We start from the raw sequence: 278,233 nt of genomic DNA on the forward strand, positions 1-278,233 counted from the left end.
ATAGCAGGGGAAGGTAGTGTGTGTCTGTTGCCCTGTCTTTGCATTTAACTGTACATGCATTTAATATATAATGGATTTTTAAAAATAATGGATTCATTTCCACTAGTAAAAATTTAATTTTTACAAGTAAGAGTACATTTTTCACTAGTCGAAGTTCAGTTTCGACTAGTAAAAATTATATTATTTGTAACGTGGATCGATTAGGCGACGAACGCATGTGCGGAGAAGAACGAGATTTGTTACGAGCAAATCCAGAGTCGTAGTCGTTTGAAAAGTCCAATGTCATACAGTCAATACGAAGAGTCCAGGAAACTTAAATGAAACAAAACACGCGATGACAAAACAGGGGCTAGGAATATCACAGAGACTAGGAATAACATACACGGCTTGTCTTAATAGAGTGGCTAGGAATAATATATGGGCTTCGATTAACGCACGGAGGCTGCAATTACAATGACCAGGAAACACACGGGCAAAAAAGGCAGATTTTACATACACAAGGTCATGAGGACTTCACTGGACATCTTAAGGATTAACCGATAAACATTTAAATGCTGTTGAATGAATCAAGTGAAAATCTATGATGCTTTACTTCACTCTCAAATTAACTCATTTTTTGGCCATACACCTGTCTTGCTAACTGGTTGAGATCAAAGGGCTTCTCTTTGCGCAGCCACCTAGCTAGCATATCCACCATGTGAGGCATTTACAGGATATTCTGTAAATTGTAGCTGCAGAAAATAACCAGGGGTTACACTCTCCCTCTCTAAACGTCATGAGTCTCTGCAAGAACATCAGTCAAATGCAGCACTAACTTACAAGCAAATTCTTAACCTGTAGGAAAGACTGGTCAATTGCTGGTTCCACTGGGTTGCCCAGTAATTTCAGCATGGTGGCCATGACCCCTGTGAAGTAAGCAGAAATTATGCAATAAACTATATAAACAAGATGTGCAGGGCATTCAGTAAGATGAAGGAACATTGTTTTTCATATAATCTTAGATGTGTAATGAAGTCTAAAGCAGATTATACTGTAAAGAGTATAAAACAGTGTCTTCTGCATATGAACTAAAATATATGGAGTCATGAACTAGCCATAGGCAAATTTGATGTCCGTCTAGATGTTACTGATCATTTGGGTATTTTTTAATGTTCGCTTTAGGATGTTCCTATAGCTCCACAACAGGTTCTATTGTAGTTCACGTCGGACGTTCCAAAACATACATTCACAGGATGCTCGGCAATGTCCCAGTAAAGTTCCCAAAATAATGTTCATTTTGTTAACTTTAGGGAATGTTTGAGAACACTATATGGACACCTGCACATCACACCTACAGGAACAGGTATTCATATGGAGGTGATCCTACCTTTGCAGCTTCCATTTTTCTTGAGAGGCATTGTACAAGATTTCGAGGTGGGTCTGTGAGAATTTTTGCCAATTCATCCAGATGAGCATTTGTGAGGTCAGATACTGATGTTTGGTTGAGATTGCCTAGCTTGCAAACTCCATTTTAGTTCATCTCAAAGGAGTTTGATGAGGTTAAGGTCATGGCTCTGTATGGGCCAATTAAGCTCTTCCACACAAATCCTACCCAACCATGCCTTTATTTACCTTGCTATGTGCACTGGGTCACAGTATTGTTGGAACAGAAACTATTCTGGGTCACAGTATTGTTGGAAGCATTCAATTGTCCAAAATCTCTTGGTATGCTGAAGTATCAAAGAATGAATGAATTAAGTTATATTTATATAGCACCTTTCATGGAACCCAAGGTCACTTTACAATTAACACACACACACAGCTTTTACATCGAGTTACACACCATTAAGATTTCCCTTCACTGGAACTAAGGGGCCTAGGCCAACACCTGAAACACAACCCCATAGTATTAGCCCTCCTCCACCAAACTTTACAGTTTGCACAATGCAGTCAGGTAGGTAGCATTCTCTTGGTATTCACAGAACCCAGACTCATCCATCAATCTGCCAGATAGAGAAATGAGATTTGTCAGTTCACATGACACATTTCCACTTCTCCAGAGTCCAGTGGCAGCATGCTTTGTGCTATTATGCTTGATGATGTAAAGCTTGCAAGCAGCTGCTCAGCAGTAGAAACCCATGAAACACCAGGCGCACAGTTTTTGTGCTGATGTTAACGCCAGAGGGGCTCTGGAACTCTGCAGTGATTGAATGAGCAGAGTGTTGATGACTTTTCCGCACTGTTTGGGTCAGCACTCAGCGACCCTGTTATGTAACTTTATGTGGTGTGCCACTTCATGGCTGAGTTGCAGTGGTTCCTGAACTCTTCCACTTTTCAATAACACTGCACACAGATGATTGTATAATATCCAGGAGGGAAGAAATTTCACAAATTGATTTGTGCCATCCTATTATAGTACACTCAGTGAGCTGTGTAGAATGAACCATTCTTTCACAAATGTTTGTAAAGGCAGACTGCATGGCTAGGTGCTTGGTTTTATACACCTGTGTCAGTGGGGCTGATTGAAACACCTGAGTTTAGGGATTAAGTGGTATGTCCCAATACTTTTGTTCACATATTGTATATATTCTAAACAAGTATTAAATATCAGTAATATAGTAACCTAACTGAAACATAGGATCATGGCTATATAAAAACATAAAGGACTTTCCACAAACGTCCCTGCAAAGTCCCCTGGACGTTGCCAGGATGTACCACGTACATCCTCTAATAATGTCCTATATTTTTGTCCTAACATTTTGAAAGACCCTACAAAAAATGTTCAGAGGACTTTCACAGGGGATGTCCCTGGGACATATTTTTTCTTAGCTGGGTGTTAAGGAAGACAATATTTTAAAATAAACAAGTACATGCTCTATCATGGAAAAAATGTTTTTAGCCAGTATCCCAACAAAGCATCACAGAATCGGTAAGAAGAATGAGAGTGAGATCTCAGCATGAGAGTGCATGTGAATGAGAGTGAATGAGAGTGCATCTGATCTCACCATAGCCAAGAGACTCATGTCCTTACAGGACAAGTACCAGCCATCCAGCCATCCAGCACATAGTCTGGTTACCATCTTGTACTGCAGCACTGGCAGACTAAAGAAAAGTTACAAATAAGCTGTCAGGCTACTGAACCAGCTGTAGGTCATTCCCTGTAATATTACTGCTATAGAGTCAACCTTTTCTCAGCATACTTATATACTGTATATACTGCACATTATTTTCAGTGCTGCTATTCTCTTTTGCACATCACCTTAGGATCAATTCGCAACGTCTTTAGAAGATGAATGAATGAAAAAATGTACATACGGTATGTTTTTTTTTCTCTGGTACATATTGTGTTGTAGAGAAACAATGTTATATGAGCGTCAGCACAAAGATTTCATGAGGGTATACAACTGTGCATGGGGCAAGTAAACTTTGACTTTTTGAATAACATGATTGAACAATGTATGAATGTATGAACATATAAATAATACATACAGTGAATTAGACCTATTCAATTTTCAGCAAAGAAAATGGCTATTTATAACTCTCATCAAAATAAATATATGCTAAATACTTTAAATATATATATATATATATATATATATATATATATATATATATATATATATATATATATATATATATTCTTCAGTGGATTTTGATCGAAAAAATATTAAATTATTTTTAAACGTGTATATTGCCAACAAAAACACGTCTGGCCTCCTATAGCGACGAGGAAAGTGGAAGGAGGAAGGGAGCTTAAAGTAAATACGAGAGAGAGAGAGAGAGAGAGAGAGAGAGAGAGAGAGAGAGAGAGAGAGAGAGAGAGAGAGAGAGAGAGAAGGTGGAGAGAGAGAAGGAGAGAGAAAGAGAGAGGGGGGGGGGAGAGGGAGAGAGAGGGAAAGAGAGAGAGATGCGGTTTGAGCTTTTGAAAATACGGACCAGGCACAGTTTGAGAGGACCAGTTGAGTGAGGCAAACGCGAAAGAAGGTTTTGCTCCGCTGCTCGCATAAAAGCGCTCATTCATTTTCCTAAATGTATGCTTTGGAGAGAACCTCCCCGGCCCAGGAAGAAACCGCTAAAAACACGAAAAGTGATGAGAGAAAGTTCTAAACAACGAGAAGAGTAAATTGCAACTGAAAGAATAACTGCAATTATTAATATATGTATATGTAACATAACATTGCAGCTCGTTGCTGTGGTGTAGACATATTGAGTAGAAATCTGAAAACGCTGGCAAGTTTAAAATAGACTGAACATTAGTGAAAACAACAGGTGAGCCTGGCTGTTGTTCATTTCACCGTTTTATTGGATCCTAAATGAAGGCTCAGTTCCGACAGCAGGTGCTGAGAGCCTCGGAATTACAAGGCTGCTGCGCGAACCTGCGTTTTGGATCAGTACTTTTTCCCTGTAACTTTAGAATTTATACGGAAACAAACAAGGTAAGGAAAACATGTTTAGTACGTTCGTCAAACTACTTTAACTATGCATGATACAGTAAACAATGAATATTTTCCAAAGCACGGCCGTTGCCTGAGTCAAATGCGTAAAATCTGATAAGCGTTATGAGAGCAAGCCACTGTCTTTCACGTGCAGGCAATGTGAAAGCGTGAAGTTATGACGGCTATCGGACTTGTGCTCGATGCGCGAGCCACTGGAACGGAACCTTGACGGATCCCCCGGGGAATACGCGCGCTTAAAGAACGCGTGAAAGCGCATTGACAGTCCATGTACTGCCCGTAAACGAACTGTGGGAAAGTTGCATGGACAGAGGCAGAAGAAAGAAAAGAATCCAAAAGATACGAAAACTCACATAACTTGCAAATGGAGATTTACAACTACATGTTGTGGCTAAAAATCACTGTTCTTTTAAAAGGTAAGTTGTTGGTTTTTTTACATAAAAAAAATTTGCACTGTACGCAACACATTTAATGTTTGATGCCACAGTAGGCCTGCAACACATCTTCAACACTGTACACCTTCCAAAATCAGAGGTTGAACCGATGTGATACTGGGTGCAAGAAATGAGACTTCAGGCATTTAAATTGCATGTCAGGCTTCCCTTCCCTGAAACGCGAACTGTTCAGTGTTTTTCCCGTTGTGCTTACATTTCCAGGGTCGCCACCCACGAGACAGATAGGTGCAAATGCAAGTGGGAGCGCACGTCAGACGTGCCACAGAACGGGACGCTTGCGCCCTGTTTCTCGATGTCAAAATAATATTTCCCTGTCCTTATTCGATTTTTCTTCATTAGATTCTTAAAGTGTAGAGCACTTTGGAGAATATTAATTGTTTTTAAAGGGCTCAATAAATAAATAACGCTGGAGTTGGTCTGCCCATACAGTTTCACATAGCCTAAATCAACACAAACGTGCCTACCGGCGCGCCTCAGTGCGCAGCGTACCTCGGTATTTCCGCTGCAAACCCTTTGTTTTTCCCAAGCGTTAAAATCAATTCAAGCCTCTCAGTTTCTCGTTCGGGTTATTGACCTTAAACGTACCGTGACTTCACACGTCAAGGTCGAGGAGGCAGTGAAGGACGCTTTTGCTAAACTTCAAAAGTGAGACAGAATTTTAGATTAGGTATATCTGCGGGCTTCAGTGGCATGTATGAGGCTACTTGATCCAAAGGGGAAAGGGGGCAAAATGTCTAGTAATTTGAGCTGATGGACCACGTAGGCCAGACTAACGTGCGCGCGCGCGTGTTTTCTAAATGTGATTATGGACGCTAACGTCTATAATGACGTCACAGCATTCGTGCGGTCAGACTCCGGATATACATAGCATATGTGTAGTTTATACACCCTTAATAGTACATGAATAGCTAACTGTCAGTACATAAACCTCTTTTGAAGTTTAGAATATGTGTTTTTTTTTAAAAAATTTAGTTACTGTTTTAGTTTTTAGTTTTAGCTTTTAATATTAGTTAAATTACAAAACTGATCCTTTAAGGTATTAAATGTGTACTTTACCAAGTTATTGTGCTATGCATGTATTTAATTTTTTTCTTAGCCATAGTAGGAGTGTATATACTCTGTGTGTGTGTGTGTGTGTGTGTGTGTGTGTGTGTGTGTGTGTGTGTGTGTACAGAATTCCTTTTTTTGCTAATGGATTCCACAGATCTTTGTGATGAACATGCTGCCGTCCTGCTCTGTTTTGCTGTAGTTTCAATGGAGAATGCATGTGTGGGTTCGGGAAATTCTGTCCCTCTCCTTCTGTGTCTCACCGTCCATTCTTCCATCCTACACCTCAAGAGGCCTGGGAAGTTGGGAATAAAACATGATAGGATGGGGGAAAAAACCCCTCCAAAAACAACAGAAAGAAAATAAGAGGCTGGACAGTAAAAGGTGGTGTGAGAAGTCTTTGTGAGAGACAGAGAGAGAGGATGTGAGTTCTGAGTCATTCTAACAGAGCGAATGAGAAAAGACACTATTCACTTGAAAAGGTGCACTCTTATAAAAAAAATTCTAAGCCAGCTCTCATATTTATCATTTCTGCTGATATCAATGCTGGTTCTGAAGTTGTGCTACGTCTAGAAAATTAGAACATATTATGTTATATATAGACTATGTATTTTATCACCGTATAAATATTCATTAACCACCTGCCCCTTCTGATGGAACTACGTTTAACCTGTGAACAGGTTAAACTTAGAATAGAGAGGGCCAGACAGAGTGAGGGAAGAACACTGAACAATATGCCATTAATGAGGCTGATTCCCTTTTCAGAAGAAGATGCTGTTTTACAGTAATATGTCCCATATGGGGGAGCACGTAACACTGTCTCACACTGGCATGACTGGCCTGTAGATTTACATCCTGAGTACAAGTGACATCGCAGCTGTGTGGGAGCTTATGTTTGTTTTCAGAGGGTTTGAGCGTGATGTCTATAATTATGCATATACATCAAGGCACTGATCACATTATTGCTTTCATTCTCTTTTTTATCTCTCACACTTAACTGTTTCCACTCATTTCTTAAGGAAAGTGTATGCACGCATATGTGTGTGTGTGTGTGTGTGTGTGTGTGTGTGTGTGTGTGTGTGGTTGTAGTTGTAGCACTATTTCTGTTCTGTTCTCATGCATCCTCATGGATATAATACAAGAGACTGTAATATAGAATATGCTCTTTGAAAGAAACTATATAGTTTGCTTATAAAACTCACAGATGTTTCTGTCTGGGATGTGGATAGAATTATGTTGAATTCAGCCCAGGATCAAAGGGTCAGGATAGTGATAAATGGTAATCTGGGTCAGAATCTACACAAGAATTTATCCCAATCTCTGACCTTCACAAATGAAGTAATCTAAGTATGTGTGTGTGCATTGATGTCAATGTAGACACATAGATCTGACCTGCTTTCACGACTATCCAGAACTACTCTGTGTAAATGTTTGCAGTTGTCATGACAAAGCTCTGGAGGCAGAGATCAAAAAAGCTAAAAAAAACCCCAAGAAAGCACACACAGGCACACACACTTGCACACAAATGAGCACACGCGCGCGTGCGGGCATGCACGCATACACACTCACTCACACACACACACACACACACACACACACACACAGACTTTCTTCATCTCTAAGCCATCTCAAAAGAATCTTAGTAAGGAGACAAGTGTGAGAGAAAAAAAGAGTGGGATAATTAGAGGGTGGACAGGAATGGGAATGACAGCCTGGCAAGGACATAACATGGCTAAAGGCGGGATGGGAGGATACCAGGGCATTAAGAAAGAGACAGGGAGAGATAGAGACAGGCAGACAGCTAGACGGAAAGACAGGCACACACACAGGCTGGCACAGAGACACTGTGAAAAGGAAAAAGGCAGAAGGAGAGCGACAGAGGGAGAAGGCCAATAGTAAGTCTGGAGGATGATAAAGGAACAAGGGTCATGACCCCAGCAAACAAACGTGAAGGTTTAAGAAGAAATAGTGAACATGTTCGATTTCTCCTCCAACCCATCTGGAATGTGTCATGCTCATTTAACTGACCTGGGTGAGATAGAGGGAAAGAGAGGCAGACCAGGAGACAGAGAGAAAGAGAGAGAGAGAGAGAGAGAGAGAGAGAGAGAGAGAGAGAGAGAGAGAGAGAGAGAGAGAGAGAGAGAGAGAGAGAGAGACAGACAGGCTGTGTGCAGCAGTGGCAGCGTCATGTTTGAGGTCAACTGGGTTTGGTTCTTTGCCTGCTTTCATTCTGGTTCTCCTCCTTTCTAAGGCTATTTCTGGGTAAACAAGCATAATGAAACCCAGTCAAAGCAGAGAGAGCGAGATGTCTACGTGTGTGGGTTAAAAACACACCTCACACACAATGCTGTGGAATACTGAATTCCCTTTTGGTTCTGCAATATGATAGATTTGAACTTTTATAGCCTTACTTTTCGATAAAAGTGTGATTAACCTGTCATCAAGAAAATATCCCATTATACAAAACTGTTTTGGTTGAAGTTGTTTAGATCTCTGTTGCTTAGTGGTGCAAAATCCCCTGCAAGGATTTTTCTACTAGCCTATAACACACAGACACATACACACACACACACACACACACTCTCTCTCTCTCTCTCTCTCTCTCTCTCTCTCTCTCTCATGTTGTAAAGGCAGGTCTGTGTACCATACAGGGAGCTTCTATGTTCAGTAGTTATTATAGGCCACACCCTTCCCTCTCTGCATCTATCATTTTCCTAAACTGTACTCAGCGTCCGAAGTCCCCTCAACCGCATTAATTCACTATTGTGCGTGCAATTCCTACACTGACCATTGAAAGAACCCCTTCTGGTTATCATCCTGAACCCCAAAGCGATGTCCCGTATGCTGTGATGTCACAGCCTGCTGTTGTCGTGTCTCGTGGTCTGTGCTGGCGAGCCCTTCATGCTGCCCGTCTCGCCGCTGCTCTCTCTTGCAGGGCTGTGCGACTGCTTCAACATCGATGTGAAGCAACCTCGCATCTTCACAGGGCCCGAGGACGCTCTGTTCGGCTTCTCCGTGCTACAGCATGAGGTGGATGGAGAGAAGCTGTGAGTTCCCCGGTGCTGCTCTTTCATGACTTCTGCCAGATGAAATGGCTTTAATCATCAAGGTGGAATTTTGAGGTAATCTGAGTAATCTGAGAAATAGCCCGCATGGGGAATATCTGGATAATTTAAAAAACGAAGCCCCATCAGAGGACAGCGGATGTGTATTGTCACAGGCTTGTTTCCCCTTTGTTCTGGCACGGACAGCTAGAATATACTTAAAAAACACCAAAAAAGCAAAAAGGGGATAAACAATTAATCTTCTGTTTCTCAGATTAAAAGATAAGATTACTTCTTGTGGGTTACTCCCATTGTTACTGAAATAGCCAAATGACCAACTTAGTTTACCTTTTTTGTTTGTGATACAGGATGCTGGTCGGTGCTCCATGGGATGGCTCACCCAATAATAGGAAGGGAGATGTTTACAAATGCATTGTGGGAGATGAGGTGAACTCCAACTGCTCTAAAGTGAATCTAGGTAAGAAAGTCACAGAGAATAAGAAAAAAACGTTAGTGGCCAGTGTACAACCTGAAAACAGAGTAACCTTGTTTTCACTCTCTTCACACAGCTGAAAGTGCATTCCAGAATGTGTCACGGAATCTGAGAAACTCACACTTGGGAATGACGCTTACGCCAGATGATCCTAATGGGTTTCTGGTAAGCTCATATTGTAGATGACAAACGCACTGAAGTGTAAGTGGTAATATAAGTGGTTTTCTTCTGTGATGTCAAAGTGTGGGGTGAGGTGGGGTGAGGTGGGGTGGGGTGAGGTGGTTTACCTTGGAAATCCCCACATCTCTCAACCGATGTCTTTTTATATGATCACTTGGTCACTTCCTCTGTATATGTGAAACTTCCCTCAGTGTGCACCATGTGGATTTGGCGTGTGTGTGTGTGTGTGTGTGTGTGTGTGTGTAGGTGTGTGTGTGTGTGTGTGTGTGAGCTCAAATTGTATTCATTCATAATTGTAAATTGCTTTGGAATAAAGCATTAGCTAAATGCTGTATATGTAAATGTATAACATATATTGAAAATATGCATAAAATATATAATGTACACCATTCAACCAATATCTGAAATATACAGTACAGTACAGTATATCACATTATCACATTATGTACTTCTAAAGATTATATTAGCTCCTATAAATGTTTTAGACATATTTAGAAACCGTGTATGTGTGTGTGTTTGTGTGTATATTTGTCTCTTTGTGTCTGCACATCTGTATATGTTTAATGTGTGTTAATGAGAAGGTGAGTTTAGCTGAGTGATTTTCTTAAGAGAGCACATATGCATGGACAGAGGGATAATTGATAAACAGAAAGGATAAACAGACAGACTGTTCAGTCTGCTGCACCTAATAGTGGCACGCGTGGTTTAATTCAGCGTGAGCCCCCTGAGGTGTGGCTGTGGTCTCAGTGTTCTTGAGGCTGGGTCCTGTTAGGTTCAGGTAGGGGAAGCGTCAGTAACCCCCCCTACATGCTGAGCTCGGAAACGGATGGAGGCATATAGGAGGCAGGCTGAGAGCAACATGGAAACCTCACCTAACCCCAGACAAAATAGCAACAGACCCATTCACACATATAATTACACAGTTTCACTCCCCACACACAAACACAAACGCGCATGCACACACACAGGTGAACACAGGGTCATGTGTTGGGCAGAACCCAGTGACCCAGTTCAGTCCAGTTGTGGATCTCTTCTACCATTTGGTTTGGTAAAATTGCTAGATGGCTTCTGCCAATATTCATCCACTCCTATGTGTGTCTGTGTGTGTTTGTGTAAAACCAAAAAATACTTGTGAGTGCCTCACTTAGAGAGGAATGTTTGACTAAGATGGGTGTATTATCTATGTGTGTGTTTGTGTGTGTGTGTGTGCGTGTGTGTGTGTGAGAGAGAGAGACAGAGAGAGAGAGAGAGAGAGAGAGATTGCCAATACACAGCACCCCCTTAGGGATTGAAGTCAGGCAGAGTTCGTTAAGATCTGTACAGCACTAGCACACTGTGTCTCTCTTACATGGCAAGTCTGTTACATTTCAGACACTATCAAGCATCACCACATTAAGTACAGTATATGCCAGTTGAAGTGCGCGAGTGTGTGCATAACAAAGCTCTCTTCCTGTGGTCTGTGCTATAACGGGATCGGAATGCGACTCCAGCACTTTGTAATGACAGGTCTTGCAAAAGCCATAGCACCTCTCGATCTCTTTCTGTCTGTCTTTCCTTTCATCTGGCTGTCTCCCTCTCCCTCTCATCTTTCTCTCTCCACCTCCGTGCATCTGACTAACATTCACAATGACAGGGTGAATGTCACCACCCCACTGATGTCACAGATCCTCCACTAACCCCACTAGCTCCTACCGACCCCACCAAACCCTTCACTACCTCCATTGCCCCACAACCCTTCACCAGGGCCTCCATCAACTCCACTACCCCACTACACCCAACCAGACCCGCCACCACACCAAACCAGACCCTCCACCACACCCAACCCAACCCTCCACCACACCCAACCAACCCTTCACCAGGGCCTCCATCAACTCCACTACCCCACTACACCCAACCAGTCCCTCCACCACACCCAACCAACCCTTCACCAGGGCCTCCATCAACTCCACTACCCCACTACACCCAACCAGACCCTCCACCACACCAAACCACACCCTCCACCACACCCAACCAGACCCTCCACCACAACCAACCAACCCTTCACCAGGGCCTCCATCAACTCCACTACCCCACTACACCTAACCAGACCCTCCACCACATCAAACCAGACCCTCCACCACACCCAACCAGACCCTCCACCACACCCAATCAACCCTTCACCAGGGCCTCCATCAACTCCACTACCCCACTACACCTAACCAGACCCTCCACCACATCAAACCAGACCCTCCACCACACCCAACCAGACCCCCCCAACACACCCAACCAACCCTTCACCAGGGCCTCCATCAACTCTACTACCCCACTACACCCAACCAGACCCTCCACCACATCAAACCAGACCCTCCACCACACCCAACCAGACCCTCCACCACACCCAATCAACCCTTCACCAGGGCCTCCATCAACTCCACTACCCCACTACACCTAACCAGACCCTCCACCACATCAAACCAGACCCCCCCAACACACCCAACCAACCCTTCACCAGGGCCTCCATCAACTCCACTACCCCACTACACCCAACAAGACCCTCCACCACACCCAACCAACCCTTCACCAGGGCCTCCATCAACTCCACTACCCCACTACACCCAACAAGACCCTCCACCACACCCAACCAACCCTTCACCAGGGCCTCCATCAACTCCACTACCCCACTACACCCAACCAGACCCTCCACCACACCAAACCACACCCTCCACCACACCCAACCAACCCTTCACCACACCCAACCAACCCTTCACCAGAGCTTCCATCCGCTCCACTCCCCCACCACCCCTCCATTATTCCATTGTTTCTTTCATCTCATGGTACATTTTCCCTCAGACTTCATTTTTCTGTTTTCCCTTCCCCTATCCCATTGCTTACTTTAGTTTCACAGGCAAATAAAGGATCTGCTTTGAAGACATAAAGATGTTTATGTGATTTTTTAAATTCTGTCTCTCTGTCCCTCCATTCAAAACAATTAAATTACTTCAGTGGTGTGCAGCATACAGCTCTATATAGTATTAGAGTATTTAAGACCAAGTCCATCATTTCTCACCAGCTGTCTCCCCCTAGCTTGTTTCCAGTATATAGTTTTCCTTTTCCACGCAGCTTTCTGTTTTCTACCACATGCCCTTGCCTCTGTCCATCGCTCGTCTCCTGCTTTTATGGGTCCTAGCAGTAGCCCTGACCGAAAGACACCGAAGACGCAAACCACATCCTCTGTCCAAATAAACATCCCCTGGTCTGTTAAGCTACTAGTTTACTAGTGTTGTTACTCAACTTCAAAACCCAACTGTGGTAATATTTCAATACTTTTATGATGCAGTATTGGTTTGGCAGGCAGTCTCCTTCATTCATTTACTGATTCTAAGACATTAAAAAGGAAGGAAAGACCTTGTGCATGCAGAAGGCGAATTGTTTAGCACGGTGGGAGCATTGTGTATAGTGCTGTGCAGTGCAGTGCCCTAGTGTCCAATGTTACAGTGTACAGCATCACAGTGGACAGTGGACAGGTTTATAACATCATGGTGTACACTGGTGTACATTGATGCAATTGTACAGAGTCATGGGGTACAGTCACAATGTACAGTGTTGCGGTGTACAGAGTCACAGTGTACAGAATCGTGGTGTACAGCGTCGTGGTGTACAGAGTCATGGTCTACAAAGTCACGGAGTACAGAGTCACAGTGTACAGTGTTGCGGTGTACAGAGTCACCGTGTACAGCATCGTGGTGTACAGAGTCACGGTGTACAGCGTTGTGGTGTACAGAGTCATGGTCTACAGAGTCACGGAGCACCGAGTCACAGTGTACAGTGTTGCGGTGTACAGAGTCATGGTGTACAGCGTCGTGGTGTACGGAGTCACGGTGTACAGCCTCGTGGTGTACAGAGTCACGGTGTGCAGTGTCGCGGTGTACAGAGTCACGGTGTATAGCGTCGCAGTGTACAGCATCTCTGAAGCGTGTTGTCCATCAGCTCCTGTTTGTTCACAGGCGTGTGCCCCGCTGTGGTCGCAGGAGTGCGGTACATCCATCTTCAGCACAGGAATCTGCGCCTCTGTTAGCGACGACCTGGAACCCAAAGAGATAATCGCCCCCACCGCGCAGAGTGAGACCAGGCCTCCACACAAGCTCACTCTAACACTACGCTTCCAGAACCATGCAAAAAACATTGACGACAACTTTTTCTGTGCGTTTCAGGGTGTACTACCTACATGGACATTGTAATAGTTCTGGATGGTTCTAACAGTATCTACCCCTGGTATGAGGTGCAGAACTTCCTGAGTAACATCCTTAGCAAGTTCCACATCAGTCCAGAGCAGATGCAGGTGAGTGTGGGTGAGCGGGAGCTTCGGACTTCACGGGTCTGGGTTTCCTGTTCAGTGCTCACACTCGGTTGTGGAGAGCCATAGCACTGTACAGCTTAGTACGTTCCATGTTCTAACTCACATGATAAGCTCATGTTAATTGGCCAGTGCGTTGAAACCGATCTGTTACAGCAATAAATGTTAAACCACTAAGCTGCAGTGCTATCAGCCATTTAGGTATGACTGAAATGACAAGCGAAACTGCCCTAAGTCAGCAGGAGCTCCTACACAGAGCTCATTGACATTCATAAAGCTGTGTGTATGTAAGTGTGTGTGTGTGGAGGGGGGGGGGGGGTCTGTTAGTGTGAGTTTCTGTGTGTACACATGCATGTGTGTGTGTGTGTGTGTGTGTGTGTGTGTAAATGTGTCTGATACAGTCACAGGCTTGTCCGCTGATTGGAAAAGAGCCCAAAGAACTGGATCAGGGTAATAAATGGTCATATTAATATAAACGGACAAGAGCTATGGTTCCAGTCATAGAGGAGTGGAAGGGACCAAGAGTTAGAATTTATAAATGTGTGTGTGTGTGTACACGTGCATGGGAGGGTAAGTGATACAGAGAGAAAGAGAATGCTCTTATGTGTCCTTGTCGGCGTTATGTGGCTTGTGAATATGGGCAGTAAAAATCAAGTCATGCATCTGTCAGTAAGGCAGTAAGCATTCTCCGGCCACACTGGGCTAAAAGGAAATTCCTCTGGTTTGTGGAGCGTTTCATACCCTGGCACAGCTGCACGTCGCTGGAATGTTCGGTTTGGTATGCCGGCGTGGCCGCCAACGTCTGCTTCCCTTCAGTCTGATCCATGCGCCCCGCCCCATGTCTGTGTGTGTATAGGTGGGTATCCTGCAGTATGGGGAGATCTCAATCCATGAGTGGTCCCTTAAGGACTATCAGACGACACAGGACGTGGTGGGAGCGGCTAAGAACATCAGTCGGCAGGAGGGGCGGGAGACTCGCACCGCATACGCCATCCACATGGCCTGGTAGGCTTGCCAGTCATGAACTCAAACCCACATCCAGGAACACCCTTCTCCCCTTTATGTCTTATCTCCTATGTCTTTCTTCTTTTGACTGTTATCACGTGTCAGCTTTTTGCACATCACTGTCGGCATCCAGTGCGTGTTCGTGTGGAGTTACTCAAGCAAACCGCTCAATGGTGCCTTTGTTGTTGAAGACACACTCCAAGCTCTGTAACACTATCGCCGCCCTGGAGACGCATGCAAGTGCCTCTCTCGTCTTCCCCTCCTCCTCCGCATGTCTCTCCGTCCGCACGGTCTCACTGCGCCCTCTGTCTCGCTGTGCCCTGTCTCACTTTTAAACACTCAAGCTAAACACACCCAGAGTACTTACTCCGTGTGCTACAAGGACAAACCCCTGATGTGAAGCCTCACTGAATAAGCCCTATGTGGCTATTAAACAGGTTTTAGATGTGCAGTTGGTGATCTGAACCATTTCCTAACCACTTCCAACCTCCACGTCCACGCTGCTCTGAAGCCATGTCTGTTAACTGCACACTCGCTGTGAGCCATGCTCATTATCTTGGCCCGTATAGGGCTTTTATTGATGCATATCCCCGGCAAATCTTTTGTTCGTTTTTTGATGTTCAGTGCGCCAGCAGTGTCGAGGTTTCTTTTCATTTTTATTTTTACCAAATGCAAACGAAACTGCATCAAAAGTCACTGCTTTATTCAAGTATAGTTTCACATCCTTCCCCTTGAGCTGACAAAGGACCGCCTCTCCATAAGGCCATTGTTGGGGTAACACTACTAGCTGTCTTCCTATGGGTGAATGATTTATCAGGTAGCATAGAAATCCCACACATATGCTGTTCTCACTGCACGCAACGCAATTGTTGATGTATATATGGAACCTACTGTCATATGACTAAAGAAAATTGATGACTCTTTACTGGTCACTTTGTTGCTGTTTGTGTGTATTAGTGTTTGTGTGTGTACATTGTTATTTGGTCAAAAGCAGGAAATAGAAAGCAGTAAGGCTCAGATCGTTGATAGGCCGAAGGATAGGAGGCGCTGAATCAGGTACGCAGCAGAAGCACAACTTGTCGCGCCGAAGGCAGGTACCTGCGGAGCGTTAAACAGTAAGGTAGCATAACATTTGTGTTGTGACAATGCCACATAGATTTTCCTTTATTGGACCAGTTCATTGCAGGTATAAAGGTGTGCACATTCTCTTATGAACTCTTACCGAGCAAGACTTGCCCTCCAGATGAAGTGACGTGACAGCAGTAGTGCGGTGAGGTGTGTAGGGCCACAATAACATTAATGTGTGCAAATGCCAAGAGGGCAGGACAGACAGAGCTGGATCAGCACAGCTGCAGGTGGGGCTACGGCACTGCAGACGTGGCTTTAACCTCTACAGCTGTGCAAACACATATACGCGCACAAACGTATGGGAGGACAACCGCATATTCCTGCAATTTTGGGGTCCCTTTCTAGAACAAAGACACGGGTTCATTAAACCTCAAACGCACTCATTAATTTAAACATTGTAAAGCAAAAAACAACAACAGTGGTAGCCATATTACTCCAGATAAAGCACTCTATAAACACCCACCCAGGCATGAACACTGGCATCCTTATTCCCATGCTCTCCCACTTTGTCTTACAACTTGATGAAAAAACTTGTAATCTAATTTTTTCCCTCAAAATCTCTCTATAAATTTTATTGTCACATATTTTCTAATTTCAGGACTACTGTAAAGCCATTATTTCTCTCCCCATCTCTCTCTCTCTCTCTCTCTCTCTCTCTCTCTCTCTCTCTCTGTGTGTCTCTCCCATCCTCCTTCATACTACTTCTCATTTACCTCATTAAGAAGCAAGGCCACTTTCATCCTTCAGCGCCTCGCGGCTTTTACGAGTGACGGCATGAATGTTTATAGCAAGTAAACCACCTCTGTTTGTCACAGACCACATCAGATGTTTCTTTAGCTTCCATCTCTGTTGTAATGAGTCATTTACTCCCATGTGGTGTTTGGGATGCTGTGATGCTACCATGCATACATCCTCCTCTCACATGAGCTCTTAATCCCCCTTTTTCACCTGCTTTTATCGCTCTCCAGCCTCCTCTTTCCTTTCTAACCCACTGCTCTGTTTTTCATCCACACTCCTCTCTGCTCTGTTCTGTTCTATTCAGATGTGATCTGCTCTTTTCTCTTCCCCCTGATCTAGCTCTCCTTCTCTCCTCAGCTGGACGGCTCTTTCTCTGGATGTAATTAGGCAGGAGGCTGCTGGGTGTTTTTAAAGTCACTGGCTCTTGCGGAGAGCCACGCAGTTATATATAGTCTGGATCTGGGAAGCCGCCTGAAAATCACCGAGTGGACTAACGCTGAGGTCGCATCGCAAATTTCCACTTTAAGGCACTGGTCATGTTTGCACAAACAGGATGGAGTGTGTGTTTGCGTGTGTGTGTGTGTGTGTGTGTGTGTGTGTGTGTGTGTGTGTGTGTGTGTGTGTGTGTGCACATGTGTGTGTGTGTGTGTGTGTGTGTGTGTGTGCGCATGTGTGTGTTTGCGTGTGTGTGTGTGTGTGTGTGTGTGTGTGTGTGTGTGTGTGTGTGATTGTGTGTGTGCATGGCATAGAATAAAGAAAAGAGAAATGGACAGATGTGTGTTATGCACTGGAAAGCAAGGATTTTTGGTTCTGGCCTTTTCAATAATGCCTGCAGGCATAATATCAACTCTACTCAGCTTCTCAGTTTCCACTCTAGTGCTGCTTTCTGATGGTGGCACTGTTCCCCCAGCACAGAGGCATTCAGCGTGGAGAGAGGAGCCCGGGAAGGAGCCACCAAGGTGATGATCGTGGTAACAGACGGAGAGTCACATGATGGCGAGGAGCTTCCTGAGGCCCTGGCCGAGTGCGAGAAGCGCAACATCACCAGATATGCCATCGCCGTGAGTCCACCACGCACAATCTACACGCTACATGGTATTGAACAAAGGGAAGACTTCAAAATCCTACCAAAAGCTCAGCCGGTATATACCTTTGTATTTATAACTGATGTTATATACGACCCAGCTCTAGCTGTACTAAGCCCTAGCTATGCAGTAATACATAAAATATGAAATTCTGTCCCATTCTGTGCTATCTCCACTTAACTGATCAAAATTGACATTATATGCCTATATAAAGAGCCTCAACTGTACCCCACCCTCCAGTTCTCTCTTGCTGTCTCGCCGTGGAGAAGAAATGTGGTCCATTCTTTACACAGTCGTAACCACCAGATTACTCCTCTTGAACAAAAAAAAAACAGTGTTCAGAAATAGCCCATTTGTATGACCAAAGTCCTCTCCACCACAGCTCGGGCCCAACGGCTGGGTGAGTGGTTGTAGCAGTCTGCCCAGTCTCTCCCTCAAACCATAACATCACAAAGAGCCAGATTACTTAAAGGCACATCTATCATGGCAGAGGAACGTGTGTGTGACAGAGAGTGGCAGAGCGCACTGTCGAAGAGTTTTATCTGAGCTCAAGGGGCCATCAAGGAGGAAGGTGTAGGATATAGTGGTTGCATGAAAAGATGTGTTCATTACAGGTTGGTGCAGTGTAATACAGGTTCAAGTCACTGGCGTCAAGCACTGGTCTTCCTGGTGGCAAACATGTGCTCTGCCCACCAGAACACTGCCCACTGGTGGGGGGAAGTAAAGGGGGTTATCCAGGGCACACTCCTGATGACCCTGGGCACACTCCTGATGACCCTGGGCACACTCCTGATGACCCTGGGCACACTCTCAATGACCCTGGGCACACTCCTGATAACCCTGGGCACACTCTCAATGACCCTGGGCAAACTCCTGATGACCCTGGGCACACTCTCAATGACCCTGGGCACACTCCTGATGACCCTGGGCACACTCTCAATGACCCTGGGCACACTCCTGATGACCCTGGGCACACTCTCAATGACCCTGGGCACACTCCTGATGACCCTGGGCACACTCTCAATGACCCTGGGCACACTCCTGATGACCCTGGGCACACTCTCAATGACCCTGGGCACACTCCTGATAACCCTGGGCACACTCTCAATGACCCTGGGCACACTCCTGATGACCCTGGGCACACTCTCAATGACCCTGGGCACACTCCTGATGACCCTGGGCACACTCTCAATGACCCTAGGCACACTCCTGATGACCCTGGGCACACTCTCAATGACCCTGGGCACACTCCTGATGACCCTGGGCACACTCTCAATGACCCTGGGCACACTCCTGATAACCCTGGGCACACTCTCAATGACCCTGGGCACACTCCTGATGACCCTGGGCACACTCCTGATGACCCTGGGCACACTCCTGATGACCCTGGGCACACTCTCAATGACCCTGGGCACACTCCTGATGACCCTGGGCACACTCTCAATGACCCTGGGCACACTCCTGATGACCCTGGGCACACTCTCAATGACCCTGGGCACACTCCTGATGACCCTGGGCACACTCTCAATGACCCTGGGCACACTCCTGATAACCCTGGGCACACTCTCAATGACCCTGGGCACACTCCTGATGACCCTGGGCACACTCTCAATGACCCTGGGCACACTCCTGATGACCCTGGGCACACTCTCAATGACCCTAGGCACACTCCTGATGACCCTGGGCACACTCTCAATGACCCTGGGCACACTCCTGATGACCCTGGGCACACTCTCAATGACCCTGGGCACACTCCTGATGACCCTGGGCACACTCTCAATGACCCTGGGCACACTCCTGATGACCCTGGGCACACTCTCAATGACCCTGGGCACACTCCTGATGACCCTGGGCACACTCTCAATGACCCTGGGCACACTCCTGATAACCCTGGGCACACTCTCAATGACCCTGGGCACACTCCTGATGACCCTGGGCACACTCTCAATGACCCTGGGCACACTCCTGATGACCCTGGGCACACTCTCAATGACCCTAGGCACACTCCTGATGACCCTGGGCACACTCTCAATGACCCTGGGCACACTCCTGATGACCCTGGGCACACTCTCAATGACCCTGGGCACACTCCTGATGACCCTGGGCACACTCTCAATGACCCTGGGCACACTCCTGATGACCCTGGGCACACTCTCAATGACCCTGGGCACACTCCTGATGACCCTGGGCACACTCTCAATGACCCTGGGCACACTCCTGATGACCCTGGGCACACTCTCAATGACCCTGGGCACACTCCTGATGACCCTGGGCACACTCTCAATGACCCTGGGCACACTCCTGATGACCCTGGGCACACTCTCAATGACCCAGGCACACTCCTGATAACCCTGGGCACACTCTCAATGACCCGGGCACACTCCTGATGACCCTGGGCACACTCTCAATGACCCTGGGCACACTCCTGATAACCCTGGGCACACTCTCAATGACCCTGGGCACACTCCTGATGACCCTGGGCACACTCTCAATGACCCTGGGCACACTCCTGATGACCCTGGGCACACTCTCAATGACCCTGGGCACACTCCTGATGACCCTGGGCACACTCTCAATGACCCTGGGCACACTCCTGATAACCCTGGGCACACTCTCAATGACCCTGGGCACACTCCTGATGACCCTGGGCACACTCTCAATGACCCAGGCACACTCCTGATAACCCTGGGCACACTCTCAATGACCCTGGGCACACTCCTGATGACCCTGGGCACACTCTCAATGACCCTGGGCACACTCCTGATGACCCTGGGCACACTCTCAATGACCCTGGGCACACTCCTGATAACCCTGGGCACACTCTCAATGACCCTGGGCACACTCCTGATGACCCTGGGCACACTCTCAATGACCCTGGGCACACTCCTGATGACCCTGGGCACACTCTCAATGACCCTGGGCACACTCCTGATGACCCTGGGCATACTCTCAATGACCCTGGGCACACTCCTGATGACCCTGGGCACACTCTCAATGACCCTGGGCACACTCCTGATGACCCTGGGCACACTCTCAATGACCCTGGGCACACTCCTGATGACCCTGGGCACACTCTCAATGACCCAGGCACACTCCTGATAACCCTGGGCACACTCTCAATGACCCTGGGCACACTCCTGATGACCCTGGGCACACTCTCAATGACCCTGGGCACACTCCTGATAACCCTGGGCACACTCTCAATGACCCTGGGCACACTCCTGATGACCCTGGGCACACTCTCAATGACCCTGGGCACACTCCTGATGACCCTGGGCACACTCTCAATGACCCTGGGCACACTCTCAATGACCCTGGGCACACTCCTGATGACCCTGGGCACACTCTCAATGACCCTGGGCACACTCCTGATGACCCTGGGCACACTCCTGATGACCCTGGGCACACTCTCAATGACCCTGGCTTCTCGACGACAGAAGCCGGCCTTACACCCGCGTCTACCATGTATCACACCTCTGCCAGATCATTTGATTAATAATATACATTGGAACATGCAGATTAGAACATGGACATTATGTTATAGGGCAGCACGCCCTTCTTTCACTGGTAACATAAACATAACTGATACATGTGCAAGTACCCTTCTTAATACCCCTTCTGTCTCTTAGGCCACACCTCCATGGCCACCTCTAAATACCTTCTTTCAGTAAGACATGAACTATGACCTAACACAGAGTGCTACTGTCATCCCAAGAGCCAAAATGGAGGTATTCAGTCATTATTCAGTGGCCTAAAGGTATAGTTTGTCTAATTACCAAACATAAACGAAGCTAAGCAGATGCACAACACAGCAAGCCATAAAAATAGTTAAATCAACAGCGCCTCAAATAAAGACTTAAAAAATGGCGCAAAGAAAGCAGTAGAAGAATGTGTGCGTGTTTGTTTACACTGTGGATTAGCTGCTGCCCTTCACAGCTCCCTCTTTGTTTTCAGTTACGCTCCTCACTGCAGTCACACAGACCTGTGGAAGCTACCGTAAGCCACTGGCAAAATGGTGTTTTGTTTGTGGACACAAACATTGCAGAGTTATGGGGGAGACATGTCATCCCTTGGGAGCTGCGGAACTGAACTGTGACAGGTTGTTCTCATGCAGCGCCAGCCAAAGCATGGCCTTCGGGTTCCAGGGTTTTTCACATTCATCTCCACCCATATTCTCTCTCTCTCTCTCTCTCTCTCTCTCTCTCTCTCTCTCTCTCTCTCTCTCTCTCTCTCTCTCGCTCGCTCTCTTTCTGTATCTCTTTCTGTCTCTCTCCCATACAACCAGAGGACAAAAATCTTCCCATAAAGTAAAACGCTCGAGGGAGGGTGGAGAAACGACCTAGTAAAATAACAGCGTTAGCTGTATGGTGGTGGAGCTGGGCTGGTTTAGACATTAGTGATCTGAGAGGGGAGTTTGTGGCTAATGCAGGGATACAGTGTTGTTTTACAAATTGTTAGAGTAAAGGAAATAAGATGAGACAGAGACAGAGAAAGGGAAGGGGGAATATTTTGGCACAGTTCTTTAAACCAAAACCAGTGTGTTAGAATACTCTTAATTCAGTAACCGCCGCCTTAACCACCCACCCCCATGAACACAGTAACCAATGACATCAATCACAGAAAATCTGCTTGTACATATTTATGTTACATTTCATGTCCACCACACCAGTCACGCTGAGAGACGAAGGATTCAGGGATCCCAGTCAGAGTGTTCTGCTCGGGTGAAGTGGACTTGCGTTCTTCCTTTTCCCTCCCTTCTTTCCCTGCGCTGCCGAGTGTCCATCTTTTTTGTTTGTGAGGCCTCACTCCACCCCAGACTCCTGGGCCATTGCTTATAACAGATCTGAGACGTGTGTGGAGAATCTGGAACAATAGCTGAAACCTCTGAGGGGTCCTGTACATTTACATATACATTTGCAACATTTGGCAAATGCTCTTATTCACATCGATTTACTTATATCAGCTTTATTCAGGTCAGTTGCAGTTTGCCAAAAGGTTCTAAGGAAGAGGGGGGGGGGGGTTTGGGGGGGGGGGGGGGGGGCTGTAAATGGAACTGGATCTTTCAAGTGGCTTTTGCTCGGACAATATCCAAGGTGATATAAAGGACTTCTCGTTAGTGGTGAGCTGCCCGGAGATGTCCTGCTCTGTGTCTGTGGGAAAGGGGTGTGCTATCTGTTGCTCTCTCTGAGTCATGCGGAGGTGTTCTGGGCCTCTCTGTGCTCTTCCCACTACCTGGTCCCGCTTCAGGACCTTACACATCGCCTCATGTCATCTGGTTTGATCCTTTTGTAGAACAGTGGAGGTGTTGGCTTCCTGTGTGCGAACATATCTGCTATCATTCTCTCAAAGGCAGCTGAACTCCCTTTTTCTAATGGTTGGTTGGAAGAAATATGGCTTCCTGAGTTAATATTCCTTCTGAGTTCGTTTCTATCTGTCCATCCCTGCCTGCGTCTGGATGTATCTGTCCATCGTCCTCTCTACCATATGCTTTCTTGCCCCTCTTTTTTCATTATTTCTGTCTTTTCTGTCTCTCTCTACTGTCACTCTCCTTCAGGTTTTGGGTCACTACATCCGCAGGCAACAGGACCCAGAGACCTTCATTAATGAAATCAAATACATCGCCAGCGACCCAGATGAGAAATACTTCTTTAACGTAACAGATGAAGCAGCACTGAATGACATTGTGGATGCCTTGGGCGACCGAATCTTCAGCCTGGAGGGTAGGACATAAGACGGCTGTGAAGACCAGCACGACGTCTTGTTTCCCACATTCTAAAATGTAATGACACAGCATAATGGTGGGACCACGCTTCTCCAAAGCATTGCATTATGGGATAATTTAGGGAGAAACAAACTGAACTGGCCTTTCCTTAAGATGGCTCCCATTGCTGTGAAGTACAAATGCATTAAGTCCGTTTATGACCATAAGAGGCCTTTGACATTGGCTGCAGAATGCAGGTTTAACAAGAATAGAGGAGCCTGAGGTAGGTTATAGTAAGCTAAAGAAAGACCAACCACAAATAACCATTACTGATTTTATAGCCATAACCAATTTTTCAGACCTTGATACTAAGTGACATTAATTGGGTGTGGGTGTGGCATCTTCTCAGAGATGCTGATAAACGTTCTGAGGTAAACAAAAGGATGGTTCTATCCCTAAGATGAAGGGAGAGGTAACAGGAAGCACAGGAGGGCACACAGCTGGACCGGAAGGAAGGTAGTAGAAGTTAAGAGCTGGAGAAAGGATGGCCAAGGATATGGGTGTGGCTGTAGGCACCACAGGACGTTCCCATTCATCTAAAGAGATGTGAACCAGACAGAAGGGCTGACCTTTCTGTGATCTGCTTTAGGATATCATATTATTTTATATGTTATAAGGCATTTATTTATATGTTATAAGGCGTTTGGATACTCTGGCATTTGTTTTAGGTGTTCACACATTAGTTGCGATTGTGTGTTAGTTTATTAATTTGGCCTAATATATTGAACAGGGTTAAGGATGTGTTATATTGAATCTTCCATCCACTCGGTGAGCTATCACATAATCTTTACTTCAGAACTTCAGTCAGACAGTATGTACTTGACCTTAAGTGTCACATGTTTTGCCTTATGTAATGACAGGAACATTGGGATACAATGAAAGTGCCTTCCTCATGGAGATGTCTCAGATTGGGTTCTCCACACACATTTTAGATGTGAGTATATATTCAAATCATGCCATAATACTCAGAACCAAAAATCTCCATGACTTGCAGTCATGAAATTTTACTTGTTCATTCTTAGCCTTTTCCCAGAAGGATTTATAAAAATATTGCTAAATGCTTGATGTAGAATTTGTCCCACAAGATGGTCTTAACACTGTATAGTGTTTTCTTGACTAAAAAATTAATGAGGTTTCTTTGGATGAGATTTAATTGGAAAGTGTCTTCACAATGAAACTAACATCTTAATTTTAACATCATCCAAAGGCAAGATTTGGCTCTAAAATGCAAAAGGACTGCAGCTTCCAAATATCCTCAGCATTTCACCGTGCCATGTAACTGGCAAAAAGATTATGTGATGAGCTTGTGTGATTGTTTTTGTAAATACATGTCAGAGATAGCATGTATTAGTCACTAATGTGCCCTGTGTTCACCCTGTCTTTTCTCTGGGCCCCTTTTGCAGGATGGGATCTTGTTCGGAATGGTGGGGGCGTATGACTGGGAGGGAGGGGTGTTGAAGGAGAGTAGTGGGGGAACCATTACGCCCCCACGAGAAGCGTTTGAGAAAGAGTTTCCTCTGGAGTTAAAGAATCATGCTGCTTATCTGGGTAACCTCACCACACAGTTTATTAATACTGATAACACCCTCAAATCATAAATAAGCAGTTATAATAATTCAACAAAAGAGCAACACTGACCTGTTACTTACCAGATAGTGAGCCCACGTTCATCTATATTGTTAAACCTTAGATCTTGCTGGGTAGGCATCTTAGATCTTGCTGGGTATCCATCAGTCAGAATTATACCAGTCAGCTTCATCAGATATTTGTTAATGAGTTGCTACCATTTAACCACCAAAAGAAAGTCATATTAGTTAGCAATTATTATAAGGCTCACATCAACATATGAAATTACTCCAGTCACATTCTACAAGTCAGCAGGTTTCTGTTACCCTTTTTCATTATTTGTGCAATATAAAATCTTATTAATAATTTTTGTTATTACAAGGTGTGCAGGGTTAAGATTATCATAAAGTGTTTATAATGTTTTTACATGCTTGCTCTGTAGTACATATCTCAGATAAGCCTGGTTCTGTGTGTGCATATACTACAGGTTACACTGTGTCCTCAGTGACAGTAGGAGACTGGAGGAAGCTCTACGTGGCTGGTGCACCCAGGTTTAAGCACAAAGGCAAGGTTATCCTCTTCGACCTGAGTCCAGATGGTGATGTCACCATCACACAGGCCCTCGCGGGAGAACAAGTAAAGACATTCATTCATTTATTATCTCCTCGGTCTGATATTTTAGGCCCAGTATAGCCAGATTCTCCACCAGGCTTCTCATACAGCTTCTCAGAACAGGATTTGGCTTTTGATTCTCTACCATATGTCATCATCTCCTCTCTTTTATTCACTCTCATCCTCGCGTTCATTCAATTTCACTTTATTGGCATGACCATGTTACAGTATTGGAAACGCATTACACTGCTTTGACAAATGGATTTACCAAACACTTTTCTGTCTTGTTTATCTCTCTCTCTCTCTCTCTCTCTCTGTTTTTCTCTCTCTCTCTCTCTCTCTCTCTCTCTCTCTCTCTCTCTCTCTCTCTCTCTCCAGATCGGCTCTTATTTTGGCAGTGAGGTGTGTGGGGTGGATGTTGATCAGGATGGTATTACAGATATCCTATTGATTGCTGCCCCCATGTTCCTGGGAGCAGGAAACAAAGAGACAGGAAAAGTCTATGTCTACTGTCTAGACGGGGTAAGAAGTATGAAGGCAAACAGCGTGTGTATGTGTGTATGTGAGTTTGCATGACGGATGTATAAAGACAAATTTCTATTATAAGGTGTGTCTGCCTTTACAAACACTCTTACGAGAACTGACATTTTTATGATTAAGAGTAATGAAGTCCTTTGTGCAATGTATCATTTTAGGCGAAACTTGTGATGACTTTAACATGAAAGAACTTGATCTACTGAAAAATGTTAGACTATTACCACTATTACAACAACTAATCAACAAAAAAGGCACAGATTTTGAATTTCAGTTCCATCTTATCATTCATTATTATTCATATGTTTTTACCCAGACAAAATCACAGAAAAAAAAGCCCTAATGGAACAGATAGGGATTATAATTGTAGAATGTAGAACATGATTTTGATCCTGAAATCCACCACAAGGAAAAGCCCCACTGCATATATCTTACCTGCCCCCAGGAAGGTTTTGCCCCAAACGGTACACTACACTCTCAGCAGAAGGCCCAGGATGCTCGGTTCGGCTACGCCATGGCTGTGGCTTCAGACCTCAACCACGACGGCTACGCTGACCTGCTGGTGGGAGCGCCGCTAGAAGATGACCACCAGGGGGCACTTTACATCTACCATGGCGATGAGTACTATATCATCCCTCAGTACAAGCAGGTGAGCTGATGAGAACATGCGACACGATTGTCCAGCATGACCGAGAACATAAAGCTAAACCCAATGTCTGGAACACTTGCTTGCCCACAAACATCAGTTCCTCTGAACCCCATGTTCTTGTCATCCATATCTGAATTCATTTGTCCTGTCTGATCCCTCTGTGTCTCCTGCCGCCTGTCCGCAGCGAGTCTCCGCTTCCTCTCTGTCCACGCCCCTGCGTTACTTCGGCCGTAGCCTCTGCGCCCTGTTCGACATGGACGGTGATGAGCTGCTGGACCTGGCCGTCGGAGCCCAGGGTGGTGCCATCCTCCTCAGGTGCCTGGTCCCCTCGCGTCCTCCGCCTGCCCGGCCTGACCCCGTGCCCGGCGCCCGGCGCTGACACACCTTTGCTCCTGTGTGCGTAGGTCTTGCAGCATTGTGCAGGTCAACCTGAGCCTGACCTTCCAGCCATCCTCCATCAACGTCATCCAGAAGAACTGTCAGAGGGGCAGCCGCGAGTCGGCATGCCTCAATGCCACAGCCTGCTTCCTCGCCCTGTCGCGCTCGCCAGGCTCGTACGGCACGTATTTCGGTGAGGCACACCTTCTGCGACAAGCCCCTCTCAGGGCTTCATCGCCGTATCCGACTCATGGACCTGCCTTTAACAAGCTTAATTCAGCTCTCTGCGTTAATGCAACACTCTTCCCCAAATACTTCTCTGCCATGTCCAGATCTGCAGGTTGGGGCCATGCTGGATGACAGGAAGCTGTCTGCACGTGCTCTGTTTGACTCCAACTCCCAGAGGCAGACTCTGACAGGGGTCAGAGTTCGTGTAGGAGATCCTTTCTGCCACACACTGCCCTTCCATGTGGTTGTGAGTCTATACAATACAGACAGACAGACAGACATCCTGACTGACTGATTGATTATTCTTGACTCTTTATTGAATCTGCTTCTCTTCTTATTTGGCCAATAGGACACAGCAGACTACATCAGACCAATCAGTTTCTCCCTGCACTTCAAAATCAATGACACAGAAAGCGGTCCTGTTCTAGATGAAGGCTGGCCAACCACAGTTAAAAAATATGTACGTTAAGCACGTCTGTAATCCTAAACTATTTAGCAAATCACACTTACTCAAGATGAAAAATAAATGTGTACCGAGTCCTTAGCACCTTGCGAGAACATGTCCGTACGAGACCCTGGTTGCTTAGGCCTGGTTGTTTGTGTGCATTTGTTAGATCCCATTTTATAAAGATTGCGGCGAGGATGACGTGTGTGTGACGGACCTGGTTCTGCAGGCACACATGGACCTCTCTGGAAGCAGGTACCAGCAGCACACTCCACTCCTCAGTGCCGTGGAGTGGTGGGGCTGAGACCCGACAGTCGTAAGCTGTTAATGACCTGTGACCGGAAAAGCTATAATGCACATCTAATGTCACAGTAATGATGCTGTGTTATAAACCTGCCTTCACGTCTTGTGAGCAAAAACTCTGCTAAAAGCTGTGATTGATCAGGAGCAGTCACAGGTCACTTTAGGGTCATGTGATTGGCGCTGGCAGGTCTCTTTAGGGTCATGTAATTGGTGCTGGCAGGTCTCTTTAGGGTCATGTGATTGGTGCTGGCAGGTCTCTGTAGGGTCATGTGATTTGTGCTGGCAGGCAGCAGCCGTACGTTATCCGCAGTCCCCGTAGGCGCTTGGCAGTGGAGGTTCAGCTCCAGAACCGGCTGGAGAACGCCTACAACACCAGCCTCACGCTGCACTACTCCAGAAACCTGCACTTCAGCAGCCTGAGTATACGGGTGAGCACATGTGCACACACATATGCACACACACGCATGCACATGCACACACGCATGCACAAATGCACACACGTATGCACAAATGCACACCCGCACACACACACACGTGCACGCGCATGCACACACACAGATGCACAAAACATACTACTACTAATACTACTACTACTACCTAATCTACTACTATACTACAAAATGTACAAGAAATGTATTACTCGAGACCGCTCTCATTCTCCAGTTAAGTCTCCAGATCACATGTTAATTGTCATGCATGAATTTCAACTCAGTGCTGAACATTATTAAAGTTTCAATTCTTTTCAAAACCAGTCAAGACCACAGAATATCCGGTCCGTGGGCAAAAAATGGCAGGAATCCTAAAATATTTTGTTGTTTAATGTTGGTTATTTTGTTTAGTGTTGGTTATGTTGTTCAATATTGGTTGTGTTGTTTAGTGTTGGTTATGTTGTTTAATGTTGGTTGTGTTGTTTAGTGTTGGTTATGTAGTTTAATGTTGTTTATGTTGTTTAGTGTTGGTTATGTTGTTTAATGTTGGTTGTGTTGTTTAGTGTTGGTTATGTAGGTTAATGTTGGTTATGTTGTTTACTCTTGATTATGTAGTTTAATGTTAGTTATGTAGTTTAGTGTGTGTTGTGTTGTTTAGTGTTGGTTATGTAGTTTAGTGTGTATGTTGTTTAGTATGTGTTGTGTTGTTTGTTTCCATGTCCTCAGTAGATTCTGCCTTACTTGTATCCATCAAATTTGTGGTGTAATTCCCACAGGCTCCATCATAAGAACATCAGCAGGAGAGCCTCAGGTCTGCCTTGGCATGCCACTCTGACAAAACCCTCACATTTGACAGGTCTGTTCTACTGGGCACACGTGTGCTGTGTGCTCTCGCCAGCTGCGTCTGTTCAATTCCCAGTTGGTGTGGAGGATTCTTAGTAACAAGTGGGGATGATAACAGCAGGGATAAGGTGTCATTAGTAGGTCACAAAATAAGACCATTAATCCGTCAAAGTGTCAGGTGTTAATGAATGTTAATGGGCCTGTTATATTGAGCTATTAAAGCATAGCAAGCTATTCCTCGGTAGGTATTGTGGTTTGATAACTAAATTTGGCATCACTACAGAAGCCTTCTGGTTAAGGCAAAAGTTCAGTACAAAAGTATAATACAGAAGTTCATTTGTTGCCACGTTCATTCATCTTGCATCTATGCACCACCAATATGAAAAACAAACCACTCTGGCACTCAAAGATTTTTCAAAGTTGAGTTTAAATTCATGGTCTTGAATTGACTTGACTCAGGCTCAGCCATCTAGTCCCTGTTATTTGTCTCAGACCTCTTGGTCTTGCTCTTGACTGGCTCTAACCCAAGGTAGTCTTGAACAATTAAATCTACGCTATACAGTTTCTCTCTTTCTCTCTTGCTCTCTCTCTCCCTCTCAGGAGGATGCTCAGTTTAAGATTGAGTGCACGCCACTCAGCTCCAACAGCCGCTCCTGTAACATCAGCTACCCGGTCTTTCGCTCCCAGTCAAAGGTGTGCCCTCCAGTTTTGTCATTCAGTTTTACCTTGTCTCAAATAAAAACAGCTACTGAAGTGCAGTGCAATCCTCCCTCACTCCACCCCTCCCCTCCTCTCCCCTGACTCCACCCCTCCCCTCTCCCCTCCTCCCTCACTCCACCCCTCCCCCTTCTCCTCCCTCACTCCACCCCTCCCCCTCTCTCCTCCTCGCTCACTCCCCTCCTCTTCCCTCACTCCACCCCTCCCCCTCTCTCCTCCCTCACTCCCCTCCTCTTCCCTCACTCCACCCCTCTCCCTCCTCACTCCACCCCTCCCCTCTCTCCTCCCTCACTCCACCTCTCCCCTCTCTCCTCCCTCACTCCACCCCTCCCCTCTCTCCTCCCTCACTCCACCCCTCCCCTCTCTCCTCCCTCACTCCACCCCTCCCCCTCTCTCCTCCCTCACTCCACCCCTCCCCTCCTCCTCCCTCCTCCTCCTCCTGCACTCCACCCCTCCCCCTCACTCTGCTTCTCTCTTTCTCAGGTGAACTTCATGTTGGAGTTTGAATTTAGTTGCACGTCCCTTGTCAGTAAGATCCAGATGAAGCTAGTTGCAGCAAGGTACATGTCCACACAGGAGTAAAAGAACATGTTACAGCCTGCACACAACTAAAATACAGTACAAATCACTCCTGCTGATATAATGCTAAAATCATACCCATACTGACAGGCTGTCATACAAAGCTTGACAATGTGCATATAACACACTGAACAAAGGTGCTAATCAACATAGAAGGCTGAATGTGCATGGAGAAACATTAATTACAGATGGTAGTTGATATATGTATGTGTGTGTGTGTGTGTGTGTGTGTGTGTGTGTGTGTGTGTGTGTGTGTGTGTGTGTGTGTGTGTTTTCTTACAGTGACAGCATCGAAGGGGAGAACTCAGACAATACTGTTCAGTTACAGAGCATAGTTCAGTATGAGCCTGACATCTTCATTACCAGGTTAGGGACTTTTCTTCTATCTACATGCGCTGATAACTGACCGTGTCGCGGCTCTTCCTCTCCACCTGTGGTAAAGCTCTTGACCACCTTCCTCAGTTTTTCTCTATGTACCTATTTCTGGCAAACTTCTGTTTTAAATGGCTGTTCCAGCGATAACCAGCCCTAGCTATACACTAACAGTGAAATACCAAAATCAGTAAGGCTATACCATCTGTTTAGCAAGTATATGTTTGTGTTAGAACACTACTAGAACACTACATATACGTTCAGAAAATGTCTGATGTATGTCTTTATAGAATTTCATGTGAAGAGTGTACCTAAGAATTTCTGTAAATACCCATTACTTCATATTAAGTATATTTAAAGATACATTTGCTGTCACCGTTGTTTCTTTATTTGGTTTGGTGCTGTGCAGTGAGTCCAATCTAAACCGGTATGAGGTTCATCCCACCAGGACGTTGTCAGAAGGGACAGGACCTGAATTCCACACACATTTCAGGGTGTGTATAATCAGGAATTATTCCTTATCAAACATAAGTCAAAGACCTAGATAGATCAAAGATCTTCGTATCAAAGACAAATCAAAGCGCTTTAACAAAACTTAACATACAGTTAGTATGTTACATGTGTTTTACAACATGTTTGTCTACATGCTGATCCAGCATCAGTTGTCTGATGTTATCTGTGTGCGCTTGTATTAAGATGTCTGTGTTTTTGTGTGTGCAGGTACAGAATCTAGGCTGCTATGTGGTCAATAATTTGGATCTGCATGTCAGTTTACCCTCTATAGCTGCAGCAGACAGAGTCTTCTCATCTGTGGTGAATGCGATCTCTCACAATGTGAGTGTTTATGCTGTGTGTGTGTTTATACATAAACATTCCCACTTAGTCAAATCACGTAGATTTTGGTTGCATATTTGGGCTTATCCTTTGATGTTTGCATATATAACATAACCCACTATTGCAGTACTCTATTGCTAATGTGCGGGACTGATGTATGAGCACACGTGGACTTGTGTGTGTAGATCTCGGGTATAAACTGCAGTATTAAGAATGACCTGGCTGAGATGAAGGCAGCTCAGAGAGACGTACGTCCGCTGCATCCTGAGGACATGAAGAAAAATGAAGTACTGGTGAGAGCTGTCCACAAGTACACATTTCCCTAAACATCAGTAAACAGTGGGAACTGAACCCGATATCAGAGTTGTTGGGGGTTTTTTTATGTTTAAGGTGTGTTTGAAATTAATTGTAAATGGTTACAGGTTTACTTAAGCTATTTAACTGTACTGAGCCACATTTACATTTAATTTGTGTGTATGTCTAGAACTGCAGCACAGCCTGGTGTGTGGAGGTTGTGTGTCAAATCCAGCAACTCCTGAAGGGAGAGACGGCCTTAATACGAATCACCAGAAGAGTTCATGATAACTTTTTCAGACAGGTAAGGAACGAACATTCACACACCCATTCACTCACAAATATATACTCACCTTGTTCAACAAAACATACTGAGAACTATGGCCTCATTTTAAATGCTCTCATTTCAAGGAGCAGTGTGTACAATATACATGAGAAAAATATTAGAAAGTTCATATCTAATGTTCTCAACATGATAGACTAATACTTTATCAAAGCACATGATCTATTCCACACATTCTTAACAGTAACGGGCCAGTGATGTTGCATGGCCGTTACCTTTCTGTGCGTATGTGTGACATTGTGCACCAGGCCAAGTTCAAAGCTGTGATGATAGTGGGCTCCTACCAACTGCATTCACGCGAGACCAATCTGATCACACTGGGGAATGCTGCCATCTGGAGGGAGGTGAGAGAACTGCAGGGCACCAACACCACCAGAGCTACCACGCCACATTTAGGCCAGCCTGTGCTTTACTTGAGCAGTGTCTGAGCAGTCAGTTTCACCGTGCGCCTGTGCCATGTGGGCAGATGGGGTTGGAGGTGTTGAAAGGTCGCTCCATACCCATCTCGTTCTGGATCCTGATTGGCAGCATTGTCGGAGGCCTGCTCCTGCTCGCACTCATCATCTTCATCCTCTGGAAGGTCTGAACGATAACACTCACCACGTTAAAAGCACCGACACTTAACCGGCATTTTCAGCACGGACGTGCTCTTACACACATGTAGCACCAGTCAAAGGCTTGGACAAGCCAGAATGAATGAATGTTTCATAGTATTAAAGGCAAATTGTGTGTGTGTGTGTGTGTGTGTAAATTTTATATATATATATAATGAATTTGATAAAATTATAAAAATAATAATGAAATACATGTACTTATTTTTAAATGCCCCCTTAGAAAATAGTTTAATCTCTTATGTGGCAGCATATGTGGGAGAATTTAACAGATATCATACAAGGCTGCATCATGAACACCAAGCACACGCAAAGCTGTAATCATAGGCTGGCTACTTATATACAAGCTAATATTTAACACAAAAATAACATTTGTTATTTTAGTGTTTTGATACCTTTACTATTTTTTAAATACCAAAAACAGTAAAAAAACAAAAACAAACAAAACAAAAAACAGTGTAGGTGTGCAGACTTCTATGTAGTAGTATACTCTACTATACTCACAGATGTTGCACATGGGTGTTACAGATGTTCTCTTATTTTGAAGATCTTGATCTATAGCTCAGATTACATCTCAGCCTGCCAAATGTCAGTGACTGTTTAGTAGTGCAGCTTTTCCCCACTGAAACGCAAGCCAGCAGACTGCAATTTCTTCCAGTATAATACAGTGGAAACGCGGCTGCCTTCATCAGTCATCACGAGTCATTGTGAAAGATTAGATCTGCATCCATAACTGGCATTTGGAGTAGCACATCTTCCTGTCACTGATCTCCTTCTTGGCTGGGGCCTCTCTCAACAGCTGGGCTTTTTCACGAGGATGCAGAGGAGAGAGAAGGATGAGAATCACAAGGACTGAGCCGCACCACCTCCGAACCTCTGGGTCCATACGGCTCACGCCGCCACCCAACCCCCTTCCCCTTTTCCTGGACGACACCTCGCCCCGGAGCAGAGGCCACCCACTCCACCCACCACTCTTCACCAAGAGAGCACAGCCGGCGCGCACGCCGGCCTGCTCCCTGAATCCACCGAGGCACGCTCGGCTTCCAGTGGGCCGCGTGGAGTGGGCCTCTGAGGGCATGCGATTGCGTGAACAAGGCAGGCAGTGATAAGAGGGGCTGAGGTGGGGAGTGGGGGCGTTTTATTTGTTTCCCTGCTAAAGTCAAACGAAGGAATTGAGCGTGCTTGCCAGGGTGGTGTGATGAATGACCTCAGCGGAGCTCCACTGAGCCCCTGATGACGGCAGGCTATATTTGGATGGCTGAGTAGAGGAGTGTGTGGACTGGAACTCTGCACGATGTAATGCACTATTCAGATGTGCATGGGAGCAATGGGTAGAAGTCACAGCGAGCAGTTTCACTTTATTTATCTCCAAACACGTAATTGTTTTTTAATCCTCTCTGTGTTCATTTTCATGGTTTGTAAAATGCTTGCATTTGAGTCACTAGTTGATGATGATTAAGGATTTGTAAAACAAATGCGTTGTCAATTAAAGATTCCAGAAACCAGACCAAAATTCCTGAAATCAAGTTTTATTACTGTTACATATTCATATTCCATCCCACTGACCATTCCATTGTTTTAAATGAACAATAAAATCATTACTATGTACTAAACAAATGCAGTCTCTCTGAGTGCTACAAAGCAACACGGTAGAAGATTTTTTACACTTCTTTGTTCCTCTGCCTAAATAATTAAAATACCTGAAGTAACTGACTAACCCAGGCACTGATGGGTCAGCGTGAGCATGAAGTGGACTTAATGTAAGATTCTAGTAGGAATATAGTTTCATCAACCTGGTTCTCACTTGAATCCAATCTGTCACCAGAAAGAAAAAAAAACAAAACAAAAAAAAAAACAAACAAAAAAAAAAACCACAAAGAGGGAGAGAAAAGGGGGAGGAAAGAATTATATGTTACTCTACCATACAGAGCTTTTAATTAGTTGGTTCAATGAACACACTGATCAAGAATATTAGAAGCGGCTAAACACTAAACTGTGCAGTGCCATGACTCTCCAAGAGTGAAGCTGTTAATCCTTGCTGCTCTCTCAGCTGGGAATGTGTGTTTGGCAGCGGTACCCTACTTGTTGATGTGGTGACGGAGTGCCTCTAGCTGCTGCCTCTCCGGCGCTGTGATCATCTCCTCCACCTCAGCCAGCTGAGCTGGCTCTGCCCCGCTGGCCTGCAGAGACCCCAGGATGGCCTCTATTCGCTGAGACTTCTCCAGGTGACGCCTGTTGCCCGACCAGCCAAGCCAACCAGTCAGTTCATAGCATGGAAACTTCAAACCCAAGTGCCTGTGCGTCTCCAGTCCTGGACGGGCACAGCATGGCACAGCTGGGTGCTTTCCCTGCCCCAGAATCCGATTCAGCACCTGGGTCACTTCTAAAGTCCTTCACAGGAAGGATGAATGGGGCTGCAGCAGGGAAAGCACTGAACTGTCTGAGCCTCCAACACCACAGCAGAGCACCACCATCTACACTGTAGCATGTAAAAGACTGGCAGAGAACTCACTTATTTTCTTTGGTCTCGAACAGTCTCCTATCGATCAGGTTACCCACTGCCTGTGTAGAATACATGCGTGTGCAAACACACACACACACACACACACACACACACACACACACACACACACACACACCCCAATTAATATCTACTACTACTAAGGAGTGTATCTGAGGACTGTCGGTAGAAGTCAAAGCAGCTCTGTGTGTGTGCTGTTGCCAGAGTAGTGAGAACCTGCGTGGTACCTTGTAGCAGTTCTGCAGTAGCAGTCTGGCTGTGGGCAACTGGTTAACAGTGTAGAGGTAGAAGGTGCGGGAAGGGGCGTGGTCAGGGGTCTTTGGGATTTCCTGGAAACACCCAGACAATGCCAGATGGATTTTTGTGCTTTATTTACATGGTCATTTAAATTCCCACCCCCAGACATTCAAATTTCCAAAGTACAATTCAAATTTATTTGTAACATGCTTTTTACAAAGCAGCTTTACAGAGATTCTGGATCCAGGCCTCTACTGAGGACACAGTGGCAAGGCAAAACTCCTTAATAGCTACTACATGACACCTTAGAAACCAAGGCTCGGAAGAGAAACCCATCCTCCTCTGGTCGACAGCAGCTAACAAACTAGACATCCTGTTATACATGTTTTTGTAGTTGGCCTCTATTTTTTGCATGTTACCTGTAGCTGTACCAGATTTTCTGACAGCAGTGTGTACAGCATGTCTTTGGCCTCCTTTGCTGGGATCATGGCAAAGTCTTCCACCTGCTTTTGCTCCAGGTGCCGTTTCCGTAACAACAGTCGGAAGATCCGGGCCGACCGGGAACCGAACCTGACTCCACGGTTTGGGACGAGAATACGGTTTTAAACACCCAGCTGAGTGCTCTGCGTGAAGGAGGAGGTGAGGCTACCTACCGCTCCTGGACTACAGACTCCAGGGTCGCCCTGGCGAGGTTGGCCAGCGCACGGTGCAGGTCTGACATCAGGCTCAGGGTTTAACAACAGGACTATGTACTGCTCTGCGTTTTAGCTTCCAACTCAGCTAAAAGGCATTTTGATGATTTGCATCCAAAGTAACAGAGAAAGGGTGAAAAACAAACAAACAAAACAAGCAGCTCTGTACAAATCCAATTTAGTCAAGTTGTAGAGAGACTGCTTCGTGACGGAGAGGATACTGACGACATACATTCCTCCTCCGCTGTCGCCGGCCTTACCCACAAACTCCATCTGAGACAAAGAGACAGAAGATGGGTGTGAAAGAAAGGAAGAGAAGAAGTGATAGAAAAGGAGGGAGGGTGAGAGAAAAGAGACAAGTGCTGCTTATTATGAACTGTACATGGAATTTCACTTCCAGATGCTTCCCCCCCCCCCATTCTTTTTACCGGATCATCCACCAGCAGGGTGAGATACTGGTCCAGTATTGGTCTGCTGATGTTGTAACTTGGAGGGACAGCTCGGAAGATCTGGCAAATGATTTAACATGATCACACGCCATAAAAATAACACACCTTCCCAGAAGGAATCGACAGCAGAATAACGGCCGTCCACACGTGCGCTACCTCATTAGCTGAGACGGCTTGCGTGTATGCAGCGTTAGCCGGGGTCGTCACCTCACTCATCCGCAGCATGGTCCGCACGATCTCACTGCTCGTCTGCCACGGGTGAGAGAACAGCAGGAGAGATTCGGCCAAAGCTGTTGCACATGTTTGCCATCGGCTAGCTACATGCTGATCAGCTCTACACGAAAGCTCAGAACTTGTCTGGCAGTAACGGCAGGCTTTAAAGTCCTGCTTCATCACTCGATATAATGCCAGTAACGATCGACAACAGCGGGACGACAAGCGTGCGGTCGATTGAGCTCCACCTGGTCCAGTTTGGAGGCTACGGCACTGATGATGGCCTGGTGTCTGAAGTGTAGGTGGAAGCGCTCCACGTTCACCTGCCAGTAGATCCCTTCATCCCCGCACGCCTGCGGAGACAGAGCAGGCGGAGTGCTGTTACACCGCAGGGGCTGATGCTGGGGATAAATGCACTCACATAAGTGTGTGTGAACAGCGCGGGACTCCCACCTCTGTGTGCTCCAGTTTGGCTTTCTTTGCAACTCTTGCACCCACGTCACCATCTTCATCTGAACGCCGCCTTTTCCCCCGACCTGAGAGACACACCACACATCACTGGACATCCTCCTATGCCACAGTCAGAGGGAGAGCAGCTTACGACTAGACTGATAACTTTAGGTATGATCAAAAACTTGAGGGATCCGGGAATGCAGATTAAATTACTAATAATCAAAATCTAACAGACAGAGTGTGCATTTGGGAAGATTTAACTATGTGCATATGTGCGTGTGCACATATGAATGGGAGACACTCACCAGTGAGGTGGATCTGGGGTAGTTTGTAGCAGTCTGGATAGTTCTCTGGTTGAGAAGGCTGAGTGATAGTAGAGGCAGGAGATTCAGGAACTTCTGAAACTGTCTTTTTTGAGGTGGCTGTGTCCACTGGGGGGCAGCGCTGCAGGAAATGGGTCTCAACCAAACGGGAGAATGCAGTGACCACGTCATTGTAGTCCGTGCTCTGGCCATCTTGGGGGGCAGAGGTTAAAGAAACCGTGTGAGGTGGTTTAATTGCTACCTCTAATATTAAAGAGATGTAATGTGAAACCAGTGTATTAAATCCTCAGCAGAGTATAAAGCTTCTGTCCCATTCTATATTATATTTAATAAAAGCTTTGCGTGTTACCCAGTCTCCCGTTTATTCACTTTACTTCATAAGAACAGTTGGCTGTGTAAGAGTACTACTATAGCGATAAGCCTCCTTACCCTCCATGTTTTGGGTCAATCTGTCTGCCACTGTCCTGACTGTATTGCTCATGGTCATCTGACCCCTTTGCAGAATCTCCTCCATGACCAGCTCGCCTGTGTCTCCGTACAGACTCTTGGCCGTGTAGATGTAGCGCGGGTAGCGGAGCATGTAGAGAATGCGCTCGCAGCTCACCCGGTACTCCAGCGGGCCAGCAGGACCGCGGCGGCCCGGTCCAAACGTGCACATGCCATGCTGCACCAGCACACAGAGAGACTTCTTCACCTGCGAGGGGAGCGCACGTTAGAGAGAACCCGACATCACGTGCCTCAACACACGGGGGACAAATAGAGATCCAGAAGAATGAGAATCAATTGATGCAAAACAGTGTAACAAGCCACGGATTTGAGCGAGAACAGAAGATACGGGACGTATGCGGTGGGAGTCGGAGCACCACAAGCGTACCAGGTCGAGGGAAGTGCGGGTTTCGTGAGCGAGGGCGCGCAGGTTCAGAGCTCCGCTACGCAGCAGGTGAGTCCCGACTTTCTCCACTACCTCCCCGAAGTGCTCCTGCAGGAGCAGCGCACACAGCCTCACCTCCTGTGCCGTCATCTTAAAGTCACTCTGGATGCACTTCGACTGAAATGAGCGCTGACGAACTCAACAACGTTGATTGTTTGTTTTTTTTAATCGTGGCTCACTGGAAAATGCTTGATTTGGCTATTAGCCCGGTCTAATGTGGGGGAGGAAAAAGAGGACTTGTTGAAGAAGTGTTACTTAAATCTAGTCAAACCGAAATGACAAGCATCAGGTTCTATGTCTGAAGATAAGTCAGCGAGAAATAGCAAGCTGGTGTTATACCATGACAGCGGCTCGCTATGTGAATTAGCAAGATAGCCAGCTAGCAAGCTGTTTGGTAGCTAGCAAGCTACTGAACACATGCCGGACGCTACTCTTGCTCCATCTACATAGAAAAAATACAGAACAAACTACGAACCTCAAAATGTGTACTACCTTTACCTCCCGGCGCTGTCTACTTTGCGATTGAGGACAAATGTTTTCCGACACCCGACGTGAGCTCTCGCATGGCTCGTTCGTGCGCCACATAACTTCCGTTGCCATGGCACCGCCTCTTTTTCCAGCGCCGGAGGACCGACGTCACCGTCTGTGCCGTTCTCGGAAAGATGGCGGAGGCTGCGGCGGTCCCTCCGCATCGGTTCTTCTGTCACTGCTGTAAGGGCGAAGTGAGTCCTAAGCTGCCGGTAAGACCGTGACTTAGAACGTACGCTTTGCTACTGTACACGTCCAGTGTCTGTCCGGGAAAACGGGTCCTTGACAGTAGAATGAGATCACCTTTGTGTCGCTCGACGAAGCTAGCTGGTTAGCTTGTTACCCAGCTAGCTGGCTATTACGATTGCAAAGCTAGTTCAGTTAGCCTGCTAGTTCGTCTAATGTTCGCCTAGGTTGTTGGGCCGCGCCGGGGATAGAGATACATCTTGTTGGGGGGTTTTCGCGTCGGTTAAAGTCTAGCAAACTGTCGCAGTAACGCTACGACATTTGGTTTTCTTGCTTGGTGCTGGACTGCTGGACACCTTTTTCAGGATTGTTAGCCTCACGTCAACAGTGAAGTGTTTCCATCTTGTTTTGTTGGTGAAACGTTTTAAGCTAACAAGTCTGTCCTCATTTTTACTGAACAGTTGTTAGATGTAGCTGTAACATGCTGAGGTAGCGTTACGCAAGGCAGGCAGCTTGAAGTAATTTGTCGCGAACAAAATGAAAGTAAAATCCTCTTATTCTTGTTTTAAGTTTTGAACCTAAATGGTGTCGTGCTGTGAGCTCGTCCTAATTTCGGCCGTGTCTGTCAGTGTGTCATTAAACCGATGCTTAGAAGTCCTAATTAGGTTACAGTGTGTGCAGTGTCGCGCTTACTTCTGCCCTCGTGGAATTAAATGACTGCTTGTCATACTATCCTTAGAAGCTGATTCATGACTCTTATCTTTTGAGTAGAGAGTCTGCATTGTGTCAAAATCGTTTATTTTGGTTCAGACATGGTTTGATTGGAACCACCGTTAAGCGCAAAGTCTTAACACGTTCATATTACTTGGAATATACTTTTAAATTCGTGAAGACGACTGCTTAGATTCAACCAACCACTCACATTACCTACTTTTTAGTGGATGGCTTTCTGAATTCAAATAGAAGTTAATTGCTGGATTGGTTGTCTTTAGGAGTATATCTGCCCCAGATGTGACTCTGGATTTATTGAGGAGGTGACGGAGGATTCCAGGTGAGGTTTTCTTTTAAACCGCCCACTTCTTCATTGTCATCTACTGTAATGGCATGCTGCAGCTCCACCTGTTGCCATGATGGTGCTTTCACGACACCAGATAAGTCCCTTTGTGTGACATCCAATACTAACACAGTATCGTTCATGCTATCAAACACCAAAAACGGTGTTTGATTACGCATAGTGATTGATAACATTGTGACTGTGTTCCTTTAGTCTCCTGGACAGTGGTTCTAATGGCCTTGATGACACAGCTTCACAGTTTGCAGAGGTATGTTGCCCTCATACTTCAGAAATGTCTCAGTATTAATATCCAATACTCTGCTTGAGGCGCAAGGAGGGTAGTCCAGCAAGCTGGCAGTCCATGTACTTTTCAGAAGAGCAGGGAATGTTGTCTTCATTATTTACACATCACTCCCCCTCTCTCTCCGCTTTAGCTCTGGCAGCTCTTGTTTGTGGAGAGGCCGTTTACAGTGGACTTGGACAGCCCTGACTCAGAGCCACGGGTCCCGAGCAGTGGCGCAGGTCTGAGTCTGGGAGGGGGACCATTTGGTGGCTCCGTCCCTGGAGGGCTGAGCGGTGGCCTTGGAGGCCCGTTAGGAGGGGGGGATCATTGGGGACCCAGTCGCCCCCCACGCCTGCACAGTCAGAGGAGATACAGATCCAGAGGAAGCACCCGGCCAGATCGATCACCTGCTGTAGAGGGGTGAGTTCTCTCACACACTCATTTATTGTTTTTTTATTGCTCCTGCACACTTTTTATTTTTGATTTGACCTTATTTACTCTTAATTTCTTTCTGTTGCAGTTTACATTAATAATGGTTTGATGGTAACTCAGTTGTTTTTTCTCAGTGCACTTGCCTTTTACTCTCCTGTGGTGACCTCTAGTTATTCTAGACATTTTACTGGATACCTACTTCTGCTTCGACTTTGCCCCCTCACCTTCTAGCCTTCATAGTTTACCCTTTTTCTCCTGATATCTGAATTTCTGCCACTGTCCATAATGCAATACTCTGCATAGTAGTGTTGATTTAAACAGCTGTTTCTCTGAGCTTTAGACAGGGGAACCCAATTAACAAGGAGATATTCACAAAGCTAGATCCAGTAATTAACAACTGGTCGTGTATACAACAAGCTGGTATCACTAGATATTATATTGCACGTTACTGAATTGTATAATTTCCCATGATATCAATATTCAGACTCTAAAAATAATATTGCAGTTTTATATATTGGGTATCTGGTGTCTGAATGTCTGAAGGTTTGCTAGGGGCAAAATGATCATGATATATATATATATATATATATATATATATATATATATATATATACACACACACACACACACACACACACGTACGTACTGTGTGCACACATATTAGACGAGAGTATTTTGACCATATCATCATTTTATGCATGTTTTCCAACTCCAAGATGTATAAACTTGAATGGCTATTGGATTTAAGCATATCAGGTGATGTGTATTTGTGTAATGAGGGTGGGCGTGTCTAAAAGAGATCAACAACCTATATCAAAGTGTGCATAATTATTAGACAGCTTCTTTTCCTCAAGCAAAATGGCTCAAAAAGAGATTTAACTGACTCTGAAAAGTCAAAAATTTCAGAGGATTGCAGCACTCTTAAAATTGCTAAGATATTGGGGCGTGATCACAGAACACAAATATTTTGTTGCAAATAGTCAACAGGCACAAATTAGGAATCAAACGTGAAGTGACTAGGAACCCATTATCTTCTAGTGCTGTCATATTCCTATCTGCAACCTACCTGGAGTGCCCAGAAGTACGTGTTCAGTACTCAGAGGCATGACCAAGGTAAGGAAGGCTGAAACCTGAGCACCACTGAACAAGACATATAAAGTGAACCATCAAGACTAAGCCAAGAAATATCTGAAAACAGATATTTCAAAGGTTTTATGGACTGATGAGACGAGATTGACTCTTGACAGACCAGACGGATGGGCCCGTGGCGATAAGTAATGGGCACAGAGCTGCACTTTGACTCTTTGATGCCAGCAAGGTGGAGCTGGTATTATTAAAGATGAGCTAGTTGGACCTTTTCAGGTTGAAGATGGACTCGAAATCAACTCCCAAACCTACTAAGACACTCTTCAAGCAGATGTACAGGAAAAAATCTGCAATTTTCAAGAAGACCGTGATTTTTATGCAGGACGATGCTCCATCACATGCATCTTCTTAAACAGGAGATTTACGGTGAAGGAAAACAGTACAGCTCTCTGAACAGTGTCTGGGAGGCTGTGGTTGGTGCTGCACAAAAGGTTAATCGTCAACAGATTAAGAAACCGAGAGACTCCGTGAATGGAAGGCTTATGACTGTTATTGAAAAGAAGGGTAGCTATATTGGTCACTGATTTTTTTTAAAAATGTATTAATTTATTTGTTTTTGAAATGTAAGAAGTGTTTATTTGTAAATTGAGTTGTTTATTATTCTCAATTTAACAGGTGAAAAAAAAAAACAAGGGAAAAAATTCTGAGCAAACCCACTCCATTGGATAAGCACTTGCTCAGAAATGGCAGAAGGCAGGTGTGAGTGCATCTGCACACACATTGAGGAGAAGGTTTTTGGAGGATGGTTTGGTGTCAAGAAGGGCAGCAAAGAAGCCATCTGGATAAATTATTGTCCGGAGAAGAAAAGGTGCGCGCCATCATGAGTCCTGTGTCATGCCAACAGTGAGGCATCTTGAGACCATTCATGTGTGGGCTTGCTTCTCATCCAAGGGAGTGGGTTTGCTCAAAATTTTGCCTAAGAACACTGACATGAAAAAGGAATGGTATCAAAACATCCTCCAAGAGCAACTTCTCCCAACGATCCACAAGCAATTTGGTGATGAACAATACTTTTTCCAGCATGACAGAGCACCATGTCACAAGGCAATAGTAATAACCAAGTGGCTCGGTGAACAAAACATTGAAATTTTGTGGCCATGGCCAGGAAACTCCCCATATCTCAATCCCATTGAGAACCTGTGGTCAGTCCTCAAAAAGAGGGTGGACAAATAACCCCAAGCACTAATTAGGCAAGAATGGGTTGCCATTAATCAAGATTTTGCCCAGAAGCTGATATCCAGCATGCCAAGGCAAATTGCAGAAGTCTTAAAAAAGAAGGGTCAACACTGTAAATATTAAGTGTTTGCTTAAACTGGATATATTTGTCAATAAAATAAAAAAAAACTAATGAAATTCGTATAATTGTACTTCACTATACCATATAAATATCTGACAAAAGGATTTAAAAAACGGAGGCAGTAAACTTTGTGGAAACCAAAATTTGTGTCAGTCTTAAAACTTTTGGCCAGATTGTATATAAAAAATTATTAAATAATTTTTATAAAGTGAGTGTGTGTGCATGCACTGGATGAAACTTCATATCTCATTACCTGATTTCCCCCTTTATGTTATTCTACTGAAACCCATTGTCTCAGTATCACAAGTTTTTTGGTGATGTCACATTTCAAAGTTTGTACAGCTGGAGCGTAGTGCAGGCAGCCATAACAGCAGCAGGTCTCTCATTCTTAAAACAGCGCTATGCCTCGGCAAAGCTTGGAAAGCTCCCATTTTACTTTTGGTTCTATTTTTATTTAATTTTTCAGATTGGCTTTATTATGTTGAATATAAAGATATAAAATTTTTGGGAGGTGCAACTGCCATTATGAAAATTAAATAAATGCATTTAAATCTCCTTGTGTCATCCAATTTTATTCTCTCTCTCTTTTAGAATAGTACAACAGTTTCTTGCTGGACTTTTTGCCAATTCAGGAGTTCCAGGTTCCCCTCCACTGTCATGGTAAAGAAATCCTTCCTAGAAAAACTATTTGTATTATTGTCAAAAGCATCTTAGTTATTTCATTAATCTATTATCCTTATTGAAGTTGTATAAAAGATTTGCTTTGAGAATAATAGCTTTCCCATGTGTTTCATATGTGGGTGTAGGGCTTGGAATGTACTGTAACTCGAGCAAAAATTCTAGATTATGTTGAGACTGTGTGTTTTGTGCGTGTGTGTCGTTAGGACGGGCATGCTGCACTCCAACCCTGGTGACTACGCCTGGGGACAGGGGGGTCTGGATGCAGTCATTACACAGGTACTGAGACATATCCACATATATGCGAAAAAAGGCACGATTTTTTAATAGAAAAGTTGTCTTGTGTGTTTGTGGTTAGAACAGTGGCTTTGGACCCATTGCTCCCATGATGTGAGTCTTGTACTCCCACTGATGCGCATGGAGCCTTTAAGAATAAGGGCACCCCAGCAGCAATACTATCCCATTTCTTTATAATCAGTGTTCTCCATCCAGTAAGCCAGGAAAAATGCATTTGACAATGTAAAAAGGCAAGTTAATTGAATTGAATTGACATGTTGAAACGCCTTCACACTGGTGTCATCTTGTTCTTTTCTCCCTCCTCCCAGTTACTGGGTCAGTTTGAGAACACAGGTCCCCCTCCTGCAGAGAAGGAAAAGATCTCCTCCCTCCCCACAGTCGTCGTCTCTCAGGAACAAGCTGGTCAGTGCAAAACCCTCCACCCATGCTATAACCTTCTTCTCCAAGTCTCCCATCACCTTTAAAATATCTCTGCTGGTGTTATTACTTCAACTTCTGCTTGAAGAAGGGGGAAAAAAAACAAACAAAACGTAATGCCTGATACACGAGGACCATTAGAACATGTCCCCTCGAGCCTTTGGCCCGTGCACCCACCAACCTCCTTCACGCCCTTCCTCTCTGCCTCTCAGACAGCAGCATGGAGTGTCCGGTGTGTAAGGAGGACTACGTTGTTGGAGAGCCCGTCAGGCAGCTGCCCTGTAACCACTTCTTCCACAGCAACTGCATCGTGCCCTGGCTAGAGCTGGTGAGACATAGACGGGGGTGCTGGGGGAGAGCCAAGTGAGATACGCTTGACAGCAGGGGGTGGTGGGGCTGATAGAGGAAATGCTTGAAGCTGGCCAGGAAGAGAGCAAGAGGTAAACATAAGTGTGGAGGGGGGACCATTCTAGCTACAGACTTGCAGAGCAAAGGCTGTTAAATATCTGGGGCGTCCTTCGTGCTATTTTTTGTGCGCGTCTCCTTTTCCGGGTTGACGGCAGCGCGTCCGCACTGTTGCCAGCAGCACGGATGGAACGGGCGATCAGGAAAAACGGTGAAAGAAGGAAGTCATGAAGTGGATAAGAGGGAACAGGGAAAGGGCAGAGAAGGAAGGTCCCGCTGTGGGAGCGCAGGCTGCGACGGGCAGCGGCGTGAGCCGTTGCCAGCACCGCCCGCGCTCAGCTCCGTCTCTCTTCCCCCCGTCCCCACCCCGACCCCTCTTGCAGCACGACACGTGTCCAGTGTGCAGGAAGAGCCTGAGTGGAGATGACAGCAGTGAGCACGCCGCAGAGCCCTCCCCCCTAAACACGGACCCCCGCACACAGGAGAGATGGTCCTTCTGAGACACACTCGCGCGCGCGCACACTGCACGCACGCTCACACGTGCTGTCTCTCTCTCTCTCTCTCTCTCTCTCTCTCTCTCTCTCTCTCTCTCTCTCTCTCTCCGTGTCTGTCTGACCCAGAGTACACTCACACGAGGGTTTGCCGCTTGTTTGGCTTTCCCTGTCTTAACGCCAGCCTCCCTCCGCGCTCGTACAGTTTACTATGGCTTGTTTACCATAAAATTTCAGAGCTCTCGTACTTTCTTTGCAGTGGCCTGCCTCTGGCCCTCCTTTCCATTTGTACATTGACATTTTTCGCTTCCTTTGTTCACAGCCTGACTTACAGATTTCATTTCATTACACTGTCCTCGGTACCGTTGCCACCAGAAGCCTGCTGCAGGAGGTGGGGGCGAGCAGCCGTTGGCACGGCACCACAGTTACAGGACGTAGTGTACATGGTGCATACACTCAGCCCACGTTCAACGTGGAGTCCGACTGCCACGGGGTACAGCGTCTCTGCTTCGTCTTCCAGGCGTCTCTAGTGTTGTGCTGCTCTACACCTATTTTTTGCTCACTTTTCCCACCTGTAGCTAACCTGTCCATGGGATCATGCACTGCTGTTGTGGGTAATTGGTACCGGCCGCAAGCCGTCCTCCCTTCGGCTCGCCTTCCGCGCACCTCTGGCTCGTGTATATATCACACACACACACCTACGTGCGGTTCATCCATTTTTTTTTCTTCTTCTTCTTCTTCTTCTTCTTCTACTTCTTTTCACTTATTTGTATCACGTTTTTGTAAATAATTTTAGTTCAAAAATTCATTGAGAAAAACAAAAAAGCATAATGAAAATAAAAACAAATGGTGAATCCTAAATATTAAAATATATATATATTATATATATAATGTATGATGATGATGATGATGTATTAATAATAAAACTGAATAAAAATCAGTTACATGTCGCTCTTGTTAAGACAGGCTCACATGAGTTGGTTAAACAAGCCAAGGCTACCTTTTGCTTTCATTGTTTTATTAGTTTGAAGGTCATTTCTAGCACAGCAATGATTCTTAAGGTAAACTGTTAAACAATTTTATCAATGTACAGTCATAATTACTTTTTGTGCTAACCCACTCCACTTTGATATTCATTGGCTTAACACTGTGATACAATACTCCAATACCTCAGTAAGCTTCACACTGGCTTTTATTAGCCTGACAAATTGGTGTTGATCAGAGACGAGGTTGTGGTGCTTATATCTGTCGAAGAAGCAACAATGATTTGACGTTTTCAACACCCCTAATGGGCTGCAGGGGTTCCTGCTTTTGGTACGTGAGCCGCAGGCTTGCGCCGAACTGGCTGTCATCATGTGTATTTTTAAACCCATCATGGAATGGACACTGTATCATCGGTTTATCAAGACAACTGCAGCCAGGCCTTCATATCACAACCTGATTAACACATTTCCATCCAGTTATGTACACATTGCTTTAAATTGTCTACCCAGATATATTAAAAAGCAGGTCATGAGATTTTGAGTTACTGTAAATGAGTGGTATTTGTATTTTATATGGGTAGATGCAGATGTAGCATTGCATTTCCTTATTAAGTGATGACTTAAAATTTCAAAAGTGCATAACAAAGTGTCATCTTTTCCTCTTACTCTCTGCTGTACAAGGATAATTTTCTTTAGAATCAACTGCTGATTTCAAGCACAGGCTGTAACCATCACAGCAAAAGCATTTGGTCATTTCAGGCCACTGCTTACTCATCCCAACAGCATGTGAGAGAGCAGAAACCAGTAGTTAGGAGGGCTTTTTGTGTTAACATTTCATAGTGTGTAAACTGGTCAGTGTTTAAACCCTACATAATGACACATGCTCAGTATAGAGAACACAGACCCTAGGTTAGATCCTTGGCTAGATCCAGACCCTTGGTTAGATCCATAGAAAGAAATACAAACCCTATTCTGGCTACACTTTTTAAACATTGAACATATGACTGAAGTATAAATGTGAAATGTTTCAGATTATTAATACTTGAACAATTTTAAGTGTGCTCGATTGTGGTAATGAGAGTCACAGAATGTATATTAAATCACTGGGTGTGCACTGCTGCCCCACTCCAAGCAGGAGGTGTGTCAGGAGCGAGCCCAGAGCAGCGTAAGTATGGAGTGGGGAGGAGCAGCTGCTGGCAGAAAGCCGACCGGCTGATCCCACAACTCAAACGTCACCTCTGCATCAGACCTGTGGAGTCATGCCAACAAGGCACACTGCAATGGTTAAAAAATCCTAAATTCACCCACTACCCATTATGAGATTACTTAACTGAAATTTAAAAGCATGAGAATGAATGTTAAGCTTAATAGAGTGAGTGTTTTTCTTAGCTTTTGAAAGAAAACAGCAAGATCACATAGAGGAAGTGATCGTCAATTTTCGCTATTACCACATGGCATTAGAAAAGGAGTTGACATTTCACAGTGAGGACTTTTACATTACTATTCTGTCCTTCCTAGTTTCTTTGTCACCTGTTCAAAACAATCAGCACTGCTGAGCCATCAGGTCTGATGAAGGCGGTGCTTTCCAGGTCAGTGTGTTGAGAAACTGACACACCCACTCTCTGAGATCCCTCCCACAGGAACTTGCTGTGTCAAAACAAAATGAAGCAATGCAAGATGGGGTGGAGATTATGCGGGGATTATCTCTGAAATCAGTCAGATTTTATCACTTTTGAAAGAAGGAACTGTTCCGGGAAGAACAAAAAATTATGTTTACCGTGGTACAGACAGCTTCTACTAAAGTTATAAAATCATCTTAGTTAATTAACAATGAGAAACATATGCCAGGCTGTACTGAGGAGCATTTTAAGGTTATATAATTAAAGATAGTATTTTAGTGTGCAACAAAGTTGAGATTACAATCATCAAGCCCTCTCAACTTTGGACAACAACTATAACATTCAAAGGAAAATAAAAAGATGCGAGTTCTTAGCAATAGTTCACATGCCATGCTATAAAATCATGCTCTCACCTGAAGTGCGCCATGCTGTAGAAGGCTGGCTGTTTGTAGAAAACATCACTCCTCTGGTTGACTATGATGGGGCTGTCCACAAAATTCTTCACCCAGTTTGGCCCACCTTCAAGGTTTAGTGCTAGGTTCCAGTCTGTCCACCCGCTCACATAATTAATTAGGTCCTGGAGTCCAAGGTCAATGGAATAATGGAGTGAAAGATTACAGGAGAGGGAGAGAGAACAACTTTGTAAGAAATACCCAGTATGAGCACAGGTAATAGTCACAGCACAATATTCTTATTGCCACAAACCTGAATAGGTTTCTGTGTAAAGGAATATGAAATTAAACTAGACAGTTTTTAAAGCACTCTGGAATATAGTACCAACACCTTTGATAATTATGGAAGATCATTTTTGATATTGTTTCCAGGATCGTACCAAAGTTGTGGTCAATTGTGCTCTGTAATGAATACATAATAATGCAACAGCCACCATTCAGTTTACACAAATGGGGCTCCACAAACTCCTTGACTGATGCCACTGAACTGGCTCTGCCTCTTCTGTCTCAAAATATAACAGAACTAAACAAAGCAACCTGAATACATCACAAGATATATTAATTAGAAGTTGCTCTCTAGGTGGGATGGAAGACGTTATGCTGTATCCTTGTGCACATCTGTGTGCCCCAAAGTGGTTCATTAGGGCCAATCAGGCACCTCTATAATGTCATGAGCGTAGGCCTCAGCTCTTTCCCAGCTTCCCAGACGCACTCCAGGGTCAAGCTTGTTCCAGCCAGAGCACGCTTCAGTGCCAAATAGGAAGTACTCAGGGTAGAGATTATGTGTGGTCGTCAGAGTGATTTTGGCAGGAGCTAAGTGGTCCCAGTACCAGTGAACACCGATGCCATGTACATAGCGTGCTGCATGTATGTCACCCAGAACCTGCAGCAGAAAGAGGGACTTTTTTTAGAATATATATTACATGCCTCTTATTCTAATCCTTTGCTTTGTCTTGTTATGTCATTTATATTTGTTTCTGAAATCCACAGCATCTTTTGATCTTCAAACAAGCTGTGCAATTGTGTCTACTTCTTCGTTTCCCCACAAATCTAAAGTGGTTTCAGTAAAACTCTTTTCTCACCACTTTGGCCCAATAAGGAAGTAGGAGTCTCTGGTCATCCAGGATCATTAGGCGGGTCTTCGCATATGGGGAGGAATGGAGGGCAGGACCAAGGTCCAACGCAATCCAATCACGTTGGGTTTCTGGCGTGAATCCCAAAGCCTGGAAGCTGTAATTGGTCATTTTGCCTGCTGTGGGCTCGTTGCCAGTGGTCAGCCCCCAAAATGAAAGGTTGTGTTTCTTATACTCGTCCAGAAACCTGAGAGAAGAGCAAGTGAGGAGAGTAAATATTAAGATGAGTAATGCAAAAAGAAATGCGGTATTTGTGTCAAATCAGAATTATAATTATAAAACAATGTAATTATTACTAATGTAATTATAACAGAATGCACAATGATTAGTAATTATAAAATAAAAGCATTATAATGTAAATCTTTTAATTACATTCTAATTGTTAATGTGTTTGTTTCACATGCATGTTGTATTGGATTTCCTGCAAATGCTCAGATGGTGCAGTCCACTTATTGCACCTGATATAATACTGTGCCCAGGTCTTGTGCTCCTTTCCCCCTGGCTTGCCTTTAAGGGAGCCCTTTCCTATTAGTGCACCATTGGTCTTTAACCAGCCAGGGGCGCTCCAGGCCGAAGCAAACAGAGCCAGGGGGCGAGAGGACAGAGCCTGGGCCCGCTGCAGTAGGGGGATCTGGAACAGACGCGGGGACTGGTGAGCACTCAACAGTGATTGCAGCGTCACAAAGAAGTGCAAAGTCAACCACTTGTGATCATTTGTGCATCATTTGTACAGGTGATCGTTTGTGCATAAGGGTGTCACCTTCATGTGCACGTCTTCCTCACGCAGGCTAAAGTTGAGCAAGCTGTAGTCGTTGGGTGAATCGGCATAGGTGTAAAGGCGAGTTGAAAAATCACAGCTGGCCATTGGCACTCTGATCACATTGTACTCTATACCTACGAACACAGAGAGACGCAACTCATGGATTTTTCTTTGGCTGCGGAGTGATCTCCATGAAACAATGTAATACAGTAACGGCTTTGCTGTCACAAGTCTCTGTTGTTATATATAATAAAATAACATTATAATCTAGACAACAGTCATACATACTTCTACTACTTTTCTTTTTCTCTCTCTCTCTCTCTCTCTCTCTCTCTCATTTCTTCCTTCTTTCTGTCTCTCCTCTCACCCTCTGGGGAAAAGTACTGTCTGAGAAGCTGGTCTTGCGTTCCATCCGACAGGGACAGAATGTTCATAGCTGCTGCGTCTGTCATGGCTCCGCCAAAGCCCTTAACATGCTGGTACTTCTGCATGGGCACCAGAGTGATCCTGAGAGCTGATAGAAACAAGTAGTAAAAAATAGATCAATAAGAGTAGCAGTGATTCTGTGCAATTATTCTCAACAATACACTGAAAAAAGGCCCTGAGGTCACAGTAAAGTTTCACAATGCCTTCGACAATTCAAAATTTTTATTATTATCTTAACTTGTTACAACCAGAAGGTATGAATTTAGAGTTTGACTGGCTGAAGAAGACAGTTCATGATTTATCACATCTCTGACACAAATGTCACTTAAGAGTCACTTAGATGTGTTACAATGGTGCCAGGTAATGGTGCACATAACAGAGAACAAGACTATGCACCATGACAGCAATCGGACCCTGGCCAACTCACCTGTACCACTGCTGTTCCTCTGAACCTGAGCTTGCTCCTTCTGAAGCCTGCTACCCGCTTGACTGCTCAGGAACGTCAGGAAGTTGCCCACAGCAGGCAGGCGGACCAGGCCGACAGAGTCGCAGTGTGTGGCGTTACACTCACACACTGTTGAGCTCTGGCCAAACGTCCTCGCCTGACAGCCATCGCTGGCAACTACATAAAAACAGTGCAGCAATAGCGATTATATAAACACGCGCGGAAACAAGCAGCTCCTTTTGTTGGGCATTCGTTAATACATAAACAATGCCATTAGCAGATAAATGGAAAACTGATACGGAGGAATAATACTTTAAAATAATGAATAAACCAAAATATATCCAGCACTGCCCAGCTTGTTTGTGTAACGTACAAACCCATTGTGTTTGCTTGCTTGTTTGTTGTAATGGACAAACCCACCTGTGATTTGTGAGGTCGTCGAAGTAAGAAGAAGGCAAAGAACAAGAAATGCAGACTCCCTCATATTTTACCAGCGCTAAGGGACGTCACCCAACTAGATAACTTAGGCAGAGCGATTTCTCTTGATAACATATCAAAGCGTGATTACAAACATGTTGCTCGCTACCTTTTTTGTCTGTAGTCCTGTCATATCGCCCAACAACCTCTGGTCACATGACCGTCACAGGCCCAACACGTGACAAATGACATCTTGTACTGGGTGTTTTTTAGTGTAATATTACAACTAGATGTCGCCAAGGTACAATGACAAACGTGCATCTTAAAAGAACTGAGGGCTATTAATGACAATATACTTTGCGAAACTGACAGACGTATAATCATTATTAATACTTAAAACGTGAATTCCATGTAGGCTCCTAGAAAACCGTGCTGTCGGGTTCTCGCTTGTAAAGTCTTACATAAAAGTCTTAGCTAAATGCCGTAAATGTGTCATATACCCCTATAGACTCCTCTGTTATTAGGTATTATTACTTAATAATTCATCAATATTACCAGAAAGTCCTAATGTTTGAACTGTGCAGCATCAAGATTTTTAATTGACTTTATTCAATGATAAAAATAAATTGTATGTACCAAAAATGTTTCTGTTAATGTAACATTAACAGGAAACATTGACAGTATACTTGGATGAGGCAACAAAAAAAAAGCACTCTGCAATGACATACATACTATACAATTTATGAAGTGTGAGAGTAATGAGGCTGACATTTATCCCAAAAGATTTTTATTATTGAAGGCATCAGTTGCACATGATTCCTTGCATGTATTATCTGATAGAGCGAGAAAGAGAGCGAGAGCGAGATAGATTTATTACAGGAAGGAACACAATCTTTCTAGGATAGATGGATTTCTGCTGCTGAGGAAAAGGAGTTCTTTCCTTCCCTCTTCTGTTCGGCCTGTACAAAAGAGAGATTTTCTTAAATGTCTGTTTGCAGACGTTGTGAACACCTGTTTACTGAGACACGCACGCGCACACCCTCTCACTCACTGTGAGGATGCTGGAGCCAGTTCCGGTCCATGTAGTACAGGTAACAGCTCTCAAACTCCTTATCGCTGTAGTTGGAAACAGGTATCGGCACAAAAGGATCCATGTTATCAAATCCCTCCTAAAAACAGAAATGTACAACATTGCACAAGTTGTCTTTCACATTCTCAGACAGAGTATCCAGGGGCAAGATGGCACTTGCAGAGTATAACTGGTAACAATAGTAGAGTTGCACAACCTTTTAAATTAAGAATATTTTGAAGTTCATAATCAAATTCCTATATGCAGATGAAAGGAGCACGTTTTATGGTACTAAAATGACCTGAGCAAGATACATTAGAAATCAGTATTCTTTGACCAACATCAACCAGTGTATTAAATGGTATGGATTTCATAAAGTTTAAATATTTTGTTCTACAAAGAAAAAGTAGTGCAAAATATGGTGTGTTTTTAAATAGTGGTCATTATTTCTTATTATTGAACAGACTGAGAAATGAGATTGCATTTAAGGTGCTGTTCATGCAGAAAGACAATAATTCTAAAGGGTTCGCAAATTTTATGTTTCTGTTTCCTCACCTCTCCCAGCAGCTCCGTGGGAAGATAGGCTGAGCGAGGTTTGAACAGAGACCCTGTCTGAGAGAGCGTTGTGAGAATGGCTCCCCCACACTGAGAAAGAAGAGAATTAGAGATGAAAGATATAATGAAAACAGCATAAAAAAAAAAAAAACAATTACAGTGAAGAGAGTGTAGAAAAGGGTTATATAAACGCTTACCCAGTCATTCCTCAACATCTTTTTCAGGTTATGAATAAGTGTTAAGTCATCTGGAGATACCTAATATAAAAACATGGGATTAAAAAAAATGTATTTAAATTATTATTTTTTTTTAAATCATGAAACGTTTGATATTAGGAGTTGTATTAGTAAAGGAATAGACAGTACAATCTATTCACAGATCAGAAGGGTAAAGTACAGGACTCTTATCCTCCTTCTTCAGAGAAGTCTTCCCCCAAAGCGCATTGACTCCATCCACAGCCACAGCCAATCTGAAGGCGTCCTCAGTGGCGCCCCCTGCCTGCAGCCTCAGTTCCCGCAGCAAGGCCCCCACTACATCGCTGCTGCTCTTTACACGTGACATACCCTGAGTGGTGAACAGGTCAGGCATAAGGAGAAGGGGGGGGGGGGGGGGGGAGCCTCAGATATTTAGTCTCCTATTTGAGTTTAGCGGTTGGGACAATGAGGGGATAATGAAGAGGACAGGAGGTAAAAGCATCTCACGTGGTCAACCATCTCCCCCAAAGGCCGCCCTTCTTCTGTGCTCTCTCTTTTTGTCCAAATATAACGGCGCGTTGTCTTTATCTGCTCGCCAGCAATACATAGAGTTGAAAATTAACCCTAGCTGTCCTTCCTTAAATTTACACGGCAACATATATGGATGTAACTTCAGTTCAACATTAGAGACACTAGTTATGCAAATCAGAAGTCAGTATAGTAGTCTTAAAAACTACTCAAAACTAATTTACCAAGCTAAAATTGTTACAATATGTGATTACAACATTTGGCTAGAAGCTCAATTTTTCTGTTCATACCTTGGACAGAAAATGCTCATTAGTGATTTTAAAATTCTTAAGCCACTGGGAGGCCTCGATTGGTTGATCAAGGCGAGTAGGGCGGGATGATGATGGCAGCAGCTCCTTACAGTTCTTGACCCACAAATGAGCTACAGCCAAAAGTGAGCACGATAGAGAACAAAAACGTGAAAAAGAGTTTCAAATAAGGTAGCAGAAACATTTAAGATAACAGTCAACTAATTAAATAAAAGAACGACATGTTGAATCAGAGAGTTCCTGTTCAATGCTTCTCAATATAACAAACTAATTGCACGAGCTCCTGACCATCAGGTACATGCAGGACTAGCCAGCCTTGAGTGGAGCAGAAATGCAGTGTGTGGCACAGAGACATGGTCTTCCCACAGCCGACCTCTCCAACTGATTTACTGTCAAGGAAAACACTCACGTGCTCTCACTGAACAAAAACGAAGGTTAAGCAGGTACTCCTGGCTACAGGGGCATGGATCAAACTGGTGACACACAAAACCATGAGCACGGACAAAGGCTCAGGAATGGTGTTTAGTGATTATGGCACGCGTGATGGGGATACAGAGGATGTAGCGTAGCGCAGGTTTGGCATAGTCTGCCCTTTTCAGGTAAGAGATGAGTTCCAGCCCTGGCTGCCTCACCATGACACACGCTTCATTGAACGTCTTTATCTGGAAAAAAAGGGAAACACAAACAAAGCTCTGTCAAAGTATACTAAAGACCATCAGTCAGTTCATTCTCCATGTCTCATGTGAAGCAGGCACTCTGCTCGCACAGCTGATGAAGGACCTCTGTATGAAATGTTGTTTCTTTTGAAACTCTGAACATTACTACAATTTTGAAAGGATATATGCTAGGTACCTGCATTTGGAAGCGTCGGGGCAATCCATTAGGGAATGCTTTCTTGAGTTGTGCAGAGGGGATAGTGTAGTATTGACCAACTTGCTGTTCTGTATGGAACATCTATGAAGCAGAGATTAATTAGTGCACAAATTTTCATGACTCAGCAGAGACAGATTAGAGCACATGTACTCTGAAGGGCCATTTCATCCAGTTCACTAAGGTTTAATTTACGGTAGATACCGGATCACTCTCAGAAGTCTTGCAGAACGCCAGCTGACTTGACACATCTGAAGCTGTTGCCTCAGCAACCTTTTCCAGCTGCTGCCCACTGCCACTGAAGTGGAGAGGCCGTGTCTGTGACATCTAAGGACGACAATCCGATCAAACTATATTGGAACCCTTGACAGGGGTTTAGTTGTTGTTTATTTTCTCTGGTAACATCAAAAAGCTGAGGCAATTATGGATAAGTACATATTAAGATATGAATTTTGGTACAATAGATGGCGGCAAGACCACTTACCGTTAGACATAATCGGTGGAAAAGTCTTTGGAGATTCACGTTCTGTATAAAAAGTACAGTACAACATTTAGATAAAATACCTATCATGTTTGACTTTGTTTGTCCACAAAGTCACTATCTTTGATCAAAATACAAAAATCGTGATTGTAAGGTTCACATGATGTCACCTGTGTTATTTGAGAATGCTGGACAAGTGCAGTAGAACCTTCCCTAAACTCTTAACTTGAGCAGCATTAGAGGGCTGCATGGAAATGGTGTTAGCAGTAAGACCACAAGTTTGCACAGGTAAAATTTTAAATATTCCAGCGTGACAATAAGAATAAGCTTTATGGTATTCTTTTTTGGAACATTAAGAAAAATGTCTTAACGCCACGATAACAGTGTGAATGTAGACTTCAACATAGTTCAATCCAAAACACTCTCAGTCTCTTTACTGGGGACCATATTCTTTTTAGAATGGATTACAGTTTAGCTTGCCAATGGTTAGGCTGGGTCAAGTATTTTATACCATCATCAGATGAATGTGTCTAGAGTATTAGCTATCTAGTTTGATAATAATGAGGATTTCTAACACAATTAATAAAGACCAAGTAAGGCAATTTGAGAAATAAAAAGTGTAAGCATAAATAGTTACATATCTGCAGTACTGTGAATTATATCTGCATATATTATACGAGTGAAGATACTATTACATTGCTAAGGGTTTTAAAACTAACAAATGTAATAACAATAATAATAATAATAATAATAATAATAATAACAACAACAATACCAACAAAATCCTTTTTTGGATTTAATAATTTACACAATTTTAAAAAGTGGACAGAATTTCAACCAAGCTCTCTTGTATATAAGCTAAGGCACTGATTCGCTGTATTCGGCTAATTACTTTTATTTATTACCTAATTTTTACTGCAACGAAAAGGCATGAAAAACGGTAACTACCACGCTTTCTTACGCCAGCATGGACAAGCACTAGACAGCCATCTACAGATTTTGACAGATCATTATTTTAAACGCTTTTCTTGTACAGTATGATGGACGTAACACTCATAATATATAACGCCCTGCTATGTGGTTTTGCCCAGCGTGTGTAGGCTGCAATCTCTCCTTGATGACTGGTGTCAACTAGGTTAGCATTGCTAGCTAACAAGCTAGCTGGAAAGCTGCACAGGCATGACTGAAGCTAACGCGTGAAAACAAAATTCAGACTGTGGTTACAACTACTTACCATGTTCCAATATAATTAGTCAATATCCACTGAGACAAAGTATAAGCACGAACATTCAACGCATCTAGAAATATTGCTGGTTTCGTCCTGTCACAGATGTACAACGGTGTACGCCGCCATGATAAGTTTAAGTCATAGGATATTACGTCACGAACTCGTCAACGACGGGAGGACGGAACATATCGTTTGAGTACACAAAAAATAAAGCTGGCATGCCTAATTCAATAAATACAGTACACGTTTTCTCTTATAAAGGATGGAAATGTATCATGGTGTCATGGCTTACATTGAAATATGCCTAATAAATGAATATATTTTGGAAACTGTGGAGTATTGAAAAAGTCTTGAATTGTTACATTAGTATTTAATTAAAATAAAAGCAAATTTATTCTATAAAGTGGATCAAAGATCTAATGTGATCTTCACATGTCTTGGTTGACAGTGGAACAAAGCAAAACAAACAAACAAACAAACTGAATTCTTGCTTATTCTACAAAGAGATTATAAAATGGCCTGGACAATTTTATTGATATCCTAAATAGTAAGAAATAATTGCACTGTTTTGGTACTTTAAGCAGACAATACTCTTCAGACAAAACTGTCTTCAGTCACACAAGCACTTGTTCGGTTTAAATGGAGAAAAGTACTAACCATGATCTTTTGTGTCACCAGACTACAAAATAGACAAGAGAGGGACAAGTTGGGTAAGAAAAAGAATGTCGTAGACAAGCATGTTCAGTGTAATGTAATTGCATCACATTACACCACTGCTTTCAACACGGGTCTGCAGTCAATACACATGCGGTCACAAGAGGAAACTCGACCCAAGAGTGAAGAGAAAAATTGTTTGTATGGTGGAAAACAACCCAAGGAAAAATTAAAGCATGATCCAAGCTGATCCAAGCTTCAAGTTAAAAATAGTTTAAAGTCACACCATTTACTGCTGTCTGAATCAATATTGCCTCCAGGGCAGAAGACAAAATTCATGCTGAGAAGCCACAGTTCTTCTGAGAGACTGTACTCTGCACGAATAAAACAAAGTGAGAGGTTTTTGGTAAATCATATCAACAAATCAAAGCTTTCAAAAAACAGAACACCATTTCTGTGGTGAGATGTGGGGGAGGCTTTTAGATGTTTTGATGTTGCTTTTGTGTCTGGCACTGAAAATCTTGGATCTGTACAGATCACAATATAATCACAAGATTATCAAGGCATTTATGGACAAAACATAAAGCCCTGTGTCATAAAGCTGTGTCAGTTGCAAGTCATGGGTCCTACAGCAGGATTAAGAAAAACCTTGGACCATTTTGAAGTGGCCTGCTATGAGTCCTGAATCTCACTGAACATCTAGGTAAAAACCCGACATTAGGAGAATTTAGACATCTAAAGGAGAACCAGGTTCTACTGCTTAGAAAACAAATATGAAATATAAAATGGTGGAAACCAAATGGGGGGTGGGGTTCCCAAAAAAGTGGAAGGGTGCCAAATACCACTTTATCCACTTCTGTATGTGAGTGTGGTTGCTTAAAATGGCTTATTCAATGGCTACAAATAGCATATTAGTAGGAGATTAAATATTAGAAATAGTTGGCTTCATCAACTTCATGTAATATTCTTTTAAATATTTACATTGTAAATAATAAAGGTTACTAGTTATTTTTGTTAAACACAGAAAAATCTTTTGCTATATTAGTTTCTAGGAACTGCTGAGAGAGCCCAAAATATATGGGCACCTATGGGGCTTTGGTTCAACATTGTCATCTGTAAATGGATAATAATTTCTTTAGATGCAAACCATCTCGTGGACTTAGGTTATAACTCACTCATGTCTATCTTAAGCAGCTTTTGTATGTATCACTGAAAAGAAAGGTTGGCATTAACTCATTTCAGCAGCAACTCATGAATGCACTTACTATGTAATATGCATACACAAATGAACTGTATGAAGTGTAAAGCCTGGAATGTAGGAAAGAATTGAACAGCTGTTCTTTGGCACAATAGCACTTCTATAGGATGTGTGTGCAGCCTAATATTTTATTTAGGTTCAAGTTGTCTATGGACATTGTATGATTTACTACTCCTGAAAGTAAATTAACATAAGCCTAGTCGATGGGCAAATAAACTTTGTCATCACTTATTGTGATGACATGGATTGTGAATGGTTTCTGAGCTATTCTGCAATAGACTGAGCATGTCTGCATATACAGTTTTAATACACATGCTTTCTGTTTTGATGTGCTATTGTATGTTATTTGAATGTTCTTGACATACTTTCTTTTTGCAGAATTTTATAAACTAACATTGCAATCATACTAAAACCCAACCTATTTGTTTATCATTGTAGAGAAAACTTGTTATCACTTGATCCCTTTACAGAACACAAACCTGATTAGATGAAACCGACTTTACCCAAGTCCAGGTAAGTAATGAGTGTAAATGCTGGATAAATCCTACCCTAGATAAACCTAACATTAACAGCTTTTGCACAGAAGTTCAGTGTAAGGAGCCATTGTATGACAAAAACTGCACTAGTGTTTCCATTTCTAACTTTCTGAAAAAGATTTATACCACATTATGTATGCAAACTTTCTTCTTACAAACTGTTTATGTGCCAAATGTCCCTTCTCATGTGTTTACCTGGATGACAATTACAAAAATGAGGTAAACTGCAGTAGTGCCAGTCCCCAGTCAGTGAGTTCTATTTGTTTGGTTTGCTTACTTGTAAATAAGATACCCATGTGCACCTAGGCTAATAATGTGACAGGGTAGATTAGAACAGATCTCTCTGAAAGATATATGCCTTATATTTGAACAATTTATGTTTGTGTGAGTGATGAACAAATTGAAACCTTTGTAGTCTGATGTCCGACACCCAGCCAGACACGAGGCAGTGTCAACCCCCCCCCCCCCCCGAACACCAATCAAAGCTCCATTTCACACACACACCTCCCAATCACACCACTCCACATCACTGTTCCCCTTCACCAGAATACTAATCCACATGCATGTGTCTCTAGTGCACTCTGGCCTATTTAAACCCCCAGGTTCTTCTCTGTGGTGCTTTGCATTATCTGCCACTCTAATGCTGGGTTGGCTTTGCTTCATTCATCTTCCAGGGTGGTTGTTTTCAGGTCCTGTGGTTTCTGCCTTATCTTCAATTTCTGTTCTTAGTTGTCTAAATAAAGCCAACTTGTGCTTGTCTACTCATCTTGCTCTGCTGCCTTCACACGATATCAAATATTGGATATTAGGTTTGGATATTAAGATACTAACTAAGGCCAAAGGTTTAATAAAACCATAAGCAAATATTGTGTAAACTTTTACCAGGAGATTTTTTTGCACAACAGGGATGCTGGTTGAATGGGTAGGGATGTGGACATCCACCTCAGAGAATGGATTACTGTGTACTGCAATGGCTCAGAAACTGTTTTGTATGTTAGTTACAAGGCCGAACAAGTCCATCCAAACTGGCATCAGTTTTACCTTGATTACAGCTTTGGCCCTGGCAAAAGAATCTGAAATAAATAAAGGAAAGGAGCTAGTATTAAATGGTCAGATAGGATGATTCAAGGCAGATCTTTGGGCTGGAAAGATTGTAGAGTGCTCATGAACATATGAATAAAATTAATCAATCCATAAATGTCATCACGTATTCTGTACCTATTTTGATGAGATTGCATATTACATATTTTCATATTGCATATTGTATATTATTAAGTCTTACCTCCACCTGCTGTGGACATTCAAACACTCTATACTGTGAATACTAATATAAAACAAAAATACACAGTAGAAAGAGTGCAGGTAACAATGAAATAAGGTGATTTCATATTGATATGGGATGTCCACAATTAAAGCAAACAATGAAGAAATGAGAACCTTGAATTTCTTGTAAAACTACTAATATCTTTGGAGATTTTTTGGGCCAGAACATAAAAAAACCCTAAAGACTTTAGGGAAGACTGGAATATTTAATGTAGTTTGAGAACGTGCCAGGCTCAGAAACAGAAAATGTTTTGACTGACACTGCTTACCCTCACCTTGTACCCTATGTCAACAACACACAACGACCTTCTAAGAATACATCATTGTGAAATGTAGAACAGGTGCAATTTTATAGACTTGATTATTTTCTGTTTTTATCAACTTCTGCATGATAAGGCAATTTAATTATTCCCCTGGGGCCTTTACTATTGGCTGCTGCTGTAACAGCAATCTAGCAAAAATTGTGTATCCTCTGTTGCATCACTCACTACAGAGTTCTAAACTGCCTCTGGAAGCAACATCAGCATAAGAGCTATGCATCAAAATCTTAATGAAATGGGATTTCATAGCTATGCAGCTGCACACAAGCCTAAGGTCGGCCGAACTGTTGTATAGTGTGCTGCCACTGTGGAGAAGTGGAAATGTGTTCTGATGAATCATGTCTCACCATCTGTCAGCCAAGAGAATGCTACCTGTCAGTGAAGTTCAGACATAATGGCTTGAGGCTGATTTGGTTTAGGCTAAGCCCCTTAGTTCCACTGAAGGGTAATGGCAATAATGTATTATACAAATGCATATTAGACATTTGTATGCTTCCAGTTCTGTGGCAACAGTTCGGGGAAGGCTCTTTCCTGTTCCAGCATCACTGTGTCCTTGTGTACAAAGTGAGGTCCATAACGACATTGTTTAACGAGTTGGAGGAAGTCCAGTGGCACAGAGCCCAGACCTCAACCAAGCTGAACACCACTGGGATGAACTGGAGCATCGATTGTGAGTCAGGCCTTCTCATCTAACAGTCTATCAGTCTATCAGTGTCTGATGTCAATAACACTCTTTGAATTAATGGGCAAAATTCTGACCCATACTCTCAAGATTAGCGCGGAAAGTTGTCGTAAACAAAAAAGTAGAGGGTACATTCACATTACAAGCTGCATTATTTAATTCCGTTTTTTTTTTTTTTACCCCGATCGGATCAAATTTGCCTATCTTAACGACTGGTAATTGCAAGGGACCTGTATCTGTCTGTAGTGTGAATGAATCTGTCCTCCGAAACGGCAAGCATGCGCACGTGGATAGGTTTTTGCACCAGTCAGCTGTCACTAACAACAAAATCAAGTTTGTGACGCTTCATGGTATTAAATCCGGCAAAATAGACGTGTCAGTAATTCATGCGTACATCACATTTTATACAGTTCGTCAGCTGTACATCAATTCAGAAAAAGCCGAAAATGTAGCGTTTTCGCAGCTACCGTTGTCACTGCTGCTCTTCTCTGCTGTTTCGTGTTGGCTGGCAACGAGAGCCCAAATACAAGCGTGTAGGCAAAACATCATGTGAATTCGGATCTGACCGTTCCCACTCATGTCGCAAGGCCACAATTCAGATGTTATTCATTCTAGTCTGATTTGAAAAGATCGGATTTGTGTCCACACAGTTCTGAAAAATTCAGATGTTTCACATTAAGGCAAAAAATCAGATTTGCGTCACCTCAGCCTGGTACGGTGAAATAAAGAGGGACGAATGAGAGGCAATATCATATTAACGTTAAGTAAACGACTCAAATTGTAACTATAGGCAAGGAAAGGTGCAGGCAGATTTAAACTTTTTGGCCCAACCACCTTTGTTCATGTTGAACTTTAAAAACAAAACAAACAAATCCATCAACAGACAGGTGTTTCCTCTACTTCAGCAGGGACCCTTTACTCCACCAGTACAGTGCAGTGTACCACGTTTCTTTCCTTTGTTTTCTCGCTCTTACTTTTGATCATTTAATTTTTTAAAAATGTTCTTATTTAAATATCCAGTTGTCCCATCCCATTACTCTATATTTAACTGATACAAGATTTGGAGGGTTTGCTGGTTCAAACTCGGCATGGAGTGCCATCTCTGGTCACCTTAGGTAGTGCATTTATTTTGGTTGACACAACGTTAGTGAATTTAACATTCACTAACAGAAATTCTACAGAAAATCTGTACAATGTTACATCCAGTTATCTGGAAATAATTCAAGCATCGACAAGGTCCAGTTTAGGAAATGGATACAGCAAAATATGGAGCTTTTAAAAATATACAACAATAGAAATAAAATATTTTCAAATAATATTTTAATAGCATTAATTATACTAGAATGAAAGAAAATTATTGTCGATTGCCAACTAGATTGGTTGTAGCAAACCGAACGCTATTTTTACATTGCTTTCAACGTTTCAAAAATACTTCCGACAATATAGCTGTAAGGGCCATGGGCAAGCGACCGCTTTATGTTATGTCCGATTTTACGAGTTTGTTTTTCTGCCTTTTTTCGGGTCACTGATGCTAAGAGGTGGTCAGCAGTTAGAGTTAACTAGCAGCACACCATTCCACTGATGCTTTTAGCGATCGCTAGTAGTTGGATATCTGGGTACACAATGTACGACTATGCTTTAGATGTAAAACAACTGCGCAAGAGACCGATGGGGGGGGGGGGGGGGGGTGCCCAGAGAAGAAGGGGGAACTTGAGTGTCGTACGCTGTTGCACAATGTTCATCTTCATAGGTCCATCACTCCACGGAATGGACACGCAACATCCCTCCTTTTATCGTTTCAGCTCGTTGCGCGCACTTGTAAATGAGCTGGGCTGCTCCTTGTTGTGGTATCTTCTTGAGGTGTCTTCTCTTTGCAGCATGGGTAAGTCAGCCCTCGTTTTGTAATCTAACGGACATGGAAATTGTTATTGCTGTTTTCCAAATCGCCTTCTGCGACTTCGGACCACATTTCGAAGTGAAGCTCCTGCTCAGTAACAACTGATGTAATTTGAAACTGAACATTCATATTTAGGCCTTGGCAAATCGTTACGATACTAATATTTTTATTCTGATAATATTGCGATTAGTTAGGCTATTTGATTTAAGATACACCACTAGCTTTTAGATTAGCACAATATAGAGTAAAAGGTCCCATCTATGTCTAGATTGTGTTTGAAGACTCATGCATAATATTTTTTGTTCTACTCCGTAATTACCTAATGCTAAAGGCAACACTGTCATAGTGTATTATCACTGTCATTTTTTTACTCATCATATCCAGTTTTCTAATTCTGTCCATAACAACTGTATAATCTACTAACCCCCAGACGTAGCCTGTATGGCAATCGACTCGTTCCCTCTTCTGCGCGTCTTGAACAAGTACACTGTTTTTCTTCTGTAGTGATGTGGCGGAAACGCCATTATAATAGACTACTAATTAATCACGGACGTTTCTGTAGCCTTTCTTCCTCGTGTCTTTATGTTCTAGTTTAAACTATTTTCGGAACACCCTTCTAAATCTAGGTCAGAGCGAAGAGTTTGGAAATGGGAGTCGGTTTGTCGTTTTAAGTTTGTTAGTCGATGGTAATCTCGGTACCTTTTCATTAGTAGGTCAGGGAAAACTCGATTAACTGAGAACGAGCCGATGAACTTCTGACCCTGTATAGGACAGAGTATTCTATGCTGTGATTTACAACAAGGGCAGCTTACCCACTGCAATGGATGACGGATTCACAGTGCCTGATGAATTGCGAAAGATTATGAGCGACATATTACTGATTTAACAAAGAGACGCATTGTTGTCATGTTGGTTGGTTGAAAAACTATTTGAGAACTAAAAATGATAATTACTGAAGTAAGAACTGAAATAATAATAACTTGCAGCACGTGATATGGCAAGGGTATGCGAGTACCCTTCAGAACGATGAACAAAAGAGCTGAGCTAATTAATTACAAATAAAACATAGCTGAACAAAACAATCAGTAATACTGTTTAAATAGATTTTAAGAGGGAAAATGTTGAGGTAAGAGGACAAGATATGGAAAAAGAGTAGCATTTGCAAAGCGAATGCTCGTGAATGCAAGGTCACAGAACAGAAGAGAGGATTAGCAGAGAAGAAGGGAGGGGATACGGGAGGGATACGCTGAGTTGAGTTGACTTAAAGAAAGTCAGAGCCTTAATGTTTCCCCATTCTCAAGGATTTGTGTCAGCATCACTACTGCTAAGGAGATCAGCTGATTTCAGAAGTGGACCCATGGTACAGCAGGGCGATGGCGACTTTCAGTGATTCACTTCATGGAGCTGATCTATCAGTATTCAGTGGGATACATTTTGCAAATGAGGGATGCGTTTTTGCTATTAACTTAATGAGATGGATGAAATAGAAACAGAGAGGGAAGAGGTGGAGGAAATTCTTGGAAGGCCAAGCCAGGCCGTGGAAAAAAAAAACTTAATAGGAAGGAGGTAGAAGCAAAATGAATGATTGTGGTAAACTTTGAAAAGTAGGTGTAGGTCCCACTGAGGGAAAAAGACCCTCAAATATCCTTTTCACTTTGCTCTTGAATACCCGCACACACACACACACGCACACGCACAGACACACGCACTCACACACACAGGCATGCACGCGCACACACACACACACAGGCACACACACACACACAGGCACACACACACAGGCACACACGCACACGCACACACACACACACATACACACACAGGCACACTGTGCTCTGTACTCTCCCTGTTTTCCACAGGCCATTTTTCTTTCCACCATTCCTTTGGGATTATTTTTTATAGCACCAAATCCTAAATGGAGTCCTATGAATGTTATACCATTAAAAATCATTGAACATTGTCTACATTGGGGTTCCATTTAAACCATGCAGTAATATTTTATTTCCACCAAGAACCTGTCATTATATTTTTGCTGATTATGATCCCCATAAACGCTGAAGCCCTGGAATGTTACCACGGAATGATATACTGCTGCACGAGTGAGGATACAGAAGGAATGTTTTTTTTTTTTTTCTGTGACTGTGGTTCAGAGTTCTTTGAGTCATATAGTGTCAACCTCCACAGCTTTACCCACCCTCAGAATGCACATCCTGCGTTGTATTAGTATGTTCTTTCCTTCAGGCTAGATGTTGACTATTGGATTTTATGGGTCCCCTGTGCAAGGTAATGCATTGAGATCATAATTCAGAATCTTTCATAGAAATGAGCTCATCCTATGTGGGAAAGCACCTGCTTTTTGGACAGCTCAGAAAGCAGTTTTGGCTGACATCTAGAAAACGGTCATGGGAATTCTTCAGGGTTTTGTTCAAAGGAAGATTTGCAGGACCTGGTTTCAAGAGATGTGATGTTTCAGGCTACTACTGTTGCCAGTAGCATTATACTTCCCACAAATCTTATGACAAGTCTATAAAATAATGAAGCCATCATAATTGTTGTTTTTCATTCTGTTTTCACATGACCTCCTTACATTTCTGTTCTAGGCTGGAAAATCAATGAAAGAAGACTGAATTGAACTGAATCGCTGAGAAGTTTATACTTTAACCTTCGAACATTTATTCAACAAGCACTCTTCTTTATACCTGGAGCTGTCACCAGTTACACTTCTGTCTTAACAGCAGAAAAGTTGCCTTAAACTGTCTATTGTCTCAGCACCGAAAGTCCAAATGGAGAAGAAAACGAAGAAGGACCTACCTACGCTAACTCCAGAGAGAGGGGAAGAGTATAAGAGGATCGTGGGTAAGAAAGGAATGAGAAGGACCAAAGCAGAAGAACTGGATGCTTCATGTAAAGAAACTGATGGCAGAGATCAGCAGCTGCAGCATTCAGTGGTCCATGAGGCTGACCACTCAGAAAGCAACCTAAAAGTCAAGATCGGCCTTGGGGCTAAACGAACCAAGAAACCCCCAAAGAGACTTGAGAACTTCATATGCCGTCCCACAGTTCGAGGTTCTCAGAGGCCTGGTTCTCTAACTGGGCATGACCTCTTTGAAGTTGGGGATGGTATAAATGCTAAAACCAGGGCCTCTAATCAGTTATATCATTCTGTTCACAAGAAGTACAATGTAGAATCCATTGCAACAAAAACAAGTTCAGCCATCACAAGTCCAAATCTATCAACAGGGCCTCACTTATCTCTTCTACCTTCCAGATGTGTGTGTCCAGCTTTTGACTCCATGAATACAATGACAGCTAAAAAGGTAAGTGCCAGTCAGTTTACACTGAACATTGTGGAACCTTCTTTTTGATCATTTCATGACCTGTGCACCTTACATTTTGAAATTCAAAATGATCATATTGTATAACTGTAGATGGGTATGATTTTTAACTGTAGTAGTGTTAACATCGTTTGTGGTACAGCTCAGCAGCCTGTTTATTTGTGGGCTATATGCAATAAATAATGACTAGTTCTACCTTTACCTGATGTATTTAAGAGATAAGGAAGGTTTAATCCCCATACTGCTCAAACCTCATGGTCCAAAGTATTTTCAGAGCCGCATGAAAGAATATGAATACATATTCTTTGATAAATACACTATTTGTGTGATGTACCATTGTACATAGCACAGCTGTTTAAAAGGTATGAAAAAAGGTTATAAGATTGGCTGACACTAATTAATCACCCCATGCTATTTATATTCCCCTTCAGCCAACCCCTTTGCGCCTAGTGTGCTTGAATGCGTCTGTGCTTATATAAATCAAAGTTACCTTTTGGATACATTGTCATGCCCTTGCGACATCTGGCACTGGTTGTGTAGGTCATTTCTACTGACTGATAAAGACAGGACCCTATGTTTTAAATCAGTAATATATAAAATTGAATGCTAGAGGACAGACTAATCCCGTGAGTAATATTCATAATAGAAGAAAGGAATATGTAAGGCAGCCTTTCTTGGCTGGGGTGACTAAAACACTTTACTATAAACATGTGGAAGGTGACAGGTATGTCTGGATCATCACTGATAGCTGGTTCTTTATAAATAACATTTAAGAGATTAACTAGCAGTTCATCTTCTGCTTTTAGTCCCCTTTGATTCTCTACTTCATTTTCAGTCTCAGAGCTTGTCACTTTTACTGCTCTCTTCCTCCCTTTCCCTGCCTCACTCATTTTGATCACACATCGTTTGACCTCTTTTTCTACCATGCACTGAAATGTGTGTGTGTGTGTGTGTGTGTGTTGGGGAAAAAGTAGAAAGTAAGTTTGTACTTCACATGTACATTAGAGAGTCAGACAGACAGACACACAAATAGACTGACAAGACTACTTTATGAAAAATAATCGACTTTTTATCATGCATCCTTTTTCTGACAGGTTCTTCCAAAACAAACTAGGAGGACAGATTTACAGTCAAACTTAACAACAGAAGAATTTCCTAATGCAGTTCAACCACAGTCGTCCAACAAACTGTCCATTTCCCAGAAGATAACTGCCATAAAGCAGACGCACTCCCCCAGACCAAGTCTCTCATCTTCCTCCCCATTACAACAGAACTCCAGTCCACAAGAGGGCATCAAACCTCTTAACAAGGACATGAAAGAGCAAGCTCTGATTTGTCCAAACTCCAGTCACGGAAATCAGAGTAAAACCAATTTATGTGGTCTATCATACAATACAAATTCATTGTCCTCCAAACAAACGTCCTGTCTTCTAAAGAATGTCTCAAGTAATTCAGAAATATCTTTAAGTGTGAATTTGGAAAGAAAGGAAGGTGAAGTGTGCATGGAAGAGTTACAACATCCTAACCAGAGTGATTTTGGAACAATAACTAATGAAGAGAATGGAGACCGGAATGTTTCCATGCAACAGTCAAGTCCTTGTGCAAATGACCCACCAGTCCATCTACCGTCTATGCAAGTAGATAGTTCCAAATCCCCCTGTAAGAGCAGTGCCAATGCACCAGGCTTATCAGAGCATAGCAAAGAGAGCAAGGAACAGCATGAAAAGAAACATCTAAGTGGAGCAGAAATTACTATGAGTTCATCCCAAGCAGTCACCACTGAACAGCAAAATGATGGCAGTACAGAAAGATCACATGTTAATAAGACTGGGAAAAAAGTCATGCATTGCTCATATCAAAAGGAAAGTAAAGCACATTGCTCATATGACACTAACAACTCTGAAGGTTCTGCAGTAAACACTCGAAAAGCACCTGCTTCAGTTAACCTTGTCATGGATTGCTGCCCTTCACAATTCAAGCAAGGTGAAAACCCTTCAAAAAAACAAAAGGCTAGACATCTTCGCTGCAGTAAGACTACAAAGATTACCAGTGAGAATAATTTTAATCCTGTTGCTTGTACCACAGTACTGCAGGGTTGTTCAAAAAATGAAACTCCGTCCTTCAAATCTTCAAATGCCCTGTCCTCATCTCGTTGTGAACGAAAGCCAGCTGGACGAGCTCCCAAACTGAAACAATCTCAGAGCTTAATTCTAACCACAGAAATTTCATCTCTTAATAAGACACAACCAAGGAAAAGGGGTCGCCCAAAAATTCTCAAATCGGAAGTAACTTTACAGGGCCACTATTCTCAACTGGCTATTGGTAATCCTTCAAATAATGAAGCTCCACAAGAGCCAGATTCAGAACCTGATGTGAAAAAGCCAAGAAAACGAGGGCGCCCCAAGCTGTGTTTTTCCAACAAAGCACTGGGAGCTCAGCCAGCATTAATCTCTAAGAAACCGGGTGCTGGAGATCATCAAATGACTTCTAAAGACAAACCAAGAGACACTCAAAAGTGCAACAGAAGCAATAGGCTAATAATGAAGACAATCATCAGAAAGATCAATAAGATGAGAGTGAAGAGGAGAGATCAGGTTCTCACACACATTCTCCTGGGGAAAAAAGAGTGTGACAGTGCTGAATCCCCTCAGGAAGGCAGTGTGGTAGATGTACACAGCACAGTTTCTCCTGCTACAGACTCCTTATCCTCTCTTGTAACATCTTTTGGAGGTAAACTTGGTCCTCAGATTAATGTCAGTAAAAGAGGAACTATTTATATGGGAAAAAGGAGAGGTCGCAAACCAAAATGTCAGAGAATTTCCACCATAGCATCCAATCAAATTTCCTTCCTAGACCCTAAGCAAATGTCCTTGGACTCTTTTCAGTTTAGCTCAAAGACTGCTTCTATGCATCAATCATTAGAAGCCCAAACGCGTTCCTTGTCTGGCTCCTCTTGTATATTCAAAAATATTCCTTCTTCTTCATCCCCTGGTAGAAGTTCACAAATTAATTTTAATACCAAAAAGGTAAAGCCATCACCCTTCATACACCTCTGTGAACAACAAACGTCCAAGGCTCACTATGAATCAACATTGACTAGCAACGCTGGTGTAGGAATTAGTCACAAAAGCACTTTAGACCAAGGTGAAAAGGAAATGAATAGCAGGTTGTCAGCTGATATGGGAATTTCCTCCACATTGACTGCAGGCGCTGTATTTACCCTAACTGGTATTCCAAGGAATACATCCGTTAAGGGAAGACCAAAAGCTCTTTCTTCCTTGCCTTCACAGCACCTCTCTTCTGCTCATTTGTCCGTACACTCTGGTTTGGCACAGGATTCTAATGGGACACATATTACCAGTCCATCACTGGAATTCACAGATCAAGAGGTACATAAGTTTAAGTGCCATAGAAAGAGTCACCATTGTCTTGGTCATGACAAGCTTAGGAGACATAAATATAAATGCAAGAAGAAGTTTATGCAGCTCAAGGACAAAAGACAGGACCCAGACTTCCTTGCTGAGGTTGAGGACTTAGTTGTCCGACTTAGTGAGATTCATATTGTGCAGCACATCACACAAACAAGGTTTGAAGATGATGGTTGCACTGCTGGAAGAAAGAGTGTAAAAGGCAAAGGTCAAACTCATGATCTTCCGAGCATACAAGAAAAGGTTCATCCTCCAGCTATGTTTCAAATTAACTTCAGTGGATACTACTCACCGCATTCTGCCCTATCCTGTGACCCTCTTCATTATGTCAGAATGGCAAATTCAAGAAGAAAACATGGTTGCTCCTCTGAGCCAAGTGAACAAATTATTACACATTTCCCTGTGATGCACAAACTTGGGTATCCACTCCCAGGTGGTGGACTTTTCCACCCATCCTACAAAGTTCCGTTCACGACCACCTCACTTGGTTTTGGACTCTATCGAGGATACCCATCCACTACACCATTATATCCATCACCTTTTGCACCATCATATCTGCATCACTACTCTAAAAATCCCATTATAAGCCCTTCTAAGTTTCACAAGAAGAGAACCAAGTACCTAAGGCAAGACCCTATACTTTGGGGAGGAAAGGCACCAGGGACATATCCCAGGATTGCCCCTCACCTCTCTTGCGATTGCTTTACTAAGCAAAGGTGGCAAACGGAAAAGCAGCGTGAGAAGGACAGAGGAGGAAGAGATGAACATGCTAGGATGAGAGAAAGAAAGCATAGTATTGAGTGGCTATTTTGGCAAAATAAGCATACAAAAGACAATGAGAATCCAGGGGACTGTTCTTCTAATGCCCCTTCCTCATCACCTTCTTCTTCAATATTCTCCAAAATACAAAATAAAGACAGAATGTTTCCTCTTACACGTATAAATCCATCAAACCAGAGGCAAGTGGGGGAAATAAGATGGTCAGAGCATCAACCACCATGGCCTCAGACAAGGGGTCTTGAACCAAACCTTGACGACAGAAGTCTAAACCAAGAATCAAAGGGCCATGATGATATTCTGTCAAAGGACTGTGATGATATTCTGGAAGGGTCAGAGTGTGATGGGGACTTGACATCACCTAAGCATCCAAGCAGAACAGCTCACTCTTTCTTAAGACAGCCTAAACTATTCAGTAATACTCAGAGTCAAAGAAGAATCAGGAAGGATGTTGGAGTGACTGGTATTTCAGACCTCTTAATGCAGCAAGATGGGATGCAGGAGTTCTCCTCTTTAGCAGACAAAAGAGCAGAAGGTAAGGTAATTTATTGTTTACAACAAATAAATATATTACCATTATAAATCACGTTTATGAATTAAAGTCATATTAGATTATGTTTTGTGTTTTTATACACATTTATAGTAAAAAAAATATCATTGCACATTTTTTTCTGATGACTCTTCATGGTCTTTAAGTTTAAATTCCAAATCTTTTGTATAGATTTTAGACAATATTATTTCAAAGATTGAATAACTATTATAGTTCTTTGATTTCTCATTGATTTCTCAAAACCTTGTGGAGGAACATTTTAGAAACAATCTAAATACATGTGCAGATGATTACAGTACTTGTGCAGTTAAATCAGGGTAATTTATGTTATGTTTGGGAGCACTTTCCCCTCATTCAGCACTCACTGTTTAACTGGTTACATAAGAAATCAGAGAACCGACTGCTTTTGGCTTTCCTTGTAATTACTTACTCAGAATCTCTGTGGCACTTGAGGTCCTTTTAGAGGTGGAAGCATTACTTTTGTTTATATTTGAGCTGTCATACATTCACTCTGTTATGTGGCATTCTGGCACTGATGTTATTGTTGATAAGCTTATGCAACACTGTTGGCTACAATATTCAGTCCTTTTGCGCTTTATTGGACTTGTAGTTGCTGTTTAACATGTTTGCAAATCCTTTTCTAATCTAACTTAACAAGGAAATGTGCTGGAATTCTGGGTGCACTTGCAGATACTATAAGATTCCTAGTTTGTGTCCACCTCCAATTTGATCATTAGTGAGAGGCATAATCTACAAAACTCCCTTTTAGACATTGTAAGTAGTGGAAGCACTCCTCACTGTTCAGGTAAACATATGGTAAGAAACAAACCTCAGCATGTGAGGAACATCTCTCAGCAGAGGCAGAGTTAGCATGTGACGTTGGGTGGTGTACTGTCCCTGTTATCCAGTGTGTGTGTCTGTGTGTGCATGTGTGTTTGTGAGAGAGAGAGTGAGTGAGTGTGTGTGTAGAAACACAGGTTTAGGCATATGTAGTAAGAATGAAAATGTGGTAGTGGTGAATTCTCTACAGCCTGGCCTTAATGGGTTATTTTGTTGATAGACCAGGCTTACAGTAATTTACACATGTTTTCCTTTTTAAAGGTTTCCCAATGATAAAGGTGACTAAAGCATTTGTTTGTGTTTTCAGTGTCTTCATGTGCAACAAAATTAAAATGAAAAATGTACATTTTTTATACGTAAGTATAAAGAAGGCAAAATGTTGAAACATGGTTAAAGATATGACTAAGTTGCTCTTTCAGAAGTTGTCCACGTCTTACTATGGAGCTGGTTATTATATTTCCTGTGGATTATGGTATTTGAGGTGGACCATTTTTTTAAGACAGAAAAGAAAACTATTCTGATCAACTGCTGAAAACAAGAGCATCGAGTTACATTTCAGTTACTCAGAATACATTTTATTAAACAGGAATAGGCTTGGTTTTTGTTTGCTGCCAAGTCTATTTGCGCATGCGCACGCACACATACACACACACACACACACACACACACACACACCCTCCATTTTAGTATTCATGCACTAGCTTTGGGTCTTACCTTCATTAACAGTAGACGATTTCCTCTGAATCACTGGGAGTCATGCTATATTTTTTATTATTATGAATTATGTGCTTATTCTGTTATCTGTCTGCCAGAGAATTTCCATGTAAAGCCCTGTCATAGGCCTCTTGTCTGTCTCTGGCCAACATACACCAGTCTATTTGAGTTGGAAAGGTATAATAGGAAAAGTTAATGCAGTCAACAGTGGTAGGGAAATGTGGTTGAGGGGAGGGAGGGTGAAATTTTACAAATGATTGTCAGAGTGAAAGAAGAGGGAATGTTGTTTTTGTGAGTGCCAAGGAGTATATTTGGCAAGAGTTCATCTTCTAACTAGGATCATATGTCCTGTAAAGCTCCCTGACATCTGTAGTCGTTCTGCTTTCTCTGTATCTTATCCCTTTCCCTTGCTTTACCTCGTCCCCCAGATTTGCTCTTTTGTTACATCTGAAAATACCATTTTGCAATAACACCTAACCTGTGGACTTGTATTCACACTTTCATGTTGATTTGGCTTATGTAGTTTTAAAGGGATCTTGTCTGGCTTCCATTCAGGCTAAAAATAGCTCTTCGTGCATCATACAAAGCAATAAATCTGCTATCTATGTTACAACACCAGTGTCATCTTTGCTCTAGCTCACGCCGCAGAATTTTAGCATTTCTCTTTTTCTTTATTTCTTTAGTTCTTTCTTTCTTTCTTTCTTTCTTTCTTTCTTTCTTTCTTTCTTTCTTTCTTTCTTTCTTTCTTTCTCAGAACGCTTTTAAACAGAATGTTATTTATACACCCCACTCTAGTCCCTGGTGTATGATGTTCTGTGCTGTAAAAAGGAGGTGTTTGATCATTCCAGAAGGGCTGTTCCTGAGCACACGTACCGCCTGGATTTCACAATATCCCTGTTCTGGGGATCCAGAGCTGGCTGTGGAATGCACTTCAGTGCAGCTTTGTGAAATTGATTTATGGTTGTGTCTACGTAGTAGCAGTGGTAGAGGAGAGGAAGGGCATTTGTGATAACTCCTAGCAGGTATGTTAGCAGCAAATCCATGGCCATGTTGATGGTATGGCTTTTAGCATATTATATTTGAGTGACTTTAAAGTGGATTCTGTTACAGATTACTGATTAGTCTGTGCAGTGTATATATTTTTTCCATTTGAAGGGCATAAATGCTGGCTCTAATTCATTTTAATTCAAGCCATTACTGTACTGTTAGATTTCCTGTATTAACATTTTTCCTGGGTTAAGAAGAAGGATGTTGTTTGAAAATTCCTGCTGTTGTTTTGAATGAATTCCTTCATCTGGAAGGGAGTAAAGTAATTTCCTTTTTGAAGTAATACATATAACTGAAGCTTCTTTCTGCAACTTTCACAGACTCTGCCCAAGCTGGTAGCCTGCACTTCCTTGGGAAGCACCAGCACGGCGATTCTCCCTCTTCCAGAGAACAGGAGAAGAGGGAAACAAAGGGACATAAATCCAGCAGGAGACCTCTCCTCCAGGATGAGGATGACCATTTTGGCCAAAGCTCCCCTCGTTTAATGCATGATCGTGCCCACCCTTGTTTTAAGGAGTCCAGAAACGCTGCATCTGTAGGTGATAAGCCACAGAGGCATTTCAAGTCACCCAGTCATAAGAACCCTCATGCGCTGGAAGTCACAGCTGTCAGGCAGGTAAAGAGGAGGGGACCAGGTCGGCCGAAGAAGAACCCTCCTCCCCTGTCTCCTCCATGTTCACCTCCCTCGCCCCGACTAACCCGGTGGCCGACTGAAGAGATAGAGAGAGCAGGAGAAGGAGGCAGAGATAAAAGACAAGGTGACACAGTGGTAGAAGTGATAGAGGCCGTGATTCATGAAGAGCAGAAAAGAGAAAGACAGAGAAGAAACACTGAAAGAGAGAGAGATGGAGACCTGGAACTGAAAGAGGGGAAGGATAGGACTGAGACCTCTCCAGCCTTCCACACACTCTCAGCATCCACTGGTCCGTTGCCTGGCCTACCAACATCCATGGAGGCAGATGAAGAGTTCCAGCCAGAGAAGAGCTCAAATTCACCACCCAATAAGAAGTATTTATGGGCAGGGCTTTATTCAGATGTTTATAAAACAGAAGAGTAAGTTCACTAGCGTTACACTTTATATAAACATATAAAGATTTAGAGAAAGAGTTTATGGTGTGTTGTCATCTACCTGTAACATGATTTATAGAAAAATCATTTTTTGTGCTTGTGCTTGTGTGTGCGTGCGTGCGTACGTGCGTGTGTGTGTGTGTGTGTGTGTGTGTGTGTGTGCGTTACAGCATTCCTCAGCTGCCTCAAGAGCCAAGCATGGACTGTCTGGAATACAATCCTGCAGAGCATGAGTACAGCCTCCTTCCTGCACCGCTACACGTGGGTGAGTTTGTCTGAGTGTATAATATGACCATGCTGGATCATGCTAGATTGCAAAGTAACACAAATCACAACCTAGAAAAACAATCAGCTCTTACTCATCATTATGTGCATCTTATGAACATTTTATGCTCACATATAGCAATATTGTATTAGGTTAATACATGAATTGAGGGTCTTGTAGAAAATGAAAATGGAGGCCAATTATGAACTAACACTATCTGAAACTCTACCTTTTTTGATGAGTTTGTTTGTCTCAGTCATAGTTCTGCAACCATAATCCTAGGCCTCACTTCTGTGTGTATGTAAGTGTGTGCATGTGTCTCTGTGTTTGTGACAGGAAAGTACCTGCGGTTGAAACGGATTGACTTTCAGTTACCCTATGACATCCACTGGCTCTGTGCACATAATAAGGTGCTTGTCATTTTTGGAATGCAAAGTGTGAAAAAAGATGGACACTTGACTCTACAGCTTTCCTGATTCTGGTATTTCTTTCTCTTTATAGCTATTTGAAAAACCTGACACCCTACCACAGGCAACAACATCTGGTAAGTGTCTGTGAATGTGTATGTATTGTGTGTGGGTGTGGGTGTCTGTCTGTGTATGTATATGTGTGTTGGGGGTTGGTGTGTGTGTGTGTTTATGTGAGATAGACAGACCATGTGAGAGTGTGAAAGTTCTAAAATAATACTGGGTGTAAAGATGGTGGTTCTCTGGATATGGTTTGAAAGGTGATGCAGTTTCTTTGCTAGTGATGTATTTTTCTTGCCCTCTCAGAAGGGTGTTCAGTGTATTTTTAGAGGGACGTAATGGCTCTGTCTCTGACTGCAGACAGTTCCTGCAAACCCCTTAAAAGCAGCGCGGCTCGATACTACGATGAAGACGCTTCCCACATCAGGTATGGGTATGATTCCATTTTCACAAATTGTTTACATAGACTCATAAGTCTGGTTTGAACATTCAGTTATTGGCCTTCGAGCTGTAAGTCCTGGTTGTCCACAGGTTCTTAGGATCTTGAGTGAAAAAATAGAGTAAAAAAAGTGCTCTTGCAATAAAAACAAGGATTTTTTTATTCCTGTATGAGGTAGTTGTTAAGTTGAAGGGAGATGAGGAAGTGAGCAGGGTCTTGTTTTCCTTTGGATTGGAACAGGTCCTGTAATACATTCCCACTAAGGAACGGACTCTCGTATGCCCACGCAGGACACTGCTGATATAAATCTCTCTCATTTCATCTCATTATGGTGACTGGGGTTATGGATTTACTGCTCCATCCATGGTTTGCTTTTACCACTCATGAACCAAACCAAACATGATCCATAGGCTCTCTAAACCTCCCTGGAACGATGGCGCGGACAGTGGGTTGCTGCTGTGTAATGAGGAGGAGAAGGGCCCTCAACTCCCCAAACAGCAGGTAAGAAAATATTCCATCATCCATGCTGTCTGGCGGCGTACGTGTAAGTGACTGTGCGCTTCATGGCAGCATTAGTCAGTCTGAAGGTTTTCTTTTTCTCCATTCACAGGAGGGAAGCTGTGACAATGAGATCTTCCCCTCGCCCTTATCTAGTGAGGAAAGGTACCGGAACAATATGTTTATCCAGATTGAGATATATTGTCATCGAGAAGGAAGTGTTGCATTAGTATGATCATATACACAATAAAGCACAAAGTGGGGTTTTTTTATTGTTTTTGTGAGGCAATGGTCTCAAAATGAGATGAAGTTGTACATGTGATTTGTCAGAATGTCTGCCTGTGTCAAAGAAACCGGACAGCCATATGCATCCAGTGCAATATTCCACAGTCTGGGAAGCCACTTTCCAGACATTAGATATGTACAGAGTCAAAACGCTAGTGTTATCTTTCATTAGCATGACAGATTCCTTCATTTTTCCTTCTGTCTGGTTCTTTTGGAATCACTCTCACTGTCTTCTTCCTTTCCTCTTACATTCGCCTTCTCTCTCTCTCACTCTCTCTGTCTCTCTGCATATTACCTCTGTAATCCACTGTAGGACTTTCGTGATGAAACGTGGCATCTTCCTGGTGCGAAATTATGAGAAGATGAGGTTGAGACGAGCACTTCTTCTGAGAGAGGGAGTCGGGGAACGAGAGAGAGAGAAGGGGGATGATGAAGGAAGCAGCCACAGTGAGGATGGACTCGTCGATGAAGACCCAACCATCAAGTCAGGTCTAGGAGTGTGTGTAGCTGAGGATATATTTGTGTGCACACATGTATATTATTACTGCTTATATTGATATTATTGCAAAGCATTTCAGTACAATTGTTACCAGTAAGTTTCACATGTCTTCTTGCTCCATTTTGCATTTTAGGATTATGGTATTGTTTTACTTTAAAGTAAAACAATATACAGGGGTACTACTTTAAAATAAAAGATGACATATTTATGCTTTGATAGTTACAACTTAGTTGCTTCACTCTTGTATCTACAAACATTTCAAATTAGTTTCTACATAGGAACTGAATAATTTACATTACTTACTTAATAATATATATTAGGATTCATAAATAATAACCCATATATGTAAAAATCTAAAACATACTTAGTGCGATTAAGTAATAATCCTCATTTGTTTTGATGATCATTTCAACATAGTTTTACAATTAAATCTCTATAGTCTCTAGTGCATAATACAGAGGACGTGGTATCTGGTGTACCTGCTTTGTCCTCCAGTTTCTCCCTCTCTACTGTGTCCTCCTCTGCTCCCACTCTTCTCGTGTCTTTCATCTCTCCGCTGGCTTCTTTAGGTCATGTCTGAACAGGGTCTCTGAACAAACTCCTCTCAGCAGTAGCCAGATGGGCAAGAAAACTCATATAGCTTCTCTTCTTGTTTTGTGTTGTTCAAAGTACCACAAGCATCTGTCTCAGTTCTTTTTAATTTACATTATTAAACAGAAACACACACACACACACACACACACACACACAAACACACAGAGTGAAGAATGTGTGTGTTCTGCATGTCGCAGACAGGTGCTTGATTGAGCAGAGGTCATACCCTGAAGAAGAGGAACCCATGAGATCCCAAAGCAAAAGTCTCACACACATACTCAAGAAGATCTGGGATAGCATTGCCACCTGCAAGGGTATGTTCACTGACTTCAAACAAAATATCAGGGCATAGGTTAAAAATCAGTAACAAATTTCCAGTTTTCCCTTTTCCTCGTTTTCTCTGTGTATTTTTGCAGGATCATCTGGACAAACCCTTACAGCTCCTCTGCTAAATCTTTGTTCCAGAAAGAGGTTAGTTTACCAAAGAATCTGGTAACAAAACACTGTCTACCGGCCACTAGATGGCGGTGTTAAGATCCGTTAACATATAATTTCGCAACACAAATACATTTAGCCTGTGTTCACATTACAAGCCACGTTGTTCAGTTCCAGTTTTTTTTGCCCAGATCACATTTGGCTGTCAAGATGGTTTATATTCATAATTGCAAGTGATCCATATCTATAACGTGAATACATCTGTGCTCTGAAATGGCACACATGCGCATACTGATACATTAAAAAGTCATATTAGCATTAGTGAGGTATTCAAGGGGGAAAGAGGACATGCTGATAGCTCATGTATGCATCTAAGTTTCCTCTGGAAGAGCGGCTGTGCATAATCAGGCTGAGAAGGGGAAAAAACTGACTACTAACTTACTTTAGCTGTTTTCACTGCTGATGTTCTCCTCCACAGTTGTTCTGACGACATCAGCGCTGAGTGCATGCGTATAAGCAAGAAGCCACATGAATTTCGATCTGCCAGTTCTCATTTAAGTCGCTTGGCCACAAATCAGATTTGAATCTGATCTAGGACCACATACAAAAATGACTGAAATCTGATTTCCAAAACTAACCCTAACCCTCAAAAAATTTGATTTGTATCACAGTAAGGCCAAAGATTTTGAGTCATGTCAGAACTGTAATGTGAACGAAGCCTTTAGAAATATTTTTCTGAGATTTTTTTTTTTTGTGTTTGCTTGCTGCGCGTGTGCTTCTGTGTGTATGTTGGTGTGTCTGTGCTGTATTTTGACTCCAGGTCTGACTCTGCTCTGCTGGACCTCAGTACAGTGCAGACACAGCTCATTTCAGGACACTATAAGAACCTGGAGGCTTTCCACAAAGACATGCTCAGAGTGTTCCACTGCGCAGAGGTCAGTGACTCCCACCAACTTCTCTTTTGCCTTCGCAGTCCACACAGAAACATTCTACCATAGGGTCTACTTTAAGTGCAAAACAATGAATCATTTAGGGCTGCCTTCCATGGCCCTAGCAGTAAAAAATGTATAAAAGCCATCGGTAGAGTACCCTTAGCCCTCACGAGGACCACCACAATAGCCCAAACCCTGCATTTTGTGGCTGGTTAACTTTACAAAACATTTAAATGTGCTAATGTGTGCTGATTATTGTGTCTTGTGTGCTAATTATTGTGTTTCGTATCAGAAGTACTATGGCTCCAAGTCCTCAGTTGGCCATGATGTGAGTCAGCTGAGGGCTGCATACTGCAAAGCTCACCGGGAAGCCTCAGCCCACACCACCAGCTTCCTGTAAAGGAAACAAAGCCACACCCACACATCCGCCTCCCAGGGCACGTTGTGGGTGGGGTAAGCACCATGGTAACAGTCCCACAGGCATGATGGGCCTTGAAGAAGAGGCAGACAATGCCCTCCGACACCAAAGACCTGTTGTGTGGTGTGCTTACATAGGCATTGCACAGGTGAGACTCACAACCCCCCCCCCCACACACACACAGATATCTACCCAAACCTATACTTTACAGTACAACACTTAATAGGAACATGGAGAACCCACAGTGATCTGAGTGTTGATATTGATGAAGTTCAGGTTAGTACCTCTCTAACTGTTCTCAGTCTTGGCAATACATGAATTGTTTTTAACTTTTGATTCTCTTAATAGACCCTGCTAGATATGGCCCTGCAATCAGAAGTAATGACACATAAAAATCAGCTCAAGCTTTAGTTAGCTAGTTCCCACCTTGGCTACTGTCATGTCACCAGGAAGCATCGGCACAGTATAATCCACATTCACTTTCAGTGTATTCAAAATGTTATATACGTGCACCAAAAGGACCTTCGCCAGTCTCTTCACTTGGTGCTGTTCCAAGCTTTTGTGACTAATGCTTACACTGATGTTTCTTGTCTTTCCAAACTATAAGGTTTCTGGCTCCTTATGCTTACACTTTCTGTGTCCTTTTCTTCTGCCTTGTCATTGACCTGTTTCATATTTTGTCCCATTCAGCTATTTCTGAGTCAATTGTTTCTTGTTTATTGATTTCGTAATGTGACCTCAACTTTGAAAAAGACTATAAAACTAAAACAGATTTAGTTTTATTAGCCAGGTAACATAAATGTACCATAACTAGACACTTGCTGATAAAACACCTAGTTAAAAGACATAACAGTTTATTATAATATAGAAAAATAAGAACAGACAACATTATATACATAAACACAGGCAGCTGTATTAACAATTGAAATGCAGATTTATAAAATAAGTAGATTCAAGACACTGGCATCCAACTCAATACACTACACAAGCCAGCCTGTTGTTTAAAGACTTTTTACTGTCAGTTGTCATGTGTTGAGAAAGGTTTCTGGATCTTGTCTAGATAGTTTGGTTTGTCATCCTTAAAGAAAAATACTGTGAATGCAGTGTTCACAATGCAAAGCATATGTAATGATCTTGAGGACTCTTCTTTTGGAATACTGTGTGATAAAAGTCCTTCAGGGCAGGCACGGCCAAAGATCATTTCATTGCCAATTAATCTTATCATGCACTGAAATTTTAATCTCTTTAGGGATGATGTAAGGACAACTTTAACAATGGCTGGGTTGAGCTGTGCTGTTAATGGCTGGGGTAGCTTAAACTCTCCCAAGCTGCCAAAGGAAGTATATTGTCTGCTGAACCTTCTTTATGATGAAGCTGGCGTTGCTGTTGCCTTTGAGATGCCAGGAAATTATCGTTCCAATTTTAACAGCATTTGAAAGATTTTCCTGTGGTGACAGATGAGTCATTGATAGCAGGAAGCAGAAGTGTTGCATTCTCCTGAAGTCCTCAATCTTTTCCAGAGCTTCTGCAACATTTAGCTTGAGACTGCTGACACTAGGACAGGACACAAGCCGGTCTTCTCCCTGTCTACATTCAGAGTCATTCAGTAGGAGGATTGAGATCTATGCAGGGAGGTCCTAAAAGCACAGTCATTTAGTGTAGAGAGGGAGAACGCAATCCTGTGGAGCTACAGTGTTGAAGGGCAGAGAGTGTTAGATACACTTTCCCAGCCTCACACAGTGGGACCTGTCTGTCAGGAAGCCAGCGATGCACTGACAGATGGAGTCAGGCACAGACAGCTGGAACGGCTTGGTTTATGGGAGCTATGGGATTACTGGGTTAAATTTAGAGCTGAAGTCAACAAGAAGGATCCTGACACAGGAGGCCATCTCTTCCTAATGTTGTAGAATGCAGTGCAGGCCACAGCCTGTAGACCTGCTGGAGCTGTAGAGAAACTGCAGGGGTTCTGTTCAAGGTCCGTGATTGTTTTGAACACTGTTTAAACAGACAGGGACTGCATTTGTGATGGTTATTAATTTGTGCAGTGTTTCAAGGACACAGGAGTGACTAGCACCAGCTGTTTTATTTTTCTCCTAGTCTCCCAAATAGTCTATTTAGCTTTCATTTGTTGATATTTAGAATGTCGTATCTCCTTATTCATAGACATTCAATGCTAGGCTATTCAAATCTACAGTAGAATTTGTTGAGGTTTTTTGGCAGTTGATGGATGGCCATGGAACAATGGGTCTCCTGCTCCTAATAGTGGCTAGTTCCGTGTATGCCTCTAGACTTTTGTGACTAGAGCTAAAGGCAGTGATCATGCTTGGGTCTCGGACTCAGGGTGTTGGCCGATAGCCATTTTTCCACCTAGATGGCTTGTCAGCCGTTAGATAACAGATTCCCGTTGCATTGATCACTTTGACTTTGCTGCCAGCCAGCACGCCCTCGCCGCCAGATGACACGCCCGTGCCGCTATCTCAGAAACAGCCCACCCACCCCGGACCCACTGGACTAACTGAAGCTCCGCAATGGAGGAGGGATTCCCGCTTGAGTCTTGGTCCTTCCAAGGTTTCTTACCAATCTCTGAGTTTATCCATGCCTTCGTCACCCGTGGCTTGCTCAGTAGGGATATGGACTCATACATTTGTCAAGCTGCTTTGTGACAACTTCTGTTGTAAATAGCGCTATATAAATAAACTTGACCTTGACATTTGGGAACTTCACAGTAAACCCCAGCAAAATGTAGATTCATTGAGATAAATAGTTTATTTGCAGATACAATTTAACAATGGCGAGAACAGCAGGAGCATATAAGGAAATACTGTATCACTCTCTAAAGTTCTGTAGGTTCATCTGACTCTTTATACAGTCTTAAGTGGAGGTGTTATGATAAGGTGAAAAATGGAGCCCCCAGTGGTCTAGACAATTAATGCTATTTCATCAGAAACAAGGTAGTGTCCCCTCTTGCCAAATTAAGGAATTACAATGGTGAAGACAGTGTGAACTGAACAGGGAAAAACACAGAATCTAACAGTCCAGTGTATTCACTCACAGTTAAAACTACAGTGTGATGGTTTAAATCTTAGCTAATATTGTATACAATGCATCCAGAAGTTGTTTGGTATGTGACCAGTACTATATATCTCATGATCATTTGGAAGTATGTTTTAACTGGTTGTTGCTCTAGTGAAAATTAATGTGTGCTAAAATGAATGCTAAAAGTGTTAGGGGTTAGAGAAGATTTGCCATAGGACGGAAGATACCATAACCACACCTAGTAGACTGCTATACTTCCATTCATTCTGGAAAACATTTAATTTGGTTTTGATGCATGTAACAGGGACTGTCCCAACTGGAGGTGTTGACCCTTGGAAAAAGCAGTGTGCTTAGTGCCATTAGTAATGATACATTTAATGTCCTGGATAATATCAAAATGGACCTGCGAGCACAGTAAGTCTCCAATTAAAGCAGCTGCATGATTCCACACTAGCCCTGCAACATGTTTTTATGACCTGGACTTAGGTGGTATATTTGTACATTTCCATCAACTAACGGAGCATAAAGGTTTTTACTTCCCCTGAAGCATGTGTTGCAGATGTCAGATGGCAAGTAGCTTGGTTAGTCAGTAGCCCTCCCTTTGCTGCTGCTATGGTACCCAATGATGATAAATATTCTGTCAAGTCATGCTTATTATAATTTATAGCTAAAGGCATTTGCTGTGGGCCAGGTAGCACCTACCCAAGCCGCAATGTCAGATACCACATCTCTACACTTTCTCATGAATACTTGTAACTACCTTTGTACCATGAGCCTAATTAGTTTTCTCTGGGCACCTATTCTGGTCAACTCTTACAACTAATTGTGAATGTTGTACAAATGCCCTCATTAATCATTGCAAGGGCTCTCCTTCTGAAGCCAGTCCATATTTAGAACCTGTGTACATGTTATGGCACTCATGAGAATTTGCAGGAGCACAAGTAGTCACAGTCTTTCCACAGAGCTTCATTGTACACTTCAAGAGTATATCCACACTGGGGCAGTCATAACTCTTATATCCCACTGCAGTATTTCCTAGTTATCAAGAAATATTTCATGATAAATGATTGCTTAATTCCAGTGTAATCCTGGATCCTTTCACACTAGGATTCCAGATCCATTATTATAAATGATGACACTGCAGCATGGATGGTCTGTGAACTTGTCATGGTTTTTCCTTCCCGACATCAGTGACATTGCATCCTTAATTATTGGTTTTAGACATGTCTTGGGTTTATGCCATTTCCAGACACACACAAAGAAGCAGACGGCCTATGAGTCTGAAGAGTGGGTGAGGATTATTGTGCTTCATGCTGAGCCTCACTCTGACATTTCTTCATTCGTGTCAGATGAAATGAGGCTGGAATTCCTATTAGATGGAGTAGTGAGGAGTAGTGTGGGCCAGTCCAGCTAGGAAAAATCATCTTCTTCTAGAAAGACTTCACCAGGACCTCATCTCTAGGTTCCAATTCACAGCTCTCCTGTATGTCAAGTTCTGGATTTGGCTCCAACCTGGGGTCCTGTGAGACACCCTGAAACAGAAGCTTACAATATTTAAGCACCTGACCATCCATAAGATGTAGTTCTTCCCCCACCAGGAACATGTTCCCCAGTGTCCTGTTGGGACAACCTGTTTATTCAAAGGAAGGGAGTAGTTCTGGATTGGTTGGACATGCTGTTATGGAGAGATGGCAGATGTGCAGGATTCAGTGCTGTTGTGTGCTTATTAACACTGGTAGAAAATTGTCTATACCAAAGTTTTGTTAGCATGTTTTTGGGGCTCTGATTTGTTTGCTCAGCTAAGCCTGAGCTCTGTGGGTGAAATGAACAGTGAATCTTCTGTTTAATTCCTTGAGCTTGTCACACCATTTTCAAGTCTTTTCCTGCAAAATGGGTGCCCTGATTACTGGCAATGGCAAACGATAGAGCCCAACTTTTATCTCAGTAACACTTTACCCACACTGGCTGCTGTGTCATGGGCAGTTGGGAACATTTCCACCCACTTTGTGAAGTTTTCTATAATGACTAGTGCATTTTTCTTCCCCCTACGGTTTGGTACTGGACTAATGAAATCTATTTGCAGCTGTACAAATGGTTGTGTGGATCTAGGTTGCTGTGTCATTTTCATGTACATATATTGTGATTTAAGGTACATATATTCATATATTGTGATTTAAGGCATTCTCAGAGCCAGATGTCCTATCCTTGTGATCAAATGTGATCCACCTGCCCCTTTCAAACGATCCATAATGGGTTGTATAATCTGTGAATAATTAGGGATGTGTGTGCAACATTCTGCTACATTCTGCTATGGCCTGTGATAGGTTTGTTCTGAGTCACACTTCTATAAGACGACATCTCACATATGTCATTTCCACTTAAGCTATCTGTGCTTTATTTGGGTTTCATTTCAAACCATTATTGGCCAGGTGCTGCAAAATAATTTCCAAATATCTGCACTTCAAGATCCTTAGAAGAGAAAAGCATATCTTTTACATATTGGACAATTTTGGAGATGTTTCTTTGTGTTTAGCAAGCTTCTGCTTGGTCTTTTCCTGTACCGGCACATGGCAGAATGTAGGAAAAGTGGTACTTTTACTCAAAGATTTCTTCATGTGCCAGCAAGTTCTTTAACTTTTTGCCATCAATTTGCAGTATGTGTGCTTAAATAAACTAGTCCTTAAGTACTGTACTAGTATTTGAGAGGATGCTGTATCTGCATTAAATGGATTGCATTCTTTTCTTTTAAGGACAGAGCCCTGCTGGATGGGATGCTAGCTGTGGAAAGAAGAGATAAACCTACAGTTTGAAAGCCCACCCATCCATACTACTTTGGGAAGAGTGGATATCATACAGAGGAGAAAGGAACTGTTAGTCAAAAAAGAAACAGACATTTCATTTCATTTACTCCCATGTTTTTTCAACTGTTCTTTTGTATCTTTAGTTGGTGTAACTAAAAAAAGCATGGAATGCATGAAATTGTTGGAATTGGAAAAAAGCTGTTTAGTGAGTCAAACTTTAGCCAAGGGATACACTAAATATATTTTACATGTGTATTTAGTGAAATGTATTATTTCATAGGTTTCCTTCATGATTGTATCGTATACAGTACATAATTTGCCTTGTCCAATGCCTGCACATAGTACCAATGATGTAATTAATGTGAGATGTGCCTAGTATTTAAAAGCAATAAGATACCATTTTCTTTGCCAACATCCTGCTTTTTTATCTCTATCGACATTTCCCCTCTTCAAACACACCCTCTTTCTCAGAGGGGAACGTTTGACATTTACCTAAGTAGGTCTGACTTGTTAGAGATGCTAATTACAATATATTAAGAGATAATGTTTAGAAGAAAATGGAGAATGGTTTTTAATTCTCAAAGACAAGTTATGCTTTTGGCTGGTTCAACTTATAGTAGCCACTGAGACTGGATTTTATTTAGTGTTTTCAGTTAGGTCTCAATAAATTTCTCTCTTCAGTGTCTTTTTGACTGATTATGCTCAGTCACTGGTAGGTCCCACCACAGGCTTTTTCACACTGATGCAGTACACAGTGAGTCTGATCATGGGATTGTGAAACACTTCTTGAGTACCAAATAGAAGAAAGAAGAGGACTTGCTCAGAGAAGACCTCAGTCTACCGTAGCAAGAAGAACAGCTGTGTGAAAATAAATTGGTGGAACTAAAGCAATTATCCGATGGCCATCTGGGTAATCTTGGCATTAGAAATGCCCTCAGCAGTACCCCGATCACCCATTGCCATAGGAGAGGTGGACCTAACTTAGTTATCATCATCCGCTACCCAGCAGCTGAGCTACAGAGTAAACTATTCTACAGAACTCATCTGCCTAATGAGTTAGTATTCAACCAATGAGATAAAGATCATCAGGCCTTTAAGATACATTTTACAGAAGAACTGATTCTATAATTAATATTGCTAGAAAATATTGTTTTGGTTTCTTAAATTTACATTTACATTTGCATTTACGGCATTTAGCAAACGCTCTTATCCAGAGCGACTTAGAAAAGTGTTTTGTCATTTACTCATAGAATATATCCTAGTACAGTACAGTAGGTTAGAATCAAACATACCAATGAACTAGAATACTGTAGAATACACTGATGAATGCTGATACCTAGAAGTGCAAAATACATAAGGTCTATCTTAAACAATGAAAAGTGCTATAAACAATAAGTGCTAGAGTTTGTTAAAAAGCATAAATAATGCTCTACAATAAGTACTAAATTAGTCTGTCAATAAGGGATCAGTTATCTTTTAAATATTCTGCAAATAGATGGATCTTCAGTCTGCGTTTGAAGACTGCAAGGGACTCTGCTGTCCAGACAGCAAGCGGGAGTTCACTCCACCATCTGGGAGCCAGGACAGAAAATAATTTACTTGGTTGTATTTTGAATATATGAGGACATGCTCTATTTTGTCAGAATACCTTGTAAGATTGTGAACGTTGGGCTACTTGCTTTTATAATAATACTATAAGCTACTTATAATTTTATTATATTATTATTTTATTATAATTTTAGTAATTTATGGTTAAAGCACTGGGTTATAAGTGCACTTAGTAGTTAATCTTTGTTATGAGTCATAACAGTATTCTTTCACTTTTTAGTGCACCTTACAAGAAAACAGGCTATTAATGTACCCTCAAATCACTTCTAGCTGTTGCCTTTAGTGCTCAACATCAGAGGCCACTGCCTCTCATTTATAATGTTTGTAAGTACAACCTGCCACCAAAATCTGTTTGTTTTTGAATGAAGAACTGATAGACTCCACCTAATTAGGTTATGTATAAAGGAGCAATAAGTATTTTTTTCTATGATTCTTCTTCATGTTATGAAACAGCCAATATACTGACACCTAAAGGCCTGGATATTTCAGAGATTCTGTACTAAATCAATTTGAAACATGGCCACATAAACTGGTTCATTTGAGATCTAAAAAGAAATTTGATTCTTCATTTCATGTGAGCTGCACCTTATAGAGATAATGTGGTGATAAATTATTTCTTTAATAAATATGGTTTGTTACTCTTCTGTGGTAAAAAAAAACAAAAAAAAACTTATTGCGCTTTTAAACTTGTCCAATACCACGTCAGCAACTAAGATTAGCAGTAAAAGAGCGAACAACCTAGAAGAGTGGCTTAGAAATGCTGGGAACAACAAGACTTCATCAGGTACGTGATCTAGAGAACTGCTGGTGTACTTACTGGAACAGGTGCGGGTGGTTCCAGAGTGAAACCTGAACAGCAAAAGCAGTTGCTCTCGCAAGCCTCTATGACAATACCATACTTTCATAAGGTCGTCACTATATTAGTTTTACCTCATTCATTACACCCCCACCATACCCCACCCAAACCTCATAGATACTGCCGTAGGACTTACTGCTGTAATAGGAACAAAATGTAGTTTTAACCTGTGCTCCATTACACATGTCTCTGCTCAGAGGCAGATAAGGCAAACATTAGAAAAATGTTTACATATAAGAAACACTGAACTATAGAGTAGAAACTCATTGATAAAAATGTACAAATAAAATGCAGAGACAATAAAGTACAGTTCTTCCTGTTTCAATATTTTTAAACATGTATAATAACCATGATGAGTTGTACTTCGCACTTAGACAGATATTATATGTACTTTGGCTAGCAGTTATCTTACATAGCAGGAATACCTCTTCCAGTCAGTTCTACTTTCCTGAGAAACCAGTTATACCATGTGACTTTTTTTTTTGTTTCAGCATAATTTGCTGTGGCAAATTCAAGGACATTTGTCAGTGTTTCCAGTAACTCTGCTTTTACTTTAGATCATCAGTGAGACTTAAAGAGCCAAGCTTTAACGTCACAGGTCTTCTCTAACTGCTTATGGACTGAAGAGCACTCAAGTAGATCTAAAATTATTTGGATCAAGCAACCAAAACAGCAACTTTGTATGATGGCTTCTGCATTGTCTCATCAGATTTGTTGTCCTATATGCTTGCAAGATTTGAGGGATCCAGTGAGTCTTCCATGCGAGCATTTCTACTGTAGGAAATGTATCACCGATCATTTGGCCATGAATGGGGATGAAAGTGTTTGCCCAGTATGCCGGCGGGCCTTTTCCGGGGATGATATCAAAGGTAGTCGTCTCTTAAGGAACATAGTGGAAGCGACCCGAGCCCATCTGGTGGAACATGAAGCACTGAGAGCGCAAGTGATGAATATCACATCAGGGGACGTGAACTGTGACCAAAATCAGCGCTGCCCTGTTCACGACGAGCCATTCAAGCTCTTCTGTGAGACAGACAATAAACTGATGTGTGTTATCTGCAGTTTGGAAGAGTTGCATCAGGGACATCATTGCAAAAGTTTGAAGGATGCATTCCAAGATGGGAAGGTACATTTAAATGTCTGTATACAATAATAAAAAAAAAATATTATATATATATATTTGTGTGTATGGGGAGAGGGGTTTTGAGTAGGCTTTGGTTTGGAAGACTTTGTTAGACTAAGCTGCTCTCATAATTGTGATTTATTTTCTGATAAATCCTACAGGAAAAGACATCTAAGAGTATGGCAATGTTGTTAACTGAAGACGAGAAACTGGTTGATTTGATCGAGAAGCAGACTATTGAGATTGTAAAAACAAGGGTAGGTGAAAAATAACCCCTGCGTTTTATCACACTGAACAAAATAACATGTATGCTTTACTGACAAAGTAAAACTGGTCATATATTTTTTGTAGGACAAATATAAGTTGCTGTCAGACCAGATCTCTGCCCAATTTGAAATGCTGCACCGGTTCCTAAGGCAGAAGGAGGATGAGGTGATGAAATTGCTAGATGAGAAGCAAAATCAAATCTTAGAAATGATGGAAGACAATTTATTTATTATGGAAGAAACATTGTCTAATGCAAGAGAAAAGCAAGGTGTTCTAATGTCAGTCTTGGAGAATGAACAACCCTGCCAGTACCTACAGGTTAGCCATTTATGTTCCTATTCAGGAAAGATTTTAATAAGATTTTTATTAGCATAATTTGTGATTAGTTGTAATTAGTCAGTTTCCATTTATATGATTATGTACATACAGTGGTGGAAAGAATATGGACAAACACTCAGCACTCAGCCACACAGTATGTGAGTATCCATGGAAACAAATAAAAGCTTTTGAATCATTTCTGCAATCCACCTGAAATGTATCTATGATCATTTTAGGGAGCTGTCTGCGCAGAGTTTTAGCGTTATGCCTGAGTCCCTGTTCCTTGGTCCTTATGAGACACACTTGCAGTTCTTCATATGGAAAGAGATGCTGAAATCCATCCATCCAGGTAAGAGGCAGGAAGAGTTGACTGCCACTTTAAAGTAAGTGCGAAGTGCCATTGTTCTCATTTATACACAAAGTACTCGCACTCACAATTATTTCTGTATTTAATAATTGTTACAACCCTTCCTTTTATCTCCTATAAGTGCCCTATCATCACACAGTGGAGGATGGAGGTGGCCAAAGCGTAAAAGTGTCTTCCAACGGTCTTAGCGTCCAGAGTAAGAAAAAAACGTTGAAGAGAAACAAGGGCGCCACCCCTTGGCTGAGAGCTGACACTGCATTTGGCACAGGACAGCACTACTGGGAGGTGGAGGTGGGGCAAAAATCAGACTGGGGTGTGGGCGTTTGCAGCTGCAGTTCGGGCAATGCCGACAAGGGCACAGCGCTGTTCCGTAGCTCAGACTCTGGCTATTATATCCAGCAGGCCAGCGATGCAGTCAGAAAACAATTATATATCGCATCATGTCCTAGAAAGATAGGAGTGTACCTGGACTGTGACAGAAGGCAGGTCTCATTTTATAATGCTGACAGCATGATTCACATTGACACCATAGCTTTGTCAAAAGCATTACCTCATTCTCTCTGTCTCTCTCCTGGTCCGTACTTGAATGGAAAAAACAGAGATCCACTTACAGTTTGCTGGTATTAAGACAAATATCACGTCCTACGGTACTTTAAATGTATTGAAAGAGACTGAATACTTATGAGCGTTGATATTTAGAAAAATATACTTTGTTGAGTCCTGAGGGGAAATTCAGGAATGACGAAATGAGACTATTGCTTATACTCCTTAAAGCCCTTAAAGCTGCCTGTAATTCATAAAACTGATGTAAGCAATTTAAATTAAGCACAAGTCAGCTAAACTGTCTTTACAATCTGACAACTATTACTAAAGCAGTTACTATGTGACATAAAAGGGGGGTTGACACCACCTGTCCTGGTCTCTGTAATTAAGCATGCATGTCATTGGCTGTGGAGACAGATATGCATGGAGGGTGTTGGAATGAAAAGAGGGTGTGGACTCCTTCAGTGCCTAACTCTGGCAACATTAGTTCACAACCCTCGCACTTTTAATATAAACAATGTTTATTGCCTTTTGGTGCATTTAAATTTTTATTCCTTTAAAAATAAAATCCTGTACCAGATTTCTTACAGTAAATAAATTTACAGTGCTAAATATACTCCCGTCCCTGTTTGCCTGTTCTGTATTTCAGTATTTTAGCGCACGGTGCTGATACAGCTGAGAATAGCAGACGGACTTTCTAAACATAGAGTGGGAGGACAACAGAGTATTAGGCAGCAACACACTGCTTGCTCTTACTGTTTTATATGCATGTGACAATCCAGTCACCTGATTATATCCTTCACTTCAGTCAGAAGGTCAAAACTGATTTTTGTAATTTGACCTAATTATTTTGTCATGGAAGAGTCACAGAAATTATAGTCAGGAAGGTTACTTTTAAAATATATGACTTTATAAAGTTCCAGCTAACTGTAATGTAATGTAAAAAACAATACGCTCTGGGTGCTGTTTCATGTTGTTGAAACTGTCTATAATGGGTGCTAAAGGTAGCTCAGTGTAGCAGTTTGTTGGACTTGGTTCTCTAAGTAATACTAAGAGTGCATTTCCAGATTTGCTATTGGCAAGCTTTTTGACTGTTTGCCAATGTTTTGAACCACATGGTAAAAAGGATCCCCAAATATAGAACACTGAGGGAAATGTGTTAGTTCAAACTGGGGGGAAGGGGTTGACTAACACACACCCAGTAATACACACTCAGAAAAATCCCTTGTGTCTCTGCTAAATCCTATGTGGTGGACATTTGTTGCCAGTCATCTGAAAGGCAGCAGCTGCAGTTAGAACCAGCTGTTAAATTCTCGATACAAGCATTTTCTGTTGGTGAAGAGCTGGGAACATTTGGAAGAGACAAAAGCTGCTGCCATACCCAACATTTCACTGAAGAGTTCAAACGGCGTCTGCCGATCCTGACCAGAAGCTGCCATGGCCTCTAGGCTGTCCAAGCAGATACAGTGCTCCGTGTGTTTGGGGGATTTCACAGACCCTGTGAGTCTGCTCTGCGACCACACATTCTGCAGACAGTGCATCAGCAGCCACTCGCAGACTACCAGCCGTCTGCGGCAGTGCCCCGAGTGCCGCCGGCCCTACACCATGTGGGACCTCCGCTCCAACCGGGTCCTCCGGAATATGGTGGACGCAGTGCGGGAGCACCTCTCTGAGCAGCAAGCCCTGAGGGACACAAAGAGGGGCAGCGCGAGCACACAGGGGGTGCTCGAGGATCCGGAGAAGTTGGTGTGCTCCGAACACAATGAGAGGCTGAAGCTCTTCTGCGAGACGGATCAGAAGCTGGTGTGTCTGATCTGTAGGGATGGGGAAAAACACCAGGGCCACAGGTTCAAACCGGTGGATGAGGCTGCAGAACCCAGGAAGGTCAGTGTGGAATGTTTGTGTGGCAGTGCTCAGGTACATAAAAAACCTGCATTACACAAGAGTACATAGAACTGGCCTAAATACAAAACTACATGCAGCCATTGTAATTCAAGTTACTTGAACTTCATAGAAGGGTTCAAAGCTTTTGCAGGCAGGAATCTTTTAGAAGGCTTTTTTACTAAGCATAAATGATCTCATACATATTGTATTATATGGTTGATCTCATGCATATTGCATTATATGGTTGATGTTATACATATTGTATTATATGGTCGAGGCCATACTGTACATGCATTTTTCCTCTACACTGTAGGAGATGCTAGGAGAACCATTAAACTACCTATCAAAGGAGAACAAGGAGCTGGAGGAACTCATTACGAAGCAGACAAATGAGATCACAAAAACTCAGGTGAGATTAGAAGCATCATGAATGCATTTGATGTGTCAATCACATTCATTTAATGCGCTATATTTAGTGTGTGTTCTTAATGAGGAGGTGAGCAGAAGTTTTTATTAACAAAGTTCATACCTGAGATGAAAAGAAATACTCTTGACTGGGCTGCCCATGTCCATAGTCACAGAACTGTAAAATAGTGGCAACATGCTTTGGCACCACAGCAACTACCCCCTACTTCCGTTTCTTTGCTGCGCTGTACAGGAAAGGTCCAAGCAGCTTTCAGTCCAGACATCTGCTCAGTTTGAGGAGTTGCACCGGTTCCTGAGACAGAAGGAGCAGGACATGAAAACCCTGCTGGAGAGACAGGAGAAGCTTGTGGTGGAGAAGATGCAGAAGAAAAAGAGCGAGATCGAGGCGAGGCTGAACAGTGCAAGAGAGCAGGAGGAGGTTCTCCGGGAGGTCCTTGAAACGGACCGTCTCGACGGGTTTCTGCAGGTCATGACAGATTCGACTTTTAGAAGTGAAGTTTAGCATTAGTTTTCACCTGAAAACACTTCACATTTACTTGCACTTAAAAGGAAAGGTGCGGTGGCTGTGTTGCTTTCATCTCTCATTTTCAGTGGTGGACTGAGAAAGGGATGAATTTTGTTGAGGAGATGAAGGAAACAGAAAGCTGTTCCAAAAGGAATCAGAATGCCAGTCAATCATCAGCGTGAGTACACCATGAGACAGCCATGACAGAGTGAACAATGTTCTTGGCACGTGATACGATTTCTGATTACAGTGTAACAATTGTGTTAACCGTAGGTTTAAGTCAAGGGTAAAAGACCTCAGTGTGACCACTGACACCCTCTTCTTGGGTCCATATGAGACTCATCTTCAGTTCTTTGTGTGGAAGGAGATGCTAGGGTCCATTAAACCAGGTAAATGGATAAGTAAGGAAAAAAATGTTTATTAATATATGATTGCTACATTATTAATAAAAATGCTGTATATTATAGGACATTTTAGTCACATTTACACTCCCTGATTTACTGTAGTTTTTACGTGACCATGAAATATTAACTACATATGAAGAGAAAATGAAAAAAAGTTTATCTTGAGTCATGTGTAGTTATGAATTCCTCCACAGTTCCCAACCGCAATGTCATATCTGACTGCCACGACCCGTACCTGAGGGTTTCCTCTGATGGCCGCAGTGTGATGCGTGCAGCCAAAAGGGGGGTTTTCTATCACAAATCAGACTACAGACCTTTCGCCAGGACCCACAAGACCTTTCAGTCAGGGCAACATTACTGGGAGGTGGACGTGGGTGAGAAGCCAGACTGGAGCGTGGGTGTCGATAGTGGATGTTTGAGCAATGTAAGCAAGAACATCGGGCTTCACCTGAAGTACAACCAAGGCTACTGTATTAAAGAGAACGGTACAGAGACCGATAAAGAGCTGGTGGTGAAGCCAAGGAGAATCGGGCTGTACCTGGACTGCGACAGGTATCAGGTGTGTTTCTATAATGCTGACGACATGACTCTTCTCCATACGGCTACGTTCCCCTCCCCCATGCCTTATTCTCTGAGTCTCTCTCCTGGTGCCTACGTGCAGGGTAGGAACAAAGACCCACTGACAGTGTGCTGGAACTGACCTACAAAAGGTCAAAATCATATTTTTTTTCTGGATTTCAGTGTACTCAGCACCGATGGAGTGCAAATTCCATATCTGGGCATAATATGTAATATGTGATATTTATGATTTTCTGATTTACAGATGTCGGTCAGTTTTCTTCGTAATTGTGCTGAATACTACCCATTCAAATGTTTCCATAGTGAAATTATGCCAGATACAGACATCCTTATAGAAATGAAAACATTCTATCTTTTCTTCCAGACTTAACCATAGGAGTCCATCCCCACCTTTGAATTTCAGGCCCCCTAATGAACCCTTTCTCTGAAACTCCTCCCTTAGCCTGCATTTCTACCTTCTTCCCTGGATAAACACATCCTCCTTTAATATTTTTACTGACTAATTGGCTGACACAGTTGGACTGTTTGGAGACTTTTAGTTGCTAAGCTACATTGCCCAGGATAGTCACGGCGACTTGTTTTCTCAGAGTATCTGTTTTAGCATCTTTTTTTTTTTTTTTTTTTTTTCCCAAAGCATACATTTTGGCCAATGACAGCTTAGCCAAAGTGCTCCTTTAAAATGTGCTTACATGAGGTTTAAGGTCAATGAAAGAATGAAATTTATTCTGAAACATTTTGCGGGAAGGTGACGTGATTCATTTTTGGCTATGTTTAGTGTTTTTTCATTGTTCTTTTCTTTGTTAGCATGCCAAATGGAAGGATGTGTCAGTACAGGGTAATGAATCCTCCTTCCACGATCGTGGCGTTGATTCTCAGTCGATTAGGTTGTATGGCTTACCAATACATGTTGCCTTTTCTCATTGTCCACTGGAGAAGAAAGTGTACAGGTGAAAATCATTGTTTTGAGAGGTTTTGCCTCTTGAGTGTAGATTATTGGAAAGTACAATATATAAAATTTCAGTTAGCAGTCTCTGAGCAGGTTACCACACAGAGGCTGTATATAACCAGCTCTGATATCCCTGCAGCTTTTATGTGTCATAGTACTTAGTTGTGTCGTGGGGTTTTCATGGGGTGACCATATGTGTCCTCTATATGGAACCTAAAAAATGTGTCTGGCCAGCATTTCTAAAATGAATAAAAGGTCTGGGATTTGGCTTTCCTTCCATGTTGACATTTGTTTTCTACACTGGGCAGCTGTTTTTGCATCGCTTTGACCATTCTTTATAGGTCCCTCCATTTGACACACCACAACTGGTCGATCATGTACACTCAACATACAACTATTGGTCAGGCTGTTTCTCAGCGTGTGTGTGTGTGTGTGGCATAAATCAGTCTCCTTACACTCACACCCTACACACCTATTAAATTATTTTTTAGGCTTGTAATTCTAATAAAACAGAAACTAAAATAAAATCTGACAGAATTATCAATGTGAAGTGGCCAGAGTTTGTGTGGAATTCTATATTACACAGGTGGATTGCATACCTGCCTTGTTAAAATGGCATTTTCTTATCTAAAACAGACTGATATTCAGCGAAGCACACCTGGGTACATAAGAACTACTGAAAAATGTCTAGCAAAGTATTGAATTTGTATGCTGATGAAATCTATATTTTCTTTACTTTATACATGAGATTATCTGGCCATATAGGTTCTGAAGGCAATTGTTACTGGTCCTGTAACTAAGTCTAAAAAATAAATGTGTTAAAAGCAGTTATGTGTACATGCCCTCTCCCTTCTTCTTCTTTGAAAATTAAAATATGGTCACGCTGTTTTTCGTGACCTTCAACCACCAATGAATAAACTCGCATATTTTGAACTGCCATTTGCAATGATTCTGACACTAAGGGTGGACAGCCCAGAACATGTGGAGATTTGAAATGACTCGGCGCCTACGGACTCCAGCAGGGAAAGCTATGGTGCAAAAACAACAACAAAAAGAAACACTGCCCCCTCCTGGCTAGACTGAAATAATCGCTATAGAGAGATTTCTATATGGCCCAAAGTTCGAACATGAACTTCAAAGACTACGAGTTATTTTCAGTTTAGCCTAGTTTGATTGTATATGAATTGTATATGTGTATATGAATTCAATTAACGAAGTGAAAAACGACTACAGTGACAACTATGTCAGAAAGCACTGCTCAATTTATTCAGTCATTCACTATTCGAATAACTGCATCGCCTCTGCTTTCTTTTCTCTGTCGCTTGAGTCTTGTAGTTTGGTTTGGTTTTTGTTTTAGCCTGAAACCTCCTTAGTCATGGTGTAAAGTCACATGTATTGCATTAAATGCTGCACCTTGTTTATATTTTTCTTGTCCTCACAGGATAACAGCAGCAAAGTTTACTGCACCTTGGAAGGTTCTGCTCATTCATTCAGACACATTTAGTGAGTTTAATAGTTTATTGGGTATATTTACAAACGTCCACATGCAAGGAACCGATTGACCGTTGAATGACACAGGGTACAGTACACAGGCTACTATGCTTTTAAGTGTGCTACCAGCGGCGGGCTTTATCACACAGAGCTACACAACCCACTGCCACACAAAGGCATACGCACACATACATTCACGCTTACACACAACAGCAGATAGATAGATAGATAGATAGAGAGATAGATAGATAGAGAGATAGACAAGAATGGAATATCTAGCATCCAAATCAACATCAAAAAAATCAATAGCACTTAATATACCCCCAACACCAAACCAAGGCTTCATCTCACAAGGTTAAATGCATATAAAACCAAACTGAAAGTTGACTTAAAAACAAATAATTAACACCAGAAGAACTTTCTACTGATGTTCCACACATAATTGCAATTTTCCCTCCGAGGTAACTTACAAATGACAATGCTCAAATTATGGATTCCACTAAGCAAAATGAAGCCTTGAAGTTATTGTAGCTATGACACCACGTCAACGATACTGGGTTACTGTTCTCTACAACTTTTAACCTATATCACCACATTTTAACCTAAATATCTAAACCTTTAAACTAAGTCCAGAGTAGAAATTACATGTAAACCGGCTTCCTCAGAAATATAAATCAAGATTCCTTAGCTTGCCGAAGAACAAAATACCAGATAGCCTTCTGAGATATAATAAAATCCTGAAAAGGGGAGACAGAATTTGAGTTACACATTCACACAGGCGAGATATAGTGCTGTATATTTTGTGTGTTTTTCCAGTGAGGTCGGTTCTGTGTGTAGCCCATGGCATGGGCAGGGTTTATTAGTTAGAGTCCGTAAAAGCCGTCTATCAGCAGAGGTCAAAAGCATCGGCACGTGTGAAAGCCATCACTTTTTACTAAACTCCTCTTCTGTCATATATTTCTTGCTGTGACTTTAGGGCTGTTTTTACTGCAGCTCATCCGAGGCACCTGAAGGCAACCCGCGCCAGTACACATGGCAAGTGTCGTTTCCTTCAGAAGAGCAGATGGCGCTTATAGAGGACAGACGAGCTTATCTCTCTGCTCTCTCTCTCTCACTGCTTGGTTACACGGATCCAGTCGCAACAAGCTTTAATATCAGACACCCGTAAGAGTCACTGTGAAGTTGGTTTCGTGAGTAAACACAGTTTTCCTCTGATAATTGTTCATGCAACTTAAAAAATATTACATCCCCTGATTCAATGCATTCGCACACAGATTACCAGTTATAAATGAATAATGCCATCAGTCATATATGGTTACCTCAGCAACGAGTCTTGTGAATAGTACAGTATGGTATATGCATAGTCATCAATACCAAGCCTACAAGAATAAAGACTTCTAACCACATTAGCCAACACATTGATAGAAATCAATAGCAAATAAGGGTGATCAGCACACTGCCACAATAAACTACTATACTACCACTAGTGAGAGCGACAACAATTAGAGAAGTTGATTTACATGTTCAGTCTTGTGGGACAGGTAAGGCTCTGGGAAAGAGCTTTATCATCTGGCATGTTTTTAAAATATAAACATAGGGATGTTTGTCTGAAAGTTGAGTCCAAGTCCAAATTGGAAGTCTAGTCTTGGACTAAACAACCGACAATACACTTTGGTCTAGTACTAGGCTTAACCCATGTCAAAACAGACAATACTTTTAGACTTTGGGATTTACAAGATGTATTTTAGTAATTCTAAAGCATATAATTACAATTCCATCTTTATGTAGGCTTCTTTAGCTATATACACCTGACTGAGTAAAACCACAGAGGTACCTGAAATGTTGGGTAATCTCACAAATATATATGCTTTCCATTCACAAACTTAATGCTTTTAAAGATTTTGGGTAAGCTGTATATTATGGATGGAATATTTCAGAATGCAATACATGATGAATTCCATATATGGATTTTATTACTACACAATGACTATTCAGTTGTAGTTCTTGTTTGTCTATCTGTCTATCTATCTTGGTCAAATCTATTACTTTAATTCTATGAATCTAATATTTTCATATATATGTATATTGATAATTTGTACAGTAATGTATATGTTTAATAGAATGCAAGGAGATGCAGAAAAAAACATGTGAGACATCACATACCGGGCAGCAGAGGTGAGAATACTCTGCACGGTTCCTAATAACTATATCAGTACATACACTCGCCTCTTTTTGACATAGTTGACGCTTGGCCTATTGTTCTCTTGGGCTTCACCCACACACTCATCCAACCAGGAGTCTGGAAGTCATATGATAAGTGATGCAAAACCAATAGGAACGAGGCCCTCCTTGTCACCTTGACGACATCGAATCCAGTCTTGGTCTACACCTCCCAACAGTATAAGCTCCTCCCCTTTTCTGAAGCTCAGCTCTGCCCCTGTGCCTGAGTGATCACACAGGGTCCGGACTGCCCTGCAAGATCATTCACATGATTGACATCAAACGTATGAATTTCACTCATCATGTACCAATCTCAAAAGCTGTTTAAGCACTACCTCAGCGGTTTTGGCTGATACTCTTTTTCTTTGTTTTCTTCATTTTTCTCCATCGCTTTCTCTCTTTGTCTTCCAGGCTCTATCTTCTCAGGCAGAAAGGCATGCCCTGTACTCGTCATATGGCTTAGGACTGTTACACCAGGAGACAGCCACTGAGAGGGACGTCTGACAAAGAAACAGAGAAATAAAGAAAACAATGCCTTTTTAAGCCAAGATGGAGCGTGTAATTCTGGCACAGAATACAATTATTGCATACAAAGAAACGCAACCGATCTCAGACACACTTAGAAATGGTGGCATTACAGAAATAAAAATATATCATTAAAATTTATATCAGATTTTATAACACAACTAGCTGGATCATTAAATAGATAATAATCATGATGTATTTTTTTCATACATTTTTTAAAATTTTTTTTCAAAAATTGTAGAAATTTGGTATCAACAAGCAGACTTGAAAAACAAAACATGACCTCTGTTTTCTGTCATATTTTCTTTTGATGGCCCTTTCGAGTGTATGCAGTAATATTGTGATATTCTGACAACTATGACATTGCACAGTTTTCATACCACGAACAAAAATGCATTTCACCTTTTTGTCGGAGGATTTGTGGGGCTACTGGAAGCCCCGAACAGCCTGCCCAAACCCCATGGAACTGTTCCGCTGTAAGCTGTCAAGGGCTCCTGGCCTGGTCTCTGACAGGAAGCTGAACCGGCATCTGCGTTCAGATCCTTCTCTGTTTGAACCCCTTCAGTCTCTTCTGAGGAGCCAAAGGATGTTAAACCACTCCAATTCTGCCCTAACTTCTCCCCCCAACGCAGTACTGCCCCCCAGCCATGCTGAAGAGCCTGGCCTGCTTGCTGGGTGAGGATATTCACACTCCCAACACTAGGTGGCACTATCTCCTTCTCCTGCAGCCACTGCAGCTGGGGGCTGGTCTCACCCTTACTGATGCCTGATAATATCGGCCTGCAGTGGGTGGATCCTGGATCGAATGACCTTAAGGAGCTGGAGTTATGGCTGGCTGCTTTTGAATCCGAACCGCCAAGGTCTTGCCCGGACACAGCCCTCAGATGTGGACCGTTGACCCGTGAGTGGCTCGAGCGTAGCGAGCGGAAGCCCGGGTCCTGGCCGAGCGAGCGGGGCAAATCCGGACTGCGGCCGCTCGGCGTGAGGTCAGGGGAGGAAGGGTCAAGGTGGTGGTGCTGGAACAGCAGGTCGATGTTAAAGGTCAGGACGGAGAGAGGCTGTAGCAGAAGGAGGAGCTCGTCAAAGAGAAGCTTGCAGGAAGTGCCTGCAAGGCGCATGAAGGCTGTGTGCCGGTAATATGTCTCCAACACATCTGAGAGAAAACAGAAAACAGATGAAAGCAGAGGGATGTTTTTAAGACAGACCCCAGGACCAAGCAAAGGTATGTAGAGGAATAAATAGAAACAATCAATTATTGCAAAAATATTCTTAAAAAAAAACAAAAAAAACAGGTTACCAATTTAATACTCACGCATCTTAATCACAAAATGTCACAATTTATCCTCTTAGTTTCAAAACAAAACAACTAAAGATGAAGTGATCTTGAACCCAGCCATAAACCCTAACCAGTGAGCACACTCACCACTGCAAGACTGCAGATGGGACAGCCAGTAATCTAGGCGCTTTATACTGCAAGAGACAAGAAGGGAGGAAGAAAAACAGAGGAGGAAGAACGAAGACACATATTTGCAATTGTTGCTTTCTGAGATGCAAATAAAAAAAAGAGAATTTTATTCACACTCATCCTCACCTGTAATAGGAATTACAGGGAAAAGAGACTGCACTGGTCTGTGAAAACCAAGACTGTGCAGACTGTCAAATTCAACGCTAGCAGTTTGGCACTTACTTCAGAAGGCCGAGCAGGAAGGCGTTGAACCTGTGTCGGCTCTGCTTGAGCTGGGGAAGGGCAGCCACTTTAGCCTTCAGGCTGTATAAAGCTTGCGTGCTGGAGCCTGGAAGAAGATGAGAAACAAGAAACAAACAAACAAGAAACAAACAAACAAAAACAAAAACAGAAAAGAAGGTAAAAGCCACGAACAGTGAACGCATGCATCCATTACATTAGCATACATTTAAACACATGCGGGCATCTGAACATGTAGGGAGTGAATGGCAAATGGGTTTTTTAATTACTGCAGTATAGCATTCAGCCCAAATGAATCATAGTCTACGAAGGGCAGGGGACAGATGAGAGACTGAGAGAAACCAGGGAAGGGGATATTGGAGAATACTGGATGAGGAAATGGGTAGCGAGACAGATGGGTGATTCAACACTGCAGTGACTGTGAGTGCCAGGAAAACAGATCAAACGAACAGAGTAGCGAGACCAAGAAGCAGGAAGATGTGGGGGGAAAGAAATCAAATCATGTAAGTCACACCTGGCTTAGTGGAGGCCAGAACTAATCCCCAAGGTGAATTTGGCCTCCTGCCTGTGATGAGGTCACTCTGATGGGGCTTGAGTCCATCACAGAGGAGGCCACGCAAAGCAGGGCAAAGGCACTGTAGCAGCAGCCGACCTAGAGTAGGGTTCACACTGCTGTCTCCGGAGAGAGCCTGGAGAGAGAGAGAGAGAGAGAGAGAAATGTAGAGAAAGAGACAATAAAAGCAGGCGAGAAAAACAGTGGAGGATCAAAGAAGAGGCAAGAGGATGTGAACAGGGAGAGAACATGGAGGAAAGATGCAGGCACAGTAAACAAAGGAGAGGCGCGTGGGGTCAGTGAATTTACCGATGCACAGCGATGCCCATGAGTGCTTAAATACCCCTGAAATACCTTATCTACTGAGTGAAACTGGAGTATGAAAACGTGTGTGCAAGCAACGCGAAGAGAAAGACAGAACAAAGAAAGACAAAGAAGATAGAGCAAAGGTAAAGATATAGAAACAATACAAATTGTATATGATACACTAGCTTTGTAGGTGGCAGGTAAAGCTCCAGAGTGAAACCGACCTTCTGCACGAGAGTCCTGGAGGAGCTGAACTGAGCCAAAATGGCCTCCACTGCAACACTGACTGCACTGACGAGAGCTGAGACGCAAAAGCAAAAGGATGCACGTTCACAAGTCTAAAATCTCCAGAGGATATGACATGACTTGAATGTGTGCCCAAAGAGTTTGTTTACCTCTTTTTTCCTGCAGGCAAAGAGAGGACAGCTCCTCACCTCTCACCTCTGAATCATCACCCATCCAGGTCCCTGCCTTAGCCACGGAACCAGTGAAGGACAGGCTACGGACAGCTATCACAAATAGAACCAAAATAATAAGCCCATTATCTAAAATGGAAAATTGTCACTAATACAACCAATTCAACCAAAAATGCTAATAAGGTTGAAATAAATAATTTTTTTGTGTTGAAGTAACAAGACAAGTTCAATACAAATACATATGTTTGGCAATGTTATTTATCTCTGAATTACCATATTTATGGATTTTACATACACCTGAACACACTGACTTATTACATGCATGAGAAAGAGTTTTATAATCATTAGTACAGTAACAGGGGAAAAAAAGCAGAAAACACATGCATGCTTTAAAAAGTACCAGTGCTTTTTTCAAAATATAAAAATGTTAAATGTCAGCTAAAATATTGATGGGTACATATGATTTACAAAATGCAATTAAATTAAATTTCAAAATGTCATATACAATACACAGCAACACACAATAATAATCAGAAACAAATCTCATGATTATCATGATTATCACAGTTTGAAAAAAAAATGAAGCGGCTTAACAACAACAAAAAAAAAAAAAAAAACATCCTGAAGGCCGAAGCAGCCTGTGTGAGGTGCACATGCTTCTATTCATGCATCCACATCCCCACAGAAACCAAGTCTGGACTGACAGACGCTGACAGCCTTGGCAAGAACCAAATGTTCAAAAGGACATACAAATATACTGAAAAAAAGGTGCTGAGAGAGAGAGCGAGAGAGCGAGAGAGAGAGAGAGAGAGAGAGAGAGAGAGAAAAGGGCAATAGAGAGGAGAGGGATGAGACTGATGTGGTGATCCCTTACTCAGAGAGGGTGGTGGTGTACTCTGCTGAGAGTGGAGTTTGGGGGCTGATGGCCCCCACTGTGGCGCTTGAGCAGGTGTGGTGTAGAGGTAGGGGTAGTAGAGGGGTGCCACAAGAGCAGGGAGGGTGTAGCTGCGAGGGAACAGGGGCGAACAGAGGCGGGACACATCTGTCCCTGGAGACAGAGGCCCCGCCCTGCACGGGGGTGAGATTGCTCCTACAGGGGACAAGCGAGGGGGGGCACCCTTGTGCAGGGGGCAGTTTTTGGGATGGTAGAGGTAAAGGGTGGGGAAGGGTGAGATTTGGATGTTGTCCTCCATCTTTTTTACATCACTGTTCTGGCCAAAAAAGGAGTCATTTGCTGAGACTGGTACACCGGCCTCTCTAGAGCTCAAGGAGAACGGGGTATTAACATCGCCCTTGGAGTTTCTGTTAACTTTTCTCAGGTCGTTGAGTTTTTCTGCATTAACATAACTTATCATTTCAAAGTTTTTGTATGGGGTGGTCTCACCATCAATGTACTTGCTAGCCGCTGGTTTGTCAAAGTCATTGAGGAGCTTCAAGCTCTTCATCATGTATTTATCACCACAACAACGTGAATTGACATTACTGTTTGCATCTAAGCAGTTATCATACAGTGACCCATAGTTGTTAACAGGGTCCTTTCCAAAGTTATATACCTTGTCTTTCTTGTTAGCAGAGTACTGGGAAGAATGATACAAAGAATCTATAATGCTGTTTGAAGTACTGTGAATGTTACCACTGGAAGGATTGTCATGTTTACAGACAGATTCAGTGCAGCAGATAGAGTCAGCACAACTGTCTCTAACAGAGTCAGACCTAGGGTTCGCTCGGCGCACAGGGTCTCTGGGAGCTTGCCGAAGAGGACAGGCTTTGGACTGGCTCCTATAAAAGTCAGAACGGTAAAACAAGGGTGCTTGGCATGGCGGATCAGAGTGCAAATAGTAGGGAAGGGGCAAAGAACGAGGAAAGGCCAAGGACGAGGGAGGGGAGCACACTTGATCGGGAAACAGCCAATAAAAGCGCATGAGGAGGAGCGTGAGAAGATTGCAAGGAGAGCAAGGAATGGTTGGGTGTCAGGAGCAAATGTGGAGAATGAGGGGTGGAGCAGATGAATAAACAGGAGAAAGTTTAAAGTAATCACAGAGCAAAAAGAACAGGGAGAAAAAGAGAAAATGGAGAGAATGTTAATAGAGTCATTTCTGTAAGAGCAATAAACGCACATATGAAAAATGAAGGCAGACTGGAGGAGAATAAAACCGTCAGAGCAAGCAGATTCTACCAGAGAGCAGTTCATCTTCATTATATGACAAATGTCGGAACACTGCACACCGGATCACACATGACACACAATGAAAAGTCTGTTTTTTAAACTTTGGATGGTTAAATGGCACAAAGTCCACAACTGTAGTAGGAATGAGCGCATAAAGGCTAAAATGCTTATTAAAAAAAACCTTAAAATAAGTCACTAGTGTATCTAACATAATCTCATTCAGACCCAAGACCTTATAGAAGATTGTCCTCTAGTCTTTCTCTGTTTAATTTTCCCACTGATCATTAATAACAGGAAATGTATAAAATACTATAAAGTGACCACACCTACAGTCTTATCACTCTTTATGAAGTCTCCTCCTGCACTACAATGCCATATTTTTTTGGTCAGTATGTGTAAAAGAAGGGTAACACCATTGCTGTCTTTACTCTTCCAGTATGTGGTTGACATTCAAGCTATGAGAGGGGAAAGTGTCCCTAAGGACCAGGTCTGGGATCAGATTTCACCAGGTTCGAAAACACTGAACGCAACAGCGAACTAAGAGTCGTGACTAACCCTAAAGAAGCATCTTCAAAGCCTTTCAGCACAAGTATGGTGACTATGCTCCATGCTGCTGCAAGTCTCAGCAAATAAATGTGAATGAATTTGAAATTATTGAAATTACAGACAGAGCAGCAGGCTACCCAGAATCTGAAAGCACTAGTTATTTAACTACAGATTGCTAACACTAATTCGCAGGAGGGGAAAAAATGTTACCTTTGTTTTTGCCGGTTTGTTTTTCTCAAATACGGTTTCACTTTGCTTTTCCTGTTATGCTTCTGTTGTATTTCTGCTCTGTGGTTGGTGGGGGAAGGTTGATTCCCTGCCTCTAACGTCCTCTTAAAGGTATATACACAACCATCTACCTCTGACACTACAGAATTACATTTTCTGAACAAGGGGACATAAATGCACAATCCTACAGATTAATTAAATACATTTTGCCCATGGACACACACACACACTCACACACACAGAGAGAGAGAGAAACTCAGGTGCCTACTGTGGATAATAATGACATTTCACAAAATCCTTTTTGTATTATGCTAAATTTAGAGTAATCACTAGTCAGTTTTTACAAAGGTGTCATAAATTCCTTTCACACTGTACAATGCTACCCTCAAATTGTACAGTTTCCACCCTTTTAAAAGGATACATTAAGTAGATTGTTTCATTAAAGCAAGGTAAATTAACAGTATCTAAAACATAATAGGAGTAGCATTTGTGTCTGGGTCAAGGGACAATTAAACAGAGAGGCTGCAGAAGAGCAATATAGAAGCACAGAAGCTAATCTGGACAGAAAATGACAGAGAGCGAGAGGGATATAGAAAGTGAGCAAGAGAGAAAGAGGAAGACCATTAGCCTTTATGTCTGCAGAGTACCTGAATAATTTAATAACTGCAGATGACATCACAAGAAACAACAGAGCACCACGGAGATATTTGCAGAGATTCCATCATCCCTGTGTGGTGGTGTTGCTCATCTGTCTATGTGACAGTGAATCACTTTGCCTCAGTGTTGCTCATTACCTTCCATTTCACTTGTATGAGATCATGTTCCTTTATGCCAGTCATCTTTTAGTGATAACTAAAAGAAAACCTTTCTTCTGGAGTGGGTTCACTTCACTCACAGACAATCAAATTTACAGGTTAGGTGAATCATGTGTGGCATATCAGGGTTGGAATCAGACTGAATAAAACTGAAATCTCGAGTCCATGAACACTACCTGTTCATGTATTCTGCTTATACATAGAGAAGAGGAAGGACATCTGAACCTAAGCTTGAATTTATGCTAAAAAACACCCTCACCTCTTGTTCTAGACTCCCGTGTTCGTCCTCCATCCGCTGTTCCTCTTACTTCTGTCTCCTTCTCATCTTCCCCTTCCTCTTTTTTCTTGTGATGGTCTGTCTTTGGTTCTTCATCGAAAGGACACCAATTGTGCTTACTGGTTGAGCAACCAATACATTGCAGAGGGTTGAGCTCCAGAGAGACATTTCCTTCAGTGTTCAAGTGGCGCATTTCTCTAAACAGAGCCAGGGAAGCAGGTGTAGGTGGTGGCTGAAGGAATGTGGCATGTGCCTGGGAAGTATACTCCCACTGCGTGCCATCCCCATCTGCCTTTTCTCTCCTCCACTTGAGGTTGTACAGGAAATCGGGATCTGGCGTAACAATGGTCGGATCCGGTTCTGGTTGAACTTGAGTTGGTGGTGAAGCCTGTTTGCCTCTGTTGCGCAACTCTTTAAACGTAGTGACTTTTGGACCAGAATTGGACTTTTGGGCTGTGGCATCAGCAAGCGATTTTTTTATTTCTAATGGAGGAGTCTCTGTGTCTGGAGTAAAGGCAATCAGCCAATCAAATCTATCCGGGAGAGCTGCATTAGCTGGGAGAGTGCAAGGTTTTAGAGAGGGTAGCTCAGGGGGATCAGACAATAATTTGGGGCATGGGGGTAAAGGTCGAGGAGGGGGAGAAGGAGGGGAATCAGGTATCACTGAGGAATAATCAAAACTGCCAAAGCTAGCATCAGTGAACTGCTTATTGCTAATATCCGTGCTGTAATACGAGTCAGCTTTCAAGGTAGAATTATCTCCCAAACCACAGCTGCAGCTAGAGTTACTGCTACCTCCATTTCGCTTGCGTCGTTTAGCCAGCTCTGTGAAAGATGTTGTCCTGAAGGTGTCCTTGCAGTCTTCTTTTTCTTCTATGAATTCTTCCTCTTTATTTAATGTATCTAATGCATTCATTTCTTTTAAACTGTCTTTCCCAAGCCTTTTTCCCTCTGTCAGTTCATCCCTCGAAGTCCCCACATCCTCTTTCTCATTTTTATTTGTTTTGTTAGCACTGACATTTCCATTTTTGGAAACCTTAGATTTCTCTTCCTCCTCCAAAACCCCATCAACACAGACACCCAATTCAGGGCTAAGCCTCAGCAACTCAGCCTGGGTTATCCCTGCCAGAGCCAGCAGTTTACGAATCTCCACATCCAGAGCATGGAAAGATGGAGGAGGTGGAAGTGATGGAGGAGGTGGAATGGCAGGAGGCGAGGTCAAGGCTGGTGGAGGTGGTAGAGGTGGCGGTCGGGTGGTTGGAGGAGGAAGAGACTGAGGTGTTTTCTCTCTCTCAAGCTCGGCTAGTCTCTGAGCCTCTAGACGAGCTTTATGGCGCCTTCTCGGAGGAGGAATGGGTGGAGTGGGTGATGAGGTAGCAGGGGACTCGGTGTACAGGGTGAAGTAAGGGACAGGCTGGGGTGGTAGAGGAGGCACCATTAGTGGTTTCGATATTGCAGATGAAAGTGAAGATGGAGGAGGAGAAACTGCAAGACTAAATGATTTAGTTGGGGAAGAGTTGGAGGAAACTGAAGGTGTGTTACCACTGATGTTCATATATGTGTGCATTTCAGATTGGGCAATGACATGTCTTGCTGGAGGTTTTGGTGGGCGGGGAGGAGGATCCGTGGGTGACGGAGCAAGAGAATCTGGGATTGTGGGTTCATCTAGGTCGGATGGGGCTGTCATATCCACTCCTGCATCACTGTATTCCTGGGAATCACATGATTTGTCACTTTTATAAAACTTCCAGGACATGTCAATATTGCCCATTTCATCCACCAAGCCAGAAAGATCCTCATTGTCAAAATTTCGGCCAGCTTCCTGAAGTCTTTCCAGATAGGTGAGTTTCATTTCTTTGTTGACTTTCTCAAGCTTTTCCTGATGAAGCAGCCTATCTCTGAGATCCAAGTCACCCTCAAATTCCCATCGGGCTACCTGGGCAATGTGATAGAAGCAATCTACTTTGCCTAATTCATCTATGGAGTCCAGGAAGTTCAGAACATCCACTTTAATGCCCTTTTCTTCCTCAGGTCCCTTGTTCTCCATAAAATCAGAGGTGGGGGATGCAGAACCTGAAGGATAGCCCTCATCAGGGGAGGAAGGAGATGAAGGTGGTCTAACTGAAGCGCTAAGGGCTAATGGCAGCGAGTAAGGCTGGAAAGCAGTGGTGTGTGATGGTGAGGAGTGAGGTGACGGATATTTCTCAGGGGCTTCTTGCTGCTGCAAGGATGTTGAAAAAGCATCTGGGCAATCCGACTCAAAGTCTGAGCAGCAGCTGATGGAAGTGGAAGAAGACGAGGTAGAAGAGGTGAGAGAGAAGTCCAGCAGCGAGGCTGGGCAATCGCAACAGGAAGGTACAAGAGTGTTTTCATCTTCATCATCGTCATCATCGTCTTCCTCAATATCATCAACAACGTCATCAACGACAGCGCCATTGTTTCCGTTGCCATTCTCATCTACTTTTCCTTTCACGTTAACATCAGCTTCATCATCCTTGTGATCAACTACCTCCTCTTCTTTCACATTGCCATTTTCCTCTTCTCTGTCCTCCAGTGGTTTGGCCACAGGATCAGCCATAGGCTGCTTCTCCTCTGGCTTACATTTGGTCTTTTTGGTCTCTGGTTTCTTCTCAGCTTCTTTTCTCTTTTGAGATGGTGGAACAAACTTAAGCTGTTGCCTGATGGTCACAGTGTTATTGTTGTTGTGGTTGTGATTGAACAGGGTATTGCTATCCTGAGGCGAGTGGTCATTACAACACAGACAAGGCAGATTGGGTTCATTGCAGTTTGGATCCACTGCAGGGAGGCCCAAGTTTGAGGCACCATGTCCACCTTTTGATTTTGTGTTAGCTGGTACTGGGTGGGTATTGTTCTTCTGCTGCTGGACCAGTTTGGGATGTCCCCCTGATGATCGTGCACTGTGACCTATGCCCTTTAACCTGGAAGGCTCTGGAAGTCTTCGGGTAACATGGCGAGGGGATGAAGAAACAGTGTTTATGTTTTTTTCTTCCCTCTTGTTTGTGTGACTGGGTGGTTTAGCCTCTACTCGCCTTCCGTTGTCGAATCGACGTGGTCGTGGGGGAATGGAGGGCCGGGAGGAGTGCATTGTGGGTCTGTATTTAGTGCTAGGATGATGTACCAATTTTATAGTCGTTGAAAAATCGGTTTCTGGCAAGGGATGCTGAGGTCCCAGTCAAATTTAATCAGCATATTTGTCACATCCTTGCTCAATTTAGTCCCTGAAATATTAAGAAAAGTAGATGTTAGAAAACATGATTTATCTTGCAGTAGTATATCAAAAATACCACTGATGATTCTGAACGTATTTCTGATTCGATACTGCACACTTTCTTATACCTGACGTCATAAACATCAGTCGGTACCTTTTTCTGCTTTCTGTCCTCATGCTAAGAATTACATGCACACACACAACCTGCAGACAGTTTAACGACGTCTGGGAAACTGTTCCACAATGTCAAAGATATTTGAGTATTATACTTATTCCAGTTCGCGCTACCGAGACACGGCCTGCAAAGCTGTCAGAAAATGTTTATTTCCCTTTCATTTTATTTAAACTCCGCATCAAGTATGAATAATCGTTGAAAACCAACACGACAATCTGTCATACAGCAAACATAGGCACTCAAAAACAAACCCTTTATTATTGGTAAAATACTGTGTCCTGTGATTTTGATCGAAGTCTGGACATATTATTTTGTCGCAGAACACAATCGCCGCAGGAGCACATTTACGTGAAGAGCATCACTGTAATGACTAACGCTGTTTTCTCTCTTCTACATGTAGGCTATGCGCTGCTCACATCCACCCAGTGTCCTTGGATGCTGACGGTTCAATATTTGGGCCTAGGCAGATGCACAGAACAAATCAAAGGCCCACAGCGCTCTTAAACAAATTAACGAAAGGTCGACGTGATCGTTATAACACAACATGCGACACATAAAGCTCTCGATTATTTAACGAATGTGGATTTGTAGGTCACTGTTCATTTATCATAGTCCTAAAAAACGGGAAGAAAGGATGCTTGGCTTGCCGCGCCGTCTTGCTTACACTTTAAAAGATGCCCTTACAAATCCGCAATAAGTAATGCTTTACAAATCAGTAACCAGTAATCTAATCGTAATCTATTGGTTATTATATTGTACCTATCTATGCTAACTTACTACATATCCGTTCAGAAACACAGACATGGGAAAAGCATTTAATAAAATATAGGAATGGCTCAATATTCCAGCAAAAACATCGGCGTCGGAGAAAATGAATATGAGAACGAATATTGTAACTTACCTTCAGCACAACAGTCGACAGATTCCAGTTTCACTTCACTAGATGCACTGGCGGATTAATGCCAGCAAAATTTCAGCTAAATTCTCGCATCTTCCGACCCAACAGCCTGTTTCCCCGTCATCTAGCCCTCCCCACTGTAACCACACCCCTCGGCATCTCCATCATCTATTTTTGTACTCAGGCCTGGTCCACATGCACCTTCTCGCTTCATATCCATTTGCCAGAATGCAGTATAGACTCGGTTACACGTTGCTTCGACACATAATATAAACTCTGAAGGCATTTCATCTTTTTATTGAAATCGCTACTTATGCTATTCAGGTTTAGAGTAATGATTCAGTGAGAGCGTACACATGGACAGGGATTAAATACAGCACCATTAATGTAAAGACCGGATGGCAAGTTTTGTATCTAAACTCATAATTTTGCAAAAAGGTGGTCAGGTTTGCACAAGATTTTACTTTTCTTCCAGATTTGTGCAGTGCAGGGAAATGCTTTATGGTTTGTCTTGAGAGCTTTACAAAATTGAATAGTTGAATTAATGCCTAGCAATGGACAAAACCCAATAAAGAACCCACTCACTGAGTTAAGACACAGTAAGAAATGAGATTGGCACCATGCCCTTACAAACAGCCTGAACACAGCTTCTTTCTTACAGAAAGCCCTGTTAAAGTAGCACAAATAAGGCTTATCTTTAGCCTTTTGTACAAGCTAAAGACCACTGCTAGATTTTCAGATAGATCAATAGTAATATGTGAAAATGCAATAAATCATTCATAAATAGATTCAGGAAGTGTACAAGTCTTATACTAAAGCCTTTTTCATGGTACTGGATAGGAATCATGTAATTAGATGTTTAGCCCACATAAGCATTAAAAAGTAAGAACAATCATAGATATTTATTTTACAATCTAACTAAAATGTCCAGCGTTTTTTTTTTTCCTTCGCTCAAACAGTGTCAAACATTATCCTCCAGGATAATAGCTGGGATAATATGCAAAATCTCAAATTCCAACAGATGTGAAAATGACTATGACATAAAAGTCTTTAAGATAAACATATCTACAATTTTGAGAATGTATTTACACTACTGACAAGATGTACTACCTCCTCTGTACAACCCTGTGCCATGCTGTACTGAAACACTTCACATAGCTGGTCTGCTTGAGCTGAATCACTACAAAAGTCCAAGTCTTTAGTCATGTCCTGTCCACACAGTCCTGCCTCATTTGTTCCTCTTGTAGATCTTCTTGGCAAAGTTAAGGAAAACAGCACGGGGAAGGTTTTGAGCGTGACGCTGGATGAGGCCCTGGAGACGCCGGTAGCTCTCCTCCTCATATCGGTGGTATCGGATGGGCAATTCCAGAGTGTCATAGAGTGCCTTCACTCGCTCCACACTCTCAGCATCACTGCGGCCATAACACGCCTGAGAGGAAGAGAGGGAGAGAGAGGGAGAGAGAGATACAAACAGGGAGGGAGGGGGGGGAGTAGTGAGATACTCAAGGATAATGGCTGGATGGGTCACGTTTGTTAGCCTTAAAGACGCAGGCTGACAGACACACCAAAAACCCAAACAGGCATTCAGGCGTTCCAGATTCAGAATGGTATATGAAGCTCTCCTGCGCAGTGCAGTGGTTTCAATCCTCAGCGTGAGGAGTTCTGCAATGACATCTGGGCCCAACAGAATATGACTTCAGCAGAGAGTGGACTGAAATAGTTTCTGCTGCTCCACTGAATCAGGGGGATACTATTTTCCATAAATAAAAACAAGGGCAGCAATGCAGTGCCAATCTCTGACTAACCGCTTCCTTCTGTATTTCTGTAGTTTCTTCCCACTCACAATTTAACAGGTACAAAAAGACGACTGAGGTCAACGGATACAAGATTCACAGCTAAACACATTTTAAACATTTCAATACGTCTCCACTCTCTCACCTGTAGCTCTGATCTTTGCTCAGGGGTCAAAATCCTCAGTGCTGTGACCACCAGCCAGCTGCACTTGTTGTCTTGGATATCAGTCCCGATCTTTCCCGTCACCGCAGGGTCACCATAACAATCCAAGTAATCGTCCTGGCAACAACACGTCAGGATACCCATGCTATCATAAGGAGACTAGTGAATGAATGGGGGAATATGTCCAGTGTGGACATCTGAATAACAGGCTAAACCTAGGGCAGTACCTGTATCTGAAAGAACTCTCCCATTTCAAGCAAGATGTGTTTGGCATTGTTGTGCTCGAGCTCGCTGTTGATCCCTGCCTGTGGTGAATAACAATAAGCTCAGCATTGTAACAAGTGTGTGAGCACGTGCACACATACACAAAGAGTACTCAATGAGACAAGCAAACTCATTTAGTCCCCATTTTAGTGCTGGGGAATAGCATTGGTAAGTATGCCACATGCCAACTCCCAGACAGGATCCTACAAGGGTGAATTCCAGTATTATTACAGAAAGTGGAGTTTAACAGTAATTTAACATTATTTATGACATCTGCTTAAAAATATAAATATTTGTTTTTGTATAAATAAGGGGTATCAGCATGATGATACCATCAATGCAAGCCAATGTAGCATATGATTCATATTACTAAACTTTAAGTATGACAGAACCTACCTTTTCTTTTTCTCTGCACTTTTTAAAAATGTTCTTGTACACTACTCCCAGTTGGCTAACGAACATGGTGAAACTGGTGAACTACTGCACCGCCTGTGCACCATGCACACTGTGTAAAACCATGTAAAACCATGTACACACACTCTTACCATGTACATTGCTGCAGCCACAGGGAGATAAAAGGAGTAGAAAGCGGTCTTGTATTTCACTATGGCTTTATACCTGCCGTGAGCACACAAAACAAGAAATAAATGCATTTGCATTCCTATCAGAAGAGCCCAAAACTCAATGATGATAAACGTGGCACCTCCATGACGAGTCCACATGGATTTCACACTAATGCTGTAATCTGTAGCACGTGTAGTGGGGTTTTTCCTTTCATCTGTCCATTTTACTCAGTCCCCTGTCCATATTTCTTTCCTGTGCACCCTCCACCCTGTCTCACCTCTCTACAGTGAAGCGGTCCAGGTCAATCTTGTTTGGGGGTGCTGTCATAAGGTCAAGGGCCTGACCCAGCTCTGTCTGGAAGGAGGTCTGGAGGAAATTACCCATTGTGATTTAGAACACAACCACGCAGTTCTGGAGTAGGAGCACAGGAAAAGCCTGTGTTTGTCTGTGGTGTGTGTGCTTGTGCAAAAATTTGGTTTCATGATTGTGTTTGAATATATATGTGCATGCATTTGTTGTCAAGTTACTAAGCAAATTTTACACACATTTGTTTGAGCAAGCATATATATATATATGTGTGTGTGTGTGTATGTATGTATGTGCATAAATAAGATTTTATGAAGACTTTTCACCTCAGTAAACAGCTCCAAAAGATGGACATAGTACGGCTGCCCTCTGCAGTGCCTGCGTAGAAGACGGTAGATGGACCCCTCCAGGAGAAAAGCATCATTAATGGCATCTAGCCCGATTCCTTCCTGAGAGTTGCAAAATGGTTACAATTCAGTAATCAAATACTGCACTTTGTGCAAACAGCACTCAGTAACATAATGCTAGTGCCTTTGGAAAAGGTCTTCATTTCAGCAATTCCTTCCTCTCTGGACAATATTAAATAAAAAAAATATTTTGATTAAGCATAATCTGAATAAAGCTAAATCACTGTCTATAAGTAACATATTTTAGGGACCTGGTTCAACTAACCACCTTCTCTTTCAGCTTCAAGCTAAAACCACTTGTTTAGCAAACTAGTACTTAATATTTCCTAATAAATTCTGAGGGATTATAAAAAGATCCTCCTCTTGTTCACAATCCAGACTGCTAAAGTCGTATAAATAAAGTACACCTGACCAAAAACAGGCACTAAAAATGACCGAGTAGGGCTCTGCAGTGAATGGTGTTGGACTGAGTCAGCACTGCTGACAGAGGCTGGACTGAGTCAGCACTGCTGAACGGGGCTCACACGCACTTGCACGTCTGCACACTACTACAGTCATTTCTTTTAAATTTGACAATATTCTAATAATCTTTTTGTACACTTCAAGCAATTTCTGTATTATGTTGAGAACAAACAATGCCGACACTCCAGAAGATGAAAGAATATCACACCAGATGGTAGCATTGTCAATTGACAGAAGATTGTCTGAATTGCTTTTAAATGTTAATTTTGCAACGTTCAAAACTAAATTTACTGTGACATGAAAGAACTGATATGACAATTCCATTTATCCAAAAATTAACACAGCACATCAAAGCGAATGTATGCAAGATGCTGGCTTATATGAAGACACGTTACTGAGTTCTAGACTTCAAGATTTTCCCGGCTTCATAGCTGTGCTTAAATTTTTATTTTCATTTTTATTTCACACTGTTTAACTAAAAACAAAAACATATATCTTATCTCTTCATATAAAAAAAAACTTCAACAGAACTTTCATTGCAATAACTGTTTGTCCTGCTTGACATGAGGAAAATAAAAGGTGCTAAAGATAAATAACATTAAAATAACTCTATGTGCAGCATAACACCATAGGCATGTCACAAAGTCTAGGCTGAGCTTAGAAAGACCCTCTCTGACTGTGAAAGCTCCTCTCATCATTAGGTCACACAAACTGAGGTCGTCAAACAAGGCCACCATGGTCATGTCATCAGAAAGGCTATACGCCTCTTGTCCCAGTTACAGCGTAAACCTTGAGTGAGCAAGACTACCACTACTACTATTCTGGCTTGGGTCATTAATATGCAAAAGTTGTTTATCCTTTTATCCTTGTAGTTTCTAAATGTAATATCTTTCAAATGAATGTAATTTTTATGTAGGATTACATTTTGATCATTTACGTTTTAACTAAAAAGGAACACATTGCAGACAGATACAGTCAAATGTTTTGTTATTCAAGCCATTTAAAGGAGCCATCAAACAGCCTTGAGTGACACCGCAGAAAAGCCATGTTCTGAAAAGCTCCAGGATGTACTCTGAGATTAAAAAAAAAAACTACTACAGTCTCACCTTCTTATACCAGCAAGGCTGACCCCTCCGTGTTAAAGAGGCGTCCATAATGTCGTCAGCCACCAGGAAGAAAGACTGAAGCTAAAGAATGGAGGTGGAAGAAAGATGTTAAGAACCACATGTGTACACTGCTCAACAACATTCTGTCCCTCCTCACGGAGTGGTGAGAGGCTAAAAGAAAAGCATTGCAGTCACCAGTTCGATGCACCATCCGACCAGTAGGGCACGCTCGACCTCTTCACATGATAGAGTAGCAGGCTGAACAAGTTCCCGCAGTGAACCAATCACAGACAAGCCACGGTTCCTCTTGCCTCCAGTAGTATTGTACAATAGAATCTAAAGAAAGAGTGGTTTGTTACAAACCAAAGTGCCAGAACATAACTAGAACCAACTAGTATAAGAGATCATATACAACTTCAGAGGCATATAAGATGAAAGTTCAAACTGGTCTAAGAGCAGTGAACTGTTTTTGGTTTGCTTGGTTGTTTTTTTTGTTTTTTTTCCCCCCCATCAAGAAGCTCCCGTAATTATTTACGTTTATAACACCTTTCTGGGTATGCAAGCAGATGAAAATCAGATAAGGGCAAAAACTTTTTTTTCTGGCCCATGGCAGCTCTTTGAAGATGTGTGTACGCACCTCACGAAGTCTGCTGAGTGCATCAGCAAGGACTGGGTCTGTCATGTCCTGCTCTGTTAATTCAGACATGATCTTCTCAAACTGTCTCTCAAAGAGCTGAGGGTCCGACAACTGGACAGTGTTTCTGCAGTTGCTGTCCCCCTGAAAATGTTGGCATATAGAAAGCAATAATGATCACATTATAAAGTGCAATACAAAAATGTTCTTCATGTCAGTTTCCACAGATCCATAGTTCTGTCTGTACCTATAGGAAAAGTTACAACAAGAAGCAAAAGTACAGTGAGCCTGGGGCAATACAGACAGCATCCCGCAAAACATAACAAACGGTAAGGAATACACATTCATTGTAACTATTTAGCCAGATTACTATAGATTACTATAACTCCCATGTTTTCTGGCCTAGACAGTCAAACAAACAAACAAACAAACAAGCAAACAAATAAATACATTTTTAAAAAACTGACAGGATTGTCTGTTTCACAGCTTTTGGATACGTGGGCAGTCCACATACTCAAATATACATGCACAAGCAAAAAGATTTTTTCTTTTCATAATGTAACGCTATCTGATTATCAGGAACGATAATGGCTCTTATCGAGTCGTTGACATTAATAAAAAAGAAACCTGCTCTGTAACAAATGGAAATCATACGTAATTCAATATTATTTATCTTACTGCTGTTTTAAGAAGTGACTTCATATACCGGCAACAGAGGCTGGACGTGCACTTTAGGCTAAGAAAGGTTAATCTTACTTCCAAGATTGCCAGCTACATAACGTTAAGAGACTTCGTATAAATATGTGAACTGCAAAGCGAATAAGAAAGGAAAATTATTCCAACGTCACGTCTTACCATTTCGGTCTTGTCCCGTTCAAGATAGTGACTGCCAAAACATAACCTGTCACTTATTTGAGACGGTGGTTTTATTTTACCTGCCAGTGTCGTACGAAAAGATGCGACTTCCCACAGGTTGGAGGGCTTTGTTGTTATTGTAGTTTTTTAAGGTTAAATGGGCGGGTTTTACGCATTTACGCACTTACCTGTATACTACAAGTACCGAAAGACCCTGCGCCTGTTGTACCGGTGCGTGAATCGAAAAGCTTCATATGACGTCCAGGGACTCCATTGGTTAGACTAATCGGACGAGGATGGGCTTCAGAGCGAACGGCCAATGAACAATTTATATGGGCGGGGTAGATGTCAGTTGAGCCATCTGACGTTGCAAAAGTCAAAGGAAAGTAAACAGTCTGTGACTGTTACCCAATCCTGTGCAAGGGAGAGTACGTTGCACCCATAGACTGTATATACATGAATTATATATTGCATATATACACTGTATATACAATATATGATTCTATATATTGTTCTCAAGTGTCAGGACAATGGTCGGAAAACTGAGTTTCAGGTGAACAAATAACCTTTTCTCACAGTTGTTCACATAAATTTGGAGATTACCAAAACATTATTTATTAATCATTGCTGCTTACTAAAACTCTCATTCTGGAGTGTTACAGCACTACAAAATATACTATATAGACAAAAGTAATGGGTCTCATTGACACAGGTGTATAAAACCAAGCACCTAGACATGCATTACAAACATTTGTGAAAGAGCTAAGAGCTCACTAAGTTTGAGCGTGGTATTCGACTAGAGGAGGATGACCCCCCCCCCCCCCCCTTTTTAGTCTTGTTTGCTTTCGAGGTTTCTTCCTCTAAAACTCTAAGGAGTTTTTCCTTGCCACTGTCACCCTTGGCTTGCTCACTGGGGGCTTGGACTTTGACATTTGTAAAGCTGCTTTGTGACATCTATTGTAAAAAGTGATATATATATACATTTTGATTTGATTTGATTATTGTAATGGGATGCCACCGTTGAAGCAGGTCATTTCATGTAATTTCTTTCCTCCTAGATATTCCACAATTAACTGTTAGGAACCACAGCAACTCATCCATGAAGTGGTAGTCCACGTAAAGTTGCATAGTGGGGTCGCCGAGCGTTGAAGTGTGTAGTGCTCACTGCAGAGTTCCAGACTTCCTCTGGCGTTAACATCAGCACAAAAACTGTGCACTAGGGGCTTCATGGGTTTCTATTGCTGAGCAGCTGCATGCAAACTTTACATCATCAAGCACAATAGCACAAAGCATGCTGCCACTGGACTCTGGAGAAGTGGAAATGTGTCATGTGAACTGACAAATCTCATTTCTCTATCTGGCAGATTGATGGATGAGTCTGGGCTTGGCAAATGCCAAGAGAATGTTACCTACCTGACTGCATTGAGCAAACTGTAAAGTTTGGTGGAGAAGGGTTAATGCTATGGAGTTGTGTTTACTTGGCCTGAGCCCCTTAGTTCCAGTGAAGGGAAATCTTAATGTTTCAGCATACGAAGGCATTTTGGACCAAGGCATTCCAACTTTGTGGGAACAGTTTGGGAAAGACCCTTTTCTGTTCCAGCATGACTGTGCCCCAGTGCACAAATCAAGGTCCATAAAGGCATGGTTGGGTGACTTTAGTGTGAAAGAACTTGATTGGTCTGCACAGAGCCCTGACTTCCACCCCATCAAACACTTTTGGGATGACCTAGAATGGAGTTTGCAAGCCATGCCATTTCATCCAACATCAGTGTTTGAACTCAAAATGCTATTCTAGATGAATGAAGAAAACATTCCCATAGACACACTCAAAAATGTTCTAGAAAGCCTTCCCAGAAGAGTGAGAGCTATTAAAGCTGCAAAGACAGGATCACATCCATATTAATGCCTATGGATTTAGTATGGAATATCATAAAAGATCCTGTAGGTGTAATGTGTAGGTGTACCAATACGTTTGTTCATATAGTATATATTGTTGAACCTCTCACGTTTCATTACAATGAGTAAAGTGTATTAGAGTAGGGAATCTGTTAAACTGTACACCATTGTGTAATTAATTATACAGGAATGTGTGAGTAAATACTGTTTTAAAAATTATAAGATAATGTTTTATTAGTGACATTACATTTTTCCTGCCTCCATGATATGTCACAAATTCTAAGAAATATTGAAAATAAATGCTTTTGCTATTTATTATGATTCATAATAAATCATATAACAACTAAAACAACAGCATGTCTCACTGCTAAGTCACTTTTGCAGCTTTAACCAGCATGAATTATTATTTCAGACATTCACATGTTGAGGGAGTAGAGAGGTTATCTGTCTCTCACTGAGTTGTTTTGTACTGTTATGCTAGCATCAGATCAGAATGTGAAAGTCCTAATTACAGTGAGTCATTTCAATGCAATAATTCAAAACATGAGCTCATTTGTAAAATATAATGTTAAGCTTAATGATTTTGATATATTATCAAAGGTGATAAAAATCTTCATAAAGTAAATATATATTACTGTTCAGTGAAACTTCATTTAACTGGAAAAAAAAAAAAAAAAAAGAAATATAGGACTAAGATATAAAACTATATCTTATAAGTGAGTGGCAGTGGTTAAGGTACTTGACTTGTAACTAGATGGTTGCTGGTTCAAGCCCCACCACTGCCAGGTTTCTACTGTTGGTCCCCTGAGCAAGGCCCTTGACTCTCAAATTGTACTCAATCATAATTGTAAGTCACTTTGGATAAAAGGAACAGGTAAATGTAATATTAATTATTGTTTTGTGTGTGGTTTCTCTTGAAACTGTGCTTAAGAAATCCATACAATCCACAAGAGGGCGACATATCTCTATGTTATGATAACAGTCTGCTATGCTTATATCTGTATACGTGACAGAATTCATAGATAAATTAGTTTTGCAGTATTCCAAAATATGCATGAGACCTCAGAAATTATTCAACATGAGCCTGTCCTACAGAGGTGTACAGCAACACAGTCCCCTTCTCTTGTCTTGGTGCTTGAAAAGCTATAAAGAGAAGAGATTATTTTATTTTATATATAGTAATTACTTATTGTAGCTAATTCTCACAAAATTATATCAGTAAAGTCTATAAACAGAGGGACTCTAGCATGCTGCACAGATATGACACATCAGATTCAGACCATCCAGGTTTTCATTTTAAATTAGATGCAGTATATGATAGGGAGACTAAATGCTGCATAATGGAGCTCACCAGGTCTATTGAGGAACCCTGCCATATAGAAGTATTGTACAATAAATTAACTTCAGCATACCTGCAGACGTTACTGTAATATGGTGCAGTATGTGTGGGAATCCTGCAATTCCAAAATAGATTTAGAACATATCAAGCATAATAAATGTTTATGCATTGTATCTTTTGTATTGATTTTCAAACATTTTCTTCAAAGTTAGACTGCGAAAGAACCCCTGATAAGAAACAATTCTTACAGTAGACGCTGTCATGTCATGGGTCTTTACTGTCCTGTCATGGGTCTTTACTGCTTTCTAAAAGAGTATGAGAAATTTGTGTTTGGATTATTAAAATAGAAGGTATTTTGAAATAAAACTCCATCACTGAAACACAATAAGAGTATTTTATGGTAGTCTCTTATATCTGAACATTACGCTTTTTAAAAAGATTTTAACTCACCGGGAGTATGAGTGGTTTTGTGTTTTGATAAACTGGTCCCTTTTTCCCTGATGATGAATAAACAGATATTATTTAAATGTCGAGATGTATTACTGGAAAATACAGACACCAAAATATGTATTGGCTTGTTGTTTCTTTTTAATGTACAATTTTTTGACCAATTATCACCCATTTCCCTGCGTAGCTGCAAGAATCTCTCTTTGATATGTCACCATACTGCAAAGAGTGTATGCAAGCATATGAACCCAGATGCTGCATCTTCACAGCATGCTCTGTGCCCACTTCTGCATCCCTGATCTGGCAAACTGGCCAACACTAATGTAAAGCAACAGGACAGAGGAACTAGGTATCCACGGAGCAAGGGAACTCTGACCTAGCCAATTAGGAAGTAGGGAGAACTGCACTCTCTTGAACTCCTGACCATGACATTGCCAAGATTGGACAATCCGAGCCAAGTATCCCTTTCCTCATGGAAGTCTCACTTACCTGGAGCTTGGCGATGGGATGTGTCTTCATTCTGGACTTTGAATGCTGTGCAGTTCTTGTTATCTTCCTCATTCATTCTGTTACTGTTTTCTGTGTCTCTATTTTGTTTGTCTTTCTCTGCATGGTCCAAAACATTAAAAAACATTTCCAGTCAGTATCAGAGGCACATGGAATTTTTTTTGTGAGGATCAGTAATTGCTTAAATTTCCAATATATAGAAATTTTGATTTTCAGTGATTTTCAGCAGAACTTGAAAACTAACTTTGGAGTGAAAGCCCAAACAATTAAAGCTCACCCCAGGAAGACAGAGCTTCTGTACATCCCAGGAACTCACAATCCTCACCATGACCTCACCGTTTCTTTTGAGAACTCCCTGGTATCGCCTTCAGAAGCTGCTCATAGCCTGAGCATAACTTTGTATAACTTTAACTGGGCACAACTGGGCATAACTGGACAACCAGTTATTGTTCACAAGCCATGTTTCAAAGCTGACCCAGTCTTGCAGATTTATCCTTTGTAACAAAGGTTCCTTTGTATCCTTTGTAATACGAAGGATTCAGTCCTTTCTCTCACGGGATGCTACCCAGGTGCTAAAGCTACACGACTGCAATTTGCTATTTGCTGGTCTTCCTCGATGGGTCATCAGACCTCTACAACTGATCCAGAATGCAGCAGCAAAGGTCATACCAAGGTCACCCATCACTCCCTGCTGCATTCCCTTCCTTGGCCGCCCGTGGTTGTCCATGTCAGATTTAAAACCCTGATGTTTGCCTACAAAGCCAAAAATGGACAAGCTCCTCCCTACATGATGACAATGGTGAAATCCCAATCTGTACCTTGAGTACTTTGAATCTCAAGTACAGCTCAGCCTGAAACACTATGCCTTAATTCTCATGGAAAACAAGCTTCAAGAATATTGTCTGTCCTGGCACTCAGATGGTGAACAAACTTCCACTGGCTGTCTGGACAGCAGAGTTCCATTCAGTCTTCGAATGTAAACTGAAAACGTATCTATTTGTGGAATATTTAAATGACCATTGACCCTGCACCTATGAAATTTTCATACTACTGTTGAGTAACTGAAATTCTAGCACGCTAGTCCTTATTGTTTGGTATTGTTTGTTATTACACTTCTTCTACATCTTCTGATATAGAGCTCGTGCATTTCACCCTTCGTCTGAGTATCAGCATTGATTCCTGTATTTCAGCGCTAAGTTCAATGGCATTTTGTACTCTAACATACTATACTGGCTAGAATACATTCTATGAGTAGATGGCAAAGCACTTTTGTAAGTCTTTTGTAAGTGTTTCATTTAATGTAACATGCAATATAGCACAAATATTACCAGAAAATGGTAACCTATGGCAAATATGTTAACAGATAACATGACACCATGATACGTTTTTGCTTTTTTTGTTGTTGCTGTTGTTTGTTTTTATGGTTTGTTTGTTTTTAGTGCTTTTTTACTCACTTGAAAATTTCCACACAGGATCAGCAGGGTCAGCAGATTTTCTAAAACATAATTATCAATGATGATTAGGCACTAAAAAACATATTTTTTACAAAATATTTTTAAACTTTCAGTCAGTAGTTGATGTGGAATCCACATTGTTTCCTTCATTCAAACCAAACATTTCATTGAACGTATCCTGTGATTTTTTTTGTTTGTAGTTTAATGAAGTTGAATATTACTTCATGCTAATAGAAGTGCCAAAGACAGATTTGGACTTACTTAAAGTGGGTTATGAGGCTGTAGAGAATCACGATCAAAACCTCCACTCCCACAATAACACCTGCTGCGATACCTGCAGCTGCCCCAGGACTCAGCTCAGAGGCTGTATCGACACATATGTGCATGTGCGCATGCCCCCCCCCACACACACACATTACACGTTAGAAATAACTGGACAAATATTATGCATTGTTTTGCTACTTCAACAAGCTTCATACCTGTAGACATCTTAGAATTCATTCTGAAATATAGCCTGTAATTTATTTCTGTTTGAACAACCACTATGGACAAGTATCTCACTTATTCAACTTTACTTTCTTTAATCATAGAGATAACGCTCACACTTGGGGCAGGAATGATAGTATGGTCAGGTTTAGGGTTTGGCTACCTTACCTTTCACTGTGAGAAAGTGTACGGCAGAGGCTGTGAGACCAGTGACGTTGTTCCAGGCTGTACAGATGTACTCTCCGCTGTGACTCAGGTTACTGCTCTCTGCCACATACAGAGGGGAGTGTCCTGCGCTCATGCCGTTCACTGTCCATGTTACTGTGGCGGCAGGTCGTGAAGCGGAGGAGCAGAGGAGCAGTACGTCTGAGTCCTTCTCCACCACCTTGGTGCCCATTATCCAAACGTTTGGCCCATCTACAACAAGCACACAGAATAACTCCAGCCAGGCATATGTGTGTATTCATACAAATGAAATGCTGACTGAATTTTTATCTGGCTAGTTTTCCTCTTACTTGTTGGTTTAAAGGTGCATGAATCAGTAATACAATCCACATACCTGTATTACATGTATCTGTTACAATTAAATGTTTAAAGAAAAAACTGAAGAGCTAAAAAATTAGGAAAAACACATATATCCCCTAAAAACTAAGATTAACTTGTGCAATAAGAATACCTTATAAAATATCTAAAAGTATGTTCATATTCATGTTCACTCATGTTCAGCAAGAACTGGCCAAGAACTGAACAAGAATTTGAATTATATTTGTATGAAATGGTGAATAATAAATGTGTTACCTATATACTTTCCCAAGTGCATAAATTATTCAATTTGTTAATCAAATTGTTATACTGAATGAAGGAAACATTTCTTTCACTTGTATTTATACAGTGTATGAAGTAACATATATACCTCATCAGTACTACAATGTGTGAGCTAAAAAAAAAAAAAAGATTGTTTGTTTAAAATTGTTTGTTTGTTGTAATATCTAAATCATCTTACCATCAGCATTGTTTCTCATTTGGAAATGATGAGTTGGGACTCTATATTTAATTGAGCCAAACTGTTTTCAGTATTGCTTCAATTACATCTATGATTCAGTATTATATATTTACAACTGAGAAGTTTAATCAAGTTTTTTGTTCTTACATTACCAGACCATAACTACTCAGGCCACTGTTAATACTCCCTAAGCACTTCTTTAAAAATGGAACAGTTGGCATTTTTCAACAGATTATCCTCAAAAAGATTATCTCCAAATCTTTCTTCAGTGCAAATGTTGTTTCAAACTCACAGTTAATAGTCATTCTGTAGTTAGACGTATTTGAGCTGACAGGGTTGCTGAGTGTACACTGGTATTCACCACTGTCTGATCTCCTTATTGGATTGATTAACAGAGTTCTGTTATCAGCTGAGAATATGAATCTTGTGCTGGGAGCCAGAATTTGATTGTCCTTCATCCATTCTGTGGTAATCACGGTGCCGTTTCCCACACAGGTGAATTGGGCAGAGTTATGCTCAATGAGAATGTATTCAGGGCCAATGAGGGCTACATCAGACACCAGCTCTGAGGAAGAGTGAAAAACAGTTTCAAATTAGTTACAAAAGTTACAATAAAATTTTGATGAAGCACTTCTTGTCATTTTTATTACACACTGTAAGAATTGTAGAGTCCAGGACCATGCCTCTTGCAGTAACTGCCTAATGCCTGTGTTTCAATTTAAGACATTTAGCTGATTTAAGCAATTGAGGGTTAAAGGTCTTGTGCAGGGGTTAAACAGCTGCAGCTTGTCAGCGGTTGGGCTCAAGATGACAACCTTCCAATTACTAGCTGACAATTTAACCACTGAGCTACCACTGCCCCCCCTGTAATTGTTACATTTCTATTGAACTGTATTGTTACTTGTCTGTTGTGATTATTTTGTTGTTTCTTGCTGGTGTTATTGTAATGTTTATAATGTTGCCTCGCTATTCTGAATGGTATGAAATTGAATGCTAGACCCACAGTTCTTCGTGCAAAAAATAATTTCTTACCAAACACCTGCAGTGAAATATGTCCCTGTTGTGGTGATGTACTGTCTGTTGATGTGAAGGTTACGGTGTAGACTCCAGAGTCAGCCATGATCAGATTGCTTAGTTCCAGAGCTCCACTAGTCTTGTTCAGACTGACTCGGCCTATGTATTCAGGGTCAACCATCTCAGTAGCTGGTGGGTTAAATGTTACAATGTTCTTGTTCATGAAATTCCATGTGACAATGTGAGATAGCTGTGGAGAAGTGATGGTGATGAATAGGACTTTTTCTCCAACTGCCCTATATATTGGTCCTGGTGGTACTAAATCTTGTCCTTGAGTGGACCCTGTGAATGTGAAAGTATTTTCATAATTCTCATTGTCAGAAAAACAGTGAAAATCTCGTACATCTTTCATCATCTCATTAGGCTCCAATTTGTAAAGATTTGGGCAAAACCACCTGGTTGATAAGATAAGTCAGAGGTGAATGTTCATAATGGTTCGGGCTGACAGAGAAGCTATGGTAACTCAAATAACCATTCTTTACAACAATAGTGAACAGTGAAGCATATCAGAATGTACAACAAGAAGTAGAACCTTGAAGTGCATGGGCTTCAACTACAGAAGACCTTGCTGGGTTCCAGTAAGTTGCTGAAGGACAGGTGTGACTTGAGCAATTTTGGTCGACGTAAGGAGTTTGGGTGTATTGAAGATGGCTGACCATTTTAGCAGGGAGACCACAAAAAGAGTTACAGAAATCGATGCAGGAAACAGTGAAGACATTTGTCAACATTCTTGCATCATTGTCACTGAGCAAAGACATGATGAAGATGTTAAGATGTCAGCAGATGTTAAAATGTAGTTTTGGTGAATGACTTTATATGGGACTCAAAGGAAGGGAAAGGTCAAAGAGACAACCGAGGTTTTTAAGAACTTGTACAAATTAGGGAAATGGACAATTTGTGTGTACCTATCCAAATGAACTGTTGTCTATTAGTAAGATACTGTATGACTGTAACCAATTAAGAGCTAAGCCAGTAATACCAATAGATGAAAGTCTAGAATGGAGCATTTCATGGTTTACAGTATCAAAAGCTGCTAAGAGATTCAAAAGGACCAAAATGATGTGTCGAAAGCAACAAATCATTAGTAACTCTTACAAGAGGAGACTCTTATATAAACGATAAAGGTAAGAAAGGCACATCCCTCAGTCAGGGTCTGTCATAAGCAGTAAGAAAAGTCTAATTTTTGTCCTTTCTGAAGCACGAACAAAACAGCTTCTACATAAAGAATAAGCTCTTATATGAAAAGGCTTACAGCACAAATTATTGATTATGATCAGCATATAATTTACAATGTAGTAAACTTCCTTTTTCTTTTAAGGCCATGCTATTTATTAACTTTAGCTGTGTAACACCTCCAGGTTAAGGAAAAATACTCTCTTCTTTAAAAAAACATACTGCCTAAAACAGATTAAAATCTTTGGCATGTGTTTACCTGTCAGCAGGACTATGGTCCAAATAGTCATTATAACTCGATCCATGATTCCTGTGATTTATTTTATTTCATACTGTCTGGCGTCACATTCACCCTGTAAAGCTCTCAGATCTGTGCATCACTGGATTAAGGTAATTATTCCGTGAACTTCCTTATGGCAAAGTGGCCTTTGGTTTATGGCTGTGGAAATCCAATTGGTTACTCGCATATGCTACTACAGCATGTCTGATTCTACTATACTTGCCAGGGCAGGACATGACTCCTTTTTCTCTTGTATCCTTTATAGAGTCAATCTTACAAATATTTTCTTGTATAAACCAACATTTAAGACACACACACACACACACACACACACACACACAGAATTCAAAGCAGTGGTGGAAAAACTACGAAAATCCCCCACATGACTTATATGAGCAAGAACTTGGTGTAACTATAACTCAAGAAACTCAGCTTAGACTCTGCCATCATAAACATGTGCAGACAGATTTCCAATATGCCCTTTCTAGGCAAAATTACAGAAAGGCTAGTGCACAATCAGCTAAAAATAATTCTTCAAAATAACACCATATATGAACATTTTTATCCAGGCGTTACACCTAGGTAAAAGCAATTAATGACATCAGGTTGAATACTGATGGTTATAAAGTATCAGCCCTTTTCATTTTGGACCTCATAGCTGCATTTGATATTATAGATCACAGTATACTTCTAGACAGACTTGAAAACCGGCTTGGACTCTCTGGAAATGTTCTTAAGTGGTTTTACACCTATCTGCTTCTTTACCCTTGGTGTAGTTTATCAGGCAAACATGATGCACAGGCTAGTTGCTGCGGTATACCGCAAGGCTCTATCCTTGGACCACTCTTGTTTTCGCTATATATGCAGCCACTTGAACTTGTCATCAGTGAGCATGGTATCAAACTCCATAGCTATGCGGAGGACCCCCTGCTGTTAATCAGCTTGATAACTTCTTATAAAGCATATCAAGCAAGCATGAAGCATGAGAATGTTTATGATGGCAGTAGGGAGCGAGAGAGACGCGAGTGCTGAAAGGGAGATTCTTTATTATCCGCAGCGATTATAAACAGAAAAAAAGCAGTGAGCTGACACAGGTGAAGAAAAAGAAAGGATAAAAAACAAAGAAGAGCACTGCAGTAAAGGCGCAAAGCATGTAGACACAGGTGAGCAGTGGAGCTTAGTGATAAATAGAGGAGAAACAAAGATACAAACGATGGCTGCAAGCGATCAGTACAAGCGTGGTGTGTGTGTGTGTGTGTGTGTGTGTGTGTGTGTGTGTGTGTGTGTGTGTGTGTGTGTGTGTGTGTGTGTGTGTGTAAGGGGCATGCCCACTTCTGTACACACCCACACTCAGTACCTGTCCCGGTCCCAGTTGACCTGTTCTGTGTTTCCCATGACTTTATCTAAGCCCACATGTGCCTGAGGTTGGCACTGTGGACTTCTGAGCAACTTGCCGCTCATCATCACGGTGCTAGCCTATGCAATAAGCCGCTTCTGTTTCACTTATTGCTACTACTTTGCTTCACCCTCGCCTCTCGCTCCCTCTGTGCTGCGAGCATCACAATAAGGCACCTTGAACTGCATTTAATGTATGAAAGGTGCTATATAAAAAGGTTGATTATTATAATTAACATAAATATAACATGTAGAGCAATTTGTTTTAAACGTAAAGGTCCAGCACCAAGAAATCTATTTGGATAATGTTTTGACCAGAAAACCTTTGAAGATATATAGCAGATAGAGAGACAAATCTTTAATTGAATTTTTTCAGCATCCTTTAATCAAACAAAGCTAGTGTAACAGATACATATATAGCATTACATATATAAATTGCATTTTAACCCTGTTTATATAACTATTTTAAAAACATCTCCTAATGTAAATCGAATAATGATCCCCACTCTTGAATTGTTTGAAACATAATGCTATATATTTATATAATGATCATTACTGTTCTATCTGACTCTGACTTGTATTTGAGAAAACTGTCTACATTTTTTATTTGTGTAAATGACTCCATTATGACCAAAATTTGGTAAAAAGCCTTATAACTTCAAGGTCTCATAAAATGAAAAATCAATATTTAACTCCTGAACTGATATCTAGGTATGTTTAGCTTGGCATTACACAGGAAATGCCAGAGTGTCTACTATTGCTTACGGGAAACTCAGCAAATTGTTTCCTGTGCCACTCCCAGTCATTGCTCAGAAAGACTCTGAGAAAGTCACTGCTCAGAAAACGAGAGGTGAGGGTGGGTGTAGACAGGAACCCAAAAATTTGGGTTTGGTGAACTGGTTAATAGTTGTGATATGACATAGTGACCAAACATGTTGATCTCAGTAAACAAACTCAACAATATACAATACAATAATATAATAAATATACTTTGGTACAGGCACATATTCAGAAGTAAAAGTTGTTTCATACTGCTGAGAGGTTTTTCATCCCATGCTACAATAGCTCGCTCCTGAGGAGCTCAAACAAATTAAATAAGATTAAACAAACTTCAAAGATTCTGTATATTGGCTTCCAACAAATGTGACCAAATGTGGACCTTTCATCAGTGTTGCAAAAAGATGGTTTGGAAAATTTACAAGCACATAGAGAAGTATTGGCAGTATATGGAGGTCATGCTGAACACTAAAGAATTTTACAAGAGCTAGCTGACAGCAGGCTAGTTGCACCAGAGGCAGTAAATAATCTAATGGAACACAGTTGTTATTTGCTGCCTTGATGTATCTCAGCTTCCCTCCAACATTCTGTTCCACTTTTTGGAATACTTTCACACAGTCACGATTTTGCGAACACCCCCCTCTTCCTCTTCAACTAGTTCGACTTTTCCTTCATCTCTCACTCTCCTCGTCATCTCTCTTTTTCTCATTAGGCAACGGAACCCAACAACCCCGGCAACAATGCTGGAGCTGGCAACAAGAACCACTGAGCCCAGAACCAGCAGGTGGGACGTATTGCCCTTCTTTAACTCAGAGTACTCCCATAGGCCTACTGACACCATGCTCAGGCCAATAAGAGTGCCCCAGATCCCAAAGGCCAGCATGCAGGAGCCCCAGGACAGTTCTGTGCCTCCTGTTACAATAGTGACCCCTGCAACAGAGACAATCTTGCTCTGGATAGTGACAGTTTCAGACTTGGGGTCATAGATCACTGCAGGGGTTTCAGAGTCAGGCAGGACAGAGGGGTTGAGGATTGTTTCCATGATGAGTACAGTTCACACCCACAGTGTCCCAAAAGCCTCCTTAGCTGATTGTGCCAAAGCTGACTAACTTGGTTATGTGGCCTCAACAATGCTACAACAGTAACCAGTACCTTTGTTGTTGTTAAGGTATGATCAAAAACATCTTCTTTGGTTTGTTACTGATGAGATGCTTTGATGGTGAATTGCTGGGTTATCGCAGGGAGTTGTCAGTCCTGGTAGATTTCAGTGCAACTTGTCACAGATTGTAAGAACCAGTTCTACATTACAAGCTTCAGGCATCTTTCATCTCTTTCTTGAAACTGCTCTGTCAGACCTTTTCTCCTGTGACGTATTTTTCTGTTCTTCCCTCTGCTCTAGGACTGGACGAAGTTGGAAAGTTTTGTGAGGAAATGTTAGTGCCATAAAGATTTAAACAAAGAAACATAATTAATATCAAATAGGTTGGACTCATATTGTTAAAAACAGTTAAAAATGAAACCTTAATTAGTTTTGGATACATACAGACTGAACTCAGTCCTTTGTAAATGTAAATTCACATTAACATGTAAATGAACACCAACAGTGGAAAGAGAAGAAACGGAAAAGATTCATGCTCCTCTCACCTTTAAGCCTATTTGCAAAGTCTCAGCCAGCCAGCCACACACTTGGAAGAGGCTTGGAAGTCTTTTGTTCCACCACCATTGAACAGAGAAATGCTGTCATACTATGGCCTGTGTGTCTGAGCAATCTAGACAACGAAAGCACTAAAGCACTACAATAGACTAAAGAAGTGCTTCCACAGTGCAGAAGGGAGAACTCTGTTGCGGTGACTCTAACACTGTCTTAGTGAAAAGATGTATACAAAAATGGCTAAAAAATGTTTGAGAATGCAATATGTCTAATTATCGTAAATAACGATTGAACTTGGAGGAAAAAAAAGTATAAAAAAGACAGAAAACGATTATTTCTTTGGAGTCGACCACCCTGTGAGGGGAGGATGCACAGAATGAAGTAGGAGGGTCTACTGCTAGGGCCTTTTATTTAGCACGTCATCAGCTCCACTTGCTGCTGTACCACTGTGCAGGGCTAGCTGTTGTTATTATTTTCCTTATCATTTGTTTGTTCCCACTGCCCTTTGTGTTCTGAAGGAAAGCCCTGTCCGTCATTAAGCATCATTATGAGCCATTATCTCCTATTTATGTAAGACCCACTCCCTTCCTCTGCTCCCTCCATCCCTCTCCCTTGCTCGGGCTCTGTTTGGGTTTTCAGTGGAAGCATTGTTTTCTGGGGAGAAAGCAATGCTTTTTTTTCCTTTAAAACAAATTTCCCCCTCCAGCCTGCACTGTTGGTCTTTCTCTTGTGTCTTTATCCTGTCTTTATCCTGTTCAATAGTCTTACAAAGACAAATAGGCAAATGAAAATAGAATAAAGTACTTTATTATTATTAAAAAATATTATCCTAAAGTGCTTCATGCTTATCTACCCCCCTCGCCAAAAAAAAGAATACTGCAACAAAAAAATAAAATAAAATAAAAAATTCTTAATCACTGTATTTTTTTAAATTTCCTTTTATATTCCTATATATACTTTCAGAGCCTCAACACCTCACTATTGTGCTAAGCTTATGACACAAGCTTTCAGGGTGAATTAAATGAAGCCCCAGCAAACACTTCAGCCTACAGTAAAACATTTTTTAATGGCACTGCAAAAAAGTTATTCCGAGACCATTATTTAAGGCTGGCAATCTTAAGTATATTTTATCAGCGTGTAAGGTTAGTTTGTCGCATAGTTGTTCAGAGACATAAGCAAGTGCTTAGAAGTTTAGCATTTGATAGTAGGCTAAAGATCTTAGCGCGGTTGCCAACTGGTATAACAAGGTGACGTTTCTAATCGGGGGTATTTCTAATTAAGCGTACGAGAAGGGGATCATGTTGGAGAACGAGCGCTGGCTTTAAATATTGGTAGATGGGGTGAAGCTTGCTTGTGGACGTAGATTAAAAAACTCCAGGTCCCACCATATATTGCGTTAACAACACTGACATGGTGTTGTGTCCGAAAAAGAAACGGATGTTTTATTTCATAGGGCTTACAGTTCCTTTTGAGGATGCAGTGGGTGAAGCTTTTGAATGGCAAAGGCTGAAGTACTTGGAAGAGAGAGAACACGGCTGGCAGGCGCATATGAGACCTGTAGAGGTAGGTGTTAGGGGGTTGGTAGCACAGTCTAACACATCATTGCTTGTGTAGCTCGGCATTAGAAGCTGTGAAGAGTAACTGTGAAGGAGCTGTCGGAAGTAGCTAGAAGGTCTAGCCAGTGGTTGTGGCTAAGGAGAGCTCAATCTGGTTGTGTTAATGTCCCATAAAGGCGGAGTGGCAGAGGCCGTCATACCATGGTGTAAAGTGGCAGATCCAGATGGAGCCGGCATGGACGGTGCCAGCTAACAACTGAGCCCAGGATAGATTTGTGTTGGTGAATGCTCGTAGGTAATATCCATGTGGAACTGTCGACGCTGAGCAGACATAACGGTGCCAGTGGGACTGTGTACGGCTTTAGTATCTGGGAAGGCCATCATGGGTGTTAACCTGCGGGTGTGCTTGCTAGTTGTACAATGCTTACGAGGTGCGACTGTGTTTGCTAGTGGCATAATGTTTTAAGAGGTGCGGCTTGGTTTAGAGGAAGCTTGGAGCCCCCCCGGCTGAGGCTAGGACGCCAGACCTCACTATTGAGCCTCCTGGAGCCGTCGTTGGCTTCATTCAACGAAACACGGCCGAGGGGAGGGGCCTACCTGATGAACCCCGAGCACAGCCTGCGGTGTTGTGGTTGGCTGGAGTGAAGAGGATAGTCAGGTCTCTGTGTAAAGCTCTAATGGTGTTTTAATGGCTTTAAATATTCAACGTTTTATCCCGTGTATGTGTACAATTAACGCTATTACGAAAACGTCATTTTAATGTTATAACAAAACGTTAGTATATAAAGTTAATCCAAGAACGTTGTTGCAACGTTATTGCAAAAACGTTTGTATGACGTTAGCCCGAGAATGTGGTTTTAACATTAGTTCGAGGACATTGTTTTAATGTCATTGCGAAAACGTTATTTTAATGTTATTCCGAAAATGTTAATGCAAAATGTTGGTATAAAAATGGTGTAATGTTAGTCCAAGAATTATCATGTCTGAGAATGTTATTTTAATGTTATTCTAAGAGCGTTATGGCGGAAGTTTGACGACTAGAGCTTGAAAATTAAGTGGGTTTCATTAAGTGGGTTTCTGTGGGAGGATGGACGGATGAATGAAAGGACAGAAAGGCTGGATAGACAAGTGGCATCAGTATGAAATGCAGTTTGGTTCTTGAAAAAAATTACAACATACTCCTTTTTTTTATATGTGAACGAACTGCAACATCAATCAACTGACATTTATTGCACATGATGGGGGGGAACATGGGAATCTTTCTTGTACAGCAACAGAATAGAATTACATGTTTTGTTAGTAAATCTTGGAAAGAATACACAGGCTGTAACTCCACAAGAGGCCTCTAAGCTTGCCAGGCTGCTTTTAGATCATCCATTTTACACTGAGGCAGAACAATGACCCTGATTATTCTCCAGGGGGAGCCCTGATATAAGACATTAGAAGGAGAACTAACACATTCCTTAAATCTGTGCAAAAGACTCAGAATTAGCAAGTATTAGAAATGTAATTTGGAAGCATGCAGTTAAGAACTCCAGTTTAAAAAAAAAAACCTTTCTATCTTAGTAAGCTCACAGCAAAAGGAATCAAGTTAAAATAGGGAATGAGTTTCAGCCTTGGTCTGTAATATAAACATAGAGATAACATGTTATATCAGAAGAGTGTTTGATATGGCTGGAACTGAGATCACTTCTAAGTGGAAATTAACCAAATTTCATCATAGGGTTTAGTGCTTTGTAATTGAAACATTTAGCAAGTCAGTGATTCTTATCAACTCACATCAGTAGCGTAGCTGGCAGTTTTGCTAATCCGAAATATTGAAGAACAGACGTGAAGGAACAGTGGGCAGGAGAAGAGGAAAGAAGGAAGGGAGACAAACAAATGGCTTCCGGAGAACTACAGTAGCACAGATGGGCTTGAGGATCCCCCAGTGGCGTGCCACACTTCACGAGAGTCAGAAGAGCAGAGCAGCTCTAACCCATGTTAATGAGATCCTTAATTGAGTCAGTCAGCATCAACTCTGATTGCACACAGCATGTGATAGCATGGTTACCCTCACTCGCTGTTGAATGGAAATCTGGTCTTCCTAGAAGCCTAATGATGTTTTCATCAATGCTAAAGGGCACCTTAAACTAAAAGTGAGCTTTTTTGTGACAGAGAAATGGTACATGAGGTCATATTTTAAGCACCTGAAATCAGATCAGTTGTCTGGCAACTGCTTTCTGAGATTAACCCAGAAGCTCTAATGACCCACTAAGAGGCTGTGAATTCAGGATACACAGTTACCTGGATGTGCTGCTGGAGCAGGATGCTCTGCCGAACCACTTAACTTTTTATTATCTCACCATGGGACATCCATATCATTATATAAAGGAATCGCACAGTGACTGGTCGAGTGTGAGGCCTTAGCAAAGAAATGGCGTGCAGGATGGTTAAACCTTTCCATTCCTTCTCGCAGAAATACATGTCAGTGTACAGTATGAGCTCTGAAAACTGAAAGATGATGTCAGTCTAATTAACTATTACAGGCAACAGAAGAAAAAAAAAACGTATTAATTCATACTGGAAAATACACAGTTGCACTGCGTTGTTAATTTCTATTGCTAGGGACTAATGTATTTGCAAACATATGGACAGTTAATCCTGTACAAATGTTTGAAGTTCAGATTGATTATTTGTTTATATATGTCTAGTAATTGAAAATGTGACATTTGTACAAGATGTCATAAGTAAAAGAAACACAGGCAGAGTGAACCTGTCTTGAGACTCTTAACGCACACTGTTACGACTGATTAAAAAAAGTGGTTTTGGTCTCTAGATATGGTTTAAAATTGTTGATTGGCTACTTATAGAGGGAAAGCAAGGCCACAGATGTCCACTTAAGGTTCTATAGCTCAGTCAAATGAAATCCGCCTTACACAGAATTAAGCCTGCTGTCAAATGTAACCATTTAACCCCACACCCTCCCACCGCACACACCCAACATATGTCCCTTGCTTGCCTTTTGCCCTTCCTCATCATGAGGGCCGTTACCTCAGGGCAGCATGTTTATTCACACTCTCCGTTACATCTGACATCCCGCAAGCCCCACTTGAAACGGACCATCCGCTGACATTTCCATCCACTCTTTAGGAGCTCTAGGATTATTCGATTTCTGCTGAGCGGGAAAGGATAGAAAAAGCCACCCTGATCCTGTGCGAGAGCTAGGCCTCCGTTTCCTGTGAAAGTAAAAACCGAGCTCCCTCCAAAACTACCTGTGACCCCTCCCGTAGCCACCGGCCAGCAATGGGTAATGCCAAGAGCAGCGCCGTGTCCAAGGAGATCCTGGCGGACCTGAAGCTCAACACGCGGTTCTCTGAGAATGAGCTCTCACAGTGGTACGAGAACTTCCAAAAGCAGTGTCCCTCGGGACGCATCACGCCAGGGGAGTTTGAGAAGATCTATGACCGTTTCTTCCCCGACAGTGACCCAACCACGTATGCCAAGCATGTCTTCCGCTCGTTTGATGCCAATGACGACGGTTCTCTGGACTTCAGGGAGTACATCATCGCCCTGCACATGACGTCCGGTGGGAAGACTGAGAAGAAGCTGGAGTGGGCTTTCTCGCTCTTCGATGTCGACAAGAATGGCTACATCACCAAGTCGGAAGTTTCAGAAATCTGCCACGTAAGTTTTTACGAATATTCACTGGTGACGAGGTCATTTGATGCGTGTGAACCCTGTAAATCAATACTAATGCGCTGGCTAATGCCATCTTTCAGCCACAACACTCAGTGAATTCTCTGCCTACAAATAACCTGATGTTCTCTAATCAGAGAAGAAAGCCCTATAGACTTCTTTTGGAAGGGTAACACTGTTGAGACCTCTGAATAGTCTCATTGATGAATAGCACAGGTAGAATAAACATTTTAATAAAGCTAAAACTTGCACATAAAATCACACATCTCATGGATTTTCTCAGTTATTATGGTGAGAAATAGACCAAGCGTGTAAGGGTTGGAGGGTTTTTTAGGATAAATGGGATAGAATAAATAGGATAAATGGGTCCTACATTAAGAGAAATGGTGGGAACACTACCTAATAACACACCCCAAACCTGGAAAGTAAAAAATACATTGAATCTGGATGACGAAAGAAATAAAACTACTTGAAGAAAGTCATGAGAACATGTGCAACTGAATGGAGATGGGAGACAGAAATAGAAATGATGGGATTTAAAAACAAGTGAGTCAAATCTGATTTGGACTGCGATTTAACCTCAGCCCAAAATATCACATGTAAGAGGGATGAAGGAAAGTGAACAGGACATGATCCAAACATCAGACCATTGCAGACAGGTAAGCAACTCAATCTCCACCCAAACAACAGAATAACCATACAGCAAACCAAAAAAGGTGCTTGGGGCACTGATCTCGAAACGAGAAAAGCACTAGTCTCACAGAAACCCTGCACTGACAATCCCTGGACATTTGCAGGGAATATGCACTCTGTCATCAGAATCTGGAAGATTATTTGTCAGTTTTTACATGCATCTGCTGTGCGTTTAATGTTTGTCTTTGTAAGCAGAGCGGGTGGTTTTTCTGTATGTAGAAAGTTAAGGGCATTTATTGAACAGTGCAGTAACATAAGGCAGTGTTGATGTGTGACCAGAAGCTTTGACACCAGCTCTAATCTGTATCTGAGGCTTAAGTGAAGGTCTCTTGTCTATCTGGGCTGCTGTGGACTACATATAGATTTAGGAGTACTGGTCTGGGTTTCATTCCACAATTTGCACTCATCCTTTGAGACGCTTGATTATCTGCTCACAGTGTCACCTAATCCCACTAAGCATACATCCCCACTTTCATAAATCATTTTTCATTATGTGCATTAATTAATTTTGTAAGGTGGACTTGAACCCAGGTCAGCTAGATGATGACACCAACAGCCTACTGGGTGAGCAATCATGCGCTAATGATGGTGGGCCCATTTGCAGAACAGTTAGATCTTGGATCAGGTATAACAAAAGGAAAAAACTAAACACCACGTCGAGCGTGGAAAAAGGGAGAACAAAGGACGCCACGGGAAGAAATAGCAACCCCGGTGCACTGGGGAAAACCAAAATAAAACTTCCCAAACAAAACCAGAAAACAGGGAGGAACTTGAATGGCTAAGGGGAGCCTCGGGAGAGAGACAGACTCGAGAGGGAAAACTGGAGAGGGGAGGAGACGTATAAAAACATAGACACCCTCGCAGAGCAGAAGTGAGGTGTCACATGAGGGCTCACAGACCTCAATACCCAAAGTTACCAGCTAGGAGCTTGGCTCAGAACTTTGGCAAAGACCCAGCACTGAATGACCCGGTCACTGGACCTATATAGCTGTAGCCCAGCTGTTGGGTGTTAAGCCTGATTAGTGGTGTGGTTGACCCGAGGCCTCCCTCTGGTGGCCAGAGGGGGCCTCGGCCTGGTGCCAACCCTTACAATTTAATTAATATTTGTCAGACTTTTCTAAAGATGTCTAAAACCAAAAGATTTCAGTAATTAATTTACAGTTTAATGCATAGTGATTTCTGTTTTAAATATGAATATGGTTACCCCCAGGGCTTTATGCTTCATCTTATTGTTTAATTATGTAATTATCAAATAATAACAAACCTTTATGTCAAGCACCTTTGAGTATCTGATCTTTTAGCCTGTGAATAGTGGTTGTGAATATGTTCTTTTAATCCAGCCATTAATTAGCAGAAAACTAAAATGGCACAGTGCACGTGCGCGTGTGTGTGTGTGTGTGTGTGTGTGTGTGTGTGTGTGTGTGTGTGTGTGTGTGTGTGTGTGAGAGAGAGAGAGAGAGAGAGAGAGAATTAATACAACCGTACCTTACTGTTTAAATTTTAATTTTACATCTTTTTACATAATGGTACTGTTTATATTTTAGGTAATTATATGTAGTTGCAGAAGGGTAACCAGTGTTAAATAGCAATAAATACTGTTTGTGCTCATACTGTTTGTGCTCAAAGTTTACTGTAGCATGAGCATTTGAATGGAATAAGGTTAAGATCATCAATTAATTATTTACTTAACATATTAATTAAATACAAAATGTACTTTTTTGTAATGAGATTAGAATAATTGAAGTGAAAGATAGAGAGGTAGCAACCTTGAGCATTTCAATATATTTTGAATTGGAGTAAACCTGTTTGATTTTTACGATGACATCAGTGCCTTTTTTGTATACAGTTATCATTATCAGCCAACAGGGGATGACAAAACATTTCCACATACCTATTTAAGATCTCACTGTAACATTATCTTTTCTGATATCAGTTACATCTTCCTAAATGCTTTCCTTATTTTTCAGTTTTATTTATCACCATTCATTATAACCCTTCTTATTCCTGCTTATAAAAACAATTTAACAATTAAACACAGTTTTTAAACTTAAGCAATAATGGGTGTTGGTCAAGATCTAACTGAGATCTGTCAGCTTCACAGAGAGCCATTAATTTTGCATTTTACCAAAATCTCTTCTAAGAGAGGAATCTGAGAGGTGCTGTTAGCTCATGGGGATGCTAGCGTCCGAAAACTCTAGGCTGTTAGAAATCTAGCCTTAAAAATCCCACTGATCATCACAGTTTTCAGAAAAGTTAATGATTTCCCAACGCTGCTGTTTCTTCATCGCTGTCTCTTCTCTGTTCCTTGGTCAGGCCATCTTTAAGATGATCCCCAAGGAGGAACAGGAGAAGCTTCCAGCAGATGAGAATACTCCAGAAAAAAGAGCAGACAAACTGTGGTCTGTCTTCAACAAGAAGGACAATGGTGAGTGTTCATAGTGGGGTAGCTGATCACAATGTGAGAACGGCAAATACATTTGATCGCTCTGGAGAAGAGCATCAGCTAAATGCCATAAATGCATGGTTATTTATATACACATGGGCACACGCAGAAGCCTTTTGCATATGTTTTTTGCATATGATTCTTTGTCTCACACAGAGCGCTTGGCTGAAGGAGAGTTCATTCAAGGTGTGATGGAAAATGAAGATGCCCTGCACCTAATCCAGTACCAGCCTAGCCAATAGGCACCCACGCACACACAAAGCCAGACCCATCATAGTCCTCTTCACTTCCTGTTCCTCTGGGTTTTTTATGCTCTAGGGTTTGTCTCCAGGTATTTTGTAAATACGGCTGTGTACCAATTCCTTAATAGCAGCATCTGAGCTAGGTTGTGCGTTCAGTGACGTGAGACCACAGTGACACTAGCAGGGCAGTATGACTGGCCAGTCTTACTCGACACAGCAAAGCAGGAGACTTATTATGTATGTATTATGTCTGTTTATAATACACATTATCACTATGTTCAAATAGTTCAACTAACAAAGCTGTAATGTTTTATGTGGTTTCAGAAAACCAGTCATGAGTAGTTGATTGGCTTGTCGTTGTCTTTCTTCTATATAAAGTAACCGTTAAATCAACCATCTTGACTATCTGTTTTTTTTTGGGGGGGGGGGGGGCACGGGGTCGGGGGAGTATGTGGGGAGGCAGCTGATCACAGGTTTGTGCAAACAGCTTTTAGATTTTATGGTTGCCATCATTGTGTTATTTTGTGTAGGGGAAAGAAAAGGTGGAAGGAGAAACTGTGGAGTACATTTTTCTGAAAAACCTTTAAAGACAAGCATGAGCTACTGCAGCATGTCTGTATTTGAGGAGACGGTGTGACAATCATGAGCCTCAGTGTTCAGGTACAGTAGACAGGCTTTAACGAAATGACTAAGCAATGGTGATGCACTTATTCTTTGTCTGCAAGTTAATGTGAAAGTGGGTGTGAAAAGTGTTTGTCCTTTTGCTTTTTGGAGTGGGTGAAGTAGAAATGAATATCTATGCATGATAAGAATTTGAGGGTATTTACTGATTTTCACATCCCTCCCCTAACTTAGAACTATTGATATACACTTATATCTTAGCAACCTCTCAATATTTTCTTTTTTTCATTCCTTTCCTCTTCTCCTCCCTCAACACTCTTCCACTCTCTTTTCATTTCACTGTTTGCTCATTCACTTTCCAAACATTTTAAATAGCATGTTTTAATTCAAATTCTTTTAAACACTAATCCTACTGGGATAAGGGGAAAGGAAAGGACAACTAAGCACAGCTGGCAGGCTAATCGATTCCTTTGGGCAGGTGTCAGCTGTGTATTTATATTCAGTTTAGGATAGTGTTTTGTAGACAGCCTGTACTTCTATATTTACTGTATAGATTATCTTTAGTGGGTAATGAGTCAAAGAGAACTATTGGGTGTCACCTCTATGGTGTCAACACAGTGCCATTTATTCAAATCATGTTTGATGGAGTGATTCTTTGGTAAGAAGGGGGATGGAAGATGATGACAAAACAACAGACAACAGTAATTCTATGAAAATAACTTTGAATGCAGTCTTTAAAAAATGCTTCATGACTTTATGCAATCCACGTGTAATCCACTCATGTGTCTCATGGAATTTTATTCCAAAGACCTCTTGATCTTCAAAATCCATTGATCAAGTAATCTGCTTTCAGAAGTGTGGAAAATCAGCATTTCATGCCTTTCTCACACATTTCTCACACTCACATTGCCATATTGTCAAAACTTAACAGTAGAGAAACTCACAAGCAATCTCACCATTTTGTTTAAAGAGATGTCTTTTCCCTCTAATTTACTTTATCAAGGTGTCAGTTCCTTCTTGCTCGAAAGCCTTTTTTATTTAATTGATCTCCCTCTTGCAATCATCACACCTCTCCAGCCCACACCTTCCAACCAGAGTGTGGGCAGCTCCCCTTCTCCAGCTATGCTCCCATTTGCCACCCACGCGCTGCCAATCATCCTGACGGGACCCCGCATTAGGCCGCTGACACAGTAGAGCTCACCGGGGATGACCACCTCATCGTAAATTCTCATAAAACAAATGACGATAGAGGAAAATCTTAGCATCTTACCCAACAACTCAGTGCATATGGCAGCCAATCCACTGATTTTTAATGCATGCATTTATTTACGACATACATATTTATGACAAATATACACTGGTAAGCATACACTGAATGGCCACTTTATTAGATACATCCATCCCTGTAATAGTTTCCGCTAGATGTTGAAATGGTTCAGTAGGAATCTTGGCCCATGTAGACATGATAGCTTCTTGCAGTTACCGCGAAGTAGATGGAGGTAATGACATGCTCTGAACTGCCCTTTCTACTTTGCCCCAGAGATGCTGTATTGGATTAAAATCCGGAGATTGTGAAGGCCAGGGAAGCAAGGAATCTCACTGTCATGTTCCTGGAACCAAATCCAGGACTATATGGCCCTTGTGGCATGGTGCATTGTCCTGCTGAAAGTGTCCGTCTGCCTTAGCACAGACAGCCGCCGGGAAGGAATGAACATGGTCAGTTGGCCCTAGTGCACAAACGTCTATCCACAGGTATCAGAGAATGCATGGAGTGCCAAGCAAACATTCCCCAGACGTCACTCCACCTTCACCAGCATGAACTTACCTGTCAGGAAGGGTTCTAAGCAAGCACTAAGCATCTGGGCCTTTTCTGACTAATTTTCTTATGTTGGCAAATGGCTGCAGCAAATCAAAAACAAAAAGGTATGTTCAGTCAAACTAGAGAAGGCTAAACCTGTGTTTCAGGTTCCTTGTGGTAATGCTTTGCTTACTGCAGCATCTAAATGTAACATAGGAAATGTCATCAGGTAACATGAGAGGTGAATACAGGTAATACAGCTGTGTGTTTGGGGAGCGGGGGGGGGGGGGGACACGCACATGACGTCATGTATGCACCATGGCTTGTGTGTAAAGGGTTTTGATGCATTGATTTTGAACTATTCATGACCAAACACTTCTTGTGTTGCATTTGCACTGGCAAAATACTCAAATATATGATGAATAACAAATGAAGAAATAAACCACATGACCAGTCTCTGCAGTGGAATGAGCACAAGCCAAGCGAAACACAGCAGTGATTTAATAAAGATTCACACTATGACTGTCATATGTCCCCATCCTTCTCCGATCCTCTCCTCTCTGCCCAAATGCACCTCGCCTAGATAGAGCTCGCTGTTGTTTTTGCCACAGTTCTTCATTTTTATGGGCGAGAGGCAGAATGGTTTGACCATTTTGTGTGTCCCCTTGCACCAGTACAAGGTGCAGAGGATGAGCACAGAGAACCATGGCGAGGGAGGTCAGCGTGAGAGGCAACAGTGAGCAAGAGGTCACGCCTGCACTGTCTAGGTGGTGAGGTCGCAACAGCACTGTGAAAATACTGGTAGGAGGATGGTATGTGGAATAATTAAATCACTGGAATGAACTGGCAGACGAGGTAAAATTTTGTATATTTAAATGGTGAACACACACACACACACACACACACACACACACACACACACACACACACACTGAATAACATCATATTGAATAACAAAACCCACACTACCAAAAGAAACAACACAACCAGCTACACTTTACAGGACAAAAATAAAATACAATCCTACACTAACTCCCTGAATATAAACAGACAATAACCCCAAACAAACAGGCACCACTCCCTACAATCAGTAACTATACATAAACATACACAAAAGTCTTTCATCTATCACAGGGATCACAGTCATAAACAAAGCACAGGGAATGCTCACATAGATCTACACATACACAAGCACATGCTAACTAAGGATATCACAAGAGAAGGTAAGGTAAGCACAGCAAAGATTACAAACTCACAAATCACCACCAATTCAAGAATGAGCTTGGGCAAGCTGCTGTCATCCTCCTGCAGGGTCCTTATATAAGCCACGGCAATCACTCAAGGAAGCGCGAGGCCAGCAACAAGGTGCACAGACAGTCCCAAATCCTGAACTGGACCAGGAGTGCACTGCAGCAGTCCAGGAGTGTAACACTGTGATGATGTAATTCTTTTTTTTAACCACTTGTTGCAAAGCGAATCTGGATCTGGCTTTGGCTACCATTTTTTTCTATTTCAAACACATTTTGAATAAAAATTTTGCTTTTATTTTATTCTAGTTTGAATATAATTCATATTATGGACAATGCTGAATTCCATATAAATGCATATACATTAAAGAACTAGTTAAATTAATTTATTTATTCATTAACAATGATTATTAGCAGTTCCAATAAACTAAACTAAGGACTCTTGGACCAAATTTATTTATTGAAAATATAAATAAACATTACAATGTTCTTTCTTACTTGTAAACTCTTCAGTCACACACAAATAAGCCAAATAAACCATCCTGTTCACCCTCTTTCCTTGGACTCTCTTTTGGAAGGAGCAGAAATGGCCCTGAGCCCAGCGTTTAAGCAGACAGCTACTGGGCTTTATCTGCCACTTTCTATTATCTCTCACCCCAGTAGTCTTCTACTTGGAAATTAAATCCACCGTTTATCTGTAGTGATCTCACCCACAGTCAGTATGCCAGTCCTATCTCTTGGTCTTCCTTTAGACAGTCATTACTTCCATGTGGACATTTGTTTTTTGCCTGTAGAAGCCATTTTGTTCTGCAAATTGTGTTTTTGTATACATTTTTGTGTACATATTTCATGTACTTTCTGTTTGTATCTAATTGAAAATGTCTGAGAAAAAAAAGAAAAGATATATGGTGATTATACCATTGCTAAAACAACCAATCTATTGGTGGCATAAGCCTTTGCACAGTACTATATATATATATATATATATATATAAAGCAAAGAGGACATTTTTCATATTTCAATAATTTATTTACATTTATTACACAAAGACAAAATAGGATGTAACAAAAAGTATTTAAAAAAAAACAAAAACAATGACAGGTGCTCAGGTGTGTGTGTGTGTGTGTGTGTGTGTGTGTGTGTGTGTGTGTGTGTGTGTGTGTGTGTGTGTGTGTTTTGGAGAATTATCCCCAGGCTTGTGATTTGCAATAATGTAGAACAAGTTTCCCGTCACTGCCAAAACACTGGAAAACAGGAAGGGGAAGAGGGAGCCTTAATACATAAATGGATACAGTTTCAAAATATGAAGAAATGAATAGCTCTTAATAGTACAATAATTATTACTCTCAAGTGTGAACATCAAACAGAACATGCCAATGTGCTACCACTTTTTCCATACAATAAAACATGGAAGCAGTCCCTGCCATGGATAACATAATGCCATCTTCCTAATATTATAAGGCAATAACCCATGACTGAATTTACTGATTTGATTCTTCAAACTACATTTCAATTATTGAAATGTGTGTTTATGCAAATAATGTACATCAAGAAATTTAGCATGGAACACACATAGTAGCGTTACAACTGAAGAACAGCGAAATACAATTTGAAATTTAAGACGATGTCATTAATCAATCCGGATGAATCCAATTCAGTAAGGTCACATATGCAATTTAAACATATACATTAAAACAGGGGTGTCTGACTCTTACATGTGGCACATGTAAACAAATGTAGGATGATTGAGTTACACATAGCCTGTACAATAAGAAAGGCGTCATGATCAAGCTGTTGCTTGTTTATGGATGTAGATTAACAAAATGCTTTCTAAAGAATCGAATCACTGATTCGCTTAATAAAGACGTTTAAAATAAATAATTAATCTGAAAATATATGAAACCATCACTACTTCCTAGATCATTCAAGTGATTATACTGTAAATCAGAAATGAGTAGTACTATTTTATGTGGGACAATCATGTATAGAAGGAAAACAACAACAACAACAAAAAAAACTTACTTCAAAAAGCACACCCACTTCTTGATCCGGTGATGGGGCAAATGACTGATTCACGTAAATGAACTGGGGGGAAAGAGTGGAAAGCTTCATCATTCAAGGTGAATTAATATAACATTACTTTTAGTCATGCTTTATAACTATAAGATTCTTAATAAATCCATATGATTGCACTAAAATTGCGGGTTCAGTTTGGTTTAGGTTTCGTACCAGTTGTTCGCTAGGCTCAAGTTTAAGAAAGCGTGAGATAAACTGAGAGAGTGACTGCACGGTCCTCCCTCTCTCCACCGCCCACTTCTTTGTCTTCATTATGGGGGTGTCTCCGACTGCCTTCAAGAGCACGTCAACTAAAAGAGATGGGGGAAGGTTACAAAAATAGCGGAACAAAATAAAGGTAGGATTTGAAGGAACGAAACAAGAAGCCGGTTGCTCCATCAAGAGGTCCAACGTCGCGCTTGTATGCGGAATGTGAAAAGATGACGTTGAGTCCAGAGTTTAGTTGGCTGTTGGTGGCATGTCTTTAGAACACAAATAAGCAGCTTCTTTTTTCATTTAGCCAATTAACTGCAGTAAACGTTGCTCATTCTGAACTGCAGCATAATACAGCGCAATGTTATCTAATTACAGCAGACTAAAATGGGCGAGAAAACAAACCAAACACACAGGCCTTTAATCACAGGGGTCTTTCTAAACTACACCATCATGACGACGAAAGGGTCGTCTTAAAAACAACATTTCCCCTATGATGGCATTAGATGGCATATTGGTAAGTTTAAATAATTATTTGACTTTCGTTCTGTTAGTTTAGTTTGTACCATGATGGTCAGAATTAACTTCGTAGCAGACGCCAGCTATCTAGCTAGCTAGCAATCTATCCCAAGTGTTAAAAGTAAATTTAGAAAGTAGCTGCTTGGTTTTGGCCATTCGGATTTATCAAAGAAATACCGCGTTAGTGAAGCATCTGACGATCCACATTTTATTAAGCACAATTACACAGATATCAAAAGAAACGCGATTCTTTAACTCGCCAATAAACATCAAAAGACGACTGATAGTTTACAACAAAAGTTGCTCAACCATTGGATAAAAACAGCGCATTCGGTTGTTTTAATTCGCTGCTGGCCCTGTCAATCTGAAAACACGGAAGTACTGTAGACGTCTTTCAGACCCATACACACATAAGTAAACAGCTATGCATTTTTTAAACATGTAGCAATATTCTAATACATTCTTACTCTTTTTCTTCTCTCCTGTCGATCCAGTATCTCCTGTATCAGTAACGCTCTGTTGTGCCGAGGACTCATATTTGTGTATTTCTGTGGGAGCTTCTGCGTTGTCAGACATCCTCTGGTCTCTAGCTAGCTACACATTCTAAACAGCGTGCACAACACGGGACAAAACAATTATTCAAAATAAAAGTTCTAAGATGCTTATATATAATAATGACTCTTCGAATTTTTCTTTTTGTTTATTATTATTGTTGTTGATGATGATGATTTTAACTTTTGATTTTCTTCATTATTACATTTTCTTTCTTTTGAATACCTAATTAGCACAGTTAAGTTGTCCAAAAATAGATAGATAGATAGATAGATAGATAGATAGATAGATAGATAGATAGATAGATAGATAGATATCATTATTAACCAATGACAACACCCTCTATAACTAATATTCTTGGAGTCTTTATTGCTGATATCTAAAAAATGAAAATGTCTTTATTTTTATTTATGTACAGTCACTTCAGATATGTACAGTGTCTAAAAGTGATTTCATATGCATAAATAAAACAAAGTGCCTTCAGAGTTACAATCCAAAACAACCAGTGAGTTCTTCAGGTGAAAAGTAAATAGTTGTAGTCTGGACACATGTCTCTCAAGCCATACTAATATGCAAACATTTAAATTGATGTCAGAAACTGAACACAAACAAGAGCTCATAATGGTTGGCACGAAGGTATTTCAACATATTGCAAAGAAGAGAGTAAAGGAAGATGGAGAGGTTAGTTGTTTGTAGATTGCATATGGTTTAGGCCCAAAAACAAATAATTTATTATTATTATTATTTTACATTTTAATTTATATTGCTCCTTTCTCACACACACACACAAACACACTATTCGTACTACTTTATGTATTTTTATGTATTTTTAGGTAATTTATCTCCATAAACTACTTGATAATCTAAACTGTGGTGACTGAACTACTACACCAAGTAATTATTGAAAATCTATTAATCCAAAATAACATAACACATACCAAGCAGAAATTATTAATATAACATTATGCTTTTGTCTTATAATTGCTGTGAGCACCATTACTGAAATCTGCTATCTGTGCAGTATAGATAAAAATATGACTCCACTGCCACAATACTTATCAGGGATACAAAAGTATAACTGTAAAAAATCTATTAATAGTAAGATATAAACTTTGAAATTTAGATACACAGCAAACACGAAAAGAACTTCATATGCCCAGGAGGGCTGGAATCATCATAGGTGTATGAATAATTGTACTGTTATTATTACAAATACAAGCGGACCACAGCTTTCAACCCACAATAGTGATTTTGACAATAGGTTGCAACATTTCCGTAAAGTTTGCTTTGAGCATCACTGCAAAACAAGGCAAAAAAAAGAATCCCCTTTTGAAATTTATTTTTATCATCAAAATCCAAATTGCCATTTTGTGTACATGCTTTATTGCCTTAACATGCAAGCAGAGAGGAATGTGAGCACGCCCACAAAGAAAACACTTAAACTGATGGAGAATTTCAAGCATTTAACAGCATTTTGAAGTGGTGTTACTTTCACTGTTCATAGATGTCTTCTTTCCTGATTAATTCATTTTCAGTCCTAATCTAGATCATATAGATTCAACACATTCACTGGATGTCTGCCCTCCTGCAGAGTTTAGTTTTAGCCCTAATCTAGATAATAGAGAGTTTCTAAACATAAGAGCCAGGTATGTTATTGTAAACTGCCAGAATAGACAAAGCAATGGTGTGGCAAATTATGGTATTTATTAGTTGGCAGTCATTTTGAAATGGTATGGCATGCCAAAAGATAACAAGGATCTCATATCTAAAGATGCTTACATATAAGGTAGAGGAAGGAAAAATGTCACAACATTTAGAAGACACATGATTCTGAGTTTGAAAGTTGCCAGCAAGAAAGCAATTCACATTTTGAGAGCACTTTTGATATGGTGTAGTTAAATAAACTTCTTTCACCCATTTCATAGTGCTGAACAGTTTGTGTCAGGAAAACAGAAGAGGCATTTGGTGTATTTAAGTATTTGTGGAAAATGAAGATACATATTCCATATCCCATATGTGGTATACCACAGTGAGCAATAAATGTATTTGGAAAGTAATATTGGAAAAAAAAGGGGGGGGATTGGAAAAACCTCCTTTAGTTGGCTAGATGGCCAGTTTTTGGTCATTGTTTGAAATGATTTCAGGCCTTGGTTATATTAAAGAAGAAAGACAGTTTTCCATAGACATCAGAAGTCTGCATTATCAGTAAAGAGCTTTAAGTCAGTTATGGTTACAGGCACACACAGGCCAGAGCTACACTCCCTGCACATGTCACAGACTTAGTAGATTATAATCAATCCCCATTTTAAAACCTGCAGTTTCTGGTTTTCAGCAATCTGACGAATGTTAGTGTCATCCTAGAAACTGTGCCAGATTTTAGCAGACTGAATGTTTCCTTTAGTATACGCATTTTGCTCTTCAGCTCCTGAGGTGCCTTCTTAAGATCTTTGCTTAGTGTGCTGCACTCCTGTGTTCTAGAGAAGTGTGTTCCTGTTTTAAAGAACTGCTGTTAAATGTTTTAAAAGATTTTCCATGGTCTGCTAGGTCATTTGCTGTTCTTGAGGTTATATGTTTTTTTCTTTCATTTTCTTTCATTGTTCTCTTTAATGATAAAACAAGGTAGAAATTTAGTAATGCACAGTTGATTTATTATTATGTAATAATTATTGATTATTGAATATTCTTTTCCAACAACACCTTATCTTGCTTCTTTAAATATTTACTTGGCCTTCATATTGGTTTGTAATATGAAAATAATTGTAAAATAAAGCTAACAGTTTACACTATAACCAAAAAGTGCATATTCAGAACGAGTAGAATATAAAGCAGACAAACTAAAAAGTGTATAAAAGAGGCCATAACAGTATTGCAGCCCCCTTCTTCTTTCATGGGCAGAAGAAGTCGCATGGGGAGTGAAGTCATCAGGCTCTCGTGGGAATTCCTCCTCTGTTTTTTAGTCTCCTTTTCCTGTGTAGCTCTTGAGCAGCGGGATGTCCAGGAAATGTGGCTTCACTCAAACTCAAGACTCAGTTCTAAGCCCAGATCTCTCTCTCCAGCTATTTTGTGGTTTTTTTATCTTTATCTATTTTGTGTTGTTCTACCAGAAATGCCTCAGCAAACTGCCAAACAACACAATTAGACGTACCGATAAAGCAATTGCCATTTCACTACTGAAATTTACACCTCACAAATTGCTAATATCACAGTATTAAAATGTTCAAATCATTATAATTTTGTTAGAATCCCCAACCATACATTGAGTAGCCTTTACTGTGTTCTCATTGTAAGAACTGGAAAGCTTTCACTGGGTCTCAACAAAATAATGATCCATGTAAATAATTATCTTCCTATTGCATTCCTTACAATGCATTACAAAAATATCTTTCTCAATTCCTTACAAATATTTTTTGGTTATTGTGTGTGATTCATACTTCCAGCCTTTGGCTATTGTGTCCTGGAAACTGCTAGAATTACAGTCAAACTGAGTCAGTTTATAAAAAGGAAGTGATCTAATGCAAAAAAAATCAGATATATCTTATTAGAATTTTAAGGCAGAATTTGATTATACTGAAATAAAAACAGGGAATGTCCCGCACACTTAACATGATCTAATAGACTAGGTTATGAATGTAATGTTGACAGGCCAGATTCCAAAAAGTGTTTAGGCAGTAAGTGTAACTTCTGTAGGCAACTGCACCCATGGTAGACAAGACAAAAGCGCATTGTTATTCAGTTGTTCAGAAATTAGGTAACAATTCACACCGTCTCAAAGCTATTACAGATGTAGCCTGTACAAAATGCGATAACTCCAAAGACCGGGGTAGAAGGAGAGATAACGGAAATAGATGTACAGAGTACTACACTGAACGCTAAGCGGCGGGGGAAAAGCAGCTGTACTTGAATTTCTGGCTTTTTTCATCTTGTTCAATTGCACAGCGCTCGCTAATGAAAGTCGCGTCACTTCCTTGCCCATCCCAAAGGGAAAAAAAATATCAGACAAACAGCGACACCAAGAAATTCTGAGGGAAAAAAAAGCTACGATAGACGAATTAACCTGTATAAAAGAAGATCCCGAACATAAAGCAATACATCGAGAACGAACTAGATTAAGAAGTACACATTCCTCGAAGTAAGTATTTATCCCCTCTTATCAGCTATAAAGTAGGCTATGAATTGGTAACTTCAGAAAACTCCCGGGGGGGCGCAACACTTTTCCGATTGCCCCTTTCTCTCACTTTAATTTCTTTCCCAAATTTAATAATAGAAATGGCCCCACTCTTTTCAGCGCCGGTTTGCACTAGACAGAGTTAAGGAGAATAATACGGTACGAAAAATGTTCTTTTTCTTGAAGAGTGGCGGAACTTCAAATTAACTTTCGCAACCGTACATTAACTAACTAGCCTATATAGTTTGAAGACTAATAGGCAGGTTCGGTGTCACACATGTAGCCTAGAGGGTAATGAGCTACAACAAAAGTATCTATTTTATTCTGTGAAAACTAGCCGAATTGGGAGACGCGGCAGTTCTGACTCTCTCCAGCTGTGGCTGTTTGTTGACTCGTCATCCAGGTAACAAAAATGGCGATTACACCCATGCGTTTAAGAAAACGCAGAATTTTAGTAAAACATGTAGACTAAGTAACACCACAGTACTTAAAGAATCAGCGTAGCTTTGTATCGGAAAACACTTACCACCGCGAATAAGACTGGGGTTTTACCACTCTAAAGAAAACATTTACAAAGTCGACAAATCTGAGTCTGATTCTATTGAAGTTCAGTATTCCAGATGTAAACCCACACTGGATTTAATTAACCAAGCTCACATTCACGGGAGTTGTACAGTTCCAAGCAAGACTGCGTAATATATCGTTAATCAAAATTTTAAATGAATACGTTACCCGTTATGACATTGATTGTATCTGCCTGCAATATCGCAAAGGATCGCAAACTGCACACACGCTCCTAATAAGTTTTTAACATGTGCTGGAACGTTCATACACACATTCCTGACATGGGCTGTTGTGTTTCAAATAGGCTAATTCAGATATTTACATATGTCATATGGTTTCAGTAACGTAAGACAATGCAACAAAAATAATCGCAAGTATGCATTTTGTCTATATCGTAAAACCGTATTTAGTAGTTTTTTTGTTTTGTTTTTCCTATCCAAGAACGTAGTTTGATCTTGTTACATTCTACCGAATTTAACTAGACTTGTGTGAGTTTTATATTAATAAAATGTCTTTTTAGATATAATTAGTAAATTAAAGGTGCAACGATTCAGGAAAACTGTATAAAAAGCGCATATTCAAATAGCAATAAACCAAAATCATACACTGATATTTCACATTGGACATTGTCTAGTAATTGCTTCCAGCAGAGAGTATGTGGCAGATTCATGAACTACATATTTCTTAGTAGCTCCCTTATCACTGGGCAATTTCATAATTTCCATTTAAGAACTGTGTGAATGCATATCTGCCTGCTTGCTCAAGGCAAGAATCCAAAAATATGTGTTTGCATTACAAGTGTCTCACTTGCAAGTCTGAGCATGGTTTAGGCATTACCTCTCAGACAGCTCTTTCTCAAAGTGCTCAGGCGTTTATGAGCATCTGCACTGCATTAGCCTGGCCAGATGTTAATGTCTGGTATATCAAATCAAGAGATACCATTAGAATAATTATTGTGAGTTCTAACTCTGAGAATGTACTTTCTTTTGCATCATCTGTAATCTATCCCAACAGGTTTAACTTATCTAATTATAAAGGCCTTTGTGCGTTTGCACAGGTATAATACGAGAGGGTAAAATCCTAAAACATGCAGGACCAAATCCAGAAGCCACAGTAATTCAAGTCAGAAAACTGAGTTACTGTAACATCATCTGAGTTATTGTAAGCATACAGAACTTCCTTCCAAGAGACAGCAGTCAATAACAACAGCAGCTAGACGACAATCAGTAGCTCATTTAATCTGTCCATCTTGTCTTTCTTCAGAATTTTCACATCAGAATGTTCATGTCTGTTTTACTGTCCTATGGTGGTGTCTTGCTGTTGATAAGGCTGTATGATCTAAACTGGTGGAGGCGTAATACTTTGAAACTTTCGTTCCTTTTTCTTATTCAGCTCCAATGCCTCTGCACAAGTCGGGCCGGGCTCAGCGCCTGGATCCCACAATGATCTCGGCGCCGCTGGGTGACTTCCGTCATACCATGCACATCGGGCGTGGTGGAGATGCCTTCGGAGACACCTCCTTCTTGTCCAGTCATGGCCCCTCCAACACAGAGTCTTTTAAGTCAGTCCAAAGCCCAGTGGCAGTCACCAGTGAGCCCACAGAGACAAGGCAGAACTGGGATGACGACCGCAGGGCTCCTGATGAGACACTTCCGGAACTTAGGCACTCGGAGTCTGTCTCGTCCTTCGACCTGGACCTAGACTTGGGGCCTTCCATTATGGGAGATGTGCTGGGAGTGATGGATGGACTGGGACTGGGCTGTGAGTGGGCAGGGGGTACGGTAGGCGACGAAGAGGTGTTCAGCCCTGCAGACGGAAGGGCGTCGCCAGTGGGCTTTGCAAACGAGACGAGGACGGAGAGTCTAGGCCGAGGGGAGGAGCATCTAAACGAGGTAAACGGAGTCAGGTCCAAAGGGTTCAGGCCCAAAGTGCGATTCAGCGATAAAAAAGAGGAAATTGTTGGCCGGCAGTACATAGCTCATGGGTTAGAGGTGGAGCATGAGAAGATTTGCATGGGTCCAGCGGAAGGCGTGCATGTGAGCAGTGAGGAATTTGCAAAGAAGGAGGCAGTGAGACCAGAGTCAGCCAATCACCAGGCAGGCAACAGTCCGAGCCCTTCCTCTTCAGAGAGCTCCGAATATGAAGGTGTCTCCCCACTGGACAGGAGGAGGGAGGAGGACCATCTGGCAGAATCTGGTTCCGAGGAAGAGCACGTTGCTGGAGATCAGGGGTATACATTTGAGGACGAATCTGATGAAGAGATTGGCCTTTAGATGGATGATGTTGAGTGTGTGAAGGGCAAGCTGAGAAAAGTATGTGCACAATGCTTTTCTAATCATCATTCTATAAACATATAAAGGGGAAACATAACCAAAGCTAAAAAATATATATAATCAAGAGGAAAAACTGGACACTGTAATTACTAGGTTAATAATACATTAAGACACACAAAGAGCTTCAGAAGTTCGCAGATAGTTTCAAAGCTGTAAGTTCTAAAGTAATTAACCAGTGGTGCAAAGTGGTATATGAATGAAAGTTTCTTATCAAGGCTAATGTTTCATCATCAGAAAGAATTGTAGTACTTTGTGGAAATGACAAAACATTCTTAGTACCTCTTTTAGTGTGACTCAGAATACATTTTATATTTAATATTTTAAATCCTTGATAAGCAGCTATTTCAGGTTCAATATCTTAAAACATTATTAAACTGGGAATGTTGAAGTTTCAAAGCTCATTATATGGGAATTTTGAAGCCTGTGGAAATGTAGCCATGGCATCTGTTGTAGCCTTGTGAGTAAATTTACTGTAAATAAATCATCTCATTAATGTAGTAAATAGTTGAGACAGGGCAGCATTGCATAAATGCAGTAAAAGGGTTTGGCTCAAAAACATTAAATCTGTTCACTGATTTCTTTTTAAAGAAACACATTGATATATACATATTTTTTTACCTCTGAATACTATTTCTAATGCATTTGCAATACAGACAGTAATATAAAGAGGCAAGAAAAAATCCAAAATGCTCTGTCCTCTTTAATGTCTCAGCATGAAGCAAAACATTATACTAGCCTCTGGCTGAATTATAAGGGACACTTACTTTCAATCAACTATAATTGTAAAAGTAATTAGTTTTACTTAAAAAAAAAAACATGAGCAAACTTAAGTTTATAAAGTATTAGCAAATGCTTTGCTTCTAAGTTAAAAACAGATTTGCTAGTGCTTTGGTTTGCTTAAAAAGTTTTTAAATCACATAGAAAAGGTTTAAATAACAGAAGTTGAGTGTGGGTCTTAACTAGGTATGCTACATGATCTGTGTAGTTTTTACTTGAATGCTCTGGCTAGGCTATGGTGGAAGTTTGGGCGTTCCTGTGGGAGTGACAAAACAATGGGTGGAAAAAACATTGGGTGAATGTCTTGCCTAGATGTTTTTTTTTCTTTTACATGTCTTCAGTTTACTATGATCGACACAGCTTCTTAGAGTGCTTTTTTCCCTAGTGCTTTCATACACATTGGTGTAATCTGAAGCACCATGGGGTATCTGCTGTTACTGAAGCTTAAGGTACAATAAGTGCAAATATACATTATGAAATATTTTTGACTTAACACAGATATGGGCTGCCATTAATCAAGCAATTGTACTAAAAAAGTTAGATGATCCATGGCACATGCTGTATTGTATGCATGGAAAACATATGAAAAATATCCGTGTGCTGGGATGTATTCTGTTAGCTAACCTCCCAGCTACTTTCAAGGAAATGAGCCATTAATGAGGCCTTTCTTGGTATTAACAGTAAGCCATTGCCCTTTGTATGACTCACAGTAACTACTCATCAAAATAAGGTGAAAGACTATAGGCAAATACAATAGATACAAACCTTCCAATTTCTTTAAACTCTTTGGTAAGTTTAAAAAACAAAGGTAGCAAACTACATTGCTGGAATACTTCAACCACAGAAATTTAGTACAATGTTAAACTCGTATCTTAGTTATTTAGCTCATTATTTGGCTACATGCCACAAGTCCTAAATGTAAAAGAGGCTTGTATATTTGGGTAGCTCTTTCATGTTAAAAAGGCATACCAGAGTAAAACCCATGTATCTGCCTCATTATTGTGGAGTGAGATTGGAGGAATTCAGCCAGGAGAATTTGCCAGGAGCAAAAGGATGGTAATTGATGGAGTTCAGTCAGACTGCAAAGAGCGAAAGAACACTGACATTACAATATGAGAGGACAAAAAAGGGTTAAGTCTTAACAAAAAGAAATTGCAACAAACTGTTTTCTGAAGCTTCATTTAACTGTCATCTTTTTTTCATAATGAACTATTAACCTATAAGCACCTTATACTTCTAAATCATTCTTTAAAGCCAAACAGAGCCTATCTGTGAGTTCTAGATCATAACTTTGTATGCTGTTAATGGCCAAACAAATTACATAATAGACCAAAATTAACACTGCACTTATCAGCTTTCATATGCAAAAACTATGACAAACTGCAAAAATCTGGTAATTCACAGCCACTGACAATCAATCTGTGAATTAATTTTATGTAACAATTAGTGTAGCCAGAAATATAATAAAGTAACCAAGCTGTGTTGAAGCTGTTCTGCTATAATGTAAGCTCTTAACCACACATCTGCAGTGTGGGAAACCAATGCTGTTGTTCTTGACATTATTTTCTTGGTATAGACATCTGCAAGATAATAAATGATTTCTTTACTTTCTACCAATGTGGTATTTCGCACTGCTGTTTTCTTCAAAGGTTTTGTTATGATTCTATTCGAGTATGGTTCAACCCATCTCTTTTCTTCTTTGTCCATGTAATGGATGATCTAACTACAGAAAGTTAGAACCAACCTAAACCTTTTACCTGGTTGACAATACACATAAAGGCAGCATACTTAAACGTGGCACCTCGAGCCCCTAAATTCATTAGAGAATCTACCCCAGACATACTCAAGCCAATCTTTTCCATTCTTCCTCCAGAACAGTGTCAAGAGTGAAAATAAACAAGTAATCATCTCTCCCCTTATGTCAAAGAACAGCAATTTGCAAACGGCAAAGTTGTAATAATGGAAAGAGCGAGCACTTACAAGTCCACACAACAGCAAGAAGGAAAACCTGTAGCTTAAAGAAGACAAATGATAGTTAAAATGAAAGTATATATACAATTCCAAGCATAAAGCATACTGACCTAATGAACCATGAAACTACACAGGTCTCGGGCTGCTTTAGTGATGGTGGCGATAGTAATTGTGGGAGGGCAGCATTTCTAATTTTGCACACAGAAATAAAAGGCTATTTTTACTTTATTACTGAGTCTGTATTATTCACTAAGGTCCAGGTCAGGTTTCTTACATCAGGTTGCATATGTCAGTTTAATTTTAATACATTTTCACTCTGCATTACCACCAAGGAGAATAAGGAGTTTTTCTACATTATCTGAATAAATTAATTTAAAGAAATTTGCAAAGCTCACAGCTATCTGGTGCTACAGATGACTGGCATCAATATTAAGAGGGCAGTGCTAAATCAGTGGTTAAGGTACTTGATTTGTAATTGGAAGGTTGCTGGTTCAAGCCCCACCACTGCCAAGTTGCCACTGTTGGGCGCCTGAGCAAGGCCCTTAACCCTCAATTGTTCAAGTTGTACTCAGTCATAATTGTAAGTCGCTTTGGATAAAAGCATGTAATTTTTCAAAATGTATAACTTATGAAACTTAAGTACCTAAACTGTGCTGTACTGAAGAGGTATGAAGCACCACTTAACTTGCCCCATAAAAGGGAAAATTACTGCAGAAATGAGGCCTTGCAAAAGTGTTGACAAAAGCAATACATATTTTACTTCAGTTATTACTAGTTATTCACATATTTGGTGTCAAAACAGATGTGATGCAAGACAGTTAAAACCTAAGCATTCAAAGAGATTGAAATGAATACTCAATATTAGGTTTTGGAAATATTAACAAGAAATATGACCACATATACTGTAAAGTAAAAACTATTCAGAAATGAAAATTAGTTTAGCACTTTTTTCCCCATTGGCTGATATATGCTTATGCACACTCTTGGTGGAGTTAACCTCAAATTAAGGCCTCAAGCAGCTACCAAACTTTGATAATCTCTGTGCCAGATTATGTACGGATATTCAACACATGCCACAGCACAGATTTCAGTTAGCAATCACCCATGTGTTGCCATTAATGAGTGCTAAAGAGTAACACCCAGTCACAAGCATAATGATTAGTGGAACAAGAACCCTGATGAGTCAATGGCTGTCATGATAATGATGCATAAAGTGCAATATCAAGTGTATTTCTACCATTGTAAAAAGTAAAAATTCTTTTACACAGAGATAGTTCTGAATACATTGAATCCTGACAGAGCTGTGGAGATAAGGGTTCCAGGGATCTGTGGGTGCCAATGGAGTTCCTTAACTTCTGATTGGCCCTGGTGCAGGAAGAGCAGCTGTGGTGGGAGGTCCTTTAAGCTGCCAGCCCTCTCACCCACATCACATGACTCCACTGACAAATCCCACTGGCTAATGACGTCATCTGCTCCTGAGGCAGCGAACACGCTGGAGTCGACTGGGTTCCACTCTACTGACGTCACAGGTGCACTGTGCTGTTTGAAACTGGCCACGGCACGTCCAGACTGAGAAAGATGACGAAGCCAACAGGTGTTGAAAATCCAAAATATAAGGAGAGAGATTCAGATACATTTTTTATTTAATTTAAATGAAAGCAGAAGGGAGATAGCAATGTGAAGCAAAGGAAGCAAAACATGATTGCGTATTTGAGGAGTTCTACTGTAGGTAGACCTTTGATGTCACATCAATACAAAGCAAGTTTCTTCAGGGTTTTGTTTTGTAAGTACTTACCTCTATAAAAAGGAAATGGTGGCCAATTAGTTCTGTGGGTCTACTTAATGCAACTCTTCAGAAGAAAATGCTCACCTGGAACTGCCTCAAATCCCACACCTTCAGAAGGCCATCATCCCCTCCAGACAGCAAAAATGGTTCGGTCCGATTCCAGCTGATGACATTGACATCTGTTGAGTGAGCCTCATTGGCTGAAAGCATAGAGTTTGGAGGAGCCCTGATATCCCAAATGCGAACAGACTGATCCACTGAACAAGAGGCAAAAACCTGGGGGTATTAGAATAAAACACCCATCCATTACCACAACTTGCTGCTTTGCTCTTCATCTCTGTATGCACCAATATAAAATACTGTAGGTACAAAATACATAAATCAGAAATCTTGCTACTACTAACTTACTGTTGCTTCAGTAGGTGACCACTGGAGGTCCTCCACAGACTTGCTGTGAGAGCTAAAAGGCCGCTGGTCAACCTGCCAAGAAGTTCCACCCTCTCGTGGCTCCCAGACGTGAATGTTCTTCTTGCAGTCTCCACTTACAAGACGCCCTTAAGAACAAAGTGTGACATTATTACAGCATTTGTTACCACAATGGAACAGACAAAAGAAAGTGAATATTTTCCTCTTCTCCAGGAGTGTAACATCTGCTGACACATTTGTGGGCTGGCGAAAGTCCACCGTGATCACTGACCTGGTACTTTTGAAGACCAGTCAATGGCAAAGCCTTCTGACATGTGACCTGCAAAACTAAACAGGGGCGTGGCCTCTTTGCGCTGCTTTACAAACGCTGCCATGACAGCAGAACTGTGAACTGCATCCAACTGGCGCCGAAGGTCAAAAATCTCCACCTGACCTTTCTCTGACCAGACTGCAGCCAATGCCTGCTCGCCCCGCTGGGTCACCTAATTCAAAAATGGAGGACAGGCAAGGCAAAACATCTTTAAGGAACAATACTAAGAAAATAATCAATCAACCAATCAATAGTGCAGTTCAATATGAAGTAATAATTCACCAACAATCAAGAGAAGTGGAGTCAGAACCAGAGACTCACTCTGACTCTGTTTATTCCACCATAGTGGGGCATCATGGCCAACTCTAGCTGTGGCTTCTTCTCTTCATCCTCACCATCCTCGTCACTCTCTCCATCACTGCTCTCCTCCTCCTCTTCCTCCTCCTCTTCCTCCTTGTTCTTTTTCTTAGTGCCATAGAGGTTGTGCATACGCATGACAATGAGTCTGGATGGAGAGAGAGCAATTCTTGTTTTGGTTTGATCCTCACTGGGGCCAGAGCCTATATATGAACAGATAAGTTACTGTGCTTCTACAGTGTTGGCCATGGCTGTGTGTAAGAATAAAAGATACAACTAGTAATTACACAAAAAAAGGAATTATGATGATAATGCATTAATGAAACTTCACTTCACTGGAGCCTGGAGCAAACCTACCTATTGCTGAGAGCTGTATCTGCTTGGGTACCCGAACACAGGAGCATGGACAGGGGAAATGTCTCTCTGCCCTCTCCCTCAGCATCACGCAACACATCAAAACTCAGACAAGGAGCACCTGGAGTGGACATTCATTGTTAGAATGTTACTGTTTTGGACTTTTTCTGACCTTAATAACAACAAACTCTGTCCCGTCCTTACTTAACTGAGGATATGAATTTTAACTCTAGCCCATCTTCCTATTACTTCTATGTGTTGAAAACTGTGTATACAGTGAAAATGCCTGATCTGAACTATGATGCATGCAATAAGCAAAACGTGGTGAGGTGAGGTGTTCCATTCGATGTCTCTGAATTTTAGCTACCTGAACTAACTAGCTAGGTATGTCTGTTTTGGACGTGTAACTGACAACACCAAGAGAACAGCTGTAAGGCAACTGTTTATTAGTTAGCAAAGTCCCCAAATAGCCAACGCTTGCCAGTTAGCTAGCTACATTCATTTCAAATCGTGCTAAGAAACTGAACAGAAACAACAATATGGACATAGATAAAGCTAGCCAGGCTACGCCTCCATTATCTAAGTAAAACTAATAAGCTACCGTTTTCCGTCCAAATAGGCACTGCCGTTAATCAATATGTTCACATGCATGTGCGTTCATCAGTGACTGAGCAACCTGTTTGGCACTGATGATACAGGCGGTATGCAGACTGATCCATTTCCAGCTCCTCTCCTGGCTGAAGAGGCTGAAGACCAGGTACGTAAACTTTACTGTCCCCATCTCCATCTCCATCTCCATCTCCATCTCGGCTTTCTTCCTCCATATCATCTTCATCACTGCCACCTGACTCCATCTCCTCAACTTCGTCTTCACGTGGAAACGTGTGTTCTTCGGGCGCAGCCATTTTGAAAGCAGCTGAAGAAGGTGGCTGGTTACACTTCCGGTTACGTTCACGTCTTGCGAAGCACTTTTAACGTTTAAAGGCCCTACTTATAAGATCATTTGAAGTAAAATCTAAATATCATGTAAAATGTAAATAATCCTAAATTAGTACCAAACATTCAATTTAATTTTAGAAAATGTTACATTTTTGTGTCTATTATCCTAAACAGACGGCGTGACTGACATAGGCTACAATAAGATAGCGGTTAATGCATTGTAATTAATTTCCTTAGAGTAAAACAGAAATAAAACGTTTGTTTTGAAATGATAAGCATCACATTTTTGTAACGAGGACCATGGGTTAACGTATCAATAAATAATGTCTTAATACTAATAGTCTACAGTCAGAATGTTTGAATAAAGTAGCCTACTCCTTTTTATTTAATTCCAGCCAGTTGGATATTGGTCAATATAAGATACGCTTTAGATTCCAAGGGCAAGTACAACGTAACAACTCTTAATTCAAACTCAGATTAATCTGAATATATAACCACTTTTGCCATTTCTGATAAGACAAACAGTTTATTCATATCAATACCAGTCCTCAGATATCTGTAAATTCGCGGAAGTCTAATAGATACATTAATAGGATAACTGTACCCAATAAAGTAATCACTCATTCTGTGTCTTCTCTACACTTAACGTGATGCGATCAGGTCACAGTCTCATGTGTACAACTGCCAATTTAGCGTAGATGTAGTGTTTCTTGTGAAAAGCTATTTAAATTTGAAAAATTAATGTTTCGAAGTGTTTCAAATGATATGTCGAGCCCAGCGTTAAATTGATTTTATTGCTTTTTTCATTAACTGTTTTTTAAAAGTCAAAATGTCCTCCTTATCTATAACAGGTAGATCCAGGTTTGCCTTGCTTAAAAGTGTAACGGTTTGTTTTGGTGCGTGTAAAGGTTTGTTTCTGCGCGTTCCGTCGCTCGGTTTCGACGCTCACCACTGGAGAAACGCGCCGTTTGATCAGTGCTCCGCTCTGGGGCACGTCTTCCCTGCGCTCGTCAGAGACTCAAGACATACATATGCTTGAATACAGGTTATAGAAGTTTGCAAAGCCTGTTTCTCAGCAAACATCTTTGGTGCGTGTATCTCAAATCGTTGTATTATCCCCCACCCCCCACCCCCCGGTTTTCTAAGGTAAATATTTGAAGAATCAATGTAATTAATGTGATGATGGAATTTTGGGGGGTTAATATAGGTAATAATCAGAATTTGTCAGATTAGGCTAGGTTCTTAGTTCCTTGGTGAAAATCTGAAACTCAAGAGAGGTTGGAAATATATATTATTTTCATCAGTAATAAACATGAATAGACATATGTAAATTTAAAAAATGTTAATGTTTAGCTAACGTGCATTTGTTGTAATCCAACTCAGTTTTTTTTGTCCCTGTGCATGTGTGTATTTGAGAATGTCTGGCCAGAAAAACTCTTGTGAAATCTTGTGAAATATAAGTTGACTGTAGACTAGAGAAAACAATAATATTTAAAAGTGGTGGTTTATTTAGACAGTTTCCATCACACACACCTTTTAGGTTTCCAGAGCTAAATAATGCTTCAGATTGTGTCTGTGGACATGCAATTCAAGCATAAGATGTTATAGAATAAAAGGCATTATATGGTAATTTAAGACATTTTTCGACTGGTTGAATAATATTCTAGTTGCATATTTGAATAGTGTTCATACTGTATGTTGTGTGTGGGTTTGTTTTGCCTTTATCCGTTACTGGTTTGCAGAGTGCATAAGGAAAGCAGTGAGTGAACAATAGCAGTCTGTTAAACTCTTGTTGTTTGTACCATCATATGCATATCCCTATCTAGCTGTGACATGTCTTTCTCTCTCTCTTTCTCACACACACACACACACACACACACACACACACACACACACACACACACACACACACACACACAGAGAGACAGTATGTCCCTCTCACAACATGTAACCAAAGATAACACAGTATATATAAACACACATATCCAAACACTTTCAACAACGTCCCAAAGTAGTAGTGTCACAGCAATCTTCAGAAGTGTTTCGGCACAACGTGGTGGGTGGCAGGTTCTCATGGTGTCTGTGGCTGCTGAGGCTAATCAGATCCAGCATCTTAATACTTAATCATGGATTTAACACTACCTAAACATGAACAGTTCCTGCCTAAGAGAGAACAGAGCACAGGTGGACAGTAAAGTGACAGGACAAGGGTGGAGTTAGACACAACTAAGATGGAATTTGTGTTGTTTGCTCTGTAGCTTAGTTCAAATTGTTTGCATCTCAAGGAGCAGCTTTGGTGTTTATATAGTTGGTTATACTTAATAAAAAGATTCCACAGTTCTTTATAATTACACAAGTACATTCTGAAACAGGCATGCCAGTATGCACATCTGCCAATACAATACAATAAAAGTGTAAAGCTCCGTTATACCAGTCTTGAGATAGTGAATGCAAGCTTAGTCTTAGGAACTGGTTTTCAGTATCAAGAGATGTTTCCTAAAATGTTTTGAAAAATGTGCATATTAAATATACACACATGTTCTACACATTGACATATGCACACATTTCACTAAACAATGACAGCATAAACAACAATGGAAGAATCTGCACAAAAGACATACATAATCCAGTTCTTCTAATTTGCAGGTTGACTGTGGTAATACAGTATAAGTAAGTTTCATTATGGGTAGCATCCAGGCTAACATTTAAAGACATGTAAACATTTTAACAATGCAAAACCATTCCTAAAATACTATACAAATCCATCTCGGGCACTAGCCTAACCATGTAAGCTATCATGACTACACTACTAGAGATGTTTACTGCATCTGTAAAAGGTTATCTTCTGATTTTGTTTTTGTTAGTTAAAATGCAGTATTTAAAAGTGTTATAACTGTTCTGATTTTGTGTTTGTTAGTTAAAATACAACATTTATAATAGTGTTATAACTGACAATACCATTGCTAATACTGAAGACTACTGACAAAGTGAAACGGGAGCTTTGATTTTTGCTTTCTTATCACCTTTAGTTCTACATTCTGAGTTTCAAACTTTTCAAAGTCCACATCTGACATCTTACATGACACTTGAGGCACATAATTCAACAGTACTAAAACAACCAAGGCACAGAAGGGGCACAAATGATCAGTGCAAAGAAATGACATAAAATTAGACAAACAAATTATAGAGTGAGCATGTGATAATTGTTCATATCGGTCCATTCAGTAGAGCACGACAATAGACAGTGACTATTTCCAGACAAGGGCTTTTACTCTGGAGAAAAGCCATTGTCTCAAAAAAGAAAACCAAATGAGTAGCATTTGGATCAGCTTTTAAAGCAAAAACTTCAAAAACTAGACTGACATGTGCAGTCCTCGTGAGGATGAAGAGTGCAATTGGACACAACTGCAGCATGTAGTGTATCTACGTTGAGACACTCCATATAGCTTTCCTAAAGTCCTAAAGTGATGAGAGATGTGGATGAAAAAAAAATCAAACACTTCATTATGTTGAAGGATAGCGGTCTAAGCTTTTTGCCTTCCCTCTTCCCACTGTCAGTGTTAGCCTGAAATAAAACAGGCCCTGGGCAGTATCTTTCTCTTTCACTGAAATGTGGTCAGAACTTGTGCAGCAGCACTGACTGGTTTACAAATATTTTTCTTATTTGCAAGGAGCAAGACATTTTTGCGTGGGTGAAATGCTTTGACAAAATGTACAAGTTATCATGGAGCCACAACGTTATAAGAAAAAAAAAAAACATGATCAAAAGTCACTATTTGAGCATTTTTATCCCCTTAAAATGTCGATTGTAAATTTGTGATCATCTGCACAACCCAACCAGAATAGCTATTTTATCTCAGGTTTTAATGTTGTTTTTTTTAAAAAAAGAAACTTTATTAAAATAAAATCCTAAGTAATTTTTAATATATAAAATGATCAACATTTTGCTGATAAAAATGTAATCCTTTTGCATCCAATTAACAACTATGGGGGAAAAAACAGACGGCTTTACACATGACTTTGTTTCATCTAATCCAGTGACTCTGAGATCTTTAAGTCTGATTCTGGATTAAATAAACCCCCCCAAAAACACTGCAGGTCTGACACATCACCATCCAACCTGCAGCAGGCACAGCTGCTTCCTGAACTACAGCCTGTTCCGGTAACTTTAGAGTGAATCCTGGACTGTGCACCACCCCCCTAAATTGGCTATAGTCCCCAAAATCCAGCGCTTACCAGCCAGGGTCCTTCACTATTACATCCAGGCTGAAAGTTGACCATTTTTCTTCCTCCTCAGAGTTCCCTCTCCAGCACATCCAGCACCATCTTTAAGGAAGAAAGCGTACACAGGATGAGACCTGGAAATGCATGCGTCTCAGCGTTCCCATTAGTTGGGATGACAGTAATCCATCTTTTCCCTCTCTCTCCTTCCTTTCCGTGCAACAACTCCTCTGTGACTGTCCTGCCTGCGACACCCCCTTCTTCCTCGAGTTCCTCCTCTTCCTCCGGGTAAAGGGGGTCTGGACTGGGTAAGACACATGCATGCTTGCCAACTGGACAGTCCAGGTCCACCCATTTGGAGAGAACCACCGACGTGGAGGTGAGCAGGGCTCCAGGGGAGGAGTGTACATGTGGGAAGACAGAGGGATCGGGAGATTCCTGGAAGCTCTGTGTACACAAAGATAATACTGGCTTATTGATGAAGGGAATACTACAGGCAATACAGAGTCATGGTAATTCAGCACAGAGCAGCCTAGGGGAGTAGAACAGACTAACAGCTTGTCACTGGAATAGACATGGCGTCTGCTGCTATGCCATAAATCTTTAGTAAACCATAAACGCTTAGTAGTATAACATTGAGTAAATGATTCATGTGTAAATAAGTTTTGCTTCAAAATAAACATAGCCACAGACATGAATCACTGAATAAACGATATGCATGTCACTTAGGACAAGGAACACTAGAAAAAACTTTCAAAACCCAGGGCAGAGATCAACACAAATTCATTTAAAATGAATTTGAATGGTTTTGAGTTGGGAGTGCAATCATTAAGAAAACAATGATCAATATAACTAAATCAGTATGAAAGTATTTATCTGCAATGTAAAAAATAAACATGCCAATCTAATCCAAAAGAGAAACAAAAGAAACAGCATTTCTATCACTATAAAATGTATAACATAATTCATGAAATAGTGGTACCCCTCTTGAAATGTCATCAAGGGTAGTCTTCAGTTCAGTGATGAATGTGTATTTGACATGAATCCTTTCAAGGTGCTGCAGGAGTTGCATCCAAGAATGAGAGAGAATCACAGCTGCACTGAACACACAGCACTATACACAGACACACACACACACACACAATGGGTACAACATGGCTTTGGCATTATTGGATATTGGACAGACACATTTAGATTTAGGGCATTTAGCTGACGCTTTTACCCAAAAAGAGGGTAATACAATTATGACTGAGAATAACAGGCCTTGCTCAGGGAGCCAACAGTGGCAGCTGTGGGGCTTGAACAAGCAACCTTGCAATTACAAGTACCTTAACCACTGAGCTACCACTGCCCTGTAGCGTACACATACATATACGCTCACAATTACACACACAATAAAGCACAACAATTCACTGGAAACTTTTCTTACCGAGTCATGGCACTCTGTGCTGGCATTGAAATAATGATGCACATGGTAGTTTCTGGGGAACACTTCAGGCTGCAAGGAACGTTCAGAATGAACAGGTCATTAGTTATCCGTCGTGCAGACATGCGAGTCCGAAATTCCTTTAAACGTAACACGTTAAAAGACACGCGTCTCTACGTTATTTCATCTGTACCATAATTCATCAATCAGTAAGATTATATTTAAAGAATAACGACTATATTTAGTCTTATTAACTCACAAATCCTTTATTTTTTTCATTGTTGATGGTGGCCTGAAGATTGCTAACAGTTCCTTTCTTCAGATCATCACAACCGCTTCCTTGAACAGTGAATATTGACAGAAGCAATAGTACTGAAAGACAGAGAGAGGTCTGGTTTTACTGCGCAGCTGGCCCTTCTGGATCGAGCACGTATTTTCAAACATTATCTCAACAGCACATTTGATCAGCCAGGTATCGTTTATCGGTCTCTGGTTTTTCACGCATCAAAATGCCTTATTAGAACACCTTGCGGTTACATTACCTGTTCGTGACATGCTTTTACCGGCCGATGTGGTCTTTATTCCCCATGCTTCTTTATTGACGTCCCGCCCGGGCGCTCCGTCTGATTAAGTTATTTGACAATCCCGATACATCCACAAAGCGTCGATGAGAGATTACACAACAGTCTTACTAAAAAACTAAAAAGCTATGTCCTTTTTTGCTTTCACTATCTTACCTCTCTTTCTCTCTCTCTCTAACTCTGTCACCAGATTACCAGTCACGGTTTCAGAACCTCTGGAACTTTCCGAATTCTTTAGGACAGTGTCAGAACATCTGTGCAAAAAGCTGCCCTTCCTTTCGTGCGCCTTTCCCTCTCTGCTCCTCTCCCTTCACCCTGTCCCGTCGGCATGCTAACATCGATCAGCTCACGGAGCCTAAAAGTGAAAGTCCTCGTTAACTCAAGTGTGCACTCACACATCCTACCCCCAACCTCTCTCCTCCCCCTTTCCTCCAATATAGGACAAGCTCTCTCCTCCTCCCCTTCTTCTCAGCTTTCAGTAAAGACCTCGCACAAGCTTAGGCATGTACTTTGGCCGTCTGTTTTTAATTTCACCCCGCCATGGTCGCTTCAGTGCGCCCCCCCCCCTTCAACCACACTGTGGCATGGTGACTTCAGATGGTGTTGTCGGTAGTCACTCCTCTGGGCTTTGTGCGAAACAAGGACGTTGTCACACGTTTTGAACAGACACAATATTGCTAAGTCATTGTCCTGAATTATGTGCTCGCCACGAAATGACCCAATGCGATGTCATCCTTCAATCACGCACAAACAATGAACTGCGCTGTTCAAAGTAACTGCGATTCCTGGATCTCAAAAGCAGAATTATATTACACGTGCATTGCACATGATGAGTAAATAAAAGGACGTAACCATAAATTTCCGCTGGCTTTCAGCAAATCACTCGCGCTGTTACAGTAATGTTGACTCACGTGGTTAAGTATCTGAGAGCGAAGGAGCAGAATGTTCTAGCAGTAATATAGACCGGTAATAGAGACTCATGGGTTGGGGTGAAGAATCAATTTTGCAATTTATATTTTTATTACTGCTAGAACCTTTAGATTACGCAAAGCGTCGTGGCTTCCAGTGAGATCCTGATGTGTTACTATGGATCTGAGCGAAGTATGTTTGATACATGCCTCATGTATTGTGAAGTGAGTGGGCTGAGTGCTACGTGAAACTCTACAGCTTTAGCACAGGATTTTTATCCTGTGTATAATAGCAATTTATGATGAAGAATTAAATAAGTCTCTTGTATGAGATAATTATATCTCCATGATCTCTATAGGCATTTGTGACATTTATGACAGTAAATACTAAGGATCCTGTGTTTGAAACCTCTTTAAGATTACTCATACATAAAAATATTTGGAAATAGTTAATTGTACATTTCAAAACAATAGTTTCCATATGCTACTGAATACTGCTGCATGTCTGTTGTCACCAAAAGTCACCCTAAATAAAATTTGACTAGTGAACCCTATATTTAATGGATGGGGCCTTTCTTTTTGAAGTAAGAAAAAAAAAATAAATCCAACAAATAGGTCACTGCAAGAGAGCACCAACAGGAAGTATAATCACCTTCATTTATGAGTAGCATTCTAGTCAGTTTATTTAGTTTGTATTTACAGTCAAAGCCAGGTACTGACAGCAAGTTACAAAGCAAGATACACAAATTGTGAGTATTGCCTTTTAGATAAGTGCAAAAAGAAATGACTGAAGGTGCAAAATAAACAGGCTTATTTAAGGTCCCCGAGGACAAGTACTGAACACATTCACATAACAACTGAACGATGTGGCTTCCAATATCTGGCCAAACACAGCCGATGTCTACACCCAAGTGAAATCCAACACTGGAAGAATCACCGCAATACATGGATCTTAGATTTCAGCCCTGAGAGTATGTACACCTGCCAGATAATGTGAACAGGCATGACAAGGTGCATCAGGCCAGAGTCTCTGTTCTACTCAAATAAAAACTGGTTATGCTCCAATAACCAACACATTCAAATTTCTAAATTTGATGCAGACGTCACACTTCCTTAATGTCTCTTTCAGATCATTTATGCATTTGGCAGACACCCTTAACTTACACTTCCAATCGTGGTACAAAGGTAAGTGAATGTAGAGTTAGGAAATTTGCCCAGACAAGGGACTGAATTCCACTGCCCCATAGGAGAAGCAGCATTGTTTCACCCACCCCACTATGCCAATAAGATCATGTTTTTATTCTGACTCTGGCAGAGACGTTTTAAGCCCAGGATGTTCTGAAACCTCTGCTGCATTACAAATGTACTTCAGCAAATATTTGCAAAGCACACATGATCAGGTTGAATAAATTTAACCATAGTTTCATGTTACTAACCGTTTTCTTTTAAATATAAACCAAAAAGACTATAACTAAACTAAGCTCCCTATGTTTGAACAGATAATGGTATGTCTAAAATCACAAATTACCCATATATGTAATATAATACTAACAGGTATTAGTAATTCCTGTTGCTTTAATAATGAAGTGTGATCTGTACTTGGCATACCTCTTAGCAGAGATTGTTTATTTAGGGTAGAAAAAAAAGAAATCGGAACACAAATCATAAGCATTTTTTTCTTTAGAGGAAAAAACCATACTGCAGTGGTTAAAATTTTGATCAAAAAACATATCAGCATTGTGCAGCCTGGACATTTTAAATATACACGCTACAGTAATGTGTATATACTTAGAATTCATTTTGAATAAAACACTTGAAAAAATCTAAGGGGTTTGAACAACTGAATGGGTTTTGCAAATGACTCATTAAGAAATACTGCTCTCTCAAATAATCATCCCATTCTTTTTTCTGTTTCCTGCCACACACACACACACACACACACACACACACACACACACACACACACACACACACACACACACACACACACACACACACACACACACACACACAGTAGTCTCATGGGAAAAACAAAAAGTCCTTAAACCCATGCACACACATTCATTCTGTCTCCAATTCGCAACAAAGCTTTTGTTTCCATGCTAGCTCTCTCACTGACTTGGAGTCCTCTCTCCTCCTCTGACAGCTGTCATTAGATGGCTCTTGTAAGTCTTGCTGAGTCCAGTCATCCAGAACTTTAGGAGCCGCACATTATCCTCCTCCCCAGGGCCAGTGGCTCCCAGCAGGGCCAGAACCTTCTGAGTGTCCTCTCTACCTCTCCCATCCACCTTGGAGAACTTAAACAGCACCTTCACTTTGCTGTGAAAAACAGGGAAGTAAGTGAAGTGAAGAGACAGTGCAACACTGCTCATTAAACACTAGCCTTACACAAATAAAACAACTTGCTTTTTCTTGTCCTTTTTTTTTTTTTTAAATCCACATTTTAGAATAGTGCCTAATTAAGCCATTCTGTACCCAGTAATTGTGCTTCATAATGACCCCTTTAAAGCAGAAGCAAAGTGAACAATAAATTATGAAAATAATTTAATAATTTTAAATTTGGAATCCCAAAGATTTTCTGCCAACTCAAGATCAAGAACATCTAGAAGAAACTGAAGAACTGTAGTCATAAAAAATTAAGAAATGGAGGAATAACTGACTTCATCCACTCTTCCTTTAGACAGAGCAGGCAATGAGACACCACATCCACCGACAGATTCTCATTGGCCAGTGCCACCTCAATCTTATTCAACAGTGTTGGACCTGTGGGATTTGGAAAGGAAGAGAGAAACTCAATGTACATTATAAAAACGGTGAGCTGTGTTTGTGTGCTGTTGGGCTGTGTGCAGGCTTTTTGTCTTTTATAGTTTACCTTTGTCAGTTGGTTGTGTATTTGCACTACTGATGTTGAAGTGGTACAGTGAAAGGATGTTATCATCACACACACCTCCCTGTTCCACATTCAGAACATCTACCAATACTGTAAACTCTGAAAAATGAATAAAGAGGTCAGTGTAAGAATGCTTCAGTATGAAAACAAAGCAAATGCATATAAAGTGTCGACACGGTCAGAGTGGCAGAACTGATTGGTGAAGCATTAAGAACCTCTTCCCAGTGATTCACCATCACATGATACAAATTCTCTACCAAACCTTAAGTAGTCTGCACTCCCTCAGATCCAAGGTTTTAGAGTTTGTTCATGAATAATCCATTTAAAAGAAATAATCAGGGAGTAAGGGTTCAGGCTGTGCAGACAGTATGCCAGAACGGCTCTATGATCTATGATCTCTCAGGTGTTGATATTTTGCAGCATGTAATTTTTTTTTGCAGACATACCCGAAGAGGTGACGTGGGCTGGGATTTGGACGTCCGGGCTGAGACCCAGGAAATTGCACCGATATGCTTCCTCATAGTGTGAGCTGTAAGCTACCACCCGGACACAACCAACTGGGAGCAAGGCCTAGTGGGAGCCAAGAGACAAGGAGTGTTCAGTTTGTCTTATGACTTCTGTCAGTATTTTTAAGTCAACAGGTATGAGATACTTAAATCAGCTCATATAGGATTACACACAAAGATGCCATCTGTAGAACCAATTTATTATTTTTTTTTAGTGTTCTGTATAAATTAAGCAAGGAACATTACATCATATACTATACACTGAGGAAGACTAAGAGACATTACATCTTATTCTGTATATTGAACAGCACTTAACCAAAGTCTTGCCAGAGGGAGCTTAACTTACAAATCGATGCTATAAAACAAGACAACTGTATAAAAGGGTACTCTGTTTTTATACGAGACATCATGTCCACATTCCTGGTTAGCTGACCTTGAGCACATTAAAAGCTGACTGGATAAGACCATGGTCCAGCCCTCTCCAGATCACTTGGTTCCCCATTAGAACATGCCATGCCAACTGCCGGAAATCTGCACAACCAAGTACCTGCAAGAACAGCCAAGAAAAAAAAAGAAGGCATGTTCAAGATGGCAGCTGACTGTTAGAGCTCACAAAAGGTGAATATACCTGTCTTAAATGCCTGAGGGATCTGAATTTTGGTCCATGAGGGTCTTTGCCTTTCCCATCATCACCACACAGAAAACCTCTGGCCTGTGTGCTCTCTGACTGGACTTTACACACAACCCCCTCTGCATTCATCTCCTCCTCTTGTTCTAAAAGTAAAACAAACAAGATGGTTAACTGACTTCACATTAAGCCATCTTGAGACATTAATCTGAAATACTGAGATCTTTTATGGCTTATTTCTACCCCAAGACATACCGATGCAAGATGTTCAGACATTGAAGGATTTAAAAAAAAAAAATGGGCAGGGCTGTAATTTGGATCAAAATTTTTGTGAGCGCCATAACGTGACCTTCTTCAATAAAGTAATAACCACACTGCCTAATGTGTGTATGCATAATACGTTTTACATATTTAATGGCAGACGCACTTATTCAGAACGACATACAAAAGTGCTGTGTCATTTTCTTATAAAATCTTTCCTAACTAGTCAGTAGGTTAGAATCAAATTGAACCATTGAACTATGATAATACTAGATACAGGAGTCAATGCTGATACCTAGAAAGCAATGCAAAATGATCTCAAGTACTTCAACAATAAGTGCAATATTAATCAATAATAGTGCAATATTAGTGCATGATTAGTGGTCATCTAAAGACTCCACAAATAGATGAGTCTTCAGTCTGTGTTTGAAGACTGCAAGGGACTCAGCAGTCTGGATAGCCAGTGGAAGTTCGCTTCACCATCTGGGAGCCAGGACAGAGAAAAGACGTAACGCTTGTTTTTCATGAGACTTGAAGGATGGCATTTTAAGGCATAATTGAGGTTCAAAATCCTCAAGGTATGAATCAGGCTTTGAATGCATCATGTTGGGAGGGGCTGGCCCATTTTTCACATTGTAATCGAGCATTAGGGATTTAGGGATTTTTTTCTAGGGACATTAGGGATTTCCAGTTGCAGGCAGCTACCGGAAGCCGGTGAAGGGAACACAGCAGTGCAGTGATGTGTGAACTTCAGACAACTGAAGACCATTTGTGCTGCTGAGTTCTGGATCAATTATAAATGACTCATGGCCCATAGAGGAAGACCATGAGCAAGTAATGAGATGAAGCTGTCAAGCCCTCTGATCACAAGAGACTGCAGAAGCACCTGGGCAGCTTCCTGTGAGAGAAAGTGCTCCTTCTTAAGTTGTGAAGGAAAAACATGCATGACTGGGTCAGGTTTGAAAAATTAGCTGAGGATGATAACTGGACTTCCAAAGTTATGCCAAGGCTACAATCAGCTTCAGACAGCAAGATATGAAAGAAATGGCGAGATCAAGGTGAGGATTGGGAGTTCTTATAATGTACAGAAGCTCTGCCTTGCTGGGGTTGATCAAGTGATGAGTTCAAGTGATGCGTTGAAGCAATGTCAACCAAGCATGCATGTTCTCAACTGCAAATAAAGACTGGAACCTACACTAAATTAAACTACAGTTTCAAAAAATATGTTAATGTTCTTATTTTAATTTACAACATTTTAACCTGGGTCATTCTGCCTACCTCTCTGCACGCAACATTTTTAAAAATAGTCAGGAAAAAAAAAAAATTATTCAAGAAAAAAAAAATTATTTTGAAATTTAAGGTGGGGTTAAATCTTGGATGTTGATGGAAGTATCAACACAAATCTCATTTATTTACTAATGCGAGCTCATAACATACGATTACAGTTCAGACAGTTCAGGCTATTTTGAGGGAAAATGTATGCAGTCAAGCTAGTTCGACTTTAGCAGCTAAGTGCAATAGACAAATGTATGAAACTTCTAGTTTTGTTCATAGCTACCAACTGCTCCAAGCTGAGCTGAGAACAAATGTGTCTTGGGTGGGAAGCTTTTAAACAGTGTAGGTTACACTGTCACAACATTATCAAAATATCACACAATATTCCACATTTCATTTCAGAACTGGAAATAAATAAAAAAACAAAAAACAAAACAAAACAAAAAAACCAAACTCCCAGGTCTGGACCTTGGTATCCACACAGCTAGTTATGGTCCTTAAACTGACCCGATGGAAATACTGCTAGCGCAGAGCCACCACGGCGTCGCTTCAGGACCACGGAGAGCAGCCATTCGCGGAGCTTATGTAGGGAATGATAAAAGCATCATGTATCTTTTAAAACCCCTTCCATCTCAACCAACCACACGCAACTGGCTGCAGGTTACTGCATCATTAGCTAGGCCTAGAGATTCTGGAAGCTGCTGCTGCTGCTGCGGTTTCTCAGAAAAGTTGGACAGCTTTCGGGATTAAATAAAAAAGTCCAAATCAGGATGGTTTGATACAATTACTGGTACATTCCCTGTATGTGATTTCCCCCCTCCCTCATTCATTGCAAATGACTGACACAAAGAATTTGAAATGGACTATTCACGAGGTAGGTTGGTTATAAGAGGTACCTGTTGACGTCTCAACACGTCCTATAAATGAGGAGGGTTAAGTGTTTAGTTGGTGTTGTGGGTACCACAATCTCATCTATAATAAAATGCTCCAAATAACAATTACTCTTAGGCTTACTACAAACAGTATATTCATGAATGAGAATTAAAGCAGAGCTTTTGGAAAAATTAAATAGGTCATGGCATTGAAAAGAAAAATCACATCTTAAATGCATTCAGTGGTGTAATATTCTTTACTATAAAACATTATGCAGGTTTCGATGTGAGTTGTTTAAAGTAAAATAATCCATATGATTATGCCAGTTAACTTTAAGATAGTCAGGTTATTCGTGCCTGTGCATTACCACCTGCACCATGATTATATTTTTATAAACCTAATATTGACAGAGACTAAGGAAAGATTCTTATAAACACTTCATAACTTCTAAATTCATACAGTATCACAATCTGTCACGGTTGGCCTCTCTTACTGACCCTGTCTCCATACTGTCACATGTCTTTGTTTTGCTTTACTTCCTTGTTGTGATTCTGTTCCTTAGTTTCATTTTCTCTACCCCTGACGAGGTGCACCTGTGTCTTGTTAAATCTCATTGCATGTGTAAAATCTTATTGTGTGTGTGCTGGTCATTGTGAATCAAAGCCTGTTTGTTCTCCACGCCTTGCTCATGATAAACAATGGCTAGGATTAACACACAGGTTATTTCCAAGCATCGTGTTTTCGTTGCCTGTTTGTTATCTCAAGTCTTAGTTATTTGTTCTTATTGCTGCTGGTGTTTTTGTTATAGCCTGCTTCCCCTTCATCGTGTTTGGTTTGTTTAGTTTAATCATGAATTCCTGTGCTTTACACATTTGTTCTCTGACCCTGGACTGTTAAACAATTACGATTCTTGCATTTCCCCATAATAAAACTCGCTGTTCTCAGCGTATGGGTCCGCCTCCTAACTGCTCCCCGTCACACAATCATGCATGTCTTATTTACGTTCACTCTTACTCACTGCTGACCCGATAGCTTTCAAATGTTATTTTTGCCATTTGCAAAAAAAGGAGATTATATACAAATACAAACTTTCATCAGATTGAAAATAAACTGTGCAAAGCAGATGAGCCTTCCTGCTGGTGTCACCATGCAGGCGTGCGTTCCTGGGCAAAACTATTCTGCATAACTAGCTTTCAGCCACTGAATTCCTGTGCTCCTCAATGAAATGCTGCATTTGTTTTGTAGAAATGAGAGGCAGTGTTTTTTTTTTCCATTCATAAACTAAACATCTGAGAGATAAAGGATACACTTACAAAGGTAATTATAAAATGTCTGTCTCTAGTTACATTTTATTTAATGTAATTTAAATGTGCAGCACAAAACCAGTACAGATCAGGATTTAAGACAGTAAGGATGCGTAGCAGGATGTTAACTAATTTTGCACATGTATTGCCCACAAATAGCCAGTTGAGATCACAAGAGACCTCTACCTGTTTGTCTTTCAATTAGAACGAGTGTGTCTTCTGTAGGAGCTCCCTCTAGCAGCTTCTCGGTCAAACGGCTCCCACAAGCCTTCAGCAACCTGCAGTGTACACAGTACATCAAGCATGAGACAGCAGTTCTTGTACCACTGTAAGTCAGTACCACTGACTTGGATGGGAAAAGCAAAGGGGAGGACATAAAGGAAATGTCTATGCGGTGACCTCAAATAGAGTGAGACTGGTAAATGAGGAAGCTTGCGCATGTCATACCAGCTGAAGGAAGCGTGCAGGCTGGCCCACAGGTTAGGGTGCTGGGTGAGAGAGGGCAGAGATCGGGCTGCGTTGCCACTACGTTGATGAGGGAACACTGCTGGAGAGAAAGCACTGTTCATCCGAACGGCCCTCTGAGGGCACACACCCTGCTCGCTGTCAAACACCTGCAGTCCAAAGGCAGAGGTCACAAACAGACTCGGCATGTGTGTCAACTTTGGGACTATATGCATTTATAAATACTGCTCTTGTTCTAAGGCTTTCTAAATTTAACACATCTCTATCATTATCTAGTGTGTGAACGACGTTGCCCCCCCCCCCCCCCCATTTACTATTGTACAGACTGTACTATTGCACATTGTTCAGACATGGTGCACGTAAGCGCCTCAGGATCCTGGGATCCTAATCAGGAACCTAATCAGACAGAAGTAATGCCACTTTTTCATGTACTGAAGAAGGCTTTAAGTAGGCACCATTCCTGGCCTTCCTGCTGAGAAGAGGAGCGCAGTACCTTGAGCGCTGTGCTCTGTAGGCTCTGGATGGTGAGTTTGAGGTGGCGCAGCAGGAAAGGCCAAGAGTTGATGAGGTAGATCCTGTCCATAGCAACCATGACGATGCTGTACCAGCGCTGGAAGCCGCGCGCCAGGCTGTCTTTGATGAAGAACGTGTGGGAGAAAACAAAGCCGTGCTGCTCGTCGCCAAAGAAGATGGGCCCCTCCCTTCCCGGACACACCTGCACAAGTCACAGGCACTGGCATAGTGAGGTATAGATTCAAGATGAACAGATTCATCCATAGTTGGACTAGGCTTATGGGAAATTAAAGAATTTGATTCCTCTGCGTGTCCATATGCAAGGCAAAGTTAGCTGGTTCTCAGGTCATTGAATTACAGCATAAATATGGTTTGTTTTTATGATCTGAAGATAACTGGATAATCTGTATTATGTTTTTTAGTTCTCTGATGGTTTAAGGTTTCAGCAGACAAGCAGACACACTCACACAGACGTGCTCACCTCACAGCTGAGACTGCGTACACATGCCTGACGCACTACACTGAACAACTGGGGTTGACGTGGGTGCTGATGACTAAGGTAGCGAATGCCTGTCTCGGTGTCCATGCTCACAAACCCGGGGTGGGAAGCAGGCAGTGAGCGGCAGCCCTGAAAGTGGAAGAGATCGAGCAAAGTTAGTGGGGAGGTGGGCAGGGTTTGGATGGGGACAGAGAGAGAGGGAGAATGCGAGAAAAGGAACATGAGTCCATCACTCAACATTAAAAGTATGACTTGTTGCTGAACAACATAACCACTCACATACTGCCAAATAAGCCAGAGAAAATGGCAAGCACTTCTTTTAAATCTCACCTCACACATGTCAGCTCTTTGTGTGGCAGAGCTGTTGGCTCGCATGGTGAGACCCTCTCCCTCTCGGTCACCTTCACGGTCCATGTCACCAAGAAAAGCCAAACCAGGCTGTGGTGGTGACGGTGAGGGTGGATGGACAGCCTCAGTGCAAAACAAGGTCCGAGGACCATGGAGTTCGCAGAAGTGACAAAGGGCAACTAAAGCATTCATCTGGAAGTAATTGAAGTTCACTGGAGAATGAGTGCATAGGCAATGCTGACAAAATTACAACATTTCAGACTCCAGCAACACTGATGTGCTTGATAAACTTGCATCAAATCAACATCCATCATCATGCCACCACCAAGTAAATGATAACGTAAAATGACTTGCTCTTGACAAGGTCCAGACTACTGACTATAGTGAATAACACTGCCTTCTATATGCCAGGAATTTCTCTAGCCTCTCAACCCCCCTACCAAAACAGCTCCCTTACCCATCTGTGACAATAACTTGCCTTACTTGATAATGTTTACAAGATGTTTCTTTTACAAGAAAGTGTCAGCTTTACATGGTCAGATCACTGTTTTGGATAAATGTTAGTCTGTTCTTTCTGTTAACCATGCTTGTACATGACTTAAAAAAAAAAAAAAAATTCAACTATATTTGTTTTAAAATGGGGGGTGGGAGGGGGTAAATACTGCTTAGGCTGTTGAGTATTTTTCTAAGTCTTGAACATAATCAAGTTATTTTTCTTTTGATAATGCCCAACTTGAAATACACAAGAACAATCTTAACCAGTGTCAAAGATCAAGATGTGCTACAGGACAGTGGTGTTCAAACAAAAAAAAAAAAGTATTTTAGCCCTGCAAACATCCAGGCAGAAAGTGACAAAGGGTGAACAGTACAGGACGTTGGAATGTCAACAAATTGGCTAAAGTTTATTGTATATGCAGCTGTTCACATCACCTGCACATACAACATGGTGGAGACTTTTCCAATTATGCTGTGGGTCAGTGGATAACTTTAATAGGTTTTAGAATAATTCACAGTCTCAATAACTGGTATCTATTCAAAGCCTTTCTTCATAATGATTATGTCTAATTTCTTTGATGATAATTTCGTCTACAAGTAGAACTCGAACTGAAATTGATTAAAAGGAGACTACAGTCGTAAAGCTTATATAAGCAAGCATCATATTAGGAAATGTAGCTATAATGTACATTGTACTTACCTTTTTACCGTTATGGACAGATTCCCAAAACGGACTAGTACTGAACAGTGATCTAACTAACTAGCAATAATAAAACATTTCAACGGCTCTCAGGATTACCGTTCAGCTAGGTGTAGTATCTCATGAAGCTTTAGATAACTAAGCTACCTAGATCGCCAAACTTAGTTGCCTAGTTAGCTAGCTAGCCTAACCTAACCTAGCTGTGTGCAATGTGTTGGGTTAAATGTTACTTAGGCAGCTAGTAAAAATAGAAAACGTATGTAGTCTCGGTTCAGTCTCAATCCTCGTCAATGGCAAAAAAGAAAAAAGCAATTACTCTACATTTCTCTGTATCTCTTCCACCCCAAAGTCCATTAATAGTAGCACATTTTAATTGCGATTACACCGCTCCAGGATCCTCCTGCACGCCATTACCCTCGATGGTCATGTGATGGGCAGTCACGCGCTGTTTATAACACAGCAAGCATGTGACTCACATTAGCACTTAAATATAAACAAACGAAGCAAATATAAACATCAATGACTACACTGCTTCTCTTTAGATTCATATTGCTCGTTACCTCGTGATTTAAAATGCTTTTAAAACCATTTACTCTTAAGTCACTGAATCGCATAATCGTTCCTGACACGCCTTCTAAGTAAAACTACAAGGCCCACAACCACGACCTGTACAACGTCAACATGACGAATCGAGTGTTTTTACTGTGGTAAAACGTTACCTTATACTTTCATTGACGTTGTTGTTTGTTGCTGCGGTATCCAAGACAGGGTATACACACCAGTATGAGTTAGAATAGTAGATACACCCTGAATGTCTCGACTGGTTTGTGTCCAAGATGATGTAATGGTGCAGAAACATCGCCGTGGCCGATATAGCTCACGAGCTTCCTTGTTAACTGGCCAGTTTGGTTTTTCGAGGAGAACTGGCTATCCCAGCTAGCCGAGCTAGCTACTAACAGCCATTATAACGTATAACAGGTCTGTTACATCCGACACCATTATCTAGCTAGATAATTAAGGCTTTAATTCTCTGAGAAGTAGCGGTTCTTTCTTTGAATATATCGTATCTTAGCTGGGGCACGTTTGCCTGAGGGACCTCGTCTGTCATGGAGGGCTGTGAGAGTTCAGGAAAATCCTTCGCGGAGGAATGGGACACGCTGGCACAAGCCCAAACAGGTATTTATTTAAAGCTATCACTAATGTTAGTTTATGACATTAAAATAGTTAGTGTTGTGTCATTTAAAACTGGTATTGTGTCCTCATTGTGAACAAATGTTTAAAGATGAAGTAATGAGAAAAAAAAGATCAAAGTCCACGTAAAAGTCCACGTCATAACTACCTTTTTGGATTTGATGTGGCAGAAAAGTCTCTTTGATGTTTACTGGAGTTATGAAAAATTAATGTAACTTGTTCAAAATTTTAAAACTTTTTGGCTTTTTAAATTACTCCGTGTTCATAGAATAAGCCTAGGTATACTCAAACTAGAAGAATTGGACATTATTAGCTTGTGTATGCATTACATTTTGCTCTGGCTGACTTCAAATAGCTCCAAACCTATGTTCCAGCTGACATCAAATCCATGTGCCACCGGTGTAGCGGATACAGAGGTAGTGGGTGATCTTGGCAGGTGTGGTTTTGGTACCAGGGTACTGCTGTTAGCCAAGCCATCTGGCATAGGGGAGGAGAACTTCTAGGGACGAGGAATAGGACCCTCCGGACCAATGCTCTGCCTCCGGATCACTGCCTCCTTATCTGCTTTTACAACCTCAAGCTGTAAGGCCCGCACCCTCAGTAGCTCTATCTCGTGCTCCTGCCTCTTGAGTTCCAACTCCACTTCCTTTAGTTTCAAAGCCAGCATTGGGTCACTACCAGGAAACTGGATGACTTGAGGCTCTATGCGTAAGCCGATCAGAGAGTCGTCTCTGGTTTCCACCATTGACGTGCCCTGTGTCAGGTTCACCGCACACCAACAGGACCACCACGTTCTGGCAAAATGCCCTCTTGTACCAAGCAGGCCTCTAAGACTTCCTTGATCTCCCATGTTGTGGCTGAACAGGTCACCACAACATCAAAGAAATCCGCTAGTTTCAACAGGTCTGCCTTTCTACACAGGTCAAACTGCTCCAGGGTAGGACAAAGAGTAAAGCTAGACAAATCAAAACTTGCCATCCTAACAAAAATGCTCCCAACACACTATGGAAAAACCCAAACTGCACACAACACCCACAGCCACCCCACCCACAAGAGAAAACCACCAACCAGCATAGACACACAAAAGGGGCAAAAAAAAAAAAAAAAGTTAAATAAAAAACCACACAACAAAAGGACAAGCCCCCAATTATGTTATGACCCTGTCTAGGCTGTGAGGCCGTAACATGGGGTTTTGAGTAATACAACAGTAGAAATGAGTAATGGGATGAATAAACAGACAAAGTTTACAGCAAGGATCTAGTGTATTTACAAGTGTTTGGTATTTAAAGTAAATAAACTGGTGCAATTGCGTCAGGAGTGACCAAGACCAACACAATAAACAAAACCACGACCGACTAAGCTAACAAAAATAAACTTTAGTGACTACACTGTTAGAACAAAGATAAACCCACACTCCCTACCACCAGTGTGAAAATATATACAGGACAATGTACACACAAGATACAAGAAACATATATTATCCAGCAATCAACCAAAGGGGCAAAACAAACCATAAATCAAGGGGCAACTCCAAAATCTATCAAACACAAACTCAAAATGTAGCAACAAGTCAAAATCAACAACACCAAACTCTTCTCCAATGAGCCCTCAAGCCAAATCCTTTGTCTCTTCCTCTTCCTTTTATTTTGTTCCTCCACTCACTGGAAAACCTGGTGTGGATTAGGATGGGGACACCAGAGAGGAAGAGGCAAAACCTGGAACACAGAATGCAGATATACAGGCGGACATAACATTTGCGTTACAAGAAGGCAAAAAACCCTTTCAGGTTCAGGTTAATGTGAATGTAGCCTTAGTAAGCTGGTCTCAGAAGGCCTGAATTTATGAATGATTTTCCCCTGTGTTGACATACAGAAAGGTTAAAATTCTATTTCAAATTGTGGTTATAAGCATCGATTAAAAAGTGGAATAATAATTTGACGATTCTCTCAGATCAAAACATGCCTAATACATACGGTTATTTAGCTATACAGTACATGTACAGAATGTGTGTTTTAAGCTTACTATACCATGATTGTGACTTTTTCACGTTTGTGCTGGGTACCAAAAATTCAGTGAAGTATCATAATTTACAAACTCCTTGTAACATATACAGAATATGATGCTTTATTCACATTATGTTTCCTGGCAAAAATCTAACTACTAATGTACATTGTTCCTCAACCCAGTCTTTAGAGCAGACCACAATTTTGTTGTAACCTAGCTCAAAAATGTAGGCCCTTAGTCTAGCAAAAACCCTTAATAAGGCAAAAGAGAGTGTTGAGTAATTGAATTTACATCTTGTTTTTATTGTTGGCAATAATTGCACAAGAAACACCCATTCCACTAGTCATATGCACTGACTAGTGATATGGAGCATAATTACTGCAAAAATGTGTGTGTATATGTATGTGTGTGTGTGTGTATGTATGTATGTATGTATGTGTGTGTGTGTGTGTGTATGTATGTATGTATGTGTGTGTGTGTATGTATGTATGTATGTGTATGTATGTGTGTATATATATATGTGTGTATATATATATGTGTGTATGTATATGTGTGTACGTACGTACGTAGGTACGTACGTATGTACACATATATATATATATATATATATATATATATATATATATAATATATATGAATGAATGAATGAATGAGAGAGAATTGCAGTAATGACGCCATAAGCAACAACTCCCCCTTGTGACAACAGAAAGACAAATATTTTTGTCTTGCTGGGGCTAATATGAATGTTGAAGGTGTCACAAGAAGAGGCCCATTTCATGTTATGAATCTGTAACTATTAATCTATAACCAAGAGAGATTTATCGTTATGGGTTTTTTTAATGATATGTGATTTTTAATTTTTTTAAATGGTAAAGATTCCCACTAATGCATTAATGAGTATCTTTTATCTTTTTGAGAAATTCATAAAAATTGCAGGAATTATATTACTATTGATTTGAAAGAAAGATGGAATCATAATGCAAAACCTATTACTTATTTACATCTGCCTCTGTTACATTTTGTGAGCTCACCAAAAATAAACTAGAAAATGCGTATTAGATTTATTATTCTTTTCTCAACAGACTTGTTACTTAAATATACAATTGACTTTTCAGTGAAAAACCTGATGCAATTTAAAAGATGTTTTCTCACTCAGAACCCGATGTGGCTGCAAAGGACCCAACAGAACCCGACGTCTGCAAGTATTTTTTAATGGGCAGGTGTCACTTTGGGGACCGATGTCGACTGTCTCATAGGTGTGTTGGTCACTCAAGGGCTCGGGGTGGGGTAATTGACTAACCACACTTGCAATGTCTGCATCATATATTTTTGCTGTACTTGACTTCCCTGGAGAGTTTTCAAGCAGCAGGTGATAGTTTGTTAAAGATTTGTTTCTATGCTGAACAATTGTGCTGAAAGATGAGATGGTATCTTAATAGCCCAAACTCCTGAAAAGCTCCTAATGTACCTCCTTTTCTTCCTTGCTCTTCCTCCCCCTCCCCTTCCATGAAAGCAGCCTGTCTGCAGATGTGGTTTGTAACACTCGACAAGCAAAAGACAAAGGCAGCAGAAACCAGAGGACAAGAAAAAAATCTAACAAAACAGAAAAGGCCAAAGGCAATGAGACCAAAGGTAAACGTGCTTTTAGCATACATATCTTGTTTTCAAGCATAACTCCTTGGTGTCCCAAAAATTCTCATCTGCCAACCTTTTCTTTTGCCTTGACCCCCAAGAAGTTGATAAAAAGCCGCGTATGCGCACAGCCGATGATGTCATTTCCAGGATTTTATGGGATTCTTCCGTGGACCCAGGTGACTTTGTGGTGGGCCACCTGGACCGCTTTCTGGGGGTCCTGGAACGCCCCTTCTCTGACTTCTCGTGGGATACTCAGGTACAGTAAGTTCACCAAGCTCAAAGACTGAATCTTTTTTTAATGTTTAAATTGCCATGTATTTGAGTCACTTTTCTTTTTCCCAGGTGTGTGACTGTGACTACTCTGAGGAAATGGCCATTCCTCGTCACAGGATCCAGTATTTCAGCTATAAAGGCCAGTGTGTATGGGACCGAGAGAGCCGCACAGACCGAGTGTTTGGCTCTACAGGACAGACGGTGGTGCCCCCGTTTGATATGGAGGATCTGCTGCTAGGTGAGGTTTATAATCTTTAAGATTTTCCGTAATGTTGAAATCACATTATATTATATTATAGTTTCAGTGCTGCATAAATCACTCCACTTTTCTGGCTTATCATGTTCGTGCTAAGCGATACACGTTTAATTTTTTTTTTTGATGACATAATGTCTTTTTCATGTTTGTTCTTAACGCCTCCTTCCTTTGGTTTTGACAATATTACCAGAGAATACCGAACTAGAAGTAGAAGAGTCATCTTCTGAGAAGACTGAGCTGGGGGAGTCTGTAGAGTCCGACACAACTGCAATTGTTGAGGATGGACCTCTCAGTGTTGCTGGAGACACAACAAATGGAGAGAAGGCCAAGGATGCTGGATATTCTGGCCTAACTCAAGAAGCAGAGGGACTCTCCATCTCTCCCAGAAATGAACCGCCAGCAGCCGAGGAAGAACGGAAAGATGCCTGGGACGAGGAGGAGGAGGCGAAGGTGTTGGCAGCGGCGGTACCTCCAGGGCCACTTCCAGGCCGTGTGCCGCGGAAGCCCACCCACTTCGTTTGCTTCCGCGTGGACTCTCCTGCTGCTCTCTTGGCTTTCCAGCGTGTGCAGAGGAAGGTCCTGACCCACCTCCCCCAGTCAGAGCCCTTCTGGGTCAGCCCAGCCACGCTGCACGTCACTCTCACTCTTCTGGTCCTTCATGACCCCGCTGAGGTGTATGCTGCTGGCGAACTCCTCCGCTTCATCATCAGGGGCCGATACAAGCCACCCATCTCCGTCTCCTTTACCCCCAAACTGAAGCACTTCAATGGGAAAGTTCTGCACCTGCTGCCGCAGCCAAAGTCAGACATTCAGGGCCTTAATGCCCCTCTCCAACAAGCCTTTAGGGAGAGAGGCTGGCTACACCGCCACTCACGAGACCCCACGTACCACCTGACCCTGGCCAAAGTAGAGGGGGAGGGTGTGTGTAGGATGTTTGAAGAGGTGGGAACCATTAAATTTGCTAAGGATGTGAACTTTGGCAAGCTGGAGGTGGACAAATTATATCTGTGTGTAAACAACACACCAAAGACAGAGAGTGGCTTTTATGAGACAGTGTGTGCTGTGCAGCTCCCCACTGTGTAACAGTGCAATGTTCAGAACTCAATCCTAATGATTATAAACATATAAGTCATAAGGTAGCAACTTTAACCAACAATTAAACAGATCTCCTCTGGAGCAATAGCCCCTAACAAACACTCTTGATTGTACTTACTGTACCAAAGACCATAATTATTATTTTATTAGTGTCTGTGTTTAGGTGTTTATTATTCATTAATGACAGTATTTTAGTGGTGAGCTCAAAGCTATCACACACACCAAAACCTTACAGAATCATTTTGACACTTGAATTTAATTAACATGAGTCATAATTAGTAGAGTCTTAAATAAGAGTCATACATATTTGCTCTAAATTTTACTATTTTAATTCTACCATTTTTTTGGTTCTATGAAGGAAAAATTATATCCACTTGTTTGTAGGATATTGCATTTTATTACAATTTCATTCAATGTACTGCAATGCTCCGTTTTTTGTATACAATCAGGATAAAGATAAATTAGTTATAAAAATAAATTTGTAATACATAGTGTAATATGTTTTTATGGTCAAGGCTTTAAATAATTTACTAGCAAGAAAAACTACCTTGTGAAAATGTTGAGACATGTGACTTGGCAAAAAAAAAAATAAATTGACGTGACTGAATATTTAAATCTACATTTGTTTTTATTGGGGGTGTGTGTGTGTGTGTGTGTGTGTGTGTGTGTGTGTGTGTGTGTGTGTGTGTGTGTGTGTGTGTGTGTGTGTGTTTTATTCCATGTTCTTCCACAGAGGGTCTGTAAAGAACCACCATATATCTTTTCATAAGTTCAGAGCATGCATCCTTGTTTGGACCAGCAATAACAGAAAGGCAGGGCTGTCGGTGCTTATTTATTTATCTTGTTTCTAGGACGTGAGGGAATTTGATGCTTTGCTGTTATAATGACTCTATACTATGCCACGTCTCCTTTCCACATGATGTTGCTTTGAAGTTTGAATAGAATCCACTTAAATCGATCATGAACCTTTTAGTAAGAAAGTAGTCAGCGTCCACCAAGAACTATAGTCCTTTAATTATGTGCGCGCGCGTGTATTAGCAGCATTCAAATTTTGCTGAGATCTTGCATAGCTGCATAATTTCATTTTACGTCTCCTCGTAGATGAAACTCCTGCTTCCGAGCGGTATTAAAATTACAAGAGGATGAGCAAGATTCAAGTATATTGTGTTTTCCGTATGTTTATGAATTAGTACGTAATGATTATAGTCGCCCCTTTTAAAAACCTGTGCGGTCTTGCTTTTCTTGGTGATTTTTGTTTTTTCTCTGGATAATGCCCTTCCATTTATTTGTCTCGCAATTCGGGCGGGAGCGTCGGTGCGTTAGGGGTCTAAATACGGCTAGTAGCAGCGGTCATTTGTTTTTACAGTGCGAGGTATCTGCCTGAAAAAGCATGGAAATTTGTACCCTGGCGGCACTATAATTTACAGGCTACTGTTGATGTGGGAGACAGTAGGTAATTCAGCGTGTAATTTTCTCTGAGGTAATAAGCACATGGGCGCACGTAAAAGAGGGAATTACCTCAGGACCCATGTGAATTGAATCCTATCCCAATGTGGCTATTGTATATGAATCAGTATCTTTCTGCTGGTCCCAATGCTTGCTCAGCCCACCCTTCCATCTCTACTCCACCCATCCCCCACATCTTTCAGCGGCACATTAAAAAAACAACGCGTTCCCTGTCTCCCCATCTCGCCCACATTCATGGCCATGTCTTCTTTCTCTCCCGTCTCTCACTCGAATTTATATTCGTTGTTTCGTTGTTTTAATAATTCCTCTGTCGATCAAATCCTCTTGGGCCTGCAGAGCATCCTTGCATATTTTCTCAGACCCCCAGTTTTTAATCCTGCCGTCTGTTTTCCTAAATTCTACTAGATGTTCAATTTGAAGCACGTTTCGCAAGGATTTGCGTCAAATTAAGCAAGGTTTGTTCAAAAAGATTTGCTAGGATTGGCTCGTTACTTTGCTTTTTGTTGTTACTTCGTTGTTCACAAGGCAATTGCTGCTTGCGCATCTTTTCTCTTTTACCAGTGGCCATATCAGCTTTTCTCCTTTTCATCACTGCCCTTCTCACCTCCTCCTCTTTTGCGTCTCCATTGCTAAGAGCTGCTCTTTGACTTTCCATTCCATCAGGGCGTCCTTTTTGACTTTTCTACACCAATTCTCCCTCTCTCTCTCTCTCTCTCTCTCTCTCTCTCTCTCTCTCTCTCTCTCTCTCTCTCTCTCTCTCTCTCTCTCTCTCTCTCTCAGATAACTTCATTCTCCATCAAGCCAACCTTTTGGTACACACCAATTTCATAGGATCTGCCATTGTTTTGGCCCATAGTAACATCTTTGAGAGGTCCTCACACAAAGTTTTTTTCCTATTCTAAATATCATCACCTTAGTTCAAGACCACTGTAGGTTACCAGTAATTTTCCTTTATAATTTTTTTTTTTACTTTGCATAATTTTTATAAAGGACAGTCACGCTAAATGGAAAACAACCAAATGCCAAAGTTTTCCAATTAGAGAAAGCTACAGGAGAGCTCTTTCATTCACCATTTGCACCAAACTCATCGAGGATGACGAATACGATGATGAAGGTCGTTATTGGGTTGATGATGCGGTACGGTCGGTGTGCGTTCTGAAATTGACGGACAGGCATCGGTTTTTTGAGGATCTCATTTTCATCCACTGAAAGCATCCCTTGGGAATTCTTAATCGAGACCCGCCGGTTATTGTCATCATTCTTTGACTGTTCGATCATCCATCAACCAGTACTTATTCCAGTTGATGGAAGAGGACATCGGAAAAGCAGAATTTGATGTATAATTTGCAATATTCTTTTCACTAATGCAACAACGCCTGCCAGTGAGGATGCTTTTTTTCATGAGGCAAACAAAGCGTTTCATCGGCAGCAATTTATTTCAATTAGTGGCATCTAATTGAATATACATTGACAAACGCGTGGCAAGTGGAAGCTCCTATAGTAGGATCTAATTAAAGGTAGGAAAAGGTTTAATATATATATTTCTAAATGTTGCTTTTTATGCCCCTGGTTCATCCGTGTTGGTTTGAATGTCTTTCTCTGTTTGAGGGCAGTTCCCACCGATACAGAGTAGGACATTTCATTGTGCTATTAATTTTTTTTTTTTTTTTTTTTTTTTAAGAAAGACGAATGAGCCGCCAGAAATAATTAATCGAAGAGTTATTAGAAATTTCATAGCTGAAGCCAAGTATGTAAGTATGTCATTGAACGAGGCTCAAAAAACGAAAAAAAATAAGAATGATTTTCAAATCAAATTCACTTACAAAAGTGCAATCAATATCAAGCTTTTATCCTTAGAATTCTAAAGGGATTAACCGCTACACATTTGATTAAATTGATGTTTACATTATTCAAAACTGAAACGTGACTTGGTTTTATCAGCAGAGCCGGCTGATATACATAAACGTACACCAGGCATAATGACAGAGATCCTAAAACGTTTTCCGTGGACGCTGTAGTGTAAACTATCCCTCCCAAACAATCCATCCCAGAAGGACGCAAACAGGACAAGGGCGCCAACATTACTAGACTAGAATCAGTCCGTGTGTTTGAGCCAGCGCTCCAAGTCACCTGTATTTGTTTCAGCATGTAGCTTTAAAAATATGAAGCAGCATTTATTACAGTTTGGACACTCATCCAAGTCAAAAGCGTTCAGATGGCCGTAGTGATAAGAAGACCACGGGACAGACTCGGCAAATATCTTACAGGGAGTCTTGCCAGCTCGTTAGTCAAAGAGAAGGCAATGTAGGCAATGGCCTTTTAAAATGTTAATGTTGTATGAATAACTACATCATGCAATGATCACTGCCTTTTATGGTGCTGTCTTCTGATTCATTATCCTATCAGCCAGTTTTAATGATTTGAGAGCATTTATGAAGCTGCTGAATTGCTGCTGCAGTTGATTATAAAAGGTCACAGTTAACGCATTTTTGTGTAGCGGTATATACTGTGCAACACAAGCACAAATCAACGTCCACGTGTCAAAGGGCAAAAGAGCAGAGGGTGTGTCTGTCTAAATAAACATTCTCGTCTTGAAGCTGAAGTTCCAGGTTTTGGTCCAGATTCGTGTCGTCGATCTGTCACGTGCGACCGAACTCACGTTTCTCTGCCTTCCGTTACGTAACACGCGCCGCCGCGATAACGGGCTGACAAAATGAATCATATCGAGACATGTGGGAGTGTTTGTATTGACGGCGGTGGAGCTGGAGCTCAGAGGCACTAACAGCCACTGGATGTTTAACGGCTGTCAAACTGTTTTTGTTTTTTTTTGTTTTTTTTTTCAGTCCGTCGTGTTTCTAGGTGGCACCTAGATGGTATGGCACTAGTTGGTATTGATGCTACAAGGCTGATCTGCTTCCCCAAGGTCAACCACAATCTGGCATGTTAGGAATGCTTTCTTAATGAGTTGAATGTGTATTTTTTCTGGCTATTTCAATGTGCAAAGTCACACATCTTAAAAATACTGCTTCTATTTATTGCAGTATGGCAATTAATACGCAGAGGTGTTGTAGATATGTTTTTAGTTTGAGAGTAGGCTTTTTATCAAAGTTAGGATCCATTCACCCCTACTGCGGTCGTACTTGCATGGTTTAATGAACATATCTTAGTCATGTTTTTAACTGTCTTGTAAGATTTGTAAATTACTGTGCTACAGTTAGTCGTATGGTTGATCACATGGCTAGCTACAATATCTGAATAGGACGTAAGTCCAGTGTTGTGCTTTGCCAGCTCATGAAGTGATAAGCACTGCTGTTTCTGTGGCATGTTTTAATGCATACTAATTTCACTTGGTGCTGATTTCTCTTAGTGCTGATATTTTCAGAGTTGTATCGATGTTCCACATTATCGAACATACGAAGACTAATTACTCTTGAATAAATCCAGGTCAAATGTGCAGACATGCAATACTCCTGTTTTGCCAGCCAGTGGATAAGCTTTGATTACAGACTGAAATATGTTAATTTGTCTGTGATATGCCTATTCAGACACATCCTATTGACACAGAAAAAGAAAGTTAGTTAAAATAATCTCTATGCGTGGATGAAACATAAGAGTAAACAAGCCTTTTGGAAAAACTCTTAAACAGACACACCTTGTTCTCTTAATCCATTCTGCTCTGCTGACCCATGATCAGCAAAAGTGTGTGTGTATGTGTGTGTGTGTGAGAGAGAGAATGTGTGTATGTGTGTGTGTGTGTGTTAGAGTAGAAGTAGCAGCAGAAGCCTACTAATAGCAGCAGTAGCAGTCAGATGTCCGCTGTTTCTGTTCTTAACCTACTTTCTTAACCTACCTCTTCGTGTCTCTATCCAACTCTTTTTCTATGGTCCTCTGCTGTGCTGGCAGTTGCTGGGTTTAATATTTCCCATCCCATCTGTACATCTTCCTCTCTAATTTTAAATTATATTTTCTCTCTCCCTCCCTCTCTCTTTGTGAAGAGGGGTAAAGGTGGTGAACAGGGCCAATGGCTGCCATGGCAACTGTGCCCAGTTACAGCCCTTCGATGTGGGTACGGCTATGCCACGCTCTACCTCGCCTCGATCTGACCATGCAGACGCGAGACAACGTGTTTGCGCCGGACAGCTGGGAGTACCAACAGGTTCTTTTCCTTTCTTAGAGCCCCTCCTTCTGTTTGTTTCCCTCTCTCTCAGATGCAGTGTTCACACTTGACAGCTGGTACCAGTGGGTAGATTTAGTGTGCAGAGAGGCACATGCAAACTATTTCTGTCTCAGTGTCTACTTTACCTCCAACAGCTATTGCTTTCTCTCTCATTTTGTCAGGATCTGAGCATGGCGTCGTGGGACCAGAATTATAGCACAAACATATTCGCTCTCATTCTATCTGTCTCTCATTCTGTCATTCTCTTAATGGTGAACAGGAAAAGATGGAAAGAAGCAGAGCTCTCTATAAGATTTGTTGAATAATAATTTCATTTTATGCTATACAGAAAATGCTCTTCTGCACTGGATCATAGCACAAGTGTGGTACATTAGACATAATGCTATTAAGCATTTTGTCTAATGTACAGCATAGTAGGCAAGTCTGAGTGTCTAGAAAGGAATATCCTATTTCCTAAAAGAGAGAGTAGTCTATTATTCCAGTGTTGCACCAAATGTGAGCTAAACACAATATGAATATACAATAATACATATGTTTAGTTTTTTCAATTACAGGGACATGTATAGACATGAATAAAATTAAAATTATTGTACTTGTACTTGTTAAAAGTACAATTGATTTTACTTTTAATGGCATTTATTATGATCTGTATTTTAGTGGTGTCAGAAAGTTAGGCTGATCACATTTTGATTGATATAGCCTGTAAAGCACAGTGTTTGTACACTGCTATTTACTGAGGAGTATGTTACCTAAAATGTTAGCACAGTTGTACCCCAAAAACTATATTTCTCTTGATGTTCATTGTGCTTTCATCCAGTTTAGACTTTATTAAGCAGTTATACTTTCTAAGACACAGCTGCAGAGCCTGTATTGAGTGCTGGCCTCCACAGCTGTGGAGACTAACCGTGTGAAGTGCTGGCCTCCGCAGGGGTTGTGTTTGAGGAGAGACTCAGCTGGACTGAACTGAAAGGGAAGCGAAGGGGGAGCCTTCCGAGGGGAGGACAGGGGTTGCAAGAGAAGGACAGAGAGGGACAGAGAAACAGTGGATGTGTTTAAGTAGGTCACATTATTAATAGATATCCACTGGTGTAGATCAAAAAAAGAGAGAATGCAAAGGCAAGCAGGAGTACGAATGCAGGAGAGGGAGGGGAACAGCAGGGAGATTGTGGGAAAGAGAGAAGAGAGAGAATGGATGAGAGAAGAGAGAGAGAATGGATGAGAGAGAGAGGGAATGGATGAGAGAAGAGAGAGAGAATGGATGAGAGAAGAGAGAGAATGGATGAGAGAGAGAGAGAATGGATGAGAGAAGAGAGAGAGAATGGATGAGAGAGAGAGGGAATGGACGCACTGGGGGATGAGACAACAAGCAGAATCAGATAGTCAGAGAGACAGACAGAGCAGGCAGATGGACAGAGACACTGGGTGTGGAATATACGAATCTGTGAAGCAGTGTGTATGTTCATGTGTGTGTGTGTGTGTGTGTGTGTGTGTGTGTGGTTGACAGCGCGAGGCCAAAAATATGTAGTAATTACTTGTCTCCTCTCCCTCATTCCGATTGGAGTAGAGTACTGGAGCCGCCACTGTGTCAGCCAATGAAATTAAGGACAGTCTCCATTTTATGTAATGCTGAATTCCATGGGAGCATTCTGTTGTCTGAAAGCAATGGATTTGTGGCCTATATTCTAAATCCTCTAATCAGATATGCAACCAATTGTTAAATTAAGCACTCTCTGCATCCACTTTGTGCATACGAGGCATTGGTGTACCAATAGTGCACGTTCACTTAAATCTGCCTGGTTTCTGGATCTGATTCATTTGTAGTTCAGTAAAATGGAGTATTTTAAGCTGTATTGACCAAATCGGGTTGCTAGGGCTCCGTTAGCCTCTCTAAGCCTTTTGAACTGGTAATGCTGCTCTGTTTTGCGTTCCCTCATCCTTTCTTCCCTTTGTCCTTCCTTTTCCCAGACTCTTCTGGTCCTCTCCAGCCTCTCAGCCATCGCGCTCGTGCTCTCCCTCCTCGTCATCCTCTCCTTCCTCATCCACTATTGCTGCTGCCACCGCAGCAACTCCGGAAGGGAAGAGGAGGAGGACGACGATGACGGCAGCCGTGCCAGGAAGGGGCGTGGCATCTGCTGCGTCACCTGGGTGTCCGTGGCAGCCGTTACGCTGTGCTGGTAATATTTCTTGCCCTTGTGACACTTGATGCAATGTCTCTGTTTTACAGGCAATAATGATAAGCCATATTTTTACTAAAAAGCCTAAAGCTTATTATCTTGTGGTTATTTAGTTATCCTGTGGGGTTGCTGCAGGACTTTTATTATGTAATGTAACATTCCGTGCATGGGTAGCAATGCATTTATTTATTTATTTATTTATTTATTTATTTATTTATTTATTTATTTATTTATTCCCTCTCTGTGAACAGAGAGTTTAGGTCATGTGTTTAGGTCGCAAAAGTTTAGGTCATGTGCCTTCCACACTATAATACTTTGAGCACTCACACTGTCAACACTCCTGGTTGCGTGAGCCTGGTCAGAGAACACTGCAGTACAGAAGCTGAGCTCCAGTTTCTCCCTGGAAAGCCTGCTTCGTTTTAAATCCCGCCCTTAGCAGGATTCATGGCAAAGACCTCCTTGGTGAATAACGCAGAGGATCTAAGAACTCAGAATATTGGCTGGATGAAAATGGAATAAGGAACCAAAGGCATCTTCTCTTGCTGTGTTATGGAGCGACGTCATGCATGCAGAAGAACGGAGGCACTGCAAGAAGACAGATGCTTGGAATCTGGATTTATTTTTCTTTGGCTTGCCATGTCAGAATGATGACATCATTCTCCCACTATCTATATTGACCTGTATAATAAAAGCTGAATTTTGATCGAGTATACAAGATGTCTGATGTTGAAAGTGTGGAAGGCATCTTGTCTTCACACACAAAACGCAACACATTTACTGACAGTACACAGTACAAATAATTATTGGTGACACACACACACACACACACACACACATAAATACATACATATATATATATATATATATATATATATATATATATATATATATATATATATATATATATATATATATATGAAGCTGAGCTCCATTTTAAAAAAGTTTTTTTTTTTTAATTATATATATATATAATAAAAAAAAAAACCTTTTTTTAAATGCTTTTTTCTTTTGTTTAATCTGGGTCAGACAGTGAAAAATTGGGTTGTACCCTTTCTGGTGGCATGATGGATCTGATTAGCATCTGGCCTGAAGCTTAATCTGACTAAATATGTCTAAATATATGAGCGATATGTGTAGGCGTAGTTTTCAGTATGGGTGTATTTCACGCTTAGGTCCGAGTCACTCTACCATTTCAGTGATTTGCTTGCTATCTGCTAAGGGCAAAGTCAATTAGAATGCAAATGTAATTGAATTAAATAACTTCCTGCACCCTCCCATCCCACCCATTCCTCTTTTCCCAATTTCCATTTTTCAACCTCTCACAGTGTTGCCATAGGCATTGGTTTCTATGGTAACAGTGAGGCTAACGATGGGATGTATCAGTTGACCTCATCTCTGCTCACTGCCAATTACACGCTGGCTTCCATCAATCTTCTGGTGAGAAAACCACACATACAAACAGCTCCCCTCCCCAAATGCAAATGAAACGAGTGTCTGTGTGTGTGTTTGTGTGCGCATGCGTACGTGCATGTTTGTGTGTGTGTGTGTTTGTGTGTGTGTGTGTGTTTGTGTGTGTGTGAGTATGTGTGTGTGTGTTTGTGTTTGTGTTTGTGTGTGCTCGTGTGTGTGTGTGTGTGTGTGTGTGTGTGTGTGTGTGTGTGTGTGTGTGTCTGTGAGACAATGACACTGTTGATTTGCATTGATCTGGCTAGCTGCCTCCTCCTCTGCTCCTCTGCTCCTGTCCTGTCTTTTTCTTTTGTCTCCTCCACATTTTTTCTCCCTCCATTTTCCACTCCCCACTACACCCCCCCCCCGCCACTCCCAGGTTTCGGACACCGTGGCTGGGCTGCAGCAGTCCGTCTTGGGGCCTCTCACCTCCTTGGAGGAGGTGTTTGGGGGGAGCAAACCTGCCCTGGTGTCCACGCGCTCCTGCCGGCGTCTGTCTGAGCGCGTAGCCTCCCTTCTTTCCTCCATCACTCTGAGCAAGGGCTTGAGCTTCAGCACTGCCGCGTCACGGCCCACTGGAAATGAAAGCGCAGCCAGGCTCCTGACCCCTGCCCCGCCCTCCGTAGCGCCCACGCTGACCCCCACATCCAACAGCATACCTTCATCCTTCTCTCCGGGGTGGGCAGCCAACATCCTTCTGGTGAATGAGGACTACAGGTGAAGAAAGAGTGGGCAGTGAGTGGGTTGTAGACATTATGGATTGTTATTCATTTGAACTGCAGGTGTACAGTGTTGATCCTCTACAATATAGGCCCTGTTGTACTGAAAGGCTGAAAGCTCCACGCACTAACACTGTGTTGTTTGTTTCGCTGTACAGGTGGCTATCATATGTGTTGCTTTTACTTTTGGATCTGGTGGTGTGTCTGTTTATCCTGCTAGGCTTGGCTAAACAGGTCCGATGGCTCCTTATTCTGTGAGTGTTATACACAAATATTATACAACACTGTTGACTCTCTATATGCCATGTCAGTGTGTGGCAGAGTGATTGTACCTCTTATGATGTACCTGCTATACTGTGCTTGTTTCTGTGTGTACCATGCTATGTTTCAAAGGACTGTAGAAGAAAATGAAAATGTAATAGATTCCACAGAAGTTAACGACATGATAGAATGTAAAAGTCTGCCAATTATGAAACACAAGGGCTTTTTTGCCTGCTGATGCATTAAGACAGACAAACAGATGGTGACAGTCAGTCCACTGTGTGTGTGTGTGTGTGTGCGCGCGTGTGTGTGCATGTACGTATGTGTGCATGTGTGTGTGTGTGTGTGTGTGTGTGTGTGTGTGTGTGTGTGTGTGTGTGTGTGTGTGTGTGTGTGTGTGTGTGTGCGTGCGCGTGTGTTTGTTTGTTTGCAGGATGACGGTTTTGGCCTGGTTGGCTCTGTTTCTGAGCTGGGGATCCCTTGGCCTGGAAACAGCCACAGTGGTGGTGAGTATTCAGCACCACTATGCCCTGCTGCCTGCTCTCAGCTACAAGGCTGAAAAACAGCCCTCTGCAGGCGGGTAGCCTATTCAGAACAGAACAGAGCCTGTGTGTGTGTGTGTGTGTGTGTGTGTATGTGTGTGTGTGTGTGTGTGTGTGTGTGTGTGTACACGCGCCCATGCGCGCATGTTCAGGAGATGCTTTTGTGTTAAACTGTGGAAAAATCCGACCATGACTATGAATCTTAAAAATTTCAACAGTCACTTTGTGTGAGTGAGGGGGTGTGAACTGTGAAAAGCTCTTCCTCTTAGGTAACTGCAGCAGTGGCAGACACCCAAAAAGGCAATAGAATGGGAGAATTGGGTAAGACCACTGAGTGCTCTTTGTGAACTGGAGAAAAGGGATGCAGGGTGGCTGATGGCATGAGAGTTCTTAGCAGCCCGAACAGGAAAGGATGATGGAAGAAAAGAGGCCAAGACAGAGACAAGTGGAGAACAAGCAGGATGTGGGGGGATGTCGTTCACTCCTCAAACTCCTCAAACTACCCCGCAGGAGGCCAGAGCGGGAGAAAGAGTGTCAGGAGGGGATGGCAGTTGCTGGCCCTCAACATAGAGTTCCACTGTCCCGAGGCAGCCAACAAGAACAGGCACCACTCTCATTCCTTCCCTCCCTCCCTCCCTCCCTCCCTCTTTTCTTCTCTCTTTCTCTCTGTCTCTCTATCAGCATTTCTCTGCCGCCTTTCTATCGCTTTCATTCTCTCTTGTCCGGGCACGACTTGTGCCGAGCCTTGTTCACAGCTAAGGCTGATTAATTACAAGCTTCTACATACCACTAGGGAAAGAGAGTGTGTGAAAAAGAAAGACAGACAGTAAGGTAGACAGTAGTCGGGGGAGTGGAGGAAGAATGAAAAAAAAAATGAGTAGATGAGTAGAATGAGAGTGTGTGGGAGGCGTGAGGGACAGAGGCAGTGAGAGAAAGAGGCAGAGAGAGGGAGGGATGTGAACAGACATGTTCTCTATCTGTGTCAGTGAGTATTGTAGATCAATAGCAGCAGCCCTGGAGAGATGAGGGATGTATGTCATTCGGTCACTGTGCCATTCTGTTTTCTATCCTGACTCTCTCGCTCTCTCTCTCTCTCTTTCTGTTTCTCTCTCTCACAGGCACTCAGCGATTTTTGCTTTGACCCAAACACATTTGTAGTCAACTCTACTCACTTCACCACGGGGACAAGCACAGGTGTTGTCATTTATCACCTGTTTCTGTCTTTTTCAGTTTTTTGTTGTCTCTCACACACACACACACACACACACACACACACACACACACACACACACACACACACACACACACACACACACACACACACACACACAAACCTTACCAAATTTCTTTCTTGATAGAAATCCTGGACTATTACTTGAGCTGTAGTAGGCGAATGACTAGCCCCTTCCAGCAGGTAATACCTTTTTTGTCTAAAAATAGGCTAAAATCTGTTGCTGTCTTGGTGTATCATATGTGCTGCATGTGTCCAGAAACGCACTCAAGTTGGTAAAGCGCAAGCTCAGATTTGTGCAGATTTTGGGGTTGCATGTAAAATAAAAATAAGTCTTGCTTAAAAGCATTTGCAAATGGACTAATTTTGGTGCATGTAAGATGTCTCACAGAAGAAAATGAGCATGGGCCTGATATCACAGGGGGGAGTACTGTGGAAATCGTGCCTTTTAAAATGAACATTGTTATAATAGTGGTGATAAGCACAATCTGGTAAAGTAGACCCTGTGTCTTCTACCTTTTGGAAATTAAAAGTAGGAGCACATTTGGCAATTATAGTAGTATTAATTCTGGCTAATAATTCTGTTTCTTGGTATTAATGTGTATGTGTGTGTGTATGTGTGTGTGTGTGTGTGTATGTGTATATATATGTGTGTGTGTGTGTGTGTGTGTGTGTGTGTGTGTGTGTGTGTGTGTGTGTGTGTGTGTGTGTGTGTGTGTGTGTGTTAAACTGGCTGCAGCTGCTCACCCAGTCCCAGAGAGCACTGTCTAGCATCCACTCCCACCTCTTCAATCTGGAGCGAGACACACTCCCTCGATTCCCGAAAGCGGAGGTGAGAAAGTCTCCTTCCTGAGCACAACCACTGAAGAATCACCGCCTAGTACACTGCCGAGAGCCTCAAAACGGCCGCCGTCTGTAGGTGTGTTGTTTCCCTTGCAGAAGCCACTGAGGGAGGTGCAACAGATGCTCAACATCACCGAGGGCAATTTCCACCAGCTGGTGGCGCTGCTCAACTGCCGAGGCCTTAACAAGGTAACCATAGCAACCAGCTTTCCCCTCTAGTGTGACTTCCTCAGCTCTGGTGTGATTGCTGTACCTCTGAAGCAAATTACTTTAACAGTGAATGTGACTGAAAAATGTGTATGCAAAAGCCTTCGTCTCTCCATCTTTCTCTTCATCCCTGTCCCCATCTTTCAGGACTATATCGACTCTCTGAAAGGCCTGTGCTATGATGGGATGGAGGGATTGCTTTATCTCTCTCTCTACTCATTCCTTTCTGCTCTGGCGTTCACAGCCATCCTTTGCTCCCTGCCTGGAGCCTGGAGGAGCTTTGCTAGGTAGTGTTTCTGTGTGGTTCCTGCCTTTTATAACGTTATAGTGAATATTTCTGTCAGGTTCCTGCTGTTTGTAATGTTATTGTGAATGTTTCTCTGTGGTTCCTGCTGTTTGTAATGTTATTGTGAATGTTTCTCTGTGGTTCCTGCTGTTTGTAATGTTATTGTGAATGTTTCTCTGTGGTTCCTGCTGTTTGTAATGTTATTGTGAATGTTTCTCTGTGGTTCCTGCTGTTTGTAATGTTATTGTGAATGTTTCTGTGGTTCCTGTCGTTTGCTAGATAGTGTTTCTGTGTGGTTCCTGCTGTTTGTAATGTTATTGTGAATGTTTTTGTGTTAAGCCTTCATATACAGGAAGCAATGTATGTCTAATGTATGTATGCACTACTTACTACATATAACCCTAATACCATTTAATTAACACTTAATTAATCACTAATTATTTAGGAAAATACTGTATTTTATTGATTTTTTATAAATGTCATTGCAGATTCGGCATATCTAGCACATTGGTAACCCCTTCTAATTATGTACATGTTGTACAATATGAGGAGTGACACAAGGAAATTAACACTGGGATTTCCCACAGAAAACTTAACGGCAGTAATGGAAAACTCAGTATGTCAATGACTGAGAGAGTTTTCAACTAGCTCACTTTGTGGTCTGTAAGCACTGTGACTGTAATCATGAGCAAAACTTATGCTTTGCATTTCCCATGTGCTAACAGACCCCTTGCTTGAACATTCTGACTGGAACCTAAATGATGATTATTTCCTTAGCATTTTCAGAAACAAACTGTGAAAACCTACTCTAGTGAGTGACACCACAGGTGTGCACACATCAGATATGCGTGACCACTAGCCCTTAGTTTGTTTATGTTGTTTTAACTATTAATCTGCTCATTTATTTCCTCCTTCCACTTCATAGGCTCAGTGTGCCTCTCTTAGTTCAGACTGGAAGCGTACAAAACCCACTTGACTTATAGCAGAAATAACTGAGAATCTTAGCATATAGTGAATTTCAGCATTTAAATATCCACTTGAGCTCAAGTATTAAAATACTTATTTGCTTAAATGTTCTCAAGCATTAAAACTCACATGCATTCTAATAGCTGAAGGTTTGACTTTGAATGCTGAGAGTGTCGTTCTTCCATCTCATCAACACTAAAAACTGACATTTTTGAAAAGTGGAGATAATGAAGGAAAAACCTAAATTATAGTAGTGGAAGACTGCTCCACCCCAGTGGTTAAAGCACATCCCACATTTTGCCAAATCCAAATCTGGTTTGTAAATCTAAAAGTAACATGGTTGGCTATAAGATTTAGTTGTTCTGCTGTGCCTGTGCCACAGATTCCAAATCTCGGATACATAAAAATCCTTAGATTAACGAGGCCTTTGTTAAGGGCTGGTAGAGACATATATTAACAGGCTACTGTCTGGATTGATTGCTTTTATCTGATGACTGCTCTATGTATGCGTAAGAAGGAAAAACTACATGCACTGCCTGTGCGTTAGGAAACTCTTCTCACTTGTGTCACATGCTGTCAGTGTTTATTGTGGACCTTTTTTTTAATCCCATTTCCTCTTTTAATGGAACAGCGACTCAGAGGATTATGAGGACTCGGACAGCGAGAGCGAGGACCCCTTCACATCCCATCAGGCACGTAGACAGACGGCCGTGGGCTCCCAGCGCGGGGCTTTGCCCCCCTTCTATAGTTACCAGGGGGCCGGCTGGACGCCCCCCTTTTCTAGCGCGCCTCCCTTACCGTGAGTAACATGTACACAGACCCACGGACAGACAGACAGGACGATTCTGCTCGAATAGAGTCTCTCCGTTCTGTGGATCACACAAACATGTATCAATTCCTAAATCCTTCTGACTCAGGAGTTTCAGTAAGATAAATTACATAGCATTATCTACGTTATACAAAGTATGGATTACAATTTCTTCCCTTTATAGAGTATTGTGGGTAAATGGTCATGGACATGGGTTGAATTCTAGCCACAAACAGCGTGTTATATTAATTTAAGTCAATATGTTAGGAGCACACATAGAGTACAGGCAAACAGACAGACATGCATGTATGCATGGAGCTGGATATAGTTGTTCACATCAACTCAGACAGATGGACATGCAAATGTATATGTCTATATACAAAGACACACACAGACACGCTACGAGCACACATACACACGGACAGACGCACAGACAGGTGTATATGTTGAGTGCAGTTTAGCCGACTCCAGTGGTCTGTCTGTCTGTGTGTCTGCCTATCAGTCTGTCCGTCATTCCAAGACAGACGTGAATTCACCAATCAGAGGAGGTCTGAAATGATTTAGGGAAAGTCCTGACCCTTCCTGTAAGTCTGCCCATCATCAAAACTATACCGCCGAAATCAGCTTTGAGCTTTATCTTTCAGTCTGCCTTCCTTTCTTGCACTCTTTTTTTGTCTCTCTTTGTCTGTTATTTTGCTTCTTACCATTGCTATATATACAGTAGATACACACACACACGCACACACGCGCACACACACACACACACACACACACACACACACACACACACACACACACTTCTTTTTTGCCTTTGTCACAACATTTAAATGTTCATTTTTCTTATGTGGAACCAAAATACAATTGGTATCTCCTAATAACACATTTAGGAAGCATCTGCTCAACTCTCCCGCACTCCTGCTTCCTTTAGCTCCTAGCCTGCTCCCTCTCATGTCAGATCTACCACCAATGAATAGCTGTAATGAGTAGGACATTATGGGTGTCTCCATCTCTAATTCTCTTCTTCCTTCTCTCCATCCTTGGTTCCATCTCCACTCTCCTCACTTTTCTCTGTACCCGTCAATGTGGCATGACCCTCCTCCCTGTCCATTCCGCCTCTCCTCCTTCGTGGTCTTCTTGCTCCTCTCCACTCCTCTCTCGGTGTCTTTATGCAGGACTCCAAACACTTCCTCCAATGGCAACCCTGGTTATGAGAGCCTGCCTCTGAGTGACAGGCAGTCCCCGCCCCCTTCTGTGAGTTCCCCTGTCTTTGTGACATCATCGTGATTCTGTGGCATCCTCATTGTTTTTACCTGTGCCAGGGTTCTGGCTGTTTGTGCTCAAATTGTGCTATGTCAACTTTCATTATACATGGCGTGTAAAAAGACATCTGGCACACCTAACTTGCAGGCTACCATACAGCCTGCTGTATGTTATGGTACATTTTTGGGTCCATGGCTGTTTTGAGAAGTCATGCAGGTCTCCTTTAGTCTCTTCATATAGGTGTCTCTGATGTTATGTCCACTTCATGTACCTATTTGGAAAAAAACATAACTATAATTGTGGTCAAATTTTGAACAGTTGTCAGAAAACATTTCTTGCATAAATTGAAGCCTTAATAAGCATATTATAAGCTTTGTACGCGTGACGTTTTTCAGGTCGGTATTTCAGAAGCTCGGAAGTGAAAGTGACGCCATCTTTGATGTTTACAATATAGATTTCTTGCATGGTCATTATTATTTGCATGGCTGTTCCGTATCCCTAGAGTAACTAGGGGGATCTAAATGAAGGGTTTGTGATTTGGCTCTAGAAATGGCCCTGACTGGGCGGTACAGATCTGTTTTTCTTTTGCATTGTTTATAGTTTTGATTGCTCGTTCATGGCTTATTGACATTTGCTCTTGTTCTTCTCTTTCTTCTCTTTGCATCTGTCTTCTGGTGGATCTGTCTATCTCTGTCTCTATGGTGGCATGTCTGTCCAATCACGTTTGACCCTCTGAAAGTACAGTACTCTCCCAGCATGCTGACAGGCTATGCAGGTAGTCAGTCACGCTCCAGTCCCGCCCGTTCGAGGAACATGTATTCGCACTAATTTTTATGTATAGTATTAAAAACATGAATATAGCGTATATTTAGTTTTCATATTGATGGACACTTAATTGAAATAAGATCATGTTAAAGGAGATTTGAATTCTGGATGTGAAAACTAATGTGTAACGTCAGTACCACTGATTTTCAAAAGCACTTTTCAAAAGACTGGCAGTTTGATTTAAAGGTCATATTAAACTCAGCCAGGACATATAAGGCACCATCATCTGTTTAGTGTTGTTGTGACCATTTGCTCGAGGCTGGAAGCAGAATGGTATTGATGTTACCGTAGTGGTCTATTTTTAAAATGTATTACCAATTTTACTTTAGAGGTTTTATAATGTTGTATGCTGAGTCACAGGGCCCCTAGGAATAATGGCACAATTTCTCTGTATGATTATGCAGCTTGTTGGGAACTTATTTTTGGTTTTGTCTCTTTTTTAAATATTTGACTGTACCTTTTTCGATAAGTGGCAGTTCTGTATTATCTTGTATACCCTCTGAGACTATGATCATATGAAATATTATATAAATATATATTCAATGTAAATGATTTTTGAGTGTGAAACCACTTTGATGGTTAAAACAATTAATGAAAATAATAACATTTTAGAGAGAGCTAGCCTCTCCCCAGGCTACTGGTTGGGGAATTTAAACTGCTGTGTTTGAGCAATACAGCCTCTACCACTGACCACAATGCAGAGGTCACAGTGTATTCAGCAATAATACACTTTCTCTTTTCTGATATAGCACCTTTTAACAATTTAGAGTGATTGGTCTTAACACAACAGTAACTCGATTTTTACAAAACAAAAACTTGACTGCCAAATAAAGTGTTTACATTTCTGTGAAACTTTTTATACTGCTTTTGTGTCAGAGCAGTGTGCCCTTTCAGTGAACTGTGTAGAATTCACCTTGCCTGTGCTGTTTATGACAAAAGATGTACATACACAGTGGGCCAGAAAGTTTAGAGCATCCACCCTAGTTTGAAGGAATGTGCTAATTCACTTGAGATCAACTGTAATAATGGCAAAACAAACACTGTTTGTGTTTCTGTATGCGAATATATATATATATATATATATATATATATATATATATATATATATATATATATATATATATATATATATATTTGACAGTACTCTCTCTTTCCTCACATACTCTTGTTAATCCTAAAACCTGAGTTTTTATGGTTTTAATGCTCCTTTTGAATGGCATTCTTTTTCACTACAGAGTCTAATATAAATTAAATAAAAGTATGGTAACAAAGGTGCAATGACCCGGGACATGTGTGTTTTGTGGCAGTAACTGAGTGAGACACCAGTCTAATTCTAATCATCATACCACCAACCTGAAGAGACTATATAGCATCACCATTAAATCCTACTTTGGTAATTAAACCAAGGCAAAAATAAAAACAATCATCCAGATAATCCTAGAAAAGAAATATAAAGATCATTGAATGGTGAAAGATAGCTGGATTATTACTTGGATCAAGGCTATACAGTTGGAGCTAGAGGTCAAGTACAGAAGTGTACAAGTTAACACTTACAGGCAATACCCTCTTCATGCAGACTTCATCCAAAAGGCATCTTTTTGTCTGAAAATGAGTCAGCTTCAGATGCTTGGGTAACAACTTACAAATGAAGCACCAGTAGTGTTGTACTAGCCACTCATAACAAATGCATTTTTCTCATATTTTATTCAATTCTGGTTGCATGGTGGTTTCAGGTATAGTAATATTAAACCATTCTTTAATGGTTTGTCGAGGCCATACTTAAGAGCGAGCACGAATGTATGAGCCTAATCAGGATTACACTCTAGTAACAGTGAGGTCACAAAGAGCTGATACATTAAAGTGTACCTGTAAAAACCTAAACACATTGTTGCTCCAGTGGAACATTTTACAAGGAATGGATGGCACAACTTCATAAATGGGACATATACAAATGTATCCCAGAAGACACAAGACAGGGACACAATTTGGTTGTTTTGGCACTACATTCCAACACACTAAATTTTAAGTAAAACAATACTTATAAGCTTAAAGTAAAGCCTGTATCTCCTTTGAGTGTATTCACACACATTTTGAGTGAACCAGTTATCACAATCTTTTTATACATAGTCCCCCATTTTCAGAAGATTTTAAGTAACTGGAAAAAATAAGAATACTAAATTTGTTTGGTAGCTTTATTTCCATGGCTGCAAAATGCTTTGTAGCTCATCAGTACCTGAATTTCCTGACCAGTAGCCAATTGTGCAGTGCTAGTCATCTTCCTGGTGATGTCCTGCCAGAGCCACAATGCAACTCTTTTCACTTCCCGCATGTTTGGGGAGCCTTCTGCCTTCAGTCATGTCTTCAGTAAGTGAGGCACATGCTCCTTCAGCTTCTGGCTGGATGACTGACTTGGCTCATCAAGAACATTTCACATCATGGCCAGGGCAACTCCAGAGTTCCTTTAGTGGTACGTTTTAGGTCACTGTCCTGCCGCAAGGTGAAGTGCTATCTGGCCAATAGTGGAATCTGCAGTAATACTGTTGCTTGTTTGACACATAGCAGATTTTGCTATTGCCTTGGCTATGTCTCAGACTGATTTATTCTGATTTTCAGCCCCCTGATGGCCTGCTTCCCCCACAAACTCAAGTGCCACATATAGAACCACTTCCAGACATGTTTTGGCACCAGTGCACGTCCTGTATAGACTACAATGGACATTGACTTGAGAAACACAATTCCATGTAAATAAAGTTATAAATCCACTTTATTAGTGAACAACTAATTTCAGAGTGTCCTCTGAGATGTTTACATGACCAATTAGGAAAAGGAACATGGGCAAATAAGGGGGCAGGAGAAGAAGTCCCTGTCCTCTGTAGTACGCATAATTAGATTAACAAATCTTGAAACCACAAGTATATTTGCGAAGACTAACTGTGCTGTATCTTTTCTGTGCATAGTTGGGCAGGCGGCATAATCTACTTCAGCAGTGCGGTGCATAGAGGCAGAACAAGTAAAGACACACAAATGTTACTTTTACAAAACAAGCATTTGTCCTGAGAGAGATGTGGAAGAGATAGAAAGAGAGAAAAAATTGTGTGTGAGAGCGAGAAAAAGGCAGTCAATGCAGCTGTGATGACCGTTGTAACCCACAGCTTCCAAGCCTGTGACTTTTCTGACAAACATGTCCTTTGTGGCAGAAAAGAGGTCCCTTTCATTAACCATTCAATGGGGCATCTCTTTGCGTGCAAGTGTGACGTTCGTGAGCAACTCCAACATTCTTTGGTAGCCCTGCTCCCGTGGAGGGAGCTTGCATTAAATCAAACCTTCCCGGGTCCCAAAACTGCCTTCCCCCGTGCATGCATGCTTGCACATTCAGTCCAAATGCACATGGAACGCATCCTGTCCTGAGAGATCATTTTCCAGGGTTGTCTGGAATCAGCCATGTCCCATCATCCTCTACTTCTCGCTGGACAACAAGAAGCATCTCTGCCACATCCTGAGACAGCTGCTCTTTGAGGAATGACCTGGGAGAGGTGGGCAAGCAAAAGGGTTGGGAAAATTTGTGTGAGCTGAGAGATGTACAGTACAGTGAGAGAAGTAATAGGAATATTGCTGAAGTTTTACGAAGAGGGGAAATGAAGGGGCAATAAAAAAATGTGAACAGTGAGTGGTAAAGGAAAACAGTTAGGGAGAGGAAACCATTGCAGAGCTCAGGTATGGCTTCTTTGATGCCCTGCCTTATTGCCGTATGTGTCCGGATGGGTTTTACAAACCCGGGAGTCACCTGAGTTCTGTTTCTCCTCCAATGCAAACAGGACCCTTAAGTTTAGAGTCCAGGTTGTAGTACTGTCCATTGACCTGCCGTACTGCAAGCCAGTGTCTGCGTCTCAGTGGGAGGGACACGATTCCCAGCGATACCCGCGACGGCACGTTCAAGATGAAGCCCTGCACCTTCTCCAGATATAAACTCTGTACTAACCTAGAACAGAACAGGAGAGATGATTTTGTCTATGTCTAATTCAAGAAAAGATCAAATGATTAGTAGGAGGACCAACGGATGTAAACTTAAAGGGAATAGGTTAGAGCGAGTGAGTGTCACATGGTGCTCGCCAATCAATCGGCAAACTGACCTACGTTTGTCCCACCACACGGCGGCCAGTCCTCGACTCTGGAGAGCAGCCATGATCACGTTTACATCGTAGTTCCCTGTCCCCAGTACAGAGCGGTGCGGATTCACCACACACTGAGGGGCAAGGCTGTTGGAAGTGCATTAGGAGGAAAATAAACTAAATTCTGGTGTCCCAGCCACTAGTCACTAGTTGTATTCTACAGGCAGTTGCATTTAGGGCTACATGACATACTGTTTCAGTCATCCCACTGTAATGTGTCTTGATAAGCAAATAAAAGCTGTACTGGAAACTCTCTAAGTAATATGTGACAACTCTGATCCATCTCAGATGATTCTTATGACAATCCTGTTAACATTTTGATGCAGTACAGGAACACACACACACACACACACACACACACACACACACACACACACACAACTTTAGCCATACAACATGGAAGTATATGGAATTGTCTGTCATTTCACAGCTCACAGTGCTCTACAGCAGTGTTATTTCCCTATAGACAAAATACACAAAACACTTTCAAAACTATTTTGTATTCATGGCATATTTGTGAGAGTGTGACATGTGTTTGGGGTTTTCAGGAGACACTGTAGAAAATCATTAGAGAAACCCAAACGTCATAAAATTATTATTGTACACATAAAAAGAATCCAACACAATCTGCACAGAATCTTTTTAATCAGCATGAATGTATATAGTTGAATAATAAGGTAAATGCAACATTCACACCCACCAATGAATTAGCAAATGCATTAGATAAAAAGAAAACGGTCGTTTACGCAAAAATGCTTTCGCTCTGATCTCACCGCTTGCAGATGTCGTCTGCGGTCTCCTTGGTGAACACCCGCTCCTGAAGCACGTTGTTCAGAGCATGGATGGCGCACAGCTCCAACCTCTGTTTCTCGTGGAACACCTCCACGTCGCTCATGCTCGTCCGCACGCCAACAGGCAGCTGCACAGACACAGACAGTCGAGAGCAGCCACCACACGATCAAGTTAGCTAGACAGCACATGATAGATAAGCGGAGTAACAATGCATAGGTTATGTCGCTACCGCTTGAGATCGTGATATGTGCATATTTGGTTATCTTAACGATAACAATATTCCAGGCAAACATCTTGCGTACGTGCGTAAATCACACGAGCCTCATAACGTACATTGATCAAAGCACGCCCCTAGTTAGCTGGCGAGCTAGCGCCAGCTTACTGTAGCAGCTATTATAACTATTATATTATTACCTTACACGAGGTTAAAAAACTGCTATCGTGAGGTCCCGCAGACAAACGTCACAACTCTGCCAAACTCACGAGAGCTACACTGTCAACTCCAACATTGTTTTGTAAAAAGGATGCTGTAGTACCTTTAGCAAAACGACAGACCGGAAACAGCGATATTGTTGTTGATGACGCCTACCAGGGCCCGTCACTGAAGCGCTGAAATACACCAGCCAATCATGAAGAGGTTTCGCCACACTTCAGAGGAGCATGTTTTATTTTCAAAACTGAAGTCAGATTCATTACTTCTGAAACAGATTATTTGCGTCATAATCGGTACGGATAATCACCTTTTAATACAGCACTTTTTTTTGTGTGAAATCTCCAGGATAAGATAAAAAGCTATAGCCTAGGCTATATTAGATGTATGGATGGAAGGATGACTGGATGGATGGATAGATAGATGACCCAAAGAGTAACACCAGTAACAGAAATAGTTAATGCTTTATTGAAGAAAGACCACTGTGAACATCAGCTTCAGTCTAATGCACTTCTGTAACTAGTCCTTCTGTAACAGAACGTTTTAGACAGAGGTCCTACAACAGCTTTGTTAATCTAACACACACACACACTCACACATATGAAATTCCAGGTGAGTAACTGCAGTGTTTACTGTCCCCAAAGGAACTCACAGAAACTTCACTCTTTTTCTACCTAACTCTCTATTCTCACACACACACACACACACACACACACACACACACACACACACACACACACACACACACACACACAGGTGTTAATGTTTCGGTTACTGAAACATCTGAGGATTATACTCAAAATAAAGGTTATGCAGACGCTTACCTTATATTTACAGAATAAGGAATAAATCCAAAATTCATATGCGAAACTTTCATGGAAAAGTAGATCCAGATAGTGGAATACTGGGTTCCAGTTCAGTTCACACAGTCTAACTGGACATTGACAAAACTGGGAAAGACATATTAAGCCCCACAATTCACCGAAGGTTATACATTTTTTGGGACGCCCTCTAGTGACAAGAAAATACGAATGCAAGCAATGTCCAAATGGTGTCCTTCTACAAAATACAGCAAAAACATTACAAGACCTGTTTCACATTAGTATTCATGTAACACCTAGGAAGCTAAGTGTATAAGCAAACACTGACTGGTGGTTACATCCACACCCAGATATACAGGGGTGCAAAAGCTTGCATTTGGCATGGGAAATACAAGGGAATGTAGTGGATATGTGTTTTTACCCTGCCATGTTCACTCCTGTTAACTTCCTTGTTGATAAAGACATAAAAAGTCAAACCTATTATATATTAGCATCTGTACAAATGCAGAAAAACATGTCTGTTGATTTTATGCCAAATTTGTTAGATATCACTACTGATTTCTGCTTTTTAACATTAGTTTGGCCATTACTTCCAGGTTTACAATTGTCTCCTCACTGTAATAAAATAAATAAATACAATAAAATTCATAGAGATGACTGTGGTCTTTGCAAGACTCCTCATGCAATATCCTGGTTTGAGTAGACATGAGCTATAAACCCCAGACCTGATTATCACCTGTATTATTATGGAAATGCTGGGGTTTGACCAAAAAGTCTCATATTTTCAGTCGACTATTCCCGGTGTCCTCATAACATGTAATTACTTTCTGTGTCCCCCATGTTAGGAGCTGCCCCAAAGGATTTCCAATGAAAAGGGGGGCTTTGCAATTTTCTGTATATTTCTGTAAATTTGAAAACTGCTAGGGTGATCACAACTGTAGGCCTATGTGGTAACTGCTTCTGTCTCCTCTATACTCCTCTATACTCTGTCTATACGCTATACTCTATACTATACTCCTCTATACATGTGCTTTTATCTAGGTGATGAGAAGACAAGGGAGAAGGTTGAAACAGCCCATGACATTTGATATCCAGTGGTGCTACCAGTCTGCTTTGGAGGGTAAAATGTATGTCAGTGCTGATATAAGCTTTTTGTTTTGCTTATTGTAGATGGAAAGATGGAAATCTCTCTCTCTCTCTCTCTCTCTCTCTCTCTCTCTCTCTATATATATATATATATATATATATATATATATATATATATATATATATATATATACATGTCTATATTTCTCTTTAAATAGTATGAATGTAATTGTAATATATATATATATATATATATATATATATATATATATATATAACAATTACATTCATACTATTTAAAGAGAAATATAGACATGTCGAATGTTCACTCTCAATTAACAGAGACATGGCAGAATTAACAATCAGTTCTGAGAGTGTAAATGCAGTTCTGAGACTGTAAATGTATTTGAATTACTTTTATTTTGTTTACTTGCCGTATAAATGTTACTTTGAAACCAGATATTTCGAATTATGAATGAATGAATGAATGAATGAATGAATGAATGTCCCAACGCGTTGGTTACTTCAGCTTCGCCTTTTCCTTTGAGTAAGTATTGTATTAGTAAATGGTGCCTGCCTTTTGGGCGGGTATGAGTTATTCAAACGCACCTATTACTTAAGAGCATTTTTCGCATTCCCGACTTCGGTTGGTCTACGAATTTACAAAGACCAGTTACGTCACTGCAGGTAAGGAATATGATTGGTTAGACTGGCTTCGCTGTTTGGAGACGCGCTACTTGTATCCAATGATGATTGGTCAAATGGATTAAACCTCGCTTCTATACGCGCTCGTATTTTTGTTCCTGTGTCAAAAAAAAACGGCTAACTTGCTAACTACGGGGCATTTTAGCCGTTAGAAGTTAACACGCTAACGTTGTAAGAGACGCAGGAATTTCTTTTATTTTAGCCGTGCCAGCTATTTTGCAAGAGTCTTGGGGCAAACCGGTCGAACAAAGTTAAGAAATTGCCAAGGCCCGAAGCTATCTAGGTTAAAGTTTGCTAGTTAGCTAACGCTAGCTGTCTATATATTTTTTTCTAATTTAGATACGCGAGCAGGCTGACGTCAGGTTCTGGTTCGGCTAGCTAGCTGACAGGATAGTTTTTAACAGAAGTTCATTAGTGTTGGGCCTTAATATACGGACTGTCAAACACTTTAAAATTCCGGTTTGATCTTATTGAAGTTATGTTTGATCCTGCCGAGGTCCCATAGTGATACGGCTAGCTACGTTGCAGTTTTCATCAACATAAAGCTAACGTTACCGAGCTAGCTTGCTAGCTTAGGTTAGCTAGCTACGTACCCGCATCTAATTTTCCGCGCGGCGAGCCTCGGATCAAGCCCTGTTCGCACTGCTCTCAGCGCTTTGCTGTTTTACCGGTCGAAATGGTAAGTTGGTACCCGATGACTTCTACCGGTGTCAACAACGATATAACGCCACTTTCGTCAACGTTAGCTAGCCAGTTGGCTAATTAGTTTGTGATGACTAGTTTGGACTCAAGGCATCAAACGATACTTGTTTTCAAAGTCGCTGGCTAGAGTGCTAGCGAGATGGCTAACCTAGTCAGCTAACTTTTTTAGTGTTGGCTCACTGGCTAAGCAACTCAAGAATAACTCGCTAGCTATCCCAAGTATATGCAGGTTTGGGTATACAGAGTATGCAAGCCACATAGGCTACTTGGCTAACGCTAGCTAGCCGGCTACTTTACCGTAAGTAGCTATTTGCTAGCTAGTGTTGTAGATAGCGTACTCCTTTCTAGCATAATTTCATTTTGATAAAGAGGTGATGTCTGTTACAGTAGTTTCTCCCAACGTAGTTTAGCATGCGGCTCCGTATTCACACTTTTAAGTGTGACTAATAAGTGTGACTAACTTACTAATGTAAGTTAGCTGTGGCTGCAGTAACTAGCGTTTCAGAGTAACTTAAACTGGTGTAGTCGCTGGGTACGTAGCAATAACCAGCTAGCTAACTGCTAGCTAACTTGGATGTTCCAGTACCTGGACGTAAGTGTTGCTTTTCGCATATGCTGCTAGAAAGCTATTGCTACGTAGGTAACGCTAGCTAGGTGTACATTTCTGCAGTGTTTTCACTAATCTAGTTTAGATAGCTATATCAAAATTATTGGAATTGTAAACGGAATTCAATTTCGACACCCCCCGCGATTTGTTTGTTAGGACATCAATACTTACATTAGCTACCTACCTGTAACTTCACGAAGTTCACGATGAGGTCGATATTTCGGTTGATCAAAGATTAAACGTAAAAACCCTTATCGGTCAAGTGTAGTTCGTACTTTGATCACCATGAAAGTTCACGAAAATGTAAAAACTACTGGCTAATCAGATGGAAATGGCGAATAGAATACCAGTTAGTTTTTAAAAGCGTCTTGTCAGTTGGTCTGTTTTCTTTTATGGCTACACAATATATAATTGTCTAATCACAACATTGATCGTTTCTATATTGATATCGCAGAAGACTGATCTACTTGAGGTATACTTGCTCTTAATCAAGATTGGCTCTTTAACAAATGCCAGGTAATTTTTGTTGGTATGAGAATGCTGGTCAATCTCAGATACTCAGATGAATGTATTGTTAAAATCTTTTTCAGTGAATTATCATATTTATGCAATCCAAGAAATGTAATTTAATAATTTTCACAAAATTAATTCAGGCCAGTCTTCCACTGTGTACAATAAAGGTTTTGACACTGCTTTCAGCATGTTTCAAGGCATATTAAAATAGCAGTATATATCAGATCACATAACCACAAGTAGGACTTTGTCAGTATTGTGTACCCCTATTCTATTTTTCACATTCTGTCAGTGGTCTGGGTGAGACACATTAAAAAATAACTCAAAAATGTACCAGGTAATATACAGGTAAAATCTGATCACTTTCAGGTAGACCTGCTGATTAACATTTTATGATGGTGTGGTACTTCACAAGGTGTTTGTCATACTTGCTCTTAACCAATGAATATAATTATAAAAAATTATAGATTCAAATAAAACGTGCTACGTGATGTGCAAATAACTTCAGATATATCATATTACAGTAATAAATGAAAAACCCTGATATGTAATTTTCTAGGATATCCACTAGCCTTAATGGAATACTCCATTGTTTTTTGCGTTTTTGTGATGTAATGTTGCAGTATTCTTTTAACATGCTACAGAGGTCACAATCTGTAATTTTCCCCAGTTTAAATGAATTTACATATTTGGTATTCTGTTCATGAATTCATACAGAGAAAGTTCAGGCTACCTATGGTAACTACCTTGCTCTCATCACTGTGCCCACTCATGCACCTGCCACCAATTTTCTATTCACATGCACCCAGTCTTTAATCTCCAATCAATCTCAGTCGCTCAGCCAAACACCTTAAATGGTGCTTTCTCATGTGCAAAGTGACAACGTTCTTTTCTGCATACTGCTGCACTCTGGCTGTTCTTTCTTCTGATATGCAATGACCGAGTTTAGAGTAGTATAGTACTGATCAGTTAATAGGCATGTCATTACCTTTTTGTAAAGGAAAATGCCTTAATTCTATTTGGTTTAGATATTTACATTATTGTTGCATGTTTATAAAGTGCCATCCTAGACATCAGTTTTGTATTGCTTTTTTTTTCCCCATGAGTTTGTCATTTTGTGTAGTGTATGTTTAAAAAGCCTAATGTGAGATGCAGTTGGACCTTCACAAAAGGTATTGATGCATTTTAAAATAATTTTTTACCTTTATTCGTAGAACTCAAATGTAGAGAACCTGCCCCCTCAAGTTTTGAGACTAGTATACAAAGAAGTCTCTGCACTGGCAGCAGATCCACCAGAGGGAATTAAAATCTACCCAAGTGAAGAAGATATCACAGAGCTTCATACAGCTATTGAGGGTCCAGGTACTAATTCTCCATTCTTTTGTTAAATATGAACATTCAACATGTGTCATAAGTCTGCAAAAGATTTCACTTGTCCCTTCTTCCTTTGTGTTTTCCTTAATAGAAGGGACCCCATATGCAGGGGGAGTGTTCAGGATGCGCTTAGTCTTGGGGAAAGATTTTCCTGCTGTACCACCCAGGGGCTATTTTCTGACCAAGATTTTCCATCCGAATGTTGGACACAAGGGTGAGATCTGTGTCAATGTACTGAAGAGAGACTGGAAGGCAGAGCTAGGCCTCAGGCATGTTTTATTGGTAAGTGGTACAATTCACTCCTTGAATTTCATATGTTAAATTATCCACAAGCATGAAATTTAATTTGACATTTCAGATTGTTCCTTTATAAAGCTCAATTTTCAGTTACAGTTCGAAGTTATAAACATTTCAGCAGATGCATCAAAACTGTATGCTGCCAAACTTGAATATAAGATTTCTCTCATTTTCACTGTCTTGCCCTCTCCTCCCCTTTCTTGCTGTCTGTTTTTCCCTCTCTCAGACCATTAAGTGCTTACTGATCCATCCCAATCCTGAATCTGCTTTGAATGAAGAGGCTGGGAGGTTACTGTTGGAAGACTATGCAGAATATGCTTCTCGGGCTCATCTCCTAACTGAGATCCATGCTATGGGTGGGAGCTCTGGAGCCCTTCAGGAGCCTGGTGATGGACCCCAGCCCAAGAAACATGCAGGAGATCCAAGCAAACGTGCAATTGCAGCTGGCGCTGCAACAATTGCTGGGGCCACTGGGTCAAATAGTAGCACTACCAGTGGCACAAGCAGTAGTAATAGTACTGTAGCAGCAAAAAAGAAAACTGATAAGAAAAGAGCTTTGAGGCGGCTATAACAATAAATCTCTTCCTTTTTGTTTAATTTTTTGTTAGTCTTTTTGTCAATATAAATATTACATTGAGCAGACCATATTTTTCCCCCTTTTCATGTTTTTCTGCCCTAACACATTTTTTGAGCTGTTCCCTATGAAACACTACTCAGGATTCATGTTGATTGGCAATGTATTTCACTCATAGAAGGAGAAAATAGTTGGGTTTTTTTCTGGGAGGAGAAAAAGGAAAAGAAATCAAGTGTAATTTGAGTATCTGAGTTTTAACTTGAAAGTACCCTTTACATCCATGGCAATATTGTTTCCCCTTACCCTCTTTAACTTCATGAAGGAAGTGACAACTTTCCATTTTCTTTAATCTCCTGGTGAGATTTTAAAATTTGTATGATATTCAAGTCCTGCTAACAATACAGTAGGGTTAAATCTAGGAAAGTTCTCAAATGCATCCAGATCTGCAATCATTCCTTTTTTTCATCCATTTAGCCAAATGGTCAAAAAATATAGCTCAATTGGTCAAAAATTTGGCAAAATGGTCAACCACTCTTGGATTGCTGAGGGTGTGTATTACATATTTGGGGTACTTCTGCTTCTTAACAGGGTTATCCTATTTTTATCAAACTTGACTGAGATATGTCATTGTAATAGGACTAAACATTGGGTGGTGTTTTAGGGTTTATAGTATTTCTTTGAACATGTGATCAAACATTTTTAAAACATTCGTTTCAGAAAACCTTTCAGGTGTTCCACAGACATTCGCAGGGTGAGTAATGTTTATGGATAATGAAGTCGCCTATGGAGTTCTGCCTCGGGACGTTCAGTCCAGGTCCCTTGCAGGCTTGTCAGCTGAGTGACCGTTATTTTTATGTGAGATTTATTCAACGAGTAAGGTAATTCCAGGCTGCATGAATAGTAATGTGTGTTATATAAAATGGAGCTGAATTGTAAAAGCTGCAGATGCTGTGAAATATGGAGTCAGTTTCAAAGGGAATTGTTGCAGTTTCCAGGCAATACTACAGGCATATTTGGTGTGTGAGTGTGAGCGCGCTCGCGTGTGTGCAGATCGATGTAGTAAAAATGTAAAGATTAGCGAAAAAGGAAGGGGTTAAAATGTGGTCTAAATATAACTTTACAATGTCTGTTGATGTGTTTTTGTGTGTTCTCTTTTGTGATTGAATAAACTTTTATATTTTTTTTTGTGCATCTTTCCCATGAAATATTATATATATATATATACACACACACGCACACACACAAATGTTGGAGATTGTCACTGAAGCCTGTTTTGTTGTTTTTTTGTTGTTTTTTTGGGGTTTTAAATCACGGACAATACAGTTTACTTAGTCTCATTTGTCATGTCACACAATCATTTAATCATCTTAAGTTTTTTTTTTTTTTTTTTTTGTGAACTAATGATAAAGCCATCCATCTTTTAATCCCAGTTTTGTATATTCGATCCTAGTACCATTGGTCTTATGGAGGATTTATCTCATCTTGCTGCGTGTGTGACACTGCAGTAGTCTGGTTACTTTTGGAGCATGTCCATGCATTGGGTGTCAGTAAAGTCCATAGCTTTCAACATGGGGCCTAAATTTCCTAAGGAATCCCTCTAATAGTTTTATACTGGTAATACCATGCATACGGGTAACCTTTGCCCTTTTGTGAGTTTTGGGTAGAGGTGGGGGATTTTGTGTCCATTTAAGTTATTTAATTTAATAAAGTATTTTGGGGAAAATGATACTGAGTTTATCTTGTTACATGCAACACATTGCATAAGAGCCTAGGACTAGCCACAGCCTTTATTAGTTTGTTTATTTATTTATTTTTATAAAGAACGTTTTTCAGACTTTGCCCAGACAAGGACGTTTACAAGGTTTGGCTTCCTGTTGCCTATATAACAGTAGTGTGCTCATATAAGTTCTGTGCACACCTGTGTGCCACATAAGTCCCTGCACACATTCTTGGACACATCCCTGATGAGATAAGATTGGGCAGGTGACTTAATCTGGTTGTCTGCTAGTAGTAATAGTGTAGACTCCCTTTCAAATATTCTGACAATCAGTACTTGGTTGGTAAAGGGTTGGCAAGGCAATCTTTCTGGATAAGCCTGCGTGCTTTGTCCTTTCAGGCTGGTGCTTTTCTAATATGCTACGGGGAAACTTCAAACCAGAATAACTCCAGTGGTGAATGTGAATTGTATAACTGCAGAGTAAACAGGCTGCTTATATACTGTGAACCTCTCAGATGAGAACTGTGGGGCATGTCAGAAGTACATCATACTTTGTCACTAAATCTAAAACTGACATATGGATTGTATTGCTTTTGATGTATAATCTTGGAAGAATCTCGCTGTTGAGATGTTTGTCAGAACTGCGCTTTTGCTATGTTTCAGTAATTACAGTTGTCAAGCTGGGCAAAAAGGTTTGACCAATGTACAGTGAAGTAATGTTACCTAGATTTTGAATGTTTTTCTTTACACCCATTTCACCCACTCAAATGCAGTGGAGAAAAGAAATTTTTTTTTTTTGGCATTTCCCATGTAGCTTTAAAGGAGCAGCTTTATCCAAAACTAACTGTAGAGCATCATTTATGCTCTCCCATGCGTTTGTGTCTGTACTACTGAACCTTTCAATCTTCCACTCAGTCTTCTTCCAATCACCTTTAAATGCATAATTTTGTCACATAAAACCTAATTATCCATTAAAAACGCAACCTGTAACATTTCCTAGACCACCGACTACATTTGGATTTTAGTTGGAATCTTCCATATTGCCCAGGTTGAGCAGATGACAGAAAAACAAACTAGACCTAGACAGATAGAAAAATAGGGATTGGCACTGTGACTTATACATTCACCAGGTGCTTTGTTAAAAACACCAACCATTGTAGCTTTATTCATTAGCCACTTTATTAAGTATACCAATTTCATAGGTGCATTTTAGAAGTGTACAAGAGTACAGAGTTTAAACAACAAAAACTCATTGTCCAAGTATTTGCTATGATAATTTGGGGTGTTTTAAAATGACAGTTACCTTTAAACGGCCATCACCAATAACAAACTAAAGGCTGTAATTGCTAAAAGATACATTTAGTACTTTATATCACTAATAAAGGTTTTTTGCATTCACATATAGAGGAATTAGAAAAGAGGCCATGCAGGAGAGTTAAAACATGCTAGGAATAACAGGAATAGGCCATGCAAAATCGGTGAGTCAGTTTTGCACTGCTTGACTCATACGGTCTGGCAGAATATTTTGTGCAAGATCTATCATCTGGGGTCTCTTAGCTGACCTTTGGAAATCACCAACCTGTAGGTGACGGCAGCATACTCCTGCTTTCTCCTGCTGCCTGTGTTGAAACACCGCTTACAATGGTGTACACTGGCAGACCCCGAGGTGCCCATTTATCGTATGTTCCCTGCCGTGCTTTTGGATCTACTGGTGGAGGTAGGCTACTTTATAATGGGAAAATTCTGTTTTATTTTAGCAATGTCTCACTCATTTATTTGATATTGCCTAGCTACGTTAAAAAGTAGTGTACTATAAAACATTTCTTATATTTATACATATATTTCATTGAACCACTTCTCCCGTGTTCTTGAACGCGTAATCTCCGTTTTCTGTGGCATCCAGATTTCCAGAGGGTGCACGCAGGCTGTAATTTGAGCCGGTTATAACGGATGAACAGCTCTCTCCGCGGGCTGTCTGAGAGGCCGAAACGCGGCCCACCCACCTGTATAGGAATAGCAAACCGCACACTGCCTAATTACTGTCTGTAGGAAGCAAGCCAAAGACTGCGGGAAGGGTTGGCCTTAACAACAGAGTAATCGAAGGATTTTGTGGCCTGGATTGTAAAAGCCATGAAGGTACGACATTCTTGATCTCATCGTGTCCGCAAAAAGGATGCGTGCGTCTGCGGGTGACAAAGGTCAGAAGTGTGTAGGCCAAAGCGCTTTTATGTTTCAATTCTATACTGATTGTGACCAAAGCGTCATGCACACCGCTGTCCATGGTGCTGAAGTGATAACTGACGATGCGCTGTGATAAATACGAGGTGCTGTCTCTGTTCCTCAGTTTATTTTACTCCGTCAAATTGCCTTAGCCTGACATTTCGTCGTTGTGATCCTAGTTAAGAAAGCAATATCATAACAGATTAGCGTTTTTAACATAATACAAATAATAATAATAATAATAATGTTTGATGATTTTATTTATGATGCCTCTTGTTAATTTAGCAATAACTTACTGTTGCGTAGATCCATCTTCCTTACCAAAGCTGCAATATTTGCTGATCACGGTGGACCCATTCTTAAAAGTTTACTTTTGGTTGGAAAAAAGAAAGACCTAAAATGCTTGCATTAGGCACCTTCGGGCTCCTTTGTCCTAATTTTAACTGCACCGGTGGAATAAAATATTATATGTTTGTTTCTTTTTCACATTGGTAAATTACTAAGAGAGAACACTACCAGATAACTAATCTATGCAACCTTTTCGACTGGGATGGCAGTATCAGTAACTCTTGGTTAACTAATGCAGTCGTAATGTGTTAAAGGCAAACCCAACTTATTTAGTAGTGATAATCTCGTTATGACACATTACTTCAAAGAGGAATAAAAAAAACAATATAGCCATTTAGGTATAAAATTGCTGTTTGGGGAAAACACGAAAGCACAACATGAAACAAGCAGTTGGTATCGAACAACTTGGCAGCAAAATAAAAAAATAACATTTCATATACATTAAGAAAGTGTTTTCCTTAGGTTATCCATCACCAAGAGACAGTCACCAATAAAATGACATCGTTGCTGTGGCAACCGATCCCCCACCTCTTACATATTGCCCAGCCAGCCATATTCGCGAAAAGGATGGGAAGGAACGAAACACTTGAAACGATCCAGAAGCGGTGTATCAATCCCTAAACAAGACTGGCATGCGAGACCGTTAAACGCACCATTGAGCACTTCGGACCTTTGTGAGACCACCGCCTCATTCCACCGGTGTTTCGCGCTAGGGTTGGAATGTGTCTGCGCACACTTGGCAGTCTGCGTCGAGCGACACGAACGTGAAGGACTTACATTTTGTATCCCATTTCTAAGAACACTGACAAAACAGTATTAAGCGCAGCAACAGTTTTATACCACCGCTGCTGTGCGTTGATTTGGCCCCAAACCAAGGGACTAACCGGATATTTTATACCTGGAATGCTTTCACAGAACTATAACCTAGGCTACATGTAAACAGTTACTGTAAATAAGTTTAAAAACGTCTACAGGATGTGTATAGGCGTAATTTAATCCTTCATCTTTAAATGAAAATGGAGACAGCCACACCAGCTAAAAAGAAAACCTTGCGGAAAACAGGTAAGCAAAACTGTTTCATATGTCAAATACAGTTTTTGGACGGTAGAGCGTTGTCTCCAGTCAAGAAAATTTCCCAGGCGTCATAATAACGCTGCTGTGGGTTGAATATAATAATGAGAACAACAGTGTCGTGAGGTTCAGCCAAACAGCGCACAGGTAAGTCACCAAGTTGGTATACATTTTCTTTTGCTGTGATTTCGCTTATGACTGGATTATTTTATTCTTCTGTGTCACCCTAGCTCCTCAGCCATCTTTTGAGCGAGAAAAGGCGGTTTATCGTAGACTAGCCAGGTGTTTTATTTATGTTATTAATTTAACCAGTATACATGTAGTCCGGACTTCGTAAGCACAGTGAAGCTATACTGCCACTTTATCCAAACGTGCATTCACGCCAACGCAGATAACCATTCAGTGCACTCTCGCTGGCTTCCATATCCACCTACTCACCCATTACTATACATGCGCATCACTAGTCCACAACATGGATAAAACACGTAGTTTCTAATCGCTTTCCTAAACATATATGTAAACAACTATATGTAATTGGGCACATGCAGAAAGAAATGCCGCTCGGAATCAAAGATTGCACATCACTGCGGCGAAAGCTGCGCTGCGCAGTTCCGCAACTCACACTGCGCTCGTGCCTCGCGCCTGTCTAGATGGATGTCTCGTTAACTGTTAAATGATTCTGCTGTGCGCTGCTTGTCCGTACATCATCTGCCAAATCTGGCGGAATACCCCCTGCTGAGTGAAAAGTCGTGAAATTCTGTTCTGCAGCTTGGCGTCTTGCGGGAACATGCAACGTAGGCCTAACAATACAAAGGAAGATAACCGTCATCTGCCAAACATTTTCTGACCTGACCGTTCTCTCTCTCTCTCTCTCTCTCTCTCTCTCTCTCACACACACACACACACACACTCATTCTGTCCTACATAATTTGCGCCACTGCTTTCTACTCCCACCAGATGCACCACTTCTGTGTCAGTCAAGTGTAGACAGCCGGCTTCGCTCAACCCATGCAGCAGTAAAATCTGGCAGATAAGATCATTTAATCTAATCAAGGAGATGGTCCTTCAGAAAGTTTGATACCATAGAGAGGAGAAGGAGTAAAGCAATCTTCGGAAAACATTTCATAATGGTGAGTGTATGAAGTGACGAAATCTTCTGGCCATTTGAGCTTTGAAGTGCGTGGTGAGGCAATGGGGCGCAAAGTGCCAAGAAACCCATGCGTAATTTCCCTGTGATTGCACTGGCTGTGCAAACCCAACGTCACTGTCAAAGTGTCAAGGCAGATGTCATCTGTGGGGTAAGGACGACAACAAAGTACAGAGATGCATGCAAGTGTGGAGAGATGCGGTGCTGATACCCTCACATCTAAACAAATCTGAAGTGAGACAGGTGGGAAAAAGGCTTTTCCTTCGAGGTACGCAAAAAATGAGGAAAGTGCGTGTCTTCCTCGAGGAAAGCAGCCTCAGAGGGAAAAGAAGGTCTATTCGTTCTCCCTGTCATTCTCTTTCTTTTTCTCCCCTTGCACAAGTATGAACTGCTGCAGTGCTATTCTGAGAGAAAAGAGAGAGAGAGCTCGCTGCCTCAGCCCACGCACTGAATATCATAAAGAGAGGGAGCGCGAGCGCGAGAGCGAGTGAGAGAAAGTGAACGAGAAAGTGAGGAAAGGAAAACGAAGAAAACGTCCAAAACAGACGCGCAGCTCACCGGAACGGAATAAAGAGTGCGCTAAGATTTCTCAGCATTCCCGCGGAATCTGACGGCCTGATGATCGCTCCTTGGTGAACTCAACAGGCCGAGTGTTCTGGGAACTCGTCAACTGGAGACGTGGCGCGTCTCTCTCTAATCGCCCACAATCTCTTGATGATCGGGCACTACGCTTAAGAAGGCCTAATCCAGTTTACAGAGAGGGACGTACTGTTCCACATATATTATAAGGTGTTAAAATGGCCTACGCAGACTAGCACCATCCCTACATGAAAATGGGAAGTTACTGATTTCTTAGATATTATTGCCTACACTGTCCCTCCTCTAATTAATTCCTTTAGTATTCACCAGCCAAATATATTATCTGCTGCACCTCTTACACATGGTAAATTCATCAAGAAACCAGGTTGCGTACTGTTTCTAGCATGGAATAGATTTCTTTGAATTTGGACAAATTTCATATCAGCACCCAAGTGCTTCTGCCAATCCAGCTGCGTTAAGTCTCATCACAGTGGTTCAGCAGACTCAGTCAGCAGATAGACAGCACATCTGACACGTCCCTCCTGGAGTGTTAGAATGCTGACCTCCCTGTTTAGATAAGCAGCACATCTCACACGTCCCTTTGGGAGTGTTAGAATACTGCACACGCCCCCTTCATTGCCGGGTCACAGAATGACCTGTAGCACTCAGGGTTCCCAGCAGGTGGGTATAATTGTAAATGTTTATCATTACCATGTAGCTTCTACAATAACTGTGAATTACAGTGGCCAAAAAAAACACAAACAATTTGCAATGCTACATAGTATAAGAAGCTGATCTTCATGAAGTATTTAAATGCAATTTTATAAGAATGAGAATTTTTAAAGGAAATAAGAGTCGAAATTATTCAGTCTTAATTCTAACTACAACCACCACCAAGGATTGTTGTCTAACATAAAACAGTCAAGTCATAAAGTTGTGGAACGTGTTCTCTTGAACATGCTATTTTATTAATATGTAAAATATCTTACTTCTCAAAGAAGAATCCCAGATTATGTTGTTAAACTACAGGCACAAGCAGGCAAAACACTGATCGGTTAAGTGAAATGATGGATAAGCAGGATATGCACAGATGTGGGTGATTTGTTTGTGTAGGTATGTGCATATCCAAATGCCCATGTATTTCAACTAATGGGAATTATTTAAAAAGAACAACATTCTGTAAAAACAAATATGATTTGTGATCAAAACTATGAAGTATAGTGACCCTTTAAATATACATTTAAAAATGTTCCACACACACATACACACACACACTCTCATAAAATTTGTAATTGTCATTTGTATTTGTCATTTGTATTTGTACTTCCCACAATTGTAGCACTCTTTCCCTTCAAGTCCCTTTCCTCGGCCTCTTCCTCTCCCTCGTCCGCGTCCGCGACCTCTTCCTCTGTCCCCTACTGTCTGGAGCATGGTCAGCATCGCCTGATGAGTGGCGTCGGGGCGCTGGCACTCCCGTCTAGTGTCCTTCTTACCCAGGATGGTTTCATGATGCTTGGCGTGTTCTTCAATAGTCGACAAAGGGGCTCTACTGTAGCCGATGCAGTTTTTTCTGATAAGATCACTAATGTCCTTTCTCATGTTCATAAGGAAGCTGTTTCTCAGATGAGCTTCCCATGCCCCCACTTCTCCGGGGCCCGCTGCACGTTGTGCTGGCGCGTCAATTCCACAGTGATCAGTATGGACGTGTGTCAAACGAACGAGGAAATCAGCGACGGGCTCATCATCTCTTTGCTTGCATGCTGCTATCACATCAGTGTTAACAGTTGTTGGGTATGCTGCTTCCACTCTTTCGATGAGTCCTCTTATCATCTCTCTGTATGGGCCGTTTAGGTCAGGTTGGCCTTGGGGCGGTGCATTCCACTCAGGCAGATGGAGACGGACATCTCCATTCACCCAGCCTCTGTCAATGCGGTTATACTGCGGTCCGAGTCAAATCATCAGCAACCGTCTCAATTCAGCCTGAGTTGGTCTGCAGGACTGCACGAATGCCATCAGTTCTTGTCCGAAGTGTCGTCCGCCGATGTCACCTGGCTTGCTCAGGTCTGCAGTCCAGTGACAGTGGACCATAATCACTCCCTCAGGTCCAGATACCTCCACCATTGGGAACTGCGGGGCATAGCCTGTCTCAGGCTCTGCAGATGGCTTTATAGTGGCGTGACTTTGAGTGTGATAAGCCACTGGTGAGGTTATTGCCTCCAGTTGCCGTCTTGGTTCGTCATATGGAGACGGCTTTGATGTTAGCGATGAAGTCCCTGGTTCGGGATAAGGAGGTGGGTTTCCTGACGCTTGTGGTTGTTGAATCAGCTGGGGGCTCTCGGCGGGGCGGCATGGAGGTCAGGATCAGCTAAGGAAACACACTGAGACACTTCATTATTACCTTTTCTATGACCTACCTGCTGCTTGTCTTTTTTCAGCTTCCTCTAACCACATTTTTGCCTTTTCCAACATATCTTCACTGTTCTTGTCAAAATATTTCCGCACTTTCTTATCAGCCTCCCTTGGTTTAACCTTAACTCTTTCAGTCAATTTAAGTAAATATGCAACACTCAAAGTCCCCGATACATTGAACCCATAGTATTTAATCCAAAACGGGACATGTTTATTTACATGTTCCCTATAGTCTTTACTCATTTGGAAGAACGGGCTACTAGAAAACTTGTCTTTGCTAAATTCATATTCCCTACTCTGTCCTTTACCCATTGTCGTGTCGTTTTTTTTCTCTCTCCCTTTTTTTTTTTTATAAGGGTAAAGAGGGTACTAATATTTTAATTTAGTTCCGCTCCAGCAATCCGTGCTGGTTAACAGAGTTTTCACCTCTTCCTATGGGGCGTCCTGTCGACCCGGGTCTATTCTTTAACACTCGTACGTCTACGCAATGTGCCTAACTCTCTTAGGCTGACGGAGTCCTCTAGACTCTATCTGAGCGCTAGTATCTCTTATACTACGCTGCTTTACAGGCCCACCCCAGGGCAAACTCTGGCGGAGCTCTATGTATCAGACTTCTCTAAGGATTAAATTACTGTAATTCCACCACTTACTTTCTGTTCGTTGGCTCAGGCGGAGCACACCACCGGAGTCTAACGGGACGTCACTCCCTGGTTAGGTACATTCCCGTATTCTTGTGGGTTTCCCTCTTTCTCCAGCTCAGTTTTCTCTCTGAGGAGCGTCCTCGAAGTTCAGTCACCGCTGCTCCGCGTGGTGCCTCTCGCTGATCCTGCCGACTACGCCAATTTCTGTTGTGGAATTTTGAACAAACAGCAAGTCAGACGTGATTAAGAGAGTAATTTAATAAGAAAAAGAATAAAATAAATGTTTGGCTCGCCTCAGGTAGGTAGCCCCAAGTATACAAAAGCGTGGCTAGTTATACTACTCTTGTGCTGTCTTTAACCAATCATCTTTTCTTAAGCAGCTCTTCTTTCCTTTGTTGCTGTGGCTATAAGCCAATCAGCTCTCGGCTTGGTTTTTCCCCACAAACCAACCCAAACTGACTCCAAACAGTGTGGGTTGTGTGTCAAGTTGACCTTGATGTTAACAGTTCCTGATACATGTTCAACTTAATCAGCAACAGGCGGATACAAACGTGCAAACAGCACTATTAATTTAAGAACAAAAGGATCAGTGTGATTTTATATGAATCACATAATACATAGTTTCGTAACATTTTCCATCACAGTAATACATATAGTTTGTGAGTAGAGTAGCAGGAATTAATAAATATAATGAATATAGAGCAAAATGAAAAGGTGAACTTAATGTCTTGTCCTAAATTGGGTGATTGAGACTAGTAGGCAGGGTTTAATTAAACGGTGACATAATTCAACTAATTAATTAATTAATACATACAGAGGTAATAAAACAAAATCATTGTGTGTGTGTGTGTGTGTGTGTGTGTGTGTGAGTGAGTGAGTGGGAACATGCATTCCTCATTCTGTGGTAGCCAAATGTTGTGAACCTATTTGCATACCCACTGTGCTATGTGTGTATGTATAGAATAATTTTATGGTTGTGTGCTGATATTTGCAATTCTTCCTGTGCATTTGTGCATGTATTCTTCCTGGCTTTCTGTATGCTGGTGTGCAGTATGTGGCATTGTAAATGTTCTGCCGTGAAGGTATGTTGCTTGTCTCATGTTTTCTGGTTGTACTGTATTCTGTACATGCTGCATGTGGTACATATTGTGCTGTATGCTATGTGTGTATGTGTGTGCTGGTAAGTGGTGTCACAGAAAGCTCTCCTTTCTCTGCCACCCACTCACTGAACTCCCACACACACACACACACACACACACACACACACACACACACACACACACAATCATCACCACCACACAGAGAGCTTCTCTGCCATACCTCTGGCTCTGTTTGTTCCTGCTCCTCTCTGCACTCATTTAAATCCCTACCCTGCATTTATCTCTCCCTCCTCCTCCTCCTCTCTTTCTATGTCTCTGTATCTCTCTCTCATGTGTGTGCTCACTTACACACTCTCTTCCTGTTTTACATTCCTCTGTCATTTTATATCTCACTGATTTTCACAAGCCCCTCAAATGCATAAAAATCAGATACAGATTAGATACTTCAGGAGTAGCAGAATAACTAAACTCTATCTCTTCCCCTCTATCATGCATGCACACGCTTGGCGCATAAACATACCGACACATATAATAATGCGCACCCGCAAGCGACCGAGCGCGCTCTCTCTCTCTCTCTCTCTCTCTCTCTCTCGCTCTCTCTCTCCCTCCCTCATCATGTGCCTTATGAAAGGAATTGATCACTGTTTGTTCAGATCATCGCTACCATTCAGACCCTCTCAATGCCTCTGAGTCACACTGGCACATAGTAACACATTAAACAAACCACCATTACTCGTCCCTGCGCCATGCACCACCACTATTATGCACCATTTCTCCTTCTCCCTGCCCATTATGCTGGAATTTACCCCTGCAATGTTTTTGATATGGTCTTCACGATGATCATCTGAACAGTGATTATTCTTAATGAGTTTTGAAATGCTCAGAAAGCTTTTCACAAAGATTGTTGTTTTTCTCCTCGTGAATGTAGTTGGGACTTTTCCTGCTGTATCGATTAATTAGTATTTAATATGGCCAATATTTTGTTACAGCTGTGCATTACATGGTGTCTGACCCTTAGTATGTAGATAAAGTGTATGGACAGCTTCAAGACACGATCTGTGGTCTTTCGTCAACAGAGCTTAGGAAGGTCTGCATACGTGTGTGTGTGTGTGTGCGTGCGTGCATGCATGCGTGCGTGCGTGTGTGTATGTGTGTGTGTGTGTGTGTGTGTGCGTGTGTGCGTGCATGCAAGCGTGTGTGTGTGTGTTGTGTGTGCCTAGGCCGTGTGTAATGTGCTGATTTATTATACATTTCAGCTCGTCGTGCCTCCCTCCGAACGCGGTGCCAGCGATAAGGATTGTCGGATTCCAAAGCTAATTGAGAGCAGTGTGCGAAGAGTGAAGTGAAACAAGCCTGCGATTTTGACGTCATTTTCAACACCTGCATGCACACGCTACTTTCAGAAGGCCTGACTGAACAAGGCAGACGCTTCTTAAGGCAGAACAGAACCTCTGGATGCATCCGAACCTGAGTGCTGTTTTTAAGCACAGTCACGTTGCTCAGACTGGTCCGCGGTGAGAGTCTATATTTTACTGGTCTTTTGTTCTCCTTCTTCTATTTTTCCAGGGCCAAGATCGTGGCCAAACTAAACCGGTAAAACAAGTGATGAATGCACACTACCTAGCATCCCATTTCAATGGCACATATTTGTGCAATACATAAGTAAAGACTTTTTAAGCATTAAGTGCAAATTATTTAAATTTTGACTTATTTTATCATAAAGGTAATATAATTCACACCTTATATATCATCCACACTGTTGGTAAGCTTGATAAGCGCACATTTGTAAAAATGAGACTAGATCTCTCTTAACCGTGCAACACTCAAAAGCCTCAAAAGTGCTGTGCAGTCAAAATGATTCCCCATCACACTGACCTCAACCATTCCAAAGACTGCACCATCATAACTAGTCCTCTAAAGACATCAACATAGATTAGAGCCACAGTCCTGAGAAAACAGTCTTAGATTATTATGGTTAAATCAATAATACAGTTGATTATTAAACACTTATAAATGACTCAAAGCAAACAGCATTCAGGTAGTATTACTGGTCAGGGAAATTCCTAAAGACTTAAGTGCCACTGTTGAATATATAGAGTGCCCAGATCATGTTGCATTGAAATCATACAGAAGACTGTAAAAAAAAAGAACATTAGTTTACATTTTATGGTGTTTACAGTTGACCTTTGCTCTTAAGTGAATAATTCCTCATAATAAGTGCCAAAAACAGGAGAATATACTTACTTAAAAACCTATGTGCTTAACAAAAACACTTGGATTTGTCAGCTAAAAGCCTTCATAGATCAGATATCATAACTCTGCCTCAACTGATGTTTGATGGAACACATTTATAATTAGGAAAGCCATTTTACCATTGAGATACAAACTTGCTTTAGCTTATTTTGCCCTAAACCTCTGAGGAAAGGAGAACAGTGAGTGTTTTATGAAGATAAAAAAAACCAGCTCACTTCACCTCAAAGAGTATTACTTCATGACCATCTCCAGCATACTAAAGGAATGAGATGAACTTGCTGGAGTTTTGATTGTTTTCCCAAAGCATTAGGGTGTTTCCTCTGCTCTTTTGGAGAAACGAGTTTGCCTTGAGCCCGAAACGGCACTGTAATCTCCATCCCCCGATTCCATCCCAGAACTTTGCATGAATTGCTCCTTTTTCTTACAGACATATAAGGACTTCTTCATTTATTTATGGACTGTTTTGATACGGACTTAAAAATACGTCGGACACCCGCAATTTAAATGCTTTTCATGCAGCGTTAAGGAGGTTGTAAAGGAGGATTCTGCAATGGTGCAGTGCGTTGAGTCAGCAAGAGAAAATAGCCTTGTTAGTCACATAAAAATGTTGCCCACCTTGGGAGCTCGAGTGCGTGTCACCCTCCTCTTCCTGCTAATCGCTGCTCCGCTCAACGTATCCTCGGCCAGTGTCCCAGATCCCTCGAGACCCAGGAACACCTTCAGCAGACCCACGGTCAGTCCTACTGTCAGTCCCAGGCCTAGTAGCTGGGGGTTGTTGCCACCCCTGTCCAGGGGTGGGGCAAACACACGAGGGAAAGCTGCGACAGGTCGGCCAAAGACGCCGCCCCCTGTCGCGGAGATGCCGCCAAGGCCACAGGCTCAGGTCATGTTGTCGAAGAACGCGACGGCCGATGCCCTGAAGCCTCCACTTGGCGCGGCACAGGTGGCCCCGCCCCCTCGGCGGCTGGTAGAGGTGGATGTGTGTCGCGGATACTATGACGTCATGGGCCAATATGACCTCACCTTCAACTGCTCCAAGGACGACTTCATCTACTGCTGCGGGACCTGTCACTACCGCTTCTGCTGCCCAGATCGCTCGCAGCGTCTCGATCAAAACATCTGCCACAACTACCACTCGCCCGTGTGGGCCAACACGGCCCCGCCTGGCACCAAGCCTCCCCACCACCTCCCTGACCCCGACCTCAGCCGCATCGAGCAGAGCAACAACACCGTGTATGTCATTGGCGGCGTGATCTCATTCACCGTCGCCGTGGCGGTGGCTATTAAGGTGGCATTTCACAAGGCCTCACGGCAGCCGCGTAACCGGGAGCTCAACATGCCAAGGTGAGGGGAAGCAGCTCTGCTTTCAGTGTTTGATTCTGGATGTTGCCTTTGCTGACCCTCAGCCTCTGGTTACTGATGTCTCCTTTTGATGACCTCTCGGTGCTGGCAGGGCCCTGGTGGACATGCTGCGCCATCAGTCCAGCCCAGTTCAGCAAGGAGAGAGAAACAACAGTGTAGCCCTGGGCACTGGAGGAGGGGAGAGTACTCTCAGCCGACCTCCCAAAAACCTTTACCCTACCCTGCAGAGCAAAGACAACAGACGTAAGTGGAAACCCCAGCAGACATAAGGGAAACTGCAGCGTCTTGCAAAAGAATCATGTACATGCATGTTTTGATTACAAAGAATAATCATTTGACACAGTTCCCTGTTTGTAAAATTTGTTGCTTCCAAATACATTTTTAATGGGAACCCAAGGGCAGTTGTTGAATTCTGTCAATAAATGTTTAAAATGTACAATATATTATATAAATTAATAATGTATTAATTTGCATCATTGTATAAGGCAAATTCACCTTTATACAATGTGTACGATGAGACAGACATGAGACAGACATGAGACACCATTGTATTTTTGTTCAGCCTTCATACACTCATACACCATTGTACTCAACTGTTGCTTAAGACTGAGGAATATCTGTATGGAACGGTATATTCACAACCTCTGGCGTACCTCAGATTCTTCCCTCTGGAAAAGTAGTTCCATATCTGAAAGAATAAATTATATATATGTACAGCCTAATTTACAAAGATATTTGACTGAGGAATTCATGAAAGTATTCTACAAAAATATGTGGTCTGAGATAACGATTTGGTTGAAAAACACTGGAGTATTCATTTAAAGAAACCACTCAGGATTCTTTTCTTCGGTGACTAGAAAAAAAAAGAAAGAAACACAATACAGTTTGTACAATTGCTGACAGGTCAGCAGAGCCCACACATTCACTGCAGCATGCTTCTGCTGTGGGGAAAACGCCTAAGGTTTTCTTGTCCCACATGCACCCTGCTTCACACAGATATCACGTTTTGTTCTGTTCCCAGTGGGAAATCTGCAGCACAACTTCATTCACACTTCAGGTTCCAGTCCCAAACACACTGCCACCATCGGTAAGGAATCTCAGCCCAATTCTTTTTTTTAAAAATAGTTGTGCAACAAACATCTTTCTATCTATATGCTAATCCTACCGAAAACTGTTCATTTAAAATGTCTGTTTAAATATGAATGTATATTATTATAATGTATATTATTATATTAACAAATTTAATTCTTACACAGACAATAAAGCTATTATAGCCTATATTTTAACTATTTGTCAAAATATATATGTATGAGTGTGTATTTGCCTGTGATTATATGCATGCACATTTTTGTCAACAGAACGTGTCCCACGTATGAATAACATGCAGATGACCAGTGGTGGGACACTGAAACCCAGTAAGCACACTAACGCCATGAAAGCACAGCCCTCATTCCATCAATCGCTGCACAACCTGGCTCATCTCCCGCCCTCGTATGAGGCCGCTATGAAGCCCGAGATCAACAGATACTGTTCCCTCAAGCGCCTGGGTGAGTCTAAAGAAGCATCCTCACTACACTCGTGGCCAGATAGGACGTTCTCTGTTTCTAAAAGGATACAGGTTCACAGCAAAGGTCGCTCACAGCCCTCGCCATTGACCCGCACATCTCCTGCTTGAGGTAAAAGGTGAAAGAGCACAGTGGCAGCTGCATCTTACTGGGGGCAAATGTCACTGGGGGGAAAGTCAGAGGCAGGATAGGCTAACATAATCCCTGGTGATTTGCTGGAAAAAAAAATATCCGTGCAAATGGGGTTCCATTTAAGGCAGCGGGAATGTTACACAAGAATGACAGGGGACTCCAAATGACTGTGAAGGTCATGGTAATGAGGGCAGAGTCAACGTGGGGGGCAACCTCATTCTAGCACATAGGTGTTTGTCTTTCACGCTTCTCTCTGCTAGACAGCAACCTGCCTGAATGTGAAGGGGGGTGGGGTGGGGGGGTGGGAGTGAGAGCGAGAGAGAGAGAGAGAGAGAGAGAGAGAGAGAGAGAGATAGACTGGGACATTTGGAGGGCAACAAATTCAGGCAGGTATAGTCATTAAAGGATAACACTGTGTTTTCAGGCATATGCAGCTGAGGTGTCTATTTGTGATTGCTTTTAAGCTTCTATATGAATATTGCTTTAACCCGAAGTATCTGTACCTCAGCTGAAGCCGACAGATGGTCTTTCATCACTCGCAGTGAGATTGCTAGCGTTAAAGTAACACCTACAGTGTTAAACTGGTCTCCAACGTGCAATGTGTAGTAATATGCCTTTCGCTGTGCTCTGTTAATGTAACACTGGTGATTATGCCGTGTGCTGAGGAAGTCGATACTTCAGCACTGACGATTTCCTATATCGCTTCCTTAGCTAGGGAACATTTCAGTAGTTTTATATGGGCTACTTCACAAACAAAATTCCCATCAATATCCACGACTGTTTCATTTTAATAAAGGGATTGTTAATTTAGTCTAACAAGGTGGCTGTTTGAGAAGAAAGCATTGCTGCTTGTCCTTGCAGTGCTTGGGACAAACATGGGTCTGAAGCTTATAGTTTCGATTTGCTCATTCTGTCTGTCACGTTCATGTTTTGAACTGTCTGGTATTGTGACTATCACTAATAGATACCAGCCACTGCAGCTGTTTCTCCATGGTTACAGTAGGTGACTACATGTCTAGAAAGAGGAGCAGTTAACTAGGAGTAACATCTAATATACTCAAAGGGTATAAGAAAAAAGATTTTGTAATATATTTACCCAAGTACTTGTACAGAAAACAGAGGAAATTAGCCAGCTGGCAGAGTGATTTAGAAATATATAAGCAAAAAATAACAAAGAGAATAAGACAAAAGGCCTTTATTGTATATCATAAAAATAAATCTAAAAAAACAAGCATTCTTTGCAGGTATTTTAGTCTGATATTCATTTGAATATCATGTTAACACAATATTTTAACATGTAATAGTTAACATTCAACCAACAAATTTTGTCAGAAGTATAATATCCCTTTCTGATAATCTGTCTATAAGATAACTCGACTTCAATTCTATGCTCTTCCTCCTACCCAACAGAGAAAGGAGGTCTGGAGGAATATTCCGGTTACTGCACTACTAAACGGAGACCCAACAATGCCCCTCCGTCCTTCCACTCCTCTCAGCACCACTTGCCTTGGGGAGGTGACTACACCCTGGGAGGACGAGGCACGCTCCCCACCCATGCCACCCGACCACGGATACCCCACCCGCAGTCTGCCCCCAGCCACACTCCCAACCCCTATCCTCTTGAGCCACCAGAATCGAAACAGAAATCGAATCAGAACTATGACACACTTTCCAAGCCACCTCGCCGAGTCAAGTCCACAGACCAGCTCCTTGCTCTCGGAGATGGTAACACACTGTCCAGGATCCCAAAGAACCAGCAGCATCAGTACTACAAAGCCATGAATGCTGCAGCAGCAAAAAACTCCAATACCCAGAACACACTACGCAAGTCTAAGGAGAGGTTGCTGATGTCACCGGATCACCTAGAGGAGGAGGTGGCCGGAGTTGAGTATGGAGGAGGTGGTAGTGGCATAGGTGGTATGGGCGAATACACAGGGGGTGGGGGCACGGTGCCCACCTTACCTCGCATGGGCCACCAGAAGGCTCAGTCGCAACAGAATGTCTGCGCCACCCCTTCACTCGACCGTCACCACATGATCAAGATGAACTCGCACCCGACCTCAGGCCGGGAGCAGGAGCGAAACACGACCACCATGCCAAGCCACGTGGCGGGCAGCGGCGTTGGAGGCGCGGGGTGGAGTGAAATGCAGGGAACAGGGGTCGTCATGGGAACAGGAACGCTAGGCGGACACACTGCCAGGAGGCTAGCGTTTGCGACCAAGAGGCAAAACACCATCGAGCAGCTACACTTTATCCCTGGGGGCGGGGGAGGGGGTAGTGGGGTTGGAGTGGCTGGAAACCAGGGGGTTAGGACAGGGAGCAAGAACGAAGTGACTGTGTGAGGTCGGAGGGGGTCGAGGGGGGGGGAAGAGAGAGAGAGAGAGAGTTAAGCAAAATAAGAAGAAGAAGAAGAAGAAGAAGAAGAAGAAGGAAAGATGCAGTGAAGCTTGAGGGTATGAGGAGTGGGAAGATGATTGGAGGATTCCAGGGAGAAAAAGAAAGGCAGTGGGCAGAAAAGGGAGTGAAGCAATGAAAGAGGAGTGTAAAAGGAGTGGGAGGATGGTAGGAAGAGAGGAAAGGAGCAGAGTACGCAGAGACAGAGAGCAGATGAAGGAAAGAGGTACAGACAGCAAGGAGATGAAACAGAGAATAACAGATGGACGAGTGGAGGCAACCACAGGCTGAATAGAAGCTGTAAATACAGAGAGAAGACAACGGTCTTGAAGGTTTGACGCTTAAAAATTGCTGTTTTTTTCTCTTTGTAAAATTTCAGCCATAATTGCAGTATAATAATTCTGCATGATAGCCACCTCATTAAACATTGATGTAAACAAATGAATATCATACATGAAGAGACTCAGTAACCTGGTGAGGAAGCAGAAATTAATGTCACTGTGTCATGTTTTTACTGGGATATTTAAAAATCATGACATTTAATGCCACAATAGAGCCATATGTTTGAGTAATGTCCAATGGAACATTCATCAAAACAAAAAAGAAAAAAAAACAAAACAAACAAACCAAAAAAAAAACAAAAAAAAGGGGGACAAAAACTGCTGACCGAGTGTGTGCCATGTGTTTACTCTAGAACATCCTTCAGACCAGAGATTTCTTACTCCACTTAGGACTTTGTCAGTCCTGTGAGACAAAAAACAAAAAACAAACTCTCTATAATGCTCACAGTGGGTACAATGGGTTAGAGGTAAGAAGTCGTCCAACAAACATTATATGATCTATATAACAATCTGTGAAACAAGAATTTGCTGTTATTCCAAAAACTATCACCACTATTAAAATGTTTTAACAAATAAGAAAGAATCTGCCCAGAGATTGAAGAAACCTTGGATTACATTGCCATTAGGAAAACCATAGGATTATTGCCTTTGTCATACACTATAAACTCTTCATCTCATCTTCTGCCAGATGTGTTCATGGACATAATTTATGAGGACTGCTCTGTTGAAATTAGGCTTGTTGGGATATCGATAAAAATCACTGAAAACATATTCTCAGATTCTGTGTGGAGTACAATATAACCAATAATGATTATTTCTTCCCCTTCAACCTATATATCCCAAGGAAGTGGTTTGGAAACTTGTCCTTAAAAGCCATCTTGATTGGGCAGAACAGCCCAGCCCAGAGGGACAAAAACATGAGATATGTATGACAATCATCCACCTTCTCCACCCGAGATGAACTCCTTAATGATCAATGGCACTTTGTATGGATTCTGAGCCAACCCTTTCTTCAGTGTTCAAATGCAGGGGTGTGACAAGGACATTTTGCATAAACTAAAGGATGTTGGCCATGAATGCAGATTTCTGTAAGGCTGTGCACATACGTGTTTCGTTTTAAGCTCCATGTATCCTGTATGTATTGCCGAAAAGATCTCAACTGTGTGAATGCCTCAAACTGTTATAAATGTGACGTAGGCAAGGAGAACAGCAGCGAAAGGAAAATTGCGCTCACATACCTTTTGTGGAGGGAAGAGGTTTGTTAAGCAGTCATTTACATTAATAATAGGGAGCACAGTACGCAACAACGTCATAAAGCTCAGGTGTGCACACGCACTTAGAGGAGCTTGCAAACAAATTTGCTGGGTTGCTGTTGGAACCTCCCTAAAGCCATGTGTCAGTGCTATTACAGCAATGACTAAACAAGAGGAGACAGCAGGTCGGCTCACACGGTTCCAGATATGGACGGAGAATCACACCCAATATCATAATTAATAACACTTATTAATATTAAGGGCTATACTACATGTGTGTCAGTGGTACACTGCCTACCTACAGATTATTAATTATTATTTGAATGGTAATGACAACCCTGAAAACAGTAACCCATTAATGTATATAGACTGAGATATTAAGCCTATGGTAGAAGCAAAAAGAAAGTGGAGTAATGATTACATCGGCCTAGCCAACGGGATAGGCTAGCCTATACACCAGTTTAGTCCTTATCCGATCATTCTATCAATGGGAAAGGTTTAATTTACATTTATTTCCTTTTCTTTTTTTTCTTCTTCTTTTTTTTTTTTTTACATTTTTTACACATTTTATTGCAAGTACTGGTAAACAATTCATAACTAGCATAGTCAAATGTAATTATGTCTCTCTGTTCAAGAGGTCTGGAGTAAACTGCCTACTACTTTGAAGGTGTATGAGTAAAAGAAATCCACGGTGACAGTAGGTTACATTAATTTTTGACAGGAAATAAAATGTATTTTGATGAAGTACAAACAAAACTTAGAGACAATCTTCCTACAGACTCTTATACATAAGTGTTTGTTATTGTCATTACTATGACAGTTAATATTATGGTTATTGGTGATATTTATTCTTGCTGTTATGATTAATGATTATCTTCACATTATGATGGTGATATTTTTTCTTCTGTGGTTATAGTGTTAACTTGTTTTTAGATATCTATCTTTCTCATTAAATTATTTGAGAATTATGAGTACAAAATACAAGCACAAAAGGCGCTCATTCTACTAATTCTCAGTGCATCCTGATGAGTGCATTCAGACATTCCTTAGTGTGATGTCATAGTGTAACCATCATAAAGAAGCTTGCCAGTCTCATTGTTGCAATGACATCAACGATGAGTTGATATGATGTCATAGTGTGTATGTAAATTAATAATAGGTTGATTTAATACAATTTCAGCTGTTTGAATGTTTATTTCAGGGAATATTAGAATAGCTAAATTAATTTAGCATTTTTGTCTTAAAAAGTCTGTAGCAATGTCTGTTCAGTTTTGTACCCACAAGCCATAACTATAAGTTTTTATGAAATGTTTCAATTAAAAGTGCAAAGAATAAGAAACCATCAGTTGTGCTAATGTAAGGCCTACAATTTTTATGGCTAGTACAATCAAATCATATTCGATATATACTATGAAGTCTACACCCTGAATGGGAACCCCTCTGTAAAATTATCACCAAGGAAATGTTCTGTCTCGCTCCCTAATTCTATCAAATCATATTCAGTGTATGCTAGAAAGGCTACAATCTGAAGGAACATCCCTTTGTAAAGAACCATCAAAGAAAGGTTCTTCCTCACACATTATCAATAAAAGTGTGATCCCTCACAATTAACATATAAGCCTTTTTAAGCAGCATAGAAAACAAATGAATTAGAACTTACTGACCGAAGAAAAAGAACCCCATAGAATTATTCAGGTGGTAACCATTGGTAGGCCCACAGCCTTTTTTTTTTTTGAAAGTGTATATTTAGGAAACAGAGAGGATGGAATATGTGGAATATGTTGAATGTAGAACCAGAGAGGATGTTTGGTCAAAAGTCAGTCAAGCTTTTATCTGCAAAAATGTCAAAATCTCACATTTTGTTTTATTAAGTGCTTTGTTTTATGTATCCCTAATAGATAACAAATATAAGGCAAATATACAATTGTGATAATTCCACCTTTGTAAAATAAAGTCAACTGATGAAACTGTTGTCTTTATCTGCCTTATCAGCACACCCATATAGTGAATTTGCATGCTTTTAAACGTTCTCTCTCTCTATATATATATGTGTGTGTGTGTGTGTGTGTGTGTATATATATATATATATATATATATATATATATATATATATATATATATATATATATATAGGGAAATACACAATGTGAATGTTTCAGAGGCCCTTCATCAGCTGCACAAGAAACGTCCCGTTTTTCCTTCGTGTACTATATAAAATACATAAAACATATAAAACACACACATTTGATAGGGTGATTCTGAAGCTATGCGGTGAAACACCACTTAAGCACTCTCATCTAGAACTTCAGGATCCCTTACTTTGCTTCCACAGCTGTGGGACCTCTGTTCAAAATGTCGTTTCGCTGGAAACCTTGTATGCTTCGTTTGCAATTCTGACTACACGCACACAGATAGAGAGAGAGAGAGAGAGAGTGCCAGAGAGACACTATATATGTATGCCACTCCACCATATTGTCTTTATTCCCTGTCCACCTAGATAGAACCAGTGCCAAGAACGAGGCAGCCATTTTGATGTGGACATGGATTTTTCAATTTGAGCTGTCAAGGTATAATAAAATGGCCACTGTCCGCTCACATTTCACCGAGGAAAAGTATGTCAAGTGAAGGCATGAAGAGGCACCGCAAGTATGAAAAACGACTTGCGAAGACAATGATACAGTTCATTTTAGTTAACACACAGTACACATTCTACTACGTTAGCTGGACAGTTAGCTTAGCTACATCAAATAGCAACGCAGCTACTTAAATAGCTGCAATGAAACACCTTAATCGCTAGACGGGAATCAGTTCAGCGAACAAAAAGACCGATCGAATATACTTTTCCTTTAAACCGTATTTAATGTTTGACATTTCAAACGTCTACCGACAAAAAAATAAACCATCAACTGACCATAAGCAAATTACGCAGCTACACTAACCGGAAGTGTTCCAAAGGCCGGAAACGACCGATGTAAAGTGTTCACACGTCATTCGTTCCTTTCTAAAAACCAACATAGACAGTCCAAAATATTTTAGCCGACACAAAAAAAAAAAAAAATTTAAAAAATGCATCGGTTGAAACAAGGTTTGGTGCAGTTTAAAATAGGACAGATCTATGCTAAGCATACTTTGTAATTAATATAATGGACAAAAGGTGTTGTGTGGACGCAGCGGGGTTGCAGTGAAAATAAGGTTTACTTGCGAGCTAAGCTAACGATCCGAAAACAGCAAGCAGAACAAGGGGCATATGAGCAAGAGGGACAGGGAGGGAGAGTGTAACAGGCCCCGTTCAACTCTTGTCCAGTCTAAAAGATGGATGCATAGGTAAAAAGGCCTGCTTTATTGTTTCGACTATGATTTCATTATGATGCATTTTACTATCAAAGTTTTAACGACGTGTTGCTCCTATATTAAGGCTTGCAGATGTTGGGTCCGAGCATCATGTAGCTGCTGGTGGCATAGCAAGCAGGCTGTGTCCCGTTGCTAGCCGAATATACGGTCTTAGCCAGCTGTTTTGCATGCTAGCGACGCGTTAAATGTAGACCCATCTTTTAGCGTTACGTATCTGTAATTTATTTTTTTTTTTAATCACATTTGGTGGCAGCGTCGTCATGCTCGTTAGCGTTCGTTTTGTGTCTCTTGACGATTTCCATCGCCACCTGGAGCGCGTCCAAATGGACATTTTCCTTTTGCGGCACGCAGTGCTATCAGCAGATGTAATAATTCCTACAAATTCACCTCTCCCTCTTGCCTCTGACGACTCGCACGGTCCACGCAACATCATTTTTCTTTTCTGGCTAGCATTGCCGTGTGATACCAACAGCTCGGGGCATAAGAAAACGAAAATTACTGCACAAGAACGTTTACAACTTTTGGAAGTGTTTCACTTATTGTTCTTTCTTGTGGAATTTAGATAAAAGTGTGTTTTAATTTCTTTACACCTTAGACAAATGGTTATGATAGGACGCTCGTTAAAGGAGTGAATCAAGACGCACTACGATAACCGTTATCAGTGTTACCGAATTTAGGACTGCGTTTTTAAAGACTAATTTAAGTAACATCTCTTCAAACGCTTTACCGTTTATATCGCTTGGTATTAGCTGCATAGACCTATGCATGTGTAGTATATGCGATAAATGAGAAAATCAAGTTGTTTTAGATTAATATAACCATTCTTTATATTAAAGACTTATTGTTAAACTGTTGTTTTTACATATTTGCAATATGTTTTATATTTAATAACAACATTATAGGCTGCACCTTCATAAAATAAGAAGTGTGCAATACACAGTAAATGCTATGTAATAACATCGTTACAATTTGAAAACGGAAATCTATTTCTGTCGATTTTTTAAAAATTCGATTTTATTAATTAGGTGTTAAGTTAATTTTTAAATATCTAATTATATATGTTAAAATTGTAATTTAATCATAGTAAATTATTCTCAGCTGATTTTACGAAGTCACTGTGTGTTTATGTATGTATTTATTAGACTGCTTCCAGTGTTGTAGGAAACACCTTGGCACGTGTGAGAAATAGATTCATCTCACATATTTCTCCTTTTCTGTCTCACAGTGAGAAGAGGAGTGGCATGGAGAAAATTCCCATGCCTATAAGAGTAAAGAAGGAGGATATTTATTTTGGCATTGAAAAGATGACAGGCATATTTGCTGAAACATGGAAAGTGAGTTGTATGTCACATGGCCTAAATGGATTAAAAATTAACAATCACTGACTAATGAGCCCAACATATGGTCCTTGGGATAATCCATCTTTATCTAGGATGAACATGAACTCAGGAATGTAACCAAGCAAGTCAAAACAACTAATGAACTAGGTTTTGTCTGAGAAAGAGTAAACATAGCACTTAAATGTGCCTCTCTCTAAATGTGAACACGAAACATTACATGTATTCTTTCCACTGATGTTGCATAAAAGACAAGTTCTAAGATATTGACATTGAAGAGGAACTGACCAATGTGCAAGTCAAGGAAAACATTGACAAAGCTTTGTATTGTGAAAATAAAAGTGAGACAGATTTTCTTAATCAGAGACATTTGATTTAGGTAACTATGAAGCTCTGAGACACAGAACTGTTAAAAACTCATAAATCAAACATAACCTTTGAATTGTGTGTTTCAGAACTGGAATATCAGAGACCATATAGAAAAAGCTATTGTGCCCCTCAGCTTCTGCTTGGCACAATTGTCTCTAAAGTCGGAGCAGCTGGTGGTTGTCATCTAACAACAAATCAGTCCAATGCAGGCCATATGCAAGGGTGGACTGAAATAGGTTAGAGAAGCAACAGTGTTTCCTTTACAGGTTGCACTTGTCGTTGTCACACCTCATCTGGCAATTTCGGCGCAACAGATATTGCTGCTCCTTGAGCAGAAGGTGCTGCCATCGCACACCCATGTTTCAGTGACTGGGAAATGTTCCAGTTTGGAAAATACAATGTGGACATCATAGAGATGCTGAGTGGACACCAAGCCCATCAGTTCAAAGGTCTTGGATTGGAGAGACAACTACAACACCAGCAGCAAGTGCAGCTTCACCAGCACCAGTTGCAGCAGCAACAACAGCAACAAGTAGAAACCTCTGGGGCTATTTTATCTGGACTTGGCTTGGGCCCACTCCAAGGATCTAGAACCAGTGCCTTCTCTGATTCGGCATCGATCTTTGCAAAAATGAGCGCACCTCCACCACCACTACAGCAGCAGTCACTGTCTTCGTCCTCGCAGAGTTCAAGGAAGTCAAGTAAAATGTCTGGGGGCAGTAGCAGTGGAGGGAGTCATGTGAGTGGCTACCCTCAGTTTCTGCGGTCATTTCATCCAACCGAGGCAGCACTAGCACAAGAACAGCTGCACCCGGGAGTTGGACGGTTTGACCATTTTGCAGGTAGTAGTGGAGGTGGAGGAGGTTCGGGAGGAATTGGGGGGCTAGTGTCATCTGTTCCACCGCCACCTCCCCCATTACATCCAGGCCTTTCTGTTCCTCAAGCATCCCCAGGACCATCCTCCTCTTCTCCATCTCCTTCAAGTTCTGTTTCCAGCTCCAACAACCCTCCGAGCAGTAGTACGGTAACCTCCCTAGGTCACCAGTTGGCAGGTCCCCCGTCTGATGCACGGAGCTTGCATCAACAGTTCAGCTGCATGCTAGCAGCTAATCAGTATTTTCTCTCCGGAGTGCCGGCTAATTCCAGCTTAGAGCAGTTTTTGGTCCAGCAAGGCAGCCACAACCACCTTGGCCTTGGTCTGAGCCAAACTGGGGGTGAATCGAGTTCTGGCCTTGCTCCGCCCCCTGCCCTCCACTCCTCCCACACACACAGCCACTCGGCCAGCTTGCCACAGCCACAACAGCATCCACCACAACAGCAACAGCTGCCGCCTCACACTCTGTCTCATCCGCATCCACATCCGCATCACCCTCTTCATTCCTCCTCTCAGCCTTCCTCATTAGGCAGTTTTGACTTTCAAGGTATCCCCGTCCTCTCCTCCAACCAGCTGGCCTCTCTGATGCAACAGGAAGCTGGTTTACCTCTTCCTCTGCCTCTACACCTCTCCCTCTCCAAGGATGAAGGGAAAGGAGACGGTACAGCAGGTGGAAGCGGAGGAGGCAGGAGGAAGAAAGCGATGGCTGGCTACTTGCCTCAACGGAAATCTGACAGCAGTGGCAACAATAACAACAGCAGTAACAGTCACAGCTCCGCAAATCCTAATCCCAGCAGCAGTAGCACCTCAGGCGGTCTCAGCCAAGATAACCCATCCGGGCTTGGTGGAGGTGGGCCTGTTGGTATGTCGGGCCTTGGTAGAGATCCTCCTCCCCACTTGACCCCTTCATCTTCCTCCTCAGTAGTGTCATCATCTTCCTCCGCTGCTCCTTCTTCTACATCTGCATCAGTCTTGGTGACAAATAATTCTAAAACTGACAATCACGGCTCCATGCCCCCGCCATCATCTCAGCCCGAACCAGAACCGCTTTACCATTGTGGAGAGTGTGGGAAAACTTTCACACACCTCTCCAGTCTACGCAGGCACTTGCGATGTCACGAGATAACCACGGCAGGTACGGCAGGCACCAGAAGCAACATTGTGAATCCCGTTCTGCACCCAGCGGATCCCAGTATTCCCCACTCAACCCAAGAGAGTTCAGCATCATCGTCATGCCACAGTCCTGACAAGAATTTCCAGTGCTCAGATTGTGGCAAAGGATTCAAAAAAAAGGGGCACCTTCTTCAACACGGTGTCATCCACTCCGGTGCACGGCCATATGCCTGCACTACTTGTAGCCGTGCATTTAACCGGCGTGAGTCCCTTACCCGTCACGAAAAGATTCACGAGGAGAAACCTTTCCGTTGTCCAGCTTGTGGCCGCTGCTTCCGTGAGAGCACGTCATTGCTGAACCATGCAGCCTCAGGCACCTGTGGCAAGTCAGGGAGAGGACCAAGACCGAAGAATGACAGCAGCAGCTCTGTAGTTGGTGGAAAGAGCAATAAAACGGGGGCTTCCAGTGATGGAATGGTAACTAGTGCAGTGGGTGAGTAACATACACACATATTTTTTTCCCAGGATTGAACCAGTTGAATCCATGTAAAAACCAATTGAATTTCTGGTGTATATCGTGCTGGGAAGACATTTCAGTATGTGGCATTAATACTGTTTGATTTGTTATGCAGTGTCTTACCGGAGTGATGGTTACAACGAAAACTACAAAGACCAGCGCTCCCAAGGCAACCTGTACTCCGGATCGTCGTTATGCGGTGGAGGCATAGGAGGGGCGGGACTTAGAAAGACACCGTTAGCCCCTACTTTGCACCCGCACCCACAGGGCCAAAGCCAACAGCCGCCGCCGGCACATCTGCCTCTTTCCTCACTGTTGGATGACTCTGAAGATGATGTTACAAGCTCTGTCAATAATGCTATTTCTGCCATCACTGCTGCAGCAGCAAACTGCATGAGTGGCGATCTTAACCACAGCGGGGGTCGAGGAGATGACAGAAGGGATATCATTGGAGGACTTCTTGGTGGTCTGGGTCTAGGCCCTCTAGGCTCACCCGGAGGTCCGTCTTCAACGTCTGGGATGGATAAATCGTATAGGGGTGGTGCGAGCCAGGATGCCTTGGCTTCCAGCCAACAACCAAATCAACAGACACCAGGCGGAAAACCTAAGCGGCCTCGAAAACCTCGTAAAAAGAAGGAACCTGGTACAGCAGGTGCAGAAGCTCCAAAAAGAAGACAGTCCTCTCAGAGGACAGGTATTGGAGATGTTCGACCATATTTGTGCAGCATTTGTGGTCGAGGATTTGCAAGAAGAGAAACCTTACGAAGGCATGACCGCATACATACTGGAGAAAAGCCTCACCACTGTACAGTGTGTGGCAAATACTTCAGAGAGGCATTTCACCTCAGTAAACACCACACAGTACATTCTGGTGAGAAAAACTACAAATGTGTTCTTTGCGGAAAGGACTTTGGATATGCCCAGAGCCTTAAAAGACATGGAAAGCTACATCAGAAAGGAGAAATGGAAGAAGTACCAACAACACCTGGAGGAGAAAATCTTACCAGTTATCCAGCCCCGGGTGGGAGCATGATTCCAAGTGGCCAGGGGAATTCTACATCATTCTACCCGTACCCACAGGACGTCAAACCCCAAGCGCCGAATCCTCCGCCTCCACCCAGACTCTACACGTGCGCTGTATGTTGGAAATCCTTCCGCCATCACTTCCACCTTACGGCACATCATCAAACAGTGCACGAGGGAGGCGGTGACAAGTTGTTTTCTTGTGAGGTTTGTGGAAAGGCCTTCGCATATTCTAACAGCCTGACAAGACACAGGCTGTCTCAGCATGGCCTAGCACGTACTGGTCAAGGAGGACCTCCGGGGAGTACGAGTGTGACTGGAGAAGACAGCGGTGTCGGGGGCTCTGTATCTGAGAGTGAAGCTGCCACAAATGCTTTGCTCCAGCTTGCACCAGCCGGTGGAGGCCAAGGAGACCAGCAGCCTCATGGTGGAGTCCTTCACAGTCATCAGCAGGCACCGCCCCAGCCGCAAGCTGGGTACTCGCCCTTGTTCTATGTACCCGAGGCTGGTACGTCTCTCCCTTCTTCCTCTAATACCGCCCCTTACTCCCAACCTCTACCTTCAAGTTCCTCCATAATGTCCCTCAGTCATCAGCACACAGGAGTGAAAGGAGAGCCTACGTATCAGACTGCCCAAAGACATACACTCAACCCAAACCTACCTGTCCACTCACTTGTACTGCCTCCACCTGAACAACAGCAGCAGCACCACCACCACCACCACCACCACCACCACCAGCAGCACCAGCAGCATCCAGCTGACGTCCAACCACACCACCACCACGGCTTCCACAGCGAGGAAGACCTGAGGCGCCGTAAGAAAAAAAAAAAAAGATGGGACAGGAGAGAGAAGATAGGCTACGAATGGAGCCCGACCGCAAAAAGGGACAGGGAGCAGCTGGACCTCTCAGATGGAGGAAGGAAGAAAAATGAAAGGAGGAAACATCAGAGGAGAAGGAGGAGAGCTTTTCGCCGAAGACAACGTAAATTTCGGAAAAAAATGGCTATGCTAATGAGGTTTAGACGAGGAGGCGGAGGAAGCAGTGTAGTATGTGAACTGGGTCCTCCAGCAGAACTTGAGCTATACAGACTGCTCTCTTTGCAAGTCCCTCTCAGACGATTCCCATGTCCCTTCTGCTTCCTGACAGCATTTTCACGACGGGCAGCACTTGTGGTCCACATAGCAGCTAGGCACTGTCCCAGAGTCATGTGCCCCCCAGATCGACTGAGGTGTCCAGTCTGTGGGAAACAGTCTCGCAGATTCCTCTCAGCCCTCATTCACAGGAGCTCTCATTTATCCAATCGAGCATTTTCTTGCAAACTCTGTCCCTCTCGTTTCTGGAACGCAGCGCTCCTCACGAGACACAAGAGGACTTGTCAGGGAAAACCGTCAGAGTTGAAACAAAGGAGAGCGCTTTGTTTGAAATTGACAACAGGAAAAATGTTAAAGAGGGGGGTGGGAAAAGGGAATATCTCAACCCTGCAAATAGAATACAGTCACTGAGTGCCCTTCGTTAAACATAAAGACTAATGTGTGGTAGAAAGACATATTGAATTTTGCATGACAAGTATAGAGACTAATCTGACTTGGTTCTCGGGCCTTCAGAAAGTCTTTTGAGTGCTGTTAGAGCTTATTCTTTTCTCTTTCATCATCCACAGGTTCCTCTCATAAACTGAACTTACAAATTAAACCTCGAGCAAAGTTAGAAAGCATTGCAAATATCTTTTATAAAGATATCAGCCTCCCTCTCTTAATTACTCCCATCCAGTCTTCAAAATGGTCCGACACCCCCGTGTGCATTAAAGAAAACCTCGGCTCCTTGGCTGACATTAGGCGAATTTATAGTCATTTCACTAATACAGTACTTTTCCCCTAACAGTAACGCTTACTGTTTTTCAGCAGATGCTCTGTAGAATTATTCTGTCTCTGATATGTATAACGTGTAGTTGATGTTCACTTAGAGCAAGTGTGGGGATGTGAGCTCTTTAGTATAAAAATGCATTAGTAGCATAAGGAGAAAAGAAAGACCCTATGAGGAAGATCAGTGTTTTGTTTAAATCCATGCATGTTGAACACTGGTCTTAATGTGTTGGATGAGTGTTGAGATTGTGGACTTTTATCAGAAGGTTAAATGGTGAATACAATTGGAATTGTATAAAATGAAATTGGAAAAAAAAAAAAAAAAAAAAAGGTTTCCCAGAATAAGCTTTACTTTGTGTCTTCATCTCCATGCTAGTGATTGTAGTGACTGATCAAGATGAGAACCAATCAGAAGAGGTGTATCATCAGGCTAGTGCAATGTCTGTCTTGAATTTTTGCAATGAAAACTAGCATGAAGAAAGAAGAACCAGCACTTAAATTGGAAAAGGCTTTCCTAGATAATCAGTAATAAGGACTATAACCAACCCTGCTCTTTGGGAGTTACTTGCATGCAGAGTACAGTTCCCTGACCTGACTGACCTGATGAAAATGTCCACCGCACGGCTCCTAGAGTGAGATGAGCTTTATAAAGCAATTTGGGGTGGAACTATACTCTGCAGGAGAGTGACCCTTCAGGAACACATTTGGAAAGACCCAAATAACCATAGAATTCCAGGATCGAATTTCAGTAGAATGAGGCAATAAGCCCTCCTCATATTGATATTTCACCTGTTAGCACAGTGAAGCTTTTATAGTCTAAGTTAGAAATAGAAAGCAACAAGTGTACTGTAATGTAAATTGTGTCAATATTTTATTATTGTTATGATTTTTTAAAACAAAGGTCAAATATGTTTTTATCATAGCTACACTGCAGGTAGTAGGGAAAGATAGTGAAAGTCACTTTAGATCTGATCTTGATTAATGTATTAATGTGTCTGACACAGTCTGTCAACTTGCCAACTATGAACGTATCCCTTATACCTTTCTCACAGTTTCTTATGTAGAGATGCCATACTACTCATAGCTCATCTTTTATTTCTTGAGAATAAGTAATAAGTATGTTTCTATCACTTTATTTGCCTATGATAAACTGGTTGTTGATGATACCCAAGCATTTAATAAAACTGTACAAGCTTATGTCTTTGTTTATTCCCCTGTTGCTAGGTCAGGTTATGTCCTCTTTATACTAAGCATTTACTAAATTAAATAATGTACCCCAATTAGTTAAAGGTAGAGTGAATGTCTCTAAACAGTAACCACAAGGGAGTAAATATCAGGAGAGATGATGTGCCTGCATGGTTGCCACAGTAACTTTTGCTCATTTTTGATTGAGCATGGCTGGTGAAAATTCAGGCAACATTACAAGACGTACGTTTCAGACAATTCTATCTATCGGCGCATTATGCTGAATAAGTTAGCCTTTTATATTTTCACCATGGAAGTAGATGAAATGAAAATACTGTGGAGGTGGTAGTATCACTGAAATAAATTGATTGGGATGCTCTCGTATTTCCGTCTACAACTAAAACTTAAAGCTCTAGTAGCTATGTTTTGCCCAGTTTTCTATCCGGTAACTCGTTAAAAGCAACCCTGAAACTCAATAATATTCGAGGCTGCGTTTATTTATATTGGCCACAGGGTGGCAGCATGGGACTTCCTTCTTCTCCCTCCCCCCCCACCCAAAAAAAAAAACCCCTTGTAGTTCCACTAGGGCTAGAGGAATTCAGTCTGCAATATTGTTTACGTAACGTTTCTTCTATTGATTAGTCCCCAAAATACAAGTTAATTCAGTCAGAAGGGCATGGAATAAAGTGATTTTGTTTTCTTGGAATATGGTCCTTGTCAACAGTGGGAGGTATGACTGTCACATGGATTTAACACACCGATAGTGGGTGGGGGAAAGTTGAATGTTCACTTCTCGTGAATGTGCAAAGGGAGTGCAAATGTGGCAGTCTGCCTGTGTCTATGTGGCAGAGAGAGACGTTCATCATTTGCTGGATGTAATTGACAGGTGCAATCTGTACTCGTCTGTACAATTTGTACTCTGACTCTTGTGAAAAAAGGGTGTTATTCAGTCCAATGAATCAGTCCATGGAACTATACCATAAACGGCATATTTTATTTGTTAATTATTCAGTTACTTTTGAAGATCTAGTTTTCCTCTAAGCACTACTACGTAAGCTCTAACCTTTGTTTATATTTATAATAGTAATTACATTTAACAATTTTACTATAAGGATTACTGTTCTTTTTTTTTGCAAGGAGTCACAGCGTGAAGAAATGAAGTATATAACTGACAAAATGTTAATTTAACAGATTTTTGTCTTGCATCAAAGGACTGCGAGTCCAACCCTGGAAAAGCTTCCATTTAAAGCTATTTGGGAGACACGCCACCATTTCTGTTACTCAGGTGCTATGTAGTCTCACGCGGCTGTAGCTCGAGGGGGGGGTATATGGGTGGGACTGAGCGAGCCACTGTAGCCAATGCGCGGGTGCGAGGGGCGGTGGCCTTATTGCACTCGACCAATGGCTCGCGAGGTCGACGTCAGGCCCGGTAGCTCCTGCGCGTGCTACGGACACGTGCATGGTTAAAGCGCGCCCGTGTTTTTAAGAGACAACGTGCAGAGGCCTACCCTAGTCATCCCGAAACGGCCAGGCGCTCACGTTTCTGAGGAATTACCATCCAAGCGAAAAGTGCACGCGTCTGCCCAGCATTTTTTATTTAACGAAGCTATGAAGACACTTTTAAGTGAAATCGCCACTTTTAAAACATTGCGGATCCTACACAGGTCCAATGCAGATTCTTCGTGATTATTTAAAAAAAGCTCCCATAATCATTCCATCTGATCGCGTATCATGTCGAATTGTAATTATCGACATTGTTTTACAGGCTGCACTGATAGGAAGATGCGATCAATTTCTTGATTAAACGGTTTTGCTCGCTTATGCGCACGCAGCGAGTCGGCCTGTCGCGAGAAGGTGCTCTTATTAATATTGATCGGACAAGACACGCTCGTGCTGGGCTAGAGCCTTTACTCGCGAGAGGGGTGGCGTCACGTGACTCGCCCGGGTTCGTTCCAGCTGAGCGAGGAGCTCACGTGCTTCGAGCACATAACCAACGGAGGAGGGAGGGAGAGAGAGAGGGAGGGAGAGGGAAGGAGAGAGAGAGGGAGGGAGAGGGAAAGAGAGAGAGAGAGAGAGAGAGAGAGAGAGGGAAAGAGAGAGAGAGAGAAAAAAAGAAACGACAGCGCGATGGGGGCAAAAAACACGGCAACGTCCAACCAATCGCGCCGCGCAGCTGCAGCTGTCTCGCGTTTTGCAGTTTTCGCGTTTTGTTTTTCATTTGTTATTTTTTGGGACGATGTCGTTTTCTTTATTTAGTTAATGCGTATCGGTGCGTATTATTTTTTTCACCTCCCTGGGATCTTCATTCGTTATTTTCTCACGACCAACTTTTTCTCTCCTGCAAATTTTTTTTTGCAAGACCTGACAGACTATATCTGACAGGCGTGTGCGGTGTGTATGGACGTACATCGCCGAATTATTTGGATTTGCAAAGTTTGTGCTGACGAAGACCTATAGCTATATCTGCAACTTCGGAGTAAGTGGAAGTCATTTTACCCAGTGGACTACCACCTAATGCACACAGAATGACACTCTTTATGTGAGCTCCTACATGTCGAGAAGGTAATTCTGCCAATACGAGTACCAGCGACTGTCCGTATGTCGACAGTCCTCTTTAGCCTGTGCGTGGCTATAGTAGGCTGTGCTCATCAGAGGCTCTGTTTAGCATTAATATGGCCGAGTGTTCATATTTATTAGGCAATGTACGAACTTGTGTGAAAATCCATTGCTAATGTTGGCTATTTTGAGTACATTCTTGTTTACACGTAGTCTCTTAGCTCTGTAGTCAGTAATCTAGTGTGAACCGATCCTAACTTGCGTTGCAGTTGTTTTTCCCCGTTATGCGTCGTGTGATGGATGGACGTCTGTGCATTGAGTGGTAGGGAGCTCGTCAAACATTCAGCGCTCACCACAAGTTCGGACGCTGGATGATGGCCGGGCCGCTTTCACAACTGCTTCCCCCGGACCTGCCCACTGCCGGAGCTAGCCCGCAGTTTGGGAGCACTAGCCAGGCAGGCAGCGGTGGACACATGAGCCCCGTGGCTAATCTTAAATCCCTGTTGCAGTTCCCAATGAAGGCCGATCCGCGCTTCAAAGGCTGCTGTGACATAAAGGGTGAGGACGCACGCTGACTCCACCGCTTCTTTGCAACACGAGCCACTGTCTTAATAGAATAAGTCGGTTGCAGTTTAGCCGAGCTGGGTCTTATGCTCACTGTCCACTGTGTGCCACTGTCCACTGCTCACTGTGTGCCAGTCCGAGCGGTGTCATGACTGGGTTTTTGTCTCCTGGCCAGTCAGTTGGAGGGCCCTGGGGGGCACGTGCCTGACCTTTTTTACCCTTTACTTGTTAAAATTAGAATGACATTAAATGCAAAGTAAACATAGGCTCATAGAAAGTATCATACCTATTACATTATTATGCAAATTGAATAGGTATGCACAAAAAAGCCCTGATGTAAAACCGGGTAGACTATGAAAATAACAATGGTAATAATGCAGAGAATTCTATTACAAAATGTGTTGCAGATATAGATGTAATGCGGCATGGGGGTGTTTGAAATGGTTATGAACATGGGTGTGGAAAGTTGCAGCTGATCGGAGTTTGTAGTGAGAAAATGTTCAGGCCGCACACAAAAAATGACACTGCAGTTAACATGGAGGTGTCTGTAAACCACATTACAGCTGGTGAGAAGTGACACAGACGTCTTGGAAAATGGGTCAAATGCATGAGATTTTATACCCACAAAAAGCCCAGTACACTGAATTTTATCTTATTTCTAAAATACAGATATTTTAAAGCAATAGTGACTGTTGGGCTTCATAAAATGAAAACACTATTTGATAGTTGGTGACAAGATGTTCATAAAATGCTAAGAAGTACCATGGGCTGTACATTCATACATTTAAATGTATACTACTGTAGATCACATATCTGATTAATTAAAGCTGTGCCTTACAAAGACAGTGTGTGCCTTACAAAGTGTGTTCATTACACCAGTGTGAGTTCAGTTTATGGCTTGGTGAGTGTTTTGGTGAAGGGTTTTAAAATCAGTGTAGAATTTGCCTGATTGAAATTGCATGCTTTTGGGAAAGGCTTCACAGCGATGTTTATATGTAGCCTCAATGTCACATGGGTTTCTGGTTCCAGTCACTCGGTGTTCAGAGCAGGGGGATCTCTAGGACTGGGATTGGGAAATATTGCTGAAAATAACATGATATGGCAAAAAGTGTGTGAACATTTTTGGAATGAGTTTCTGCATTGATCGCTTTTTAAATGTAGTGCAAGTCATAATAATCAACAAACCTTATTAAAAACACACATGGTTTTGCAGTGCAATATGGGTTGAGAAATATGGTTTAAACACATAGGTTCTTCGAAAGAAAATATATGTGAACCTCTGGGATAATAACTGGAGTCAGGTTTTCCACTCTATTCAGATGGAATATATAAGCAAAATTTTCCAGGAGTTTGTTGTGAAGATCAGGTAACCATACCGTGATGTTGGGCCACCTGATCTTTGCAACAAAATCCTGCAGAGCTTTGCTTAAGCTTATGGGACTGGCTACAAAAGGAAGCTTGGACCTCCAGCAGTCCACAGTCAGGCAGATAGTTTACAAATGCAAGAAATTCAGCACTGTTGCTGCTCTCGCTAGGAATGCATGACCTACAAAGATGAGTGCAAGGGCATGCAGTAGAATGCTCAAACAAGGGAATAAACCCTAGGGTGCCAGCTAAGGACCCACAGGTGGCTCGAGCGTGCAGTAATGTCTGCGTTCGAAACGTGCAACACAAAGAAATGCACAGAACAAGGGTGGGACTGATGGGAGATAAACACAGAGGAAGCCACCGATGTCCAGCAACAAAAAAATATTGTTCACTGTCTCAAGTGTGCTAAAGATCGGGTTGTTTTGCAGCACTGGAAAAATGTTCTATAGAATAGGACGTTCTGGTATGTAGAGAAAAAGCAAACTGTTGCATACCAACACCAAAGTCTCATTTCTACTGTGGAGTGTGGTGTATAGTCGGGCCTGGGCCCGACATGCAACATATCAGTGATCCAAAACACAGTCAAAAACAACAGTGATTCAAAGAGAAGGAATGTTTTTTTGTTTTTTTTTCTCTTTTGGAATGTCCAATTCAGGGTCCTAACTCGGTCCATTTGAATTGCGGAGGCCTGTACAAGGCTGTAGAGAAACCCCCAAAATATACTGGAGCCAAGAAGCTCCGATGCTTCTGGCTGCTGCGTTGCACTGATGAGCCACTACAGAAGGCGTTTGGTTGAGGCTGCTGCCAGTAAAGGAGGTTTCACTGTTCACGAGGACATGCTACTTATGAACATAAATATTTCAGCCATTTTGTTCAGTGAAGATTGGCACTGCCAGGTGATGTTTGTTGTAATATAATGACTTGCATGAAGAACAGATCACATTATAGGAGCCATTCATGCAGACATCCAGATCATTTTGAAGGGTACACAAACCTCTCACAATGCTACAGAAACTGAAGCTTTGCTTTGTAAAGTGAAACAAAGGACAGACATTTATAGTTTGTATATTATGAAATAAATGCGTAATATTGTTCGTATACTAATACTGTTGCAGTTTTCTTTCTTTTCTATTGTGGAGGAGCGCAGCAATAAATAAATGCATTCATAAAGAGAACGTTTGGTGAAATGTTTGTTGGTCAAAAGGCATATGTGTGTTGGCACTGTAGAGGTAGCTCTCGTGAGAGTATGTGAAGGCTACGTGGAGGTGTAGTGTTGTTAATATGCTCCAGAGGTAGTTGGTCATTTTAAAAACATTGCTAGGTTCAAAAACAGGTCTTGAACTGGTACTGCACATAGAGCAGAGTTATCATTGATTTGTTTAAGATAAAATACAACAATATATCTGTAGGACTAAAAATTAGCATACAGGAATGTTTACAAAAACAGCCAGGCATGTGATGCTACTGCACAGGTGCTGTTTAGTATCTGTCCAGGTATAGTAACTGGACATCTTTCTATGCATCTCTATAGTGTCTCTACACCTTCATGCAGTGCCATCTTGTAAGATCACTGAGTTCATTGAAAATGTAGTAAGAAGAGACAGCAGGTGGGACACTAAAAGGACAGAACTCACATTTCTTCCGTTTTGTTTGTCGGCTTGTTTATTTAGCTTTTTTTTTTTTTTTTTTTTTTTGCATCAGCTTCGCTGAGTGAAATACAGCTGCTAGTGACCGTTTAGATAGTATTGTTTACATCTTTTTATATTATTAACTCCACTTCCCCACACACACCGTGACACAGTGAGGATTTCACACAGCTATTGATGTAATAATTCAGCGCAGATCAGATAGGCCTGACTGCTGACTTCTGAGGTGGTTCTCTTTGACTCAGATAAGGACAGGCTGGATGCTGCTGAAGACCCGGTGGGACACTGCCCCGCCCGTAGCAGAACGGCCAGCGGCCTCGTCCCAGATGGCAGCGGCACAGGCGTGGCTGGCTTCCCCGGCGCCAACAGCAATGGTTTCCTGGGCCCGTCGCCGTGGGAGCGGTCTCTGCAGTGCGATGGCAGCCTCTTCCAGCTGCAGTACATGGACCTGGAGGAGTTTCTGACCGAGAACAGCATGGGCGGAGCCAGCGGAGCGGGCGGAGCCTCCAGCTCGTCTGCCGCCGCCCAGGTCCCCTCACAGAGCTCGCAGTCCGCCGTCCCTAACCAGAGTGCCCAGTGCCCCAACGCCTCACCCCCATCCTGCTCCTCCTCCTCACCCGTATCAGCGCACAGTTCCTCGCCGCCCTCGCTGCTCGGCCTGGACGTGCACGCATCGCCGAGCATGCTGGGAGTCGCCGGCTCCCTGCACGGTGAGTTTGGCCGTTGGTCAGAGGATTAATGGGCCATAGTGAGTATGCAAATGGTTCTCACTCTGACTCCTTGTTGACCGATGTGAACATCAGAGTGATGAGACATGAGATAAATTTAAGTTCAAAATGAGAACTGGCGTGTTTTTTGACCGGTCAGCCTGCAGTGTCTAAATTCGGTTGATGAAAAGAAAGCTTCAGCACATATACAGACATGCTTAGGAGAAGATGAGAAGTATCAGTATGGCATCAAATAGGTAGAATTTATTAAGGCCACTTGTTGACCATACAGGTTTTTTTTTAAGTTTTTTTTTATCCAGTTTCATTTAGATTTCATCAGTTTCTTAAAATGGGACCTTCAAGTTATTTTATTCTCAGATTACACATAATCTGACTCTGCGATCCCATTCATAATGATTCTCAGTGTGAATATGCTGTTGAACTGGACATGATGTTGGTCTGTTGTGTTGTTGATGGAAGGCCCTTATCAGAGGACGGGAATGAACTGTCCAGGAAGGAATCAAGGCGCCAGAATGATATGTGGCCGTCTGGGTTCCACTGCACACGGTAATCCCGTGGATGTGTGTCTGTGTATCACTCAGAACTGTAGAGCTCTTGAAGGGATTATACCATAGGAGCTTTTTAATGGTCAGGATGAAAGGGCAGCTAAATTGTATCTATTTGTGTGTTTCTCCACCTGCAGGTTTTGGAATGTTAAGAGGTTTCAGGGTTTGTAGGCTTTTCATACACAGGTAACACTAGAGTTAGTATATTTCTCCAGTACTGCAAATTCTTTGCGGATTTTACACATATTTTGTTATTTTACCCGGATCACTCCAAGTGGATGCATGAATTATGACCATTCTGAAACTGAACCTTTGGATTGAATGGATCCAGGCAGTCACTATGAGAAGCACAATAAGCTTACAGCAACCTGAACCATCCTGAAAGGATCAATTCATAAGACTTTGTAGAATGGGTGTGTGTGTGGGTGTGTGTGTGTGTGGCTCTTGTTTATCCTGTGTGTTATAAAGCAGTTAAGATTGGGTTGGGTTTGGAATGCAATGTACAGTAAGTACACTGCTATCAGTCTTACATGCTGACAGTGGGCCAGAGCAGGAGATAAAGAGAAAAAGAAGGAGACCGTGAGGGGAAAAAATGCAAAGAGCTATAGAGAATTAACAACAGAGAGAATGGTATAGCTGCCAGTGGAAACAACGAAAAGAAGCCCAAGTGTGTGCGCATGTACGTGCACACGTATGAACAAGCGTGTGAGCAAGACTGCGTTTGTAATCCTGTCTTTTTCAAATTTCCTCTTTTCGCACACTTGGTTCGTGTGCAGGCACTCCATCACGTGTCGAGGACAAGTGGAGCAGAGTGAGGGAGAGGGGGCGGAGAGAGGGGGCGGGGAGAGGGGCGGGGCAACAGGAGTGGGGGTTGGAGCTCTGTGCGCATGTGCATGTCCACCGGAGCGTAAAGGAGACAAAATTGAGAAGCAGCATCTCAGTCTGTATTACTGTTAAATGTTTGCTAACCTTTTTTCGAGAGACCGATCTAAAGATTACAGATGCAGTGTAGACGAATTATTTCTAGCCATATCTTTACAATCTACTATGATATTCTAATCAGATTTATCCATTTCATCTTTTAGATATATTATGTTATTTGTTTCACCAGTTCCTTTGGATGAATGACCTACTGATGCTAGATCTAACAGCATGATAATTCTAGGGAATTAATTTAAACGAGACAATCAAGAAGGCAGTACAGTTTAGGAGATCTCTAAGCCCTTGCAAATGAATGAGTATTAATTTAAGCATAATGGAGTCTAAGTACTACTGTTAGAGTGTGTTTGTCGTGGGTGTGTGGGCGAGAGGGAGAGTGAGAGGGATAGATGAAACAAAAGAAATTTGAGTTTATGGGAGGGTGATTCTTATTGTAAAAAAAAATTAAGATTTTCCAAAATATCCACACATATTTGAAGAATATCAAACAAATGCAGAAGAGTCTGTTCTGTGCCATTCTGCCAAGTCTGATGTGAAGAGGTGGAGTTATGTAAGTTATTCCCCTCTAGCAGGTAGATTTGGTTTTTTTCCACTGTTCATCCAGCAGTTGTTGAATAAAATATCCCTGGAGAGATCTGGAAATATTTCAGTAAGGCCTTTGGCCTTGGACTTCGGTTATCGTTTCTGAATTTGTGTAGGTTGCTTGCTGTTACCTTTTCATATGAAATTTAAATATGACGGTTTGAACAAACAAGTTTTAAGATATTTTTTGTAGCATATGTAGAGCAGCAGCTATTGTATTATTGGAGTTAGTGGTTATCATGTTTTGCCTTTTTTTTAACCAATTGGTTCCCCCTGGTGGTACTTTATAGAACTGCAATAGTAAACTTGCACAACAGGTTCTCGGGGTGGAACCGAATTAGAAGGGGACACTGTATTTAGCTTCTCTGTTTCTTGGGTGCTTGAGGACAGTAAAACAACCCCATCTTGGAAGGGCCAGGATCTGTCTTCTTTAGTTGCCCTTCTAATCATATCTAATCGTATGCTACAGCAGCAGCATACGGTAAGTGCCGCTGACCCGTGCATTTTCTCCTCGCGTCCTCAGGCGCCCCCCAGGGCAGCCTGGAGCCCACGCCCTCCACCACCTCCTGCCCGCCGATCCCGGCCCCTCCCGGACCTGCCAGTGGTGACCTCCTGGCGCCCTTCGACCCAGACCCCCCCGACGTGGCCCTGCCGAGCATCCCGGGTCGGGAAGCGTTCGACCCACGACGCCACTGCTTCAGCGAGGGCGAGCTCCGACCGCAGCCCATGGTGAAAAAAGCCCGCAAGACGCTGGTGCCCGACAGCCTGAAGGTACGAGCTCGGCACGGCGACTCGCCACTCCGTCGCAGACGGCCGTGGCTCTGTGCAAGCGTGCTTTCATTTCCCATGATTAAGTTTCATATTTATTCTACAAATTCCCCGTCTAACCACCGTCTTTCTGTGTTTTGTTAGCTAGGTGAGCTATAATTATGGCTCACAAGTCTCAGCAGGTTTGAGTAAGCAGCTTCACCCACTGTTTAAGCAGGACTGCTGTACTGATGTAACTGGGAGATTTACTTCAGATATTTAGGTTCTGTTAACTTTAATCTGAGATAAAGGTGGAACATTTGTCCTGCATACAGAGTGCCATTACAGAAGCTTTCGGTAGGTAAACACTCACCTTACTGCTGCATTTCAAGACCCTGTCCAGCTCACACTCACGGCTGAACTTCAGATAGCTTTAAAGTCATTTTTCCAATTATTCTTCTTCATGTTATGAAACTGCCTTTGTACTGACACCTAGTGGCCTGGACATTTAAACATGGCCAGCTATATTGAGGGGTCCCGCTCTGTGAAGCCCAAACTGGGTCATTCGGGCAGCATGGTGGTTTGCTGGTTAGGATGTTTGCCTCTCAGCACTTGGATCTCGGGTTCGTGTCCTTATCTGGGTGGAGTTTCCATGTTCTCCTCGTGTCTGCGTGGGTTTCCTCCGGGGTCTCCAGTTTCCTCCCACAGTCCAAAAACATGGAGGTTGGGTCAATTTGCTATCCTGAATAAATTGTGTGTGTGTGTGTGTGTCTGTGTTCATGACTATGTGTCTGCATGTCTGATAAACTTGTACTAGTGTGTGAATGATTGTGTCTGCACACCCAGTGGTGGATGGTGCTCTGTCCTGCATGGTGTCCTCTCTCCCCTATGTACACCCAGTTCAGACCCTCAGGGGATGAAGCTGAGAGTACAGAGTACACTGTGTGAAGGCTGCCGCTTCTCCTTGGTGTGTGGCTGGATGTAAAAGCCGTGTGTTAATTGTAAAGTGACCTTGGCTTCCTTGAAAGGTGCTTTATAAATATAACTTCATTCATTCAGTCATTCACTAGAAAGCAGTTTGATTCTTCATCTCATGTGAAACTGTAAAAATCTCAAAACTGCAAAAATAATAAATCATACATCTTAATAAATGCATCTCAAAACTGTAAAATAAGCAAATCACTTTCATAAATATTGTTTGCTACATTTTGGTAGAAATGGTAAAAAATGACTTATTGCTTCTTTTATAGTGTCTGCTGTGTAAACATTAGAACAGTGTGTGTGTGTGTGTGTGTGTGTGTGTGTGTGTGTGTGTGTGTGTGTGTGTGTGTGTGTGTCAGCGTGAGCAAGTGCTAGCACAGGTGTGCAAGCCTTTTGAAGTGGAGTTGTGTAATGGGTGTGGGTCACAGGAATAGCATGCTGCTCCCCAGCACTCGTGGTGCAGCGGAATGAGCCGCAGGGTGTTATTGGCACGGCGACGCCAGCTTCCGAACTGCAGCAGAGACACATCCCAGACATTTTATTTCTCCTTTTTTAGAGATGCTTCTGACTCTCTTCCCCTACTACTGCGTAGTACCATTTACACAAATGCACGCGCAGACATACACACACACACACAAACACACACACTTCTATCTGTTTCTCTACTATTTTCGTTCTTCGTTGCCTTTGCTGCTTTTGAAATTTACAGAGTTTACCGAATGCTGTGCATTAAACCCAGCAAAACACATCAAAGCGAGGAGCTTGGTGTGTGCCGAACGTTCAGATCATGTGTTCCTGTCAGTAATTGCTGCCACCTCTGAAACCTTTGTCTTCCTCGTCTCTCATCGTCTGTCTCTCCAACTCTCCCTCTGTCTCCCTCTTACCCCAGGACGAGAAATACTGGAGCCGGCGCTCGAAAAACAACGAGGCGGCGAAGCGCTCGCGAGACGCCCGGCGGCTGAAGGAGAACCAGATCTCGGTGCGCGCCGCCTTCCTGGAGCGGGAGAACGCCGCGCTGCGGCAGGAGGTGGCCGACATGCGCAAGGAGCTCGGCCGCTGTCGCAACATCCTGCACAAGTATGAGAGTCGCCATGGCGACCAGTGAGGAAGAGGAGGGCGCGAGGAGGAGGGAAGGGGGGGGAGGGGCCCGCGCGCAGGCGGCTGGACACGCGGAAGGACGACAGTGACGAGCCGATACGCTTGGAGAGAGAGAGAGGAAGTAGAGACGTGGACAGAGAGCGCGTGACACAGGGACTTCGACACAAAGGCCTGGTTTTACCTCCCAGGGTGAACAAGAACGTTTCTGCTCCTGATAAGAAATTAAATGTTGGCTTTGGGTGACGTGTTTTTGATAATGGAGAGAAATGTATATTTTTATATGAAAAGAGCTGATATTTTCTGTAATAATGGCAGGGCCGTTTGAGACATAGAGGAGGCGTGTAGAAATACGGCAGGAACTTGGAATTGTATTAAACTGGTATGCGATATGCCATCAGCACTTAATGAGGACTGGAGAGAGGAATTCTAAAAGATGAGAGGGAGAGATGGGACTCCGGGGTTAGGACTTCGTTGGATTTGAGGAATGTTGGAGTAACAGGAGGGAAAAATGATTTTAAATTGTTTTTAAAATTTTATATATATATATATATATAAAATAAATAAATGGATTCAATCAAGCATTTACCTGTGCGTAAAGGAAGAGGCCAAGCCAGAGAGCGTTAAGAGATTCCACAGGGAGAAGCAACAACAGACCTTTGTTCGTTTTCAGGAGGACTGACTTTTGAATTCCAACTCGTATGTGGTCAGTAGTTCCAAAAGGGTGGGAGCGTTATTGGATTTTGGCTTTTGTGTGTGTGTGGTAGTTGTAATGAGGGGAAGGAGAGAGTGAGCAAGAACAAGATGGATTGTGATATTTAAGATTTGCTCTTTCACGCATGAACCACTTTTCTTTCTTTCTTTAAACCATGTTTGTGTTTAGTGTTGACCGTAGAATGAGTCTTTACACATGTGCTCACTTTCCTTTCTTCGTTGGTACTGGGACACAGACATCTTGTTCCATCCTCTCTCCCACACAGCTTAACACTACAGTAGACATCCAGGTTTTCAGTTCCTACAGTACAGTCACCATAACTGGGGGTGCCACAGTGTTTAAATCCCTGGTGTACTTGAACCTTCTGCAGAAACTATCCTTGCTGTGCAAAGCATAGATCTGTACTACATCGATACAAAATTGCCCCTACTGGGTTGTATAGAAAATACTGTCTGTATTGTACCCAGGTATATGGTGTATTTTTAAAACAGGTTTGCATGTGGACATTTTAGAATGATTGTGCTTTTACAGGTGTTCCTGGGTTTCCTGTCTCCATTTTACTAGGATGATGCTGGGTTTTGCGACTGACTGACAGCAGTAGTAAATGCCTGCAGCCCCAGTGACTACAGAGTGGCTCACGGAGCCTCGGTTGTTACAGTCCTGGGCATCCCAGCCTAGTTGCTTCTGCAGCTGGGAGGCCTCTGGTGCACGACCCGCGACTCCAGACGCCTCTAATCTTGAGTTCTTACTTCTATTCCATACGTTTCTTTCTTCAAAAAGCCTTTTTAGATATTTGAATTCTTATTGATCTATGATTGTTAGTACTAGTACTTTTAATATGCTAAAACTTTTTGTTCTTGTTTAGTTTCACTGTTTTTCTTTCTGAAGTTTCTATGAGGTGATAGTGTCCTCACGTGTGCGGATTTCATGCCACTTCCTCTGTGAGAGGAAGTGTTGTCATGGAAGCCAGGTGGATTTGTGCTGAAGAACCTCTGAGACAAATACGAACTGATCTGTTGCCAGTGGTGACCACAAACTGTTTTCCTATGGAGGAACTGAACCACATTTTTTTTTTTAAATTACTGTTTCTAGACGATCATAAAAATCTGCTTACACATTCCATTCATTGTTTTATTTCTTCTTTTATTTTTGGGGATTTTATTTTGGATGGATCTGTGTCTTTGAGCACTGCATCAATTTTGCTTAGTGCCAGCTGTTTTCTCACTGGTGACCATGTGATTCCCCAGCTGGATTTTGGGTAACGTAGTTCTTACTTTCCACCCTTTCACTGTAAGGATGGTTATCAGCATCTTCTATTTGTGACTCCTGTTCTCTGAATTCCACCTACCCTAATAAATCAACGACCACACTGCTCCTAGCCAAAGTACTGCAGGGGAATGTAGTCTTTTCTCTGAAAACACAAATAAACAATTGTTATTATTTACCAAACTTAGACTCTGTTTGGTTTTTTTGTCTTTAAGGGTTTTAGGTTTATTACATTTACCACACAGGTAATGGTAGATTCATTCATCACACATGTTTCTGCTTGCATAATTTACCTTGTCTCATGTTAATCAATCTCCCTCTTTCTGAGTTCACTGAATGGTGGTATCAGCTGCTCTTCACAAATCAGGTGTGAATACATCATAGACTGCTGTACTGCTGATGGGCAGTGATGCATTTTAACACTACAGGCAATCATTTTCTTAGATTAGCAGTCTTCACATTTATTTAGCAATTAAATGTGCCTAAATAGAACTAAGGACTGAGAACACCCACCCTAGCCAAGGGAATTGGCTTGTGCTGTAATACAGAACTCTTAATATTTGAACTGGACAGACTCCATGATGTCATTTATCCCAACAAGTGGTGGGTTTTGGAAGCAAAAGTCCTGTAACAACATATATCTACTGATAAATATCACATATATCTACTGATACATTTATTTTGCATGGCTATTTTTTCTTTTTTTACTTTAAACCCATCTCTAATTTTTGTCAGTCAGGGTTACATTATTGTTTAGTTAGCACTAAGCACAAACATTTGTGATTCCATGAGGACAGATATTCTGGAAAGATGTTAAGCCATTTACTGCCGTGGCGGGAGGGTCTCGGTGACCTGATGATGTAATCAACCAAGAACCTGCAATTCAGCAGCTGTCACTGTGATCGTGTGATCTTGGATAAATGTCCTTCACTGTGTGTGAGGGCAAAGGGGTACATGCATCATGCGCCACTTTCTAAGAAGGCCCAGCGTGTCTCCACTACTTTTAAAGCTTTCTGACATTTGTCATTTAGACAGATTAGTCAGAGAACCTGACACATGTCACCTCATATTTGTACACCACTGAAACAGGAAGTGTATGGCATTTTGAGGATAAGATCAAACCGATAAACAACAATGGTTTTTTATGAACTTTTTAATCATTTTTACGGAATACCGATAATTCCAGAGAGCAATGTTTTTCATCCATTTGCCCAGGGGATGCATAGCTGGACAGACAGCAATACTTTCTAATGGGCAGAGGTCAAATCCACAATCATGGACTGGGAATAGACTAGAAAAGTGACATAATATCTTTTAGTTTGACAGTGAAGCTACTTTCTGTGCATTGCCTTAGGTGAACCCTCCTTAACTATAGCATAAAATATTTGAATTAAAGAAGCGTCTCTTGTCATGTAAATTAACGCTCTACTATGAGAGAAATGTACACAATAATGTGGTTATTGTACAGATGTTCAATCACACAGTAAAATATATTTAATGAGGAACAATATCGCAAACAAGTATATTTGGATACATGTGAGTCAGAAAGAGCACAGAGACGAAGAGTTTGTGGTTGTATGTGTCTCAGAGGGTGTGGTGGTCATCAAAAAAGGGTGAGAATTAAGAAAGACCAGTGGGCTTTGAGGAACCGTTTGATTAGTCCACATGGTTGATTTAGCACACACTGTGTGCGCTGACATTTAGAAGGTCAGTCTTCTACAGGTGTGTCCTTGTTTGTTTGAAAAGTAGAAGCAACATTTTCTTTTTGTTTGTTTTTTGTTGTCTGTGACCCTTTGTGACAGGGTTTGGTGTGGCAGTATGTGTGTGCGTGTGATGTGCATGCCCTCGAGTGAGGTCAGGCGGTGTTTGGGTTTGTGGGTGAAGAGTCACTTTGCATGGGTGTGTATATGAGTGTGTGTGTATATATGTCAGTGCGTATTTGTGCATGAGCGTATATGTGTGTGCGTGTGTGTGTGTGTGTGTGTGTGTGTGTGTGTGTGTGTGTATATATATATGTGCTCCTGCAGCATTAAGAGAAATGGGTGAAAGGTCCCTTTCCAAGGGAATTTTTACCCAGAGTTCAAAACATGAACCAGATGTGTGTGTGTGTGTGTGTGTGTGTGTGTGTGTGTGTGTGTGTGTGGCTGCGTGCACCCTCTGCTCCACTCCACCCTCACAGGCACCCCATCATATAACACCAACCCCCCAACGCACTAACCCCCCTATCACTATAGCCTCCTCTTCCCAGTGCTCCTTCATACACTGCCTGGTGAGCAGCAGGGAAGGATGAAAAGCTCTCTTCTGCTGCTTCTGCTGTGTGTGGGGCTACTCTGCTGCTTGTCCCAGCCATCAGGTGAGTGCACGCTCTGGGTGTGTGTGTGTGTGGGGGGGGGGGGGATATGTGTGAAAAGGAGAGAATAAGAGAAAACTCAAACATGAAAATGATGACTTCAGTACTTCTTTTAAATCATGGCAGAGCAATAACTATATATCTCTCCTCTGTCTATTTGTTTCTAGTTTCCTCTTCTAGAACACCTAGATTTATATTTGTTATGGCAAACGTTTGTGGTATTCTGAGATCTTTGTCATCATGCTCACTCCCAGTAGACCAAACCTGTGCAGAATTATATTGATTTTTTGCATATGTGACCAAACATTATTAGAGAAGATCATCCAATCCACACCAGCTTCTTACTGGGATGTCTACAGTCGGACAGGTTCAGTTTAAATATTTTTGCAGAGGAGGGTTCTATTATGAATCCCTAATGTCATATGCAAATCCACGTGAACAAGGAAACATGTTACTGCCGCTTTTTGCGGTTAACATCAGAGATTAAATGTGTTGGTAGGTTTTTGGCCCTTATCATTACATCTTACAGCAGTCTTGAAATACTATTTTTCTCATTGCTATGTTGGCATGGTACCTCAGTGGAAAAAACACTGACCACTTGGTAGTTTGTAGGGGCACGTTCAGAGCCCCAGGATCCCACCATGAGCCTTCTGAGAACCTTTCTGACAGTATCTGAAGGGCGAGGAGTTTCACTGATGTACTTGTCCTTGGTGGTGGTGCGTGACAGTAATTTTGTAATTTTGTTTTGTAATGTTTTGAGGAATATGTGTGCTGTTTAAGTCTATAAATCATTGTAAATTCATGTAGATTTAGGGGGCTATAATTGTTCTGTGATTACAAATAAGATTTGAATAATTGGAGTTGGTGAAATAGGTTTTTTGAGGCTTTCAAGTGCTTTCTTTGTTATTTTCTCCACACATACTAGTTTAAAACTAAATTAAATCCTACTACAAAAAAAGCAAATAAAATACTATAACCATTTGTGTATCTTGTGTGTGCGTGCGTGTGTGCGTGCGTGTGTGCATGCACATTCTGTGACACTAAGCCCCATTATATATAATGTGCTGATTTTGTATCAAGTGTTTAAATATAATTTTTTGTGCTTTGGTTGTGTATTTATATATCCTGTAGCGGAGGTGACCAAACAGTGCCAAGAGAGGGTTCTGGGTAATGAGAGAAAGCGAACATGTTCTAAAAAGTGCCTGCAGGATAAAGATTGTGCTAATAAGCGCCAGTGTCTGTGTGATGGACAGTGTGGACTCAGCTGTTTGGCCCCAGGTCAGATTCTTAACACGTCAGAAAACCAGCACAAGTGCTTACATGTTTAAGCACACACGCAGTGTTATGAAAGTACTGTAAAGCATTACATGAACAATATACTAAATGACAATTTATTTGAAGCTCCCTACTTAAGAACTACATAACATTTTTAGAATGTATAGCTGTCTAGCTTATAGGGCATATAAAGCTATGTAGGTAATGCAGTTAAGTGTTATGTTAACAAAAACACTGATAAATGTGAGTCATGTATGTTTCATAAAGTCCTTAAGTAGGCACCTCTACACAAAGAGCCACTGGTTACTGTAATGAACTGGACACTTAACGAGGGTTTCATTCAAACAGGACGAACGTGTCCATGGCCTCTTCCCCCGGCGGAGAACATCGAAGTCACTCTCCTGTCACCCTCTCCCTCATTCTCTGCCCTCCTGGAGGCGCGCTGTCATCCAGGCTACGCCATGGCCAACGGCTTGGGTGCCATGATACGTCGTTGCCAGGGCGACCGACAGTGGAGCGGAGGCGAACCTCTGTGCATCGGTAGGCTAAAACTTAAGGCCGATAACAGGGCCTTAGCAACACATGCTGGACTTTTCAGTGAAGTGCTAAAGCCACTAAAGCCAACAAGCTGCTCTAAGCATGGAGTGAATTGTTTGAGAATTTGGTACTATCAGATAGCAGTGGTGGTGGTGCGGATCAGAGGGAGTTCTTACACTGTCTTCAGGCACATCGCTGTGTGTTACAGACAATACATATAGTTAACATAGAGCAATCTCATATATATATATATATGTGTGTGTGTGTGTGTGTGTGTGTGTGTGTGTGTGTGTGTGTGTGTGTGTGTGTGTGTGTGTGTCTGTGTGTGTTTATCCGGTTTGTCTGGTCCTTATTATATAGAATGAACATAGAATATTTACATTTTAAAGCTCTCACAGATCACTTCCAAGCATAACAGAGTGAAACAAGCCCTGATAAGAAGAAAAATCCCTTCCCTCATTCTTTTCTCTCTCTCTCTCTCTCTCTCTCTCTCTCTCTCTCTCTCTCTCATTCTCTCTGTTTCTTCTGTTTCTCTCTCCCCCCTCATACACATACACATAAAAGAGACAAAACAGAGAAAGAGAGAGAGAGAGAGAGAGAGAGAGAGAGAGAGAGAGTGAGAGAGAGAGTGAGAGAGAAACACAAACAAAGATGCACTATGCTTTGTGGAAGAAAAGTACAAGAGTCTAGTAACAACTCTGTAAGCAATTTGCCTTCATCTGGGTCACAGCATGCAGACTGAGGGCTACAGGGTCAAAGCCAAGGCCCTATAGATCTTTAGAAATCAGGCCCAAACCAACTGAGCTTCTGGCAAGAGAATCTGTACTCTCACCCCTACTGTAACTCACACACACACACACACACACACACAGACATAAGATGAGAGACACTTCCAGGAATAAAACAGTTTCAGAGATGGTTGTGGGCGTTTAAAGAGGAATCCTACAACAACACCTGCAGCTCAGTGATACTGACAGAGCAGAGAATACACACACAAACACGCATGCACGCACACACTGTAAATGTGCTAGATTTCCTCTCTCTTCACTAGCCTCACCAGTAAGTCACCCACACACATTAGAAATGATCAGATATGAGTCAAGAGAATGTGTGAACTGATCATTCCAGATGGATCGCTGTGAAGCTTCAGGGTCTGACTGAAGCTGTACGCTTGGCCTGTTCATCTGCCCTCCCTTCCACCTACCCACCAACCCACTCATTCATCCATCTGCCCACTGGTCCTAACCAGCCCTGCTGCACATTTTACCAGATACATGCCTGGACAGATGCCTGGCACCCAGGAATCGAAAGCGTTTTCTTTCCCAAGCAGGCTGAAATCCATGCAGAGACTACGATAACTTGCTTTCTTCCTCCATCTCTCTCCCTCTCTCTCTCTCTCTCTCTCTCTCTCTCTCTCTCTCTCTCTCTCTCTCTCCCCCTCTCTCTTTCTCTCTCTCCCTCTTGCTGTCTGTCTCTCTCTTTCTCACTCTCTCTCAGGTGTGAGTCCTGCAGCGGAACCGGTTGTTCTCTGCCCTGTGCCTGTGGATGAGCTGCTGTCGGTATGGGGCAATGCTGCAGTAGGCACCATCGTGCGCTACCGCTGTGGCCCTGGGTAAGGGAAGCAGGCAGGAACACAGACAGAGAAGCACACAGATCACTTCTCTATGTAGGCTTCAGTTGTGTTTTTTCTATGCTTTTCCCATCCCTCCCACCCGTTGCAGATCTGTGCTGGTTGGGCACAGTGAAAATTTCTGTCATGAGAACCAGACGTGGCGTTACCCTCACCCCATCTGTCGACGTAAGTGTGTGTGTGTGTGTGTGTGTGTGTGCGTGCGTGCGTGCATGCATGTGTGTGTGTGTGTGTGTGTGTGTGTGTGTGTGTGTGTGTGTGTGTCTACGTGTGTGTGCGCACACCTTTTCAATATTTATGCAAGACTATAGAGTTCCATACAGAGATTATGGTGGAGAGTTTAAAAAAGCAGGACATGAAATACACACATTTGGATTAGATAAACTGAAAGTGTCAGAAACACCCTGTGTGTGAGTGAGTGAGTGTGTGTATATGAAAGGGTGTAAATGAGTGTACATTTGCAAGTCCTTCTGCTTCAGAGTAAAGAGAGAGATGTTCAAGCCTGAGCAGAAAGTGAGAACTGAAGAGCGCGTGGGTGTGTGTGTGTGTAGGAAGGTAGTTTAAACCAGCGAAAGTATTTGGACGTGTGTGTGTAAAAATGCATAAGTGTCCGGGGTGACAGACTGGAGTTTGGATGGCCTTTACGCTTGTTATGCTGCCCTCTGTTGGATCAGTCTGAACCTACATGTTGTCGTGTGCGTTGCTTTTCTATATTAAATTCCGAGTCTGCCATCTGCAGGTTACTAGGAGGTACTACACCTGTTTGTGTCACTTCACTTTGTACATGGCCTTAGGTCCCAATTTAGAGCCTAGATTGTAATTTCTAATTGTGCAATTAGCTAGTCTTGTTTGTACGTATATATGGATTTTTTTTTGTGAGAATCTTTTAAGTCAGTGAAATCCTTTTGACTTATTAAATGCCTCTTTTAAAAAACAGATAGGCAGCCATGTCTGTCCCATAGGTGTGTTTTGTCCACCACCAGTGGAGATTGATCACGGTTACCTGGTGGCCGTCCAGAAGTCTGAATATAACGTGAATGACACCATCTATTATCTTTGCAAGAAGACCTTCCTATTGGATGGACCAAACCAAGTTACTTGTCAATCAAATGGCACATGGAGTACTGTGCCTTCCTGTCGAGGTAAGAGAGGGAGTTTATTAAATAAACACTGCATTAATTATTGGCTTTAATTCATGCATATTTACATTTACAATCAGTTATTTTTCTATTAAACCATAAAATGAAACTGTCCTTCTGCCCACCGCTCAGCCCCTTGTCCAATCCCAGCCCAGCGCAGCAGGGTGGTAGTGGGCGGGATTAAGCGCTGGCCCTACGACCTGACAGATGGTATGGTAACTCACGGGGAGGATGTAACATTCTTCTGTAAACATCCAGAAAAGCAATGCAGTTTCACGGCCACGCAGGCGTGCTTTGACGGACAGCTCTCTGCACCAGGTTGCTACCTTGGTTAGTCATATGTACACAAACATCCACATTTACAGTTAATGCATAACTTTTTCTTCCACTCTCCTTAATTCTCTCATTATTCTGTATCTTCGCAATCCTCTCTCTCTCTCTCTTTCTCTCTCTCTCTCTCTCTCTCTCTCTCTCTCTCTCTCTCTCTCTCTCTCTCTCTCTCTCTAGACCCCACCTGGTTTCAGTATACACTGTACCCTCACCGACTGGTGTCTGAGATTGATTCTTGTGACCCTACTGACCTGGAGTAACCACTGCACCTGAGTAAAACGGGTCTCTGTTTTACTGATCCCACAGAAGCGTACTGGACCCAGACTTCTCACCACTGTCTAGCCTCTAATGACTTGTAGCAGTCCTAGTACATGTCATCCAAATGAAGTGGAAAACATGAAGACTTTTTTACTGTGCTTGTCTTTTATGCTGGACCAGAGTTGAGAGAAGTAAATCCAATATTAGTATATTTCACTGTATGCTAATTTGGAATCTGCGTATCTCACAATATGGAGGTTAACAGGACTTAATTCACACCACTCAGACTAAGAATTTCATTTGAGAAAAAAGTATAAATGGATACTACATTTTTCATACAGTGTCTTATATTAGTGAGTTATTTTAGTTTAGCAGCCAATTCACTTTATATTGCCTGGACAGAGTTATCTTAAACTGAATGCATCATTGCTTATTTTTGTTATGATGTTTTGCACATTTAATATGCTACTAATTTGAAGATTAATATACAAAATTACACGAAGACACAAAGTTAAGGTAACTCAAAAGTCTGAGGTGTTTGTAGTTACCAACAGTTTTTCTTACTGCTTTGTTGCTATTTTAAATTAATGTCTAGATTTATATCGTATGTTTTTGGAAATCCACAGACACGGCAAAGATCTGGAGTTACCAGTGTAAGTTATGACATATTTATTATTCATTAACAGTGTAAGTTTTATGGTATAGGACAAGGGAATAGTACTACGAATACACATAAGTAGACAAACAAACCAAAAGAAAACTGGTACAAATATTTCTGGTAAAAGGATGCACGTGTATTGAGCAAAGTTAATCTGTTTAAAACAAATCAAGCTATTTCACTTGAAATTCATTTTTATTCTGCTAGAATAGCTTCACAATAAACAAGAAGTTGGAAAATTCTTATTTGTCACCATTATTTTTTTATTTGCCTATGAATAAGCGTTACTGCATGCCATGTTCTAACTGATCTATTGGTTATAAAAACCCATGGGGGTCTATTTTCATTACCACAATTCCATACGCATGTTGTCAGAAAAAAAATAAATAAATAAAAATTCTTTCCCGTATTTCTGCAGTTCAAACCCTGTATTAAGCAGCACATGTACGCCGCCGTGTCGGACGGACTAAAGTGCGACACCACAACAGCCGCTCCCCCGTCCGCATGTCTCCGCCCAGTCATTCATTCATATTTGGTCTTCCGGAAGTATACGAGGGTCGGGTTAGCCAGTGCCTGCGCGAGCTGACTCGTGGGGTGAGAACAGTTTCATATTCAATATTTAAGAAAAAAAGAAGTGTTGCGAGATTGGTTTCAGTCGCGTACCGAGGCGGTCGGGATGTCGCTCGAATAACGGCGTTTCGTGAAAACTGTTACCTTAAGAAAGTTTTAAGTGTGCTGCATGAACGAGTAGTCTGCGCACTGTCACCGGCTCGAACCGTCGGTACGCAGAAAATGGCTGGTCGCAGGTCCGAGCGCGGAGTGTGCATCAGCGGTGTGAGCGCCTTGCAGCCTTCGTGTGAGCGTTTCTCAGCGTGTCGCTCTTTAGGCAGTTCAAATGCACGCAAAGGGGCACGGGTTCGAGTGGCTGTGTCGCTTCACGACATCAAAGTGTGGTAGGCTAAATGGTTTCACCTCCGGATTTCTTTTTATTTTTTTCCAAATCGGACCTCCTACTCCGCGTAATGGCGTCCGTGTGTGCCTGTGTCGCTTGCTCTCCTTAGGACACGGCCGAGGGCGCCGACTTGGGTGCTAATGTCAAACCCCGCGTCCAGGTCGTTGAGCACTGGGCTTATGAAGGGAATAAAAAGTACAAGTGTGACGGATATGGTTTTATCCCATAGAAGCGCTTCACTTGCACCCACGTTAGGCGGTACCGCGGCTAGACTCCACCTGGGGTGGATGTCATCCTTTAGCAACATTGTAGAAAATTAACTCGCAACTTCCAAGTTTTGTACTGCAGTGTGCCGTAATGTCGGCATTACTAGCAACATGTTACATTCTCCCTTCAGCCTCGGGGTAAATGCTTTATGTGCAAGATAAATTAATTTAATACGGGTGAATGCTAATGACTTAACAGTCATGCTCAAAATAAAGAACAATTTAAATATACAACTATGCGATATTTTGGTTGTTTTAGATTTGGCAAGTTTAATGCACTAAAGAGACCCCACTACCCTGTCATTACTGTGTAATATGCAATGTTCATTATGTATTATTATTGTCTATGCAGGAGCAACTTTTAAACTGAATCTGAATTTTGGTAGTGCTCAAGATATTGCAACATTTGAGGCCTGCGCTTCACCCAGTGCTAAAATGAAAACATAATATAAAAATACATGATGATAGTACATTAATAAAACTGAATTTGTAATAGTATTTTAGAGGCCAACACTTGACAGTGCTTCAGTAGAACAGCTTGAGGAACTGGAAAACTGAACACCAAATATTCTCAATATTCTCTTTTTGGAAAGTGTATGGTAGTTCAAAAGCTTGTGTGATGGGCATTTAAATAGCTGCTAAGGCCTTATACAATATTATAAGATACATTTTTGAGCCTGTAATGTTTAAGGACTTTTCTGCCGATAGGAAGAGTAATATGTTCATCTTACCTCAAACCTTATGCTTTCAATTCTTAGTCATTTTTAGAAATCTCAAGATTTATCTCAAGTGTTTTTGTATTTGTAATCTTTCAGACTGGGGCATGGCATGTAAATTGATATCTTTAAAAAATTGGTTAATTTGTGGGATGATTTGACACCTGTATGATAGCCTTCAAACAGAAAAATGATCTTTGCTTACTGCGGTGCAGTGCGTATCACGGTCAAAGGTCATTTCCTTGGGCCACATGGTAGATGATGCTGCATGAATGGCCAGCGTTATACACTCTTCTCATTAAGGTAGACATTTCAAGCGTGAACGTGCTCAAGACATGTCAGATCACTGGGTCTTGACACCATCTGTCAACAGACCTTGTAGTTACTACTTTAGGAGGCTACAAAGTGATGCCAAACGTAATGGCTAAACTTTTTTTGTGTAGTACTTATTTGGAAGCAAGGGAAATTCATGTGTGATGGATAAAACCATTTTCTAGTCATTTTGTATATAGAGGTTTCCTTTAGCTCTCAATGTTTAATGGTTTTATAAAGATTCCATTAACTAACCACTACTAAAAGTAAATAATTGTAACATTGAACTAAATGCAATATTATATAATTTCCATGACACTAAAATGATTGTGTTAAAGACTTTTTGTAGATATTTTCCATATCAAGATGCTTTAGCACTGTAATGGTTTTAAGTCTGTCCATTTTTCATTTAGTCAGAACCTATACTACCTCCATTTGGCTTGTCCTGGTATTACAAATTAAATGTAGGCAGCTGGACAATGAAAAAAAGCACATGATGGGAACCAGTAATACATTGTGTCTACTGATATTTGCTGAAAAAACAAGGCCCTAAAATAGTTAAGAAGTGGGTGGTGACCGACAGAGTTGGAGAAGGTTACTTTCCAAATGCAATGTATTACATACTGAATATGTGAAAGGTTATGTAATATTTTCTGAGCAAAGTAACACGTTATTTTACTTTTGTGGTGATTTTGAAATATGCTGAAATGGAGCACACTGTATGGTGTTAAAATGAGAGTAAGTAGAATGGAAAAGAGGTGACTGGCACACTAATGTTATTGGTATTAAAATGCTGCTATTCCCATGGTATGATGGTTCCCGTGGCTCCGAAACTTCACAGTTTGTTTCTAAAATCACTCCCTGAGCATAATTTTACATTATTTGTAAAATAAAAAATAAACTTCTTAATATTCTAGTGTAAACACTTCAAAATTCTTATTAGCCATTAATTAAGTATAACTGCGGTGATGGGGTGTAAATGTTGCGCTATGCGTAAAGATTTTCATTATGAAGCAGAAATGTGTACATTATTGCTGAAGCCTAGTACTTATGAATATTTAGATATTTCCATCTAAATACATGAATAAAAAAGCTTTACTTTGTAGCTCCTCTGCATCAGAGCAGGGTGCTCCAATTTGGTGCTTGGTGTATATTTTGAGAAACGAATAGCTTGAAAATCTTGCAAATGATAGGCAAACGATATTATTATTAGTCTGAAGTACTTCATTATAAGTCTAAGAATGTTAATAAGTGAAGTAATTGAGTTTCAAATGGTAATGAAGTACTTAATGAAGTAACCATAATAAACCCTACACTGCCTACTACATGGTCAGCAACATGTATCCTCTCATGTTCTGCCTAAAGATAAGGTAAAGGATCGCCTGTGTATGTGACCTTAATGTTTCAAATTGGTTTTGAAATGGTTTCCATTTAAACAATTTTTTTTTTGCAACAGCATTATACTGTGACTGAGCAAGGGCAAGACCTTTTCAATGCTCATAACATATGTGCAGAAGCACTTTGCTTGCACAGCTGATGAACGACCTCTGTCTAAAACATTCTGTTTCTCTGGTAACTCTGTGTACTTTGCAACAAATTTGAATATCTCTACATAACCTACATATCTTTGATTCAATTGATTTTGTGGTCTCCTGGGTACGTCTAGACAATAGTATGCAGGTTAATACATTTAAAAGCTTGTATGTTTCACCATGGTGTGAGAAATCAATATTGACCAATGTGAAATTATTACAATAATGAAGTGGGACTTTTATTTTAATATGAGGAATATTTATAAGTTATCAAGTGTCCTGATGAGAAAGGTCTCCTCACATGCTTCCTGTTGGGAAGACCTCTAATATTGAAATGGCCACTTTGATGTTATGATTGATATGTTTTCTATTCCAAAGCCATTGTAAGATTCCTACCTGATTTGGAAAAAAACAACAAAAAACTGTGATATCCATGCTGTGCTCCAGACTTCATATCCCTACAGTACCACAGTTATTTGTGACGGGGAGTCAAAGAGAGCATAATTGACCCTGCTGTAGAGGAGGAAAGAATAACCTAGTTCCTCTCTGTCAATTAAGTGTTGGCATCTGTTAGGTCACACATACAGATTTGGGAATTTAGTGCTGCCTTTCAAGCGTGTTCAGCTGTTTTATGATGTATAAATTGTCGCTCGGAAAGATGTGTTTGATGGCTTCACAAGTCTTGGAGGAAGCAAATGTTTGCCCACAGCCTCCCAGGTTGGCAGCTGTCATGAGATAGTGGGAGATCTAGATAGGATGGGAATTCGCAATGACTATATTTGGAGAAAAATAGGATAAAATTATCTGTATATTGTTTTTTTTCTGATGAAACTATAAGATAGTAGAAGAACTCAATAAAAAAATTGCTATGTATGTTTTCCCAGATTAATGCCCTTGACCAATGGCTGTGACAGTGCCGTGGATGGAGACCGACCACTCCATCAGATCAGGAAATGGATCTGTTTGCATAGTCTGTGCAAGAGGCTTTGGAAGAACACTTTTAGCGATATCTCAGGTAGTAATAAACTGACTGTTTCCAAAAGTTCTGAGTGACATCAGCACCCCTTGAGGTGAGCTAACAACTGAAGTTAGCGTACTCATGGTTCGAACCTCAGAGGTGATTGGCCAGGACCTTCTCATCCATCCAGCAATCAGGAAGACCAATCTTGTCACATTCAGAGACAGTCAGAACTATGGTGGATATGTGAGGATTTTAAGTTGGTAAATCAGAAGATCTCAATGGAATTTGAGCCTAATGGCAAAATACCCCAAGTTAATCCCTCCATCTCAGGAGTATCCCAAGAACAGAGTCAGCTAGGCATTTACAGTTTACACAGCTACAGCAAGAAAGGATCACCAAGACAAGATTCATATACGATTTCAAATTATATCCCTACTCAGTCAAATCAAGCCATTGAAAATGATGCCGTCACTGCAGAAACCAAAATGAGCAATGTACAGATATCTTCAAAACTGAAGTCCAACATCATGCCTGACAACATTTTAATGGAGATGAATGAACCAATTACCAAAGTGATAAATCTCAATTCTAACTTCTTACCGAGTGATTTACCAGACATGGCAGTACAAAGACAATCCTCTCCTCAAATCGATTCTCCTGGTATCAAAACATCTGATGGAGGTGTCAGTCCCATTACCAAAGAGGAGGTTAAAATACAAGATGTTGCAAAAGTTACAGACTCTGATGATATAATTCTTGGAAAAATGGAAAACTATGATACACTTAAAAAGACTGGAGATTGTGTAAACAAAGAAATGACAGAATGCAGTCAACATTATAACAATGCTGACTGTAACGCTCAAATCCCTTTTCACAAAAGACCAGAAGGACTTGATGTAGCAATGTCTAAGACTAGTGCTGAAGAAGTCACAGAGCAGCAAGAGGTGTTTGAAGCATTGGATTTAAGCTTGCCAAAAAAGCAGGTCAGGGAAAATAAAGAAAAATGCAAATGGGTTATAGATTCTGGATATGAAGGTTCCTTATTTATGGAGGTAGATGAGATTGAAGATGATTCTCAACATGTAGAGGTGGAGCAAGATGAGGATACTGAGGAGTGCTGGTTTCCTTGGAGAAATGAAGATAATATGAGCAATTTTCACATGGAAAATTGGAAGGAGCACCCTTCTGTTTCACATGCAGCCATGCCATCTCCTCCATGTGCCAGCTTTTTGTCTCCTGATCCAAAGGATACGCTCCTTATAGATGACCAAGGCATTCCTTACACACTTACCCCAGATGGTCAAAAGGTTCCCCAGATAGATCTTTCCGAAGTGCCAAAGGCTTCCATGGAGCAGATTAACCCTGGATTTGTACAGTCTGATATTGACTCATCAGGGCCTGTCCAAGATTCTGACAGTTATCAAGAGTTTCTTCCAAATCCGTCTTTAAACTCATCCCCTGTTCTTTCAACAGAAACCTCAGAAGCTACCTTAAGGGTGGAAAAGAAATCTTCTCATGACTCTACTGTTCAGGCTAGGCCAACAGCCTTATCGGTTGTTTCTAGCTTGTCTTCTGTTCCTATACAGATTGTGGCTAGTAACACTGGATCCAACACTCCCATCCTCCTTCTTCCTCCTTCTCAGCTTCAGACCCTTTCATCATCAGCATCTAATGCTAATCCAGGAATTATGGCTCTGTCGTTGCCTTTTGCGCTTGCTCAGAATCCGCAGTCCTCCCCCGTCTTTCTTGTTCTTTCAACTCCTCAAGTGTCCTGTGGAATTCAATCTTCCTCATTATCAGGGCAGTTTGCTCAGATTTCCTCTGCATCCGCTGTTGCACTTTCTTCACCTTCAGGTTCGCTTAGCCTTAAACCAGAACCAGACTCCTGTACTACTACTACAAACCTCTCAGGACAAAATAAGCCCTGTAAATTTTCTTCGTCTCTCCCTACCTCACCCAATGCCTCCTCTAGTACTTCCTCAGTGACCTCTACAAGTCCCACTAAGCAACTGAAAACTGATATCTGTTCTGATACTCCCACTTCTTTTCGAGAAGCACTGCTTAGATTAGCGGTATCTGCTGAACAAAAAGATGAAAACCGACCTGAATGCACTGTTGCGCCTTCAGCGCTTACCCCATCATCCTGTAGTGAAGCAACCCAGTCACATTCCCCCTCAACAACTAATGGTCTAGAGGAACATTGCAACAATGAACAAGCGTTGTCACCAACCTCTGATCCAGCTTCCATCTCGGTGGACCAAACGGACTCTTTATTAAGCCCCATCTCCACCGAAGATCTTCTGCCACAGTCATCCACTTCATCTCCTCCAGCATCACCCATATTTCCCACCAACCATCCAAAAAACCAGGATTCGCAGGCGTTAGGCCCACGTCGTATTCTTTACTGCCAGTACTGCCCAAGGGTTTTCTACTACCTCTCAGACCTCGAGCGCCACTCCATCACACACTCTCAAAACAAGCCACATGTGTGCCAGCTGTGTGGAAAGGCCTTTAAACGCTCAAGCCATCTGGAGCGACACAAGCATATCCACACAGGCCAGCGGAACTTTGTGTGCCAGCTTTGCCCACGGCGTTTTCGAGAGGCCGCAGAGCTAACGAGGCACCAGCGGGTACACACAGGTGAAAAGCCTTTTCAGTGTCTCTTATGCCACATGCGGTTTGCTGAGCGCAACACCCTACGGCGGCACACTAAGCGCAAGCACCAGGGTCAGCAGCAGGAGGCAATGAACATGAAGGTAAAGCCAGAAACTGAAGGGGTCTCCGTTGTTGGTGTGCAGGGGCAACAGGAAGAGAATGCAGAGTGGTATAGCTCAGCAGTGACTGAGATGGAATCTGACAATGATACAGGAGGAGAATGAAAGCAGAAAAAATCTTTGTGTATTTCATAGTGTGATTTTGTGGAAATTGAGCTTGCATTTAATTTTTTATTTTACATCCAAATTCTTTTCCATGCTGCTTTTACAATGTATACAGTTAAATTTCATTCCACTACAGTAACTAGACCTTTACCATATATCACTAAACGAGGCAGCACTGTGGCTTTGTGAATCTTGTTTTAATGGTATTGTGTCTAACATTTATCTGTATTTCTTTTTAAATGTGTATTTTACTCTCACACTTCTTAGATTGTCTTAATTACAGGAGTTTTCTTTTCTGGTAAAACGAACTATTTTGCTGTGATGTTAGTTCAGATTACCTACACTGTTCAGATTACCTATGATAGACAGATTACCTATGCTGTTCAGATTACCTATGATGGACAGTGCTTTCCCTAAGATAATGCAAATGTTCTCATCCTTGCTTGGTCACTAAGTAATGTGTATTTCTTTTTAGATATATACAGGGGTTTACTTGAGTTTTATATTTTATTTCAAGCTGTGCACAGCTTTGTTTTATTACCCTTGTGCCTTGAATTATTATATTTCAGCATTTCTATTAAGAAATAAATAATTTGCCTTTTGTTCAGACAGAAGAAATCATGTGTACCTTGGAAAAGACCATTAGTCTGACTGATTAAAGTAATAGGAATAATTTTAGGGTGGCATGTGCTCTAAGGTGAATTTTATTGCTTTCAATTTGCTGCTGTATAATGTAATAATTGAAGTGGAAGGGTTCTCTGTTTCGCTGATATTACTGGATGTGTTCACAAAATCATGGGTGTATCCTTTTCTGTCTGGTCATTTAAGTTATGCACGATATGCTAAATTAAGTTACAGTTATATATA

At 41.7% G+C, this 278,233-nt stretch overlaps 26 protein-coding genes and 3 long non-coding RNA genes across 72 annotated transcripts in view; 15 read left to right on the top strand and 14 right to left on the bottom strand.

Moving 5' to 3' along the window:
* The first annotated feature begins 3,932 nt into the window (after window positions 1-3,932).
* itga10 (integrin, alpha 10) lies at window positions 3,933-34,845 on the top strand. 2 transcript variants are annotated; one of them, XM_026999250.3, is made up of 31 exons: window positions 3,933-4,415; window positions 4,570-4,849; window positions 8,871-8,982; window positions 9,348-9,457; window positions 9,549-9,637; window positions 13,636-13,750; window positions 13,843-13,970; window positions 14,842-14,990; window positions 17,767-17,917; window positions 23,496-23,661; window positions 24,563-24,636; window positions 25,106-25,250; window positions 25,756-25,904; window positions 26,259-26,402; window positions 26,860-27,063; window positions 27,248-27,378; window positions 27,468-27,634; window positions 27,774-27,916; window positions 28,019-28,129; window positions 28,284-28,369; window positions 28,704-28,845; window positions 30,289-30,381; window positions 30,889-30,965; window positions 31,267-31,350; window positions 31,766-31,850; window positions 32,077-32,190; window positions 32,376-32,483; window positions 32,675-32,788; window positions 33,076-33,171; window positions 33,294-33,407; window positions 34,238-34,845. In XM_026999250.3, exons 2-31 carry the CDS (start codon window positions 4,798-4,800, stop codon window positions 34,292-34,294), a joined length of 3,510 nt encoding a protein of 1,169 aa, XP_026855051.2. In that variant the 5' UTR covers window positions 3,933-4,415; window positions 4,570-4,797; the 3' UTR covers window positions 34,295-34,845. The 2 variants fall into 2 exon arrangements, with proteins under 2 accessions (XP_026855051.2, XP_081551849.1); XM_081695723.1 differs by lacking the exons at window positions 3,933-4,415; window positions 4,570-4,849; window positions 8,871-8,982; ... (2 more) ...; window positions 13,636-13,750; window positions 13,843-13,970 and having other exon boundaries at window positions 14,050-14,990; window positions 17,772-17,917.
* Window positions 34,846-34,951: 106 nt separating this feature from the next.
* On the bottom strand, window positions 34,952-39,885 carry polr3c (polymerase (RNA) III (DNA directed) polypeptide C). Of its 3 annotated transcripts, none has more exons than XM_026999248.3 (15): window positions 39,733-39,885; window positions 39,201-39,468; window positions 38,756-39,020; window positions 38,309-38,518; window positions 38,004-38,086; window positions 37,799-37,903; window positions 37,494-37,586; window positions 37,317-37,397; window positions 37,110-37,161; window positions 36,850-36,910; window positions 36,616-36,766; window positions 36,187-36,288; window positions 35,951-36,000; window positions 35,521-35,670; window positions 34,952-35,253 (listed from the first exon to the last, which is right to left on the bottom strand). In XM_026999248.3, exons 2-15 carry the CDS (start codon window positions 39,345-39,347, stop codon window positions 35,172-35,174), a joined length of 1,632 nt encoding a protein of 543 aa, XP_026855049.2. In that variant the 5' UTR covers window positions 39,348-39,468; window positions 39,733-39,885; the 3' UTR covers window positions 34,952-35,171. The 3 variants fall into 3 exon arrangements, with proteins under 3 accessions (XP_026855049.2, XP_026855050.2, XP_081551850.1); XM_026999249.3 differs by having other exon boundaries at window positions 39,750-39,847; XM_081695724.1 differs by lacking the exons at window positions 34,952-35,253; window positions 35,521-35,670 and adding an exon at window positions 35,684-35,749.
* rnf115a (ring finger protein 115a) lies at window positions 39,872-47,995 on the top strand. Its single transcript, XM_026999091.3, has 9 exons — window positions 39,872-39,997; window positions 40,964-41,022; window positions 41,239-41,293; window positions 41,460-41,728; window positions 44,775-44,843; window positions 45,068-45,140; window positions 45,467-45,560; window positions 45,788-45,903; window positions 46,364-47,995. The coding sequence occupies exons 1-9, from the start codon at window positions 39,920-39,922 to the stop codon at window positions 46,478-46,480; spliced, it is 930 nt and encodes a 309-aa protein (XP_026854892.1). The 5' UTR covers window positions 39,872-39,919; the 3' UTR covers window positions 46,481-47,995.
* Window positions 47,996-48,404: 409 nt separating this feature from the next.
* gba1 (glucosylceramidase beta 1) lies at window positions 48,405-52,933 on the bottom strand. Its single transcript, XM_026999267.3, has 10 exons — window positions 52,710-52,933; window positions 52,272-52,466; window positions 51,786-51,932; window positions 51,419-51,552; window positions 51,117-51,289; window positions 50,608-50,845; window positions 50,184-50,408; window positions 49,487-49,650; window positions 48,985-49,101; window positions 48,405-48,703 (listed from the first exon to the last, which is right to left on the bottom strand). Exons 1-10 carry the CDS (start codon window positions 52,771-52,773, stop codon window positions 48,598-48,600), a joined length of 1,563 nt encoding a protein of 520 aa, XP_026855068.3. The 5' UTR covers window positions 52,774-52,933; the 3' UTR covers window positions 48,405-48,597.
* Window positions 52,934-53,476: 543 nt separating this feature from the next.
* dap3 (death associated protein 3) lies at window positions 53,477-58,077 on the bottom strand. Its single transcript, XM_026999095.3, has 13 exons — window positions 57,946-58,077; window positions 56,715-56,756; window positions 56,435-56,557; window positions 56,213-56,314; window positions 55,914-56,022; window positions 55,649-55,741; window positions 55,343-55,473; window positions 55,032-55,112; window positions 54,727-54,894; window positions 54,528-54,587; window positions 54,331-54,420; window positions 53,758-53,875; window positions 53,477-53,665 (listed from the first exon to the last, which is right to left on the bottom strand). The coding sequence occupies exons 1-13, from the start codon at window positions 57,946-57,948 to the stop codon at window positions 53,580-53,582; spliced, it is 1,206 nt and encodes a 401-aa protein (XP_026854896.2). The 5' UTR covers window positions 57,949-58,077; the 3' UTR covers window positions 53,477-53,579.
* A 6,344-nt stretch (window positions 58,078-64,421) lies between these two features.
* LOC113570594 (histone-lysine N-methyltransferase ASH1L-like) lies at window positions 64,422-87,722 on the top strand. 11 transcript variants are annotated; one of them, XM_026999080.3, is made up of 16 exons: window positions 64,429-64,594; window positions 67,210-67,926; window positions 69,039-72,684; window positions 75,621-76,353; window positions 76,539-76,633; window positions 76,970-77,043; window positions 77,135-77,177; window positions 77,461-77,527; window positions 77,950-78,040; window positions 78,150-78,202; window positions 78,636-78,821; window positions 79,617-79,729; window positions 79,832-79,886; window positions 80,671-80,785; window positions 81,075-81,348; window positions 86,987-87,722. In XM_026999080.3, exons 2-15 carry the CDS (start codon window positions 67,393-67,395, stop codon window positions 81,180-81,182), a joined length of 5,913 nt encoding a protein of 1,970 aa, XP_026854881.2. In that variant the 5' UTR covers window positions 64,429-64,594; window positions 67,210-67,392; the 3' UTR covers window positions 81,183-81,348; window positions 86,987-87,722. The 11 variants fall into 11 exon arrangements, with proteins under 11 accessions (XP_081552147.1, XP_081552146.1, XP_026854886.2 ...); XM_026999081.3 differs by having other exon boundaries at window positions 86,992-87,722; XM_026999082.3 differs by having other exon boundaries at window positions 78,636-78,811; window positions 79,613-79,729.
* A 1,756-nt stretch (window positions 87,723-89,478) lies between these two features.
* Window positions 89,479-93,544, top strand: LOC113570695 (E3 ubiquitin-protein ligase TRIM62-like). The gene is made up of 7 exons (XM_035531002.2): window positions 89,479-90,627; window positions 90,786-90,881; window positions 90,976-91,209; window positions 91,321-91,367; window positions 91,446-91,558; window positions 91,698-91,990; window positions 93,461-93,544. The coding sequence occupies exons 1-7, from the start codon at window positions 90,184-90,186 to the stop codon at window positions 93,542-93,544; spliced, it is 1,311 nt and encodes a 436-aa protein (XP_035386895.2). The 5' UTR covers window positions 89,479-90,183.
* Window positions 92,871-97,690, top strand: LOC113570700 (E3 ubiquitin-protein ligase TRIM62-like). The gene is made up of 6 exons (XM_026999269.3): window positions 92,871-94,003; window positions 94,317-94,412; window positions 94,662-94,895; window positions 95,021-95,112; window positions 95,208-95,323; window positions 95,533-97,690. The coding sequence occupies exons 1-6, from the start codon at window positions 93,557-93,559 to the stop codon at window positions 96,036-96,038; spliced, it is 1,491 nt and encodes a 496-aa protein (XP_026855070.1). The 5' UTR covers window positions 92,871-93,556; the 3' UTR covers window positions 96,039-97,690.
* Window positions 97,691-98,362: 672 nt separating this feature from the next.
* rusc1 (RUN and SH3 domain containing 1) lies at window positions 98,363-112,540 on the bottom strand. Of its 4 annotated transcripts, XM_035530925.2 has the most exons (12): window positions 112,418-112,540; window positions 108,095-111,351; window positions 104,954-105,970; window positions 104,059-104,172; window positions 103,888-103,964; window positions 103,712-103,729; window positions 103,319-103,493; window positions 102,787-102,892; window positions 102,523-102,569; window positions 101,502-102,252; window positions 100,910-101,074; window positions 98,363-100,826 (listed from the first exon to the last, which is right to left on the bottom strand). In XM_035530925.2, the coding sequence occupies exons 2-12, from the start codon at window positions 111,216-111,218 to the stop codon at window positions 100,661-100,663; spliced, it is 5,760 nt and encodes a 1,919-aa protein (XP_035386818.1). In that variant the 5' UTR covers window positions 111,219-111,351; window positions 112,418-112,540; the 3' UTR covers window positions 98,363-100,660. The 4 variants fall into 4 exon arrangements, with proteins under 4 accessions (XP_035386818.1, XP_026855043.2, XP_035386820.1 ...); XM_026999242.3 differs by lacking the exon at window positions 103,712-103,729 and having other exon boundaries at window positions 112,418-112,539; XM_035530927.2 differs by lacking the exon at window positions 104,954-105,970 and having other exon boundaries at window positions 112,418-112,538.
* Window positions 112,541-112,695: 155 nt separating this feature from the next.
* fdps (farnesyl diphosphate synthase (farnesyl pyrophosphate synthetase, dimethylallyltranstransferase, geranyltranstransferase)) lies at window positions 112,696-119,085 on the bottom strand. Its single transcript, XM_026999092.3, has 10 exons — window positions 118,969-119,085; window positions 118,117-118,257; window positions 117,675-117,815; window positions 117,480-117,560; window positions 115,831-115,953; window positions 115,476-115,564; window positions 115,180-115,252; window positions 114,598-114,675; window positions 114,353-114,487; window positions 112,696-113,843 (listed from the first exon to the last, which is right to left on the bottom strand). Exons 1-10 carry the CDS (start codon window positions 118,969-118,971, stop codon window positions 113,643-113,645), a joined length of 1,065 nt encoding a protein of 354 aa, XP_026854893.1. The 5' UTR covers window positions 118,972-119,085; the 3' UTR covers window positions 112,696-113,642.
* A 749-nt stretch (window positions 119,086-119,834) lies between these two features.
* LOC145651206 (uncharacterized) lies at window positions 119,835-123,553 on the bottom strand. Of its 2 annotated transcripts, none has more exons than XR_014117009.1 (6): window positions 123,494-123,553; window positions 123,140-123,256; window positions 122,654-122,700; window positions 122,452-122,508; window positions 122,277-122,318; window positions 119,835-122,007 (listed from the first exon to the last, which is right to left on the bottom strand). It is a non-coding gene; the product is annotated as an uncharacterized LOC145651206 (long non-coding RNA). The 2 variants fall into 2 exon arrangements; XR_014117008.1 differs by having other exon boundaries at window positions 123,435-123,513.
* A 1,315-nt stretch (window positions 123,554-124,868) lies between these two features.
* LOC118242137 (cell adhesion molecule CEACAM6-like) lies at window positions 124,869-127,295 on the bottom strand. The gene is made up of 4 exons (XM_035530731.1): window positions 127,133-127,295; window positions 126,393-126,665; window positions 125,266-125,514; window positions 124,869-124,975 (listed from the first exon to the last, which is right to left on the bottom strand). Exons 1-4 carry the CDS (start codon window positions 127,293-127,295, stop codon window positions 124,869-124,871), a joined length of 792 nt encoding a protein of 263 aa, XP_035386624.1.
* A 3,095-nt stretch (window positions 127,296-130,390) lies between these two features.
* LOC145651189 (uncharacterized) lies at window positions 130,391-132,815 on the bottom strand. The gene is made up of 2 exons (XM_081696531.1): window positions 132,444-132,815; window positions 130,391-132,200 (listed from the first exon to the last, which is right to left on the bottom strand). The coding sequence occupies exon 2, from the start codon at window positions 131,839-131,841 to the stop codon at window positions 131,410-131,412; it is 432 nt and encodes a 143-aa protein (XP_081552657.1). The 5' UTR covers window positions 131,842-132,200; window positions 132,444-132,815; the 3' UTR covers window positions 130,391-131,409.
* Window positions 132,816-133,746: 931 nt separating this feature from the next.
* On the top strand, window positions 133,747-141,449 carry rcvrn2 (recoverin 2). Of its 4 annotated transcripts, none has more exons than XM_081696921.1 (5): window positions 133,747-137,383; window positions 137,471-137,672; window positions 138,269-138,343; window positions 140,691-140,802; window positions 140,977-141,449. In XM_081696921.1, exons 1-5 carry the CDS (start codon window positions 137,292-137,294, stop codon window positions 141,060-141,062), a joined length of 567 nt encoding a protein of 188 aa, XP_081553047.1. In that variant the 5' UTR covers window positions 133,747-137,291; the 3' UTR covers window positions 141,063-141,449. The 4 variants fall into 4 exon arrangements, with proteins under 4 accessions (XP_081553047.1, XP_081553044.1, XP_081553045.1 ...); XM_081696918.1 differs by having other exon boundaries at window positions 133,751-134,664; window positions 137,139-137,672; XM_081696919.1 differs by having other exon boundaries at window positions 133,751-134,013; window positions 137,139-137,672.
* A 4,286-nt stretch (window positions 141,450-145,735) lies between these two features.
* atg12 (ATG12 autophagy related 12 homolog (S. cerevisiae)) lies at window positions 145,736-148,124 on the bottom strand. Its single transcript, XM_026999275.3, has 4 exons — window positions 147,983-148,124; window positions 146,958-147,094; window positions 146,751-146,813; window positions 145,736-145,972 (listed from the first exon to the last, which is right to left on the bottom strand). The coding sequence occupies exons 1-4, from the start codon at window positions 148,089-148,091 to the stop codon at window positions 145,913-145,915; spliced, it is 369 nt and encodes a 122-aa protein (XP_026855076.2). The 5' UTR covers window positions 148,092-148,124; the 3' UTR covers window positions 145,736-145,912.
* LOC113570705 (uncharacterized) lies at window positions 147,011-148,148 on the top strand. The gene is made up of 3 exons (XR_003409913.3): window positions 147,011-147,141; window positions 147,375-147,513; window positions 148,010-148,148. It is a non-coding gene; the product is annotated as an uncharacterized LOC113570705 (long non-coding RNA).
* Window positions 148,149-151,942: 3,794 nt separating this feature from the next.
* cdc42ep5 (CDC42 effector protein (Rho GTPase binding) 5) lies at window positions 151,943-157,519 on the top strand. The gene is made up of 2 exons (XM_026999220.3): window positions 151,943-152,196; window positions 154,189-157,519. Exon 2 carries the CDS (start codon window positions 154,194-154,196, stop codon window positions 155,067-155,069), a length of 876 nt encoding a protein of 291 aa, XP_026855021.2. The 5' UTR covers window positions 151,943-152,196; window positions 154,189-154,193; the 3' UTR covers window positions 155,070-157,519.
* A 1,093-nt stretch (window positions 157,520-158,612) lies between these two features.
* On the bottom strand, window positions 158,613-162,041 carry grwd1 (glutamate-rich WD repeat containing 1). Of its 2 annotated transcripts, XM_026999219.3 has the most exons (7): window positions 161,787-162,041; window positions 161,114-161,231; window positions 160,721-160,904; window positions 160,361-160,571; window positions 160,072-160,217; window positions 159,748-159,939; window positions 158,613-159,446 (listed from the first exon to the last, which is right to left on the bottom strand). In XM_026999219.3, the coding sequence occupies exons 1-7, from the start codon at window positions 162,013-162,015 to the stop codon at window positions 159,138-159,140; spliced, it is 1,389 nt and encodes a 462-aa protein (XP_026855020.2). In that variant the 5' UTR covers window positions 162,016-162,041; the 3' UTR covers window positions 158,613-159,137. The 2 variants fall into 2 exon arrangements, with proteins under 2 accessions (XP_026855020.2, XP_081552778.1); XM_081696652.1 differs by lacking the exon at window positions 161,787-162,041 and having other exon boundaries at window positions 160,721-160,959; window positions 161,114-161,234.
* Window positions 162,042-163,534: 1,493 nt separating this feature from the next.
* zgc:174888 (uncharacterized) lies at window positions 163,535-169,142 on the bottom strand. Of its 3 annotated transcripts, XR_014117054.1 has the most exons (6): window positions 168,239-169,131; window positions 167,956-168,068; window positions 167,700-167,768; window positions 167,253-167,384; window positions 166,286-166,717; window positions 163,535-165,508 (listed from the first exon to the last, which is right to left on the bottom strand). XR_014117054.1 is itself a non-coding variant. In XM_026999222.3 (5 exons), exons 1-5 carry the CDS (start codon window positions 168,249-168,251, stop codon window positions 166,343-166,345), a joined length of 645 nt encoding a protein of 214 aa, XP_026855023.2. In that variant the 5' UTR covers window positions 168,252-169,142; the 3' UTR covers window positions 163,535-166,342. The 3 variants fall into 3 exon arrangements, 2 of the variants coding, with proteins under 2 accessions (XP_026855023.2, XP_026855022.2); XM_026999222.3 differs by having other exon boundaries at window positions 163,535-166,717; window positions 167,253-167,327; window positions 168,239-169,142; XM_026999221.3 differs by having other exon boundaries at window positions 163,535-166,717; window positions 168,239-169,128.
* A 700-nt stretch (window positions 169,143-169,842) lies between these two features.
* flcn (folliculin) lies at window positions 169,843-180,784 on the bottom strand. 2 transcript variants are annotated; one of them, XM_026999215.3, is made up of 12 exons: window positions 180,662-180,784; window positions 178,730-178,939; window positions 178,382-178,528; window positions 177,881-178,102; window positions 177,370-177,536; window positions 177,109-177,200; window positions 173,210-173,355; window positions 173,015-173,128; window positions 172,522-172,645; window positions 172,058-172,174; window positions 171,846-171,948; window positions 169,843-171,504 (listed from the first exon to the last, which is right to left on the bottom strand). In XM_026999215.3, the coding sequence occupies exons 2-12, from the start codon at window positions 178,937-178,939 to the stop codon at window positions 171,297-171,299; spliced, it is 1,650 nt and encodes a 549-aa protein (XP_026855016.3). In that variant the 5' UTR covers window positions 180,662-180,784; the 3' UTR covers window positions 169,843-171,296. The 2 variants fall into 2 exon arrangements, with proteins under 2 accessions (XP_026855016.3, XP_081552991.1); XM_081696865.1 differs by lacking the exon at window positions 180,662-180,784 and adding an exon at window positions 179,943-180,510.
* leng9 (leukocyte receptor cluster (LRC) member 9) lies at window positions 180,780-187,003 on the top strand. Of its 2 annotated transcripts, XM_026999218.3 has the most exons (7): window positions 180,780-180,920; window positions 181,015-181,118; window positions 184,294-184,393; window positions 184,654-184,769; window positions 184,871-185,028; window positions 185,115-185,283; window positions 185,492-187,003. In XM_026999218.3, exons 2-7 carry the CDS (start codon window positions 181,049-181,051, stop codon window positions 186,382-186,384), a joined length of 1,506 nt encoding a protein of 501 aa, XP_026855019.2. In that variant the 5' UTR covers window positions 180,780-180,920; window positions 181,015-181,048; the 3' UTR covers window positions 186,385-187,003. The 2 variants fall into 2 exon arrangements, with proteins under 2 accessions (XP_026855019.2, XP_081552992.1); XM_081696866.1 differs by lacking the exon at window positions 180,780-180,920 and having other exon boundaries at window positions 180,977-181,118; window positions 184,874-185,028.
* A 1,125-nt stretch (window positions 187,004-188,128) lies between these two features.
* ttyh1 (tweety family member 1) lies at window positions 188,129-204,886 on the top strand. 8 transcript variants are annotated; one of them, XR_004776550.2, is made up of 16 exons: window positions 188,130-189,380; window positions 191,859-192,019; window positions 194,006-194,214; window positions 195,540-195,651; window positions 196,040-196,377; window positions 196,538-196,633; window positions 197,074-197,146; window positions 198,301-198,376; window positions 198,541-198,596; window positions 199,153-199,245; window positions 199,353-199,445; window positions 199,611-199,750; window positions 201,347-201,514; window positions 202,026-202,107; window positions 202,696-202,774; window positions 203,528-203,574. XR_004776550.2 is itself a non-coding variant. In XM_035530466.2 (16 exons), the coding sequence occupies exons 3-16, from the start codon at window positions 191,885-191,887 to the stop codon at window positions 203,609-203,611; spliced, it is 1,752 nt and encodes a 583-aa protein (XP_035386359.1). In that variant the 5' UTR covers window positions 188,130-188,318; window positions 188,644-189,380; window positions 191,859-191,884; the 3' UTR covers window positions 203,612-204,886. The 8 variants fall into 8 exon arrangements, 7 of the variants coding, with proteins under 7 accessions (XP_035386362.1, XP_035386359.1, XP_081552989.1 ...); XM_035530466.2 differs by lacking the exon at window positions 202,026-202,107 and having other exon boundaries at window positions 188,130-188,318; window positions 188,644-189,380; window positions 203,528-204,886; XM_035530469.2 differs by lacking the exon at window positions 202,026-202,107 and having other exon boundaries at window positions 188,129-189,380; window positions 203,523-204,886.
* A 1,468-nt stretch (window positions 204,887-206,354) lies between these two features.
* Window positions 206,355-209,178, bottom strand: josd2 (Josephin domain containing 2). Of its 3 annotated transcripts, none has more exons than XM_026999227.3 (5): window positions 209,106-209,178; window positions 208,551-208,696; window positions 207,739-207,864; window positions 207,393-207,587; window positions 206,355-207,132 (listed from the first exon to the last, which is right to left on the bottom strand). In XM_026999227.3, the coding sequence occupies exons 2-5, from the start codon at window positions 208,670-208,672 to the stop codon at window positions 207,021-207,023; spliced, it is 555 nt and encodes a 184-aa protein (XP_026855028.1). In that variant the 5' UTR covers window positions 208,673-208,696; window positions 209,106-209,178; the 3' UTR covers window positions 206,355-207,020. The 3 variants fall into 3 exon arrangements, with proteins under 3 accessions (XP_026855028.1, XP_026855027.1, XP_026855029.1); XM_026999226.3 differs by having other exon boundaries at window positions 208,984-209,120; XM_026999228.3 differs by having other exon boundaries at window positions 208,989-209,106.
* Window positions 209,179-211,678: 2,500 nt separating this feature from the next.
* Window positions 211,679-216,860, top strand: ube2s (ubiquitin-conjugating enzyme E2S). The gene is made up of 4 exons (XM_026999089.3): window positions 211,679-212,290; window positions 214,648-214,795; window positions 214,899-215,089; window positions 215,331-216,860. Exons 1-4 carry the CDS (start codon window positions 212,288-212,290, stop codon window positions 215,673-215,675), a joined length of 687 nt encoding a protein of 228 aa, XP_026854890.2. The 5' UTR covers window positions 211,679-212,287; the 3' UTR covers window positions 215,676-216,860.
* Window positions 216,861-219,270: 2,410 nt separating this feature from the next.
* On the bottom strand, window positions 219,271-225,971 carry LOC118242181 (uncharacterized). Its single transcript, XR_004776626.2, has 3 exons — window positions 225,820-225,971; window positions 222,740-225,138; window positions 219,271-219,398 (listed from the first exon to the last, which is right to left on the bottom strand). It is a non-coding gene; the product is annotated as an uncharacterized LOC118242181 (long non-coding RNA).
* A 1,610-nt stretch (window positions 225,972-227,581) lies between these two features.
* Window positions 227,582-238,177, top strand: shisa7a (shisa family member 7a). 2 transcript variants are annotated; one of them, XR_014116973.1, is made up of 6 exons: window positions 227,582-230,507; window positions 230,617-230,768; window positions 231,547-231,612; window positions 231,884-232,072; window positions 233,633-234,948; window positions 235,802-238,177. XR_014116973.1 is itself a non-coding variant. In XM_026999268.3 (5 exons), exons 1-5 carry the CDS (start codon window positions 229,714-229,716, stop codon window positions 234,562-234,564), a joined length of 2,133 nt encoding a protein of 710 aa, XP_026855069.2. In that variant the 5' UTR covers window positions 229,709-229,713; the 3' UTR covers window positions 234,565-238,177. The 2 variants fall into 2 exon arrangements, 1 of the variants encoding a protein (XP_026855069.2); XM_026999268.3 differs by having other exon boundaries at window positions 229,709-230,507; window positions 233,633-238,177.
* Window positions 238,178-238,406: 229 nt separating this feature from the next.
* Window positions 238,407-247,851, top strand: si:dkeyp-69b9.6 (uncharacterized). 3 transcript variants are annotated; one of them, XM_026999101.3, is made up of 4 exons: window positions 238,407-238,856; window positions 240,787-240,895; window positions 241,354-243,747; window positions 243,887-247,851. In XM_026999101.3, exons 3-4 carry the CDS (start codon window positions 241,644-241,646, stop codon window positions 246,295-246,297), a joined length of 4,515 nt encoding a protein of 1,504 aa, XP_026854902.2. In that variant the 5' UTR covers window positions 238,407-238,856; window positions 240,787-240,895; window positions 241,354-241,643; the 3' UTR covers window positions 246,298-247,851. The 3 variants fall into 3 exon arrangements, with proteins under 3 accessions (XP_026854902.2, XP_026854900.2, XP_026854903.2); XM_026999099.3 differs by lacking the exon at window positions 238,407-238,856 and adding an exon at window positions 239,204-239,534; XM_026999102.3 differs by lacking the exon at window positions 238,407-238,856 and adding an exon at window positions 239,545-240,129.
* Window positions 247,852-249,917: 2,066 nt separating this feature from the next.
* Window positions 249,918-261,754, top strand: dbpb (D site albumin promoter binding protein b). Of its 4 annotated transcripts, none has more exons than XM_026999193.3 (5): window positions 249,918-250,401; window positions 250,665-250,953; window positions 254,219-254,683; window positions 257,291-257,538; window positions 259,385-261,754. In XM_026999193.3, exons 2-5 carry the CDS (start codon window positions 250,767-250,769, stop codon window positions 259,598-259,600), a joined length of 1,116 nt encoding a protein of 371 aa, XP_026854994.2. In that variant the 5' UTR covers window positions 249,918-250,401; window positions 250,665-250,766; the 3' UTR covers window positions 259,601-261,754. The 4 variants fall into 4 exon arrangements, with proteins under 4 accessions (XP_026854994.2, XP_081552516.1, XP_081552517.1 ...); XM_081696390.1 differs by having other exon boundaries at window positions 249,918-250,315; XM_081696391.1 differs by having other exon boundaries at window positions 249,919-250,401; window positions 250,905-250,953.
* Window positions 261,755-263,775: 2,021 nt separating this feature from the next.
* ntd5 (ntl-dependent gene 5) overlaps window positions 263,776-278,233 on the top strand; it is a 15,419-nt gene continuing 961 nt past the window's right edge. The window contains exons 1-9 of one of the 4 annotated variants that reach the window (XM_035531201.2): window positions 263,776-263,924; window positions 265,053-265,199; window positions 265,545-265,736; window positions 267,231-267,345; window positions 267,455-267,531; window positions 268,326-268,505; window positions 268,635-268,832; window positions 269,010-270,342; window positions 274,411-276,083. In XM_035531201.2, coding sequence (XP_035387094.1) covers window positions 263,858-263,924; window positions 265,053-265,199; window positions 265,545-265,736; window positions 267,231-267,345; window positions 267,455-267,531; window positions 268,326-268,505; window positions 268,635-268,832; window positions 269,010-269,092 — 1,059 coding nt within the window. In that variant the 5' untranslated portion in view covers window positions 263,776-263,857 and the 3' untranslated portion in view covers window positions 269,093-270,342; window positions 274,411-276,083. The other 3 variants (XM_081696769.1, XM_081696768.1, XM_026999116.3) reach the window with 3 other exon arrangements.

Source organism: Electrophorus electricus, chromosome 14, assembly GCF_041902795.1.
Source record: "Electrophorus electricus isolate QZ-2024a chromosome 14, ASM4190279v1, whole genome shotgun sequence".
Classification (NCBI taxonomy): Eukaryota; Metazoa; Chordata; class Actinopteri; order Gymnotiformes; family Gymnotidae; genus Electrophorus; species Electrophorus electricus.

Excerpts from the sequence above, each read along its gene's own strand:
- flcn (XM_026999215.3), bottom strand. The coding sequence starts at position 178,939 with ATGAATGCTTTAGTTGCCCTTTGTCACTTCTGCGAACTCCATGGTCCT. Across the intron at positions 177,537-177,880 it reads TACAGAGCACAGCGCTCAAG|GTGTTTGACAGCGAGCAGGG; the intron begins GTACTGCGCTCC and ends TTTGGACTGCAG. Across the intron at positions 173,129-173,209 it reads CCCTCAGGCATTTAAGACAG|GTACTTGGTTGTGCAGATTT; the intron begins GTATATTCACCT and ends CTGTTCTTGCAG.
- LOC113570594 (XM_026999080.3), top strand. The coding sequence starts at position 67,393 with ATGGAGAAGAAAACGAAGAAGGACCTACCTACGCTAACTCCAGAGAGA. Across the intron at positions 76,354-76,538 it reads GATGTTTATAAAACAGAAGA|CATTCCTCAGCTGCCTCAAG; the intron begins GTAAGTTCACTA and ends TGTGCGTTACAG. Across the intron at positions 79,730-79,831 it reads TAGCATTGCCACCTGCAAGG|GATCATCTGGACAAACCCTT; the intron begins GTATGTTCACTG and ends GTATTTTTGCAG.
- itga10 (XM_026999250.3), top strand. The coding sequence starts at position 4,798 with ATGGAGATTTACAACTACATGTTGTGGCTAAAAATCACTGTTCTTTTA. Across the intron at positions 31,851-32,076 it reads AATTCCACACACATTTCAGG|GTACAGAATCTAGGCTGCTA; the intron begins GTGTGTATAATC and ends TTGTGTGTGCAG. Across the intron at positions 32,789-33,075 it reads ATGATAACTTTTTCAGACAG|GCCAAGTTCAAAGCTGTGAT; the intron begins GTAAGGAACGAA and ends ATTGTGCACCAG.
- zgc:174888 (XM_026999221.3), bottom strand. Across the intron at positions 167,769-167,955 it reads ATGAAAAAAATAAAGGATTT|CCTGAAGTGTTCCCCAGAAA; the intron begins GTGAGTTAATAA and ends CGTTCCTTGCAG. Across the intron at positions 166,718-167,252 it reads TTGATGACATTTCAAGAGGG|AGCTTCCAGGAATCTCCCGA; the intron begins GTACCACTATTT and ends TTGTGTACACAG.
- cdc42ep5 (XM_026999220.3), top strand. The coding sequence starts at position 154,194 with ATGCCTCTGCACAAGTCGGGCCGGGCTCAGCGCCTGGATCCCACAATG.
- si:dkeyp-69b9.6 (XM_026999101.3), top strand. The coding sequence starts at position 241,644 with ATGTTCCAGTTTGGAAAATACAATGTGGACATCATAGAGATGCTGAGT. Across the intron at positions 243,748-243,886 it reads AATGGTAACTAGTGCAGTGG|TGTCTTACCGGAGTGATGGT; the intron begins GTGAGTAACATA and ends TTTGTTATGCAG.
- polr3c (XM_026999248.3), bottom strand. The coding sequence starts at position 39,347 with ATGACGGCACAGGAGGTGAGGCTGTGTGCGCTGCTCCTGCAGGAGCAC. Across the intron at positions 39,021-39,200 it reads CCCGCACTTCCCTCGACCTG|GTGAAGAAGTCTCTCTGTGT; the intron begins GTACGCTTGTGG and ends CTCCCCTCGCAG. Across the intron at positions 36,289-36,615 it reads AAAATCTGGTACAGCTACAG|GAAATCCCAAAGACCCCTGA; the intron begins GTAACATGCAAA and ends GGGTGTTTCCAG.
- josd2 (XM_026999227.3), bottom strand. The coding sequence starts at position 208,672 with ATGAGCGACGTGGAGGTGTTCCACGAGAAACAGAGGTTGGAGCTGTGC. Across the intron at positions 207,865-208,550 it reads GCAGACGACATCTGCAAGCG|CCTTGCCCCTCAGTGTGTGG; the intron begins GTGAGATCAGAG and ends CACTTCCAACAG. Across the intron at positions 207,133-207,392 it reads GGAGGAGAAACAGAACTCAG|GTCATTCCTCAAAGAGCAGC; the intron begins GTGACTCCCGGG and ends CACCTCTCCCAG.
- LOC118242137 (XM_035530731.1), bottom strand. The coding sequence starts at position 127,295 with ATGGTTGACCCTGAATACATAGGCCGAGTCAGTCTGAACAAGACTAGT. Across the intron at positions 126,666-127,132 it reads TATTTCACTGCAGGTGTTTG|AGCTGGTGTCTGATGTAGCC; the intron begins GTAAGAAATTAT and ends ACTCTTCCTCAG. Across the intron at positions 125,515-126,392 it reads CTACAGAATGACTATTAACT|ATGGGCCAAACGTTTGGATA; the intron begins GTGAGTTTGAAA and ends TGCTTGTTGTAG.
- ube2s (XM_026999089.3), top strand. Across the intron at positions 214,796-214,898 it reads TACAGCTATTGAGGGTCCAG|AAGGGACCCCATATGCAGGG; the intron begins GTACTAATTCTC and ends TTTCCTTAATAG. Across the intron at positions 215,090-215,330 it reads GCCTCAGGCATGTTTTATTG|ACCATTAAGTGCTTACTGAT; the intron begins GTAAGTGGTACA and ends TCCCTCTCTCAG.
- grwd1 (XM_026999219.3), bottom strand. The coding sequence starts at position 162,015 with ATGGCTGCGCCCGAAGAACACACGTTTCCACGTGAAGACGAAGTTGAG. Across the intron at positions 160,905-161,113 it reads GATACAGCTCTCAGCAATAG|ACTCATTGTCATGCGTATGC; the intron begins GTAGGTTTGCTC and ends CTCTCCATCCAG. Across the intron at positions 159,447-159,747 it reads GGGATTTGAGGCAGTTCCAG|TCTGGACGTGCCGTGGCCAG; the intron begins GTGAGCATTTTC and ends CATCTTTCTCAG.
- LOC145651189 (XM_081696531.1), bottom strand. The coding sequence starts at position 131,841 with ATGGAAACAATCCTCAACCCCTCTGTCCTGCCTGACTCTGAAACCCCT.
- gba1 (XM_026999267.3), bottom strand. The coding sequence starts at position 52,773 with ATGAGGGAGTCTGCATTTCTTGTTCTTTGCCTTCTTCTTACTTCGACG. Across the intron at positions 50,409-50,607 it reads TTCCTTATTGGGCCAAAGTG|GTTCTGGGTGACATACATGC; the intron begins GTGAGAAAAGAG and ends TTTCTGCTGCAG. Across the intron at positions 48,704-48,984 it reads GTGCTGATTGTTTTGAACAG|GTCTGATGCAGAGGTGACGT; the intron begins GTGACAAAGAAA and ends ATGACTCCACAG.
- LOC113570695 (XM_035531002.2), top strand. The coding sequence starts at position 90,184 with ATGATGGCTTCTGCATTGTCTCATCAGATTTGTTGTCCTATATGCTTG. Across the intron at positions 90,882-90,975 it reads TTGAGATTGTAAAAACAAGG|GACAAATATAAGTTGCTGTC; the intron begins GTAGGTGAAAAA and ends TATTTTTTGTAG. Across the intron at positions 91,991-93,460 it reads TCCAGCAGGCCAGCGATGCA|AGCTGGGAACATTTGGAAGA; the intron begins GTCAGAAAACAA and ends CTGTTGGTGAAG.
- leng9 (XM_026999218.3), top strand. The coding sequence starts at position 181,049 with ATGGAGGGCTGTGAGAGTTCAGGAAAATCCTTCGCGGAGGAATGGGAC. Across the intron at positions 184,394-184,653 it reads CGATGTCGACTGTCTCATAG|CCTGTCTGCAGATGTGGTTT; the intron begins GTGTGTTGGTCA and ends CCATGAAAGCAG. Across the intron at positions 185,284-185,491 it reads TATGGAGGATCTGCTGCTAG|AGAATACCGAACTAGAAGTA; the intron begins GTGAGGTTTATA and ends CAATATTACCAG.
- dbpb (XM_026999193.3), top strand. The coding sequence starts at position 250,767 with ATGATGGCCGGGCCGCTTTCACAACTGCTTCCCCCGGACCTGCCCACT. Across the intron at positions 250,954-254,218 it reads AGGCTGCTGTGACATAAAGG|ATAAGGACAGGCTGGATGCT; the intron begins GTGAGGACGCAC and ends TCTTTGACTCAG. Across the intron at positions 257,539-259,384 it reads TGGTGCCCGACAGCCTGAAG|GACGAGAAATACTGGAGCCG; the intron begins GTACGAGCTCGG and ends CTCTTACCCCAG.
- dap3 (XM_026999095.3), bottom strand. Across the intron at positions 56,558-56,714 it reads TCCACCGATTATGTCTAACG|ATGTCACAGACACGGCCTCT; the intron begins GTAAGTGGTCTT and ends TGTCGTCCTTAG. Across the intron at positions 54,588-54,726 it reads AGAAGGAGGATAAGAGTCCT|GTATCTCCAGATGACTTAAC; the intron begins GTACTTTACCCT and ends TTTTTATATTAG.
- shisa7a (XM_026999268.3), top strand. The coding sequence starts at position 229,714 with ATGGTGCAGTGCGTTGAGTCAGCAAGAGAAAATAGCCTTGTTAGTCAC. Across the intron at positions 230,769-231,546 it reads GCAGAGCAAAGACAACAGAC|TGGGAAATCTGCAGCACAAC; the intron begins GTAAGTGGAAAC and ends TTCTGTTCCCAG. Across the intron at positions 232,073-233,632 it reads CTGTTCCCTCAAGCGCCTGG|AGAAAGGAGGTCTGGAGGAA; the intron begins GTGAGTCTAAAG and ends CCTACCCAACAG.
- fdps (XM_026999092.3), bottom strand. Across the intron at positions 117,816-118,116 it reads CACTCAGCAGACTTCGTGAG|ATTCTATTGTACAATACTAC; the intron begins GTGCGTACACAC and ends CTCTTTCTTTAG. Across the intron at positions 117,561-117,674 it reads TCGGATGGTGCATCGAACTG|CTTCAGTCTTTCTTCCTGGT; the intron begins GTGACTGCAATG and ends TCCATTCTTTAG.
- ttyh1 (XM_081696863.1), top strand. The coding sequence starts at position 191,885 with ATGGCTGCCATGGCAACTGTGCCCAGTTACAGCCCTTCGATGTGGGTA. Across the intron at positions 198,597-199,152 it reads TGACTAGCCCCTTCCAGCAG|CTGCTCACCCAGTCCCAGAG; the intron begins GTAATACCTTTT and ends AACTGGCTGCAG. Across the intron at positions 199,751-201,346 it reads GCCTGGAGGAGCTTTGCTAG|CGACTCAGAGGATTATGAGG; the intron begins GTAGTGTTTCTG and ends TTAATGGAACAG.
- rcvrn2 (XM_081696918.1), top strand. The coding sequence starts at position 137,292 with ATGGGTAATGCCAAGAGCAGCGCCGTGTCCAAGGAGATCCTGGCGGAC. Across the intron at positions 137,673-138,268 it reads AAGTTTCAGAAATCTGCCAC|CCCAAAATATCACATGTAAG; the intron begins GTAAGTTTTTAC and ends ATTTAACCTCAG. Across the intron at positions 138,344-140,690 it reads CATCAGACCATTGCAGACAG|GCCATCTTTAAGATGATCCC; the intron begins GTAAGCAACTCA and ends TTCCTTGGTCAG.
- rnf115a (XM_026999091.3), top strand. The coding sequence starts at position 39,920 with ATGGCGGAGGCTGCGGCGGTCCCTCCGCATCGGTTCTTCTGTCACTGC. Across the intron at positions 39,998-40,963 it reads AAGTGAGTCCTAAGCTGCCG|GAGTATATCTGCCCCAGATG; the intron begins GTAAGACCGTGA and ends GGTTGTCTTTAG. Across the intron at positions 41,294-41,459 it reads CAGCTTCACAGTTTGCAGAG|CTCTGGCAGCTCTTGTTTGT; the intron begins GTATGTTGCCCT and ends TCTCCGCTTTAG.
- atg12 (XM_026999275.3), bottom strand. The coding sequence starts at position 148,091 with ATGTCTGACAACGCAGAAGCTCCCACAGAAATACACAAATATGAGTCC. Across the intron at positions 147,095-147,982 it reads GACAGGAGAGAAGAAAAAGA|TTGACGTGCTCTTGAAGGCA; the intron begins GTAAGAATGTAT and ends CATCTCTTTTAG. Across the intron at positions 146,814-146,957 it reads TTGAGCCTAGCGAACAACTG|TTCATTTACGTGAATCAGTC; the intron begins GTACGAAACCTA and ends CTTTCCCCCCAG.
- rusc1 (XM_035530925.2), bottom strand. The coding sequence starts at position 111,218 with ATGCACTCCTCCCGGCCCTCCATTCCCCCACGACCACGTCGATTCGAC. Across the intron at positions 102,253-102,522 it reads CCATCTGCAGTCTTGCAGTG|ATGTGTTGGAGACATATTAC; the intron begins GTGAGTGTGCTC and ends GTTTTCTCTCAG. Across the intron at positions 101,075-101,501 it reads ACAAATCCTCCGACAAAAAG|ACGTCCCTCTCAGTGGCTGT; the intron begins GTGAAATGCATT and ends TTTCTTTGTCAG.
- LOC113570700 (XM_026999269.3), top strand. The coding sequence starts at position 93,557 with ATGGCCTCTAGGCTGTCCAAGCAGATACAGTGCTCCGTGTGTTTGGGG. Across the intron at positions 94,004-94,316 it reads AGGCTGCAGAACCCAGGAAG|GAGATGCTAGGAGAACCATT; the intron begins GTCAGTGTGGAA and ends TCTACACTGTAG. Across the intron at positions 95,324-95,532 it reads GCTAGGGTCCATTAAACCAG|TTCCCAACCGCAATGTCATA; the intron begins GTAAATGGATAA and ends ATTCCTCCACAG.